The sequence below is a fragment of the Malaya genurostris genome, chromosome 3, assembly GCF_030247185.1.
Source record: "Malaya genurostris strain Urasoe2022 chromosome 3, Malgen_1.1, whole genome shotgun sequence".
In the NCBI taxonomy this organism is placed as follows: Eukaryota; Metazoa; Arthropoda; class Insecta; order Diptera; family Culicidae; genus Malaya; species Malaya genurostris.
This window is the reverse complement of record NC_080572.1, coordinates 52,327,119-52,615,476: the sequence shown is the minus strand read 5'-3', so window position 1 is coordinate 52,615,476 and position 288,358 is coordinate 52,327,119. Positions and strand designations below refer to the sequence as shown.

At 36.5% G+C, this 288,358-nt stretch overlaps 10 protein-coding genes across 25 annotated transcripts; 5 read left to right on the top strand and 5 right to left on the bottom strand.

Annotated features, from left to right (window-relative positions):
- Window positions 1-39,173: 39,173 nt before the first annotated feature.
- On the top strand, window positions 39,174-43,565 carry LOC131435974 (protein DEK). Of its 2 annotated transcripts, none has more exons than XM_058604296.1 (9): window positions 39,174-39,245; window positions 39,909-40,062; window positions 40,432-41,181; window positions 41,331-41,410; window positions 41,486-41,641; window positions 41,702-41,939; window positions 42,013-42,209; window positions 42,284-42,436; window positions 42,505-43,565. In XM_058604296.1, the coding sequence occupies exons 1-9, from the start codon at window positions 39,204-39,206 to the stop codon at window positions 42,517-42,519; spliced, it is 1,785 nt and encodes a 594-aa protein (XP_058460279.1). In that variant the 5' UTR covers window positions 39,174-39,203; the 3' UTR covers window positions 42,520-43,565. The 2 variants fall into 2 exon arrangements, with proteins under 2 accessions (XP_058460279.1, XP_058460278.1); XM_058604295.1 differs by having other exon boundaries at window positions 41,313-41,410.
- Window positions 43,566-49,216: 5,651 nt separating this feature from the next.
- LOC131437959 (proteasome subunit beta type-4) lies at window positions 49,217-50,453 on the top strand. Its single transcript, XM_058607666.1, has 3 exons — window positions 49,217-49,519; window positions 49,679-49,885; window positions 49,935-50,453. Exons 1-3 carry the CDS (start codon window positions 49,371-49,373, stop codon window positions 50,386-50,388), a joined length of 810 nt encoding a protein of 269 aa, XP_058463649.1. The 5' UTR covers window positions 49,217-49,370; the 3' UTR covers window positions 50,389-50,453.
- Window positions 50,454-67,504: 17,051 nt separating this feature from the next.
- Window positions 67,505-82,135, bottom strand: LOC131439426 (far upstream element-binding protein 3). Of its 7 annotated transcripts, none has more exons than XR_009231121.1 (7): window positions 81,602-82,135; window positions 76,676-77,755; window positions 76,214-76,611; window positions 75,732-75,880; window positions 75,325-75,485; window positions 74,805-75,180; window positions 67,505-69,709 (listed from the first exon to the last, which is right to left on the bottom strand). XR_009231121.1 is itself a non-coding variant. In XM_058610417.1 (6 exons), exons 1-6 carry the CDS (start codon window positions 81,680-81,682, stop codon window positions 74,887-74,889), a joined length of 2,163 nt encoding a protein of 720 aa, XP_058466400.1. In that variant the 5' UTR covers window positions 81,683-82,135; the 3' UTR covers window positions 70,465-74,886. The 7 variants fall into 7 exon arrangements, 1 of the variants encoding a protein (XP_058466400.1); XR_009231122.1 differs by having other exon boundaries at window positions 67,505-68,914; XR_009231123.1 differs by having other exon boundaries at window positions 75,325-75,464.
- Window positions 82,136-94,329: 12,194 nt separating this feature from the next.
- Window positions 94,330-95,434, bottom strand: LOC131437620 (small ribosomal subunit protein uS9). The gene is made up of 3 exons (XM_058607093.1): window positions 95,319-95,434; window positions 95,196-95,240; window positions 94,330-94,806 (listed from the first exon to the last, which is right to left on the bottom strand). Exons 1-3 carry the CDS (start codon window positions 95,325-95,327, stop codon window positions 94,414-94,416), a joined length of 447 nt encoding a protein of 148 aa, XP_058463076.1. The 5' UTR covers window positions 95,328-95,434; the 3' UTR covers window positions 94,330-94,413.
- A 14,729-nt stretch (window positions 95,435-110,163) lies between these two features.
- On the bottom strand, window positions 110,164-111,253 carry LOC131437981 (proteasome subunit beta type-7-like). The gene is made up of 2 exons (XM_058607699.1): window positions 111,062-111,253; window positions 110,164-111,005 (listed from the first exon to the last, which is right to left on the bottom strand). Exons 1-2 carry the CDS (start codon window positions 111,208-111,210, stop codon window positions 110,225-110,227), a joined length of 930 nt encoding a protein of 309 aa, XP_058463682.1. The 5' UTR covers window positions 111,211-111,253; the 3' UTR covers window positions 110,164-110,224.
- A 13,849-nt stretch (window positions 111,254-125,102) lies between these two features.
- On the top strand, window positions 125,103-227,350 carry LOC131439316 (phosphatase Herzog). Of its 6 annotated transcripts, none has more exons than XM_058610202.1 (7): window positions 125,103-125,228; window positions 126,530-126,614; window positions 126,687-126,874; window positions 206,135-206,373; window positions 221,227-221,408; window positions 221,496-221,649; window positions 225,771-227,350. In XM_058610202.1, the coding sequence occupies exons 3-7, from the start codon at window positions 126,796-126,798 to the stop codon at window positions 225,984-225,986; spliced, it is 870 nt and encodes a 289-aa protein (XP_058466185.1). In that variant the 5' UTR covers window positions 125,103-125,228; window positions 126,530-126,614; window positions 126,687-126,795; the 3' UTR covers window positions 225,987-227,350. The 6 variants fall into 6 exon arrangements, with proteins under 6 accessions (XP_058466185.1, XP_058466180.1, XP_058466184.1 ...); XM_058610201.1 differs by having other exon boundaries at window positions 125,114-125,302; XM_058610197.1 differs by having other exon boundaries at window positions 126,530-126,874.
- A 5,299-nt stretch (window positions 227,351-232,649) lies between these two features.
- On the bottom strand, window positions 232,650-242,716 carry LOC131435431 (alsin homolog). 2 transcript variants are annotated; one of them, XM_058603306.1, is made up of 8 exons: window positions 242,146-242,286; window positions 241,615-241,997; window positions 239,251-240,792; window positions 235,592-236,162; window positions 234,780-235,526; window positions 234,534-234,713; window positions 234,330-234,475; window positions 232,654-234,270 (listed from the first exon to the last, which is right to left on the bottom strand). In XM_058603306.1, the coding sequence occupies exons 2-8, from the start codon at window positions 241,907-241,909 to the stop codon at window positions 234,020-234,022; spliced, it is 3,732 nt and encodes a 1,243-aa protein (XP_058459289.1). In that variant the 5' UTR covers window positions 241,910-241,997; window positions 242,146-242,286; the 3' UTR covers window positions 232,654-234,019. The 2 variants fall into 2 exon arrangements, with proteins under 2 accessions (XP_058459288.1, XP_058459289.1); XM_058603305.1 differs by having other exon boundaries at window positions 232,650-234,270; window positions 241,615-242,716.
- On the top strand, window positions 240,960-241,609 carry LOC131435432 (ATPase inhibitor mai-1, mitochondrial-like). The gene is made up of 2 exons (XM_058603307.1): window positions 240,960-241,167; window positions 241,242-241,609. Exons 1-2 carry the CDS (start codon window positions 241,118-241,120, stop codon window positions 241,471-241,473), a joined length of 282 nt encoding a protein of 93 aa, XP_058459290.1. The 5' UTR covers window positions 240,960-241,117; the 3' UTR covers window positions 241,474-241,609.
- Window positions 242,717-243,750: 1,034 nt separating the features above from the next.
- Window positions 243,751-244,805, top strand: LOC131435772 (large ribosomal subunit protein uL15m). The gene is made up of 2 exons (XM_058603964.1): window positions 243,751-243,945; window positions 244,006-244,805. Exons 1-2 carry the CDS (start codon window positions 243,841-243,843, stop codon window positions 244,762-244,764), a joined length of 864 nt encoding a protein of 287 aa, XP_058459947.1. The 5' UTR covers window positions 243,751-243,840; the 3' UTR covers window positions 244,765-244,805.
- Window positions 244,806-244,850: 45 nt separating this feature from the next.
- Window positions 244,851-286,695, bottom strand: LOC131435771 (protein artichoke). Of its 3 annotated transcripts, XM_058603963.1 has the most exons (6): window positions 286,485-286,695; window positions 249,854-250,214; window positions 247,550-249,794; window positions 247,111-247,489; window positions 246,737-247,057; window positions 244,851-246,646 (listed from the first exon to the last, which is right to left on the bottom strand). In XM_058603963.1, the coding sequence occupies exons 2-6, from the start codon at window positions 250,039-250,041 to the stop codon at window positions 245,175-245,177; spliced, it is 4,605 nt and encodes a 1,534-aa protein (XP_058459946.1). In that variant the 5' UTR covers window positions 250,042-250,214; window positions 286,485-286,695; the 3' UTR covers window positions 244,851-245,174. The 3 variants fall into 3 exon arrangements, with proteins under 3 accessions (XP_058459946.1, XP_058459944.1, XP_058459945.1); XM_058603961.1 differs by having other exon boundaries at window positions 244,851-247,057; XM_058603962.1 differs by lacking the exon at window positions 286,485-286,695 and having other exon boundaries at window positions 244,851-247,057; window positions 249,854-250,510.
- Window positions 286,696-288,358: the final 1,663 nt, after the last annotated feature.

Genomic DNA, 288,358 nt, shown 5'->3' with positions numbered 1-288,358 from the left:
ATGGATATTTTGATGAACTTGAAACCCGGGAGCATGAATATTGCTGAAAAATGTACAATCCACATGGCAGTGTGTGAAATGCCGAGGGGGACGACACTTAAAAACTTCACTTTAAAACCAAAAGGATGAATCGTCTTTTTTGGTGGTATATTTTCTTGCAGTTCATCTTTACTGTGCATAGCAACGGATTTTTTTGGATTGATCGTCTTTTGCTGAGTTTTTTTTTCGAGTTAGAAATATTACCATGGTGATTTATACGTTGTTGATAACAATATTTGTTTGTATAAACGAAGCTACTACTTAGTAGAAGAATGATGGCTGAGCTGAATATTAATAGTTTACTTACAGTACGGTACAGTTTACTTGATCCAATTTGGTTTATTTCAGACGAGTAGAGAGCAATATCCCAACATGGATTTCAAGGCAATGTTCGGTGACTATAATTACACAACCTATCTGAAGATTTTAGTCCAGATTACTAATGAACTATAAAATCGAACCGGTATCAGCATCAATTCCATCAATCCAGCATCAATTCCTGGATTGTATCATGTCAAAACTTTGTTCACACATTTTATGATGAAGACATCGCAGAAGTGATGCTTAGCAATATATACTTTCAGGATCACCAATATTTCTTTCCAGTCATGCCACTATCAAATCAACTTCATATTCGGCACAGAATTGAAGTGTGGATCTCCGGTACCAATCGTGATTCAGTACAATAAATTTTAAGTTGTTTCCAAATCGAGTATATTTAAATATATTATATTATATTTAAGTAACATTCATGTCATAAACTAATACAGGGCACTTTCCTCAAATGCTGTTAGGAACTTATGATTATGACAGTTCCACTAATGCGAAACCAATATTAATTTACTCTCAGCATTATGTGTGTACATAGTTTGATTTGTTATAGAACTGTAACTACTGTATTTTAAAATTCGTTTCAAGGATCTTAAAAGAGAATAAATGTATCGGATTTCAAAGATTTTCAAACGTAATAAAATATCTCATGATCTCGGGTTCACGTTTTCTAGTAACTATCAAACCAAATTCTCATGAAATTTTAATTACCCAATTACGTGCAAAGCTCTATGTTTTAAGCATCACTTCTTTTTCTTGATTTGTGGCGTAATGTTGACAACTCGTTAAATGTCATGAATGAAAAATTAGAAGAGATCGCATGCGCTTCGACGTTCTTTTCAACGGTTAGATAAACTTTTGAACGATTAGATATATTTTTCAGGATATATGGAATTTGATTAGATTCTAACGACTTTTTGTGTTTTATAAGGAAAGTTCACGTTCTGTCGTCCCCCTCGTAAAATGCTTAAAAATTTCTTCCGATTTAATTCACGCGATAGTCAAGTAAAAAAAATGTTTTCATAATGAAGAAAATGTTAATGTACAAAACAATCCAACATGCTTCAGATGTATCGTAGAATCTAGTAAAGGTCATGGACATCCAAGAACTCTCTGGAAAAAAAGAATTCAGTATATAAACGCGTAATTGGTGACCGTCGCATGACTTTTGAGTACCATACTCGTAGTACTATATACAGCCAATTGGCATACTGTGATAGGATCTGTAAAAGTTCCAAAATCTCCTTTCAGTTGGCTTTAGGGTCTACCAACGTAACCGATTACATTATCGAGTTTCTAGTTTGTGGTCCATACTAGTGGTTTCACAATAAATTATTGGGATCATTGTGATAAACTATGAGGAAGTACTGGTTCATACAAAAACTACCTGTAGTTGAAGCCTTATGATCTACCAGTTTAACCCATGACAAAGAGGGATTCTTTGATATGGATCATACCCTTGATACCACTTGCAATTAACAGGCTTATTGTAAATGTTATAGGTCATCAAAAAATACCTGGAGTACAGGCCTTAAGATCTAGCAACATAAGCGGGATATATTTATACTCGAGGTACAACATGCAATCAATAGGCTTATTGCAGATGCTCTGAGGCACTCAAAAACTACCTGGGGGGCCTTAAGAGCTACCAGCCAGAAAAAGTGCATTAAAGAACTTTTTGTTTATGCTCTGTTTGATAGGCTTGTGAATGTGAATGACCTAATATTTACCAGCCTGGAACAGTTCAAAGTAGACAAGTAAGCAACATAAAGCTCTACAATTATGAACAACATTAAAAAGCGCTGATAGTTCGTATAAATCTTAAGACCTATTTTCACTGAAGTTTTTGGATGACAGAGAATATTACTGAAACAAATTAAAACACACAAGTGAGCAGTAAGTAGCTCCTGGATTATGAACAACATTGAAAAGTGATAAATCAGTTGGTGATTGCATGCGTAGATCGTAAATCCGGTTTTCACATAAATTTTTGGGCGACTGAGAATATCCCTGGAACTAATCAAAATAGACAAGTCAGCAATATGTAGCTCTAAAAGTATGAATAGCGAACAAAACATGGATATGAGCTATCGTAGTTCTTAATATGGTCTAGTGTAGTCCCGCGGATAATATTCCAATTAGTAGGATTTGTAACATCCCTTAAGAATTTCTATAGTCTAAGAAAAAACTCAAAGGGTCTTAAGGGGTGCAGAATTTTCAAAAAAATCGGAAATTTTTTTTTCATTGCTAAAGGTCATGTATGATCTTAAAAATAATATTCCAAAAGATGAAAAGCGGGAAAAACTTCTAGACGTCTTAAGTTCGAGTTTTACCTCGAGACTCCGACTATTATGCTCCGAGCGCCTTTTGTGTTCGCGCGCGCGGCGATTTCTCTACAGGAGCGACACGAGAACACGCAGGCTAGAATCGACTTTTAAATACCTTAAGGAAGGCCCAACAAGAGGAGAATATCGACAACGAAGGCGAATTGTATGGTCCAGGCACTGCCGATTAATGGCATGTAAGTATGAGATACGATCTTACAGCACCGAAAACTTTAAACGCGTTTATCTCAGAACTACGTTTTTTGAGCTGGCCGGAGTCAAGTCAAGCAAATCTTGATCAATCGATTCAAAAATTTTACAGAATATTCTCGATAGTTATCTCCACAGAGGGACGTGGGGGTTTTTGAAAAATGTGAATGTTTTTTTTTTAACAATTTTGTGATGAAAAAATGAGGGCTGCCATTTTACAGAAAATCGATTAATTAAAAAAACCCTACGTACCTCTATGCATACTGTAATATAAAGTTAGAAAGTGTTTTGTTTTTTGTTCTAGATCGAAAATTGCGGGAGCTGAATTTCCGGCCGTCAACATTTTGTTTTTCAATTTTTAAAACTGATCATTTTTTTTGTACTTAGATATACATATTAAAAAGTGCTTTATACAAAATTCGGATTACTCCATTTTTTGAATCCCAAAATAATTCCCCAAAAAAGTCCTTCTCTGTAACTCCTTAAATACTTTTGCGTATTGTGAAATATGAATACGAAATATTTCATACATGATAGCTACGTCAGTGTCAGTACGAAAATCCACCAACATTCGACGCAGCAATACTTGATCACGAACGAAAGCAAGCAGCAATTGACATCGACCTCTTTCAATCACAAGCTGCTGAGAAGGTAAGACGTGACCACAATAGACCTGACGTGCGCAGTGATTCCCTGCAGTTCTATCGGCAATTTCCACACGTATGGACATAGTTCGATTTTTATGTTAACTATCATAATATCAAATGAAATTGAAAACAATCTATTTTAACATGAAAAGTTTGGAATATTTCGATGTTTTATTTAATGCATGCAACCCCGACTCTGTGCGTAAAATGAGGTTCCAGTGTATCACGAACAACTCAATTTATTCGGCTGAAGCGATCATTAAAGGAAATCCACCTGTTAACCCACCTAGTGATGATTCAGATAATTCACAAAAGTGTGCTTTGACGCTCAGGTCGTTTATTTTTTAACATTTCCGGAACCGGAAGTAGCTGCAATCATTCATTTGAGCTTGTTTATTGACACCATTGCTTCCAAATGTGCCCAAGTATGTCAAAAATTTTTGAGTGACCTTCGGGAAATTGGGCAGTTAAAAAAGGGTACGTTTTTTCGGTTGCGTTCCTCAGACAGTTATATCTCCGGAGCCGGAAGGGCCCGCCACGATCTATTTACTTTTGATCCGAGGCCATATTCTAGACCACCTTGTTTGGTTCAGCTCCGATTGAAAAAATTGTGCGTTTTGAAGGAAATTCACTCATATGATTATTTATACGGAACGAGAAGTGGCCGCCGTTTGTCTGTTATGTCACTTTTACTATTATACCTCTGTAACAGGAACTGTCGCGTTAAGTCATTTATACATGATCTGTACAACATTGTAGCATTTGATCGAGTTCAAGTATTCCCAAGTCAGTTCAGAGATCTCTAAAAAATTTCACGAATAGAAAAAAAAGTGCTGTTTGATGGTCTTCACGTTTATTTTTTTTTTCATAAATACGTTTATTTCATAGTCAATATACATAAGTTTTTCTTCGCCGTGGCATCCACAATACAATAGAACTTTAAACCTAATACATCTCGAATATCATATTAGTATTCATTACTTAATTTAAACACTGTTTTTATCAAGCGAGTTGCTATTATAAATTACATTAAATAAAATACATTTATAGATTTTATTGATTTGTTGATTCATTTCACCGAAAAGAATTTTGGATTTGGAACTCCAATGGACTTAATGAAATGATAAAAAAGTTTCATGTAAGAAAGGTCACGGCAAGCAAGAATGTCTCGAACTGGGACATTGGATAGTTTCTAAAAATATATTATATTATTGAATAAAAAAAACTGGATAGTCTACCTTGGGTACGCAAGAAATTTATTAGTTGAGATCTGACATCACGATACTCCACGCATGTCCAAACGACATGATCAATATCACGATAACCTTCGCCACAAGCACAATGATTAGTCTCAGAAAGTCCAATTCGAAGGAGATGTCATCTACCGCGTAGTGATTGGACATGAGTCCGGACATCACACGAATAAAGTTCCTACTCACATCCAGTCCCCTGAATCATGCCTTTGTCGCTATTTTAGGAATAATTGAGTGAATCCATCGATCCAGATCATCTTTATCCCAAGAAGCTTGCCAGCTGGCAAGTGTTCTTTGGCGAGACGCGCTAATACATCTCGAATATCATATTAGTATTCATTACTTAATTTAAACACTGTTTTTATCAAGCGAGTTGCTATTATAAATTACATTAAATAAAATACATTTATAGATTTTATTGATTTGTTGATTCATTTCACCGAAAAGAATTTTGGATTTGGAACTCCAATGGACTTAATGAAATGATAAAAAAGTTTCATGTAAGAAAGGTCACGGCAAGCAAGAATGTCTCGAACTGGGACATTGGATAGTTTCTAAAAATATATTATATTATTGAATAAAAAAAACTGGATAGTCTACCTTGGGTACGCAAGAAATTTATTAGTTGAGATCTGACATCACGATACTCCACGCATGTCCAAACGACATGATCAATATCACGATAACCTTCGCCACAAGCACAATGTTTAGTCTCAGAAAGTCCAATTCGAAGGAGATGTCATCTACCGCGTAGTGATTGGACATGAGTCCGGACATCACACGAATAAAGTTCCTACTCACATCCAGTCCCCTGAATCATGCCTTTGTCGCTATTTTAGGAATAATTGAGTGAATCCATCGATCCAGATCATCTTTATCCCAAGAAGCTTGCCAGCTGGCAAGTGTTCTTTGGCGAGACGCGCTATAGCAATCGGTCTCTCATAAATCTCACCCTCAATAGCACCACGTTTGGCTAAAATATCGGCCCTTTCATTGCCTGGAATGGTGCAATGAGCCTGGACCCAAACTATTGTGATTTGATAACTTTTGTTCAATATGTCGTTCAGACACTGTTTTATTTTGCTCAAGAAAAACGGCTCATTTTTGCCAGCAGCGTTTGAGCGAATGGCTTCGATTGCACTCAGACTATCTGTGAAGAGAAAATAATGGATTGAAGATAATGTGACGATTACACTCAAACTGTAATGAACTGCTGCTAACTCTGCTAAATGAATTAATCAATGGTAGTGAGGAATTTTAATAAACTGAAGTAAAAAAGAGATATGTCCAATCGACTAATTAATCGGAATTGAAACTTGCAGTACGTTTCATTTCGAGTTAATTTTTTGAACATAAGAATCAATGTTTTCATGATTATTGATGGTGATTTCTAGAGTTCTTTTGTCAGCACTAATAAAATGGCTGATATTGAAATTTGAATGCTTAAGATAATCGCACAAAAATATATTTGAATTGGTTGCAAATATTTACAAACCGGAAGACCCTTCGGTCTCCGATCCTCGTTTCCAAGAGAACCAAAAAATGCCTCTAAGATAATTTCAAATTTCTTCTTAAAACACGTTCGGTTTCACCTGTTAGGTATTAGTAAGTAAAAGAACCCACATTATACGAGGTGTGTTCAAAAAGCACCCGCAATTCTCATTTTTTTTAAAAAATATTTATTTATTCGTCCACATCTATATGATCCCCTTCAAAGTAATCCCCCCTAGATATAATACACTTATGCCAGCGTTTTTTCCAGTCTTCGAAACACCCCTTATAGTCACTTTTTGTAATGCTCTGTAGCACTCTCAGCGATTCTGCCTTTATCTCTTCAATCGACGAAAAACGCTGTCCTTTCATGGGTCTCTTCAACTTTGGGAACAGGAAAAAATCACACGGAGCGATATCTGGTGAATAAGGAGGTTGGGGCATGATTAAAGTCTTGTTTTTAGCCAAAAAATCACGAATAAGCAGAAGCAGTTTTGGAACGAAATTTGCTGCCACTCGTTTCATGCCAACTTCATCAGCAACTTCTCTAATAGTGATTCGGCGATCATCCATAATCATTTTTTCCACTTTTCCCACATTTTCATCGATTATTGACGTGCTGGGTCGACCGGAGCGTTCGTCGTCTTCAACGTCTTCGCGGCCATCTTGGAAACGCTTATACCACTCGTAAACACTTGTTTTTTTCATAGCAGACTCACCGTAGACTCTCTGTAACATTTCGCACACTTGGTTACACTTTATTTCATTTTTCACGCAAAATTTAATACAAATTCTTTGACTCTTCAATCCTTCCATTGTTTAAACTAACAAAAATCGCCAAGCTCTAAAAAACACGTCTACACCAGCCGCTACAAGACAGAATGTAAACAATGAATACAGCTGAAAATTTCACCATACATTAGGGACATATGTACCAACACAATAAAAAAAATTTTGACCACCGGACTCTCCAGACGCGCGCAATTAAAAAATTCCGGGAACTTTTTGAACAGACCTCGTACAATATCCAACAGGAGCAGTGATAGCTATTTCCCCAAAGAAAAGTAAGAAATGTTTCAATGGAACTGATGAGGCAGGAAATGATTTAAACGAATTGTTGCAGATGGTTGGTGTCCCAAAAATCTGACAATTTATGAAAACCTGTTACATCTTAACAATCACAGTGGTTCTTCTTTTCAGTCCAACAACTGTACAGTGGATTCGGAACACATTTATATTCATGCTTGTTTGTATTAATTGACCTCACGATCTTCGTGGAGAATTAAACAAAGTCAAAGTGCCATACAACCAAAATGTGACCTAATTATTCATTCCGAACAGCAAGAGTGCTGCTTCACTTAATAAACTGATGGTAATTGCGATGATGAAAAAAGAAAATTATTGTTTAATTTACATGCTTTCCTCTGTGATTTAAATCAATGGTACAGGAATTGTAAATGTAATTTTAGTAAAGATAATTGAAATAAACAGATACAAACTGAATATTTAATTAAGAAATTCCGCAAAAACACATGTTTTTTGGGAAACTTCGTAAAGTAACTCACTCTCCAGAAGAATATTCTGCTTCCGAGTCGAAGCAAACAATCAATTTGAAGCGCAATAACTGCACTTTCCCAAAAATGACCGATAACCTCATTTTCGTTTCTCAGTGAAAAATCCGCTACCCAATACACTGATAAAATTTAGCACGATAGATTCATATGGAATTAGCACATCAATTTAATATGCTTTTTTTATTGTAATACATAACGAAAGCGATTTGGTTTAAGATATCATGCGCAAATTCACCAAGATGCAAGATCAATTTCTGTTTCACCTAGCTTAGATGCGCTTTTGCTTTAGATGTGATGTGTTTTGCTATTGAATCAATCTACATGTGTCAAACACTTCATTTTCTAGTACAAATATATGTGAAAAACACTTGATTCGGTCAACCGTGTTACGAAATCTAGAGGTAACGAAATATCATATCGTTTCGATGTGCATTTCAAATAAATATAGCATGATTTCCACTAAATATCCACTGTTTTTACATTCATTTTGAGAGTTAAGTGGAGTTTTCATGAATTTCACGTGTTTTATATTTTAAATGTTTTACACATGATGCTAACGTACAAGTTTATTTCAGTGTAGGTGAATTCACACAATCCGAAAATAATTGTTCCGGTGCATTCTCCCTCGTCAGCAGCTAACAACTCTGCTCACCAATGGCCTCACCAGAATCGACTCGTAAAAAATGAACCTGATTTCCTTTGTCATTTTCATTTTCTTTCGCTGTCACTCATCAGTCTGCTCTTGATCACCAAGTAAAGCAAGTAAATCAAACTACATATTTGTCGACACAAATCGACAGCGATAAATATTCATTACGCGTGCATTTTTTCGGGCCTCCGAACTTGTCCGAAGCTATTATCGTAACTGTAAAACTTACTGGCAGTATAGTAGTGAGAATGGGAATACCCTCCCGTTTCGACTCCTGCCGGAGCGGAAAGCTCATTGGCCTTTTGTTATTGTCCGCGCGAGTACACCGACAAGGGGGCCGTACAAGCATAAACACGTTATTATTGATTTTACCCACCAGCAGGAATTTGAAGTTGGTTGAAGCATCAGTCGCGAGGAACACTTCATCCCATCGCATGCAAAGGATCAATCTTTTTGTCTACAGCATGCCATCGTTTCGTTTCGGACTGCCGCAACACAGTAGTGAGAATAATGACCGAGATCTGATCGGTTTAATGATACTACAGCCCAACGTTCTGTCGTGCCTTGAATGGTTTTTTTTTCTTCAAACTTGCTGTGTTTGCCTGTCCTGGTGATTGTCGGAATAGCAGAGGATGCAGGTCCGTAACACTCGAACGTGTTGAAGTTTTCTACCTGAAAGCAGACCCTGTCAGCTTGGAGCGAAATCAATCTTCAGTTCAGCAACGCCATCGCACGGTGTAACATTTAACTAATCATGTCAATTGCATGGGTGCGCAGTGCTGCTATTTTGGCGCGCACGAGTTTGACATTTCTCTCCCCTACTTCTGTGTACGAGATTCGATGCGGACTCGCTTGAGGGCGCCATGCTCGCAAAAAATGTTGTTGACAATTATTTGTTCGGGAAATGTGAGAGCTGGATATCTTGTTAATATGATGTCTTTGCTGAAAGCGATTCGAATATTGATAGGCGTCGTTTATTGACAGCTAAAATCGTGACATCCTTCGTCCACATTGGGGTCTTGTAGTCGATCGTGGCGGTGTTGTTAAGGAAGTGTGGATATTCTTAAAAATGACCCATGAAACTGGTAATTTGAAACACGATGAACATTCAAAAATATGTTCTCTTAAACTGTGCCTAATTTTTCGATAATGTTCGTTTATTGACCTATTAAAAAGTAATTGGCATGTTTTGGAACTGAAGCCTTTCCAAAGCTACTGTTTACTAAAAGAAAACATATTTTATAAAATATATGTTTTTACTTATTTTCCATACAACAGTCACTATTGACGATAAGCATTTGTTAGCATATTGCGATATCTAGAACGAAATCTAGAAGTGAAAAAGTCGTTGAATCCTTACTCGAACTCGAGAAATATTTGCCCTTGAAAGTAAAACACAATTTAATCCAGTAAGATCTCACTTGTCACTCGATCTGACAGCAAGATGACCAGCATCTGTTTGCTTGGCATTTGCTGAAGAAGACTGCTTCAAGGAAGTAAAATATACCCATATCGACTATTGTTCAGTTGAAGATCGACTTCGGAAGAATACTACTGCGCTTATCATGCCTTCAAGTTGCACATATCTATAACATTAAACGCATACTCTCGGTAACGAGCCATTGTTTTTTAGCAACGATTGCCTTAGCTTCAGAAAAGTAGTATAATAGCTACCTAGGAATTTCCAACCAACATGGATTTCACGCCATCAATTGGCAATCAGTTCCTAAATGATCATATGTGTAACTTCTTCACTTCAGATAAACATGATTACCAATCAACGATTACTTGTTGAATCGTTATATTTTTTAATACTAGATTCATACAATATTATATTAATTAAAATAGTTTACACACATAATTATTTTAAGGATGCTGGTAAAGTTTTACTGACTGTCAAGCAACTGGAATCCAGTAAAAAATCGATAAATTTTTCCTTTGCTGAATGATCCGTAGCGTTGCGCTAAGTAAATATGTAAAATATAAAAGTAAAATATGCGATCTCTAGTCATTTTATTAGAGCGCTGAAATAAAAAGCTCTGAGAGGCATTAAAAATATACTTATCCAAAGCAAAGCTACTATCAGACATCAGTACTACCTATACAGTACAATAATCAATTCCTTTCAATTAGGTTTCTCGGGTATCGAAATTGTTCACTTCTTCACTTTTGATAATGATTTTATTTGACAAATATAAATCTCTAAGGTATTTACAGCCATCATTCATTATTATTAAGATATGAAAATCATCTTCTAAAATCGAAGGCGAAATTTTGTTGGTTTTATAAATAAACTTAAACTGCATTATTATCATTATTTCGCACACAATTTATTGCATTGGCTGGGCTGGCTACTCCAACACATTTTGAGCTTAGTGGTAGGATGCTAGATCTACCCAAGACAGTATTGATGTTTGATTATTCCATATGAATGGTGAGACTCGCTTCAAGAGACACTCTTCCGTGTAAATTGAACCGTTGATTGTTTCGGAAATTATTAAAGAGGCGCGTGTTTCACCACATACGCAAATTTCCTAATTGCCCCGAAACATCGAACTTGGACATGGTTGTGAGAACTACGGATACAAGAGACTGATTTGGCTTAAGCAGTTTACGAACTTCCTGAATAGTAATCCTATCAGTTCATTTTTAAAGTAATTATCCACACTTGAAAGTTCACGTGACGTCACGGACTTCTAAGCAACTTCTAGAATACTTTGTTCAGTATTTTCAAGTTGCTAGAAATTCCGCATGTATTTTTAAGCGGCAAGAAAGTGTTTCCAATAATCGTGGAACTTTTGGTTGCTTTCGTCATCCACCACGATACAACACGATTTGATGAGCAACTTCGTGTAAAGTTTCCGGGTTAGGATTTCCGCAGTGATGCTTTACTTTTCAGTTTGAAGTTCATCACACAAGATACAGTTGTATTTGCAACTCCAAACTTTTTAGCGATCCATCGGAGGGACGCCTTTAGATTTTGATTGTAAGTTCACAAAATTTGTTCACGAACTATGAATTTCAAGAGTTTCAAGAAGAACATGGTTGAAGGATCTAGATCTAAGTTAGGTTTTTTTTCACGTGCTATCCAAGCTAATGATCAGTCATTATAATCCACTGTATCGGAAGGTGATCTATGTGCCCGATTATCGAGATATCAGGTTTCATCTAGAAGCCCCCTTATGTGCCCGAGGAATACGTTTCAATTCAAGACATTCTAGCTCGTCGTGATCTCCTATATATACCTTATGATCAAAAAAGAACCGGAATTTTCATTTTAAAATTCCCGCGCTTGTCCAATCGGTAAACTTTTATTCTCTCAACGTTGGCAACACTTTTATACACATTCTGTCAATTTTTGACGCATGTCGTACGATTAGTTTTTGTTTGGCGTCTATACAAAGAAGTTGAAAAATTTTCGTGTGGCGATTTTTATAATGGATGAAAATTTAGAATTTAGCGAAGGAGCATCATCCCGTTCTTCATTCGTTTCTCTTTCTACCGATGCTCCTTTTAACCACCGTTAGTTTATCTCTTGGAGTAACAAAATATCTCTTACAATTCAATGAGAGAGCGACCTTCAAGTGAGGTTCATGTAAACGTTCGAATTGGTTCAAGATAGTGGATGAAAGGTAAGCCAGTCAATATAACTGAAATATCAATTACAAAATAAACGTGAATTAATTGTTCCCTCTTTCAGTTTTTATTTTTAATATTTCGAAACACATCTAAATGCATTTCAAACAGTCAAAATTATCGATTTTAACTTGCTGGTGATAATTGAAAACTCAAATGAGAACCGGCACCCTCTATTTATCATTATGATTGGAGAGAATCGAGTTGGTTTGTTTTATCGAGTTGATGTTTAGGCCTATTCATTCGCACTTGTTCACTATTCGCAATGAAGACAAGGAAGACAATGAAACAGGTAGATTACTTGGCACTATAAACTGAGGAAACAAAACTTCAAGTGACTAGGCGCGGTTATTCAATTGACGATGAATTCTGGGAGCTTCGGCAACAAAAGTAAAATGAATGAGAATGGGTATGCTGACAGTCAACGACCAAAAATTTCATTTTCATCTAATAATATTCGATTGAAATGAGTATTACCGCACTGCCAAGAACTCCGTTTCAAACATCGGTAGATGTGAGTTTGAGGGTAAGAAAAAATATTACATGAAAAATTTTTTCTAAATGGCGGATTATAAACAAATTGTCTTTCCGTTCAATGTCGTCTGAAGGTGAAGTCTGATGCTTTCAAATGAAATATCAAATCAATCTGGAGACATATCTCATGTGCGTGAGTCTCAAAAACTATGAAAAATAGTTAAAATTAGTGAATTGTTCTATGCAATGTTGAGGAAGTTGTTTTTAAATACTACAAACTTTAGAACTCAAATCAATATACTGAATCTATAATCCTGACAAGTGATATTGAAAAAAAAAAGATTCATTACTTTCAAGTAAACTACGAGATTACACTTCCCATGTTTCGTATTGGCTAATTTGGGATCAAACGCTTTGTAGTAAAATTTATTGCCATTAGAAATGTAGCAACCCTATTTTCGAAAAACTATAGTAATCGACTACCATAGTTTTCCCAGGATGAACATTTCTTCACTATAGATGAGTGTGGCCTAGCTCTGTCTTAATGAAAAAGGACACCTCATCCGTGGACCAATTCTGAACGTATCTGGTCAAACACAAGCCTTAAACAGTTCAATTGTTGTTAGTAGAGAACCGAATTCTGCTGCAGCTTATAATAAATAATCCTTTTCCAGTCCCGGGTCCTGAGTTGGCGGTTCAATGCATAGGGCGCTGGTCTTACAAACCTGTTGTCGTATGTTCGAGCCTCGACCTGGAAGGATTCGTAGTGTCAGTAGAATCGTAGCACCAGCCATGCACTGGTTCTGTACACTCTGAATCGGCTGCGAAGTTTGTTGAAACAGAAGGTCGAATTCCACTATAGGAATGTAATACCAAGGCTTTGCTTTTTTCCAGTCCCACCAAATTAACACCAGAACCTTCCTACTCGTTATTCTTGGTTTGGTCGCTTCACTGCGGTCGGCCACGATCGATTTCACACAATGTTCTCGTATGACACCCACTTCGCATTCCCAGCCACCATCCGCACTCTATGAAATGGTCTTCGAGAAACGAGAGTGATAAAAAGTGTCCCAGTTGGAATGTAAACAATAAATTAAAGCTAGATTTAAACTAAATTGGTGTTAATAAGTCCATTTATGGTTGCTTTAAAAAACTTCTATTAAAACTGAACCTTGATACAGCATTAGATGGTTACATTTCTCTAGGATAACTGAAATCTCGAACCTTCCTTTACAGTTACAGCCAATTAGCGCCTCCACAGTAAAAACGGGCACGGAACCAGCGTATTCCTTCCAACGTATGCCGCATTTTCTGGATGTCCTTGATTTTCCCTCCGCATCGTCAAAGTCCCTACTTTGAAATTGTTCTGTACTTTACAGGCATTGGCTTGGGGACAAAATCGAACCTTTGAGTAGTGGCAGCTGGACAAATCGAACCAAAATGTGACTGCCCTTATGAGTGCGGCAACGAACGGTAATACACACTTTTTCCGGCATTCTTCAATGTAACTTGGACGACCGGTTCCGTTTTCAGACCACAGCTTGAAATCGCTTGCCATATCATGGCCGTCGTCACAAACTTATAAGCAAATACGAACTTAAATCTTCACGGCACATCTCCACGACCAGTCACGACGTAACGCAAACTTTTGACCAGGAAGCTGCTGCATAAAATCGAATTCGACGTATGCTATGTCAGCGATAAAAGTCCATCCCTTTTGTTTCGTCAAAACAAACGCTTCTGCTTTATGTGCCGGATCGAATATTTACTGATTTTGTTCGGCTAGTTCCTATCCTTGCAAGGATGTTCCGCATCTATGGCGTTGTACCTTCCGGCCACATTTCAGATCGAAAGACCGAAATTAGCTTCATTGCAACTTTGCAATAATTTGGAAGCCACACTTCTGTACTACTTAGAGATCTTATAGCAAAACCGATTCACCATACTTCAGGCCCACAAATTTCAAAGTAGTATAACCTTACTTTGTAATAGGCTTTGTACAGGCGAATTCTGCAAGAGCAATCATTTCAATCTTTTCAACAACCATGTTTATCCTTCAATCGCAATCACCATATTCTGATTATCGTAGATGTAAGCAATACTATTTCTCTCAGTTCCAATTTACACACGCAGAGAAACCTACTTGCTTCGAACATTATATATTTCATACTTCGTATGAAGTATTTCGTTGGATTCTAACTTATATTTTGTGCGGACTATCATTTATACTCAAATTATGATTAACAACATTGGGTTAGTACACGAATAAAAATCCATTGCCGTTACCATAGTCGGGCAATGATTATATACGCTAAGAATCGGCTGCGAAGTCTGTTAAAACAGAATGGTCAAATTCCACAAATGAAATGTGTAATACCAACCCATTGTCGAGCCTCCATCAGTGTAAAAAGTGGAAAAACTTTTGTAGATACGAAAATTTGAAGATCTAATTTCCATTCTTTCATTAAGGACACTGTTGCTCTACTTTTTTTTGTTGACTCAATTATTTTCCCCATCTAAAATCAACTTTTAGCTAGATGTTCACATAACAGTCCGGCTGAAAAATTCGTATCGTTTAATAGAAACACACATTTTTTTGCCAAAATTCGTTTTTATTATTCAACATAATTGCCATCAGAGGCGATACAGCGATTATAGCGATCTTCCAACTTTTCGATACCATTTTTGTAGTACGATTTGTCCTCCGCCTCAAAATAAGCCTCAGTTTCAGCGATTACCTCTTCATTGCTTCTAAATTTTTTACCAGCGAGCATTCTCTTGAGGTCTGAGAACAGGAAAAAGTCACTGAGTGCCAAATCTGGAGAATACGGTGGATGAGGGACCAATTCGAAGCCCAATTCGTTCAATTTCTGCATTGTTTTCATCGACTTGTGACACGGTGCATTGTCTTAATGAAACAAAACTTTTTTCTTCTTCAAATGAGGCCGTTTTTTCGAAATTTCGTCCTTCAAACGCTTTAATAACGCTATATAATAGTCACTGTAGATGGTTTTTCCCTTTTCAAGGTAGTCGATGAAAATTATACCATGCGAATCCCAAAATACAGACGCCATAACCTTACCGGCCGATTGTTAAGTCTTTCCACGCTTTGGGTTCGGTTCATCGCGTGCAGTCCACTCAGCTGACTGTCGATTGGACTCCGGAGTGAAGTGATGGAGCCATGTTTCGTCCATTGTTATATATCGACGCCATGTTTCGTCCATTGTTATATATCAATTCGTTGTTGTTTTTGATCGATTGTGAGCTCACGCGGCACCCATTTTGCACAAACCTTTCTCATATCCAAATATTCGTGAATAATATGTCCAACACGTTCCTTTGATATATTTAGGGTGTCAGCTATCTCGATCAACTTCACTTTACGGTCATTGAAAATCATTTTGTGGATTTTTTTCACGTTTTCATCGGTAACAGCCTCTTTTGGACGTCCACTGCGTTCATCGTCTTCGGTGCTCATATGACCAGTACGAAATTTTGCAAATCACTTACGAATTGTTGCTTCGCCCGGTGCAGAGTCTGGATAACACTCATCAAGCCATTTTTTGGTATCGGCGGCACTTTTTTTCATCAAAAAGTAGTGTTTCATCAACACACGAAATTCCTTTTTTTCCATTTTTTTCACAATAACAAAAGTAGCTTCACTCAAAATGCAATATCTCACAAACTAATAATCAGACAGCTGTCAAATTTATACACGTATCTTTTGAAGGTTGGTACTAACTGAAAATGGTATGGATTTAATTCTAGTGGCGCCCTCTCATAGAAACGATACGAAATTTTCAGCCGATCTGTTAATATTTCTCTGTGTGCAACATAACGTATGTTGTTGCTTGAAAAGCGCCTCCGACATGAAGCGCAATAATAGTCCGATTTAATTGGTAAGTCAATCATAATCTTGCTTAGTGTATATCAAGGAATCACTTCGTCCGTCGGTTTCATGTACCGCTGAGACTGATGACTGTAATCAAAAATCCTAGCAAGTAGAACTCCAACTAAATCATGCAATGCGTTCTATAATAAAATAAAATAAAATAAAATAAAATACTGTGTTATTTTATTCTTTTAAAGTTATTTAATTACATCAGCAATTAACAACAGTTTTATGGGAGCAGTAAGCAGATTCTTAACATTTATTAGTGGTCAATTGTCTCGTTGAACTACCGACAGTAAACTGTCATTAGACGGTACTGGAAACGTCTTTAGTTCATCTTTAAGCTACGGTTTATTTAAACAGAAACTGAAACTAACGACCTCGGATACTCGCGAGAAGGAACCCGTACAGTATAAAGTTATCCTCATCGACGATAGAATAATAGAATGCCAACATAAATGTTACAGTGTACAAATCGTAGCTCGTGTAGTAGTCAAGTACTCGAACCCGACGTGAAAGGATTCTTAGCTTTAAAAGGATCAAAGAACGAATCATGCAATTGTCCATCACATACGGATCGGCTGTTAAGTCTGCAGAAGGTCAAGTTCCGCATCGGAATGTAGTACCCTGACTTTTAATTGAGATAACAGTCGCACATTACTCAACCACGCCAGAGACTGTCAGATTAGCGTCTTGTTTAATTTCAGTCTGTCTGCCTCTGATGAGTGAACAGTAAATACTTTGCGCTTCTTATCTTTTCTCGGCACTCACGTTCGATGCCACAGAAAAGCCAAACTGCTGGACTTATCAATTCAAACTGATGCACGCAATATTTCGATAAAAGATTAGTACTAATAACAACTTCTAAAATTGATATATTTTGACCGTCCGTTCGATGAAATATTTTAATGGGTTCAATTCAATCGGGTTAAGCTTACCTGCACATATTTTCGACTAAAATAGCTTAGTGTTTGATCATAAAAAATGAAAATCCTATCGTTGATTTTTTTCTTTACATAATTTCTGTGTTCCTTATTTCAGAAACAATTATCAGTGCTTGACTATTCCTATGACGTTCGCACAATCAATCTAGCAGAAGGATGCTTACAGCCGAATGGATAAATCATAATAACAATGCTGCAATGCGTCGAGTACGATACGTTCTTGACACGGCTCTCATGCCTAGATCCATCATTTCCGCTGGCTGATCTCTTTTCAATTATTGTATTTAGGCATCCGTGAGCCCATCTACAAATAACTTGAATCGCCTCATTCAACCCTGACATCTGATCGCTAGTAAAATACTCCCTTGGATCAACTTTTCCTGGTCAGGAAAATTGAGGTAATTTAATTATCTTTAGTAAAGCACGTACGTTTGCGTCCCACAGGTTCGTAATATAGAGCAGGAAATAATTTTGTTTTTGATGCTATACTCACGATATACTCAAGGTTGTAACATAAGTGGTACCAAGCCATGCTACAGGTAAAGGAACCACATTGAGCTATTATCTTAAAAAAGGTAACCAAAGCCAACGTATACAACAAGTGGTTCACTATAACACAACCATTTTTGCCTTTCTCATATAGAAAGGCTATACAATCACTGCAAAAATCGACTTTCGAACCGAGGCCCGAAGGGCCGAATGTCATATACCATTCGACTCAACTCGATTAGCTGAGCAAATGTGTATTTGTGTGTGTGTGTGTATGTGTGTGTGTGTGTGTGTGTGTGTGTGTGTGTGTGTGTGTGTGTGACAAATATTATCCCATACAAAGTTCCTGAATTTCATTTGGATCCGACTTCCGGTTCCGGAATGACAGGGTGATATGCACAAAAAATGTGAAAATATTATCACCCACTTATCTCGGAGATGGCTGAATCGATTTTCACAAACTTAGATTCAAATGAAAGGACTCACAGTCCCATAAAAAGTTCCTGAATTTCATTTGGATTCGACATCCGGATCCGGAATTACAGAGTGATATGCACCAAAAATGTGAAAATATTGTTACTCACTTTTCTCGGAGATGGATGAATGGATTTTCACAAACTTAGATTCAAATGAAAGATTCCATAGTTCCTGAGTAACATTTAGATCCGACTTCCGCTTCCGGAATTACAGAGTGATATGCAACAAAAATGTGAAATAATGCATTAACAATGTGAAAATAATGTCACTCACTTTTCTCAGTGATGGCTAAACCGATTTTCACACATTCTGAATTTAATTTGGATTCGATTTCCGGCTCCGGAATTACATGGTAATATGCACCAAAACTGTGAAAATTATGCTATAAAATTGTTAAAATAATGTCACTCACTTCTCTCGGAGATGGATGTACCGATTTTCACAAACATAGTTTCAAATGAAAGGTCTTATGGTCCCATACAAAGTTCCTGTATATAATTTGAATCCGTCTTCCGGTTCCGGAATTACAGGGAGACATGCACCAAAAATGTGAAAATAATGGATTAAAAATGTGAAATAATATCCTTCAGTTTTCTCAGAGATGGCAAAACCGATTTTTACAAACTTAGATTCAAATGAAAGATCTCACGGTCCCATACAAAGTTCCTGAATTTCATTTGGATACGACTTCCGGTTCCGGAATTACAGGGTGATATGCACCAAAAATGTGAAAATAATGCATTAAAATTGTGAAAATAATGTCACTTACTTCTCTCGGAGATGGATGAACCGATTTTCACAAACTTAAATTCACGGTCTTACATTCCCTACAAAGTTACTGAATATCATCTAGATCCGAATTCCGGTTCCGGAATTACAGGATGATATGCACCAACAATGTGAAATTAATATCACTTAATTTCCTCGAAGATGGTAGAACCGAGTTTCACAAACTTAGATTCAAATTAAAGGTCTCATGGTTCCAAACAAAGTTCCGGAGTTTCATATGTATCTAACTTGATAGGCTGATATGCACCAAAAGTATAGAAATAGTGCATTAAAAATGTGAATATAATGTCACTTACTTTTCTCGGAGATGGCAGAACCAATTTTCACAAACTTAGATTCATATAAAAGGTCTTATTGTCTCATACAAAGTTCCGGAGTTTCATTGGGATCCAGCTTCCGGTTCCGTATTTACAGGGTGATATGCATAAAAATGTGAAAATAATGCAGAAAAAAGGCGGGTGAGTAATTTCAGAGACATAACTGGATGTCGTGAATACGAAAAAACTGACACGCTCCCATCACTTTTCCGAATATCAGTTAGTTGATTGATTGTATGAATTGTGCAAGCTTTCCTCTTTTTCACTAAGGGGCTGTCCATAAAAGACGTCACGCTTTTTTGACGATTTTTGACTCCCCATCCCCCCTTTGTCACAAATTGTCACAGAAGCAAAGACCCCCCTTCCCCCCTATGTCACGTGTCACGAATTCAAAATAAATAAAATTCATCTCAATAAATTCTCAATATGTATGACAAACCATAAAAATATGAGGGAAAAATCGATTTATTACATGCTGTCATTAGATTAAAAAATATCCATAAATCTACAAAATCATCGGAATTATTTTATTAATATCAATTATATAAATTAACAAAAGTATTTGGTTGGAATTGATGAAACATTTAAATCATCTGTTTTAGTCCTCCTAGGGGTACACAGATATATTGTTTTAGGTAAAGAATAATATTTCCGTAGTGTAGCTTACAGGGCTGAGAAAATAAAGACCAAAACCTCATCAAAACGAGATCTTTGCCGGAGAATCTTTTCATTATTAGTTGATCAGTGAAAGTTCAATCATTGGATGATTCGATAAGCTTTTATGTTGGTGGAGTAAAATCACATATGATCAAGATAAGACATGACATGTTCTACGTCTGAAATCGTTGATCTCCCGCCCTTTTTCAAATTAAGTATAATTGAATAAACTGCATCAGAATCAGATAAGAGAAATTATTATGATATACTATTATCATTGCTAGAAAATCAAATTACTGAAAAAATTGTCAGTGCACATCTTAAGTTAAACTGCTTGAAGGCATCTTTTTCCTTTTTACTCATATTAGGCAAAATTTATAAATTTCGCTAATTTACTCGCTCCTCCGTGCACTTTTGCTGATCACAACAGAAATGATTTCCTGCATCACTCATTTCCGAATTTACAAGAAAAAGCTTTTATATCTACAAATACACGTTTTCCTATAGAATGTAAACGTTCATTGTGGAGATTTTTTCAGGAAATAGGGCAAAGCAGTAATATAATTAGGTATTTCAAAAATGCGCTCATTGAAAATATTGGACGTCACATTCCGAAAACCTCCCCCCCTCCCCCCTGTCACAAAAGGTCACGTTTTAGGAAACACCTCCCTCCCCCTTGCGGCGTGACGTCTTTTATGGACAGCCCCTAATAGAATTTAAAGCGATACACCTACATTAAAGTACAGATTAGTTACATTAAACAGCTACTATTCTACAACTATATATTCCAAACTTGAAACAATTCCTTTTTAATTTGCTAATATAGGAAGCTAGGTACGACAAATTTGTAGTTTATTTTTATTGAAGCTATGTTCGAAGATATCTGATTCTTCTCGAAATTTCAGTACGAGACAATTGCAATGGCCTGGTCTGAAATGTATCTACGATCTTCGGTATGCAAGAGTGATTCTAATAATAATAATGATAGTAATAATAATAATACAGATTAACCTGTATATATGGCAACCCTGTTTCGCATGGCATATTTTCACACGACCCCATACTAGTATAAAGATGTGTTCAACATCATCACTTTCGCTTTCGCATTGCCGTTCGTAATTGAATGTGTTAGTGACGGTACAAATCTGCTTTTCTACCTGTTTTCGGAGCCATCGTTCTGACGGTGTCTCGTACGTACAGAGTAGCTGCTTTAACTTAAATGACGCTATTTCTCACATCACATTTCCTTTTATACGTGCTAGTGGTAGCACGGTAGGACGTCCCCTTTGTTAGAATTCCTTTCCTATACGCAGAACGGGAAACAGTGAAACGATATAAAAGAGAGAGTTAGCAGAGCGGCAGCCAGTAATACTGAATGGGTCGTCGAGCTGTTAACAGCATATTGTGGAGGAACAATTAAGGGCAAGGTAAAGTCCCGCTCAAACCGTGCTGGTCTGAAGTGCCCAGTTGGCGGCAGAATCCATCGTTTGCCTCGGAAGAGGAACTACGCCGAGCGTGTCAGTGCTGGTGCATCGGTCTATCTGGCGGCAGTGATGGAGTACTTGGTTGCCGAAGTGTTGGAATTGACCGGTAACGCTGCCCATGACAACGAAAACGAAAATCATCCCTCGCCATCTGCAGCTGGCCATCCGTTGAAAACTCCGTCCTTTTCAGGATGACCACATCACTGTGATAAAGAAATATTTAGAATTGCTTTAAGTTTAGCCAGTTCTGATACGCCTGGAAAGTAGAATGCGCAAATCAAGTGGAAACATTTGTTCTAACAATTTTTGTTTTCGGCCGCATACTAAAGTACTCGCGACAAAAATACATATTGATCTGTGGCAACTCTGTTTCGCACGGCATATTTGTAAACTAGTATAATGATGTGTTCAAAATCATCACTTTCGCTTTCGCATTGCCGTTCGTAATTGAATGTGTTAGTGACGATGCAAATTATTTTAACTCCCATCTTGATGAATCTTTTGGTAGGAAATATTGAGATCTGAGATGGTTCTCGTGTGTGTCTTGTTTCGGCAATGGGCCTTGCTGGACTTTTTGGCTGCCTTTTTCGGTGTCATTGTGCCGACGGTGTCTCGTGCATTCATATCGGGAAACAATGAGACGACAGGTCCTCGATGTTGCTGTCGTGTGTCTTGTTTCGGGAAGAGTTGCTCAGCAAATGATAGGAAAAGTGAACCATTCAACTTTTATATGGATGCTCTTGTATAGATACAGACATCTCGCGTTCTGATTGGCTGGTGCTGTCATGGGTTAAATCAAACAGGTTTTTCAATAGTGTACTATTGAAAAACTTCAATATTGTTGTAATACACGTTCAAGTTGAAGATTTTCGATTCTATTGGTAGTTAGATTATATAAATCCTTCTACAGATCACTGAGCTATGAGCTTTCAAAATACGAGAAAGGCAAACGCGCCATATGAATTATCCTCTTTGATACTCGTTTATACCAAACATTTCAGAAAAGTTTAATTGTGAACTATTTAAGAATATGTCACACAACTGAAAGTTTTATCATAAAATTGTGATCATATTTCCGATGGCATGTAGCAAGAATTATGTTGATTCGTTAGATATAACAGGAGATATTCACGATCAAAAACTTATCACTCTCTCAGAGGGTAAATTTTGAAAAGGCGCCCCATAGTAAAGTAAGTCGTATTCACGACAAAAAGTACGGGTGTGTAATGTCAGAGACATAACTGGATGTAGTGTATACGAATAAAACTGACACGATTTCTTTACACTTTCAAATTCGAATTGATAGTTGATCGATTGTATGAATTGCGAAAATTTCCCCCTTTTCACTACTAAAATTTTAAATGATTTTTGACGTCGATTATCTCATTTCGGATTTTCATATTTCATTGAAAGAAACTATCAAGATGCTATACAGGACTCATTTCTGTCTTTTAGAAGGACCAAATTGAGGAATTCTCTACGATATTTAGCACAGTTCGAAACATTTTTCTCGAAAAATTTTCGCACAGCGAAAAGTGCACGAAGCAAATCAAAGTATTTTGGTTTTTCACTAAACTGATGATTTTTTGCTTCGATTTGCAAAGAAATAATCTTAATAGTTCTTTACATAACTTTTAGAGCCATTAGAACGGCTGATTTTATATAATGTTGTCCACTTTTCGTTTCTCGTTTTCTTTCTCTCCAATGCAAACGACCAGCAGCTGATGCTATCGTTCTTGCTTGAATTGAAACTAGCTTTGCGAACAAACCGACACATCCTTTCGCAGTGCCAAATGATGCGAAACTGGCTTAATGCGTCTTCTCGCCTTGACGACCGGAAGGCAAATGAGAACTACGACCTGAGCGTTTGAGGATTTTAACCACGCAGAAGCTGCGCTCTCCGACGCCGCTGTTTGAATGCGTCTTCTCGCCCCGACGTCTACTTCCATCCTACGCACAAGAAGAAATTATCGATTTTCGACTACGGTTCCCCTTTTATAACGTTCAGTTGAAGATATGTGCCTGACTACCTCAAAATCGTCGTCCTTGCGCGAAACCCCCAAGCGAAAGTAAAGAGTTTTCCACGTTATTTTTAAATTTTCAGAAAACCTAATTTTTGAGTTGTTTGTGGTTATCTCACACCGTTCAAAATATTATCCTAAATTCCTGATCATATTTTTGATGAAATAGTAAAAGAATTATGTTGCTGCCATTAATACAAGTCGAGATATTCACGATCACTTTCTGCCCATTCTTCCATATGGCTAATTTTGAAAAGGCGCCCCATAGTAAAGTAAGTCGTATTCACGACAAAATGTGAAAATAATGTCACTCACTTTTCTCGGAGATGGAAGTTCTTAAGATGTCATAAGAATATAGCCAAATTTTCATTCGGATCAAACCCCTAGTTTCGGAGATAGGGTGCTCAGTATGAAAACGTCAATTTCAGGAATACTTTGTTCATAAGCTACCTTTTTATATTGGCTAGTGATTTTCTCTAGTTTGCAAACCATGAGACTCTGTAACCAAATAAACCATTGATTCCATAAATGATTTGCTAAATTTTATCTAAGTCCGACTACCGGTACATTTTTCCCACATTCAAATCGTTATAGAGAACCGTAAATAATTTGTAGTTCATGTTAGTGTATGGTTGAATAAAGCGAATGTCACTATGTTGATATCCAGCTTTCGGTTCCAGAAGTACCGTCATATTATAAAATGGATCTCACTTCACTTTCTCACATATGATTGAATAGATTTTCACTAACTTAAATTCAAATGTAGCGTATCAATGTAGTAGTATTATGTAACAGAAATCTCAAAAACTATTTTCTAAACTTTTCAAATTGCAGTATTTCGGGGAATTTCTGCTGTAATATACAGAACAAAATTAAAATGAGAAAGGCATGATTACACTACTAGGTGGATTAAAACAGGTTTTAGTAATACTGTTGATTGACTCTTGAAAATAATTTTCATAATTGGAAATCTTTAAAATTAGACTTTGACCAGCCTTTGACCTCCTTCGAATGTATCTCGAATTCTCAAAAAATGCTTCTTCTTGTCCCTGCGTTATTAAAAAAAGACGTAGACATTCCCACTCAATACATTTTATCTACATGCAAAATTGATTTAATATATTAAATATTTTTAAAAACAGCTGATCACACAATGACCGCTCTACGCATGTCGCACCTATAGCGGTCAACCTAAAAGCACTGTAACAATTTTACCTATCTTATGCGAAAGCCCATATATGCATCGATCTTTGCTTGCAGAATTATAATGGTGCATCCAGAGATGTCCATCTCCTCTGTGTGACGAAGAGCAAGCAAAATTTCTCCCCACGCACTGACAACTTCAACGAGAGCTCTTCTCTTTCACATATATACACCACTATTGTGCACGCATCATGAGTGCGTTTGTTTATTTCCTTTTACCTCTTCCACTGAATCGCACCAAAGTGCTAGAGCATTAGCTAATAAATTCTCTGAGGTAGATGCAGATACTTTCACAGAGGTGTACATGCCGGTGAGCACTCTGGTGTATGGTTTGCGTAGAAGAAGCGTGGGGCACGCAAAATCAGCTAAATAAAACAATTTATCGTTAAACTTGGTTTTCATTGCAAATTGTTCATAGCAAGACCAGATCTACTCTCTATTAATTAAAGTTCACAGAAGTGTTCGCTCACCATCACGCGCCAGTGATCACTTGGGTGTATTTAGGCGAGAGCACGTGAGAGTGATTCGTGCGAAGAGAATGTTGTTCTCTCGCACCAGCTTCTCTCAACACAAGCACGCACTCAAAGTCTCTCTGTCTGGACACTGAGAAGAAGTGCGCTTTCCTCTTTGTGTAGAGCGGAGCAAATGTATCCGCAGTGTTTAATTGAAACCTACGCCCTGGTGTATCACTCTAGTGAAATGCCATCTCTGGGTGCATCTAAACTAAAGTACAACTCATTCAACCAAGCGGACCAAATAGAAGTAAAAACATTGACCAGCAGCAAAACAGCTCACGGTGTGCTGACTGGACTAAATTCTGTGCAGCCGTACAGAATTCAGTTCACGGCTGAACCGATTCTCACAAACTTAGATTTAAATTAAAGGTACAATCGTTTCATACAAAGATCCGACTTTTGGTTCTGGAATTACAGGGTGATTAGTGAAAAAAGATTTAATTTAAATTACTTCCTCACTTTTCTCAAAGATGGCGTGACCGATTTCAACAAACATAGGTTCAAATTTCATCCGGATCCAACCTCCGGTTCCGGAATTATTGGGTGAAGTTTGTTTAAAATTTGATACCGTCATTTAAAGCGGCAAAACTATTCCAATCTGTAGCCATTGTCATTAGACAACCAATCAAACCGATTCCAGCTATGTTGATTCTCGGTTTCCGATTCCGGAAGCACCGGAAAAGAAGGTAAAATAAACTTGCATCAAAACTGTTCCAATCGGTTGTTATTGTCAGTAGACAGCCAAACATTAATTTGGCTTTCCTTGTGCCTTGTTCTCCCCATAGACTCAAAAATGGATCCCAGGTCACTTTTCTCGAACCAACTTCGATTATACCGGTTCCCGCATTCCGGTTTCGGAAGTACCTGCAACAGTGGAATTCACTTCGTTTCCTTAAAGATGGATTTTGAGGGTTTTTATTAGCCCCCCACCCTTGGAAGATGCTTCAACATTAAGTTCCATTAACAATAGAGTACTTTTTATATAAAGGACAAATAACTTGACTTTTCTTTCAAATTTTTGCACCTTCCCCACCTTTTGAAATCCCCCCTCCCTTGAATCCCCACACTCCTTGAACCACCCCCACCCCTTTTGAACCCTCCCTTGAATGATTCCTGCGGGGGGCAGGATGGAACTGTATCGTTTATTTGTAACTAGGGTAACGATACCCCCACTAATCTTAGTGCCAATAGTCATCTCATACGAAAACCAATAGTTAGAGCGAGATCTGTTATCTCTGTTCGATAGATTTTCTTTAAGGCTAAGATGAAAATAGATATATTCGCTTCGAGTTTTCGCGTCACTATAACTGAAGTAATGCACAATTTTGTTTACCTTTTTTTTTACTGTGGCAAGAGTTCTTAGTGCCGAAACCTCGGCCGAAACAAAGATATTGTATGCGATTTTATCACAGTCGAGTAATCGGCAAATAACATGTCGAATCTACTAATTATAGGGCCATTGTACCAATAGTACGCAGATAAAAATATTTTACATCATCAGATAAAAATTATTTAAATAAATTTTTATACACATACTTGGAACAGGCAATTGAATGGAAAGTTACTTTACAGTTTATTATTCAATATTCTTTGACATCAAAACTAATCGTTTTTTTTTAATATCAAGTCTTGTCCATTGAAAGAGCAATACATTTCAATTTAACTTTACGTCGATCATGATTTTAAATCAGATTTTCGATTCAATTCATGTCTATTTCATAGTACTTTTGATTTACATGTCGTGTAAATTTAACTATTTTTTTCTGTGTACATTGAAATCAAGTTTTAGAGAGATTTCAACTCTGAAGTTCAAATGTTTACGTGCAGCGTGCATGTATAGAAAAAGTCACGGGAGCGTGCTAGGGTCAATGTATTTTTCGCATACATGAACATCACTTTACGTTTTTTGGATTTATATTCAAACAGACATCAACCTGAAACTGAAGCCGAGGCCAGAGAAGCGACACATTATTTCTACACATATCAAAGTACGGAATATTATAGTGGAAAGGGCTGTAATTTAAATTTGGTACTTCTTTATATTTCGTTGAGAAAATTAAACAACAATCCAAGGCTTGAAAAAACCACCGAGAGGAAAACCAGAACGCAGGTCTAAAAATTATCGGCTTTCGTAGTAACAGGGCCGGCGAGAGGTAAATGGAGGAATCCTCCAGGGCCCAAACTTTTTCAAGGGGCCAGAAAATTCAAAATTGTTTTATTCATTATTCATAACGTAATAAAATATCAAAAATCGAGACAAATTTAGCTTACGAATTTGTTGAAATAATGTATTTAAAAATCTCTTGATACGATGACATTCTTATACTCAAAATGTTTTTCAATTTTCATGTTTAGGGGCCCGTAATATTACAGTTCCCCCGGGTCCGAATTTTCTATCGGCGGCCCTGCGTAGGAAGGCAGCTCATAACCCAAGTAACATTTTTAATATCAATAAATACTTCTGGCTGTCTTCAATGCTACATAATAAATCTTGCATTACAACATTTAACTCCGCGAAAACCTACTGAAAACCTTTATAAGAGCATATTCCTGCCAGATGGACCATTCTTTATAAGGTTTATAAAGCAAAGTGAAGAATCAGCATAAACCTGCGATAAATCTTTTCGAAATGATTTCAAATTCAAGAAAATTTTGAAATCAACTTTATGATCAACATTAAACTTTTTCGAATGGAATGAATTCCGCAAACAATAAACTTTCATTTTTGATATATTTTTTTAAAATATTTGTTTTGTCGGTTTTGAATGCAATCAGTAAGAATATCTTAGATTTTAATTACGAGTATGAGACTTTTTCTGAATGCAAAAACTTCGCGTGCATTTATTTTTATCGTGAATGTATAGATAAAAATAAGAATTATAACTAATCGCCGTGAAATGAATGTGGTTTTCGCGATCATCATCATTTTCCATCATTTATAAAAAAAATAATTTTTGTGTTTCATCGTTATTTTTGTATAAATATGTCACATAAACCGGCGAAACAAAACACGTGAAAAATTTTCTAAACTGGTTTTAAAACTACACAAATCGATAGTCATGATCAGTAGGCATCTAAACAAACCGATTCCGGCTATCCTGGTTCCCGGTATCCGGTTCCGGAAGTACTGTAAATAGTGATCATATATACCAAAATGGATCTCACTCACTTTTCTCAGCGATGGTTTGACCGATTTCCACAAACTTAGATTCAAATGAAAGGTCTTCCGGTCCCATACGAAATTCCTGAATTTCATCCGGATCCGACTTCCAGTTCCGGAGTTATAGGGTAAAGTGTGTTCAATATTGTACACCGTCACTTAAACCGACGGAACAAAAACCGTAAAAAATGTTATAAACTGGACTCTAAACCGTTATTCCCAATATTATGATCAATTGAAAGGTCTTATGGTCCTACCAACAATTACCGCATATTTTCGGATGCAACATACATTTAAATCGTAATTTAGAGTGTTTACTAGTAGAGTTTGTATGTCATGTTAGTTGGTGGCCGTACGAACCGACTTTTATTATACCGGTTTTCGGGTTCCGGTGCCGAGAGTGCATATAATAGTGAACCCTCTTCATTTTCTTAAGGATGACCTACGCAATCAAAGCACTGTTTTATTCTGTATGTTATACTAGTTATTGCACAAACAATCTCTTGGTTTCTTTCAAAAATCGAAGAGAAAATTTTTGAATAGAATACCACAATATTATACATGAGAAAGGCATCATTACACCACTAGGTGGATTAAAACAGGTTTTTTTAATCTCATTTGTTCCGTGTTATTCAAGTGTGTGGTAGAAAATATTTTTCGTTTTGAAGTTTATACTGCTTGTAAAATAATGAGAAACAAACATAATACTTTTATGTTAATTATCACTGATAAAATCTGCATAGAAATTCCGTTATAATTAATATTTCAACAATATTGCTGTGCAATATTTCAATCTTTTGTGTTTTGCGTATGTTCATCAAAATTCCAATTTCAATTCAAAGAATATTTAAAACATTTTTTATATGGTGCAATTCAATTGAAATAATCACGACCGGCTTATTACTTAGATCATACAATGATTGTAGTTTTATTATAGTCTCCTCTACCATTTATTCACTAGTCGATTCCAAACGAACGCTACAGAAATCCAAACAACTACCATGCATACCATTAACTACATAAGGACAGAAAAAAATGCTGTTTGGTATCACCTATCCGTCTCGCTTAATGAAAACACAGAGATTTATATTTCATGCTTGTTCGTTGTACTAAACCTCCTTGATATGGTCAATAGAATTGGTTTTGCCAGGATTCATCTGCATCCGTCCGACAAACCCTGTGCAGAGCAACCATCGCAATCTCATCGTTTGACTGATTCACCTTGAACTTGCTGGCATAACTGGATCGACCGTACCATGTAACCATAAGTCCAGTATCTCCTGCAACAGCAGCAGATAATAGACCACTGTCCTCCATATTCACATTAAATCCAACCATTGAGGCAATGCTGGAATCACCCAACAAATTGTATCAGTTTTAAACCGCTCCGGATTAAAGTCGTTTCCTCGAGTACAGCGGACCCCTTACCCGGTTGAAAATACTACAGGTATAAGTTGATGATGCAGATGCATTGTAATGAAATACTTCATGGATGAAACAAAACTGCACCTGGTAGGATTCAAGCATCCTTTGATGCAGTCATTGTAATTACACTTTTTTTATTCTATGGCAGATTAACGACATCTTTTCTAGATGCATGGGAAAATGGTAATTTACTTTGATTTGTAGAAGTTTTCAAGAGCACGATCGATATTCTCATTCGATAAAACGTGTTCTACGAATTACCCAGGTTATAATTTAATAGAACTTATGCACTGCATAGGCTTCAAACAGCTAAACGTGTTTTATATATTTTTTCAAACTGTGATCACTATCAAGTTCTAATATCTTGGAAAAATCCTCTATCTATCTTCCTAAGTTATCTAAATAACTGTCGTAATCTATAATAAAATGCTTGATATACGCAGAATTTGATTGTAGATAATGAATTTTCACAAATTGTTTTCAACACTTAAAAGAACTTCATCATAGGCCATGGAAATTTGATGTAAAACTTCGTAAATTATATTCCATTCGTACAGAAATTTACTGGCTCCGAGTGTAATTTGCACTCGGCGAGCAAGTGAGACTGTATGAATTTATATGCACGATATACCAGCCAAGCAGATATGTGCTTCTGTGGCTCAGTCGACTAACTGGTGTCCTTTGTGATCTAATGGTTTTCGGTTCAAGTCGCGTTGTTGATGTCGATCTTTTGATTTTTATTCCTTTCGTTTTAAAGCCATGTAATTTTAGAATCACACAATTTTTCATATTCTTGAATATAAATTTGTGTGAAACATGACGCTCCGTTTATGTGCATCTGATAAGATATAAAATGGCAAGAATTTTGAGAACTGTGTACAAACTCTACTAGTTTTTATTATAATTTTGAAGATTTTTAACGATTTTGCCATCGTACTCTAAACGACGATTTAAATTTTTGCTGTATCCGAATATATGCAGTAATTTTTGGTAGGACCATAAAACCTTTCATTTGACCCTAAAATGGGGAATAACGGTTTTGAGTCCAGTTTAGAATTTTTTTTACGTGTTTTGTTTCGCCGGTTTAAGTGATGGTGTACAATATTCAACACACTTTTCCTATAATTCCGGAACCGGAAGTCGGCCCGGATGAAATTCAGGAATTCCGTATGGGGCCCCTTTCATTTGAATCTAAGTTTGTGAAAACCGGTCAAACCATCGCACAGTGCTGCCAAGGTGGCAGAAATCCGAAAACAAAAAATATTTTTTTCCTGCGCGGTATTAATTTTTTTGAATTCTCAGATAAGTGAAGGATTACAGTTTAAAGTATTAAAATTTTTGAGTAAGAAATAATCTCTCCATATCCTCTCAAAGATAGGGTATTGTAAACTTTCTTTTCGTCCTTCCATACAAAATATATGGCGTAATGATGATGTTTTGCGATTAGAGTTCTATATAGGTAGGAAAGGGCTGCCACTGTTCAATAGTATTTGATTTTATAGCATTTTTTCTCTACTTTTCGAAAACCACTATGCGATCCTGCATATCTCTGCACCTTGAAGGTTATTTTCAATTGTTTGCGGGGTCGACAATAAAAATCACAGAAACAAGGGCTATACTTTTGTAAATGAAGTCGGTGCGAGTAAAATTTAAATAAACGGCTATGTGATAAATAAAATCAGTAGATTTATAAAATACATAACATAAAACACCTATATAAATGTTGTTATATAAATCTGTTTATAATATATCAGGCGTTGGAATACATTAGTACCGTTTTTTCTGCTAAGTTTTTCAAAGTATAGTCCATCGTTAAGTACTACTTCCTGTCATCTTCCTGGTAATACTCGGATACCACGTTTGAAAAATTCTTTTTTCTCAGATTCGACGAATGAATCGATCCAATTTTTGGTGGTGTCGTAGTTTTTGAAACTGACCTGACAAGTTATGCGCCATGGATTGGAACAAATGGCAACCGTATGGAACAATGTCTAATAAAAAATAGCGACTGGGCAGAAAATTACAAAAAAAAATTAAAATTTTTGAAACATTGCATTGTCATGTAGCAAAAATACTATAGCAAAAATACTACACCATATTGCGTCCGCTTTTCATGCAATGCTCTGTCAAAACAAATTTGAACCGCGAAAACCACTTTTTGCATGTTTGCTCAGCGTCATTTTTTCGTCATTTTTCATTTTACATAGTTTAATAAGATAATTTAACATAATAAAAATCCACTATTATTAGTAAACCAATAGTATTCAACCAAATTCTGTTTTGTACTTATTTTATTGAAAAGTTTGTGTTCTTTCATAAAATCGAGTCGAAAACTTAAAAAAATGCAAAATGCAGAACATTTCCCAAAAATCAATATTTTAGTGAAAAACAAATAAAACACTTTTTCGTTTGTTACTCTCTCATCTTTACTCATAGTGCAATAAACTTCATCAGCTGTAAGTTACAACATATCAGAAAATAAACATAATAAGATATGCCCTTTTGGAGAAAATTGATGTTTTCAAGGTATAAGGAAAAAAAATTTTTCTGTGTATAAATTTTCCACACAGGTTTAATCATTATCTGAAACATTAGTGAAAGCTCCAAATCAATCACGAGATAAAAAATACACAAGTGAATTTATTAAAAAATGTCGTCATTTTCCGGTCCGTAGCGATTGGTGGTTTAGGTGGATCGAATATTTTTTCGTACATTATCAAGATGGAAATATGTTCAGAGACCTCAAATTATTAACAAAAAATCATCCAGCTGACGTTTATCGATGTATTTATGGTTTTTGCCAACTTTTGTATGGAGAGGCATCACTGTGCATCGCTGAGAAAGTGAGTGAGATTCATTTTGGAATACATGACAACTATTTTCGGTGCTTCCAGAACCGGAGACCTTGAACCAGGATAGCCGGAATCGGTTTGTTTAGTTGCCCACTGATAATAGCTATCGATTTGAGTAGTTTTGAGACCAGTTAAGTTACCCTATAACCAAAGACATCATATTAACAAGATATCCAGCTCTCACATTTCCCGAACAAATCTTTGGCAACATCCTTTTTTGCGACCATGGCGCCCTCAGGCGAGTCCGCATCGAGTCACGTACATAGAAGTAGGGGAGAGAAATGTCAAATTCGTACGCGCCAAAATAGCAGCACTGCGCACCCATACAATTGACATGACATGTTGAATGAGACGCCGTGCGATGGCGTTACTGAACTGAAGATTGAGATCGCTCCAAGCTGACAGGGTGCTATAACTCAGGAACCAGAAGTCGGATCCAAAAGAAATTCAGTAATTCCATATGAAACCGTGAGACCTTTTATTTGAATCTAAGTTTGCCAAAATCGGTTCAGCCATCTCCGACAAAGCTCAGTGAGATTATTTGACATACACACCTCAAGTAGCAATACGCAATTGATGCGAGTAAGTCCAAACTATGTTGCAACAAAACTACGAATATATTTTTTATGTTATACTGGTTAAAACAAGGTGACAGCAATGTTTCTTCATATCGTAACTAGTTACGAAATAGTTATTTAGGTTTGAAATAACCACATCTTTTTGTCATATTTAATTAATTATAAATTATAAGCTATCGTTACTCAATCCAAACATATCTTTCATAATAACAATGCCTCTAGCTACACAGATGAAATTTACACGAGATGTAAATCAATAGTAACATGGAATAGACATGGGTTGAATCGAAATTTTGATTGAAAACCTTCATCGATGCAAAACTAAATTGAATTACATTGAATTTTCAATTAATATAACTGTATCTTTCAATTAACGCTTATTTTGCGATTCAATTGTATTGAAACGTACAGAAATGTAAAGTAATTTTATGTTTAATTACCTGCTCCAAATATATGCATGAAAATAGATAAAAAATTCACAAAATATTTTTATCTGTGTACTAGTTGAAAATAAATTTATTTGACTCCAATAGTAGCAATCCGTAACTAGTTCTGATACCACTTATCCCAACTAAGTTGCAACAAGAGCACGAACATGTTTTTTATGTTATGCTGGTTAAAACAAGGTGACGCAGTGTTTCTTTATAACATAAACATTGAACTACCTATCATTTGTAAGTTATCGTTGCTTGATTCTAACATATCTTTAATCACAGCTATGGTTTCAGATACTAGTTGAAAAAAGGTTGCGAAACCATTATAAATACGTAAGCGTATATGCAAATCGTTACGGTGAATTGCTGTAGCAATAACGTAGATATTATAAGATTATAACATAAAATTTCTGCATTGATGCAGATAGCTATCGGTAGGTTTTCCCAACGTAATGATAACGGAAATGCAACCTAAAAAACTTTTGTTGGCTTGAATATGGCGATCACATCATGGAGTCGCAAGAAGTGTATAAAACATAAATAAAACCAGGATATCACTTTTTTCAAAACTACTTTTAGGTGAAAATAATGAAAGGCATTTTTGTTCTATGCACTATTATAAACTCGAAGTTAACAATATAGGGATTAACCATCGATTGTGATATTATAATTATAATGATATATGAATTTAAAGTAATGAGAAATCACTCTACTTGGATTAATTTTGAGCATTCTGAACATAAGGTTTTTTCGTTGTTTATTGTTCATGTCTTCATAAACAGATTTAGATTGAAGGCGCATAAAAAAACAGGTAATTAAAATTTAATTCTGCTCGACAGTTTTAAAATCGTTGTGAAATTTGTACCTTGTATCCACTTTATAATTTCAAATACTATACTGCCTTTTGTCGTGAATACGACTTACTTTACTATGGGGCGCCTTTCCAAAATTAGACATATGGAAGAATGGGCAGAACTTCATCGTGAATATCTCGACTAATGGCAGCAACATAATTCTTTCACTATTTCATCCAAAATATGATCAGAAATTTTGGATAATATTTTGAACAGTGTGAAATAACCACAAACAACTCAAAAATTAAGTTGAACATTATAAAGGGGGAACCGTGGTCGAAAATCGATCATTTCTTCTTGTGCGTTGGATGGAAGCAGACGTCGGGGCGAGAAGACGCATTCAAACAGCGGCATCGGAGAGCTCACCTTCTGCGTGATTAAAGGACTATTCACACATTTCAGTTCCGTGACGGTTCAATGAAAGTGCCTTCAGTGCGCCGTCAGTGTTCTTTTTTTGTCGGAACCCTTCTCTTCTGTTTCCGTTCCGGCACAGCAAATGCAGTGACATACCGACTTCAGTGAAAATAAAAAAATATCGGTGACGACGAATTTGTGTTTGCCGGACGGACGCTACTCTGACGGCGAGCTGCACTGAAACGGCATGGTGCTGGATAGGTGTGAATGCGCGCATAGAAAACGAATGAAATAATATAAGCATCCGTGCACGATGTCGTGCCGGCACTGAACCGGACCGGATATGTGTGAATAGTCCTTAAAAATCTCAAACGCTCAGGTCGTAGTTCTCATTTGCCTTCCGGTCGTCAAGGCGAGAATACGCATTAAACTAGTTTTGCATCATTTGGCTCTGCGAGCGGATGTGTCGGTTTGTAGGCAAAGCTAGTTTCAATTCAAGCAAGAACGATTGCATCAGCTGCTGGTGGTTTGCATTGGAGAGAAAGAGAACAAGGAACGAAAGGTGGACAACATTATATAAAATTAGCCGTTCTAATGGCTCTAAATGTTATCTAAAGCACTATTAAGATTACTTCTTCACAAATCGAAGGTGAAAATCATCAGTTTAGTGAAAATCCAAAATAATTCAATTTGCTTCGTGCACTTTTCGCTGTGCGGAAATCGTTCGAGAAAAATGTTCCGAACTGTGCTAAATATCGTAGAGAATTCCACAATTTGGTCCTTCTAAAAGGCAGAAATGAATCCTGTACAGCATCTTGATAGTTTCTTTCAATGAAATATGCAAATCCGAAATGAGATAATAGACGTCAAAAATCGTTTAAAACTTTAGTAGTGGAAGTTTCGAAATTAACACAGTCGATCAACTATTAATTCGAATTCGAAAGTGTAAAGAAATCGTGTCAGTTTTATTCGTATTCACGACATCCAGTTATGTCTGTGAAATTACACACCCGTACTTTATAATGTTGATAGAAAAACATTATGGATTCATTCAATGTTTATATTGTCGATGGCGACAAAGTTTCAACTAGTTTACTTGAAAACGAAATAATTTATAGAAAAATAAGTTATTTCAGTATGGGATTACAACACGACAACTTATTTTTAGCTGACATAGAAACTAGTAGAAACTGCGCTTTTTGAGTCACGCAAGTGATTGGATGTTAGTAAAAATAACTCAAATTTCGAGTTGCAAACCAGTCACAAATAAACTAGCATAACAAAGAATGTTACTTGGGACATAGACATTGATGAGCTCGATGAACTGTATATGCTCTTGTTCGAATGGTATATGCCCTTGGCCAATTTTTACTAGTCGGTTTTTCAAGTGATTGCATAACCTTTCTACAAGGTCCGGCACTCGAAGTGTTACAACTTCAGACCGCTCGCGCAGCTGACGCACGGGCATCAGCTCTCTAGAAATTTGCTAAATGACAGTTCGGAGTTGTATTGTTTACAAGCGCAAGAAAGCATTTTGCTAAAAGTGAACGCGAAAAAAAAAATCAGTGATGGAGAGAGCGAAGGAGTTGCTTCGTTTGGCCGAAAGCGGTCAATTTCCGAACATTGTATTTTCTGACGAGAAAATTTTTCCAATTGAGCAATTCGTAAACTCTCAAAACGATAGGGTTTACTTGACCGACCGTTCATACGAGAATTTGAGTCATCGATTGGCCACCAGGAGGCAGCACCCGCAACAGATAATGGTTTGGGCCGCTGTAACCGAGTGAACCAAGAATGGCTGAAAAACAACGTTCCGAACTTCATCACGTCCACACAATGGCTCTCGAATTCACCAGATGCGAATCCAATGGATTATTCTCTTTGGGCCATTTTGGAGAGCAAAGTCCGAACTAAAAGATACACCAGTCTCTAGGCGCTGAAAAAAGTTATTGTCCGCGAGTGGGCCAAAATACCTGCAAGTCACATTCGGCAGCTTGCGATTCGTTTTTTGACCGTCTCAAGGCCATAGTCAAGGCAAAAGGTGGTCATATCGAGCAAAAGTGAATTGATTCTGAATTTTGTATTATTTTTACACATTTTGTACTTTGAATTAAGTAAAAGTAATTTTCCAAACTGAATTTATGGCCTTTTTAAATGGTTACACTTCGAGTGCCGGACCCTGTACATGAGAAAGGTAAAACGGGAACGTTCCCGTTGAGACATTGTGGAGGCGCTACAAAAAGTTGTGCACTTGCATGCCCCATTACAGAAAGGTGACAAAAAAAGCCCTGAATTTACTTGAAATATATCACTGTTTATTTGATAAGTGGAAATAATTGTCAAAATTGGTGACATGACGGTGTATCAAAACTTTGCAGTGTTTGGTGCTCAAAACGCGACTCCGACTGAAAACCAGTATAAGAGCATATTCCTGCCAAGTGGACCATTATTCAAAAGGTTTATAAAGCAAAGTGATCAGCATAAACCTGCATAAAATTCTAACAATAAATTTATTCGGATTGAGTGAATTCCGCAATGAAAACACTGTCCCGCATACGCATGGCTGCCAGATGGCTGACTAAACGCTACCAGCTGGTGAAATATGGCTGGCAGACATTCTGGTGACCGACTGCCTCACCTCTGCCATATATACAACTCAAACGATACAACCGTATCCACCAGGATTTTTCCACATTGAAATCTTTGACATTTTCAGCAAAGGTGAGAAGATGAAAACGCTCGGCTAACGTAGATACAGGCGACTTTGTTTTGTCAAATTGGATTTGACAACCGTCACTGAATCAATTTTGGTAGCCGCCTGGTGTCCATGGCTGCACAGGTAGCCAAAACGCTATGCGGGGTCATTTCGATATTTTTCTCGAATGTGTGTGTCATGCAGCATTGCCAGGTTGCCAGATTTGTCTGGAAATTGCCAGATTTTTCTCGTTTCGCCAGACACTCAAACTAATCAGATCTTTTGCCAGATTCTCTAAATTTTCAGAGATTCTCCAAATTTTCCTAGATTTTGTCAGATCTCGCTAGATCTTCACGGTTTTGGCTTTCATGCGATAGGTGGGGAGACCTTTTGTTTTTGTTGCTCACTGAAAATGAAGCCCGGCAAAAATTTCCTTGCATATAGTAGACCCAGACAAATCCAGATAAATTTTTGAGTTTCGACAGATTTTTGTAAAAAATAACCTGGCCACGCTGGTGTCATGTCGCTTTTGAATACAAACAGTACCAATATATTAGATGTAAAAATCAGCCCGGTGGCAACAATAAGGCTCTCTAGCCAGTGCTATCGTAACCAACATCTCGGTCCATCGGGGCCTTCAAAGCTAGCAAGTCAGTGAGAGCAAAGTAAACAAATACAACACTTCATCGATTGTGAAAGTCAGTATTGCAATTTGGCACGTTTCATAACGATATCACATTCATAATCAAACATATAAAAATCAACTTTGTTTCAATAAATCACAGATATTTAGCATCAACAAATTTTTATTTATGTTTACATACTTCTTCGCTGTTTTCGTCTTTGCGAAAAAGATGATGGTCACAAAAACATGGCGGCCCAGTAGGGACTTGGTAAAAATCTATACATTCAGTAAGCAAGTAAGAATTATAACTTGTCGTCTTGAAATAAATGCGGTTTTTGAGAAAGTCTTCATGATTCATAAAACTAAAGTTTTGTGATTCATAGTCATTTTTTGTATGAATCGCTTCTATTTCGTCAAAACTTTTGCATATGTTATTTTTAGTTCAGTTGTTAGTCCGAGTAAAAGGTTTTATAGAAGCATTGTAAAACTATTCTATTACTTGTCAAATGAGGCAACTATTATAGTTAAAATTAAAATTTTTAGTGATTGAAGAATCAATTATAAAACTCTCATAAATTATAATCAGAACCATAAGGCATTCGAATTGTTACTTGGAATGTCAGATGGCTATGGACCAACGAAAGACTCCCGTCAGTCTTTTTTCGTACAAGGTTGGATTGCTCACTGGGGATAATTATATGCCCGCCTTTACGATTATCTCGCTTCTGTGTGTATCCCGCCTTGTGTCTTTCAATGTTTGTGCTATCTGGCAAGCCTAATTCGAATTCTTCAAGTTTGATATTTTGCTAACATGTCGGCAAACGCCGATAAAGAGAAAAATTCAACAAAAATGGTACGTTTTTGCGGTACTTAAAAACTTGTTTAAAATTCTGTGAATAATGTAAGCTCCAGTGAACAGTTTCAAGTAATTCTTGCCGAAGTACACAGTACCAAAGTGATGTTTTCGTGATTTTGAAAAAAATATCCGATGCGCATCTTTTCCTGATGGCGTTGTGTTTGTTTTTAGTGATTGCTTTTCACATATTCCCGTGTGTAAAGCAACTGACTTATATTTTGCGGTTTGAATGAGAGTTAATAATAATATTTAAATTATGAAAAATTATTTTCATTAGAAGCGTGATACGTTCATCTGCTCTTTTTGAACTAGTAAAAACGGGAAAAACGCGTGATTACACTTTCATCTCCTGGTGTGAATGTGTGAGAGTTTGTGTCGTGGATTATTTTCGTGTTTCTACTCTGTTTATAAGGTACAGAGAATCTACAACCAATGCATTGCAGCGGCACGCGGCACGATGTATGTGTTGTTTTCCGTTCAGTGAGTCAAGCCTGCTTACGGTTGGGGCTCACCATGAATACCGTCTTCTCAAAATACTGTATTTCCATCAGTAAAACTAAACACCCAACAAGAAGATTACTATATTTCGTTAATGCTAGCGTTTTCATCAGACGACAGTTCTTCCAGTCTCACGCATATTTACCTTTTTTTTGTTGATAGGCTGAAGATCGTGAGGAAAAGAAAGCGACTAGCCCCATTGACAAGGAAGATTCCAAGGTAGAAGCTGGTGCCATCGATAAAAAGAAAACCGACGATATTGAAGACGGCAACGGCGAAGCCAGTGGAAAGGAAACTGCATCTGCTGACGATAAGAGTGAGTAGCAATGAACTATATTTTGGAAATTGAATTCTGAAATTTAGCATCTATATTCGGAATTAGTACAGATTTCAAGTGAAATAATGTGACTAGTTGTTTAGAGATAAAGTAACTTTCATTACAGTGAATTCACGTTATAACGAATAATATCAAAGCTGAACATATGAGGGAAACGCAGTGAGAACATTATTCAGAATTTAGAACAATTCCAATATAAATAAATTTCTATTTCATAAATGATCTTGTATGCTGCGGTTATTTGCATCAACAGTACAAGTCACAAACTATCGTCTATATTGTTCTTACTTACGCAGTTTCATAAAAATGTCTAATATATAAGTGATTGATTTACTGATAATATTTCAGCCGAAGACAAACTCAAGTCCAAAAACGCAACAGATGATAGAAATGTTGCCGAAGAAGAGGATGGTGAGGCAGAAGAAGCCGAAGATGAAGAAGAGGAGTTAGAAGACGAGGAAGATGAGGCGGATGATCAGGCCAAATCGAAGTCGGCGAAGGTGGCTAACAAAGAAGCGACTGTTGTTAAAGAGAAGTCAAAGCCAGAACAAAAACCTGCCGCAAAAAATGGCGAAAAAAAAACTATTCCAACCGGTAAACCGCTTGGAGCCATCGCTCTGATCGACGCAAACATCGCCAAGAGCAAGATGGAGACATTACAAACTTTGCATGTGTTCATCTTTGAAAAAGAGGGCAAAGCTCCGTTCATGAAGAAAAATATTAAAAAATTTGACGGTTTCGAGTTTGATGCCGACTCAGATGAGTACAAGAAGCGATTGCAAGCAGCCGAGAAGTTGGATATGAAAAAACTTGCTCAAACAGCCGAAATCCTGGAGTTGGACATTAAGGGATCCAAAGAGGAGCTTGCTGATCGTATCTTTAAATTCTTGCTTCAACCAGACGGAGATGAAGAGCTACCAGAAGAAGATATTGACGAAGAGGAAGCAGATGACGGTGCTGAAGAGGAGGAGGAAGCCAGCGAAGACGAAAAGAAGAAACCGACCAAACGTCCGACAGCTTCCTCTGGTAGAGGTCGTGAGACTTCCAAAGGGTCTGGTGGTAGACCAAAACGAGCTACTGCTGGGCGAGGTTATCAAGGTATGAGATCTGCAACTTACCAGCTTTACCATTGAAACCGTTTAATCGATTTTCCGATTTTTTACTAACATAAAATTCCTATTCTTAACTTTATCAGAATACCTAAATATGCTTCTGTTCGATAATTGTAGATAATTCCTTATATGTAGATTACACCAGTTCCGAAGATGAAGAGCGGGTAGTGAAACCAAGGGGGCGTCGTCGCAACGATTCCGACAGTGGATCTGACGTGAGTAGTGGTTGATCATTGAAAGCAAAAACGCGACTTTATTTGAATAATAAATAATCTTTTACGTTGAAACAGTACAATCCATCAGCTGGCTCTGATTCTGATGCCGGGAAACGGAGGTCTACTCGTGCTCCAGCTCGTGGAAGTCGTGTTTCAGCAAGAAATCGCCGTAAACAGTCTAGTGAAGAAGAAGATTCCGACCCGAGTCCAAGCGATGATGATTTCAGCGATGTAAGTTGTTCGAATATATGTTCGTTTCCGATACTTATCCAATGCAATATTCTGTGACAGGATGAACCTAAGAAGAAGAAAGCAAAACCGGTCGCACGGGGCCGGGGACGCCCAGCTGGGCGAGTGGCTGTTGCGACCAAAGGTCGTGGTCGCAAGCGAAAGGCTGATACCGAGAGCGAAGAAGAAGAAGATTCGCTGGCAGAAAGTGAGGACAGCGAGAGAGTTCCGAAAAAATCCCCCGTCAAAAGCAGTAAACCCGCGGATAATAACAAGGCGAAGAATGCGTCCCCCACAAAAGGCAAGGGTTGATATTTAGTAACTATGCCAATCCAGTTTAGTAAACTAACAAATTTTTACTTTACATGACACAGGTAGAGGTAGGCCAAAACGAGAAATGCCAACCAAGAAATCAAAACGCGAACAAAGTTCCGCCGAAGAAGAGGACGACGAGGAGCAGGAGCTTGGAGAAAACGAATCCGAAGAGGATGAGAAGCCTCTGAAAAAGACCGACAAAGAGGAAACAAAGAGCAAGGAAGTGAATGAAAAGGATTCTGCAGCACCTCCCAGTGTAAGTATTTTTATAGCATTTAGTGGATCTAATTTATGAAAACGCATGTTTTTCTTCAAATTTAAATTTATCAGGAGGATGATATCAAAGAATTTCTCAAAGAGATCCTTGAGGAAGCCAATCTAGAAGAAATCACCATGAAAACGGTGTGTAAAAAGGTGTACGCCAAGTATCCGGACCATGATCTGTCGCATAAAAAAGATTTCATTAAGGCAACAGTCAAATCTGTATGTACATGCTTATTTTCCTGCATAATTTTACAGTGAATGTTGAAAATAATTGCTTTTCCTTTCAGCTAATATCGACGTAAGAAATCCAATGTGTGAGGATTTATGTTTTTCACAAGTTTATGCACGTTTTATCACCTTCAAGAAATAACTAATATTTTACCATGGATATGATAAGAGCATACAGTAACGTGATTCTAACACGTATTAGGAGTGTCGTTTGACGACGATCAGTGATGAGACAAGCAGACAACCTAGACGGAATGGGAGCTGCGATGGATTTAGTAGTCAAATCAAGTCACAATCTAAGCAGAGCAAATTTCAATTAAGTTCAAATCCGTTTGAACAGAAGCAAACCATTAAACAAGAAGCAACCTTCAATAGAAAGTAGAAGAGCAGTTTATCAGAAATGTAAAGTTAAGCGTCATTTATGCAAACTGATCTTATTAGAACGTATATAAATTTCAAAACTAAATCGTGGGACGATTTTCGATTCAGATGTACAAAATTCCAGATTACATCAAAGAATTTTATACCTGTGAAACATGTTGCGAATTTGTTTTCAGTGTTTTTTTTTTCTTCTTTTTTTTTAGTTGTAGATTATTGTTATGTGCATAACAAAATTTAAACCTTTTTCCGCTATCGAACGAAAGTTTATTGATATTTTTAGTCTTTTGAAGCTATTGAATGTTGGTCTAACCCTCTCCAAGATATTCGTTTTCTGCACTATGTAATTAAAAAGAAAACAAATAAAATCAAAGAGCATTAATTCGGATCATGGCGAATGCTAAAGGCAACAACGTATAGGACAATTTTTCGGACCCAAGTTACACCCAATTTCGGCCTCAAATCAGAATCAGATTGAAATCGAAAACGTAAACCTCTAGAGTTTTTAATAATAATCAGAGTCGAAATAACAAAACAAAATTGTGAAATAAATATACAAAGAAGAACACTAACAAATTAAGTCGTGTTGAGATGACGGATAATAGTTCTTTTTATATCGAGAGTAATGTAATATTAATAAATGCTATAAAATGAAGTGTTTAATATAATGAAGCAAACGGACAAGAAAGAAGAAACATTCAAAAATATTCAGATAAAAATAAACTATTATATCTAGGTGGAACATCGCTGCTCATTTTGTGAGGAAAGAACGCAGTCCTCGGTCATTACTTTTTTTTTGGTAAAGTGAAGCAGTGGCCCTTATTTTGTTACCAGCATTGGTGAAAATCGAGTGAAGTGAAAGTTGCCTGCGCATTTAACACAGCCACACTAGCATAAATCAAATAAACATAGATTTCCCAGTGTACGGTGACACTAACAGCACCTCTAGCGAGAAACGGGTGTACTTTTTTCCATTAGCTACTGCGGTTGTGTTAAACGCGCCGGCAACTTCATGCATGCATTTTAGGAGCATTTACGCACCCATTCTCCACCAGACAGCGTTTTTTGTGTCACAGGTTGCTCACCTACATTACTATTACACTGGGAAATCTATGTTTATTTGATTTATGACAGTAGCTAATGGAAAAATACACCCGTTTCTCACTAGAGGTGCTGTTAGTGTCACCGTACAGTGGGAAATCTATGTTTATTTAATATATGGTAGTATGCAGCTGTTTATACGATAAGAGTCGTATGTGACATTGTGAAAAACAAATTGTTAATGTATCGCTTTTCACTTTGTCCTGTTGTCGGTTAACGGTCGAAGAATCAAACAAGTTCTTATACTAAGACCAAATTCAGCAGCTGCAAGGTTCATATGTATGGTCTATAATATAAAGCAGCCCTTACACGAGACAATATTATTGTCAATACAAGGAGTATTGACAATACTTTTGATCGTGTAATGGAAACTTCATTGGATTGACGAAAATATTGTCAAAAAATCAAAACTGCTCATCAATCCGACAATACTTTCTCTCCAGAGAAGAAACTGTCAAATATGTGCAATGAACTCTTCTCTCAATGTTTCAATGTTCAGTTGCAATATTTGAAGCTTCAAACGCTTGATTTGTTCGAAAAATGCGGACTCAAGTTACCAAGTCGATTGGATTGACGGTATTGACAATACTTTGGATTGACAATAATATTGTCACGTGTAAGGGCTGCTTAAGAGCAAATTCAGCAGCTGCAAGATTCATATGGGTGGTCTATAATGAAAAAGAAACTGAAACAAACGTATCTCCAGCAATCCGTTTTAGTTTTATTAATTCGACCAGTTCTACTGTCAAATTTAAAACTGGTATACGCTGCCGTTCTATTTTTTCTATATTTGAAACACAGATAAAACGCTGCTGGGGCTGCCAGATTATTTTGTTAAAATTTCTATATTTAAATTTTAAAACTGACATAAATTATGCATCTAGAACTAGAACACTCCTGAATATGCCCTAACTGAAACTGAAACAAACGTATCCCCAGCAAACCGTTTCAGTTTTCTTTATTCGAACAGTTCTACCGACGACACGACCTGCCACTCGTCTATCAAAACTGTATCGTAAATTTAACTACCCCTCAGTAACTGGAAATGTCAAATCGAAAACGCTAGTGAATTTTTTTAAACTGGCAGCACAAGTTGATATATTTATTGATTTTGAATAACAGTCACCATAACCTTGGTTACTGCATATCGAAGGCAAGATGAATGTAAACAAAATAAATTTCAGATCGGTTATTATATTACGGAACATTTTAATGGATTTAACTGACTCGAGCGGAATGTAAAAATTGAGGAGTATGAGTTATGTCCTTTATAAAGCCAAGTTCAAAATTCAGGTCTTGACTTGAAACCGTTGTGTGAGAAGGAAGACATGGAAATGACCGACAACGAGCTGAGCGAGGCTAGTGCTCTGCGGTACCTGCATAACGTACGGTAAAATGATTTCTTCGTGGAATTCCACTAGTAATCCTCGAATAGTGGCCAACAAAGTGAAATACTGTTTCCACTGCTGCGCAATCAACCGACACAAAACAATTTTGACACCGGCATATTACACCGAATCCTACTGCCCAGAAAAGCTAGCAGTTGAAGTGTACGGATGAATCGCTGGAAGCAGATCATTGTCCTCGTTCGTTGGTTTCATCCATAGTTTCGATTAAATTCCGAAAATCGAGTTCATTTAAATGCATTTCTGCTTAATTTGGACAAAGTTTAACACTAATAGAACTATTCCACCGCTTTCAAAACATGTTTATTTGTTTTGGGGTTCCTTGGTAACTAGTCCATAGCAACTTAAACAGTGTTGCTCGAGAAGATTATTTTTATCATTTACAAGGGGTCGCTAGATTTGTGGTAACTGGCGGTGAATCGTTAGCGAACAGTTTTAATGCTGATTTTTCTTCGGAGTGCCTGGTCGTGTCGTCGGTTCTACTGTCAAATTTAAAACTGGTATACGCTGCCGTTCCATTTTTTCTGTATTTGAAACACAGATAAAACGCTGCTGGGGCTGCCAGTTTATTTTGTTATAATTTCTAGATTTAAATTTTAAAACTGACATAAATTATGCATCTAGTACTAAAACACTCCTAAACATGCCCTTATGTTGCAAATTTTTGAACTGCAGCCACGGTACCTTTGAGAAAACCCGTTATATGTGCATGAGATTAACTTCTTTGGATAACACGTGAAATGTATATCAGAAATGTATTATTGTGCACAGTGCCTTTCGGTCCACTGGTACGATCATTCTGTCAAATACAATAGGTATTACTTTTTATTGATGAAAGGAAAATTCATGGCTTTGCTACACTTTTTTAAAGTTAGAGTTATTTAATCATAATTTCAAGCGGCCGATGAACAGTGGAGACAACGATCGAAAGTAGACGACAAAATTAGGGATGTCGTAATATCGAATAATCAAATAATTATCCAGATAATCAAGTAACAAATTTTTTAACTGTAGCCACGGTACCTTTGAGAAAACCCGTTATATGTGCACGGGAAATGTATATCAGAAATGTATTATTGTGTACAATGCCTTTCGGTCCACTGGTACGATCATTCTGTCAAATACAATAGGTATAGGTAGGAAAATTCATGGCTTTGCTCCACACTTCCACAAGAGGGCGGATGTGTGGATACAAATGAGTTTATAAAAATCCACGCATAACATGTCATGACAACTGCAGTGGGGACGATTACACCAGGTCAATCGAATAATCGACCATTCATTCGTTGCATCACGGACAGCTGCACAGGTAAGAAGTGATTCACTCTGGGTGATTCCATTTACAAAGGAAAGTCCATTATTCATAGTAATGACATTCCAAATTTGTATGGAAATTTCATCATTACACTGAAAATCGACACATTTTCAAAATGTGTATCTCTAAATACATTTCAAGTTTCTAGACTCACTAGTATATCAAGTACGCTTCATTTGTTCTTCAAAAGTTTGGGGCATAAATGTAAAGTTTGTCGTCAAATGGCTCAATCATATGTCATCAAATTTTAATCTTAAGCATGGACATGTTGATATCGAATGTTATGAACATAAGACAAAGATCATTGAAGTAGATATCTACTTGCTTCTGGTCTGCCGCCACTTAATTTCGGTTAAAAATTACTAAAACAATCAAACATAGCCTAGATCAGTACAAGTTCATTCTACATTGGGCCCTATAATGAACTTTTTTAACCTTCTGTGCGAAAAACTAACTAAAAAGAATAAATATGAAAAAAATTGAGGAAAATAAATTTATGCCATCAAACATCGCTATAAAAGTTTAATATGTTATCACCGTAATCCCATAAATTATTGAGACGATTCATTTTCAAATATTTTACAAAACAAAACGGTTTTCGTTTGGCAAGAATCCGGCAGAAACACTATTATTAATAACCGCTAGGCAAAATTCTTTGTCGGAAACGACATTGTTGTCAGCCATTGCCGGAATTCTGGCAGAATGTCGTCAAAAAATTGTGGCAGATATAACCCGTCGTCTGGAAGAAAAATCTGCCAGCCGCGTATAAGTGGGCTTCAAACGATTTTTTCGAACCGGGAAGTGGTTTTCAATTAAACCACTTCTCGGTTAATTTTTCAAAAGGGCGTATAAGCAAGTGACAGTTTCTCTTTGTTTACTTTCTCTTCTATTAATTACCAAGCGGTTTCCACGTTTATTACTCAACTCTTTGCATGAAATGATACCCGAAACTTTCGACTTTCAAACAGAATAGTGATATCAAAGAAAATCATTTTAATCACATCACAATAGTCCAATCCACGTGCGAATGTGTTGGTGTGGCTATTCTCAGCAGTTGAAAGGTTAATGCTAGTGTGAGTATGTCGAAATAACCCAGTGAATTTTGCCGAGCCGCATTGTGCCAATTATTGAAGACATATATGCAATAAAAACACTGCAATGCCAAGAGAACAGTTGAGAAAGACATAAAATCGTTCATGAAACTCTATATCACGTAATGGCACTGTCTTCTACTTGGTTCATTAGTTCATAGCTTACGAAATTCTATATGCATTTTTCGCAGTGTATGATTATGAGTCAAAAATGTTTTACCTCAGTGTAAAATTGAACCCACACCAAACTTTGACTTCGGCTCGCACACATTCTAATTTCGTATATGAATAGATCTGCGCACTCTGCATTGATGTGAGTAACTGAGACGTCAAATTGCTCAATAATCGAAAGAGAGAGTGATTAAAGAGAAACCGTCACTTACTTATACGCCCTAATGAAAAGTCAACCGAGACTTGGCATCTCTGTTTTTCAGTGTACACTCTTACCAACCGCAACCTAATTTTGGGTCAAACCCTACCCAAAAATCAACTAAAGTGCATCTTCCGGCCTCCTGTCACGACGCCATCTTGATGAGATCAAAATCGAAACTTCAAAATCAGCTGATTTCAACGTAAACAAACAAACAGTAATACATTTGTTTTACGCGTTTACCTTGTTTAGTGCACAGAAATAAGTGATTTTTGGCTCGACTCTTTCACAATAACTTGTCGGTTTACCTAAAATACAGCAGTCAATGTTTGGGACATCAAGTGGAGATAATTTTCACAATTTGAGAGTCGCGATGAGTATCAAAACATCGCAGTGTTTGGGGCTCGAAACGCGAGGGGCTCAACGTAATCGGTATACTTTCAAATGGCTGGTGCTCACATACCGGTGTCAGATGGGTGGCATCTTCTCAATTTTGGGCAACGACTGATAACCTCAAAATTTAGGAAACTGTAAGTTTAGTACAAATGTTATGCCATAACAAAGCATGCTACCTATTTTTTACGATCAAGTCAAAGTTTGAGTAGATATCGACCTAATTTTGGGTAGCTTATAGAAGAGCTCGAGAATAAGTGATTTCTCCTCAAAAAATAGGTAGAAATGATTTTCAACTAACTTCCTTTTCTTGGTTCCATTTTTCATTGGCAGGTGTCGCTACCAGTAATTCTGCTTTGTGACAATGTGCTAGTTTAGATTGATGATGAAAACTTACAAACATTTAATTTCGTCGTTTTAGCGTTAGATATGGAGATATGAATATTTAACACTCATTGAATTTTTCATTCTAAACCCATTAGATATTGCAATAACATTCTTTCCGCATTATTTCATTGTAAAACTTCGATCTAGTTATGAATACAGATAAATACAAATTTAACATTCATAATACAGATTTTTTATGCAAATATCTGGCATCTCTGCTCGTTATCCAAAATTGGAGAGATGCACTTCAGTTTATTTTGTGTAAATTTTCACCCAAAATTGGGTAACGGTTGGTAAGAGTGTAGTCATTTTGTACTAAATTTGTGATCATCGTTGTTCGCTGTGTTTCACGACTGACAGTCCAAAACATCAAAGAATTGTAAACTCATTTTGCTAGACATTATTTCTAGTATTTTTGTGAATTACAAACTTTGAACGAATTTGTTTCACTATCGTTAAAAAAACGTCGTGAGTTTTTGTAAGCATGTATGCTTCCGCGATAAATTCCGAACCGTTCTGGGGAAATGGTCCGAGTCCCGGAGCATTCTACAATTTTCCAGGTGCCGGTATCAAAAGCGGAGATATATCGAATGGAATAGTAACTCCTGGCGAGTTCGGAACTCAACGGTCATAGTATGTGCTACTGTAGAAAGATTAAGCTAAAAATTTCTAATTGGCGAAATGGACCGCAATCGGTCTCAGCCATCGATAAAACAGCAGACAAAAAAAATTATAACCTTTAATATTCATACTTGAGACGTGCAAGTCATGTTGACATAATTTTTTTTATAGCACGCCAGTCAACACTGGAACATCTGTGGTCGGCTTAAAATTTGCGAACGGAGTGATTATTGCTGCCGACAAATTGGTTTCATATGGCTCTCTGGCGCGCTACCACGACGTTGATCGCGTATACAAAATCAACGACAAAACGATTATCGGAATCGGAGGAGATTTCGCCGATTTTCAGTTCATTAAACGTTACATCGACCAAAAAGTGTACGTATTTCTGCATCGACAGAAAACATTACTAATTTTTTCATTATAGTGTCGATGACATGTGTTTGGCTGATAAAAACGAATTGAAACCAAAATCCCTCTATAACTGGCTGACTCGGGTGATGTACAACCGCCGATGTGACTTCAAGCCGCTTTATCTTGATATGGTAGTAGGAGGCATTCAGGATGAGGAACCATTTCTAGGACATGTCAATCTTCGTGGACGTGCATACACTAGCAACGTAGTAGCTACGGGGTACGGAACCCATTTAGCATTACCTCTTCTACGGGAATATTCGGAGAATCCAACAGCTTATTCAGGATTAAATCTTCAGAAAACCAACGAACTCGTGAAAAGCGTTATGGAGGTTCTTTGGTACCGTGATTGTCGCAGTGATCCAAAGTATTCACAAGTACTTTGTACCTCAGACGGCGTTCAGTTGGATCAACATTGCTTTGTCAAGCAAAATTGGAATCTGGCTACAATGATCAAAGGATATTGAAGAAGACAATAAGTTTTATTAATATTCCTGATTAAATTACAATAAATACAATTTTCAGCATCCTTCGTAGTGAACGTTTTATTTAAAAAAAAATAGATTGCTCCCTCTTCTCCGTTTGTTAACGGATACAGTTTTTTCCATGAGTATATTTGTGACATATTTCGTTCGAAATACAGAATAAGAGTGGTAAGGTAAAACTCCTTGGCGATTCTCGTTTTTATATGCTATCATACTACCATTCCAAGCATAATTGTCCCAAATATATATATATATATATATATATATATATATATATATATATATATATATATATATATATATATATATATATATATATATATATATATATATATATATATATATATATATATATATATATATATATATATATATATATATATATATATATATATATATATATATATATATATATATATATATATATAGATATATATAGGAAATCCTTTTCCAACTTAGCAATTATGCTTAGAACGGCACCATAGTCGTTGCAATATTAATTCAGAAACTGAATTTTGCGGAATTACGCAAGGTTACTAAACTGTTTGATCTGTCGAGTCCGTTAAAGCCGATGTACTGACGAAAGGTAAATGATCTCGATACATCACGCAAGTCCACACCAGTACTGCTACACTCAAAACAGTAATAAGTCCAGATGGTATAAAATTGCGACCGCGAGCCCACCGGAAGCCCATCATTACTATTAGCAGCACTAGAATGATGATCTGGATCAAGGGAATTGGATTTTCAGTAGAGTTGAAATACGCCCCCACGCCAAGCAGCAAACCGAATGAAACCCCCGCTATTAACGAGGGAACTGAACCTGTTTCCAAATTTTCCAGGATACATGAACGTATATTAAAATAGTATGATAAACAAACCTGCTTTTACATAGCCAAATATTCCACCCCCAGCAACAATAACCGCAAAAACTATTCCTACGTAGTCAATCATGGTTCCAACAATTCAACAGCAATCGTCTGACAACATAAAATCATCTGAGCAGCTTAATAATACCTTTTTTGTTTTTTACCCGATAAGATTATCTTATTCTGATATATGGTAAAGTAAGATGCACGCACTAGATATGACCAGTGTTTCCAGATTTTTTAAAGATAATTTCAATTTTAAAGTGTGTTATTATTAGGTTTTACACGATGACGACACGGTTGAACCACCGATGAATCAAATTCATCTTTTGACAGCTATCAGCATCAGCTGACAGCACATAAACAAACCATTGCATACCACGCATTTTTTTTTAATAACGGCTTATAAGCCACCTGTCACCTTCGAAAGAAATTTCAGGCGAGCTATGAAAAATAGAGTATTAAATTTTACACCAGACGAAAGAGAAAACTATTATGACTCACTCTCAGCGAATGCCGAGTCATTCGAAATTACTCTTCAAAGTGAATGTTGATGGATGGCTTATTGGCCGTTATAAAAAAACGCGTGCTATGCCCGTAAACATATACACGCAGAGAAAAAAATCGTAAGAGCAAATTGAGTAGCTGGAAGTTTTATATGGGCGATCTATAATAGAATTAAAATTGAAACGTATCCCCAACCAGCCGTTCTAGTTTTATTTATTCGAACAGTTCTACTTTCAAATTAAAAACTAGCCCAACTAACCAAAAGTTGAGATAAAAGGGACTGATTTGGCTTAAGCAGCTTTCAAAGTTAATCAATAGCATTCTAAGCAGCCCATTTTTTAAGTAATTATCCACACTTGAAAGTTCGCGCGACGCAGCGGAACGAACTTCTAAGCTGCTTCTAGAATACATGGTTCAGCTTCTATGCAGCGAAAAAGTTCACGCGGAACTTGTTCTGTACTTCGAACTGTCAAAAATTGCCACGTGTTTCCTTAAGCAGCTAGAAAGTTCACGCGGAACTTGATCTGTACTTTCAAGTTCTCAAAAGTTCCGCGTGTACTTTTAAGCAGCAAGAAAGTTGACTTTTTAAGTAATTGTGGAACTTCTGGTTGCTTGGGAGTATACGTAGCAGTTCTATTTTTTGTATTTTTGAAACACTAGTAAAACGCTGCTAGGGCTGCTAGTTTTTCTTGTTATAAATTCCAGATTTAAATTTTAAAACTGACATAAATTATGCATCTATAACTGGAACACTCCTGAACATGCCCTAAGAGTAAGAAGCCAGCTGTCTCGTCTTGTCTTAGGGGCAGAGATGCCAAGTGCTAGAAAAAGAACACCTCAATTATCTATAGTTTCGATCGAATTCGATATTTGGCATTCTGTAGCTCGATCGATTCGAGTTTTCCTTACAAAAGCATCAATCGATCGAATTAGAGAATGCAAATTTTTAAATTCGAAATGCAGAATAGGGATGAAAATCAAGCCCTTTTCTGAAGAAAAAGTCTGGCAAAATCTGGCATCAGCTATGTTAACAAAAATAAGGTCCATTTGCTTGTTAACATCTCGTCTTCGACTCATTAGTAAATTAAAATCTCGTACATAGCAACGTGAGCAAACCTCACACCGACGTAAAGTTCAATTCTACTTGAGCGAAACTTTGTAATTATGCTGTAGCGTAATTATTTTCGTTGTTTTCTGCTTATTAGACGATTTTGAACCATTTGTTCCGAGTTTATTAAAAAATAAATGAAAAATCTGGCATTTCAAGTGCTGAAAATTTGAAAGTCTTGTGAAATCAACAAAAGCTGGCAAAAAAATGGTTTATTAGTGTCTGTCGAAATGAGAAAAATCTGGCAAATGCCTGATAAATGTGGAACATTGGCAACTCTGCTTAAAAGGAGAGAAATGTCAATCGCGCACACCAAAATAGGAGCACTACGCACCCATACAATTGACATGATATGATGCCGTGCGATGGCGTAGCTGAACTGAAGACTGGTTTCTCTCTAAACTGACAGGGTCTGGTCGAATGTAGATGGTTCTTCCAAAGATAAACTCAAGATGGAGTAGTCTGCGATTTCTTATGTATCATTTGAATAGGACCCCTCGATGAGCTCGGTTCACTGTCAGTTTCAGTCTTTTGAAGCAAAACAACAAGCGTCTGATCGCTGGAAGCGTCGTAACTATGACAATAATTGTTTATGTTTGAGAAAATATCAAGTTACAGTATGAACGATATTAAACAATTTTGCATCATATCCTGTGATTCTTACAATAAGATAGTAAAAACTACTTATAACCATTGCCTAGAATTTATTTAGTTTGTTATTTCCTCATCCCATAAAGCATTAAACTCAATTGAGGCAAAAAATCATTATGTGCTGAATGTAAACATATGTTTGCTTCTTTCCTAACTTGTATTGTTTCCATGGCATTATGTCGGAACTAGTCGACGCTTATTAACGGAGGGTCAATAAAATTACATTATTACTTAACCAACTGGTTCACGATTACTGACCCAACATTTTTCAATTAATCGTATGGGACATTGTAACACAGACTAACAGACATGACAGTATGAGTAAATTCTTATAAAAAATAATTTTTCGTTATGCACTAGCTCCACCTATATTGTACTGCGCGAACTATTTACTATCTGTACACCCCTTGTGTTATGTAAAAGTTTTTTTACTAGTTGGTTTCCCCTCGTTTGTCAACACCGATCAGCTGCTTGCAGGGATGCCTGATTTCATCAAAATATTTGAAAAAGGAATCGTCACAATAAATATTGATAAAATATTTAACTTTTTCGCGATGTTGGAAGATAACCATTTATTTGACTCAACGTTGTTCATCTAGACTATTTTTTATTGTGTTGGTAGTTTTCACCAGAAATTAAGTGGCGGCAGACCAGAAGCAAGTAAATATTGTAACAAAACGGGTTCGATTTTGTCTTGCGTTGGAGGATGAGAAATAGGCACAATTATGTATATAGTTTTGGCAATATGTATTAAATCTGTATCACAGACTAACAGACATGACAGTATGTGTAAATTCTTATAAAAATAATTTTTCGTGATGCACTAGTTCCACCTATATTGTACTGCGCGAACTATTTACTATCTGTACACCCCTTGTGATATGTACAAGTTTTTTTACTAGTTGGTTTCCCCTCGTTTGTCAACACCGATCAGCTGCTTGCAGGGATGCCTGATTTCATCAAAATATTTGAAAATGAATCGTCACAATAAATTTTTGGATTACGTTGATAATATATTTAACTTTTTCGCTATGTTGGAAGGTAACCATTTATTTGACTCAACGTTGTTCATCTAGACTATTTTTTATTGTGTTGGAAGTTTCACCCGAAATTAAGTGGCGGCAGACCAGAAGCAAGTAAATATTGGTTCGATTTTGTATTGCGTTGGAGGATGAGAAGTAGGCACAATTATGTATATAGTTTTGGCAATATGTATTAAATCTGTACCCTGCATGAAATCCGCATGGAGGTATACAACTCAATACATTACAGGTAATTCTGTATGAATGGCAACTCTGTTGGTAAATGAAAAAAAAAACACAGTCTAGATGACAGACAGGATGTTTTTGATAGGGTAACGTGGCGCCATCATGACATATGTGAGTACTGTCCCAAATAAAGGAATATTCAAAATGACCGTTAAAATGATTGAAGAATCTAATTTGAGTGTCCTGTCTGTTAGTCTGTGTCTGTATCCTGCATGAAATTCGCATGGACGTATACAAATCAATACATTACAGGTAATTCTGTATGAATGGCAACTCTGTTGGTAAATGAAAAAAATAAACACAGTCTAGATGACAGACAGGATGTTTTTGATAGGGTAACGTGGCGCCATCATGACACATGTGAGTACTGTCCCAAATAAAGGAATATTCGAAATGACCGTTAAAATGATTGAAGAATCTAATTTGAGTGTCCTGTCTGTTAGTCTGTGATTGTAATCTTGATATTATCTTTGGTTCTTCAACTACTTGAACTGACGGGTTTCGCACATACTCACTATCCGATACACATTCTATAAACGTATTCCATCTATTTTTCTTTTGGTTCTCGCGAATTAGCGCTGCTTTCCTTTTCTTAGATGGACGAAGCATTTTGAAAAGATTGCAATGCTTGAACTGCTTGATTTTTTTTTTGCATTCCTTTGTCACGGTAAATAAGAGGACAGAATTTCGAATAACTTGGAGGGAAACAATGTTTGAAATCACAATAATGGAAATGTTATCGTTATTTAAAAAAAATAGTGATGTACGAAAGTAGTTTAGACCCGTAAATTTAACTATATCAATGTACGATGACTAAAAAATAAATCCATTTTTAGTGCATTCAAAGGGTTTTTTTCTAACTACCTATGGCATCACTGTCAATATAATAGGGTGGTATTATCAATCCTTAGAGCAAATTCAGCAGTTGCAAGATTCATATGGGTGGTCTAAAATATAACTGAAACTGAAACAAACGTATCCCCAGCAAGCCGTTTTAGTTTTATTTATTCGAACAGTTCTACTGTCAAATTTAGAACTGGTCTACTATTCCGTTCTATTTTTTGCATATTTGAAACACGAGTAAAACACTGCTGGGGCTGCCAGTTTTTCTTGTTATAAAATTCAGATTTAAATTTTGTAACTGACATAAATTATGCATCTAGAACTAGAACACTACTGAATATGCCCTTAGAGCAAATTCAGCAGCTAGAAGTTCTATATGGAAGATATATAATAGAACAGAAACTGGAACAAACGTATCCCCAGCAAGCCGTTCTAGTTTTATTTATTCGACCAGTTCTTCTGTCAAATTTAAAACTGGTCTACGATGCCGTTCTATTTTTTGTATATTTGAAACACGGGTAAAACACTGCTGGGGCTGCCAGTTTTTTTTGTTATAAAATCCAGATTTAAATTTTGTAACTGGCATAAATTATGCATCTATAACTAAAACACTACTGAATATGCCCTTAAGAGCAAATTCAGCAGCTAGAAGTTCTATATGGAAGATTTGTAATAGAACAGAAACTGGAACAAACGTATCCCCAGCAAGCCGTTCTAGTTTTAATCATTCGACCAGTTCTACTGTCAAATTTATAACTGGTCTACGATGCCGTTCTATTTTTTGTATATTTGAAACACGAGTAAAACACTGCTGGGGCTGCCAGTTTTTCTTATTATAAAATCCAGATTTAAATTTTGTAACTGACATAAATTACGCATCTAGAACTAGAACACTACTGAATATGCCCTAAGGGTATGTTCAGAAGTGTTCCAGTTCTAGATGCACATGTCAGTTTTAAAATTTAAATCTAGAAATTATAACAAAATAAACTGGCAGCTCCAGCAGCGTTTTATGTGTTTCAAATATAGAAAAAATAGAACTGCAGCGTATACCAGTTTTAAATTTGACAGTAGTAGGGATTTCGGATTTTTCGAATTAGTCGATTATTCAATAATCGAGCATAATTTTTAAACTATTTGATTGAATTTTAATCCATTATCTGGGTTAGAAATCGATTACTCGATTAGTTATTCAATTATAGTTGTAGAATTTTTCGAAGTATTCGATTGGCTTGATAATCGAATGTTAGTTTCAAACTATTCGATTGAATATTACTCGATCAATCGATCGATATTACACTGATAAAAATATGAACGATCGATTCATATGTAAATTGCACTTCATTTAATGTGCTTTTTCATGTCAATACATAACCAACGCGATTTGTTTTAAGATTTCATATGCAAATTCACTAAGATGCAAGATTAGATTATTTTTCACTTAGCATTGATGTGTTTTTCCTTTGGATGTGATGTGTTTTGCTATTGAATCGAACTACATGTGTTAAACACCTCATTTTCTATTGTGGAAATGAGTACAGCACAAATGAATGTGCGAAACACTTGATTCGGTCAACTGTGTTTCAATTGAAATCTATGTGGAAAACAAAGCAACATTCATATGAAATTCATTGGGAATCTAAGGGTAACGATATATCTTATCGTTTTGATGTGTATTTCAGATAAATGTAGTATAATTTCCACTTAATATCAACAGGTTTTACACTCATTTTATGAGTTAAGTGTATGTTTTTACGAATTTCATGTGTTATACAAGTAGTGATAGTTCAAATGTTGTGCACATGATGCTAGCGTGCAAATTATTTTCAGTGTACGTTTGTTTCAGTTCCAGTTATATTATTAGGTTTTGCACGAACATGCGATAACCTCACAAAATGAACAGAATGAACTTATTTTGACAGTCGACGTGTACTTGTTTACAGTTTAAAAGTTCATCAGAAGTTCATCGTTCGAATGTAAAAATTGCAAGTCGCCTCACACTCAACAAATTCATACATATATCGCTTCTTGCTGCTGGAAACACATACAGGGCAATCTTTTTAGTTATTTTCACTGTGGAATACGTTTTTAACAGGAACTTTTTCGTCATTTTTCAATTTTTAACTTGCAGTCGCAAAACAAAACAAGTACACGGCAACTGTCAAAGATGAACTTGATTCATCGGCAGTTCATTTGTGTCGTCATCGTGCAAAACCTAATAGACCACCCACATGAATCTTAGGGCATATTCAGGAGTGTTCTAGTTCTAGATGCATAATTTATGTCAGTGTTTCAAATATAAAAAAATAGAACGGCAATGTAAACCAATTTTAAATTTGACAGTAGAACTGGTCGAATAAATAAAACTAAAACGGATTGCTGGGGATACGTTTGTTTCAGTTTCATTTACACGTTCACTTCACTTAATTTCCACTTCACACTGGTAATAAGGACCGGTAGTATGAAAATGAAACATAAAACAGAGCTCAGTTAAGCCACAAACGAATTTCCAGACATGACAGTCACGATCTTTTTTTGGCACACATCTACGGTCCTCCGTGAAACTGGCACCAATGGTGATAAATTGGTTGCACTACTGAGTTCCCATCATCGCACTCATAATGCAAATGTCAAATCGTGAGAACCCTTTCGATACGTCAGCTCATTTGTACACGCAGAGAAATGGAGCATGTTTGAAAAAACAAAACAGTTAGCAGAATTTTTAATATGATTTATGTTCATGTCAAGCTAGAATATGATTGTTTTGACCCAATTTCTCCCTTAAATATAAAAAATGTTCACTGCTTGATTTGAATCTAAACTTTGGTTTAACCAAACGAAAAATTTATTTGCTCCCAATGAATTTTGTTGTTGAAATAAATTAACTATTTATTACATGTCAACCAAATTTGAATTGACGTTATCGAAATATCCTCATTGACTCAATCCTGCTGTATCTTTATTTCAAGAAAAAATAGGTTTAATTCATCTATGATCTTATTTGTGTACTGATATAACTAAGTTTATTGTTCAAATGAACCGTGATAGTTTTATTTCCAATAGACAAGAGCATTTTTCCCGCGAAAATATTCCAGGGCATTTTTTATCTCCCGCGGATAAAGTTTTTTACAAGTTTTATAAAAAACGTTTATCTGCTTCTTTAATTAACTAAGGGATTTTCAATAATTCAAGCGTATGTATCGATAATTGGAAAGATTTTGAAAATTGCATAGCATTACATAACACATTTTCTTTGCAAAAAATATTTCATGCAGGATCTCTATTTTGACTGATGAATCGTTGGATGCTATAAATATTGAAAAATCAGGGCTTGATAGTGGGGTATGTAAATAATTCGATAGTCTAGCGACAAAACGGCTCACAGTCTTGAAAAAATGCTAAATTTAAAAAAATTGTATATTAGGAAATTGAAAACAAATAAAGGTAGTATCAAAAATTACTTCGTTAAATTAGTATGAAAGAAATTATTTTATTCCTGAAATCAAACAAAAATGTATGGTTTCAACAATCAAAAGCGTTAGTTGAAATAACTAAATTCAAGGAAAATTATTTCAACCAAAAGGTTTTGTGAATTTAAAGCGTTACAATTATTGACTTTAACTAGAGTTCGTTTCATTTAAAACTATATTTTAAGTTGAATTTACTGTGAAACTGTTTGTCAAAAGGTTGACAGGAACGCGCAAGTAAAATATTTGTTTTTTTTTATCAAACTGTTTATTGAAACAAACTAATCCACCGAGAAATATAAACGATCATGTTTTGTAGTTTCAATTAGCAATATTTACAATATCAAACCAGATTTTCTTTTATCACTATTTCAATAAAAATATTCGTTGGGGGGAACCCAAATTTGGTTATTTTTACAATTTTTTTCTCTGCGTGTATATATTGAGATTTCATGGCACACTTTGGTCGAAATGATAACAATGCAATTAATCTCGCGCTCCATCAAGCGGTGAGTGCGGTCATTAAAGAAGGTACCGGGAACGGACCAGATTTTTTTTAAATATTTGTAAGCACATACATGTCTTTATTATTTATCTTTGGTTAAGCTCTACCGGCCTCTGCAACCCCGGATGTTGAAGCGTAATGCACTCACAGACTAACAGACATGACAGTCACCCCGATTCTGCAATCCGACGGATTTGTGATACGAACGATTCTACACTTTCGTTCGAGTTCGAATTCTGCATTCTTTATTCCGTTCGACTTGTATAATTCGTTCGGGACACTTGAAATTTCGAACCCTAACTATCAAAGCTTACACACGTTCTTTTTCTTTTTATATTATTCATTTCTTAGTAAACGTAACCGTCACACTTGTATAAACAAATTAGAACGATTCTAAACCGAACAGAAGTAATACGTACGCAAGTCGATCGAGTAATGTTCTAAAATTTAACAACTCGAACGAATGATATTCGAGTTCATACCAACTCGAACGGAGTGCAGAATGGAAATTGCACATTCGATCGGAATATTTCGAATCGATCGACGTACAGAATAGGGGTGAGTATTTGAAAATGAATCGTCACAATAAATTATTGGATTACGTTGATAATATATTTAACTTTTTCGCGATGTTGGAAGGTAACCATTTATTTTTCTTAACGTTCATCTAGACAATTTTTTATTGTGTTGGTAATTTTCACCCGGCTGCGGACCAGAAACAAGTAAATATTGTAACAAAATGGGTTCGATTTTGTATTGCATTGGAGGATGAAAAGTAGGCACAATTATGTATATAGGCACAATTATGTATACCTGCATGAAATTCGCATGGACGTATACAAATCAATATATTAAAGGTAATTCTGTCTGAATGGCAACTCTGTTGGTAAATGAAAAAAATGAACAGTCTAGATGACAGACAGGATGTTTTTTGATAGGATAACGTGGCGCCATCATGACATATGCGAGTACTGTCCCAACTAAAGGAATATTCGGAATGACTATTTAAATGATTGAAGAATCTAATTTGAGTGTCCTGTCTAACTTTCTGTGTAGAAAGTTAATACAATTACTTGGAAAAGTTCTAAGTGTTCTACATTAGAGGCGTGCAAAACAGCTCATTTCGTGTCATCACAAATGAACAAGCATTCGTCCTTGACAGTTCAGCGGTATTGTTTACAAACAAACTTTAACGAGCAAATAAGAAAGCCGATGGACCCTGGTGAGCGAGCCAGCCATCACGAACCCACCAAAAATACCAAGAAAGAAAACCTGCGGGCCATCCGCAAGGGGGCTGGACCCCCTTGGGATGACTCCCGCGGCCCCAACGGAATAGGAAAACAAAACAAACATAAAAACACAAAACTCTGTAAGCCAAAACGGTTAAATTTTATAAATTCTACCCGGTGAACGACCAAAATGGTTAAAGCCGGGGTAAAATAAATGATATTAAAAAAAAACAAACTTAAACAAAAATCGAAGAACACGTCTTAGGCCGAAGGCAGAGTGGGCGCGAGAAGCTGTGCCGAGCTGGTGACTGACATTAGCAAACCTAGAGAGGGAATGATATTAGCAGTAAATCAAAGAGACCCTGTCACAGTGAAAACTGAGCAGATTTCTCGCTTGTACTCTGACAGGGTCTCTTTGATTTGCTGCTAATATCATTCCCTCTCTAGGTTTGCTAATGTCAGTCACCAGTTCGGCACAGCTTCTCGCGCCCACTCTGCCTTCGGCCTTAAACAATCATCTTTACACTTTGCAACTAGTCTCTTTTATCTAATAAATCTCAAAAACAAACCGTATCCAATCGTGAACAAATGTGTTAAAACTCTATTTAGGCGATATGGACAGTAAATGATCTCATCCAAATTGTTAACAGGCAAACAAACAAATCTCTGTTTACAAACAGTATTGCTGGACTGTCAAAATGTATTCATTCGATTGAGGTTAACAGTAGAGAAACCAGATCTGCAGATTTATCTGTAAATTTACAGATTTCGTACATAGTGCTGCAGACATTTTTTGTTGTGCACATTTTTACAGACTTTTGAAAATCGAGTTTTTCGCAGACTTTCGTCAAAATTCACAGACTTTTGAAATTGTCGCGACCTTTTTTGTCGTGAATACGACTTACTTTACTATGGGGCGCCTTTTCAAAATTAGTCATATGGAAGAATGATCAGAATTTAATCGTCAATATCTCGACTTGTATTAATGGCAGCAACATAATTCTTTCACTATTTCATCAAAAATATGATCAGGAATTTGGGATAATATTTTGAACAGTGTGAGATAACACAAACAACTCAAAAATTAAGTTTTCACAAAATTTGAAAACAACGCGGAAAACTCTTCACTTTCGCTTAGGTTTTTCGCGCAAGGACGGGGATTTTGAGGTAGTCAGGCACATATTTTCAACTGAATGTTATAAAAAGGGGAACCGTGGTCGAAAATCGATCATTTCTTCTTGTGCGTTGGATGGAAGCAGACGTCGGAGCGAGAAGACACATTCAAACAGCAGCATCAGAGAGCGCACCTTTTGCGTGGTTAACTCAAACGCTCAGGTAGTAGTTCTCATTTGCCTGTACTTTTTTGCTCGCCAAATCAGTTTAGCGTATCATACTTTATTAAGAAACGGCTGCCAGTAAGACATTCTTGCTGACTGCAGATTTTTTTTCGGATATATAGACTTTTTCAACCCTATTTGAAGACATTTGAAAATTTTACCTGTGATCTCTGGATAGCAGTGACGGTAAAAACCTAATAAAATAAGGGTCGTAGCATGAAAAAAAAATTTAAAAACGCTCAGTAAGCCCTACCGGCCTCTCCAACCTCGGATGTTGGAGTGTAATGCAATCAACATCTTATTCATCTCGTTCCATATCTTATTCATTTAATTCAATTATGAAGCTCAAAGCTGTAGCGCATATCTTTATAAAACTGTAACGCTAATTGATTGTATGAGATGATGTTTGCAATACCGTTAAGCCCACCAACCAATGGGAGGGTTCTTCAGAGTTGATTGTTAATTGAAAACATATTCATACGACAAATGATTGTCACAAAATTGCACAGTTGCAATGCATATAAATATAAATCATATAAATGGCAGATTTTCAAAATGTTTTTGCCTTTCTCATATAGAAAGGTTATGCAATCACTGTGAAAACCGACTTTTGAACCGAGGCCCGGAGGGCCGAGTGTCATATACCATTCGACTCAGTTCGTCGAGTACGCAAAATTCCTGTGTCTGTGTGTATGTATGTGTGTATGTGCGTATGTAACGTTTGTTTGCACTAACTTTTCTCGAAGATGGCAAAACCGATTTTCACAAACTTAGATTCAAATGAAAGGTCTTGTGGTCCCATACAAAATTCCAGAATATTATTTGGATCCGACTTCCGGTTCCGGAATTATGCAAAAATTTGTGATGTGCATGGGGGCTGTCCATAAAAGACGTCACGCTTTTTTTACGATTTTTGACTCCCCCTCCCCCCTTTGTCACAAATTGTCACAGAAGCAAAGACCCCCCACCCCCTCTATGTCACATGTCACGAATTCAAAATAAATAAAATTCATCTCAATACATTCTCAATATGTATGACAAACCATACAAATATGAGGGAAAAATCGATTTATTACATGCTGTCAGTAGATTAAAAAATATCCCTAAAACTACAAAATCATCGGAATTATTTTATTAATATCAATTATATAAATTAACAAAAGTATTTGGTTGGAATTGATGAAACATTTAAATCATCTGTTCTATTCTTCCTAGGGGCACACAGATATATTATTGTTTTAGGTAAAGAATAACATTTCCTTAGTGTAGCATACAGGGCTGAGAAAAAAAGACCAAAATCTCATCAAAACAAAATCACTGCCGGAGAATCTTTTCATGATCAGTTGATCAGTGAATTTTAAATCACATCGATCAATATCGGTACTGATCTTCCGTCACACAATGGGTAGTGATTTTGAGCTAAAATGATTCTTGATTTATGTAAGTTCAATCATTGGATGATTCGATAAGCTTTGATGTTATTGGAGGAAAATCACATATGATCAAGATAAGACATGACATGATCTACATCTGAAATCGTTGATCTCCCGCCCTTTTTCAAATGGAGTAAAATTGAATAAACTGCATCAGAATCAGATAAGAGAAATTCTTATGATATACTATTATCAATGCTAGAAAATCAAATTACTGAAAAAATTGTCAGTGTATAACCAAAGACATCAAAGACACCCTTATTCTGAATAACGTCGTATCGTTTTTTCCCTCGTATTTCATTTGTATTCCCAATAACGCTAGCAAAATCAAAGGTCGCTATGATTCGATCGAATCACATTCGATCGAAAAATCAATACGTCGTTATTCAGAATAAGGGCGATTAACAAGATATCCAGCTCTCACATTTTCCGAACAAATCATTGGCAACATCCTTTTTTGCGAGCATGTCGCCACCAGGCGAGTCCGCATCGAATCTCATACATAGAAGCAGGGGAGAGAAATGTGAAATTCGTGCGCGCCAAAATAGCAGGGCTGCGCACTCATACAATTGACATGATATGTTGAATGTGATGCCGTGCGATGGCGTTGCTGAACTGAAGATTGATTTCGTTCCAAGCTGACAGGGTCTGGTATAACTTAAGTTAAACCGTTTGAAGGCATTTTTTTCTTTTTTACTCATATTAGGCAAAATTTATTAATTTCGCTAATTTACTCGCTCCTCCGTGCACTTTTGCTGATCACAACAGAAATGATTTCCTGCATCATTCATTTCCGAATTTACAAGAAGAAGCTTTTACAACAACAAATACACACTTCCCTGTAGAATGTAAACGTTTATTGTGGAGATTTTTTCAGGAGATAGGGCAAAGCAGTAATATAATTAGGTATTTCAAAAATGCGCTGCGAAAATATTGGACGTCACATTCCAAAAATCTCCCCCCTTCCCCCTGTCACAAAAGGTCACGTTTCATGAAACACCCCCCTCCCCCTTGTGGCGTGACGTCTTTTATGGACAGCCCCATGTGCAAAATTTTGTGAAAATAAGCGCACTAACTTTTCTCAGGGATGGCTGAACCGATTTTCACAAACTTAGATTCAAATGAAAGGTCTTGAGGTCCCAAAAAATTCCTGAATATTATTAGGATCCGACTTCCGGTTCAGGAGTTATGGGGTAAAATGTGAAAAAAAGAAAATATGTGTTCTAACTTTTCTCAAAGATGGTGCGACCGATTTTCACAAACTTAGGTTCAAATGAAAGATCCTGTGGTCCCATGCGTAATTCCTGAATTTCATGCGGATCCGACTTCCGGATCCGGAAATATAGGGTAAAGTGGGTTAAAAATTGTATACCATCGCTGAAAGTTGGGAAAACCATAAAAAATTTTCTAAATCGACCTCAAAGCTTTTCCAATCGATAGGTTTTATCAGTAGGCGGTCAAACAAACCGATTTCGGTTATTATTATTTTAAGAATCGGAAAAAAATATTTTGAAGAATACCACTGTGTTATATATGATAGTATGATTGATAAAGTATGATACTATATGATAGTATGATTGATGATTGAAAGGCATCATTACACCACTAGATGGATTAAAACAGGTTTTACAGTTTATGATCGAAAATATGCAACACAGATGGTACACAGTTGAAACACAGTTTTAAAATGGCAACTCTGTTTCTTGCTGGCCATGTGTGGCACGCTTCCATGGTCACCTTAAAATTGTCGACGTAATGTTTGTATTATCATTCTCATCAAAGTGAATTGTTTTGTCGTGAATACGACTTACTTTACTATGGGGTGCCTTTTCAAAATTTACCCTCTAAGAGAGTGATAAGTTTTTGATCGTGAATATCTATTGTTGTATCTAATGAATCAACATAATTCTTGCGACATGCCATCGGAAATATGATCACAATTTTTTGATAAAATTTTCAGTTTTGTGACATAGTCTCAAATAATTCAAAATTAAACTTTTCTGAAATGTTTGGTATAAACGAGTATCGAAGAGGATAATTCATATGGCGCGTTTGCCTTTCTCGTATTTTTAAAGCTCATAGCTCAGTGATCTGTGAAAGGATTTATATAATCTAACTACCAATAGAATCGAAATTTTTCAATTTAAACGTGTATAGCAAAAGCATTGAAGTATTTCAATAGTACACTATTGAAAAACTTGTCTCATTTGATCCATGTCAACACCAGCCAATCAGAACGCGTTCTAAGGAAGAGAACGAAATATCTGCTGCTGTACAACAAATCGTCCGGGAAAAATATTCCGAGAAGTGGTGAATATCGCAGTGAGTTCCTCAATTTGGTCCTTGTGAATGCTAGAAACGAATCCCTACAACATATTGATAGTTTCTTTCAATAGCGGCCCTTACACGATCATTAAAAGTGTCATTACTAAAAAGTAATGGCACTTTTAATGATCGTGTAAGGTCTACGAGTTCAGTAATGACACGAGTAATGATGGAATTCCGGATTTTCCATCATTACCAACAGTATTTCTTCTTATTTTTTTGTGGAAATGCTGAATATCTTTAGAGCTATACGCGAAAAAATGACAAAGTGTAGATTTAAATTGTTAATTCTTCATTAACCTTAACGTTTCAATGGCAAATCAAATTTATTTTCAGCTAAACGAAAATAAAAATATTGCTATTGCTATTGCTGGAGTAGTTACAAATACTCATCATTAATAATGAACGTGTAATGCTAAAAAGTAATGATGTACAGTAATGCAGTAATGACGAGCGTTTGAGCAGAAGTGTCATTACTTAGTAATGACACTTTTAATGATCGTGTAAGGGCCGCTAATAAATTATGCAAATCCGAAATGAAATAATCGACATTAAAATTCTATATGCGGCTATTTTTATAGCCGTTAGGACCGCCCATTAGTGAAAAAGCTACAAACGAAATCACATAAAAGGAAATCTCTTAACAAAAATTCAATCAGTTTGGATTCTATCGCCACTGCGAGCAGATGTGTTTTGTGTCGTCTGCACAATTAGTTTCGCTTTCGACAAGAGCGATTACGTCACAGCTGCCAGTCATTAGCATTGGTGAAAAAGCATTGGGAGAGCATTGCACCGTTTCTAAAGAACTATTAGGATTTGTTGTTCGCAAATCGTAGGGAAATATCCTCAGTTTACTGCAAATCTAGAACAGTTTGGTTAGATTTGTGCACATTTCGCTGTGTGAAACTCACAGTAAACGAGATCAAGTGAAGCCTTCTTTGTTTTTGCGAAAAATGTTCCAGAGTTTAATGTCGTAGAGAATTACGCAATTTGACCTTTCTGAATGCTAGAAACGAGTCCCTTCAGCATATTGATAGTTTCTTTCAATAAATTATGCAAATCCGAAATGAAATAATCAACATTAAAATTCTGAATGCGGATATTTTTATAGCCGTTAGGACCGCCCATTAGTGAAAAAGCTACAAACGAAATCAGGTAGAAACAAGCCGCTCAATAAAAAGTGAAGCCTTCTTTGTTTTTGCGGAAAATGTGCAAAGGGGAATGCTTGCATAATTCATACAATTGATCAACTAATTGATATTCGGAAGTGTTAAGGAACATGTCAGTTGTTTTCGTATTCACGACATCCAGTTATGTCTCTGACATTACCCACCCGCCTTTTTTCTCCGATGTGACTTTCGTAAGAAGGACCTACACTCACTTCACTTGCTTTTCACCGTGTAGTGATACCGTTAATAAGACCCATTGTCTGCCAAAATTCAATAGTGAAGACTCTTCAACTCAACGCTCTAGAATAGTTACTATTACACCAGTTTCAGTGTATTTAAAAATAGCATGGATTGTGATATCTCATAATAGAAATAAATTTAATTAGCTTATATGTTGAGCTGTAGATGTAATGAACAACTTTATTGTTGATACGCAACTTGTTTAGCATCGGATGGAAGAATTGGTCGAAGTCGAGCAAGAGATCACACATATAATAGCTTTCGATCCTTGATGACCTTGCAAAGATGGCATAGTATCCTGGGGAGTTGATTCCTTCCCTTTGGCGTGGGAAAAAACTATCATACTGTGTTCACAGTTTTTTTTATTCCTAGCTAGAATAAGTGAATCTCATCAGTGATCGGAATTTATGCATGGTGATCATTTGGAATAAACAGTAGTGACAGCATGTACAATTCATTCATGTATAAGAGCGGTGAGAACCATTCAGTTTACTTCGGGTGATGTGCACATCAGTTGATAGATGTAGTTGCTTAGTACTAAACCATGTTAGAAGATAGGCTAATTTGAGAAAAAGGAATTAACGCTCTCAGGTCTAATTTTACGGAATTAACGTATCTTATCTACCACATATTTTATTTTATTTGATTATATATATACTATGTATGATTGCATATACAACTGTGTGACAATCAGGATACTGCAGGAAACCCGAAAAACGCACATTTAATTCATTTCCGAAAGTATCTCACCTCGTGGTCATCCATCACTTTTCTTATCCTGTTTGAATCTTATTTACGGAACGATTGCATCGTCCTTCAAGAAACTGCATACATATCACTTTTCTACCTTTTCGATTATTCACTTTACTGATTTCTAAGTGTCTTCAACTGTATCTGGTTTCTCTGTTCAGCTTATGTCACTCCGGCAAAGTGTTCATATCTGTCTTACTATTGTTCATTTTGGCTTTCAGGTATTTATGCTTGGGATTCAAATCACTCAAGTTCGATTACAATACTAACAACGCAGTCGTATATGTGGTGTTTGATTCTTTTCACTGTTCCACGTGTTTTGGTTTCCGTGTTTACAAAACACCACCGTAGTTAGACAATACACTTCCGCTGGAGTACATTCTCAATTTACACAATTTAAAGAATCGGTGATTATACCAAAAAGAATAGTTCTGATATGAGAATCACTGTCAGTGTTTCATATGCATATAAAAATTGACAATTCGTTTGGCTAGCCAGAATAACACTTCGATATAGTAAAATCAATGCATACAATGAAGCAAACCGTGTCATTCATTTGCAATTGTTTCTCTATGAAAATACATCAGTACGGATTATAATTTAGTGAATATAATAAAATAATAGAATCACTGCTGATGTGAATATTTTACCAGAAAAGTTTTTTATCTAGTATCGCAAAAATTACCTTCCCGGTTCTAAAAATCTGCAGTACGTTGGCTGAACCATTTTCGTACGTCCCTTCGCCAATATCCTTCAGCTTCACTTGCTATAACGTTCCCTGTTAGTGTAACAGTTTTGAAAGATTATCTTTTGAAAAATAGAAAAAGCATATAAAAAAGTAAAAATAAACTAAACATTTGATATGAATATTGCAAGTATCTAGAAAGGAAAAAGAAAAATGGCCATTTTTCTTACATAATTATCGGATAAACATGTGAAAACAAATGAAATGATAGGTACATCAGTAAAATTGCGATTGGATTTATAGTTCATTTAGTGATTTTTATCAGCAGCATTTAGTTCATATGATTGTTCTTAAAAGAAATTTCGACAAATTCTAAATCATATTACTCGAGAAACATATATTAATGCATAGCGTAAACGGTCACCATAATTAATAAGAGTAAGCTTTTTTTACTCATACTCATTTCTAAGCAGAAGGTATCGAGAAGAAGAACTTAGAAATTGCCGGTAGTGTTTGCCGGAAACCCCTTTGCGAATTGTGCTATTGTTCATTTCTTACACATCGTCTTACAGAACAGTCAGTTATATCAATTCTTCTGTTCAAATACTTGGAATCAAACCCATTCAAAATATGTCGTTTAGAACGGTCACATACACGCACTTGTCAAATTTAATGCAATCGGTGAATGTTCGGTTTTTTTGGTTTTCTTGGATAAACTTATGGCCACCACGGTAGATTGTGTGTTCTCATGTATTGAGTTTTTTTCTTGTCTATAATAAGATTGAGTTGCTTTTCTCTCTTTTGCTAACAAGCCGTGTTCGATCCTAGATTTTTTATTTGTCCTACATAGCTTCAACGCTAATGTGTTTAAATGTGCTCAATAGTTGGTACATATGGTTTTATATAGCAAACATTATCTGTAATAAAAGGTTATTGGAGAAAGAAAAAGAAATTGTTTTTCATGAGGTGTACAATATAGTGGAAAAATAAAACAACAGATGAAGAAAAGACACTTATAAACTAGAGTAACCGAAAATTATATAGCAATTATGGATTTCAAATAGCATACTGTAACAATATTAGATGAATAGCGTCGCATTCGGCAAATTTAATGAAATATAGACCTACGAAAAGGGAATAATTCCAACCACCTAAATAAATGTTTCATTTAATTATCAACTGCATGGATAAATATATATATATTTTCTTTGAAATAGTAATGAACACTATAATTAGTGAAAACTCCAGGAAAAGATATAAATATAATTTGCAATATATGATATACAATATAGACACGTCAACATTATCGTATATGATAGTGGAAAATATTTATGGTTATAATCTGCAATTTTGATATTAGTAGAAATTTACAGGGTAATAGTATATTAATGTACGATGAGATACATTAACTTGAAAATTTGACGGTATTAATTATACAGCAAATATAGATTTACGATCCATTTGGAACACACAATTAGAGAAAGCGTTTACACATTTATTATTATTATTTGGTAATATTTAATCCCCATAACTTTTTCTATTTATCAACTCCATCCATGAAACTTATTGATTTTGATAGAAATTAGGAACTTATTTTTTAAATTTTGCATTTTGCAAGAGCTGTAGTCAATAAATGTTGAATATATTGATAAATCAAACAAAAACGTGTAGGCTTATTGATACATTAAATTAAAATAAGCAATACTATTCATATTCATCAAATGAAGTTAGTTGATTCTAAGTTAGCATGAAAAAAAACCTTTCAAACGTTGCATCAGTCATCCAATATTGTGTGCCCTTTTTATACGATACTATAACCCTGATATGCACTTATAAACGGAAAACAAAGGATCACGTTAGATTTTTGTTGTTGTTAAAAGGACACTTAAAGCACGTTGTAATGATGTTACTTTGCTGTAAACAAACAGATCAAAATGAAAAGCATATTACCCAAGATGACAGGGTGTAGGATTTTGCATCAAAGAACTCGGGCACACGCTAAAACAATTTAAAATACTCGCGTTCATAGTTGTTCGAATAGTTATACCACGACGATACGACGTTATTCAGAATAAGGGCGATTTACCGGGACTTATGACATTTTATAAAATTTGTATCTGTAAATTATATTTTAAAAAAATTGGCTACCCTGGCAGCTTTTTGTTCGCGTTTAAAAGATAGAAAATGGAACGGCAAAAACTGTAAACCATTTGGCAAATTTTAACTTTTTGTTAAAATCTGACAATCGAATAGTTCTTCATTGTCAATAATAATTAAGAGCATGGTTGTTTTGACAGTTCGATAGTTATTTCCAGGCACTAGAAAAATGTTGCAAAAAGTGCAAGTTTCAGATCTTTGGTAACAATCATTTATGTGTAATTTGTTTTCATACTATTCGTCAAAGAAAACATCACAGTAATAAGTGTAAATATATTTCCAGTCCATTTTTTGTCTTGAATACGACTTACTTTACTATGTACAAGAATGGGCAGAACTTTATCGCGAATATCTCTTGATGTACTTAGAGCAAGTTCAGCAGCTAGAAGTTCTATATGGAAGATCTATAATAGAGCAGAAACTGGAACAAACGTATCCCCAGCAAGCCGTTCTAGTTTTATTTATTCGACCAGTTCTTCTGTCAAATTTAAAACTGGTCTACGATGCCGTTCTATTTTTTGTATATTTGAAACACGAGTAAAACACTGCTGGGGCTGCCAGTTTTTCTTGTTATAAAATTCAGATTGAAATTTTGTAACTGGCATGATTTATGCATCTAGAACTAGAACACTGCTGAATATGCCCTCAACCCAACAAACTGTTTTTGTCTACAAGCTATCGGAAATATAATCAGGAATTTTTGATTAAATTTTGAACAGCGTCAGATAACCATAAATAACTGAAATACAAAGATTTCTAAAACTTTTGGAAATATTGAGGAAAATTCATCACGCTTGCTTGCCCTTTTCGCACCCAGACGACGGTTTTGAGGTAGTAAAGCGCATATCAGTTCCGATTATCTCCTGAACGAGTATAAAAGGTAAACTTTGATAGAAAATTGTTCATTTTTTCTTCTGCTTCAGACGGAACTTAATGTCGAAGTGAGGTTCTCATACCAACATAAGTAAGCTCAGATCGTGCTTTCATTTGGACTTCGATTGTCAGAAGCAACAGCCTTCAGTAACGAGAGCAAATCTTTTGCGTGGTACAAAACCTCAGGCGCTTAAGTCGTGCTCTCATTTGGACTTCGGTCGCCAGGAGCAGCAGTCGGCAATGAAAGCGCAGGCGTTTTGTATGGTACAAAACCTCAAACGCACAGGACGCAGATCCAGTTTCCCTTCAAAGAAGATCGATTGCATCATTCTGCTACTGGTTGTTTGCATTGGAGAAATATACAGCGACAACAATGGTGAACATTATGCAAAACCCTTCTAATGGCTTTAAATGTTATCTAAAATCTAAGCAATCGACATTAAAATTCTGTATGTTGCTATTTAGAACCATAATTGTATACCTACTAAAGAATTATGCGAAATTTTCCTTCACTATACTGTTTACGGCTCATTTTTCAACCAGTTGTAGTTTTTAGTACAACTTTCTGCTGATTTGCTATATAAAATGCATAGCATCGACTCAGAATAGATTCGAACTCAACTCGTCACTCTCCATCACGAACGCCTCCATAAAAGGTTTTTTGCAGAACCTACATTATTTTATCATAAATAACTATACTGGTTATCCTGTAATATTTATATTTAATTGTATGTCAGAAAGTTTAATGTAACTAATCTGTACTTTCGTTTAGGTATATCGTTTCTAGCAATGAAAAAGGGGAAAGCTTGCACAATTCACACAATCGATCAACTAATTGATAATCGGAAGTATAAAGAAATAGTGGCAGTTTTATTCGTATTCACGACATCCAGTTATGTCTCTGACATTACACACCCGTACCTTTATCGAAGTTTTTCATTGTATTGCAATTATTATACTATCAATTACACAAGTAAAATCGTTATCACCGCTGTCGATAATTGCAATTTAATTTAGTTATTTAAAATCACAATTTATTTGTGGTGACGTAATCTGCCGCAAAAATGACGTTATTACATCGGAAAATGTGGAGGTACTTACATATTAACGCCACCGCAACAGAAGTTGCGCTAATAAAGAGCCATGAATAGTTATTGGTTAGCCGAACACAGCGAAATAAGTACAGAAAATCTTTCTTCTCATGCCTATCAATACCAATGAGGTAGAAACAAGTGAAGCAAATACAACGTATGTACCAATATGGAAATAAATCGTGTGTTGTGGATTAACGTGTCGCGAATGTAATTTCACGCATCATTTCAAACTCAGTTAATATGCATACTTTTTAGTGTACTTTATTTTTAATTAACTACCGACATGTCAAATTTTAACCTTAAGTTGAAATTATTTGCAAAATTGTTCACAGCCTAAATTTAGCATGAAAACTGTTCGAATAGAATAAAAAAAATAGCTCAAATCTGTTCAACAACGATTGTGGTTTATTATCCATCAAGAATTTTTTACTAATGAATGATCCAAATAACTATTTGATATATTCAATTCAAATGAACAAATCTACAACAAAAAATCACTTTGTGTCAGTTTTATTCAAACAAATGTCTTCCAGTTACGAAATCTGGTTAGTGGGACCAGTGCCATACGCATCAATTCATTTTTGATTTCGTTTTTATTTTAACCGAGGAACATATGTTACATTTGGGATATTCGATCAAAAAATTTAAGAAGCGAAAATCGATTATCTTTCGTTAAACACTTATACGTTATAAATAATAAATGAAGTTGCATAGCAGAACAGCTTGATAGCTATTACTGAAAGATAACATGAAATTGCATTCCATACAATCAAGAAAAGCAAACAAAAGTTCAGTTAGATGGGGAAATTGTACCCAAAAGGGGCTACTGACAAACAATCACACATCGGATTGATTGGATTCTAGTTTGATACAACAACAAAAAAAACACCACGTTAAGTGCAATTGAGTATGAGAAATATTTGTGAATTCTAAGTATCATCTATTCATCATTCACTCTGTTTTTATGCTTCTATTGAAACATCGAATTTGTGTTATAGAGATAATCCTGATATGCCTGAAAATTGTGAAACATAATTTGTGCAATCTGCTGTATTAGCAGAAATTCGTCGCGTTCATGCAGGCCGTCAATTCCAAATGATGGATAATTTCAAATGTAAGGTAATAAATAAGCACATCAATAAATAGAATATCGTTTTTCTCGAGATAAGTTTGATCCTCCTTCCTTCATAATATAATTTAGTAAGATGGGGAATTATCCAATCCAATATTCAAAATATCTGCACAGAGCATAGCTAGTATATACGCGAAAATAATAAAATTTCGATTGAAGTCTGTATTCAATAACTACGGAACATTGCACGATAAACATATTTGTTTTAAATTCGAAATGTAATGAAGATTATTATAATATGTTACAACGAGAAACTATCAATGGAAACCATAAAATATTTATTTTCCGATTAATTAACACCATTTTCCTGCACTCTACACTTGCACTTTTCCTGGAGTTTTATTATAATGAGTAGCATTATAAACAATGTAATAAACATCAATATTTTGCATCCAAGGGACACGAGAATGAAAATAAAATTTGATTGCTGTGCATGTGAAATTTATTATATGAATAATAATTTCAATATACCCAGAAAAAATATGCTTAAATTTAGTACATTTTGAATATTAATATACCGTTTATCACAGAATATGTTATCACGGAAACAAATTGAATAATTATTATTACGGTGGTGAAAATTGAATACTAGTGATGTGACATACAAAACCAAGAATATCAATATATGTAAAACAAACAACTAAATATACTATTAAACTAAAAAGAAATTATATAAAGTATTCCAAAGAAAAAACACAAACAAGTAAAACAAAAAGATGAGAATGAGCTTAGCATAGCAACAAAATAGTCGCTTACCTTAGTGGGTTACGGGGAGGGGGCTGCTGAAGGAACAAGCGTACTATGGAATGCCATCCTAGCTTGTTCTGGCGTCCATAGATTAGTTCTTATCTTGACCAGGCCCAGCTTGCTGCTGGCCGGGTTGCCCACCTTGTCCAGGATATCCGCCTCCGTACGGGTAACCTTGGTATCCACCTGGCTGTCCACCGGCTGCGGCTGCCCCTGCGTAGTACTGTTGGTACTGTTGTGCCCCGTACCCGCCAGCAGTTGCTTGTTGTGCTGCTAGCTGCTGGGGATTACCTCCAGCACCGCCTGGTGCGGCTCCGGCAGCATTGAACTGCTGCCCAGCTGCACCACCTGGTTGACCTCCTGCACTGGCCGTTGCCTGTAGAGCCTAAGTAAATGCATTGTGGGAATAGAAGAAGAAAAAACAAAACCTTCCGTCGTATCGCCTTCGAGCATACAAAATAATCTCAAATTTGAAGTCTGTTGGCAGCTTGGAGAGTACTAATCTCCGACTTCCAACGGATGTATATACCTTATTGTTAGCGATTTGTTTCTCGATCGCTTCGGCCTCGTCAATTCTACCGAGCCTTCGGTAGTACTCGGCCCACTCGGCGCTGTAGTCTGCTTGGCCACCACCCGACTGTTGCGCTCCAGCGTTACTCGTTGCCACAACTGATGGAGCAGTTTGATTAGCTATTAGGGTTCAAAATCATAATAAAAAAACACAACGGAAGATCGCCCGCGAATCGTTCGCATAACCACAACGAATAATTTTCAATATTTTTGAAATATATAAAAAAAAAGCGCGCAGCAATGCATAAAGTAAGATTGGTAGAAAACAAAGAAGAAAGTGTTTTACATTGTGTATCGTACAAGTGAACATGCGCATATAATGTTTTGCAGCGACGAGATTCTGCGACTGGCGACGGGTTGAATTACCTTGGGTTGTCTGGACTGCCGGTGTCGGGGTTGCTCCCTGCTGCGCGGCTGCCTGTCGAGCCTTAACTTGCTGTTCAATCATCTCTGCCTCGCGATGCATACCCATTTGTCTGGAAGAGGATTGGTGAGACCGATTAGTTGGCCCTCCACTAGAAGCAGAAGAGAGTAAAAGCGGACACGAGAACGTTTCCGAAGAAGGAATTGCATCAGAATCATTTGAACATTTTAGAGCAATCGTCTTCATTACGTCTTCATCTGGCCTTCTTCCTACAAGCTGTCAACGTTATCAAATGATACGAAGAATTTTCTGCAATGAACATTCGAGTCTGTCATGATAAAATGTTCAAACAATCGGTAAAGCCATTAGCATCTGTGTCTGTTGAAACTCAAGCAAATAATATGCAAATCCTGTGTCCGAATCGAAGCGTAATCGTGTCTAGCTTAGAGTGTCTAAATTACTAGTGTACGACAGACTAACTCACCTATAGTATTCAATCCATTGCTGGGAATAGTCGGCCTGTCCTTGTCCAGCTTGTTGCTGTTGGGCGGCTGCTGCCGAGGTAGCAGTTGGCTGTACCTGCTGTTGCTGGTCCCAGGATTGCTGCTGATATCCACCCCAGCTCTGGCCGTATGCATTCTGGCCGTTATTCTGGAATTGCTGCGCCGGAGCTGTAGACGAACCGACATATACCAGATTCACTTCCATGTTGATTTTATCCTGAATCAGTCGTTTGGCCTCCTCGACTTGATGAGGTTCACCTTTGCAGGTAAAAGTTTTCTCCGTGGTTTGGTTTGCCGATGCTTTGCGATCCATTTCTGTATGGGCCCCCGACTGTTGGTTGATTTGTTTGATTGTGTCTCCTCCGCGGCCAATAATGATCTGTAAAATCGAACATTCAAATTAAAAAAAATGATTCCCTCAGGTAGCACAAAGCGCTACATACACCGCACTTGTTGACTGGAACGGTGAAAGTATACTCTTCTCGGGTCACTTGTGGACCACTGTAGTCTCCTCCTCCGAACTGTCCACCGTTACCATTGTCGTGACCTTCACGACCTCGGTGCGGTCTATCTCCTCGGTCACCGCGTTCATCTCGTTCGCCACGAGGTCCACGTCCGCCACCGCCTTGCTCGCGTCGCTGAACACTTTCGATCAGTTCTTCAATCATACGTTTGCCTTCCTCAACTTGAGCTCTGGAACCCTGGACGATGCAACGCCGATCGCCGGGTCCATCTCCACGTCCTTGGATAAACTGCAACTTGCAGCCAGATTCACCTTGAATCTTTTTAATCATGTCACCTCCTTTTCCGATGACCACACCAACAGCTGACTTGGGAACGAATACTTCAGCTTGTTCTGTTCCATTCATACTCTGTCTTTGACTGTTATAGTTGTCTTTCTCTTGTATTAGATCAAATACAAGCTGTTTGGCGTGCTCCACTTTCTGTTGATCACCGGAAATACGTAAAGGTTTCTCCATTTCTTGTCCAGGACCGTCCTGGATAATGACCATTTTGGCGCCCGATTTTTCCTGCAACTGTTTTATAGTTTCGCCTCCCTTGCCTATAATGAGGCCCACCTTGGAGCCGGGAATCATAATTTCCTGGTAGGGCTGATTGCCGAAGTTGGACGAACCAAATCCACCGCGGCCACCACCGCCTCCACCACCTCCTCCACTACCACTACCACCACCGTTTCCACCGTGATTACCGTTGTCCATTGGGCCGTTGGGGCCTCCTTGTTGGTTTACCATTTTGCTAATAAGATCACGTGCTCTCTGGACAGGATCCTGTGTTCCCGCGGCTGCTGAGTTTGAGTTTGAATTATTATTAATTTGTGATAAACGTGCGGCTACGGCTGCAGCTTGAGCAGCGGCTTGCATAGCAGCTGGGCTCATGCCAGTCGGCGAGTTTGCATTGTTGAAGTCAGGTTGTCCTCCAAACTTTTTCGATTCTGGTCCCGAGTCGTCCTCAAGCGATCTCTTCACCGGTTGGCCACCACCCGGGTGTATTTTAGCGGCAATCTAAAGTTCGAAGCAAAAGATAAGATGCAAACCGTTGATGAATAACGGACTATGAAACATTACACTGTTAAGAACATCTATGACTTTCCACGAAAATTGTTCTGACACTTGACTGGAGTTTGAATAAATTCTTATGTTCTTATGGCTTGAAGGCAACCCAGTCCCATCCCTAGCTGCTGGGTCAAATCCATCCATTTGACAGCAGTTGGGATCGAAAAAAACTGGTTGGAATTGAACTTAAAGCGAATCCGCCATTAGCGAGAATTGTCAGAACGAATCTTCAGGCATACATTCTCAAACACAAATTAGTGTGTTTTCGATTGTACATCGCAGATGTAGGCATATTTGCTATGTAAACCGCACCGATCGCTACCGGATGACCTGAAATAGGGAAAATCCTACTTTTTCGATTTTGAACCGATATTGTAACGTGACTAATACCTTGACCATGTCACATGTTCCAAAATATTCAAATGAGGAAAGAAAGTGCGATGAAAAGTTACAAACTAAGATTATTATTATTATTATTATTATTACAGTATTCACACATATCCGATCTGGTTCAGTACCGGCACAACACCATGCACGGATACTGATATTATTTCAATCGTTTTTTATGCGCGCATTCACACTTATCTGGCAGGGTTTCGGTTTCTACCTTAACTAAGGTATTACACTTCCGTGCAAAACAAGTGTTTTGTAAGAAGCATTAACTTTACATCTGCTTGGCGGTTCATTACCGGTAAGTTTGGCTCGATACCGAAAACCGGCCAATTTTACGAAAAATGCATGAGGGTGTAACTTCTTTATTTACACAAGAAGCATAGAGGTTAAAGCCGGGGTAAAATAAATGATGTATAAAAAAAGCATAGAAGTAAACAGATCGAGGTCTTATTTTAATGATATAGGAGTAAAGTGAAAAAATTGTCCATATATTTTAAAGATTAACCGATAATTCAATAATTGGAACGAAATTCGAAATATTCATCGATTCTTTTCTCCATTTTCTGTCAATGTAAGTAACCTCCTTTGAGAAACTGATGTGATAAATGATAAGGATTTTCACGCATTTTTGCCTGCAGTTTTTACGAAAATTTTCGAAGTCATGAAGTTTTTTTTACGCGGATTTCTGAATCTACGCGATTTTTATGCGCACATTTCCAAAGTTACGCGTTTTTCCCAAAAATACTACTTTTTTCAGCGGATTTCCAAAGCTGAGCGGTCGTTTTAACGTGGATTTATGAAAAAAGCATTTTTTCCAAAGCTACGCGGATTTCCGAAATTATGCAATTTTGTTTATGCGGATTTCCGAAATTATGCAATTTTTTCCACGCGGATTTCCAAAGTTATGCAGTTTTGTTACACGGATTTTCGAAGTTACTACTTATTTCTGCAAATTTCCAAAATTGAGTAATTGTTCTTACGCGGATTTCTGAAGTAAAGCATTTTTTCCAAATCTGCACTGATTTACGAAGTTATGCAGTTTTTTTTCACGCAGATGTCCGAAATTTAGATTGTATTACTCGGATTTTGGCAGATACACGTTTTTTACACGAATTTCCAAAGTTAAACGGTTTCTAACGTAAACTTCCGAAATTACACAGTTTATTACGCAAATTTTCAAATCTACGTGTTTTTTCTTGCCAATTTCCGAAATTACGTGTTTTTAACCCCCGAAATTCCGAAGTTACGCGTTACGCGTTCGATATGGATTATTTCGATCGAATATGAAACTTTGAATTCTGTTTCTCGATCGAGTTTTCCATAAACAAGCATCACTCGATCAAATTACAGAATGCAATTTTTTACATTCCATCGGAATATTCCGCTTCGATCGAAATTCACAATCTGAATGATAATAAAGACGGATGTCTGATATGGTCAAACCAAGGTTTGCGAAACAAGGTCAACAGTAGGTACGATACTCTGTAAATAATTTGAACGCTAACATCATATGCAAAGCATTTGAACTACCACTACTTGTATAATACATGAAATTTGTGAAAATATGCACTTAAATTATAAAATGAGTGTAAAAACTGTTGATATCTAGTGGAAATCATGCTACATTTATCTTAAATACACATCAAAACGATAGGATATATCGTTACCTCCAGATTCTATATGAATTTCATGCGAATGTCACATTGTTTTCCACATAGATTTCAATTGAAACACAGTTGACACAGTGTTTTGCACATACATTTGTGCTGTACTCATTTCCACTATTGAAAATTAAGTGTTTAACACATGTAGTTTGATTCAAAAGCAAAACACATCACATCCAAAGGAAAAACACATCGAAGCAAAGTGAAAAATAATCTAATCTTGCATCTTAGTAAAATTGCACATGAAATCCTAAACCAAATCGCTTTTGTTATGGGTAAAAATGGAAAAACATATTAAATTGAAGAGCTGTTTAAATATGAATCGATCGTGAAAATTTGTAACAGTGTACACGATGAACGTCACGCATGCACCAGAGTACTAAACTATGTCTGAACTCAAACAAGATTCTAGAAAAGTTTGAGATTGTGTGAGATTAGCAGGCGTAAGCAAGTTTAGTAGATTGTGCGGTTTGGGAAGAATTGCGCGAAATTAGCAAATTTAGAAAAGCTTAACAAGGATTAAAAAATGTAGGAGGGATCAGGTGAAATTTAATCGAATAAACAATAAAACTACAAAGGGTATTAAATTGAACTGGATGCTAATAAGTGTCACATTTCGAGAGTAATGCTCGAAAGTTAAGATCAGAATTGATGATTTGTTTCGAATATTTGTTTAACAGTTTTGAGCATTCTCCAAACAAACTTTTTTATTGTTTCTTAGCATTGAAGCAAATATAATTTCAACTACCTCGCAATCTGTACCTTATAAATAGTGTAACGGAGGTATTTTTACCACCCTAATATATTTTGGTCCGGCGTCCATCGTAACTCAGAATTTTTAAAAATTATTCCATTCCCTAACATGTTTGGTATGAATGTACACTGAGCTCTTTTTTATGCGGTTTTTTACGCGACTTTTTTTTTCCGAATTTTCAGAGTTATGCGTTTTTTTATGCGAAGTTTCAGAGTTATGTGGTTTTTTTTTGCGAATTTTCAGAGTTATGCGGTTTCCCTTCTGCGGTCTTTTTTATGCGAAGTTTCAGAGTTGTGCGATTTTTTTATGCGGTACTTAAATTCGCATAAAAAAAGACTTCAGTGTATATCTCATTTTGAGTACAACCAAAAGTATGAGCGCCGGGCCAAAATATCTTCGTTACCCTTAAGCAAGGAAAATACGATGGTTTGACCAATCACATGACAATCGACACCATTACCCTACTACTTTTCTAAATAATAGCAAATTATTTATATTTGACGTCCATAGGTTCCATCGCAAATTGATTAATATAAACGATAATACCAAAGTTAACTGAAACCTACATTTTTTTTGTACGGAAACCTTACACATACAAAAACAGCCATTAAACAGTAACTTTCATAACGACATGGTCGTCTCCGTCATACATCGCGACAAGTAATATCCGACTGATAAACTCTTCGCAATATCGGTGACTTGCTAAAATTATTTCTATTTCGAATGATTCGCATCATTGTCTATTCATGACCAGCATTCGAAATTATAATCTACCACCATTTGCATCGAAAAATATATAACTCAAAAAACCAAGTCAGCCATGTCGGGCTCCATGTTGGAAACCAGCAGTATCGATTTTTCGCCCTCGTTTGCACTGCTTCCACTCACAGCGGCGGCCATTTTCCGGTTGCGATCAAGACGCTCCCCGTTAAAAATGCGGTTCAGTAATTTAAAGTGCTCAACTTTCAGCTTCTTACTACTCACTTGTTTAGCTCTCTGTAAAGCGGCTGCAAATGCTGACGATTGACTAAAATTTTGCGAGTTCTGGTTTGAATAATCACTCATTATTAAAATAAATAAACCAATAAAGTAAAAATTTTCCTCGCACGGAAATTGCACACCCAGAATAATTTTTTCGGTCCTCACACACACAACGCGCTCGTCACTCGCTCAATCGCAGCAAGAAATTGTCCGCTTTTTCGGCTGAAGCCTTTTACTGATCGGCCTAAATCTCCAATCTAACTTCAGGGAAGGGTTTTCTGTTACTTTTGCACTGGTTTTTCATCGGAACTAACCGTCTGGAACAGCCCGAAAACCAAAAAAGTTGATAATTACTCAGCCGAACTCAACAAAAAACTAAAGAAAAAAGGTAGCACTTCTGGATGTTGAATCTGCTGCTACTGCTGCTGGGCACGGATATAGATACAATTTTTCCGCACATCACACAAGAAGCACGATCCATTCAAGGCAAAAGAAAACTGATGAATGACATGGCGAGCGGCTCGTCGCCTACTGGTAACCCGTTGGTGCGCTGGCTTTAAGCGAAAAGTGTTCGCCTACTCGTTTGTCGAAATTACCTCAATTCGCTCGTTCGACAATGTCATATTTTAGTACAACCAGAGATGCCGGGTAAAAATTTCAAATATCTGCGGACAGGATTTCAAAAGTCTGTAAATGTCTGCAGTCAGCAAGCATGCCTTGCTGGCAGCAATTTCTATATTGGTATATTGTCGCAAAACTGAAATGCAGAGGCGCTGCTTGTTTAGAGATGATACTTTCAGCAAAAGCTGTCAAATCGGTAGAAAAGTTTCTAATTACTCCATCTTTTCAACGATTTCTTATGAAAACGGGCAAATTCATTTGAAAAATCATAGTAGGAGTTGAAGAAAATGTTTTTACTCTGAGGTGGTAATGTTGATCTTAGTTCATTATGGGAATTCTACCGTTTATTTAGAACACGCTCTCGGTGTGTGGGCTAGCTATAAACCAGAATATAACAAAACTGATTTTACAGGACGATAGTTCACAACTCTCCGAACTGTCTGCATTTGGCATCTTCATGTGACATTTGCAACTTTCAGGTTTCATGGCCTATTACGATACATCATATCTCCATGATTATGTTTTTAACCAGCAAAAATCCAAGAAAAGACGATCGATCCATATTCAACCGTTACTATGTGTAGCAAAGAGAAGGAAAGTGTGCATAATCGTATGCAGCGTGAAAAAGCCTAATCGAAGCGAAGTGCAGTTTTTTAGTGTCGTCCCCCTCGAAAGAATCCTCCTTTTCTTGGTTCCATTTTTCATTGGCAGGTGTCGCTACCGGTACAAAGTGCCAATTAAGTATGACAGGCAAAACTGACTTGGCGAGCAAAAAACAGGTCGTGACAATTTCAAAAGTCTGTAAATTCGGATGAAAGTCTGCAAAAAAATCGATTTACAAGTCTGCAAAAGTCTGCACAACAAAAAAAAGTCTGCAGCGCTATACCCGAAATTTGCAGATTAACAGACAAATCTGCAGATCTGGCATCTCTGAGTACTACAATATTAGAAAAAAACATTTTGAGTTCCGAGGGGTATATTAACGATGTACTAAGACCAAAGATAAACTCAAGATGAAATAGTCAATGATTTTGCATGTATCATTCATATATGACCCCTCAATGAACTCGATTCACCGTCAGTCGTAGTTCAATGATTAGTTGAACCGAAACAATAAACTTGCAGTCGCTCTATGCGCCGTAACTATGATGATGTTTGTTTTCATATTAGTAACAAATCGTATTCAAATATGCATGATATCGAACAATCTCGCAGCAGTTTCTTTGTATTCGAATGTAAAAGTAATTTATTATATTCAACTAGCCTAATATTTAATTAGTGTAAGATAGTTTAATTCACTTCAGAAGCAAGCAGATCAAAAAATCTTCTACGCAAAACTTGTAAACTTTTTATTTTCTTTCGGTATTGTAGCGTAACCATGGTATTTTTGCGACGCTTTGCTATGTTTATCGACGCTTTTTAACAAGTGGTTAATAAAAGTATACTATTACAGAGTTTTCGGGTTCACGATTACTGAACAAGTTTTTTTCTTTGATTTATATGGGACTTCGTAATCTTGAGTTTATCTTTGTTAAGAACATGTCCACCAGTGAGTAGCTAAATGCGTGTCTATTGTGATTACGCATTGCGTTACTATTTTACTTAAACACTCATTTCTCCACCGGTTGTGCATATCACGGTTGCTGAAGCTCAACCAAATACAAATTATTTGTATTTGGCACAACCGCGTTTCCACACCGGTGGTTGTTATTTTAGCAATGCATGAAAATAGAAGCGATTAATATGGTGTGAGAGCGTTGCTAAATTTAATAACCGAATGAGTGGATATCTATTTCTCAACCAGTTCAACGTGAACATTTCATAAGGGCACATAAACCAATGAGAGATTCTCTTTGTTTACCTTCTCTTCTGTTAATAACACCTAAATTTTCACATTCATTTTCTAAAGTTGCATATAGAATGAAAGAAAATATCTCCAGCATTGTAATAGTATCATACATGTAACGAACAATTGCGTAATAACGCAGATATAATCGAAAGAGAAAGTAAACACAGAGAATCTGTCAATTGTTTTAAGGCCCTTTTGAAATGTTCACGTCGAGTTTAGCAACTGCCGGTGTGGAACAGTGCTGTCAACTGGTTTTTTCCAAAAATCTGTATTTGGCGGAAAAATCTATCTGTACAATATCTTTCTTGAAAACTCAAACATAGAACGGAAACTGCGACCAAAATGAAAGGTCGCTCGACCTGGTTAACCCCTATGGAATCCAACACAAAAACTGAAAATCGGTATTTATCTGTATAAAAATTGGAATATCGGTATTTTGAGAAAGCATATCTGTATTCCTGTACCGAGTCCAAAAATCGGTTTAAATACCGAGAAATCGGTATAGTTGGCAGCGCTGGTGTGGAATCTTGTTATGATCATGGTTGTCAAATTACTTTTACCCACGCTCCGGTGGAGATAGTCTAATAAAAATGAACTCCTAACCCTTTTAGATAAAAACCATACAGCTTGCGCTCAGAGTGAACAGAATCGCAAGAAAATCGGTTACGATTCTTCTTTTTTGTTTGCTTTATTTCTATTTCGAATTATTTAGTATAAGTATCAAATTAGGGGTAAAATGAATTGAAATGTGAACGAATTTACAACAATTGAGAGCATCGATGACCAGAGATGCCATTTATACAGATTTATCTGTATTATACAGATTTTTACATGCACATACAGATTTGATACAGAATACAGATTTATTACAGATTTTATATGCAAAATACAGATTTATACAGATTTTAAAAAAATTCAGCAAAAAGTAAATTTTGCAATTCGTTCCTCTCTCACAATTATAAAACTGCGTCGACGATGGAAGCGTTGAAATTTTGCGTTTCTTTTTTGCGGTGTAGTTTGTGACGGATATGCGTAACGTTGTTGTGCACTGCTTACAGTCGTTCTAAATGTCAAACTGATCACCTTTTCCTTTTCTTTTTTTATCCGCGTTTTGTTACGATCTATGAATCATATTTGTTCATTACTTATTCGTTTAATTTATTAAAAAAGTATCTCGGAAAGTGCACCCGAATAAAAAATATTGTAGAAAAACAATACGATTTGTTGTTACAAAAGCTGCCACAATTTTGCTTTGACCATTGAAAAATATTTTAATGTATTGTTATACACTATTCAATCAATTGTGAAAATGCTTTTTACAATAGAATGTATAGGTTGTTAAGTATCGTAACAATTCAAATCATAAAGATTTCTCATACATGTTTTCTTGGAAAACAATAAAATGTACAGTTTGCATATTGTTTGAAACGCCACGTGTACAATAAATTCAATTGTAGAATCGTAGGAACAATATATTGAATCGTTGGAGATGAAAAAAAATCTTGTCAAGATACAATAAAATGCATTGTAACCCATATATCTAACTGTGAATCAATTGTGTATGCTGTAAAATCAATGGTTTATTTTTTTACGGGCATTGTGATGCCCAGGAAAAAAACTGCTCAAGCCTCCAGCGATTTGAAAAAGATTTCTTACTTTTTCACACGGAAGACAGCGATAAACCAAGGTTAGTCTAATTTGACGTTGTTGATTTGCAAGTAATGAAAATTATTTCATATTTACAAATAATGAATTTTGATTTGAATATTTGTTCTCAGAAAATTTTGATAGCAATAATAATCTGGTTGTGCGCGGAGCTGATAGAAACATAAAAATTAACAATGAAACTGTATCCAGCATTAAGATGATTTCTCGGGACCATGGTTGGTATACTTCAAATTTAATATATCCTCTTGCTACCTCTTGTCTTTTGATATTCGAATGCGTGTTATTTGATTTGTTCTAGAATATTGTACCGAATCGGTGACTGGTAATTGCTTGTCATCAGAAACCTATAGTGATACAGATTGTGATGTTGTTCGTAAGAAAGGTATAGTTGGGTGATTATTTAAAATACCTCAATATTATATTCAGAATGATGATACCACATACTATAAAATATCTTTTTTTTATTCTACGCGCAGCTACTGATAATATAAGTTCATCGAAACGTTTTAAACCAGTGAAAAGGGCAACACAGAAATACTGCGTATCTTGGGAGGCGAAAATAAAATGGCTTGCTTCTAGTACAAGAGGTAGAAATTTTGCCTACTGCAAGATTTGCAGTAAAGATATAAAATGTAACGGTGGACTGCGTGATCTTGTGAAGCATGGAGGCACAGAAGCCCATGTTAAACTAGAAAAGCAAATCTCATCAAACAATATGGGACAGTACCAGAGATGGCATTTCACCAGAGAGATACACGCTAGAGTCAGATTTTTGCCACACCGAGGATGCAAAAAACGAAGCACCGCACAAAGAGGAAAGCGCACTTCTTCTCAGTGTCGAATAGACAGCATTTGAGTGTGTGCTTGTGGTTAAAGCAGCTGGCGCGAGTGAAACACATTCTCTTCGCATGAATCGCTCATACGCGCTCTCGTCTAAATACACCCAAGTGACCACTGGCGCGTGATGGTGAGCGAACACTTCTGTGAACTTCAATTAATAGAGAGTAGATCTGGCCTTACTATGAAAAATTTGCAAGGAAAACCGAAAATTTTACGATAAATTGTTTTATTTTGCTGATTTTGCGTGTCCACGCTTCATCTACGAAAACCATATAGCAGAGTGCTCACCGGCGTGTACACCTCTGTGAAAGTATCTGCATCCACCTCAGAGAATTTATTAGCTAATGCTCTAGCACTTTGGTGCGATTCAGTGGAAGAGGTAAAAGGAAATAAACAAACGCACTCATGATGCGTGTACACTTTACACAACAGTGGTGTATAAATGTGAAAGAGAAGAGCTCTCGTTGAAGTTGTCAGTGTGAGGGGAGAAATTTTGCTTGCTCTTCGTCACACAGAGGAGATAGACATCTCTGGACAGTACTTGAGTCCTTGTACTAATTTTAAAGATGTTGAAATCCAAATTTGTGCCTGGGCCGCGGAACGAAACAAATCTGCCACCGAAGTGGAAGAATTCGTAAAGCTAGCTGAAGCTGTGTTTAATGATAGCAAAATTGCCAGCAATATATCACTCAAACGAACTAAAGCAACGGCAATAACAAAATACATTCTTGGCAGGTCACATGATGAGGAATTGAGGGCGAGTATGATAAACTACCCATTCAGTCTACTAATAGATGAGTCCACAGACATATCGGCAAAGAAAGCACTAGTTTTAGTTGTAAGAATTCAGGCGTGGGATAAAAGCGATTTTACAATTCGTGATCAGTTTTATCATGTATTTGAACTCGTAGAAGCCGATGCATGTACAATCTATAATTTGATTGTAGGAAAATTCGAAGAAGATGGAATTCCCTACAAGCGAAATCTCATCGGATTTGGAGCAGATGGGGCGAACGTGATGATAAGTGGTAATAAATCCGTTTCTGTATTATTGAAAAATTATTGTACACAATTGTTTGTTCTGAAGTGCGTATGTCACTCGTTTGCACTTTGCGCTTCCCATTCCTGCAAAAATATACCGGAAGATGTTGAATGGGTATGCAAAGAATTTTTCTTGCGAACAGCCCGCTCAGAACTGCAAAGTTTAATGATATTCAAAGTGTGATGAATATCAAACCTTTGAAGATGCTGCACCCATCTATCACTCGTTGGCTAGCTCTGGAGCAAGTCGTCAAGCGTGTGTTGGATAGATTAGATGCTCTAAAGGTTTACTTCAGCTTTGCAGATGTTGGTTTAGATGCGCGACAATCTAAAAAAATTAATCAGATTTATACGATTCTGGCGAATCCGTCAACACATATTTACTTGGAATTTATGGCATTCATTTTGCCAAAAATCAATTGAGGTTTCTATGCCCGGTGAAAAATGAACGGCGGCTCTACTGAAAAATGGGTGGCCTACACGTTTCCTGATGAAAACAAAACAATATGTAAAAGCGATTCACACGCAGCATCAAGCGACTATCACCTGCATGGAACGATTACGGAACAACAACATTAATTGTAAGCAATTCATATGAAAGGACACTACGTCAAGTTCACGGAACATTTTAACGTCGGATACGTGAGCAATATTCGGCTAAAAAAATTAATAAAAATAATCTGGACGTCGACGGAAGTTCATTGATCGTCTGAATCGTGTTTAATGCATGCGTTTCCTGATGAAAACAAACCAATCTCATTTGCATTTGTGGTTGTAAGTGAGCTGTCAGAGAGCCTAATAGTCCAATCCACGTGCGAATGTGTTGGTGTAGCTATTCTCAGCAGTTGAAAGGTTAATGCTAGTGTGAGTATGTCGAAATAACCCAGTGAATTTTGTCGAGCCGCATCGTGCCAATTATTGAAGACATATATGCAATAAAAAACACTGCAATGCCAAGAGAACAGTTGAGAAAGACATAAAATCGTTCATGAAACTCTATATCACGCAATGGAACTGTCTTCTACTTGGTTCATTAGTTCATAGCTTACGAAATTCTATATGCATTTTTCGCAGTGTATGAATATGAGTCAAAAATGTTTTACCTCAGTGTAAAATTGAACCCACAACCAGAGATGCCATTTATACAGATTTATCTGTATTATACAGATTTTTACATGCGCATACAGATTTAATACAGAGTACAAATTTCTTACAGATTTCTTAAATTTAATACAGATTTATACAGATTTCACCAAAAGTATTAAGGAAATAATTAAACTATCTATTAGTATTTGAGCTATCTATTAGTATTTGATTGCAATGACGAGATAAACGTTTAGGAATCAACGTACAAATCACTTTTTAAAATATATATTTTTTGTGCAGAGATTTAATGAAGAACATTGAAATCCATTTAAATTAAAATTTGTAACTAAATTGAACTTAAAAGTTAGGCAAGTCTTGGCATCATGAAACATTATTGCCAGACTAACAGTTGTATTACCTGACTCGACGCTGCATATTGGGTTTTGGAAATCCATCTCAACTTATGAAGTGAACATTTTCAAATTAGACATTTTCAACAAGACAAGGCACCATAATTCAATTGTTGTTGATAGGAAAAAACTATGAAATTTCGTCGATGAATATAATATAAGATATGAAATTTAATCTACCACTCTATAACCATAATCTATTGGAATAACACCTTTTAACATAATTGTATTGTAGAAATTTCATTTTATTAGCGAATACAGATAAATACAGATATTTTATACGAATCAATACAGATTTTCTATGAAAATATCTGGCATCTCTGCCCACAACAAACTTTGACTTCGGCTCGCACACATTCTAATTTCGTATATGAATAGATCTGCGCACTCTGCATCGGTGTGAGTAACTGAGACGTCAAATTGCTCAATAATGAGTTTTCCCTTTAAGTACGGTTCAGACGGTCCGGCTTCTTCCGTTACCGTCACCGGAACGTCACCGTCATTCTGATTCACAAGCGGCCCTTACACGAGCATTATTTTTGTCATTTTTGATGATGATTTTAAGTAATGATGTATTTCAAATTTGATAGAAATCTCGCCATTACTGCACTATACACGTTCATTAAAATGATATTATTTTTTAGTAATGACATTGTTAATGACTCGTGTAATACCATGTTCACATTAGCGCTTATATCACTTGATATACCGAGATGATACGCATATCACGTGGAAGTGTTCACATATGATCGAAATGATATCGTTTGACAATCAAGTTGTCATATTGAATGTTCCCATTAGGAGTAAGATCAATAATATTGCTTTTCTCTCCTACAATTCCATCAATAATTTAAGTCTTGCATTTAATGGTCTCCGAACGCAAGTATTCGTTGAAAAATTCGAAATTATAATGATTGTTTATTGTCACTCTCAAAGTGACGTTCATAAATAAGTGCGTTCAATGCCATTATCCGTGTTGCTAGTTGCGATTTTTGACAACTCGAGATGATATCGTACATGATATCCAGTATATCATGCCAAAATGGTGATACGCGTTGACATCAAATTGCATAGGATATCAAGTGATATCGCACATGATATCATCGGATATCAAGTATATCTGTATATCACTTGATATCACCGCTAATGTGAACATACTATTATAGTATGTTCACATTAGCGCTGATATCAAGTGATATACGGATATACTTGATATCCGATGATATCATGTGCGATATCACATCATATCCCATACAATTTTATGTCAACGCGTATCACCATTTTGGCATGATATCCGGGATATCATGTACGATATCATGTCGAGTTGTCAAAAATCGCTACTAGCAACACGGATGATGGCATTGAACGTACTCATTTATAAACGTCACTTTGAGAGTGACAATAAACAATCATTATAATTTTAAATTTTTCATCGAATACTGGGGTTCGGAAACCATTAATTGCAAAGACTTCAATTATTGATTGAATTGTAGGAGAGAAAAGCAATATTATTGATCTTACTGCTAATGGGAACATTCAATATGACAACTTGATTGTCAAACGATATCATTTCGATCATATGTGAACACTTCGACATGATATGCATATCATCTCGGTATATCAAGTGATATCAGCGCTAATGTGAACATGGTATAAGGGTCGCTACACGATCCGGTTCCCTATCCGTGTCCGTCATGTCATTTTCTTACACGCAGAATTTGAAGAACTTAGTTTCGCACAATTTTATTCCACTAATATAAAATCTGGGAGCTTTTGAAGCCAATCGATCTGTTGTTTTCCTACCTTTTAATTGAATAAATAACTTTAAAAATTAACTAGAAAGAGGAAAAAACAAAACAATCAGTTCCACTCAACAACGTAACTTACTTTGCAAATCTACTGATAAGTTTAATTACTTATATGTGGTATATTTCATTTAAGAGTGGGATCTTGACACCGAATACATACATAACAAACGTCAGGTCAATACCGTTATCATATAAATCGTGCATGTGTGCGATAATCACAGTCCGTCAAATATTCTTTCGGAGAAATGTTGACGGAGCTTGCCGTTGACGGACGTTGACGTTCCGGATCTCTGCTGGATCGTGTGAATGCGCAAAGGGAAAACTCATTTGACTAATTTTAACGGAGGCTGACGTTCCGGTGACGGTGATGAAAGATGCCGGATCGTCTGAATCGTACATTAATCGCCAGCCTCATGCTATGACGTCATGAAACTGTGGCCAGCATCATTCTGCAAAACCAATGAAGAAGAATGGCTAACAAAAAATGTCATCACTACGAAACATTTTTATCGTTTATTCAAGAGTACAAATAGATATCATCAATAAAAATACACTCGGAGTAGAAGAAAATCGATTTCAAAATGATTACTATTACTTTTTTTTAGTGTAAACTACGATTAAACATGGAAAATCTTCAGAAATGTGTGAAATTGGGTAAGGTTAGGTTTTTTCTGATCAACATTTTTTTAAACAGAAACCATTGTAATGTTGATTTCTCGAGTACTAGAATGTATAGCGATCGAATGCTATTTATTTTGGATACTTTATTTGTTATTTCCAGGCATTTGAATGCTCTATTCTGAATAACCGGTACATTTCGCACAATAAACTAAGATCAACACTACCACTACCACTCAGAGTAAAAACTTTTTCTTCAACTTCTACTATGATTTTTCAAATGAATTTGCCCGTTTTCATAAGAAATCGTTGAAAAGATAGAGTAATTAGAAGTTCTCCTACCGATTTGACAGCTCTTGCTGAAAGTATCATCTCTAAACAAGCAGCGCTTCTACTTTTCAGTATTGCGACAATATGCCAATAGACATTCTACCTAGGACAGGACCTGACAATTGTTAATCCACTTCTAGGACCAGTTTCGGACCAGCTCGTGATTGGTTGAAATTGACATAAGCAAGTACAAGTTGTTGAAATTAATATTATTGCAGGGTGGTAGAAAAAGCGTTGTCAGCATCGTCGGTAACAATGTAGCTTGATATTGGATATTTTATTTCTCGGATTTTCAAAATTATTAATTTCAATAGGATTTAAGTTCAATTTGTTTTTAAGTCCTGTCAATGTGGAAAGCATACGATTACATTTAACAATCACTGGATGATACAGAGAGAAAGCCTGAAATCACGAAGTGTGATATGGACGAGAATATTGATTATGTTGGTTGAGAATAGCACCGAATCTTTGGATACTTCTTTATGTTATTATTTTTCTCAAATAGAATATGTTGAATACTTTAGTTAATAAAGCTGCAACAATTAATTACCCAAAATTGAGTGTTTTAGAAAAATTTTATTAAGCTGTTTCAACTAAACGTTTTCTTCAAAACAAACATCTGATCAAAATGAATCCAGAGCTATATTTTTGACCGATATAACGATAATATATGTTTTCAAATGATAAATAATCGCATGTTATAAGGGGAGAAAGTTTTCAGAATGAATCATTATCTCTACTGGCAACAGTGATCGCGAGGCATTTATTATTTACAGCAGGGAGCAACCGGAATAAGAAGAGAAATATTTTTCTAGAAAAAGAAGCCAGTTCCCGTAAAAAAATAAACCATTGATTTTACAGCATACACAATTGATTCACAGTTAGATATATGGGTTACAATGCATTTTATTGTATCTTGACAAGATTTTTTTTCATCTCCAACGATTCAATATATTGTTCCTACGATTCTACAATTGAATTTATTGTACACGTGGCGTTTCAAACAATATGCAAACTGTACATTTTATTGTTTTCCAAGAAAACATGTATGAGAAATCTTTATGATTTGAATTGTTACGATACTTAACAACCTATACATTCTATTGTAAAAAGCATTTTCACAATTGATTGAATAGTGTATAACAATACATTAAAATATTTTTCAATGGTCAAAGCAAAATTGTGGCAGCTTTTGTAACAACAAATCGTATTGTTTTTCTACAATATTTTTTATTCGGGTTGTCTGGTCCTGTCCTAGACATTCTACTGATAAATTTTTTTCACTAAATACAAAATTTTGAAAAAAAAAAACAGTTGGCAGCTCTGATTACCACATTGTAATTTGTAGAGTGCCTATGCTTAGCCGGTCGTTTGTTGACTAGATTTGAGATGTCCCAAACGGCATTCGATTACATTGGAGCAGTTCAGATTGGAGAAAAACCGACAGATATCGTTTACCATCGATTCGCAAACAGATCTTTTCTGTTAATCACTCAATGGCAGAAAGTAACTAACATATACACAGTACGTAACCAAACCAGCAATGAACTGAACGGAAGATCAGAGGCAGTGAGATCCGGTGCGATGAACCGCATCTATTCGATCAAACATTTATTCGGAATAATTTCAGATGAAAATGAAGCAGCAATTAGATATCTTATGAATTATATTGAAAACGATACTGAACTGATTATTACATTGGGATTGAGCGAAATCAGCAAAGCGTCGCTGACTCAAATCGGAAGGCATTTACAAAATAACGTACATGCATAGTCGTATTAAATCTAAATCAAAATTTCTAAGTCTTGTAATTTTTTTGGTCTATAGAGAAATTCCTAATATATTCCCTACTCAGAAATTGATTCTTTTTCAGATTCCATCTCCATGACGAAGGGATTCTAATATTCAAACGAACTGTTTTGTTCCACTTTCTAATGTTTAAATGTGTAGTTTTGAAACTATAAAATGAAATAGATTTCCAAGTTTCTGTAAACAGATCTTAACATATATTTATATATGTATTATTACCGTACTATTAGCAATCCTAACTATTTGCATAGAATAATAACTAAAATTATCGTCTTTTATAGATTTATATTTTATTGATTGAAGAAATTATCGAAAATACAGAACTATTTCGTATCAATTGCAGCAGAAAGTATGCAAAGTGAATGTCATTTAAACTTAGTTCATAAAGTAACCCAGTTGTATGTTCGAGCCCGACCTGGAAGGATTCTTAGTGTCAACAGTAGGGTCGTAGTACTAGTTTGCGAACTCTGTTGAAACAGATCAAATTCATCCACAAAAGAAATGTTATACCAAGACTTTGCTTTGTTATGAAGATCCTAAACAGAAATGAATAAATTCCGATTCGTTATAATCTTTCAAGATGGAAAATGCTGAAAAATTCGCACAAAGACAATCATTTCGACTATTTCGAGATAAAAATAAACAAAACAATACAATCTGCACTCTTCGTTTATTTGGAGAACAAAAGTTAAGTAATCACATTCAAAACTGAAGAGGTACAATGCGGAGCAAAAACTAACGGTAAGATTTCTGGTACCGTGCACGGGCACCTGGACCGCCGAACTTCTTCGGTTCACAACGACGCGGATCGGCAACCAATAGCGTTCTGTCGTACTGTGTTAGGATGTCCTTCAGCTCCTTACGGGATGCCTCATCTACATATTTCTGATAGAAGGAAACCAGGGCCTTCGAAATGGCCTGTCGGATTGCATAGATTTGTGCAACATGACCACCACCAGATACTCGGATGCGGATGTCAACACCGGCAAATTTTTCCTTCCCAAGAAGCAGCAGAGGTTCCTGCAATTTGTACTGCAAAATCTTGGGTTCAATCTGATCCAGAGGACGGCCGTTCACGCGTAGCAATCCGCGACCGCGTTTGCAGTATGCAACAGCGGTGGCAGTTTTCTGAAATGATATGTTTTGTTTAATACGACCTAATCGCGAAACAAAAATAGGCTGCAATAGTATATTGGAACGAGCTAACCTATACACGTTTAGCTAGGAATCACTTCAAACAAAATCATTATATTTCATTAACCTTCAATCTCAAACTACAAATCAAATCGTTTTAAACTTATATTCAACACAATTGAACTGCAATCCGGGTCAGTTTCAAACCAAATTCTTGATTCGGGTTCACTCAAACCACCGCTAGCGCTAACTCCATCGTTTTTTTTTTGTTTAAAGTGTCTAACTCGGGCTCGTTTCAGCTTTACGTGAAAACGACATAAGTAATGTATTCCAGATAAAATTAACACCGGATAAAAATCTTCTATATAAATCAGACCACTCACCTTGCGTCCAAAGACTTGAACAGCGTTGACAGGTTCTTTGCGGGCCTGCGAAAAATATATATAATGAATGATGTATACTGAGGATAAAACTAGATTTATTAATTAAACTTCACATGAACTCACTTTTGGCATGTTTAACTCTGTACACAACAAACTAGAAAGAAAGGAAGTAGTACTCCAATCCAATTGTTGAACTAAAATTGACAATCTAGCTGTCACAATTTTATATGGAACGCACTTCCTGTTGAATCACTATCGAGGGCAGAGTTGCCAGGTTATTTTTTCAAAAATCTGTCGATAACTCTAAAATTTATCTGGATTTGTCTGGGTCTGCTATATGCAAGTAAATTTTGACCGGGCTCCATTTTCAGTGAGCAAAAATAAACAAAAAAAGGTCTCACCACCTATCGTATAGAGGTCAAAACCGTAAAGATCTGGCGAGATCTGACAAAATCAAGGAAAATTTGGAAAATCTGGCAAAAGATCTGGTTAGTTTTAGTATCTGGTGAATCGAGAAAAATCTGGCATTTTCTAGATAAATCTGGCAACCTGGCAACGCTGATCGAGGGGTAATCAAGCTAATGTCGTTTTCGTTATTAAATTGCACTACACCGGTGTAGTGAAAGCTGCACCTAAACCGTTCGTTTTTACCAATTGCACTACACCAGTGCTACACTTTTTCTGCACCGACACCACTGGTGTAGCACTCATCAAAAGTTTGGTGTAGCTCTGTGCAATGGAATCGTTAATTGTAGTCAATGGTTACTGTTTATGTTTTCGTCTTTTTTGTTCGTTTATTCATGCCTCAGTGTAGCACTGCACCGGTGTAGTGCAAATTAAAAACGAAAACGCCATAAATTTCATGGCCTATCCCACTTGTACGCGGCGGGCAGATTTTCCCCCAGACGGCTGGCTATGTCTGCCAGCCATTTTTGCCGGAATTCTGCCAGAATTCCGACAAAAGTCTGGCAACAATGCAACAACCGTATCCGGCAGCGGTTATTAAAGGACTATTCACACATATCCGGTCCGGTTCAGTGCCGGCACGACACCGTGCACGGATACTGATATTATTTCATTTGTTTTCTATGCGCGCATTCACACCTATCCGGCACAGTGCCGTTTCAGTGCAGCTCCCCGTCAGTGTCGCGCCGTCCGGCAAACTCAAATTCGTCGTCACCGATATTTTTCATTTTCATTGAAGTCGGTATGTCATTGCATTGGCTGTGCCGGAACGGAAACAGCACGGAAACGGAACGGAAGGGTACCGATAAAAAAGAACACTGATGGCGCACTGAAGGCACTTTCACTGAACCGTCACGGAACTGAAATGTGTGAATAGTCCTTAATGGTTCTGTTTCTGTCGGATTCTTGCCATACAAGATTGGCAGAACCGTTTTAAATCGGTTCTACATTTTAAGTGTCTTGGTTTTATTTTTTCAATAAAAGATACATATGAAAGGCAATAAGTTATTGCCCTTCATATATACTAATCATGGAAAATGTTATTGTCAATAACATTGCTTTCTCACTACCAAACATATCTACACGCTGCCAAAAAATTACCTAATTTTAAGTACTTTTCACTCAATAGAGGGGTTGCGTGCAGGAAGCCAATTTTGGGTAAAATGCGTTTTACTTATTTTTGAGTAAAAGCATCAATAGTACTGATCAGGTAGAAACTACGCAAGGGATATAAAAATCAACTTGGGTAATTTGATTTCAGTTTTCGTTCGATGGTTCTATTCAGCTGCTGGAACTGCACCGTTGAGCGATTGAACGCATCTCAATATCTTCCATCGCCTGAAATGATATAGCGGTGTAATTATTATTTAAAAAAGAAATTATACAAAGCTACTCACACTGCGATTGATGACAATCATTGAATTATTCTTTCAAAACTGGCAATTTTACAAAATAATTTCACTCACTTTAAATCTGACCGATAGTTTCTGCAATGCAACACACAAAATTTTTTCACCCAACAGCAACTTATTGAAGTAAACTACACTGTTGAGTGAAAACTACTCAATCGATACAGTACTTTTCACCCAACTATTAAAAACATGCTTGATTACTTCACGTTAGGTGAATTTAAGTCAACCGTTGGGTTTTTTTTTGGCAGCGTGTATATTTCAATCTCATTTAGCTCGTCTCAAGATTCGTTTTTTACGCACATGCGGGATTGACGAATATCAAATAAAGTCGAATAAAAATTTCATCTTTAATTTTCATCTTCTCACCTTCGCTGAAAATGTCAAAGATTTCAATGTGACAAGATCCTGGTCGATACGGTTGTATAGTGGTTTTCAGCTGGACATAGAATGCGACGGAACCGTCGCAGGATAGCGAAATAATGAGCGTCAGAACCGCTGATGCCAGGTTTGCAGATTGGTATGTAAATTTGCAATTTCGTTTGTTAGCGGACTTTGCAATTAAGCCGACTTTTTTTGCAGATTTTCGAAATTTTTATAAACAATCGTCCATTTTAATGACTTTAGCTATTACTGTAGGGTTTTCGCTTGGATTTTTCGTCATACTTCTAAATATTGAGGTCGCATAGGACCATTTCTAATACGCAGGCGCCTAAAATTTCACCTGGCATCGCTGCCAGAAAATTGGACAGTTGTTTTAACCCCTTCGCTGTCTGTTGTTTTAAAATAACTAACATTAGAGCCAAAAGAAAAATTAATCGGCTGTTTGATTGAGGCCAATTGTATTTTCAACCGGTAAAATTCCTTAGCGACAATTGTTATTTCATTGTTCATCGAAACCATCAACAAATGTATATCTGTCAAAGACGACCAACTTTTTAGAGTAGACAAATAGCACAATCGAATAAAGCAAGGCGTCGATTAATACAAAATATAAATGAAAAGGGAACATACTAAGCACAAAATAACCATTATGTGCGATTCAGACGATCCGTCTTCTTTTGTCACAGTCAATCTCCGTCACCGGCACCGTCAACATTAACTACATGCATTCTTATGGAGCCATTCACACGTAACGTCACCGTCACGGAACGTCTTGGCGGACGGAACGTGTGAACGTTCCGGTAAAGAAAGTATTAAACTAATTTTGACGGAAGCTGACGTTTCGGTGACGGTGACGGAAGGAGGCGGATCGTCTGAATCGTACATTATGTCAAATTAATAGCACACGCTTAAAAAAAGCTGTAGCCGTAATCTGCCACATACGCATTATCAATATGAATTCATTATGACTGAAGTTTTCTTAATAATTATTAATAAATTAGTCATTGTAACGGTCAATTAAAAAAATATTTTTTTCTGGCGAAGGGGTTGAATCGATGCGAATGACAGTTTCGCTATCTTTGCGGCATTTTGTCGCTATCTTATCGCATCGCAATCTTTTCTAGCCGACAGTGAAAATCACTATATCGTTTGAGTTGTATATCTGGCAGCGGTGAGGCAGTCGGTCACCAGAATGTCTGTTGGCCATGTTTTCCAGCTGGCAGCGTTTAGTCAGCCATTTGCCAGCCATGCGCATGCGGGATGTGTAGAGCATTTTGATGTCCCATATATAATCTATTCGAAAAAAATTTGTGAAACTATATTAACTCATACTCTTCAGCATATTACTCGACTCTGACCATTTTTCCAAAGCAACCATTATACCTGAAGATAGCTGAATATATCAGCAACCCTTTCAGCAGTATGCCAGTTTGGCTATTTTTGATGTCCCATATATCATCTATTCGAAACAATTTAGTGAATCCATACTTACTCATACGCTTCACTATATTACTCGACTCTGACCCTTTTCCCAGAGCAACCATTATACGATTTAATAGCACAGACTAACAGACATGACAGTATGAGTAAATTCTTATAAAAATAATTTTTCGTTATGCACTAGTTCCACCTATATTGTACTGCGCGAACTATCTACTATCTATACACCCCTTGTGTTACATAAAGGTTTTTTTACTAGTTGGTTTCCCCTCGTTTGTCAACACCGATCAGCTGCTTGCAGGGTTGCCTGATTTCATCGAAATATTTGAAAATGAATCGTCACAATAAATTTTTGGATTACGTTGATAATATATTTAACTTTTTTAGCGATGTTGGAAGGTAAACATTTATTTTACTCAACGTTGTTCATCTAGACTATTTTTGATTGTGTTGGTAATTTTCACCCGAAATTAAGTGACGGCAGACCAGAAGCAAGTAAATATTGTAACAAAACGGGTTCGATTTTGTATTGCGTTGTAGGATGAGAAGTAGGCACAATTCTGTATATAGTTTTAGCAATATGTAATTAATCTGTATCCTGCATGAAATTCGCATGGGGGTATACAAATCGATACATTACAGGTAATTCTGTATGAATGGCAACTCGGTTGGTAAATGAAAAAAATAAACACAGTCTAGATGACAGACAGAATGTTTTTGATAGGGTAACGTGGTGCCATCATGACACATGTGAGTACTGTCCCAAATAAATGAATATTCGAAATGACCGTTTATATGGTTAAAGAATCTAATTTGAGTGTCCTGTCTGTTAGTCTGTGTTAATAGTTTACTTTATTCAAAGAATTATTGGTTTCAGTAGCAGCATTTTCATTTTAGTCATTGAGTTCCAGTTTTTACGATTCCCACCACTAGAGTGCGAGGCGTTGCTTTGTGTATCCCGTAAAAAAACCATTGATTTTACAGCATAAACAATTGATTCACAATTAGATCTATTGGTTACAATACATTTTATTGTACCTTGTTTTTAAATTCCTGGATAAGCAATATTAATTTTGATTTTTTTTTAAATGTTTAGCAGTTTTGTCGCTGAACGATCGAATTATTCACATGCTATAATCAAACACTTGAATTGTTGAAAACCCTCTAGGGAATGGAAGAAGCAGTTAAAATGATACTTGTGGAACGCGTACAAACTCCGCGGGAGAAAAAAAGCCCTGGTTTATACGCGCGCGAAAAAATTGCTCTACTTTTTTAAAATAACTAATTTGGTTCAGGTAAACGGTTAATTTAGTCGTATCAATACACAAATAAGATCATAGATAAATTGAATCAATTTGTTCTTGATATAAAAATATAGCAGGATTGAATCAACAAGGACATTGTAGTTAGTGAATTTCAACAATAAACACAGCCGGAACAAATATATTTTTCGTTTGGTTAGACCAAAATTTTGATAAAAGCCAAACAGAGCTTATTGTTGATGTTGAAGGGAGAAATTGATTTATAACAATCACGATCAAGCTTGAATTGAACATAAATCAAATTTAAAAATTTGTTATTTTAAACATGCTCAATTTCTCTCACGCAGAGAATTAAAAAAAAAATTCATTTATTTTACAGCACGTGGACAACAACAAAATATACATGATGTAACTGTTAAGCGTGCATTGTTACACTGCTTCTATCAGTGCGCCCCTCGTTTGGGCTGTCAAATACAGTGAGACTGATGAACGTGCATTCTTCATACGCTGTTTTTCACTGCCGTTGCAAACCTGAAAAGCCATCAGTAACATGGTTCTATAGCAGCCCTTACACGTGACAATATTATTGTCAATCCAAAGTATTGTCAATACCGTCAATCCAATTGACTTGGTAACTGGAGTCCGCATTTTTCGAGAAAATCAAGCGTTTGGAGCTTCAAATATTGCAAATGAATATTAAAATATAGAGATAAGAGATTATTGCACATATTTAACAGTTTCTCTCTGGAGAGAAAGTATTGTTGGATTGATGAGCAGTTTTGATTTTTTTGACAATATTTTCGTCAATCCAATGAAGTTTCCATTACACGATAAAAAGTATTGTCAATACTCCTTGTATTGACAATAATATTGTCTCGTGTAAGGGCAGCTTATCAGTTGATGAATAGCAAATAGCTGCCCTTACACGAGACAATATTATTGTCAATACAAGGAGTATTGACAATACTTTTGATCGTGTAATGGAAACTTCATTGTATTGACGAAAATATTGTCAAAAAATCAAAACTGCTCATCAATCCGACAATACTTTCTCTACAGAGAGGAAACTGCCAAATATGTGCAATGAACTCATCTCTCAATATTTCAATGTTCATTTGCAACATTTGAAGCTCCAAACGCTTGATTTTCTCGAAAAATGCGAACTCAAGTTACCAAGTCAATTGGATTGACGGTATTGACAATACTTTGTATTGACAATAATATTGTCACGTGTAAGGGCTGCTAATGACAGTTCAACTGACGTCGCTCGGAATCGTCGCCGCGCTGGACTGTCCAGCGAATTGCAGGATACACGCTCGTTCAATGTTACTCTAAAGTGAGTACAATTTCACTCACTTTCGTTGAAAGTGGAACTACTCTATTGAAGAATCCAACCAACTCTTTTGCGATCGCAGCGCTGCCCGAGTGGCGAGCTTTGAACTAAGCGATAGTGATAATTTTCAGATTTTGCTTGAAGATTCGAACCAAATGCAGGGTTTTTATTATTTTTTCTTATGAATCGAATACTAACATACAAAAACGTGTGAAAATTAGGTAAAAAAAAATCGATCATTAATGATTCAGTAACTTTTCGTGGTATGTTCAATTGATATTTATGGAGAAATCGTAACATGAAATACCAAATTCGAAGAAGTGAGGTTGGGTACTGTTTTCATATCTGGGATACTCTTTGTTTTTTGGGTTGGATTTTGAGATTATTTGATAAATTATGATCAAAAGTTTTATGACTAGTCTATTTACTCATGTTTTATCATCTAAATCAAATCTGTATGTGAACTGAAAATTTCGAATTTCATCCTAGATTGTCAAGAGTATAGGACAATTTGAAATCATATGTTTGATGACAACACGTGAATAATCGTTTTTCTTACCCATATTTGTAAGGTTTTGCCATCTGCATTCTTTCAAACTCAAGTAAATTGAAAAAATCGTCAAAAATTTTTCAAAATACATGGGATATGTCAAAACAATCACCATAACGCTATCTCGTGGTGACCACGCTGATTGGATTGTTCAATAGTGAGTAGAGTCTGTTCATCGGCCATTGGAAAGGATCCGTCTGCCTTCCTACGTTGCCCACGTACTGGCATTTTGTACAGCATTCGTAGAAATGCTCTGATGTATTCTTATATAGAAAAATTAAATAAAATACTTGCTAAATGACTGAACACCTACCTATCGTCTTCAACCTGTGCGAATTGCAGCATTTTGTGTGCCCTTATAATCTGGTACCGCTTCCGACAAAGGGAAAAGTTCCGCCTTCGACAAAGGGAATTCAGTGAACGTAAATTTTTACACAACGTTTTCAAACCTCTGTGAGTAAAACTTGTTGTCGATTTAGAAACTAAGTCAAAGTTACTCCGACGACACGACCAGACACTCCGAAGAAAACTCGGAATAAAAAGTGTTCGTGAGTGATTTACCGCCAGTTACCATAAATATAGCGACCCCTTGAAAAAGACAAAAACTAACTATTCGAGCAACACTGTTTAAGTTGCTATGAACTAGTTACCAAGGAGCACTAGAATAAATAAACAAACAGTTTGAAATAGTTGTGGAATAATTCCGTCGATTTGAAATTGTCCCAGTACAACAAAAAGGGGAGGTAATAAGAGCATAACTAAAGTAATATTGTATATTTTTAAAATTTTTTGTACTTAACGGAATTTATTGATATAGTTCTTGTGTGGGTACAAACGAATTCATAATAATCTATGCATAGCATGCCATGACCAATTGGGTTGGGTATGACTGCAACAGGTCAATCGTATTATTAAAGAACAGCTTCTCACATTTCATCACGAACAACCATACAGGTAAGAAGTGCACCGTTCTGGGTGATTCCGTTTTCGATTAATAGTTATAAAATTCACAATGGCGATCATGCTAGGAGGCGCAATTGAAATAGCAAAGTTGTTCAGAACCATCTCGCATTCAGATATTGATGCTATTTGGCACTCAGTTTTTTTTATTTTACATTGATTACGTAATGTTGAAAATGACTGAAATAAGCGGATCACTATGGTCGCGCATCATAAGCGGACCAGGAAGGTCGCGCAATAAAATACATAGATAAAATGATTACGATTTTCATTGAAAAAGGCGGATTCATGAAATCGCGCATCACAGAGCGGATCAGGAAGGTCGCGCAAATGTAAATGAGCGGACCGGGAACGTCGCGCACAAGGAGAGCAGGCAACGTGGCCGTGCAAATGAAAAAAAATGAGCGGATTTCAAAAATCGCGCATCATAAAGCGGATCGTTACATCGCGCACATTTGCGTTATAAGTAATTTTTAACGATAGAACAACACTCGAATTTATTGTTTTCAGTGGTTTTATTAATTACTTCCGATAGTTCTTTTAAAGTGTGAGCACGTTGGTTCGCGGACAGTGTGTTAGAAGTTCGAGTAATTCGCAAAAACGAATGAAATTTTTTCGTGTCATAACGCCGTGAGATTCCATCGGTAGTCAAAAACAATAAAGTCCATGTGACTATAAACGAAATCGATGGATGTATGGTCATTGTAACCTTTCCAACCAAACAAAGAAAGAAGGAGAGAAGATTTTAGTAATACAAGAATCATGTCAAGGTATGTAGTGCCCGTATTTCTTGGAAGATTCGATTTGCGCTCAAAATCTTGTTAAAAATGTCTATGGAAGTACTAGACGATTTAACGAAACAAGGCGAACATTCAACACTAAAATATACTATCTCTCTTGGAAAAAAACGTGTTTCGATTCAAGTAGAAAAGACCAAAAGCATATAGTTGCAGCATTTTTCTGCATCGACGATCGACAACGGAGTATTTTGGATTAAAGATACTGGAGACGGTAGTAACAGTTAAGGTTTTCCCAGCGACTATAAATGGTATTGATTTCGCATCGAATACTGGATGCTTTTCTGTGGTACTTGAAAACGCAATGCTGATTGTTTACTGCATATCTGAAGATCCAGATAATTTATTGATACAGGAACACAAAAATATACCTTGGAAAATTTGTCTTAATTTATTCGAATGGGTTTAAGATACGTTACTTTCATTCCGAAATCATAAAAAAAAATCTATTCAATGTGAATCTAAAGTGTTTTATTTGATTGAAGTGATTGGAATTGCATATTTGCACTTTGCAAAAGTCGCAATTTGTATTGTGCATGCAGCTAAAAATCGGAAGCGACGTCTCTCTCGCCTGATTATGTTGCTCCAGCGAAGTTCACTGTGCCCCAATGGTATGTAGACTGCCATGCGATATATTAATCATTCATAATTGTACGAAAATTCACTCCCTTGTAACGTTCAGTGTCAAACCCATTGATTCCCAAACATACATTATCAACTTTAAGCGCATACAGAAAGTAATATTCCATCGTTATGTGCTTCGATAGTGGAGGCAAGATAATGTTTTCATTTATGTTGAAGCACGTGGTTCATAAACAAGACAACAAAATATGTATAAAGTAACATGATTCTATCAGTTGATGTATAGGAAATGGCAGTTCAACTGACTTCGCTCGGCAACGTCGCTGCGCTGGACTGTCCAGCGAATTGCAGATTAGTGCTGCAGCGACAATATTACCGATAATTGTCTGATATACGCAGTATCGATTCAGTGTTTGGACAAGTTAAATCAAGAATTGACGAATAGCACAGATAAAAATATTTTGTGAATTTACATCTATTTTCATGCACATATTTGGAGCAGGTAAATAAACATAAAATTACTTTACAATTCTGTACGTTTCAATACAATTTAATTGTAAAATAAACGGTAATTGAAAGATACAGTTATATTCATTGAAAATTCAATGCAATTCAATTTAATTTTGCATCGATGAAGGTTTTCAATAAAAATTTCGATTCAACCCATGTCTATTCCATGTTACTATTGATTTACATCTCGTGTAAATTTCATTATTTCTTTCTGTGAGGGCTTTGAGCCATGCCAAACAGATGACTTACCATTTAACAAATGAGGTGAACGCAAGAACGAATCAGTATGTAATAATACAGCAAAACAAAAATCTTTATTACATTATCTATTAATCACCACAAATCAAACATCCGATTTATATCGTTTATGATATCTGATCTCATTCAGATGCATCTCAAAATATATCTTCTCTTTTGAACGATAGAAAAATGAAACCTACATTTTTGCACTTTTCTCTGAAATTATGAATAACAATAGTAATGGTTCAATATATCTGTTATAAAAGATTAGTTACCTATCATTATAATGTAAATTTCAATCAGTTTCACTCCTCTAATATAAAAAAATCATTTCATAAATCATCAAAAGAACAAAGAACTAGTTTTGAACATTTTTCCTTGCATTTTCCGATACACAATTTCAGAATCCAAGCCAGAGCTGCCATCTTTATTTGAAAAATCTGTATTTGGCGAAAAAACCAATCTGTACAATATCTATCTCGAAAAATCTGATTAGTGAGGCCTGGTTTCGCTCCACCTGGTTTAACCTTATGGAACGAAAAACACAAAAACAGAAAATCTATATTTATCTGTCTGAAAACTTAATTAACTGTATTTGAGGGCCCCCTGTCACGACGCCATCTTGATAAGATCTGAATCAGAACTTTAAAATCAGCTTATTGCAAAGTTTTATGGTTTACCTTGTTTATTGCACGAAAGTTAGAGATTTTTGGATCGATTCTCTCACAATAACTTGTCAGTTTACCTAAAATATAGCAGATCATCAAAAGGAGGTAATTTTCACAATTTGAGAGTCACGATGAGTATCAAAACATCGCAGTGTTTGGGGCCCGAAACACGAGGGGCTCAACGTAATCAGTGTACTTTCAAATGGCTGGTGCTTACATACCGGTGTCAGATGGCTCGTATTTTAAGACAACATGTAAGTTTTTCTGTATCGAGTACAAAAATCGGTATAGTTCGCAGCGCTGATCCAAATTCAATATTATTATTCTAGGCACCCCGATATTTTTTTTAGAAGAGAAGGTGGATGTGTGGGTACAAACGAATTCATAATAATCTATGCATAGCATGCCATGACCAATTGGGTTGGGTATGACTGCAACAGGTCAATCGTATTATTAAAGAACAGCTTCTCACATTTCATTACGAACAACCATACAGGTAAGAAGTGCACCGTTCTGGGTGATTCCGTTTTCGATTAATAGTTATAAAATTCACAGTTCTGATATTCAAATGGGTCATCCGTATTTTCATGAGCAATTATAGTTTAAATCGTAAGAATGCACTCAATTTAATAAAGCAACAAGAACGACAGGTGATCGAAAATGGAGAAATTGAAATTCCAGATTTTAGTGGAAATCTAGCTTAATTCGCTAAGTCTTCCATGGTAAGATATACACTTTTTCTCATAGTAATTATTGTCATTACCATTATCTGTTTCAGAGTCTGCTGTAAATATTATACAGTCGTTAATTCAAGAGATGCAATCATATCCGCAAATCGATTCAATATTTAATACAGATACAGAAGCAAATGAAAAACGATCCTAAGACATGTCCACGGAATACCAAACGAAATTTGGAATAAATTGAAGTGAAAAACACTTTCGACTTTACGAAGACGCTAGTGTTAATACAAAATTTGGAGATATTCTTGAATTATTTACAAAATATATAAATTTTTATTTTATGCTTTAATAACTTTTACTTTTTATTAATTATTTTCATTCTGGTATTGTCAGAAAAAGACATATAATTTTTTCAAGATCATGTCATATATTTTTGTTTGTATGTTCTTTTCTTACGAGTAAACTTTTTTCAAGAAAACATTATTTACGATAGTCGCAGAAAACAATTATTCTATGTTTCAAATTCGCATTATTTTGATTTTCAAATTCGTTGGAATATTCCCTCGTTTTAAGTGAGAATCTCTTGTTTTTGTTTACATATGTAGTTACCAAGGCTACTGGTAACTGTTTTTCAAAATCAATAATTTTCCAACTTGTGTTGCCAGTTCCAACATTTTTTCAAGCGATTTCGTTTTGACATTACCAGTTACTGAGGGTTAGTTAAGTTAGTCGTGTCGTCGGTTACTCATTCTTCTAAATCAATATTACTCACTTTTTGACATTTGAACTAAATAAGCAAAAGTGAGTACAAAATCTCAATCTTCAGTTCACCAACGCCATCGCACGGCATCACCACAGACTAACAGACATGACAGTATGAGTAAATTCTAATAAAAATTATTTTTCGTGATGCACTAGTTCCACCTATATTGTACTGCGCGAACTATTTACTATCTGTACACCCCTTGTGTTATGTAAAAGTTTTTTTACTAGTTGGTTTCCCCTCGTTTGTCAACACCGATCAGCTGCTTGCAGGGATGCCTGATTTCATCAAAATATTTGAAAATGAATCGTCACAATGATTTATTGGATTACGTTGATAATATATTTAACTTTTTCTTGATGTTGGAGGGTAACCATTTATTCGACTCAAATTTGTTCATCTAGACTATTTTTTATTGTGTTGGTAGTTTTCACCCGAAATTAAGTGGCGGCAGACCAGAAGCAAGTAAATATTGTAACAAAACGGGTTCGATTTTTTATTGAGTTGGAGGATGAGAAGTAGGCGCAATTATGTATATAGTTTAGGCAATATCAAAGATAAACTCAAGATAGAGTAGTCTGCGATTTCTTAGGTATCATTTGAATAGGACCCCTCGATGAGCTCGGTTCACTGTCAATTTGAGTATTTTGAAGCAAAACAACAAGTGTCTGATCACTAGATGCGTCGTAACTATGACAATGATTGTTTATGTTTGGAAAAATATCAAGTTACAGTATGAACGATATTGAGAAATTTCGCTTTATATCAGTGATTCTTAGAATAAGAAAGTGAAAACTACTTAGAACCATTGTCTAGAATTTATTTAGTTTGTTATAGCCTCATCCCATGAAGCATCAGTTGTGGCAAGAAATCATTATATGCTGAATGTAAACATATGTGTGCTTCCTTTCTAACTTGTATTGTTTCCATGGCATTTTGTCGGAACTAGTCGACGCTTGTTAACGGAGGGTCAATAAAATTACATTATTACTGAACCAACTGGTTCACGATTACTGACCCAACATTTTTCAATGAAACGTATGGAACATTGTAATCTTCAGTTTATCTTTGGCAATATGTATTAAATCTGTATCCTGCATGAAATTCGCATGGACGCATACAAATCAATACATTACAGGTAATTCTGTATGAATGGCAACTCTGTTGGTAAATGAAAAAAATAAAGACAGTCTAGATGACAGACATGATGTTTTTGATAGGGTAACGTGGCGCCATCATGACACATGTGTGTACTGTCCCAAATAATGGAATATTCGAAATGACCGTTAAAATGATTGAAGAATCAAATTTGAGTGTCCTGTCTGTTAGTCTGTGGCATCACATTCAACATATCATGTCAATGTATGAGTGCGCAGTGCTGCTGTTTTGGCGCGCACGAATTTGACATTTCTCTCCCCTACTTCTATGTTCGAGATTCGATGCGGACTCGCCTGAGGGCACCATGCACGCAAAAAAGAATGTTGCCAATGATTTGTTCTTGAAATGTGAGAGCTGGATATCTTGTTAATATGGTGTCTTTGATTGTATATAATCTATTTATACCCGGCTTTAACCTATCGTGGTCGTTCACCGGGTGTTGTATCTAAATAGGGATGAGGATTAGGAATGTGGGGAGGGGATAGGGGTTCGTTTACAAATGTATTAATTATAACACTTCATTTAAATTTAATGTGTGATCTGTGTTGGTTTGACTGCGCGGATCGTTCCGGGTTGTGGAGAACATTCCCTGGGGCGCCGCTGCGGCGGATGACTGCTCGCTTAGTCGATGTACCGAATTCCTGCTTGTTTTCGGTTGAATTTCTGGGTGGTAGGGGTCATTTCCCGGCCCGTGGGAAATATCCCTGGGATCGTCGCCCCCGGCTGATGGCCGCTTGCTTGGTTGATGGGTGGTATTTCTCCTTGTCGTTAGTGTCCTAGGGCCGTGGTGAACATACCAGGGGGTGTCTGGCACTCTGCAGAAGGTTCACCGGTTCAATTATCGTTCCGATGTTCTTTGTGCTGCGTTGTTCATCGCGGATGCCTCGGAGAAAGGGGATTGTGCAGTGGCGTACCGAGGAAATTTGGCACCCGGAGAAAAATAAAAGATTTGGCGCCCCCATCGTTGGTTTAGTGAGCAAAAAAAAAGCAAAACTGAACTCGCCCGAGCTAACTTGGGCGACAAAAAAAAGGTTCCCAAGGATTAGTTTGCCGCCTCCCCTAAAATTGTTTCTTCTATTGATGAAATCGACAATCCCACGACAAAAGAGCCTAACTGCAAATTTTTCTTTCTCTTTAAGTATTTCTTTCACGATTTACCGCACTTATTTTATATTTGACGCCTTACTCTTCACAAAACTTTCAAGGTAAATCCAAAAGTGTTCTATCTATATTGGAAACTTTCGAGAAATTGCAGTAATTCTTCGTAATAATCAAAAGAGAAAGTAAACAAAAAGAAGCTCTCATTTACAGTTAAGCCATTTTGTTGTGAGGCTTTCAAAATGTATAATGCGGATAATTATATTATTATGAAAATCTACCATTTAATGTTTTTTTATAACGGTCAATAAGCCACCTGTCAACTTCCACTTTCAAAAGAAATTGCAGGCGAGCTATATAAAATAGAGTATTAAATTTAACACCAGGCGAAAGAGAAAACTTTTCTCTGCCGTTTACTATTATGACTTACTACCAGCGAGTGCCGAGTCATTCGAAATTACTCTTCAAAGTGAATGTTGATGGATGGATCCACCGTTATAAAATCAACGCGTGATTTCTAATTGTTTCCTTGTCTTATTAGCCCTCAACAAACAACTCTTCATTCTTGAAGACGGGGCATCATTTTGGAGGAAATTTTTTCTAGCTTGCATATCTGTTCTGTGCTAAAAAGCCATGTGTCGAGTTATTTAAGATCCCGAAAATATGTATGTCTGCAAATGTGTATTTATTGACATTTCAATATGTTAAATACAAAAACGATTAAATTCTAAGCGATATCCATGCTTTCCACACCGCCAACAGGGATCAGAGTTCGCACGCATTCCTCGGTAATATCAATTTTGAAACACTTGCTCTGTAGAACGGCCGTTGTTCCTGGTTTGTAGTCATATGCGAGTGAACGGGTACCTTTTTTATTAGCTTCCTCGAACGTCCTCAAATATTGTGCACCATCCTTTCGAATCACACATAGATCAATGTTAGAACCGGATCCTAAGTCGTTGAAAACTCCAGCAGCAATTGCATCACGAACCAACTGTTTGCCCTCCTCTTCATCCATATCCGGTTTCCAGCGAGACTCGAACACGGACATAGCTGCAAGACTACCTGATCCCATTGTAGCATAAGGCAGCTTATCTGTCGATCCGTGAGGATAAATACAATAAATGTACGATCCCGTATGGTCCACACCGCCCAAAACCAAAGCAGCGCTAATATAACCTTGATAGCGGAACAAAAACTGTTTCAACATTGTATTAGCAACAACTACCGGGACTGTTCGTCCAGTATTTAACCGGTGCAATTCTAAATTTGATGATATCATCTGAGTGGTCATCTCCGTGTCAGCAGCTGTTCCGGCACCACAGCAGTACATGTTTTTAGCCAAGTAGTGAATTTTTTCGCAATTTTTATCCGCTACGATTGGGCCCTCAGTAGCACGAGTATCGGCTCCCAAAATGACACCATCTTTGTAAATAATCCCAACAATTGTTGTACCAGTTTTAATAGCTTTCGGCGGAACAAATCCTTGCTTCAATAGTTGAGCATTTCTAAAGAACATCAAGGTTAGAAATTCTAGTCTTGCGATTTATCTGATGACACTAACCTGCGACAGTTTTCAAAACTGAATCCGGGTGCTTCCAGATCGCGAGCGATGTCAGTAGTCATATTGATTCTGATAATAATAATCACAAAAAAGCTTAAATTACAATCAAATTCTTGCGGAATGGTGAACGCTAATTTCTGCTGTTTCATGAACAGAGATGCCAAGTAAAATGTTCAAATATCTTTAGACAGGGTTGCAAAAGTCAGCAAATCGGAAAAAAAATTTGCAGTTAAAAAGTATGTGTTGTTGGCAGCAATTTCTCTATAAAAACTGGCAAGCAAGAAAAAAGGTCGCGGCAATTTGAAAGTCTGCAAAACTGCGAAAGTCTGCACAACAATAAATGTCTGCAGCACTATATACGAAATCTGTAGATTTACAGACAAATCTGTAGATCTGGCATCTCTGTTCATGAAAGCCGACAGAAAATTATGACAGTTGTATCGATGAAACCCAGATATATATACACGCAGAGAAATTGAGCATGTTTAAAAAAACAAAACAATTAGAAGATTTTTAATTTGATTTATGTTCAATTCAAACTTGATCGTGATTGTTACAAACCAATTTCTCCCTTCATAATCAACAATAACATCTGTTTGGCTTTAATCAAAATTCCGGTCTAACCAAACGAAAAATATATTTGTTCCGGCTGTGTTTATTGTTGAAATTAACTAACTATTTATTACATGTCAATCAAAGTTGAAATAATGTTATCAGGAATATCCCTGTTGATTCAATCCTGCTATATTTTTATGTCAAGAAAAAAATTGATTCAATTTATCTATGATCTTATTTGTGTAATGATACGACTAAATTTACCGTTTAAATGAACCGGATTAGTTTTATTTAAAAAACAGAGCATTTTTTTCGAGTGCGAACAAACCAGGGTTTTTTTTCTCCCGCGGAGTTTGTACGCTTTCCACAAGTAACATTTTATCTGCTTCTTCCATTCTTTAGAGGGTTTTCAACAATTCAATTGTTTGATTATATTATATATGTGAATACTTCGAGTTACAAAATTTAAATCTGAATTTTATAACAAGAAAAACTGGCAGCCCCAGCAGTGTTTTACTCGTGTTTCAAATGTACAAAAAAAAAGAACGGCTTCGTAGACCAGTTTTAAATTTGACAGAAGAACTGGTCGAATAAATAAAACTAAAACGGCTTGCTGGGGATACGTTTGTTCCAGTTTCTGTTCTATTATAGATCTTCCATATAGAACTTCTAGCTGCTGAATTTACTCTAAATATTCAAAAAAAAAGGCGGGTGGGTAATGTCAGAGACATAACTGGATGTCGTGAATACGAAAACAACTGACACGGGGACGGGTATAGCGTGATGGGTAAGTCGATGCCTTTCACGCCGCCCGCCTGGGTTCGATTCCCAACCCCGCACATAGGGTCAGGAAGTTTTTCTGGCCCGAAGAGGCGAATGACATTAATGTTAAAGCCTCTATAATTGAAACAAAAAAAAAAAAACAACTGACATGTTCCTTAACACTTCCGAATATCAATTGTATGAATTATGCACGCATTCCCCTTTTTCACATTTTTCGCAAAAACAAAGAAAGCTTCACTTGATCTCGATTACTGTGAGTTTCACACAGCGAAAAGTGCACAAATCTAAGCAAACTGTTCTTGATTTGCCGTAAACTGAGGATATTTCCCTACGATTTGCGAACAACAAATCCTAATAGTTCTTTAGAAAACTTTTAGAGCCATTAGAACGGCTGATATTGTGCAATGCTCTCCATCGTTGTTTTTTTCCCAATGCTAATGACTGGCAGCTGTGACGTAATCGCTCTTGTCGAAAGCGTGCAGACGACACAAAACACATCTGCTCGCAGTGGCGATACAATCCAAACTGATTCAAGTTTTGTTGAGAGGCTTGTTTCTACCTGATTTCGTTTGTAGCTTTTTCACTAATGGGCGGTCCTAATGCCTCGTTTACACTTCTGCTGGCTGCCAGCATGCTGGTGTCAGAGTACTGCCCTCTTAGGAAAAAAACGTTCAACGGTGGTCCTTCGTTGGTCTAATACTTTGGATCGTTGGACCACAGTTGAACGTTTTTTCCTAAGAGGGCAGCACACTGACACCAGCATGCTGGCAGCCAGCAGAAGTGTAAACGGGGCATAACGGCTATAAAAATAGCCGCATACAGAATTTTAATGTCGATTATTTCATTTCGGATTTGCATATTTTATTGAAAGAAACTATCAATATGCTGAAGGGACTCGTTTCTAGCATTCACAAGGACCAAATTGAGGAACTCACTGCGATATTCACCACTTTTCGGAACATTTTTCCCGGACGATTTGTTGTACAGCAGCAGATATTTTGTTCTCTTCCTTAGAACGCGTTCTGATTCTTATCACTCTCTCAGAGGGTAAATTTTGAAAAGGCACCCCATAGTAAAGTAAGTCGTATTCACGACAAAAATGGGTTGTATAGAGGTACAGTAAAGTAAATTCCGCATAATTCTTTAGGAGTATTATTATGGTTTTAAGAACAACCGAATAGAAGTCTGGAATAGAGAACTGGACCCTGAGTTCAAGACCTAAATTTAGATCCAATAACACTCAGAATCCAGTTTCAGTCGCTGCTGGTTCTCGCCTTGGTGGCCAGCAAACGAATGAGAGATGCGACCTGAGCGTTTGAGGTTGTAACCACGCAGAAGGTGCATTCTCTCTCGCTGCTGGTGGAAAGTTTAACTCCCGCTGCTGCTGCTGGCTGGTCCTCGCGCCTCGATGGCCAGCAAGCAAATGAGAGATGCGACCTGAGCGTTTGAGGTTTTTATTAACCACGCAGAAGGTGCATTCTCTCTCGCTGCTGGTGGAAAGTTTAACTCCCGCTGCTGCTGCTGGCTGGTCCTCGCGCCTCGATGGCCAGCAAGCGAATGAGAGATGCGACCTGAGCGTTTGAGGTTTTTATTAACCACGCAGAAGGTGCATTCTCTCTCGCTGCTGGTTGATGATTCCACTCCCACGACGTCTGCTTCCATCGAACGCACAAGAAGAAATGATCGATTTTCGACCACGGTTCCCCTTTTATACGCATTCAGTTGAAGATATGTGCCTGACTATCTCAAAATCGTCGTCCTTGCGCGAAAAACCCAAGCGAAAGTAAAAAGTTTTCCGCGTTGTTTTCAAATTTTAAGAAAACTTAATTTTTGAGTTGTTTGTGGTTATCGCACACTGTTCAAAATATTACCCTGAATTCCTGATCATATTTTTGATGAAATGGTGAAAGAATTATGTTGCTACCATTAATACAAGTCGAGATATTCGCGATTAAGTTCTGCCCATTCTTCCATATGGCTAATTTTGAAAAGGCGCCCCATAGTAAAGTAAGTCGTATTCACGACAAAAAATTAAAAGCCTTCGGCTCGTCAGTGCTTAAAGCAGTTCTCCATCTCCGCCTAGCAATCCAACTTAAACCGCTAAGCAGTGCCAAGTGCAAAAAATACCTTGTAAAATAATTTAAAAGATATCATTTTATTCTTGAAAACAAACGAAAATGTATGATTTCAACAAAGAAAAGAGTTAGCTCAAATACCTAAATTTAAGGTAATTAATTTCAACTCAAAAGTTTGTGAATTCAAAGCACTACAATTATTAACTTTATCTAAAATTCGTTCATTTATAACAAATTTTTCAAACTGAAATTAATGTGAAATTGTTCGTCAAGAAATTGACAGGAACGCATTACAAAATATTTGTTATTTCTATTAAAATATTGATTGAAACCAACTAATTCACTGAGAAAAATAATTATCATATTTTGAAGTTTCAGCAGCAATATTTGTTATATCAAATCAGCTTTTCTTTTGTCACTATTTCAATAAAAATATTCGTTGCATGAAACATAAATTTAGTTGTTTTTACAACTTTTTTCTCTGCGTGTATAAGAGAAATCTGTAGATTTACAGACAAATCTGTAGATCTGGCATCTCTGTTCATGAAAGCCGACAGAAAATTATGACAGTTGTATCGATGAAACCCAGATATATATACACGCAGAGAAATTGAGCATGTTTAAAAAAACAAAACAATTAGAAGATTTTTAATTTGATTTATGTTCAATTCAAACTTCATCGTGATTGTTACAAACCAATTTCTCCCTTCATAATCAACAATAACATCTGTTTGGCTTTAATCAAAATTCCGGTCTAACCAAACGAAAAATATATTTGTTCCGGCTGTGTTTATTGTTGAAATTAACTAACTATTTATTATATGTCAATCAAAGTTGAAATAATGTTATCAGGAATATCCTTGTTGATTCAATCCTGCTATATTTTTATGTCAAGAAAAAAATTGATTCAATTTATCTATGATCTTATTTGTGTAATGATACGACTAAATTTACCGTTTAAATGAACCGGATTAGTTTTATTTAAAAAACAGAACATTTTTTTCGAGTGCGAACAAACCAGGGTTTTTTTTCTCCCGCGGAGTTTGTACGCTTTCCACAAGTAACATTTTATCTGCTTCTTCCATTCTTTAGAGGGTTTTCAACAATTCAATTGTTTGATTATATTATATATGTGAATACTTCGAGTTACAAAATTTAAATCTGAATTTTATAACAAGAAAAACTGGCAGCCCCAGCAGTGTTTTACTCGTGTTTCAAATGTACAAAAAAAAACGGCTTCGTAGACCAGTTTTAAATTTGACAGAAGAACTGGTCGAATAAATAAAACTAAAACGGCTTGCTGGGGATACGTTTGTTCCAGTTTCTGTTCTATTATAGATCTTCCATATGGAACTTCTAGCTGCTGAATTTACTCTAAATATTCAAAAAAAAAATTAAAAGCCTTCGGCTCGTCAGTGCTTAAAGCAGTTCTCCATCTCCGCCTAGCAATCCAACTTAAACCGCTAAGCAGTGCCAAGTGCAAAAAATACCTTGTAAAATAATTTAAAAGATATCATTTTATTCTTGAAAACAAACGAAAATGTATGATTTCAACAAAGAAAAGAGTTAGCTCAAATACCTAAATTTAAGGTAATTAATTTCAACTCAAAAGTTTGTGAATTCAAAGCACTACAATTATTAACTTTATCTAAAATTCGTTCATTTATAACAAATTTTTCAAACTGAAATTAATGTGAAATTGTTCGTCAAGAAATTGACAGGAACGCATTACAAAATATTTGTTATTTCTATTAAAATATTGATTGAAACCAACTAATTCACTGAGAAAAATAATTATCATATTTTGAAGTTTCAGCAGCAATATTTGTTATATCAAATCAGCTTTTCTTTTGTCACTATTTCAATAAAAATATTCGTTGCATGAAACATAAATTTAGTTGTTTTTACAACTTTTTTCTCTGCGTGTATAAGAGAGACCGGTTGAAAACACAATAGATGTGAATCGATATGTTTGAAGTAAAGATGCCAGATCTCGGGTGATTTTTCAATAGGGCGTATAAGCATGTGACAGTTTCTCTTTGTTTACTTTCTCTTCTATTAATTACCAAGCGGTTCCCACGTTTATCACTCAACTCTTTGCATGAAATGATACCCGAAACTTTCAACTTTCAAACAGAATAGTGATATCAAAGAAAATGTTTTCAATCACATCACAATAATCGAAAGAGAGAGTGATTAAAGAGAAACTGTCACTTGTTTATACGCCCTATTGAAAAATCAACCGAGAGATGGCATTTTCATCTCACTCCACTTAAAAAGCGGTAGGATTGTATTGAACAGAATTGTATTGATTGTCTGGAACCAAGCGGAAACACTCTGAACTATCTCAGACAGTTAAACTCATTTAATTCCATATTCTCTTATCAAATTCCGCACAATTCTTCCTCAACTTTCTTAAGCCCGCTGCAATATTTTTGTTAAATCCATCAATTTCACACTATTCATTATAGTTTTTTTAACCCGTCAAATCACTCGTATATCAAAACTGTATCGTAAATTTAACTACCTCTCAGTAACTGGTAATGTCAAAACGTAATCGCTTGAAAAAAATGTAGAAACTGGCAACACAAGTTGATAAAATATTGTCTATGAATAACAGTTACCATAACCTTGGTTACTGCAAATTGAAGTCATGAGAAATGTAAACAAAACCAACTGCGGATCGGATATTTCAAAGCAAAAAATCAAAATGAATGTCTCGAGTAAGAAATCCTCTTTTTGTTGTAAATAACAACTGTTTTAGAACCAGACCAGTGAATCGACTAGTCATTCTGAATTGCTGAAAGATGTCTTTTGTCGTGAAAACTGAGAATGATCCTTTTGCTAACAAAAACAGTTGTCTAGGGATTTTTTATATTACAGTCTGAGTTATGGAAGTTTTTTATTATTATTTGTATTTATATACTTACAAGCCCTGATACACTTACTTAGCACATAGAACTCTCGTGTGTATTCCCAGATAAAACTTTCACCGCATATCTCACACTTGAACGGCCGTTCGGCGGTGTGAAATCTCCGGAAACCTACATTTGTTTTGCATTATGGTCTCCAAAATCAAGTTTAGTCTGAATGCCTTCATCTTCATCTAACATTATTTTCAGAAGCAATTCCGCAACCAACTTTATCGATGTTGTTTGTCCGTGAACCAATCAGTTCTTCTTCCACCTTAATTTCAGTCACCCTAGATCAAACCATTCATTCAATATCTCTTTCTTTGAAATGATAAGCATGATGAAAAAATACCTTTTGACAGTGTTGTCTCCAAGATCTCGCGTGGCGATCAACAATAACGGCGGACATAGTTCGTCCTTTTCCTGACCAGCTGTCTGGACGGAAGTTACAGCAGCTGCGTATTGAATGTTTCTCTCCAAATCATAGACACCAAATTCTTGTTTCGATTCTGATAGCACCAATTCTTCCTCGATTTCACTAGGAAAAATCTTTTTAGTTTCATTCGACATTATAGTTTGATTATTTATTAAGGAGCTCCTTTCTAACTAGTTCATACTATGTTAAACAGTGTTGCGCAAGAAGATTGTTCTTATAATATTCAAGGGGTTGCGTAAGAAGATTATTCTTTTATTATTGCTACAATAAGTTTCTTTACAAGCGGTATGTCAATCGCACTCAACAGAATCTGTGCCGCAACCCGAAGGGATTCTGGTCGTTCGTCAATACAAAGAGGAAAGGCTGCGTCTCGACAATGACATTGATCTGTCCCCTGCTGATAAGTGCAGTCTTTTTGCGAAACACTTCTCGAGTGTTTTCACGAACGACTTACCAACGCAAGCTGAGATAGGCAGAGCAGTCCGTGATGTACCTGCTAACGTCATCGACATGGACGTGTTTGCAGTGGATGTCCAAATGGTTATTACAGCTATAAGCAAAATCAAGTCGTCATATTCACCTGGCCCGAGTATAACTCCCTCAGTTGTTTTGGAAAAATGCTCCGACATTTTAGCACAGACTAACAGACAGGACACTCAAATTAGATTTGTCAATCATTTTAACGGTCATTTCGAATATTCCTTTAGTTGGGACAGTACGCGCATATGTCATGATGTCGCCATGTTACCCTATCAAAAACAACCTGTCTGTCACCTAGACTGTGTTTATTTTTTTCATTTACCAACAGAGTTGCCACCTGTAATGTATTGATTCGTATACGTCCATGCGAATTTCATGCAGGATATAGAATTAATACATATTGCCAAAACTATATACATAATTGTGCTACTTCTCATCCTCCAACGCAATACAATATCGAACCCGTTTTTTTACAATATTTACTTGCTTCTGGTCTACCGCCACTTAATTTCGGATAAAAATTACCAACACAATAAAAAATAAACTAGATGAGCAACGTTGAGAAAAATAAATGGTTACCTTCCAACATCGCTAAAAAAGTTAAATATATCAACCTAATCCAATAATTTATTGTGATGATTCATTTTCAAATATTGTGATGAAATCAGGCATCCCTGCAAGCAGCTGATCAGTGTTGACAAACGAGGAGAAACCAACTAGTAAAAAATCGTTCACGTAACACAAGGGGTGTATCGATAGTAAATAGTTTGCGCAGTACAATATAGGTGGAACTAGTGCATCACGAAAAATTATGTTTATAAGAATTTACTCATACTGTCATGTCTGTTATTCTGTGATTTTAGCTACTCCGCTTTCTACATTATTAAACTAGTCGCTTCGTCTGCACAAATTTCCATCGGAATGGAAACGCTCTACGATGTTCCCCGTGTTTAAGAAAGGGGATAAATGCAATATAGTGAACTACCGTGGCATCACCTCGCTGGGAGTGGAATCCAAGGTGTTTGAGTCGCTGATTTACGAAAAACTCTTTGCATATTGCAAGCAATACATTAGTACCTACCAGCATGCTTTCTTTCCGGGTTGCTCTGTTGAGACTAATCTTATTAGCTTCACATCGTTCTGCATGGATCAAATATACAAAAAACTGCAAGTGGATGTGATCTACACGGATCTAAAAGCTGCATTCGACAAAGTCAACTATGACATTCTGCTCGCTAAACTTGAAAAAATGGGATGCTCGTCTGGATTCTGTGACTGGCTAAGATCGTACCTGGTGCAACGAGAATTATCTGTCTGCATTGGAAATAGTTCTTCTGACTGCTTTTCCAACCGTTTAGGAGTTCCGCAGGGCAGCACACTGGGTCCATTGCTCTTCTCACTATTCGTCAATGATGCAGCTTTTGTCCTACAGCGTGGAGGAAAATTGTTTTTCGCTGATGATGTCAAAATTTATCACGCCGTTCGTAACCAAGCTGATTGCCGAGAACTGCAGAACCTCCTGTGCATCTTCAACGACTAGTGCTTACGTAATATGATGGTCTTGTGTGTCGCCAAATGTTCTGTAATTAGCTTTCGAAGGACCAGGACTGCAGTTCCGTTTGATTATAACATCGCCAGGACCCCGCTTCAACGTGTCGACCACGTCAAGGACCTTGGTGTCGTCTTGGATGAAAGGCTTACATACGTTCGGCACTTCTCAACTACGATCGACAAAGCGAATCGTCAACTTGGATTCATGTTCAAGATATCGAGTGAGTTCCGGGATCCGATATGTTTCAAGGCCTTGTATTTTTTTTTTTTTTTTTTCAAATAAAATTTTTATTAGGCTCATTTGCTTTAGCTTAACGTGGCCGATTGTCTTGTTGTTAGGGGGAGAGAAAGGGATGCCGTATTACGGGGCGGCATACTCCCCAGTTAATAAGGGGACATAGGGAGGGTGGGACCTACACAGTATTGAATTGAAATTTGAATACATCATTGGTTTGTGGCATACATCTTTTAGACACATTTTGCGTTCGATGAATCTTCATGTTTTGCAGCTTGTAGCAATGAAGAGATTATTCTGGATTGGGATGCTTCGTTGGTGTGTTCTGACGTTGATGTGACGTTTTTGGGTAGCTTCCAGCAATTCAGTCAGTTCAAGGCAGGTGCATGCTCCGAAGCATCGTTTACACAGGCCATACTTCCAGCAACGTAAAGAAGAGTGCGGTAGAGCTGTAGACGAGAAAGAGATAGGGAGAGCACTAAATTTGAGCATTGATAGTTTTCAAGAAGTTATAGATGAGAGTCATATAAGGAAGATTTCGAGTTGCCAAGACGTCGCGGACTGGTACGAAGGGTGGTATACCTCGGGCCCGAAGGGAACCTATGAGTTGGGACCTGGCATCACAATACTCGACACATGTCCAAACAACATGTTCGATGTCATGATAACCCTCACCGCAAACGCAGACACCACTCTCGGCGAGCCCCACACGACGGAGATGCGCGCTGAACATATAATGATTAGACATGAGCCTTGACATTACACGAATAAAGTCTCGGCTCACGTCTAACCCCCGGAACCAAGCTTTCGTCGATACCTGTGGGACTATTGAGTGTAACCATCGTCCCAGAGTTCCACTATTCCATGTATTCTGCCAGCTGGCTAGAGTTTTCTGACGACAGCAACTGAAAAATTCATTGAAGCAGATTGGTCTTTCATAGATATCACCTTCTAGTGCGCCCACCTTGGCTAACGAGTCCGCCCTCTCATTGCCCCGTATGGAACAATGTGAGGGGACCCAAACCAAGGTAATCTGGTATGATTTTGCAGATAAAGCACTCAATTGTTCCCGTATTTTCCCCAGGAAATACGGTGAGTGCTTTCCAGGCTTCACTGAACGGAGAGCCTCAATGGAACTGAGACTGTCCGATACAATGAAGTAGTGATCTGTGGGCAAGGCCTTGTATTGTTCCTTGGTTCGCTCGCTGCTTGAACTTGCTTCTGTTGTCTGGAGTCCCTATCAGGAAGTGTGGAGTGCACGTTTCGAAGCTGTGCAGCGCAGATTCGTCAGGTATGCACTGCGATACCTGCCATGGCACCCACGTAACCTGCCACCGTACGCCGACCGCTATCGTTTACTGGGTCTCGACACCTTAACTGAAAGAAGGAATGCATCAAATGCTACCTTTGTTGCCAAATCTTGCTTGCTGAGTACGATGTGCCAGACTTGCTGGCTCGAATCAACCTACACGCTCTTTGAACATAACTCATGGTATGAGTTGCGATTACTCAAATTCATAAACTGGAACAATATGTCAAAATTTGAGTATGGATTTGAGTAAAGTAAACTCGTTGCCATGAGTTCTCTCGCATTTATTCATACATTAGAGTAAGCGTGGAGTTTTTAAACATTTGAGTGAAAAAAATACTTCTTGCAGTTCAGTGCGTTTTCATTCTCGGAATATTCTTATCGAAATAAAGAATGCAATAATACGTCGTTTTCCATGGCCGTTTCTAGATCCGGCTTTGAAAACATGAATTAACGTCAATCATCTATGTTTTGTGGTTTCAATTATGCTTAGTGAAAAGCCCAACATAAGGATATCAAAATAATTCAATTTTGATTCCAAACCGTTCAAAAGGAAACGGGTTTGAATCACTATTTTGCGCATTCAAAAGAAAGAAGAAAAACTTTGTATATGAAAATAACGAAGAAAGGTTTCTTCATTTTGAGAACAAGGAACTCAAATTTTGAGTTGAACTTACTAAAATTTTGAACAAAATATTTTTTTCTTATTTTGAGTAAAAATTATTCAAGTTTTGACAATTTCGTCCCTTAACTCAAAAATGAGTAGATAGATAGATAGATGTTTGAGACTCCGCAGTTCACGAACTACGCTGCAAATAGCTCTCTAGCTGCTTCAATTCGTCACTTCAACGAGGTCTCCGAGCACTTCGACTTCAATCGCACTTCTAACAGCTTCAGTCGGCGTTTACTATCAGTCCGTCCGTAATTTTAATTTTATTACTTGACCACTATGTGTTTATTCTTATTGTTTGTTCATTTTTAGAATTAGACAGTTCCATTAAGACAAAGACATCATATTAACAAGATATCCAGCTCTCACATATCCCGAACAAATCATTGGCAACATCCTTTTTTGTGAACATGGTGCCCTCAGGCGAGTCCGCATCGAATCTCGTACATAGAAGCAGGGGAGAGGAATGTCAAATTCGTGCGCGCCAAAATAGCAGCACTGCGCACCCATACAATTGACATGATATATTGAATGTGATGCCGTGCGATGGCGTTGTTGAACTGAAGATTGATTTCGCTCGAAGCTGACAGGGTCTGATTAAGACCATGTTGGCAAAGACATCATATTAACAAGATATCCAGCTCTCACATTTCCGGAACAAATCATTGGCAACATCCTTTTTTGAGAGTATGTCGCCCCCAGGCGAGCCCGCATCGAATCTTATATATAGAAGTAGGAAAGAAAAATGTCAAATTCGTGCGCGCCAAAATAGCAGGGTTGCGCACCCATACAATTGACATGATATGTTGAATGTGATGGCGTGCGATGGCGTTGCTGAACTGAAGATTGACTTCGCTTTAAGCTGACAGGGTCTGATGTTGGTCAGATGGACGAAATTTAACAAAATAATATATTTGTGGTAACTGGCGGTAAATCGTTCACGAACTTTATTCCGATTTTTCTTCGGAGTGCCTGGTCGTGTCGTCGGTCAACTCGTCTGGAATTTGGTTCGGAATTCAGAATAATTTCCAAATGGGTTCCAAATCAGTAGCAACAACCGATTCCGATCGGTTGTTGCATCTGATCCGGAATCCTTTTAGAAATCATATTGAATTCCGAATCAAATTACAGATGAGTTAATTTGGAAAGATTGAAGTGATTTGCTCCCAGGCAAAGACATAATATTATCAAGATATCCAGCTCAAAGCTCAAATCAAAAGCGACATACTTTTTTGCGAGCATGGCGCTCTCAGGCAAGTCCTCCTCGAATTTCGTAATTAAAAATAGGTGGACATTATAAGTTCAATGTAATGCCGTGCGATGGCGTAATAAATACATTTTGAAATAAATTCATTTTCTTGCTGGATTTCCTGGTTCCGCGTTATGAAACTATTCTTTCACATGTCTAAAACTAAACTCAAAACCATCGTTAGTGCGGAGCTATTTCATACTGCGTTACGTCAGACCCTGTCAGCTTGGGGCGAAATCAATATTCAGTTCAGCAACGCCATCGCACGGTGTTACATTCAACATATCATGTCAATTGTATGGGTGCGCAGTGCTGCTATTTTGGCGCGCACGAATTTGACATTTCTCTCCCTCACTTCTGTGTACGAGATTCGATATGGACTCGCCTGAGGGCGCCATGTTCGCAAAAAATGTTGTTGCCAAAGATTTGTTCGGGAAATGTGAGAGCTGGATATCTTGTTAATATGATGTCTTTGGTTACGTTCAAACTCTATACTAACTACTCTTATTCCTGACTTGTTCTACCAGAGTTTTCGTGTTTTTACGGGTTTCTACATTAACCAGTTTCATTTCCATAATTTAGAATTTAAAGGACTATCCACACATATCCGGTCCGGTTCAGTGCCGGCACGACACCGTGCACGGATACTGATATTATTTCATTTATTTTCTATGCGCGCATTCACACCTATCCGGTACCGTGCCGATTCAGTGCAGCTCGCCGTCAGTGTAGTGTCCGTCCGGCAAACTTAAATTTGTCGTCACCGATATTTTTTATTTTCACTGAAGTCGGTATGTCATTGCATTGGCTGTGCCGGAACGGAAACGGAAACGGAAGGGTTCCGATAAAAAAGAATACTGATGGCGCACTGAAGGCACTTTCACTGAACCGTCACGGAACTGAAATGTATGAATAGTCCTTAAATTGCCAATTTATCATACACGCGTAGCAATGGAGCATTTTAAAATAACAAAACTGTTAGTAGAATTTTAAATTTGATTTAAGCTGATTTCTAGCTTGAATATTATTGTTTTGAACTAATTTTTCCCTTCAAAGTTTTTGTTTAGTTGAATGAAAAATAAAAATGTTTCGGTTGATTTTATTGTGGGAATAAACTAACTATTTATTACATGTCAAACAAAGTTGAGTTGATGTTACCGGCAATGTCTACATTTATTAAATCCTACTATATCTTTAAATTAAAAAAATTGGTTCAATTTTTCTATGATCGTATTAAGTTTACTGTCTGAATTTCCATGTTTGAACGTAAAATCGTTCTGATTTTCCATGTTTGATCGTAGTGTACATCAATAAAAAGTAGTAGTAATGACTTTGAAATCGAATTTCTTCTACTCCGAGTTTACTTTTATTTCTGATATCTATTTGTACAATCGAAAAAACGAAAAAAATATTGCAAATCACTACCGGACAACCCTGATAGCAGGGAAGTAGACCACAAAAACGTCTCGCATCACCATTATTGTCAAAAACTAATCGAGTATACAGAGTTGCCATGTTATTTTTTCAAAAATCTGTCTCTGACACAAAATATTATCTGGATTTGTCTGGGTCTAGCTATATACAAGGAAATTATGACCGGGCTTCATTTTTAGTGAGCAAATAAAAAAAGGTCTCACCACCTATCGTACAAAAACCGTAAAATCTGGCGAAAGTTCTGGTTAGTTAGAGTGTCTGGCGAAGCAAGAAAAATCTGGCAAGCTGGCAACGCTGCGATTCAGTTGGGTGAGAATCTCTCCAAACAACAAACTCTCTGAAAACGATTCATTTTCTGGATGCAAACGTTTTGCCATTCAGTTCACAGCAAGATTTCGTAGTTGCTTGTAGTTTTTTCGGGTTATAGTCCGTGATGTGTGAACAATTTTAATTTGTTTAAGGAAACAAATCCCTAACTGTAATACTTGAAACGGAGTGTCTGCGTGTTTTTACTTTGTAGTGCATTGTTTCTCTACTATTATTTGAACACATGTAGGTTTCATTAAATAGTGTTTGAAATTTAGACAAATAGCTTATCGTGGTTAATATTGAAAATTTATCTTCAAAGCTCGTCTACGTGTTTTGCCGTTCTTGTTCCGGCTACACACTGCGAAAAATAGATTTCACATTGCCTCCTGTCCCCAATATTATCCTGCGTCGGGTACTTGAATGGGTATGTGTGTACACACCATGCGAAGTTTGCATCACCTTCAGATTTATGTTTTCGTCGCAACAAGGCATCTAGCGACAGTGGAAAGTGTGTTGAATTTTCTGTTCGACTTTTACTTCTCCAAATCGAGCCGGCCCATGATTAACAGTGTTTCCGGTTTACTGGAAATCAAAGTTAGAAAACAACATAATTCACCAATGCTAATGTACTAATGTGTCATAGTCTGAAAGTGAAAATAGTTATGCGCACTGATTACCACTGACGTAGTAAAACCCCTAAATAACGAAAATACTAGTTTAAGCAGAACTCACCGTCAAGAAAATAAAAATTTGAATAATGTAGATTACGTTGAGGATCAAGGAACTTGAGATTAGCACGAATTGTATAACAAATGTAATGTCCTACACTTCGGCTGCCTGTTAGGAAATGTCACAGAAAAATTTTGTCATAAAGATCAATTAACTGATGGCAACACTGTGTCATAAACTGATGTGTTGGAAATTTCAAATGTGTACATATACAGCTACATCACAAGTTTTCGACGGCGGAGCGATATTTACAAATTCGATGATAATGTTTACTACTACAGCGAACAGTGGCTGGACCTCAACCAGACGCACGTAGACGTACTGGATGTGTTGTGTTGACTGACAGAGGCCATCTTTCGACAAAGTGAGACGTTTTTGTGCAGCTTGAATATTTTTGCGTTATTTCTACCAATTATTTTCGATTTCTCGCGAACTATTCCATCAAATCGAAAACATGATGAGTTACTAATTGGAATGCTACAGAAAAAAATAACCAGTTTCAAAATCGGAAGAATTAGTGCTGTTCTACAATTTTGTGCCTGGATTCAATGTGTGCAAACGCATTGTAGTATATGTACACCAAAGCAACAACGAATAGTAGAAAAATGTACTACGAAGTGTGACAGAGAAATTAAGTGGATCTCTTGTTATTTGCGTTTTTCACGTTTGAAATGTTATTTATCTTGAAGCTCACTCATGCCCATTAATTTTCATAATTTTTCGTGTGGTTTTTTTTTCTAGTGTTGTATTAAGTGCTCTAAAAGCTGGATTGTGTAGTTTGTGTTGCCCAGATAGTCTACAAAGAAGAAACAGAAGGACAAGATAAGTGTGTGGAAAATCTAAACTTCTGAAAAAAATAGTGTAACAAATAAAACCAGGAGGCTCTCATTTTCCGTAGTTCGTAGGTCTGGTACGGTGGCCAAGCGGCATTAAAGGGCACCATAGTAACCCGCGGCTGCGGAATACAACCAATTTCCGGAGGGGAGTGTCCTAAAGCCAATGATTAAATGGATGCAACATCCATCATTACGCAGGTTTCGCGCGATGACGAGCAACAACTCAACAGCAGCTACCCAGGCGAAAAAGGTGAACATATAGATGATCTAGCTTAACCGTTACCGAAAAGGGGTGGCTTGGAGATGAAAGTTCGAATATGTGAATATGAAATTTAGTTATGTGGAAAGTTTGATTCACTCAGTCTTGGAATTCTGTAGATCCGCGGAGTATACAGGAAACGAAAGTATATTTGAAAACATAGAAATATGTATTGAAATAATTAATGATAGAAAATTTAATGAAAACTAGCCGAATTTCATATGAATTCAAGAAATATTGTATATACAAATATGGAACAAATACAATTTGATGCATATTATAAATTATTCCCCCATTTGATTACCGATATTGACAATACATTCCATTACTACTATGTGAAATATTTGAAACGAGGAATATAAGAGTAGTACCCCGCTTGGCTTCTTGGTTACCTGTATGAATTAATATTTCATCTGGAGGCGCGCTTGGAATGAAATTGCACTGATCAGTATCAACATCAGTACCATAAACAGGGCGCACATTCCGGCCAGCTATGAAGCAACGTGCAAGACGAAAGTTGTTTCCGATTTCCACCTTGATTTCAATCGGAACAGAGTAAATATTTCTGCAGTGAAGTAATAAGAGAGCAGCAACACATCAAATTACTATTCGTTACGAATGACTCACAAATACAATGAATGGACTGCGCCCATCTCACGGCGAGACAACCAACACCATTACGTAGTTTTGTACGTTTGACAGTTGCACAATCTCACTATTGATAGCGGTTTGCATACATTATCGTATTTGTTGATGTTTGCGTTATTCGTATGGTATGCCCATATGGTATTACAGGTTCGCAAACATAATCGCAGTGAAACCTATTCGAATAAGCTTGGTATGAGTGAGTGGATAAGCAGACAGTATTTAGCATATTTTAACTCTGTACTACGGAGAGCGGATTATTTATATTTTTGCCGCCTGCTCCTACACCATCTCAACAAATGTGGCCTTCACGATAGCCTCCGTGCCGTAAGTATTGTGCACTTTTCGGACTAGACTTTATTATTTCTTAGTATACCAGAATATAGGGACCGAAATCAAATCTGCTTTATTTCTACAATAGTCAATACATATTTCTTTAGACTAATTCAATCACCTCGGTCGATAACCGATGAACAAATAATCAAAACAATAATTCAAATTGGTCTAATCGTCTTGAATTTGCCGTACTGCAGAATATGAGTATTTTAAAAGGCTTCACGTAATGAATATCTGCCAACACTGAATAGGCGTGGTGTTGAAATGCTTCGAGAACAGCTTAGGTAGTTGACAACTTCTCACCACACCTTAATCCACTTCAGACAGCTTGTGTGGAGATGAGTAACGAATCAATTCTACACACTATTCCATTGAGGTGAACCCTAATGTCAGTACAAGGCTTGGCAAATTTCGAACCATGTGATTTTGTTATTCAAACACGGTGACATGAATTTGTTGATGAAAATAATCAACGCGGATTGGAGTTTTATTACCTGGGTAAGGATAAATATAGCTCTGATCGTAACAGAGCAATAAAAGGAAGAGTATACCAAACATTCACTATCACTTGCACTATAATGCCCAATAATTGTAAATTTTGTGATAATTCTTGTGTGGTGTTATTTCACCTCAGGAAGTAAAAAAAGTTTTATCGTTCTTCTTCCACACTTTTCGAGGATTCTAATTTTAGCTTTTTGCACAAACGTTAAGCTGTGAACTGGTGTGGATTGCTAGAAAAGTCATGCAGTTAACATTATTCTCCCTTTGAATCCGTGTATGTGTGTATGTTCGAAGATAGCGAGTAGTGTATGGGGTGCTAATTTTCCGATAGTGTGTGGACTATCGATTGCATCCGGTTTGTTTATCAAAATACAATGTGATAATTGTTTGGTCGAAATTAAACAATTCTAAATCTATCATTAGTTGGATGAACTTTATTCAAAGACTTAGCACATAGAACATCCAATGATGCGGTTATTATATCATAATATGATGAAACTAATTACTAAGAGAGTGCGCGATAAATCGTTTTGCTAGGTGACGTATTCATTACGAAGACATTTACGATTCTTGACAATAGATGACCAACATCCAATTGGCCAGAAGCACCGGGTATATTGGTAAAAAATTTCAAATTGGAATTCACATCGATATTTATAAGCATAGATTCAAATGAAAGAAGATCTTATAGTCTTATAAGTTATAACTGTTTTTTTTTCACATATATAACTTCCAGATTAGGAGTTACACGGTGAAGTATTTAACACATTTTAACCCATCACATAAGTACGAATAAAAAAAAACAACTATTCCTAATCCACTTAGTGGTCTCTTGTCATTGACACAGTCTCATTAAAACTATGTTAGCATTATTTTTATTAAGATAGTTTCTGATACTAATTTGGGCTCATTTATTATATAAATTCATTCAGATTGATTCGGGTAATTCACAAAAACATACTTTCAAACCTTACGTCACATATTCGAAAACATTTCTCAAACCAAGTGTATCAGCAATAATATATTTGAACGTGATCATAGGTTACTCTCTGAAATAATTATGCAGATAAAAAAACGATATATCGTTTAAGTCAATTGTACGCTTATATCTACGAAACTTGATGTGTCAGTCGTATGATTCTCGAACTCGATCAACAACCCAACTGTAGTTCCTAAAATTATTGAAATCGGTTAATCCATATCCAAGAAATCATCGGAACCGTAGGTGACTGCCGTTTGAACTTTAAATATTTTTAACCAATAGTAGTTTCCAAACGAGCCTAACGTTGTTGAAGTCGGTCAAAGAAAAAGCGCGTTTTTTCGGCTACGTCACTTATGCCAATGTATCTTCGGAATAAGAAGTGACAGCCATTTGTTCTTCGAGCTTGATCAATGGCTCAATATTAGCGAGTTGGAGTCTGTTAAAATCGGTTCAGCCATATCTGAGAAAATTATGCGTTATAAAAACAACGCGTTTTTCTATTACATCACTTATTCCATTATATCTCTGGAACTAAATATCACAATCTCATCGAATTCGATCAATAGTAGCTTTCAAACGGGTCTGATTTTGGTAAAATCGGTTCAGCCATCTTTTAAAAAAATTGAGCGATAATAAATAATGTTTGGTGGCTACGCCATTTATTCCATTATATCTCCGGAACCAGAAGTCACAGTCATTTGATCTTCGAACTTGATCGGTTCAGCCATTTCTGAGAAAATTGAGCAGTAAACCCACCGACATTTTCCGATTTCGTCGATCTGACTCGAATATTTTAGCAATTTTATTACATTTTTATATAGAATGGCAAAATGTATGATTATCCAATTTAGAAGTCGATTATGAAGTAACTATACAAATCCACCTTGGCTTTACCGGCTTTACCAGAAGCTGCGGTCGAATTTCGAATAATAAATGTTGAAGACAAAAGCCTCAATTCACTAAAAGGTTAATTAAAACAGATTATTTGTATATATTCTAGAATTATTTCTATATTAGGTATTATATGTGATAATATTACATTGTATCGATCTTCGATTAGTGAAAATTTTTCGAATCTACTGATGATGCCTTTCTCATAAAATTATGTATTATCGAAGGATTCTTCTAACCTACCTGTGAGATTTGTATGAGAACACAAACATGAAAGTGTGAAAACACAAACATTAAAGAATCGATTTCAGTTCCGTTTCGGACTTTTTTTGAAGCTTAAGAATATGGCTATAAAAGATTCATATGACCAGCGTGTGAATTTCAGCTTTGTCCTCTCTTTCCCGTAGCGACCCGTTCAAGCCAACTACACTCATTAGTTGGTAGGTCCGAATCCGACAATCGGCTCTGGATGAAATTATATAGCAGTGTATGACGCAAGGCAACCCACATTACCAATTCGGAGTGAAATCCTAATCAAATGCAAGTGAGCGAAAATCTTTCGTTCGGAATTTCATGTGAAAGTCAATATGAATTCCGGAACCAATGTGGACTGCAGTGTAACAACCGATTCCGAATGAAATAGTTCATATCTAAATGATGACATTTATCATTTAGATATGAACTTTTAAATAATTTGTAATATAATAGCCAACTGAAACAAGACCTTAGAAGACGATTTTATTTGGTAATCTCCAATTCCGTTACCTGAAAACACGAACATTGTATGAGTCATACAAATAAAAATAAATCAATATTGAATGGTGAATTTATCAACGGTGTATCCACAAATGATATTTTGGTTATTTGCGATTATTCTCAAATACTCAAATAAAATGATTTCTTATTTGTTTTCATGGATGAAGTTCAGAAGTGAAAATGAACAAAGAGAAACTATCACTTGCTGATACGATGTTTTGAAAAGTCATCGACAATATAATGTATATACTTACTGTGTAATATTTCTAGAATATGTGAGATATGTGGTCAAAACCTTTTTATTATATGCTTAACACTTAGTATTGCCGCAATTGTCAGGGAATATAAGGATTATTAAAAACATCATATGACGACACACTTTACATTTATGCGCTCGAATTTTGAAGCACAAATGAAGCATCCTTGATATGTTAGTAAGTCTCAAATTTGAAATGTATTTAGCGAAACACATTTTAAAATGGTGTCGATTTTTAGCAGTGTAAGTTTCGAGGACGTACAGTTCTAAAACGAAAAATTCGGACTGAGCGCCGATTGTCGAGTATGTTGGTTAAGTTCTTCGACATATTCTATAACGACTTCCCGACAGTAAAAGCAGGATCTGGAAGGAGCTTTCTATAAATAATCAGCAATAATTTGTACTTACTATACTTACTGGATAGGTCGTAGCAGGGTGGCAAGTGACCGGGAAAATCGTGAAAACCGGGAAAAGGTCGGGAATTTGGTTTTACCGGGAAAAACCGGGAAAAAAACGGAAATTTTAGTGCAAATCCAGGAAAAAATTCACTAGTCCTAATCTTAGTAACGATTTTCAGCATCATTTTCCTGATACAACAAATGAAAAATTGAAGGCAATTTTGTGTTTGAACTATGTTCAGAAGTGCAGTACAAGTCTTGAAACATCTTATTGTCCCACACAGGTTCAATGGTGCTCAATCCATTGAAAATGGGGACAACGCCTCATGTCTCAACGGTTTTTGTATGGGTTTGACAGCAATTTTAAATCAATCTCTTAGTTGTCATCAATAACAGCACAATGAAACTGGTCGAATAGGTTCTGTGAGAACTTGTATGCACACATTCAGGAGAGGCTTCAGTGGTTACGCTTATGGCCGTTGAAAACAAATTGCTGTCTCAGTTGCAACGTCGAAACGGTTCTGATATCATACCATATAAGCAGTGCACAACCCGTAAATTTTGTCACGAGACGCCACTGGTTGTTAGAAGGAATCGGGTTTGCGGGAGGAGTGTTGTTCTTTAGTTCATTCATTTTTAATTTTTAACTTTATACTTTTTCCAGACTATACCAGGCAAAAACTATTGGAATACACTAGAGATGGTCAGTCCGCGAACGGTCCAAAAGAACTAGTTCTCCTCGAAGATTGAGTAAACTGGAGTTCTTTTTTGAAGAATGATAGCTCTCTATTCTTCTCAATGGATCACTTTCATCACCCCTTGGCTAGATACGTTTTTTGTTTTAATCCTATTGTTACATCGAAGTTACTGGCGAAATAAAAGACAAAATAAAGATGGAATACATTGGACTGGATGGTACTGTTAGTTCAGAAGATGAACGTTTGGACAAACTGTGGATGACATTTTTAATTGTAGCTCCAAGGAGATACCCGAAAAAAACTTATTTCTCAACTCTCGATGTTTTTTTGGACATGGGATTTCAACTTAAAGCTTGAACGAGAAAAATATTTTAAAAACCCTGAACATAGGCTATTTGCGCCTGGTTAAAAAACCGGGAATTTTTAGTCTCGCGCACCGGGAAAACCGGGACAAACCGGGAAATTGAAATCGCTAATTCACTTGCCACCCTGTCGTAGATTCTCACGACTTCCTTTTTCACTAATTCCATTTTCTTTCAGGACCACCGGAAATTTCCTTCGAAATATTTCGTCAGAAAAGAACCAAGTAGCCACGCCAAGCGAAGATGTAAAACGTAAATGACAGTTGTCTATCCGAATTTTGGCTAGCACATAATAAGAAATTTCTGCACCGATTATGCCAAATCCTGATGCATTTTGCCGAAAAATTAGTGAATCTATTAAACGAATCTCGGAAAACATAATATTGATTATTGAGCAATGAGCAAAATTGTCGATCTGTCTAGGAATTTTACTTTACCGACCTCGAGAATTGGTTTTAAGTATGTGTTTTTTCTCGGGATGTGATGTGTTTTGCAATTGAATCGAACTACATGTGTTAAAACACTTTTTTTTACAAGTGGAAAAAAGTACAGCACGAATGTATGGGAAAAACACTTGATTCGGTCTATCGTGATTCGATTTTAATCTATATGAAAAGCAATGTGGCATTCATATAAAATTCATTACGAATCTGTTTGAATAAAAATAAATCAATATTGAATGGTGAATTTCGTTTAAATGCTTTGCACATGAACGTGCACATTTTTATCAGTGTACGGAGACACTTCATCAGCGCTATAGTGGGAAATTTATTTCTTTATTATTAAATTTATTCATCTGATGATAAAATATCTTCTTAACGAATCAGTCAAGTCATAAAATTGGAGATCGCATTACTTTCTGCTCAAATTTGTAGAATGGTTCAGCAAAATAGAAGAAATGTTCAATAGTTCCAAAATCTCCTCAAACATTATGGTATCGGTTTGTAATATCCGAACGTTATTCGAAGAAATCTCAGCTAAAGTAAACGGATCAAGTAAAGACGAACTATTCGGTTAGTCGATATCGTCGTTGAGCTCAAGCGGGTTCCATCAGGGGAGGTTTCTTAGAACAAGACGAACAAACATTTTCTATGCGCGTTCGATCCGTAAGTTCCATGCAAGCTTATACTAGGGTTCCAATTTAGGCTAGCATTTTCAAGTATAGCACAAACCAAAGCGCAATGCGAACATTTGAATTCCCGGGCGATCTCCGTAAAAACCTAGTAGCCGTGTCGCCTTAGAAATTGTAGATGAAGATGTAGATTGAATCAGATCCTGTCAGGTTGAAGCGAAATCAATCTTCAGTTCAGCAACGTCATCGCACGGCATCACATTCAACATATCATGCCAATTGTATGGGTGCGCAGTGCTGCTATTTTGGCGCACACGAACTTGACATTTCTCACCCCTACTTCCATATACGAGATTCGGAGCGGACTTGTCTGAGGGCGTCATGCTCGCAACAAAACATGATTTGTTCGGGAAATGTATGTCTTGTCAATGTGATGTTTTTGATTGAATGTAAGTTTGGCATCTAATAAAACACCAAGATCATTAACATGATCAGCTCTCTGGAGTGTTTGTCCACCATAAATTTCGTAGTCGAATCAAATTGGATTCAGTATTTGATGGAAAATTTTATTTCCAAACCACCGGAGATAAATCTATAAACAATATTTTCCGTCGATAGAACAATGTTCGGAAAATTACTTGTTCAGTTAGACACGTAAAACAGAGGCAGGACAAACTGTTATCAACCAGTATTCACCGAACCTATAACAACAAATCAATGAATCCCTCAATAACAATCACTGTCAGCTATGCGAATCGTTTACTGTGTATGTCCGTTATAATTGTTATTGTCCATTATTTATTAGTCATCGTCTGACAATAGATTGACAGTGGTAGATGATTACACAAATTATTTTTCCCGAACATTCTACAAATGTGTGCTGAAGGTGTGTATCGTAAATTTTGATTGGTGAGGGTTTTTTCTTTCATTGATTGCGTAGTTTAGACCAGGAGTTTCAGAAGTGTAATCGACTCTTCGTGATCGAAGTCGGTTTCCTAGGGGTGGCTGTAAATGAAACTGGTCAATCAGTTCTAAAGGTAGACTCTTATTGATAAACTCTCGTTTGTATTTGAAACTTTTGAGAAACAGTAAAATTCGTATTATATGTACAGTTGTTTTGAGTGCAGGTGTGGCAAGTGTGTGTTTAGTAGTGAGAGTGCTATTTATTGAATAATGTTGATTCGCCAAACTAAAAATGCTCAAGCGGCGGAAACTGAGAATTTACCGCTCCAAAATTCAACTATATTAATCGATCGAAGCGCCATCTGTATATCATTGTCGGTGTTATCAAATTTCTATGGAATGTATGAAAATTTATAAATCAATCGTGTTATTCAAGCTGAAAATAAAATATTGGTCTGTGTAAACCCATTTGCGAGTGTTTATTTTATTTTATCGTAGTATCGAAGATCAGCCTTTGTTGAGGTCACATTGTTTACCAAAACACATCCGGATCTCTTTCCCGCCCTACTAACACATCTCCTATCTCCGCGGTCTCTAGAAACAACGAGTATCGGACTAACATTTCTTCCTTTTCTTCAGTAACACAGCCTTTGGTCGTTATTGATAATTTAATGAAAAGTTAAGAGTGAGTCGGTAAGTACAGTGAAAATGATTGCTTTTCCCAAGCTTAATTTCGTTGGTTCATTGAACATTTCCACTCATTCGGTCAATCACGAAGTGCAACTACGGGCGATCTACTTCAGTCCAGCTCAAGTTTTATATAGTGTCTATGTTTAAAACAATACATATTACGTATTTTTTCGATTATATTGAGACAAAATATAATGGACAACTGGGACGGGGAGTTTTATTGTCCTTGTAGTTGAAAACTGAAACATATGAAACGCAACTAACGCACACTTTTCGCGAAGTGATATGGTATATAATCATTGTGAATAAAATTTTCTAGCTTTTTCACAAAAGATGAGTAGTCATATTCGTATTCACTGACAGCGCTCAACCTCGTTATAATACTATGAAACCGTTCTTCTTTACTGTCATATTTCGGATCGCACATGGGATGGTTTCGCGTTTTCTTGCGCCCGTTTGCTAGCGTGCGTGCGTAGGTATAAATTTAGCTGCTCGAACACACCTCAACCGCATGCATGATCCGCCGATTTACTTTAACGAGGGGGTGGAGTGCGCCTAAAAAAGGCACATATGGAAAGTCGGTATGAGGGATGAACAAAATGCTTAATATTTTGCACAGCCTGTATACGCACGCAATAGAATCAATATCCTCATTTCATCTACTTGAGGCTGGCTTTTACTGTTTGCTATCTAGAGCTAGGCAGATGATAGCAAGCTGACACGTGAAAGCTATTCAAATCTTTGGGAATTAGCGCGATTCCGGTGGGATGGGAGAATTGTTTTGGGAACTAGAGTTTGCGTTTTTCTCTCGTCAAATTTGCCCTGCTCTAACACTCAAGTTATGTATTTTAAAATGTTTATTCCGGATTTTAGCAGCTTCATTCGCACAAAGAAAAGCATAAAACATGATCATTCTTTGCTTTCGCATGATCTTGCAATATAACCGCACAAACATCGATCTTTGCTTACGATTTATGATGTATTGTGCTTATTGACGTATAGTCGATGAGCAAAGTATTTAAGTTTTTATTGATAAATATATGCTGATTTTTATTTGCCGGCACAACAGATTATAAAAAATAGAGGGCATCACATTGCCAAAAGAAACGGAAATATTTCTTTGAACGCAACATGTTGATAGTAGTAGAAAAGATTACTAATATTCAAAATAATCGTACCCTATTTTTCCCAGCTTCTCCATTTGTCGTACCTCTTAAATCCATTAGTTAGAATGAGATATGTTGGCTCTGTTCAACGTATTCGTTCAAGGAAGAAAATGAGAACATGCTTCTTTATTTCAAATAGCTCTTGACATTCAAATTGTCTCATTTCATAACTATTGTCATTGAGCTAATTTTAGATTCGAATTTAGATACATCCAATAATATCCAGAACAATTCGGGTAATTCACGAAACTGTGCTTTAACGACAATGTTGCTTATTCGGTAACATCTCCGTAACCGGAAGTATCAGCAACAATACATTTGATTTCTGTGCTGCTCTCAAATGAGTCTAGTTATATCGAAATCGGTTGAGCCATCTTCGAGAAAATTGTGCAGAGTGCGGTTTGTCGGTTGCGTCTCTTATTCTGTTATATATCCGGAGCCGGAGTTGTCCGCGATAAATCTGTTTACGCTTGACCCGTCGCCATATTGTAGCTCCCTGACGTGCCCTAACATTGTCTAAATCGGTATTTTGTCGGAACGGGAAGTGGCCATCATGAGCCATTTTAACGTAACCTGTTGCTATATCAAAGCTTTCAAACGAGCTCTAGTTTATCCAAGCATCACGTCACTTATACGATTATATCTCCAAAATCGGAAGTGTCCATCATATGTCATTCGAACCTTATGAATGACATAATAGTAACACATGGATCAATAAGTCCCGAGACTAAAGCAGAGATGGCGCTCGTAGTAAACCAGTAACCACGTCTTTCTAGAGTACTAACCTTTGCTTGAAACGGGTCAAAATTTTAAGTCGATCCGACCAGAAACAGCTGAGTTATCGAGGTTGGAGTAAAGTCGTTTTGTAGTTTGTTTTAAAAATGGAAAAAACCGAGTTTCGTGTTTTGATAAAACATTGTTTTTTTATTGAGTAAAAACACCGTGCAAGCGAAACAATGGATTGAAAAATGTTATCCGGACTCTTGTCCATCAAAAGCAACGATTTGTCGGTGGTTCGCCGAGTTTAAACGTGGTCGTACTGACACAAATGACGCGGAACGCTCGGGTAGACCTGTGGAAGCCGTTACACCGGAAAATGTGAGCGAAGTGACAAAAATTATAATGAAAGATCGTAAAGTGAAGCTCCGTGAGATTGCTGAGATGACACAGATATCATATGGAAGTGTATTTACTATCCTTCATGAAAAATTGAGCATGAAAAAGGTTTTTTTCCAAGTGGGTGCTGCGATTGCTTTCGATGGAACAAAATGCACCCTGCCACAAGTCGATGAAAACAATGGCGAAATTGAACGAATTGGGCTTTGATCTGCTTCCCCATCTCCCATACTCGCCAGATTTAGCCCCCAGTGACTACTGGCTCTTTGCTGATCTTAAAAACATGCTCTAGGGAAAAAGATTTGGCTCAAATGAGGAGGTCATCGCTGAAACTGAAGCTTATTTTGAAGCGAAAGATAAATTTTTTTTATAAACATGGTATTGAAAAATTGGAAAAACGTTGGAACCATTGTATCACCCTAAAAGATGATTATGTTGATGAATAAAAAAAAATAAAATAAAATGAAGGGAACGGAAAGTCTGACCCACATGTGGATCGCTAGTTTGAAGAAGTTTCCGAAGAAGAAGGTCGACAAAATATACTCTAGCAGGCTATCCGTGAGTGCGGTAAATGCAGCAAGCCGTACATAACGACCGACACCGTAAGAGAACTAATATATAAAGATGAGTGCTTCCAGAAACGTTGTTTCCATATTTCCGATCCGACGAAGGTTACACTTTTGCCAAAGGAGACAAATCTTCCAAGCTCGTTGGAGTTTCACTCAATGGAAAAATTCTGGGTATAAGGGAAACAGGAAAGGTCTTCAAAAACGACAAGGAATTGAACAAAGAGTGGATGAAAGTGTGTAAAGAAGATTACCCAAGTGTTGCGCATGATTTGATGGGTAACGTTAAGTCCAAGTGGGGACAATTTATGTCAGCAAATTATGATAAAATTTTCAGTAGTATGAGATAACCACAAATAACTCAAAATTTAAGTTTTCTAAAATGTTCGGTATGAACGAGCAATATGGTGCAATTTAGCGCCAAAATAATTCAACCGCATGAATTGAATGAATCATCGCACAAAGCGTATCGTACCAAACCGACACATAGAAATATGGAATATTTTCAGTGGTTGAGTGCAGTGGGCATACAAGACATGTTTTGTAAAACGCACACTAACTACGGATTGTTATAAACCATGAGTATTTTTAATTGACTAATATGAGGGAGACACATTTAAGCATGTTGTTTTTGACGGCCAATTTAGTTTTTCAGTTTACAACCAAAATAAAATTCTCTTACAATTGGTTTTCTCGCCAATTGCGAAATTTTTCATGCTTTGTTACCTGAGACATGATGACAGTACTTGATCCAGTTCATTCCAACTGGCTTGTATAATGTTCATAAAAATATTTAGCTTGTGAAGTGCATATCATATGAGTATATAAGCGAATAATATTTTACCATTCTTTCAGTTTTATTCGCATTCACATCATCCAGTTATGACTCTGACATTACCCAGAAACTATAATTTTGCAATCTATGCTAATCTTAGACTCGATGCTGTTAAGGGACAATTTACAATCTTAGGAAAACACTCATTGTTGCAAAATGCAAAAGTAGTTTTCTTCGTGATCGTTGAGCGGAAACCCAATAGACATATCGGTTTATTTCATTCAGTAAAAACCATTCAAGCGAAGAGGTTGTGTTTCGATTGTACTGGCTCGTGAGCTAACGGCTGCTACCGAGACAATTCTAAGCTTCAGGTAGTTAAACTGCCCATAGCAAACGCAATATTCGGGGCGTTTCCCGACTGGAAAGCTAGCAACGAAGGCCATCCCGTTCATACGCACAGAGGTGTAGAAACACAGAGGTGCGAGAGCATAGAAGTGACGAGTCACAGAGGTGCCATCGCATAAAGGTGCGAAGACGAAGGGGTGCAAAGGCACAAAGGTGCTAAAGCAACCCAGTGCTGATCTACCAGGTACCAGAATTTGTACGCTGCGTAGGATCAAAAGAGACGGCATATATCGCGAGGTGCTACACTGCAAGCATCGCATTTGATCGCCACCAAGAGCAAAAGCACTGTACCTGGGGTCAGGTACAGGCAGCACAGCAAGTGCAGTGGTGTTCACAACGACGGCAGAGCAACTGAGATAGCAGTAAACGACAGAAGACTGCCAATTGGAAACAGCAGAAGACTGCCAATTGGAAATCGTTGGAAGAGCTTCACGTCGTTCTTCACGATAAAGGAACAGAGACATCAGCTACAAGGTAGATTTAATTTAATTTATTTTTTGTTTCTTATATCTGAAATTTTACTAAACATAAGTTTTTATTTTGGTATTATTAATTTACAAAAAAATTTAATGTAATGGATGATCTCATGGAAGATCATCCGAATCCGATTCCGGATACTAGTAAGAGTTTAAATACTCCGAGGGCTAAACATTATCCACAGGGTACCACTGGGCCATGGATAGTCTATCTTCGAAAAAAAGAAAAGATTTTAAATTTGATGCAAATTACCAAGGATTTGACATCACATTTCTCTGAAGTTAAAGAAATATGTAAAGTTAATAGAGATAAAATTCGAGTTGTTGTCAATGACTTGAAACAGGCGAACGAAATTGTAACCTGTAAATTATTTTCTGTTGAATATCGAGTTTACATTCCATCGAAGGAGGTGGAAATTGACGGTGTTGTGACTGAAGCAAGTCTGACGGCCGATGATTTACTTAAAAATGGAGTTGGTCGTTTTAAAAACTCCATGCTTGAGGGAGTTAAGATACTCGAGTGCAAGCAATTGTACTCAGCATCTATTGTCGATGGAAAAAAGTCGTATCGTCCCTCAGATTCGTTTCGTGTAACATTTACAGGATCTGCGTTGCCTAGCCATGTCTATATCGATAAAATTCGTCTTCCTGTTCGGCTTTTCGTACCGCATGTTATGAATTGCACGAACTGTAAAAAATTCGGGCATACAGCTACTTACTGTAGTAATAAGTCCAAATGTATCAAATGTCAAGGGCCTCATAAGGATAATCTTTGCGATAAAAATGTTGAAAAATGTGTTTATTGTGGGGAGAGACCTCATGATGATCTTTCAGTATGCGCTGCATTTAAGTTGCGTAAAGACAAAATGAAGCTTTCTTTAAAAGCACGGTCTAAGCGCACATATGCAGAAATGCTTAAAACGGTCATACATGTCTCCCCCTTGGAAACCGAAAACGGTTTTTCAAATCTTATGGAGCCAGAGGAATCTGACTCCGACGGAAATAGTGAAGATACCTCGTTTGTCACTCCTCAAGGGTCTGTTAAGAGGAGATTAACAAACCACAAAATACCTAAAAAGACACCTAAAATTACATCTTCAAAAAAAGATCCCCGTGTTAAAGCTAAAAAGTCAAATTTAAAACCAAAAACTGTGCCTCCTGGTTTGTCAAATTCACAAACCAATCCAGAAACTAGCTCAAGAAAAGACAATAATCCAGTGGGCTCCGTTTCACATTCACCAACAGGATTACTTAAGTTTTCGGAAATTGTAGAATGGATTTTCGCAGCATTCAATATTTCTGAACCTTCAAAGACTATCATAACGGCATTCCTTCCAATAGCTAGAACTTTTTTGAAACAGTTATCAGCTCAATGGCCAGTTCTTTCAGGTTTTGTATCATTTGATGGATAATTTATCATCCGCCGCAAATGATTCAATCACTGTCCTGCAGTGGAATTGTCGAAGCATCATGCCAAAACTTGATTCATTTAAAGTTTTGTTGCATAGTCAAAAATGTGATGTATTTACTTTGTGCGAAACATGGCTTACATCAAACATAGCCTTAAATTTTAATGACTTTAACATTATACGTCTCGATAGAGACTCTCCGTATGGTGGAGTGCTTTTAGGAATTAAGAAATGTTATTCCTTTTATAGATTAAATATTCCTTCGACTTCTAGTATAGAAGTTGTTGCTTGTCAAATAAACATTAAAGGAAAGGACATTTGCATTGCTTCAGTATATATTCCTCCAAGAGCTCAAGTTGGACAACGACAGCTTAATGAAATTGTCGAAGCCCTTCCTGCTCCACGTTTGATTTTAGGAGATTTCAATTCGCACGGAATGATGTGGGGTTCCGTTTACAATGATAGCAGATCATCCTTAATATATAATATTTGCGACAATTTTAGCATGACGGTACTAAATATGGGTAGCATGACACGGATCCCAAGACCTCCTGAACATCCAAGTGCATTAGATTTATCTCTTTGCTCGACTTCAATTCGACTAGATTGCACCTGGAAAGTATTTCCTGATTTACATGGTAGCGATCATTTACCAATCATCATCTCAATTAGCAGTAACAAAGTCATTGCTAATTCAGTTAATATTCCATATGATTTGACAAAAAATATTGACTGGATTAAATACCAAAGTAATATTTCAAGTGTCTTAACTTCAATGGAAGAGCTCCCCCCACTTGAAGAATATGACTTCCTCGTTTGTTCGATTCTTGAGGCCGCAGAACAAGCCCAAACCAAACGATTTTTTGGTCCATCGTCTAACAAAAGGCCTCCAAACCCTTGGTGGGACAAAGAATGCTCAGATGCTAAGCACGCGAAACAAAATGCTTTCAAGACGTTTTTAAAACGAGGAGGAGGAACTCCTCAGAATTTTGAAAAATTCTTGACTTTAGAAACCAAGTACAAGAGCATACTTCGGGCCAAGAAATGTAGCTATTGGAGACATTTTGTCGAAGGTTTGTCAAGAGAAACCTCAATGAGCACTCTTTGGAATACGGCCAGACGAATGAGGAATCGTAACGTAGGAAATGAGAGTGAGGAATACTCGAACCGATGGATATTTGATTTTGCGAGGAAAGTTTGTCCAGATTCTGTTCCTACGCATAGCATTATTAGGGAATCTTTTTCAAATAATGGTTCCATTGATAGCCCCTTTTCAATGATGGAATTTTCCATAGCACTCATGTCTTGTAACAATAACGCTCCTGGGTTGGACAGAATTAAATTCAACTTGGTGAAGAATCTGCCCGACCTCGCAAAAAGACGTTTGTTGGAATTGTTCAACAAGCTTCTTGAGCAAAATATTGTTCCACCTGACTGGAGGCAAGTGAAAGTTATCGCCATTCAAAAGCCGGGGAAACCAGCTTCCAATCACAACTCATATAGACCCATCGCGATGTTGTCCTGCATCAGAAAATTGTTCGAAAAAATTATTCTACGACGTCTCGACACTTGGGTCGAGACGAACGGTTTGTTGTCAGATACTCAGTTTGGCTTCCGTAGAAATAAAGGGACGAATGATTGCCTTGCATTACTTTCGTCTGACATCCAAATTGCCTTCGCTCAAAAGCAACAAATGGCATCTGTATTTTTAGACATTAAAGGAGCATTTGATTCAGTTTCCATTGATGTTCTTTCAGACAAGCTTCACCAACATGGACTCCCAGCGGTTATAAATAATTATTTGCACAACCTTTTGTCAGAGAAACGCATGCATTTATCACATGGCGATTTGGTAACATTCAGAATTAGCTACATGGGTCTACCGCAAGGCTCTTGCCTCAGTCCGCTCCTCTATAATTTTTACGTGAATGACATTGACAGCTGTCTAGTATCCCCATGTACACTAAGACAATTGGCAGATGATGGCGTAGTTTCAGTTACTGGACCCAAAGCTATTGATCTGAAAAAACCATTGCAAGATACCTTAGATAACTTGTCCGTTTGGGCTGTCCATCTGGGTATCGAATTCTCTGCGGAGAAAACAGAGCTGGTCGTCTTTTCAAGAAAGCATGATCCCGCGCAGCTTCAGCTTCATATGATGGGAAGAATGATCCAACAGGTTTTGACTTTCAAATACCTCGGGGTGTGGTTTGATTCCAAATGCACGTGGGGAGGACACATTAGGCTTCTGATAACAAAATGCCAACAAAGAGTAAATTTTCTTCGAACAATAACCGGATCTTGGTGGGGTGCTCATCCGGAAGATCTAATAAAATTGTATCAGACAACGATACTTTCAGTGATGGAATATGGATGCGTTTGCTTTCGTTCCGCTGCAAACTCTCATATTATCAAATTAGAGCGAATTCAATATCGTTGTTTGCGAATTGCTTTAGGCTGCATGCATTCGACACATACAATGAGTCTTGAAGTTCTGGCGGGAGTTCTTCCATTGAAGGATCGTTTTTGGGAGCTTTCGTCGCGACTGCTAATAAGATGCGAGGTACTGAATCCCCTAGTTATTAATAACTTCGAAAGGCTAGTTGAGCTTCAATCTCAAACAAGATTCATGACTGTATATTTTAACCATATGTCACAGGAAATCAACCCTTCAAGATATATTCCTATCCGTGTCAGCCTCCTAAATGTCCCTGACTCAACTTTATTTTTCGACACATCCATGCAGCGCGAAGTGCGTGGAATTCCGGAACACCTACGCTCGTTGGAAATCCCAAAAATATTTACAAGTAAGTTCAGGCATATCGACTCTGAGAAAATGTTTTACACGGACGGATCGCGAATTGAAGAAGCGACAGGGTTTGGTATGTTCAACAATAATGTTTCGGTCTCCTTTAGGCTTCAAGAACCTGCATCTGTTTATATAGCAGAGTTAGCAGCAGTTCATTATAGTTTGAGTATAATCGTCACATTATCTCCAAACCATTATTTTCTTTTCACAGATAGTCTGAGTGCAATTGAAGCCATTCGCTCAAAGGCTGCTGGCAAAAATGAACCTTTTTTCTTGGGCAAAATAAAACAGTGCCTGAACGTCATATTGAATAATAATTATCAAATCACAATAGTTTGGGTCCCGGCTCATTGCTCCATTCCAGGCAATGAAAGAGCCGATATTTTAGCCAAACGTGGTGCTATTGAGGGTGAAATTTATGAGAGACCAATTGCTTTCAATGAATTCTATAGCGCGTCTCGCCAAAGAACACTTGCCAGCTGGCAAGCTTCTTGGGATAAAGATGATCTGGGTCGGTGGATGCACTCAATTATTCCTAAAATATCGACAAAGGCATGGTTCAGGGGATTGGATGTGAGTAGAGATTTCATTCGTGTGATGTCCAGACTCATGTCCAATCACTACACGTTAGATGCCCATCTCCTTCGAATTGGAGTTTCCGAGACTAATCATTGTGCTTGTGGCGAAGGTTACCGCGATATTGACCATGTTGTTTGGACATGCGTGGAGTATCGTGATGTCAGATCTCAACTAATAAATTCCTTGCGTACCCAAGGTAGACTATCCAATGTCCCAGTTCGCGACATTCTTGCTTGTCGTGACGTTCCTTACATGAAACTTCTTTATTATTTCATTAAGTCCATTGGAGTTCCAATTTAAATTTTATTTTATGTTAGATTGTTTTCTCTTCCATGAGTTCAACCAATAGCCAGCTATCTTATATTAAATAAAAGTGATGAACTGATACAAACAAACCTGAAATAGTTATAAGATCATGTACAAAATAAATGTATTTCATTTAATGTAATTTATAATAGCAACTCGCTTGATAAAAACAGTGTTTAGATTAACTAATGAATACCAACATACTAATAGGATATTCGAAATGTATTAGGTTTAAAGTACTATGTATTGTAGATGCCACGGCGAAGAAAAACTTATGTATATTGCCTATGAAATAAACGCATTTATGAAAAAAAAATATCGGTTTATTTAGTACATTTTTCTAAATAAACACACGTTTTTTCTGGAAGATTCATCTATCAGTAGCGCAGAAAACTGCTTTTGCATTATTCAACAATTGCTGTTCTCCTAAGATTGTAATTAGAACCTTAACTTCACTTTACTTACAATCTGTTAATTGTAGGTTGAGTAATCTACAGAATAATGCGGTGACTCGATTAATAAGATAACTATTCGTAAAATTACCATATTAAGCACGTAAACCCCGTGAACGGCATAACTGTTCGTTTCATTCAAAGCAAAACAGGTGAACTTTTGTTTGTATACTTGTTTGTGAAAGAACGAATCCGAGAAAGCGGTAAAAAGATCGATTAAAATACATGACTATCCAAAACATCCTATTAGAAGCATGGTCAAGGTCACACAGGAATAGCTTAACGTTGTTTACATTGGAGATAACAGTTTACTCTCGATAGAATAGAGTATGAAGAGAAGATTGGAAAAAGTGAAAACATTTTTTATGCTTGAAGTGAGGCTTCAAGAAAGGAGTTTGACCTGTAGACGCAAGGATTTTAGATTGATGTTTCGAAGTATTTTGAGCTATGTTTGGTAAAGATTTTGCCAGTATAAATATTGAGAAATTAATTTTAAAATAAACCGTACAATATTTTAAAAAGTTTATATTTTTTCAATCCTAATATAAATAGATGATCAGTCACGAGTTCAATCCTGTTACGTGCCTGATTTTGTTATTACCATAAGGGTATCATTTGCTTCCGCAATTATGTGATTTTTGTTTTTCACAAATCGTAAAAGAAGATGGGAGTTTGTCGTAATTCGCATATAAGGGTTTTGTATTATTACGTGCAACTCATACGTACCATATTGAGAAGGAAGCTTCAGTTACTCCAAAAACAATTATGAATTAAATTAAAAGATGGTGTTTCTGGTCATTTATTGCTTTTAAAATATTTATTCTACGTTAACGGCCAACGTTTCGAATGTTTATTCCTTCATATCCCGGGCGAAACGACCACGAACGTACCGCAAGTAGGTTGCAACGAATCGATATTTGACGAAAAATATTTGTAAACGTTTTGCCATAAGATAGATATATTAGACGTTCAACTTCGAATCACAATCAATGCATGTTGAAAATTTTTTATACCATGGAGACAAAGTTTGAATCTGCAAAAAAATCTGTTATTTGTGAAATGCTCTACTTTGGAGAAGGAGATCGTTATGCATGTTGATTTTTAACATTCGATTGGTTTTATCTTCAGGCTTAATATGTTGCATTTAATCGTAAACAAGCTTCTACAGACCTAACTGAAAGTGATTTTTTTGTTCGGTCAGACGTATCTCAAGATCTCAGTTTAGCTTTTTACCCAACGAATGACACAACTTAAAACGATTGATGGATTAAAATAACGAAAATCAAAACTTGCAAAATAATGTACCCAGTCGGAACCCGCAATCTTTTTGAAATTTATAAAATCGTTCTTTCAACTAAATTATTCAAGAGGTAAGGAAATCCGATAAATAGATCTCCTATATCATCCCATGTGAAAATCCCGTAAATTCGAATGCCGTTCTAAAAACCAATTTAAAGTAAACGATTTGAATTAAATTGGTTGTTCTACCCTTCGTGGTTTTCAATGAACGAAACGGAAATCCTGCCGGAAGTTGCCGCCTTAGAAAAATGTGTTCTTCAGACCGTACCAGGCATTATATTAAAAGATTCATTTTTTTATAAATTTTAGGATTTGAGACTTTATTTAAATTCTTAAAATTTGCTCATATTTACACTGATCTTCGAAAAGCATGTTTATTCAATAACAAAAACATGTTCATATTGTCAGAATCAAAAAGCTCACACACAAATCGCCTCATGAACCATTTGAGAATGTAATATGCGTAGAATACAATGTTAGTGCTAAACGTTGTAATATATTTTCATTTATCTTATCACGTGTCACGAGTTACTCATGCAGAGATCACATATACTCACGAATTCTTGCGGTTTTTGGTCGTGTAGCTAGTATTGTTCATTGTTGTTCTGTATTTGGTAATAACACACTTCAACCAGCACAAATTAACGATGTGGCTACTATTCCAGAAAATACAAAGATGCTTGTACAACACCGATAAAAACTGGAAATCGGAGAAGTGCGGTTTTGAAATGCCAGTAGTTTTCGTTAATTTTAACTGTAATCATAACAATCGTAGCAGAAAAAGCTCAACTTCAATATGGATAAAATGAGCATCACGTACAAGGCAAAATATTATGGAGTGATTTAGATAAATATACCTTAGACAATATAAAAACTAAAACTAAGGATGAGACAATACGTGATTCAAGTTGGAGTCATGCCTCTGTAATCGGTGTGACGTCTTGATGCGCGTTTCTATTTTTTTACCACAGGGTTATCCTTATCTTGTTTTGCAATGATGGCATCATTAATGTTAAAAGGTAACAGGTAAAATCTTTTTCAAAATAACATTAAGAAATGTAAATAACGTATATGAATATGTAAAAGAAATTACCGTTTCTGCCATCGTCACTGGCATCATGCAGTCAATTGTAGCCAACAACTCAGAAGGAAATAGCAAGAAAAATGGAAATATGAAACCAGTTTTCTCATCTTATCTTAGGTGTACACCACAAAGCGAAAAATATGAAATTTTCGGGTGACTCACATATGACACAATTCATAGGAAAGTAATTCGTATGAATGACTGAATTTCACAGGAATGATTTAAATCTGTATCAAACATACTCAGTCACCCTCGCATGTGCGTAAACATGCAAGTTTCGGCACTTGGAAATATAGCAGAATACACTAAAAACGTGTTAACCCAACTATAAAAAAAACTCATTCTTGATGCTAGAATATGATAATTTACATGATTTTTCATATTGTGCAATTTAGTTTTTAAATCAATATACCTTTTACCAAAATACTACATGTTAAGTGTACAGTTGAACACTTGAAAATAACTTCAGAAAACCTGATATGTATTGAGTTTTTTATCGTCATGTTTTTTCCCAACACGTTTATTTCTTAAGGCAATTTACATAAGTTTCTCTTCGCCGTAACATCACTTTTACATAGAATTCTTATCCTAATATAATACTAATATAGTCACCACGATTTGAGTTTAACAAAACATATTCCTCTTATTTTTAAATATCATATTATTTAAACCAAACGATGAACTGCTATAAATTATAAAACAAGCTGAAATTTTTATACATTTTGTTGTTGATTTCATAACCTATTTCGAGTTTGTTTCAGCACATCATTTTTATTAAAACTTTGCTATTGGATGAACTAATGGACGCAGTAGGAGTCAGAACTAAGTCTCAAAATTTTATCGTCATAGTTAACCTAAAATTGTTGACAGTTGGATTTTTAAAGTGTTGGGAAAGTCAGTTCAAGAGATTTTCTAGAAAAATTCTCAATGAAGACGAAATTCCGAGATTTTTATTCATGAAACAAGTATCCACAAAACTCTGAACCTAGAAATACACAAATATTTTCGATACTGAATTTCCACTACGCTTTAGTTCGACATCGAAGTGACTCGTGCAAGATTTAAGTGTTATATCTGTCAATAACAGTTTGGCGGTTCAATGCATAGGGCGCTGGTCTTACAAGCCAGTTGTCGTATGTTCGAGTCCCGGCCTGGAAGGATTCTTAGTGTCAATAGGATCGTAGTTACTAGCCAGGCAATGATTCTGTACGTTATGAATCAACTACGAAGTCTGCTGAAACAGAAAGGCCAAATTCCACAAAAGGAAAAAAGATTTTGCTTTGAAATTTGATAATTTTAGAAATTTTTGAGGTGAGCGTGGGGTGGCTCAGTTTGAAAAACTGTATTTTGTATCTCTAGGGAATCTAATGATGGGTGATAAGGTATAATAAAGGAACATGTAAATCAAAGTAGTTTGTCAATTTAAATGCTTGAGGGTGCTCGATGAGAACTCACGTCAGAGCACAAATCCGCGACAAAACACGAAGAACGTGCTGTTTGAGCCAATTTAATCTGATGAGTATAAATTTAACCAGCTGGAATTGAAACAAAGTCTTTAGATTCTATAATCAATATTTAAAGGGGGTCAATCTTAAAATATTGATTATAGAATCTAAAGACTTTGTTTCAATTCCAGCTGGTTAAATTTATACTCATCAGATTAAATTGGCTCAAACAGCACGTTCTTCGTGTTTTGTCGCGGATTTGTGCTCTGACGTGAGTTCTCATCGTTTTCCTGACGGGAAGTGAAAATGGGGGGTGTGGTATTATGGGAGGAGTAGGATTACAAGAAGACACAACATACAGCAAACAGTTTGAAACTAACAAGAAGTGTAAGACCACCTGCGAGAGAGCTTAGAGCTCTTTGCACATTGAATTAAAAATCTAAGCATGTCTCCCAAGACTTATTCTCTTTAACAATGGTTCATTTATGTAATAGCAACCGAAAGGACGATGCCCTAATTGTGGAACTGCAGGACAATGACATGTCAGATGATATGAAGTTCCATAATTAGATTCACAAAGGACACGAGAATGCAATTTTGCTTGCTGTATAGTAGCCATATGATAATTTAATCTTCAGTGGCTAGTTAGACTCCTTACAAGTAAACCACAGGGAACCACACTTCGATTGATGTAAAAGGTGTGTGTATGTGTCAAACAAATACGGAATTCCTGAATTTCATCCGGATCCGACTTTCAGTTCCGGAGTTATAGGGTAAAGAGTGTTCAATATTGTACACCGTCACTTAAACCGGCGAAACAAAAAACGTAAAAATTTTTCTAAACTGATCTCAAAACTACACAAATTGATAGTCATTATCAGTAGGCAACTAAACAAACCGATTCCGGCTATTCTGATTCGCGGTATCCGGTTCCGGAAGTACCGGAAATAGTTGTAATATATACCAAAATGGATCTCACTCACTTTTCTCAGCGATGGTTTGACCGATTTCTAGAAACTTAGATTCAAATGAGAGGTCTTATGGTTATACCAAAAATTACTGCATATTTTCGGATACAACAAGCATTTAAATCGTCATTTAGAGTGCGATGGCAAAATTGTATAAAATATTCAAAATTTAAATATAAACTAGTAGAGTTTGTAGGTCATGTTAGTTGGTGGCCGTAAGAACCGACTTCGATTATACCGGTTCTCGGGTTCCGATGCCGGAAGTGAACTAGTGATAGTGAACCCACTTCGTTTTCTTAAGGATGCCCTACGCGAGCAAAGCACTGTTTCATTATGTATTTTATACTAGTTAATGCACAAGCAATCCCTTGGTTTGTTTTAAAAATCGTAGAGCAAAATTTTGAATAGAATATCACAATATTATACATGAGAAATGATGAAGAAATGAAGGCTTCTGATAGCACTAAGACTCTCATAAAGAATTATCCTGATGGGCTTTCACTCCCGGCCGGACCGTATGCGGTTTACATCCGGACCAAAGCCAATGGAAAAAAATTAAACCTCCTTAGACTTTCTAAAGACCTGACCTCGCGATACAATACAAAATATATCATACAAAAAATCGAAAAGGTACTCCATGACAAGCTTAGGGTCTTGTTAGCCAGTGCAAAACAGGCTAGCGAGATCGTTCAATGTGCGTTCTTCACGCGGCAGTATCGCGTATTCATTCCAGTTCGCGAAGTCGAGATAGACAGCGTGATCACCGATCCGAGTCTGACTTGCAGGGACGTTCTTCTGTATGAGGATGTTAAGATACTGAATTGCAAGCAATTGCGTTCAGTATCGATCGCGGGGGATGGGACTAAGTCATATACCCCATCAGACTAGCTCGGCTTTGCCTAACTATGTCCTCCTGGACCAAGTTTGTTTATCTGTTCGCCTTTTTGTACCGCGGGTCATGAACTGCACTAATTGCAAACAATCCATTGTAGCAATAAATCCCGTTGTATAAAGTGTGGAGGGAGTCATGCGGATAACTCCCTGCGGTGAAGACATTGAAAAGTGTCTCTACTGTAAGGAGGGGCTGCAAGACCTCTCTGATTGTCCCGCGTACAAATTGCGTAAGGATTAAATGAATTGTTCACTCAAGCAACATTCCAAGCGTTCATTTGCGGAAATGTTGAAATGTGCTATACCACCTACCGAAAATCCTTGCGCTTACTTGCCAACTGACGAGAGCGAATATGATGACCCCCTCGAAGGTACATCTTCGGCTGTCCCTCAGAGCTCATCAATCAGAAAGAGGAGAAAAATATCCTCTCATAAGCTCCCTAGTAAGGGTTTCGAAGATGTCTTTAGAGGGGGCTCCTAAAACTACAGCAACAGGAAGTGGTGCCAAAAAACCGGAGAAAAAAGCTTCAGGTCTTGGAAAATTGAAATCCGTGCAAGAATTTCCACCACTTCCTGGGATCTCAAAACCTCCGAAAGTCCTTAAAAATCAATCAGAAAATTTACCAGATACTGGGTTTGTTAAATTCTCTGATATCGTGGACTGGATCATGACTTCCTTCAATATTTCAGAACCTCTTAAAAGCCTTTTAATGGTTTTCATTCCTACAGTTGCAACATTTTTGAAACAGTTGACTGCAAAATGGCCCCTTCATTCAGCGATCGTATCCTTCGATGGCTAAGTCACCCACTGAGGTCACGGATACAATCACTGTTATTTAGTGGAATTGCAGAAGTATCATCCCAAAAACAGACTTTTAGTAAACAATCTAAAATGTGACGCATTCGCATTGTGCGAAACTTGGCTAACTTCTGAAATACCCTTAAACTTCCACGATTTTAACATTATTCGCCTGGATCAAGAAGATCCCTACGGAGGAATACTTTTGGGGATTAAAAACTGCTAGTCACTTTCAACGCACATCTCTGGCGTGTTGGGCTCGCGGAGAGCGGTTTCTGCACCTACGGCGACGGTTATCAGGACATCGAGCATGTCGTGTGGTCGTGCGTAGAGTATCGCGACGCCAGGTCGAAGCTACTGGAATGCCTTAGGGCCCGAGGTAGACTTCCTGAGGTTCCGGTTCGGGATGTAAATTCGAATGTTTTGCATAATAAAAAGCATCATTCGAACAACATTTTGTAATTTTTTCGAGGAAAATATGTCGGTGAAGAGGTATTTTTGAGGACGCTTCTTGAAAATCATGATTTGCGGTGTCCACTGTATCTCAGTGCAGACTAATCAGAAGTGAACAAATCAAATCAGCATAGTTAGAGTGGAAGTTTTTATAGACCTCAACGTGTCTGTTTGACTTTTTATAATAATATTTACAATTTTTGGTGGTTGTTCAGAGTGAAAACTACGATTTTTCACGAAAAAATCCGCCATTTCGTAGCTGTAAAACCTTTTCAAAGTAACAAACAACGAAAAGGAAAACGTTGGGGTCTGGATTTTTATATGTAGAAAGTGTGTGCAAAATTTGAAAAAAAATATCGTGCAGTTGTTTTTGAATGACGATGGACACGGACTTTCAAAACCTGCTTTCGAGAAAAACGCGTTTAAAGTTTTTCTTTTATAATTTATTACAATGAAACATTTCAAAAATGTTTTGGCAAAGTTTTTAAGTCAATCGAAGCAAAAATATTGGGCCTCTGTGCCGAACTCTTACTTCTTCACAGTATGAGATAAGCAGAGATAAAGGCCCATAACTTGCAGCGTTTTGTTCCGATAGGCACGGAAATTTTACAGAATATTCTTGAAATGTCTTACTATAAATGATTTTTCAAATGTGTTAGACCCCACCCGCCCCTTAAAGCAAACTAGTCTCGTTGCGACTGAGAAACAATGCTTGCAGTCATCGAACGAGCTCTCGCTTAAACTATCAACTCTAATGCAGTTGAAAAAAAAACAAGAAAAACTGGCTTATGTGGCTTGATCAGTCTGCTACACACGAGCGATGATCGATTGTTATCATTTGAAAGTGAATGAAAATGACCAACACAAATATGAGGGAAAGAACAATCCCCGATTGGATGTTGACACTTAGGTTGCAGCTATGCTCGTGTGGTAGAAACGAGAACAGTATAGTGTAATGCGCACAGAAAAATGAAACTTGCGTTAAGTGACTCAATCATTGGTAAGCCATCAAGTAGATTTTTACAACATCTTTTAATGCTCTTTTTCAATCTTGGGTTTGTATTTATTCAGTTGATCAATTGACTCAATTGATACGATACATTGGTTCACATGCTACTCGTTCACCGTTATAATGATATAGTGAAATTGAAAAAATTGGTTAAGTTTGCTTGAAGTTTATATAACGAAGCAATTTGGCGGAATTTTGATGTAATCGATTTTTCTAAAAATTGTAAGAAAGCAAACCTGCCTATTTTGGAGCACTGTGCAACGACACTTTCAATCTCATGTCACCTCTGACACTTTGTTTGTTCGGCACGTCTGCTAAGCGGATTATGTTGATCCGCGAGGTGGCATTAGCAGTTCAACATAATCTGGTAATGCACCGATGAGCTGAATGCGAAACGTAAAAGAATTTTAACATTTAGTAAATTTTCGATTTTCTTCAGAAAAATATTTTTCGAGATTACACCAGATCTCGACGTTTCATGCAGAAATTTGGTTGAGTTTGCTTGAAGTTCATATAATGAAGCAATTTGGTGGGAAGAATCCTGCGTATGCAACGATACTTTCAATCTCTAAAAAAAACACTATGCACTATGCAACGATACTTTAAATCTCTAAATCGATACACCAGGACAGTAGATTTCTCAGGCCAGACTACACAGAAAAACAATCGTGTGTCGATCATTAGATTGAATTAGGCTTTACTGATGCGAAAAGTAAACGGTAGAAACATCAGTCCCTCCACGATCATTTAAACATTATAACAATTAGTTGTCGTTTAGCTAAAGGATTCAATAGTCCTTTGGCTCGAAAGATAGAACGATAGTCACTATAAAAGAAGTATTGAAATTTTTAACTTTAGTTCATTGAGATATTGCTTCTGGGAAATTAAGAAAAATCGTTGATTATTCGATAAGAAGACAGCAAAATTATGTGATGGTTTGATAACTGAAATGAGATCATGTTTCATGTTCAATTTTCAAGACTAAGATTAATATCGACGAAACCTTGGATTAAGGGGATGAACTTGAGTCGCGATTTCACTGATCTAAACAAAACACTCGCAGGTAAAAAATTCAACTCAAATAAAGAAGCAATTACTGAGTGAGAAGCTTATTTTGTGGCAAAAGAGACAAATCCTTCTATGAGTAGGGCATCGGAAAGATTGTATTGCTTTTTTTAAGATATTTTTATTCAGGCCTATTTGCGTACAAGCTTTACGTGGCCGAATTAGCCGATTTTTTCAATAAAGAATTTTTTGAAATGGATCTCGTTGTCACACTTTTCTAGGAGGAGAAGAGCTTCCATTTCCCTCCTGCGAGGGTTGAGGTGCACTTTGTTCGTGGCTCGCCTCGTCATCCATTGCCTCATCGGTTGTATTGTTGTTGGTGTCCGTCTTCGTTTCGTTTTCCTTTTTGTTCGTAGTCTTGAGCTCGTTGCTAGTTGCTTTAAATGCGCCTTGTTGTACATTGGTTGCAGTTGCTGGTTGGTTTGATGGTGAAACATGAGTACTGCGCTCACTAGTTTTCGTTGTTGAACGGTTGACCTTGTCTTTGGTTGAAGATGTCTTTTTCGCAGTTTCAGTGCAAGGTTTACCGTAGTGTGCAGGTTGTTCACAAAACTGACATGTAACCAGCTGATTTTCATAGATAATCAACGTTTTACACGGATGTGTTCCACCTTGACCACAAATGATGTAAGATGGAATTGCCTTACGTAGTTGCATACGCACAACTCGCACGCCATTCCGGATGCCGGGGAATAAATTCCGCCATACTTCCCTTTCGATGGAAAGGATTTCACCGTACTGCGACATATTCTACCGAACGAACTTATCGGTGGCCTGCGGGGGAAGGTCATGCACGCGTACTTCTATGGCGTTGTCCACCATGTGCACAAGGATTTTGTATTTAATGTTGTCACACTCAACGCTGTGCACCTCGTTGTTAACTGAAGCGAATGCAAGTGCATCGCTTTCACGTTTAAACATAATGTACACACAGTTAGACGCCTTGTTGAATTGAATCTCACTTACATCATTAGCGTCTAGATGCATTCGTTCTTTAAGTAAGATTTCAATTTCATTTGCTGCTGGTCCTAACTTTGCAACGCTTGAAATTTATACAAATTGAATTCGTTCTTGCAGGCCAAGTTTCATGCTTTGTTAAATCGTATTTGACCATTCCGTACATTCTATTGTTCTCTGGCGTATTGTCTTTGTTTCTGTTGTTTCGACCGTAAACGATTTACGACTGTGTCGGGTGAGATGCGAGCACGAACCTTGTATTGCTCTTGAAAGAGAGTATATTGAATAAAAAAAACGATTTTTGACAAAAAAAGTGGTTTTCGTAGTTAGTGACACGAGTTTTTGAGTGATGTGTTGAATGTCGCAATTGAAGAGCAAATCTCAAAATTAAACGATAGGCATGATACTTAACACAGAGCTTTTAAATGAAGCGTGTGCAGGTTTCTTTAGTGTATGATGAAAACATGCGTCAAGATGAAGTTGACAAATTTGCGATTGTAACACCCCTTTCATGTCACAAACAGCGGCATTGAGAATGGACCGGTGTCGTGAAAACACCAGCGAGGCTTACTAGCATTTCCATCACATTACGAAATTGAGCATCGAATGACAACATAATCCCAGACGATAAATAAGGTTTCACCACTTGTAGCTCAAAAGTTTTGCTATCAAAGAGAAATGTTCTGGTTGCCGATTCGGGTGACAATGAGATTCAACAGCAATCATAAAAACAATAAAGAAAACAAACAGTCTCTATAAATGCAATGCGATGGGTCAATGGAAATGAATGAAGCCTGTTTCGAGCTTATGCCACAAATCCGGTAGACAACAGCTTAAATTGTCTGTAAATAATGGATGTTTGTCATAAAAGAGTTGATTTGTTGTTGACATCATGACACTTTGTTGTTGGACATGAAGTGTAGTTGATGACATAGTAGTGCCGTTTTCCATCACTGTTGGTACCTACCCTGAAGGATATATAAGATAGATAAGAACACGTTTGTAAAAATCTTTGTCAGTAATGTATTCGATACTTGTCATGAAACTGCGTAATAAGCGAAGTTAACACTACATTCTGGATCCTCATGATTAATCTCACTTTCACATTTGTGAACTTGAAAGCATGCTGCTTTACTAATAGATATTGTAAAAGGACATAAAAATACATATTTCGTGGCATTGAAGAACCTGTCTAACAATCGTATTAATAGATTTATTATTCATTCAACAATTAATCAATTCATTTGGTTGTGATGATAAAAAAAACGTTCTGTTCTGGGTGGTAGACTATATTTTGCATTAAGGCCACGCACCGTAGCATCGCTGGGCGGCGTCACTTCGTCGTCGTTAAGATTATTTAAACTAACTCCGCCGAAGGGTGCACAGAATTCGTAGAGGTTTTACTTGCAAGATCGAAAGACGAGAAGAGTGCAAGCTTTTCTTGTACGTTGTGCAATAAATTATGAAATTTATTTAATGATAACCCTCGCTCTATTTTGCTTTTGGACCTATGTCATCGTAAATGTAGATGAACTCTGCATGTTATCAGAACGATGCTGGATTACGCAAAACAGAAATATATGCGATGTGTGAGCTGCATTGCTAAACTTAGCGCCTTACTGCTTCTGTAAATCGGGGACATTAGAATTTGTTATTAGTTGGAATTTGAAAAAATAGGTGTCTTGAATTTTTCCTGCTCCATTTCTACACCTTACTGGTATCCTGGTAAGATTCAGATTAGAGTATAAAATAAACCATGCAATTAACTCCAAAAATCTGGATTTTCGAGGAGCTAGCTAGTCATTTTGAATTGTGCAAATTAAAAAGAAAGTCCTGAATCAATTTCAATGTCGCGAATAAAAACCCGCGAAATCTTTAGGATATCAAATCTGGCTCTTTCTGTTTTCTGGGAATGAAATATGAAATATGAATCACAGGGCGATGAGTTCTAAATATTTTCAACAACCGGTTTGGGGGAGATTGGCTATCATCGTTTCATTTTTATCTGTTAACTAAAAAAGGAAACTTCATACTAATAAGTTTCCTTTTTTAGTTTCACGGTTGAACTACGGTTTTGTTTTATTACATAAATTATTTCTATTATGGAAAAGGCTTACAGCACTAGATAGATTGTGCATTGATTAAAAAAAAGCACATGAAATGCAGTTTAACAATTTGGATAGTAAATAACTAAATCCACTATGTTGAATACAATCATGTCAAATATACCATACCCATAAATTTTGCACAAAATACGACCGCTTTATTCAAAAATACATGGAAGGAAGTCAATTCCTTCTTACTTGGTTGTCGGAAGCGTTGAATTCCAATTCAAATCGCTGATCACATACGAGAAGGTCACTTCTGTGGGTTGTGCGAGAAATCGGACACCGAAAACTTTTTCATACTCGTTGGGTGGTAAAGGTATTGCTTCTTGCAGCAAAAAAAATACTGTTGATTTCGTTCGTAGGGAAAACGGGGACAAAGCGGGAATAGGGGCAATCAGGGTTATGCTTGATATCTGTTCTGGTTTATGGTGCCATTTACCGAAAAAAATGGGAATTTTGTTTTGAAACACTCTCAAATTTTACCACACGTTTCATCAATTTTCTTGTATAAATTTTATATTTATGACACGTGAAATATCTCAATCCATATTGACAAATGAAGTTTCATTGTATTTTACAGTGCTCCTTTTCACGCTTTTATAACGTATAATGTTTTGCGTTTCCGAGCATTATTGTGTTTCCTACGAGTCGACAAGGATGGATTTTATCGTATCAAAGAACGCTCATTAGAAACTCTTCACACGATTCAATCAGTGCCATCAAGGAGAGACGGATATCATCGCAGCAACAAAAAACCGGCATGGTTCATTTAACATAGAATAGACGCCAGTGCGAGAGCGAATTTCTCTCGATGACCTGTCTGAGAATCAAAGGTTAGCTCGCTGCTGTAATGATTCTCTCTGAAGCAACAAACGGTCGCTTATTCTCGTTTCGCGATCCGATTCTGTATGGGCAGTGGATAATTGCGATAGAATCATTTTACTATTGCCGCTTATTCTAACTATGTGCATATAACCTTTGTATAAGTTGTGTCTATGAAAATGGATGTGAATGCTCCACACAAGGGCTTTGAAATATTTCAACCTAGTATCATCGATTCGATTTTCTGCAATAATTGTCAACTTGGGATTCTCTCTTGGTAAATTCCACACAGCACCAATGATTATCAGACTGTATTTTTTGTTAAGGGCCGTGAAATACTCAGACTATGAAGTGGAGCGAAGAAATGTAGAAAAATTCTCTCGCGGTTCATGCATTGAGAGACTCGAGTTCTTGTAGCATCTTCTACCGGATTGAAAATGTTGTATACAATATTGATAAATATCGAGCAGCTTCTGTCAAATTTTCGGCAATCACCAACAGTGCGAATCGGAAACAATGTTTTATCGTGGCAAAGCGGGGAATTGCACAGTGCTCAGCAATGTGTAACCTTTTTTTTCCGAGTGAGTGCAAACTATGGTACGTCTTACTGATACAAGTTCGACGCGTATAAGAAAAAATAATTTTCATTGTATTCGATGTAATTGTTTTGCCTTTCTCTTTAGAAAGGTAATAGAATTTCTGAAGAAACCGTTTTTTGATCGGTGCTTCGGAGACTCCTAATGTTATATACCAATCGACTCAGCTCGACAATATCGGAAAACGGACATTTACAAAGATTTTTCTCTCCACACAATATTATTGCAGATGACTGAACCAATTTGAACAAACTTAGGCTCGTTTGAAAGCTACTATTGAGTTGTGAATCAAGTTTGAAATTCAAGTGGCTGTCACTTCCGGTTCGGGAGATATACTGGTATAAGTGACACAACAGACAGAACATACGACAAACGTTCTCAGAGATGGTTTAACCGATTGTTACAAACTTAGGCTCGTTTGAAAGCTACTAATGGGTTATGTATAAATTTCGAAGATCAATTTGTTGTTACTTTCGGTTTCGACTAAGGCGCATCAGTTGCGTTCGGTAGCGATCTCCTGTGATGGTTTCACCCGGTTTTAAGAGCTCGTAGTAAATTTTTATTCATCTTTGAGGGTTTTTTCTCTTCCACCATCATGTTTGCCTTCGACATCGAAATCACCATTTTTAAAACGTTGAAACCACTCCCGACGCGTTCTTTTACTCAGAGCAGCATCACCGTAAGTTTCTGAAAGCATTCGATGCGCTTCAGTTGCATTTTTTTTTCGAATTGTAACAGAAAAGTAAAACTTTCCTGCCAATGGCGAGAATTGGGCACATAAACAGACATTTTCGAGCGTGAATAATACGAAAACAAGAACAACTGTCACTGAAACGGCGATGACAATTCGTTAGGCACTGTAAACACTCACTTTAAAGGCATTATCATCTATGTATTTTAACCAGCCTCAGCCGGTACAGGCACCTATCGGAAAATGGCGGAAGCAAAGTTGTACACCTAGTAGATTATGAGAGTTGTCAGATTTTTGGATAATTCTCTTTGTTGGAATTTTTTTTAAATGTAATATATGTTGGATAGTTCAATAACCTATAACATGGTTTTTAAAATTTTGTATCATTCTTTTTTTGCTGACAAACATCAAAATGTAATCGGAGCTTTTTTGTTGGCTAAATTAACATTTGTCTTTGATGCTTTTCAGAACGAATAACCAATTCTACTGGAAACAGTGCTCGCGAGGGATGTATTATTATTTTTATAACAGAGAGCAACCGGAATAAGAAGATAAATTTTTTTCTGGAAAAAAACCAGTTTTTAGTTGGATAAATTTTTGTACGCATAAATATCTCATTTAAATAGTGAACACAATCACTAAACTAAAAACCAACTAAATATTTACAGGAATGTTGTTCCCTTATTTTTCAGTCATAATTGATAGTTGAAAAACAGAGAAGTATAAATAAACTATTTAGCGACCCTTCACTGGAAAAGGCAGAAGCATAAATCGGAGCATCATCATATACATACAATGACATCAAATGAAAATCTTTTGTTAAAATTCCACGACGGTTTCAAAGCAGTGGTAAAGAACACAATCGTAACAAACAACTTATTGCATCGCTTTGTAACGATATCATCTTAGAATGGTTTTGTTTCTCAAGAAACGTGACCTTCAGCTATTCTGTGACAGTCGTTCGTCACATCTAGAGAATTATTTCAAATCTTGCACATTGTCACGTTTCAAGTACAAACGATACTAGGATGCTAGGATACGATGATTCGAAGATGTAGTAAATATTTGGTAAAATGATGATTCGTTCGACTGAAAAAAAATTGTCTGGGAGAAACCGTCAAACGCAGCTGTTGCCATTCAAGGATGTGTTTTTACTATCGTGTTCGGTCCAGATTTCTTCAACAGAAAAGAATTTGTTCATTAATGTATGTTTTAAAAACCCTTCTCCTAATTATTACTGGTGAAACCTTTCTATTTTAGAACATGATGGAAACGACTGATACTGTTTCACAATCTTCATAAGCAAGTAATTTTCACGGAGGGCACTCCCGTTAAAAAAAGGTAACATTTTCTAATCAAATTACTATTTGTGGTTGTGATGTGGGCAATCGAGCTTACATCACATTGCTTGTAAAGTATAAACTCATTTCCGTTTAGAGCCCTATGGTGCTTCGGTTGGACACGTTGACTAATACTATTAGTCGGCACAATGATGAACAAAACGAAATAAGTGTGTCTGCTCGTTGCCTAAGGTTGTCAACATTTTTCATACACAAGCTGGTTTGTGTTCGGTATGGCGTGTGGTATGTAACTGAATCGTAGAATCGATGAATTTTGTAACAATCCTAAATAAGTTGAATATCTAAACTAGATAAAAAATAAACTGTGAATCACCATATGAACATTTTTCTAGAGACCTTAATGCGACAGTTTTCACGTTATCAGAGCTAGCTCGCGTTGAGTTTTCTCATCCGATGGAACAATTAACGCGTTTATTTATTAAAAGTGCAATTACACTGAAACTTCATTACCGGAACTGTCTCGCTAGTGCTTTGGCACCCGAGAGCTAGCTGACACTGTTTATGCGTCCGCATTATTGTTCACCTAACATCGCGTCTTTTACATCTAACAAACGACGATGAATACCTGGAATAATGTGAGAAGATGAAATTTCAGGAGTAAAAACGAAATGAAATTCCTCTGCTATCGTTGATCAGGTAGAAGAGCCATAAAAGAATCCCCACCCAATAGCAGAAAAATGATGGTGATGCTAGGAATGTTAGTAGATAATGTGAAAAAGAGAATGGTCCATCGTAATTCATTGGAAACCCCTGCAATCAAAATATCCGCGGGTGATTAAATTTAAGCTACAATATTTTCTAAATATGTTTAACATAGGTTCATGAATATCAAGTACAAAAACTGATATTATATTATGCAGCATCTTAGGAACGGAGCTAATGTATAAACATTCATTTAAATTTTAATCTTCTGAGAAATACTTTATCAGAACGCTATTCAGAATCATGTAATGCTAAGAAATGCTACGGCAAATCAAGTGCTCTCAAACACAGGTTTGATTAAAAATGCTCAGTTGAAACGACGATGAGCTCAGCATACTTGATGAATCATAACTCCTACGAGACTCTATGTAATGCCATTCGATGAATTTGCTACCGAAAGACCGATCGGTTAGAACTGTTAAACTCCGCTGTTCATCAACAATGCTATGAGTCATATAAAAGACGCTGCTTGATGGTATGAGACTGCGAAGTCGTGATCTTAATTCATTAGTGAGCAAAGTGGTACATTTTGTCGCGTCCGACTGTTGCATATGGTATTTTCCTTCTTTTCGTTGTTGAGTACGTGATTATGCCATTGTAAGCATTATTTAGGTTCAAACTTATGCACTTTTGTCGTATTTATATTAACAATAATAGTATTTTAATTTTTACAATTCACCTAGTTTTCTCCTAGTTTTGTTTTGCAAACTAGTTCTATTGGCAAAGTTATTTTTATGGATAAATATCAATAAGAATCATTTACATTAAATGCTTTTTTGTTGTAATGAGAATTTTCAAAATTGTGCCGATTTTAATGGAAATTTTCAAGGTTAGGCGATTTTTCATGCGAATTTTCAAACTTATGTGGTTTTCTTGTTTCGTATTACTCTCTGGGACTTTTTTTTCGAGATAACATCAGACGCTTCCTGCGTTTCTAAAACATTTGGCATAAAAAAAAATCAATTTCGGAAAAAAATCGATATTAAAAATTTTTTGTTTCAAGTTAACACCAGAGGTTTCGTAAATTTTTAAGACGTCTGACAGTACGAATATTAAAAGTAAGGTGTTTTTTTTTGCGCATTGTCAAAGTTATGCGGTTTTTTTTATACGAATCAGGCGGTTTTTTCATGCGAATTTTCAATGTTAGTTGTTGGTTTTGCCTTTCTCATATAGGCTATCCAATCACTATGAGAACAAACCTTTGAACTGAGGCCCGGACGACCAAATGTTATATACCATTCGATTCAGTTCGTCGAGTACGCAAAATGTCTGTGTTTTTATGAGAGAGAAAAATATGCACTCTCTTTTCTCCAAGATGGCTGAACCGATTTTCACAAACTTCGATTGAAATGGAATGTACTATTGTCCCATATAATTTGTTTTAAATTTGGTATGGATTGCCCAAAATATGCACTCACTTTTCTCCGTAGTGGCTGTACCGATTTTAACAAACTTAGGCTCAAATGGAAGGTACTATTGTCCTATATAATTGTATGGATCTAACTTCCGGTACCGAAATTACAGGATGATGAATGACAAAAACTGCGAATTCAGGGAGAAGTGTGTTTAATATTTCAATCCGTCACTTAGACCGATACTGCAAAAAACGAAAAAAAAATCTTCTAATTTTGCCTCAAAATTATTTCGATTTTTAGGCTTTGCTAGTTTGCGCCCGACCTGTTTTTGTTCAACGAGCAGTTTTTTCAAGAATACCACAATAACAGTTCGGCTGAAAAGTTCGTATCGTTTAATAGAAACACACATTTTTTTGCCAAAATTCGTTTTTATTATTCAACATAATTGCCATCAGAGGCGATACAGCGATTACAGCGATCTTCCAACTTTTCGATACCATTTTTGTAGAACGATTTGTCCTTTGCCTCAAAATAGGCCTCAGTTTCAGCGATTACCTCTTCATTGCTTCTAAATTTTTTACCAGCGAGCATTCTCTTGAGGTCTGAGAACAGGAAAAAGTCACTGGGGGCCAAATCTGGAGAATACGGTGGATGAGGGAGCAATTCGAAGCCCAATTCGTTCAATTTCAGCATGGTTTTCATCGACTTGTGACACGGTGCATTTTTTTGATGAAACAAAACTTTTTTCTTCTTCAAATGAGGCCGTTTTTTTGAAATTTCGTCCTTCAAACGCTCTAATAACGCTATATAATAGTCACTGTTGATGGTTTTTCCCTTTTCAAGGTAGTCGATGAAAATTATACCATGCGAATCCCAAAATACAGACGCCATAACCTTACCGGCCGATTGTTGAGTCTTTCCACGCTTTGGGTTCGATTCATCGCGTGCAGTCCACTCAGCTGACTGTCGATTGGACTCCGGAGTGAAGTGATGGAGCCATGCTTCGTCCATTGTTATATATCGACGAAAAAAATCGGTTTTATTTCGATATAACAGCTCCAAACACTGCTCAGAATCATCAATTCGTTGTTGTTTTTGATCGATTGTGAACTCACGCGGCACCCATTTTGCACAAAGCTTTCTCATATCCAAATATTCGTGAATAATATGTCCAACACGTTCCTTTGATATCTTTAGGGTGTCAGCTATCTCGATCAACTTTACTTTACGGTCATTGAAAATCATTTTGTGGATTTTTTTCACGTTTTCATCGGTAACAGCCTCTTTTGGACGTCCAATGCGTTCATCGTCTTCGGTGCTCATATGACCAGTACGAAATTTTGCAAACCAATTACGAATTGTTGCTTCGCCCGGTGCAGATTCTGGATAACACTCATCAAGCCATTTTTTGGTATCGGCGGCACTTTTTTTCATCAAAAAGTAGTGTTTCATCATCACACGAAATTCCTTTTTTCCATTTTTTCACAATAACAAAGCTTCACTCAAAATGCAATATCTCACAAACTAATAATCAGACAGCTGTCAAATTTATACACGTATCTTTTGAAGGTTGGTACTAACTGAAAATGGTATGGATTTAATTCTAGTGGCGCCCTCTTATAGAAACGATACGAACTTTTCAGCCGATCTGTTAATATTGTTGAGAATACAAGTCACACGAGAAAGGTATCATCATACCACTAGGTGGATTAAAACAGATTTTTTATGCGAATTGGCGAAGTTCTGCGATTCTTTATTGTAGTAAGTATCCTGCACATAAATTAAGTCCTGAGAGTATTTGATGAGAAAGAGATTTGTGATTATTCACTGTCTGAACATTCATTCTCATTTATGTAGTTTTCGCTTGAGAAAACCGAAACTGAAACTGACCCTGGGTAGTTTCATCAAACAAACAATTTCCACGAAACTGTGTTGATTTCGCACTTAGCAACGGTGGTTTGGGCAAACCTGATATAAAAACCAGGTTCGAAACTGACTCGATTTTCCTTTCAACCACGTTGAAACTAGGTTCGAAACTGGCTTCAAACAAACGGTTTGACAGCGATTAGAATGGAAACTGGGTTAGGTTGGGCATTAAGCGAAAACGACAATAATTGACTTTTGTTGTCATAGAGACTCACTGTATTCATCGTTATTGCCAAGTGTAAAAGAATAATTTTTGGTATTTTGGAATGCATGAACAAATTCAAGTATCTACCCCGGAGTTCATTTGTGAGACGCTATCTCATTCAATTGAAAGAGTCAGTAAGGTTGAATCGGATCGATCGTGACGATAAGCAAAACCAATGATGAAATTTGATTGTGTGGTACAGAATGATGAAATCTACGACAGATTTTTAACAGCTTCAGTAATTCGAAGAGAAAAAGGTGACAGAGAACACCTTAAAAAATATCCCGTGTGGCAGGTCATCTGTTCATGTGGTTTGAAAATCAACGTTTATATGGCGTTCGGACCATTGACTAGGAATCAGGGGAAATATAAATGATCAGTTTTTTTGGAAAAGCATCAGTTGTCTTCCCTCGCAAGGGTTCCATACTGTTCTGACCGGATTGGACGACTTTCTATTTAGGAAAAAAGCCATGCCGTGAGCAATACCCAGGTGATGCCCAAGGACTCGATCCCTACACATACGATATTATTATGAAACTCTCTAATTTTTGTTCCTTGAGCGTAGATGTCGTAAAACTTTACGAGACGATTGAATTAGATCCACGTTGTTGTGTCAAAACAATGGGCGATGAACAAATGGCATAACTCATTAAGGGTTCATTGTACGAGAAAAGCGCTGTTATAGTTATTCATTTGTATATGTATGCAATACCCATTGTGTGTGGATTCAAGGTTAGCTGTCATTTTCAGGCTATGGTGATGAGATCGTCGTTCGTCGAATACTCATGTAGTACCAGTAGCTGTCATCTATTGGATAACATCTCTCAACAGCGAATCCCTAAGGGTTTGCTTCTGAAAGCCCTTCCCTGGAATTGTTTACCTTTATCTGCTATTTCCAGCACTACAAGGATCAATCGGTATACAACTATCACTTTATTACCTCTCGAACTTGAGCCGACGAGAGAAAACAAGGCGTTCTGCACCCCACAGAGCACCCTTTGGATGTGATGAATGAAACGATAACCAATTCATCCATGCAATAGTGGGTGGCTAATGCTATCCAATCGATGAATCAGAATGGGAAAGTGATGAAATGCTACGAGAACAACCAGCTATATGGCGTCTGGTCCTGAATGGGGGTGTGGAAAATATCAGATAGGATGATGATCAACCAACGATGTCATTCTGCTCTTTCATGACTATTTTTAAATCCAGCTGTATTCATGCTCCGGGGATTGTCTTGCACCAGTTCAACCTTGTGAGTTTGCTGCTGTTGTTTCTATCAAAGGACAAATAAATGAACAATCTGGCTCCGTGTCTGTCCACCACAGTTTGTGGCTTTGCGATTTGTGAGTACAATAATGATAAATAAAGCCTTTCCCACTTATGGCTCAAGTGTTGCAGTTCAATTTGAATGAAATGAACAATCCTCGACACCAATGTTTCAATGAAAATCAATTATGTCTGGTGGTGGAATGGACATGTATTGTGGTAGCATTTCTCCTGCTGACCCACTTTTATCACTAACCAATATTATATTAGTCAGTTTGAATAACCTGATAGAAATACGACCTGGTCAAAACATCATAATATCAATTTCTGAGTCAATTTGTACATCTATCAGCCGTTATCAAAATTCAAACGAGATGCTGTTCACTGTTGAAGGTTTGGTAATTGCGAAAATTGTCAAATTACTGCACGGAGAACCCCCAGATAATAAAGTTTCAATATTGCTGTTTTCGAATGCTGTTGAGTTGGCTGAGAGCGAAGACAGCAAAACGCAAAACAAAAATCCTTTTCATTTCACCAGAAACGGTTTATGTTCGCGGTAAGTTGATTGCGTTGTATAGCTTTAGGATTCTGGAACAAACGATATAAATGATCAGTTTTTGAATAATAAAATAAATTATGATAGTTCAAAAAGTATTGAACATTGGAACACAGTGTCGTGAGAGTTTGCGAAAAACCTACTACAGCGACGGGGTTTGAACCCGTAACTTTTCCTATGCGGGGAAATCGTTTTGCCAAGCCTATTTGAACAGAAAAAAATATCTTTTTGCAAATATTAGTTTCTGTCGTTTCATTTGTCAGCTCAAAATGGTTCTACGTTTTGAAAAGACTAAAAACAAAGTCAGGTCAATTCAAAGTCAATTTTTGACAACTTTTTTGATCAAAACAATTTTTGTTCTCTCAAAATACATTATTTTCTGAGATGCAAAACGGCGCAGATAACATAAGGAAAATTGGACAAATATTCTCGTTGCAGTTGAAAACTGGAAAATACTTCTATCGACTGTCTTTATTATCACGTTCGACTTGTAATATATTTTTCAAGTTGAGCTACGCTATTAGGTGCAATAGCCAATTAACGTGATGAATACGATTGTCGCTGGTTGCGCTTTTCAGATCTGCAGCGATAATATTATAGTTCTAGTTCTAGTGATAATAGTATGAGACTAGTTCTCCTTCCGATTTCTACGTAAAATATTGGTTTTCAGAGTTTCTTGTAGCGGAAACTCCACTGCTGAGTGAAGTCCACAGTGGTTAGAATCAACGTTTTAGAGCTCCAATTGTTTCCCAATCGACCCTATTCGCCTGATGTTGCTCCCTTGGACTATTATTTGTCAATAAACTTTGAAAAATGGCTTTTCAATGAATATTTCAGCATTTACGAGGTGATTATCGATGCCGCGGAGAAGTATCTTTAAAAACAGAAAAATTACTTTTCGAACGGGATTAAAAAGTTGGAAAAACGCTGGAATAAGTGTATCGACCTACAAGGGGACAACATTAAGTAAAATGAATGAAACATTTCAGAATACCCTTTTTTCATTCTCTGAGATTACTTTTCGCTTTCCACTGTGCCTTGTGAATTAGTGTGCGTATTTTTTTAATTGTATAACATGTTAAATTTATTAAATCGGTACCGAACATTTGATGAGTTATTAGGTTTGTAAACGTTATTTCTAGAACATTTTTTCATACAATTGTTTAACGAAATACTAATGAATTCTTCTTGATCAGAACACTACCTTACTATTGGTAGCTCTATTTTTCAGTATTTTTATTTGGATCAGTTTTGCAGTTTACTACTTTTTGGTAAACTATAGTTGATTACTTGAGTTGTTTGAAAATAAAGAACAAGAGCAAGAAATAGACCATGATTGCTGTCCTAATTTCCATACTGGTAGAATAACCATCCTCTTGGCATACTAAATATGAAACCATTAATAACAAGGTAATTGGAAAAGCGATAGGTAGGGCTAATTAATCACCGATTACATGCCCGATTTCACGCCAGAATCATCATTAATGGCAACTAATTGATCACCACACCCGTCATTTTCAGGTCATTGCATGTTTCTATGAACACCTATCACACTGCACAGATATACATTTTGATCCAAAATTTATACCCACGCGTGTCACCTAGTGCTCCTGTGCCCTTAATTTTCACAACCCATTTCGCTGTTTATGTAAGTAAATACCTGCTGCAGTCGCGAAAACAAACTAATTCGGTAACTAAAATAACATCCATGGTTGGAGAAGCAATATTGTTGCTTTCCGTTTCTATCATTTAGCAATTGGTAATTTATCACTCAAGGGGAAAGTCAAATGCCTTGCTCAGTTTGTTCAGCATAGTATGACTGTGACTGAGATGACGGGCATGGCAGATAATTGAAAGTAACATTGACTAATGGCACTTACTACACTTTTGCTATGATTCGAAATCGATGGTTTGATCGTGAAGCTTACAGCCCAAGTGATTTTTTTCAACTAAGTTAAAACAAAATTTAAGCTCTAAATGTCCCATTGTTATGCAGTAAGACTTTGGTAAATATAGAGCTTATCATTGATTGTGCTTATTTATGGCTAGTGTGCATTCTGAATATTGATCGATTTACAGCGGATTAGCTTTCAGATGGCTGATTTAGAGCTGGAATAATTTTTCGTGCCCATAAAAAACTATTTTACTGCCAATATTAGTACTTATTAGTTATCTGTGTTGTTTGGATCAATATCATTCCCAGTTACGTACTTACTATGTACTATATATGCTTTTATTTATTGAGAGTAGTTAATTATTAGTAGTGTAATTTACAGTACTGCTTACAATCATAATTTTATTAAATAATTAAAATAATAAAGTGGAAATAATAAAGGATCAGGACGCGCGTGAGGTCTGTTGACCTTTGTTTGGTGATTCGAAATGATTTTATAACAACTGCTTAGATTATATCAATCAATCAATTCTTTTATAAAAAATAGTGAAGTTTTATTCTTCACGCGATAGTATAGCAAATTTTTCTTCAGTTTCCTCGAGTTAAAGCTGTGAATACAAATATCCTTCTCCCGTGACACTTGTGGAGTGCGAAGTAGTATATACGGCCACTAGTAACAACAAGTGTTGGACTAACATCCCTTTCCATCCCTTAGACGATCTACGTTCGGACCTGGCCGGCGCCGGTACTGATCAATGAATTCTGGGATTACCAGAAGATGTACATTGAAGGATTATTTACCAGTCCCAGATCGGATCATCTAAAAACTCCCTGTACAATTTCAGCTAATCCCGATCAGTAACGGAGTACACGAACACACGAACAGAGAATATAGGCTCTGTTAGTCTTGTTTTGTATTAGACTTGGATCCGGCGGAATTCTATCAACAGCCCGAATGTATACAATTATATTTATAGTGCTTACTAGTGTTACGAATTTCGATATTCAATCACTCTTCGCCAAGTTTGAGTTCATGTTTTGCTTGCATGCAATTTTTGTTATAGCGTTAAGATTATCTTGCAAATGTCTAACGTAGCAGCTCGAGATAGTATTATAGTTTTACGAGTCTACTATTTCAAGCGATGAAATTTTAGCTTATTATAAATCGAGTTCATCTAATTTTAATTAGTACACAATATTGTGCACTCAAACTTTTATCTCACTCAAGATTTTATTAATCATTCAAGATTTACCATTCAAGATATTTGGTTCCAGATTTCTCAGGCAAAAGCGACATAACATTGCATTTATTCCAAACTTGCATGACTGTTAAGTCACGCGCTAAGGTTGATGTCAGAGTGAGCGCGGAACGCGATGCGAAGCGAAGCGATTCAATGCATTGTACTCTGACAGGTTTGCTTTGATCAAATGCAACTAGCTCGCACGCGTACCTCGACGCTTCGCGTTACGCTTTCACTCTGACAGCAACCTAAGACTGACATCAACAAACGCGTGCGAGCTAATTACAATTAAACGATTTGAAGTTCTGACAGGTTTCCTTTAATCAAATGTTGATCAAAGCAAATCTGTCAGAAATGCAAATTGTTTTATAACACTTACCGTCTGATAGCTGTCTTCCGCTGACACTTTCGTGTGAGACTTTTACAGTTTTGATTTTACTTTGAATGACCAATCAGAGCGATGCTTTCAAAGTCAAAGTCGTTTCCGTTAGGGAAAGTCAGTGAGCCAGCAAAACGTCTCAGCTAGTAAAATAAGATACTGCTCGCTGTTAATTAAAATTGCAATCATATGTAATTGAAAAAAAGGGGCTTTATCCATTTGAATTTATAGCCATTCTATTTCCAATTGGTAGGTGAAATAATATTAGTGATTAATACGAAGTATACTGAGCTGTAAGTGTACAAAACCTGACCACATTTCTACGTGTATTTTTCCTTGAATTTCTAATTTGCACCGCTGTGTAGAAAACAAAAATGTGTTCCTCAGCAAAACAATACTTTTCGTTAGTGTTTTAATTGTTACATGATACGTAACGCTCACTCAATATAACAATATCTTGTGGAAAAAGTTCTCCTAGTGTCAATCCCCTTGCATATTCATTCCGTTATAATTTTATAATAGCTTTCGTGTATAGAGAAATTAAACCTTTCAAGGTATTTCTTTTTTACCTGCCTGCCAATTTCTTTCCCTTGGCCTGTTCATAAGATATATTTATACCGCATTATGTAGATTGGCGTTAGAATGCCACCGGAACAACGGCTTCACAATAAACGGCTTCATCTCATTTTTCAAGCGAAGTGCAAGAAACGATTATGTCGGTTGGACAACAAACCACTGTCGGTATGTGTATTCCTTCTAGCATTCCCGACTACGTCCATCGTTCTCGGTTATGCAAATTAATTCACAGCTGTAGTATTTAAGTTATTTTTTTTTGTTTCCATCGTTGTGCATCCAGTTATAACCAACTCGACTACAGTCACGTTTTCATACACGAAACCACAAGGAGGTGACAGTTTGTTTTGTATCCAACAACCACCATCAAGCGTCTAAACAGCGAGCGAATATCATGATCGACAGAAGCAACCAGCTGTCGCCTGTCTGAAGGACTAGTATAAAACTTATTGCCCATTCGTGATTTAACCATATGAACGATTAGGTCATTTGAATTCACGAACGCGATTAACGACCGGTTAGGATACCGGTTTGTATGGTGGTGTCCCTGAGCAATCATGGTTAGTCGACCGATTTTCAAACGTAATCAAGTGAAAAAATTTATGGTTTGCGTGATTGAACAGAAAAATGTTACGTCTGATTGTTTGTGACAAATATAGAGGATATGTTTACGCAGTAGAAGATGATCTATTTTTGTCCACTGGCAGCATCGATTCCGCGTGGGTTTGTCATAAAATGAGAAGCAGGATGATGTAGATAGCACTCCTAGGGAACGATACTATCAATTAAGTGAACATTGCATAAAATTGTTTTTTTTTGCGCGTTGGCTGCTCCGTCATCGTAATCTATTAAAGAGATGCCTGGGTCTTATCGTTGTCAGTGTTTGATTTTCAATCTAGGAAAAAGAAGGTAAATTAATTTATTTTTATCACATCAGTGATCGTCCTCGAGGAATTTGTTCATTTTCTTACAAGACTTATCGTAACGAACAAGTTGCTGGCAATATTGACATGTGGCCAGATGATTTACGTACGTAGTCCAGCGATTTACAAATATATTTTCCGGCCTCGAAGCAATTGGTTTTCTCGAACGCATGTACAACAAACGGATACGGTATAGAATAAATTGTTCAAACTTCGCTTTCAATGGAGATAATCTCATCGTGAATAAAAGCAAGACAGTAACACATTTCACCCTGACGATCCGGAATCAGAAGTTTTAATTGAATAAAACTCAATAGCTGGTTATGGGACCATAAGACTTTCATTTAAACCTAAATTTGAGGTAATTGGTCCAACCATCTGTGAAAAATTGAAGTGAGTTCGTTTTTGAGAGATTTTTACCCACAGACAATGGAACTTCTCTCACACAAGTCACATATCGTAATACCAACTTCAGAGACAGAAACTTGAAACAGCAAAGCACTCTCATCAAATAAATCATCAACAAATGTACGAAACAAGACAGAAGAATTCTACAAAGATTCTTCCAACAAGAACATCAACATGGACGATGGGGTGAATAGTGAACCAGTAGCACCCCAAGCCTCGTTGGAAGGTTATGAGGTTGCATCTCCCTCGAAAAAAGGTATTCACATTAGACGTAAACGATAACACGAATTGGACATATCTTCGAACTTATCGCATACGGCTGTAAACATGAATGAGTGTGATTTACGAGATCCAGTAGTGCAAAATAGTGAAATAGTATCACAAAAATAAGATACCACTTCCTTATATCTGGAAGATTCTGAGCCGTAATAAACGAACGAACAAAAAAAACAGCTCTAAAAATAATGCGATTGTCAATTTTATGATTTTTAAAATTACATTGTGAAATTATTCATTTCACATCAACGTAAAAACAATAGCGCAATTCCATTGTTGACATTCGTGAAAGTTAAAAACAATAATCGTTGTAAAATAAAAGTTTTGAACCTTTGACCTTAATAAAACTTGAATTGTAACCATAACATACCATAATTTTGTTACGAATGTGAAGGTTTATGGGTTTTACTATTGAAATACAGAGTAACATGTTTTGTTTACATTTTCCTTCTTCTAACTTTTTCTCCTGTTGATTTAAAAATTTCTTTCATATTAACATTTTCTCAGCGATAGTTGAGCTTAAAATGGAACTTAAATTAGTAGTTTTACAAATCGATGGCTTCTCAAAATAATCAGCTGTTTTACAGAGAAATAACTGCTCTGGTTTATTATTAATAGCTCTATAGTAACTGGATAGATTTTTACATGGTTATTTTGCTCATTTTTATGATATCTGGTATACGTTAGAGAAAAAACTCCGCGATGATAAATGTTGACTACACTTTTTTCCCACTAATAATCTGAATATTAAATCTAACCTATACTAACAATAGATTTGTCAGTATATACTGAATATACTTATCAATTCAAAACATCGGAATCAAAATTCAGATCTGAAATGGTTGTTTGAAACTAAACAGTAGTTTATAAATTTCGTTCTATACTGCATACTTTCATACTTGAATAATCAATACTTTGCATACTTGAATAATCAATATGAATGAACAACTGAAAATCTTTGCACTTTTCTTAAAAATCACAAAAAAAGTTTTACATTTTTCATATTTCCGGCACTGTCACTATCCACGAGATTCACTTCTAATATTATGTTATGAATGCTACAAATACAAAGTTTCTCATTCTGCAGTTAAAAAAAAGTTCTTTTATTTACATTTACAGTTAAATTCATATAGACTCCCCCAGGGTCATGAACGACTTCATATATGACTTGCTCTGATAATAAACAGAGAAAATCTAACAGGAAAGCAGACTGAATCAAAAATAGGGTAGCATCTGGTTTGCTCTGTTGTAAAAAAAATCTCCAATCGTCAAAACCGTGACGCTAAATTTTGGTTGGTAGATTGACTAAAATTGATCAGGGGATCTCATTGCCGCTCAAGGCCATGACAGTCACATGTAGTTCCGAATGATACAACACACGTTACTTGTCCTACGAGTAGGTACAGGGAAAATGTATTCCTCGGTAAATTATTACCGCATCGAGAGGCACAATTCTTTGAATAATGAGAAAGATGTACTTCTGAAATCCATCGATTGAAAGAAATATCGAATGACATCAACACATCAACACATATTAGTGACAAAGGCATCCATATGTTTATGCACGCCATTCGGTGTAGAGTGAGGTGCAAAATGATCTTTGTATCTGATTGATAGTTATGATCATATCTAATGTATTTTGACGCACGGTATGATCATTGTCTCTGTTACAAACATTCTTATCGGTTGTTTGTTTCTAAAAAATGTTATGCTAACATTTAAGGCTTCGAATTCTACTGCTTTCGAGAGATTTTATACTAACTTAATGTTCGGTCTTTCGTTTTTGGCAATGATTTAATTGCGTCGCACCGATTCATTTAACCAGCTTGCATGAACTTTCTCTACACTGAAAATAATTAGCATCATGTGCAAAGCATTTGAACTATCACTACTTGTAGAACACATGAAATACATGAAAATATACACTTAACTCATAAAATGAGTGTGAAAACTGTTGATATTTAGTGGAAACCATGCTACATTTATCTGAAATGCACATCAAAACGATAAGATATATCGTTACATCTAGATTCTATATGAATTTCATACGATTGTCGCATTGTTTTCCACAAAGATTTCAATTGAAACACAGTTGACCGAATCAAGTGTTTTGCATATTTATTTGTGCTGTACTCATTTCCACTAGAAAATGAAGTGTTTAACATATGTAGTTCGATTCATTAGCAAAGCACATCACATCCAAAGGAAAAACACGTCGAAGCTAAGTGAAAATAATCTAATCTTGCATCTTAGTGAATTTGCACATGAAATCTTAAAACAAATCGCGTTGGTTATGTATTGAAATGAAAAAGCGTATTTAATTGAAGTGCTGTTTACATATGAATCAATCGTGTAAATTTTTATCAGTGTAGCAGAAGGATGTAAATCAGCTGTTTTTCAACAATGGGCGAATCTTACAAAAGTAAACAAATCGAGTGTTCCATGACAACAAACGGGGCGATACTTCAATTGCTAGTAAGGAAGGGCGAAACTTTTTTTTCTTTATTTCAGATAGTTTGAGAGCCTTTTACCACTGGAAATAGTAGATGAAACGATAAAATTACTCGCAGATTTGTCTTAGTCGCGCAAACCAGCCAATTTCATGAAAAATGCGCAAGAGCGTATCTTTATAATTCACACAGGAAACATAAAAGTAAAAAAAATCGAAAAAGGGCGAAACTCTTTTTATGTTGATTTATTCAGTGGATACAGATAGAAAGTTGTAAAATTTGCATCCCTTTTGAAGATAAACTAACAATTCATCGACTAATCATAAATTGATCTGAGAATATACGATAATTTCTAAATACGATTTGAAACCAACATCGAAACATTCATCGATGTTTTTCTCCATGTGCTGTCAATGTTAGATTCGCCGTTCTTTGAAAAACAGCTGAAATATGATATTCTTCTTTTAAACAAAAGTTGCTAGTGTTCGTCGCTAAATTGTCTACCATTTTTAAGGATCAAGAGTAAACCAAGTTAACTTGTGTTAATAATTTGTGTATTATGTACATGTACAGTGCAACCAGTTTATCAAAGTGGTTTGCACGATTGAGTTTCAAACAATCTTTATAGCTATAATTTATTCTCAAACGAACGTTAAGCCAGACTTTTTGGATGAAGAAATATCAGTTTTAATAAATTTTGCACCAGCGTTTGATGGAAAATTGCTTACATTTTATGAATGTAGATTTCAATTCCCTAATAAAAAAGTTAGCAACACTGCTTCAATGGATTTGTATTAGATTGCGCTACACAAAAGCAGATTTTCCGGAAAAATAAATAGTTTTACGACAACATCTCATATCCATTGCCTTTCGCGTGTTGAATTAAAGGTTCCTATTTTGCGGGTTTACTTATAGGAGGTACGTAAATCTTTGTATCGCAATAATTTCTGCAAGAGGAAATCCATATAGGAATGTGTTTGTTGCCAATCGAATGTGTTAGTGGATGTAAGCTGAAACTGAAATATTTGTTCTCGAGCAGTCCCTACCTGTTCTATCATATGATGTGCTATTTTCTATCTTTTTCGATATGAATCCGATGATTGTTACAAACACAGTCACTTGAGACCAGCAACAGGAAAGTCATAATAATACTTTTATGATTTAAATCAGTCAACTCCAGCATGAAATCGCACTATAACTGTCACTATTACTGGTTTATTAACACTATCAGTAGTTCGTTCAGATAACAATCTATTCCCAGTTTGGTTGTACAGTCGAATAAAAAATAAGCTGTTCTGCGCCGCATGATATGATAAATTTATTACTACCGGAGGAAATAAATGAAAACATGTGACAATTGAGGCTTTTTTGTTGAAAGGTGTCACGTTCAACCATTTGCGTGTTTAGTATCTTTCGACGTTACAACAAAAGCTAGAAGTGAATTCTAGACCGAAACAATAACGATTCTAGAATGTCACGGTATATTTGTAAATCTCAACCTAACCTCTGCACAATATATTTGTTTCAATTTGGTAACAGCAGGTCTGAATAAGTCGATCTCATCATAAGCTAAAAAATTATTATGGTAAGCAATTTCGCATTGTAATGAGTAAATCTGTACAGAGTCTGCAATGAGGCACATTCAACTGAAAGAAAAATTAGGATGGTAAATATATATATATATATATATATATATATATATATATATATATATATATATATATATATATATATACATATATATATATATATATATATATATATATATATATATATATATATATATATATATATATATATATATATATATATATATATATATATATATATATATATATATATATATATATATATATATATATATATATATATTCCACTAAAAAGTCTGTTTTTCTGTTATAATATATGTTTGTCTTATTAAATGTGTACTTCGTTAACTAACCATATCGTTTTGTTTTTCTTCTCGTTTTAGGTTGGAACAAAAGGATATGATTTTATAACAATAATAACAATACTCTCCAAGTAAATATATCTACAATGGTGACGTAATTTGGAAACCCATTAGTGTGCATAAATATCATATTATACATTTATGCGCTCAAACGTTTTATCATAACTTCTACCAAAAACTTTTTACAGAATCGATTTTCCCTTTAAAAAATTGATCACATTTTAGTGGAAAAGCATTGATTTTAGCTCGATTCACGAATTTACCAGTGTAGATCTTGTAGTTATATTTATTTTCTAAGAAGCTAGATATCGGTGAAAATTTGTGTGATTCGGGTATCCCAAAATTTTAGATAATTGGAATTTGTTTTTGCTGAATTCATTAAAATGAAGTTTTTTTTTTCAAAAATAATATTCCAAGATTTTTTGTTAAACAAAACCTTGTTTGCAATAATCGTAACCATCCATTTTAAATCGATTCATCAAACCTAGATCCAATCATTAACGTGTGTGTACGTCACAAAAATGTGCACCTGATTTTCTCGGAGAAGGCTGGACCGAGGTTCCAAAAACTTAGATTCAAATGAAAGGTGGTAGTTCTGGTCCCATAGCTTGGTATTGAAATTTATTCGGATTGAACTTCCGGTTCGGGAGTAACGGAGTAAAATATGCAAAAAAAATGAAACAGAAGTGAACACGATTTTCTCAGAGCCCGCGTAACCGATTTTCCTCAACTTGAATTCAAATGAAAGGCCCTATAGTCCCTTAGTCTGCTATTGAATTTCATCTGGATCCGATTTTGAGTAACGGTGAAAAATGTGCAAAATAAATTAAAAAAGTGAATTCGATATTCTCAAAGTCCGCTCCGTCAGCTTAGATTCAAGTCACGGGTCTCACAATCCCATATAACCCGAACGAATTTCATCTGGATATGTTTTCCGGCTCCGGAATCACAGGCTGTTAAGATAAAAATTTCATTTTCAGGAGTGTGTTTTTTCATACATGACACTAAAAAATCGAGTAAATTATTTTCAGCTAGCCGTATAATTCCTCAACTCTGTAGGCTTGGTTAGTTGATGATAAATTCACCGATTTTCGATATACCGGTTCTTCGTTCCCGATTCTGGAAGTACCGGAAAAAGTTATCCTCCTGGGTTGGCGGTTTAATGCATAGGGCGTTGGTCTTACAAGCCCGTTGTCGTATGTTCGATCCCCAACCTGGAAGAATTCTTAGCGTCAGTGGGATCATAATACTAGCCATGCCATGATTCTGTACGCTATGCATCGGCTGCGAAGTCTGTTCGAACAGAAAGAGCAAATTCCACATAAGGATTGTAATGCCAAAACTTTGCTTGTACTCCAAATCCGGGTTTGCAGTTCAATGCATAGGGCTATTGTATTACAAGCCAATTGTCGTATGTTCGAGCTCCGACCTGGAAGGATTCTTAATAAGATCGTAAAGCTTGCTTCATTTAGAATTGGAACAAACTTTTGCTCATATTGTGGTGTTCTTGGTGGACGGATTTGGAAGTTCTTGGCACCCACGTGTCGGGAATTTTGTCAGCTTCACGTATGATTTTTGAGATTCGGCAAACCGACTGTAATTTGTAAACAATCAACATGGAAGCCGAAAGAAGGGAAAAAATTGTGCACAGTTATTTGGAAAATCCATTGTGGTCTGCATCTAGGCTAGCTAAACAGCTAAAATTGCCGAGAAATACCGTATGGCGCGTTATCAAACGGTATAAGGAAACATTGACGACGATTCGGAAGCCTCAAGCCAATCGTCGGCGTGGAACTGTCGACCGGAAACTGCGTGGTAAGATTTTGAAGACGAGTAAGAGGAATCCTAATCTGTCGGACCGTGATTTGGCCAGAAAAATCGGTGCTGCCCATAGTACCGTGAGGAGAACTAGACTCCGGGAAGGAATCAAGTCGTACCGAGCCAGCAAACAGCCAAATCGGACCATAAAACAGAATAGTGTGGTCAAAATTCGTGCTCGGAAGCTATATGACCAGGTGCTGACCAAGTTCAGCGGGTGTCTTCTGATGGACGATGAAAGCTATGTCAAGGCTGACTTCGAGCAAATCCCAGGTCAAAAATTTTACTTGGCAACGGCTCGGGAGGATGTTCCAGCCAAATTTAAACTTGTTTTTGCCGACAAATTTGCAAAAAAATTTATGATTTGGCAGGGCATTTGTAGCTGTGGCAAAAAAACGAAAGTTTTCGTTACAAATAAAACAATGACATCGGAACTATACCAAAAAGAGTGTTTCCAAAAACGAATTTTTCCGTTCATTCGATCCCACGACCATCCCGTAATGTTTTGGCCAGATTTGGCAAGCTGTCATTACAGCAAAGTCGTTCAAGAATGGTATGAAGAGAAAGGGGTCCAGTTTATTCCGAAAAACCACAACCCACCCAACTGCCCCCAGTTCCGCCCTATTGAGAAATACTGGGCAGTCATAAAGAGGAGACTCAAGGCAAAGGGAAAGGTTGTCAAAGACATCAATCACATGACGACCTGGTGGAATAAGATAGCTAAAACGATGGACGAAGAAGGTGTGCGCCGCCTAATGAGCCATGTTACAGGAAAAATTCGAGAATTCCTTCGAAACCGTGACGATTAATTTTATCCGTATATTTTTCTTAAAAGTATGAAGAAAACACTACATTCGTATAAAAAAGATCTTGAATTTAATAATAAATAGCTGAAATACAGGCAATTGCCTTTGTTCTAATTCTATCTGAAGCAAGCTTTAGTACTAGTTATCCGCTAAAAGCTGCTGCGAAGTCTGTTAAAACAGAAAGCCAAATTCCACAAAAGGAATATCAGCTATGCCGGTTCCCAGTTCCCGGTTTCAGAGGTACCTAAAATAATGGCCAAAAACTCAAAAACGAATGGAACTCTCTTTATTTTCTCAGAGACGACTGAGTATATTTTCACAAACTTAGACTTAGATGGGTGGTTTTATACTCTCATAGACCTCTAATGACAGTAGGAGCAAAGCAAAGTCTTGGTATTACATTCCTTTAGTGCAATTTGGCCTTTCTGTTTCAACGGACTTCGCAGCCGATTCTTAGCGTACAGAATTATTGCATGGCTAGTACTATGATCTACTGACACTATGAATCCTTCCAGGTAGAATAAAGTATGTTTGTAATTTATAACGTCATGTAGATCGAAAATACAAAATAAAATGAAGAGTTCCTCAAACAAAGTTTTTTGTTCTTATTGAAGATTCAAATAAAAGTTTTCAGAAGATCTCACTAGGATTTCTCGGAGATGGCTGATCCGATTTTGACAAACTTTGAAAGGCCTTACGGTCCCATACGGAATTCACCGTCACTTAAACCGGCGAAACAAAAACCGTAAAAAAATTTCTAAACTGGAATCAAAACCGTTATTCCCAATCTTAGGGTCAAATGAAAGGTCTTGTGGTCTTACCAAAAATTACTGCATATTTTCGGATTCAACAAAAATTTTAACCGTCGTTTAGAGTACGATGGGAAAATTGTATGAAAACTTCAAAATTTGAATAAAAACTAGTTGAGTTTGTACGTCATGTTAGTTGGTGGCCGTACGAACCGACTTCGATTATACCGGTTCTGGAAGTACATATAATAGTGAACCCACTTCGTTTTCTAATGGATGGCCTAACCGATCAGTGAACTGTTTCTTTTTTTTTATTCAATAATGTAATATAATTTTAGGCACACTGCTTAAGCTCTAAGATGCCAAGGGTATATTCTAATCTTACTTAACGACTAACTTAAAACTATAATAGTATCATTTGACTATGTCGTCTCGGGTTCTCGTAAATCGTAATGGCGATCGGCAGTGGTCGATGAATTGAGTGTTGCATGAGTCTTCAAGATGGCGTTGGTCCATGTGGGTCCGCGGGAAACACCCCCAGGCTACGAAGGCCCGGCGGGTGGCCCGCATGCTGGTTTTCGACTGGAGCGGTCTTCCGTGGGCGGTGATGATGATATTGCCGAAGAAAATGAAAGAGAAGTAAATATTGTGGAAAACGTGGTAAAAAAGGGGATGTGGGAACAAAATGTTTGAAAACGACAGAGATCTAATTAGTTGCCATCGAGATGGAGAAGAGACAGGGAAGGGGGAACGAAAAAGTTAGTAACAAAAAAAAAAAAGATCTTGTTAGTTCCAATGAAGATGGTGGACAGGGACGGGGATCGAGAGAATCGGGCGGATGTTAGTGTCGAACCTGTAGGTGGATATTATACTTTCTGAGCGAGGAATAACACATTACACTTGTATATCAATGTGTTTGAGGTACTGGTATATGAGAAGCATATATAAACTATCCCGACTCGCCAACACATCCCGAACCGGAACCTCAGGCGGTCAGTGAACTGTTTCGTTCTTTATGTTATACTAGTTAATACACAAACAATCTCTTGGTTTCTTTCAAAAATCGAAAAGAAACATTTTGAATAGAATACCACAGTATTATATATTAGAAAGGCATCATTACACCACTAGGTGGATTAAAAAAGGTTTTTGTATTATAAAACGTATGTCAAAACTTTAAACAGGCCATGAGTATTATTCAACATGGAGCTGTTTCAGCTTGAAAGATAATTTCGCGAGTGACAGGTCATCTGTACCTGTGGTTTAGAGAGCGATTAACCTCGCGACGGGATCAGCAACTAGGCAATTCATGAACATAAGTGCCTGCCGGTACAACTCAATAGTTCCGTTTTGCTTTGAAGGGTGTACCCAAGTACATAAGCTCCGCCAAATAGAAAACTATTGTCAAACGTCAAGAGAAACCCTCAAGAAGACCCGAAGGATAGGAAAATGGTGTTCAAGGCAAATTGGCTTTTTTTGGCGATGAAAGTGACCTTGGAGTATGTGTAAAACTTAATGGAAAGAATCAATTGAAACGGACGGTAATTCTCATTCTCTAGACAAAAAGTTTAAGTGAATATTTTGTATAAATTTGTGTCGAAAAGAGAACACACTTGATTTTTTCATAAAAAGTTCATAAAAAAAGTACATATTTTTCAATCGCAACATCCGTATGAACCCGCTGTATCCATATGAAGTGTTAAACGTTAACCGTGTTAACCTAGGAGAACATCTTTCCTGTTTCACTGCAATGATTATACTTTAAATGGTAACATACAATACAGTATTGTTGGGGACGGGTATAGCGTGATGGGTTAGTAGTTGCCTTTCACGCAGCTCACCTGGGGTCGATTCCCAACCCCACACATAGGATCAGAAAGTTTTTTCTGGTCTGAAAAGGCAAATGACCTGCAAGAATAAAACCTCTTTAATCGAAAACAAAACAAAAACCTTTTCCAAAAATTTCACCGGAAGAAAATTTTTTTTCTATCTTGAATAAAATAAGAAACTTTCTTTGGGTATAAACTAACATGACCTTTTCAATTTGTAAACAGTTTTGTCAAGTTAATTAGAATTTTACTTTATTTGGCATCGTCGCATTAAATGATTGAACACACTCCGCCCTATAGATCTAGAATCTGGAAGTCGGACCCAGATGAAATTAAACAGTAACCTATGAAACTATAGGAACTTTTATTCGAGCCTAAGTTTGTGGGAATCGATCAAATCATCTCTGAGAAAATTGAGTGAATCTCGTTCTAGAGTTTTTGACCACTATTTCCATTACTTGGAACCAGTATAGCCGAAGTCGGTTCGTTTAGTAATTAACTAATATAGCCTACAAACAAAGTTTTGAGAATCTAGTAGAATTTTACCATTTTTATGCATCGTCGCTCTAAATGACGGTGTGCAATTTTAAACACACTTTACTCTATTAAAGCCTGATGAAATTCAATAGCAACCTTTGGGACTATGAGATTTTATATTTTTTTCACTAATACCGGAACCGGAAGTCGGATCTGAATAATTTTTCCGGTGACTTTTTAAATAATTTCAAGACCTTTTATTCGCTTCTTAGTTCGTAAAAATCGGTTAAGAAATTTCCGAGAAAATTGAGTGCGCATTTTTAATGAATATTTATATTTCCTTTTAATTCCGGATCCAAATGAAATTCAGGAAAATTGTATGAGGCTATAGGACCTTTCATTTGAATCTAAGTTTGTGAAAATCGGTCGGTTTTTGTCACACACACATACATACATACATACACACAGACATTTTGTGATCTCGACGAACTGAGTCGAATGGTATATGACACTTGGCTCTCTAGGTCTCGGTTCAAAAGTCGGTTTTCACAGGATTGTATAGCTTTTCGATATAAGAAAGGCAAAAACGTAATTATGCCTTACTAGCGGCTTATAGTTTTAAAATAAAACTAACTGATGATATAAAAATGCAATGATAGATTGTATTTGCCGGAATGGAATTAATCAGCAAATTGTGCATTAGGCATTAAGTAGTTTCTACTCCACCTACAAAAATGATGAACCCAATGCTAGGGGTGCATTTTCTAGTAAATACAAAAACAATCGATTCATTTCGGCAGCAAATTTTTAACAACCAGAACGTGAAACAACGATTGCGATTTGCAATATTGCATTTTGTGAGCTGAGGGTTCTCCGTGGGGCTTAAGAGAAAAAATTCTTTGAAATTTTCATGTTATCCGAAGTAAATAGTCCTGTACTAAATGTATCTGCAAATCTCATATGATTGCTTGTTTTCACCTTTTTTTATGTATAAAAATAGGTATAGAATTCGCTCGAACTTTAGAAAAATTTTCCGAGGCCCGGAGGGCTCTCAGTTCGTCGAGACCAGCAAATGCGTATGTGACAAATAATTTCACTCAATTTTCTTGGAGATGACTACAAACTCAGATTTATATGAAAAGTAGTATACTCCCAAACAAGGTTCCTGAATTACGTTTGGATCCGACTTCTGATTGCGGAACCACAGGATGATATGTGAAACGAAATTAAAATAATGTAACTCATTTTTCTCGTAGATGACTGAACCGATCTAAGATTGAAATGAAATCTAAGAATAATCTATAATTCAAATGAGAGGTCTTCAAATCCTATAAAATTTCTTACTTTTTAGTCAGATCCAACTTTCGGTTTAGGAGATACAGGGTGATTAGTATAAAAATGTCCATTTCACGTAAATTAATCAGGTTTATCGGGTTTGCAGATTTGGATAGTCGAATACCAAATAAATTTATTTCAGTTTAAGCGGTGTTCAGTTTTCGATTCGGAAGGTACCCAAAAATTTAATTTGCACTACAATTTCTCAAAGATGTCTACACACTCTTCAGGTAAATTTAACTGATTTCGGCTACACCGATTTTAGAATTCCGGTTCCAGTATCGAATCGTTTCTCAAAGCTCAATCATTTTCTCAAAAAGGCCAAATCGAACTTCAAAACAAAAATTCAAATTTAAGGACTTGCGGTCCCATACGAAATTGGTAAATTTTATCCAATTCTGGAATTACAGGATGATGAGTTTTTAAAAAACCAAACCGATATACAAGATGTAAGTTGTGTATGGCCATATTAATACGCCAAGTATTAATATGGCCATACGAATCATTTTGGGTTATGCTAGTTCCTGAATACCGGCTGTGGAAGTACCTTAAATAATGACGAAAAACTCTTAAGTGGAACTTACTTCGACATCTCATGGAATGTTCAATAGATTGTCACACGTTAAGATTGAAATTCGACACGATTTGTAGTTTCGACATTACAGAGTAATGAGTGATTAAAATCTCAATTTGCCGTTTAAAACGACGACAATTAAAATAATGTCAAGAGAACTAAAACACCGAAGAATATTCATGCAAAAAACACATGCGGATTGATAAAAAAGGTATCATCTCACTGCTAGGTGGATTAATCACGTTTTTTATTATAAATAAAAAACATTGGAGGGTAGAGTACAAAAATATCGTGAAAATTTGTTTACAGCTTCCAGTGCTGTTTATGATTGCGGATATAGGATTCCATGGAATGACAAATAATGATCCAATTTTTTTGCATATTCGGATAAAAATTTTGGAGAAAAAGACAAAACTGAGCATGAAGTTATCATTTCATATAAGAAGAATTGATTATTTTCGACTATGTTACCCTGTACTCTACTTGCGAAATATCTGATAGCTCTTTATCGTATTTATCGGCAAAACTGGTCTTATGTACCGTCTTATGTATTTGAGATTCCTTTGTATGGACTGGTGTAAGACGGAAACTATCCTATCATGAGATGAAAAGTATGGCATTTTCATTTTTCACTATTTTGTTTTATCATGTACCAATGACGAGTTCATAATCCTCACTTACCTTACCTATCAACCTGGTTCTGTGGGATTCATTCAATCGTAGTCGTTTTTTTTATTTACTTCCTTTTCATGCCCGCCAAAATTATAGCACCTGCATGATAAATGCACTGCCCACAACAATTTTTTTGGTGTGGTATCTATATCGATGGCTTTCATCCAAACGTCATCGGACAGTCTAGACACTCGATATCTAGAGCAGATCTACAACGCTTGCCAGTTGTCAATTATCACACATTATCGAGTTGGCACCACGCTCCATTCTTGCACAATGACTGCACAGCTAAATCATCGCATTCGGCTTCAAACATTTGAAATGTGCTCCCAAATCGAGTAGCACGAAAACCTGGAAACAAATTTGATATAGCCCTTCCAATAGAGCATTGGACATAAATTGCGCGGCATAGAATCAATGACAGTAATTGATAAATTGAGCTGTTTCCAAATTTTCAACTATTGTATATCATACCATAACACAGGTTCTTGGCCGAGCATTACCACTACAGCTAGTGGACTATTGATCCTCTGTTGTCTTTAAGGCTTAAATCCTCTGATTAATCTTTCCACAACACTTACAATAATATATTAAACACACAAAAACTTCTTTGTATATAGAAATGATGGATTTTTAAAATACCCGCAAGTTGCAATATTTTCGTTAATCATCCTTGTAAGAAACATGGAAACATGTTTACATTGGAATATCCGTAGCTTCCCGAATCTGTTGATTAATAATCAGCACGAATACTATCCAAAAGATTTTCACATGCGAAAAATAAATGCAGTCAGTGGAGGGTTAAATCAATGCTTTCAGACATGGAGACGCTTCTTGTAGAAAAGAAACATAGAAAAGTCGAGAGAGTACATCAGGAACAATTTGTCAAACGTGTAGAGCTTGTCGGGACACTCGTTTCATGGATTTTCTTATACACATTTCTCTTAGCCCGAAACTAGGGCACTGTTGTTTCTGTTTAGTGAACCATGCGGTACAAAAGAGCACTGAACTACTCCAATTCTAGGAAAGGCAGCAGGATACTAAGAAGAAAAGTATTATTATTGGAGCGTACCAAGAAATTTACAATCGGATATTATGTTGCGCCTATCCTTTCTCATGTTTCAGCAGACGTTCCATTAACGTGATGTTATGAGCTAGAGATGAACATGAACTTAGCGAAGCACTTATCGCCGATGATAACGCAAATAGGTGAATAATTTTCTGAAAACTAGTTACGGTAATTCAGAATTTGATAAGTACTCATTTTTTTAGTACTTCGCTAAGTTTATATGAAGTTTACGATGCACCAATCTGCTAATTAGTTACGGCGGTTTTGAATGTGTCGTCAATTTTTCCATATTTTTTCGTGTACTTCGCAAAGTTCAAGTTAAGATAACGAAACACATCTTCTAAATAAGCTTGAGAACAAGTCGAAAACCAGTGGATCGTTTGTTCCTAATTAGTTACGGTGGTTTTGAATTTGTTGCTCTTTATTTTTGTTTTTTCGAGTACTTCGCTAAGTTCATAGGACGTTAACGAAGCAACCCTCCTAAATAAGCTTGAAAACAAATCAAAACTTATCCAGCTAAGTTGTGGCTAATCAGTTGCAAGTAAGTTACGGTGGTTTTGAATCTTTTAGTAAGAATATTGACAATTGTTCATGTGTTTGAAAAATATATGTTTGGTGTTGGTTGATAAACTAAGGTTTGTTTGTGACAAAATCTGGACACTAGTCAATACTTGTATATCTGGAAATTCTTCATCAACACCTGAAATATTACGCACGCTAATGAACGTATGAACACACAAGCTTGTGTGCGATCGCAATGAAAAACCAGATCTGTCAATGAGAAAACATTAGAAAAAGCTTGGTTTTCCTGCAAACACTACCCATATCGCTCTTAAATCATTCGATACACGTTTGAAACCAGAAGGGCACAAAGGTGAAGCAAATATTGCAGTAGGGACCAGATCTTTCGGTGCGTACTGTGGCTAGTAAAACAAAAATGTCTTCAACTTTCGTGAATTGAACTTGAACTCGCAAGTTTTATCGCGAATATTTGATGAAACTTATGTGGTGGAAGTCTAAGCAGTTTCCCAGAAAGTTTTGTATACTACTATGCAGTGGAACGGCGTAGAGGATCGCTATTCTGACCTGATTTAGCATTTCGTCACTATGCCAAAATTGTTTTGGAATGCAATAGAGCAAATTGAGTCCATGTTGTACCGAGAGAGGCGAATCCGCCTAACTACCCGGAGTTACGACCTATTGAGCGGTATCGGGCTCTTGCGAAAAGAGGACTCTCTTAATATAAACAACAAGCTACAACTATAGACAAATTTCAAAAATCTTGGAGAAAAGCTAAACTAAACTCAAAAACTCGTAGTTTTTTCATGAAGCTTAATTGAGTAGTTGTAATTAGTTTTACAATGACTATTAATGTACAATTAAATGAATAAAAAATGCATCTTGGATTGGATTGCAAATTTGTTTTCATTAGTTCACGTTTTGTCTTTGACTCATCAGTGCGTAGCAGCTTATGTTGAACTGCAAGCGCGACCTGACGGCTCAACATAACCCGTTAGGCATACGTAAAGTTAATGCTATTTGCAAACGTCTTTTTGTTATTACACCATAATGTAATGTCTAAACTGACGCCTCGGACGAACATTAGACATTACACTACGGTGTAATAGGAAAAAGTTTATTGCGAATAGCATTAACTTTACATCTGCCTAGCGGTCAGGTCGCTCTAGCAGTTCAACAGTAACTGCTAGGCACTGATGAGTTGAAGACAAAACAAATATTTTTTTCTCCTTTCAAATTACCACAAAATTTGAGTTACTCCAAATTTAATCTGTCCAGATTTTCCCTTCTATGTTTGGTGGGCTTGACGGTATTGCAAACATCATCAGATACAATCAGTTAGCGTTACAATTTGATAAAGATATGTGTTACAGCTTTTAGCTTCATTATTGAATTAAATGAATAAGATATGGAGCGACTTGAATAAGATGTTGATTGCATTACGCCCCAACATACGGGGTTGGAGTGGTCGGTAGGGCTTAACTGAGCTCTTTTTTATGTTTCATTTTCATACTACCGGCCCTTATTACCAGTGTGAAGTGGAAATTAAGTGGAGTGAACGTTTCCCAATTGGGTTTCACACGATGACAACAAATGAACGGTAAATCGAGTCCATCTTTGACGTTTATTGGTAGTTTGTGTACCATGGAATACTATGGAATGGAAAATTGTAGAATAGAATAAAATAATAATGACTGAACAATTGAGCAAACCACTGATAGCTGTCATTTGATGTTCATCCAGTTTATATTGTGAGGATGTGTCGTTTGGGACCTGATGGGTGAGATGATGTGTGAGTGAAATGTAAGAGTAAGTGCATGCAAGAACGGTAATATAGGCCACCGTTTCAGCTCAGGACTAACGATCGACCAATACAAGGGTAACGGTACCCCCATTCATCTCAAACCCATTAGTCATTTTGCGTCGCTAAAACAGCAGATTTTGTATTCGATTTTATCCCAATTCATTTATTGAAAGTTCAGTAATCGGTAAAATAACATGGTGACTCTACTAAAGAGACGACTATTGGCACACTATTTTAGTTAGAAACTATTTGAAAATAAATAGCAACTCAATGTTATGATGCTTGCTTGTGAAATACATGTAGGTATGTGTGTATGTGTGTGCCGGTGTGTATGTATGTATCTGTTGTTGTGTGTATGTACTATATACATTATACCGTGCCCTTGGGAGCGTTATATCAAATTGGTCGTGATACATTTCGATTGTGAGTCAGTGTACACCAGATGTTCAAAAGTGCCTGAGCGGATAGTAACACTGTCAAGGATCAACCGAAGATAACGAAATGTGAACATGCTGTAGTAATACTAATAAAACCCTAGTGTTAATATCGTTTAAATAAAAACGCATGTCCTCAGTTCTTATTTATCAAACCATGATGAGCGGCCTTACAGCGGCCTTGCATGCAATTAAAAAAACTAATATTTTTTTGTCTCCTTTTCTCTTTTTGTGGAAATGGATGACTGAGAACATGAAACATGATGAACAAACAATATACAAAAAGTATTACAAACAACGAGAAATAAGAAATGAAGGCTAGCAAAAACAATACGAAAATATTAAGGATGTGGAACTGAAAAATTAGAAAATAATTTAATTTACACTATCTAAGACACGAAATCGAATATTGGTAAGAACAAAAACATCACTTGGTTCGAGTAAAGTAACTGGGATCTATTTTTGAGCCTTCAATTTAGAATCCCTGACTTATTCGTATATACTATATGCTGGAGCTATATCAGCATGTTGGGTCACCCCCGAGTGATATTCAGCCGGCCTCCTGGTTCGAATGAACACTTGTCATTAATGTTAATGAGCTCGCTGTGTAATAAAACATTGAAGGAATTCCTGGTTATTCCCAGAAAGGATAGCTTGGAAGGGTCATGCATCCGCAATAAATCAGGCTTACGATAACGAACATGTGTTATAATTAACGCAAATTTTCCGTAACCCGTAATGATTGTTCATTATTCATAGTTCGTACGAGTTTGGTACATTCTTCTGAACGGCGAAAGTCCGTCACATCAATTGAAATTTAAAATGAATTTATTGTAATTTTACACACTGCAACGTGCAGAAAAGCGCTACAGGGAATAATACATAGGCTATTGTTCTAATAGTCATGTAACGAACAGAGTTCTTATTTGGATGTATTACAATTATTTGTAGATTGCTGGTGTTGGCATGGCTACTTGTTTTCTACTATGACAGTACACAGAAAGAAATAATGAAATTTACACGAGATGTAAATCAATAGTAACATGGAATCGACATGGATTGAATCGAAATTTTGATTGAAAACTTTCATAGATGCAAAACTAAATCGGATTGCATTGAATTTTCAATGAATATAACCGTATCTTTCAATTAACGCTTAGTTTACGATTAAATTATATTGAAATCTACAGAATTGTAAAGTAACTTTATATTTAACTAGCTGACCCGTCGAACTTCGTCTCGCCCGTTTTTTTTATTTATGTTTTCGGACAGTAGAATTGTGAAACGTTATGCTGTTAATGTATCTTTCCATTATTTTACTGATTACTTGGTTGCGATGAATTCATAAAAATATTGTGAATATGTTAAAAGCTTTTGTTACGCAAAAATAAAGCGAATGCACCGCGAATCATCTTTTGAGTCGGTGCATCGAATAGCGATTGTTGATCTCTCTCAGACTATGGTTTCGACATATGGAATAAAAAGTGAAGCAAAAATAACTGAGATGACTACTTTAAATTGATTAGAACAAATTTACAAAAGCTGCCCTCGCGACTTGTAGTTCGTCACTTTTCGCTAGTCTGGTGATATTATTTAATCGTGTTTGATGAATGTTCGTAGCGTGACAATCACAGGAAGAAACAATTTAGCGATAAAACTTTATTTTTACTTTTAATGTATGACTTCTGGTCAGTCAGTAACTATTTAGTAATTTTTTTGGTGTGGGGGAGTGGTGGGCAAAAAAAAAATTTTAACATATCAGAGACTCGGATGTTTCGCATCGCTAAGTTCGACTCCTCTGGTAGACGGTGAAAGTTTAGATGCGAGAAATCTTCTTCTTACTTAAATGAACGTTTTTTTTTCCATAAATACGTTTATTTCTTAAGGCAGTTTACATAAGTTTTTCTTCGCCGTAGCATCACTTTTACATAATATTCTTATCCTAATTTAATTCTAACATAGTCACAACGTTTTGAATTTATTAAAACATATTCTCTTATAGCTTAAATATCATCTTAAGTAACTCGTCATTAATTATGAAATCTACTCGGAAATATTATTTGAACCAAACGATTACCTTCTATAAATTATAAAATAAGCTGTTTTTTTTGACATTTTGTTGATAATTTCATAAACTGTTTCGAGTTTGTTTGTATCATTACATAATTTTTATTCTAATTTAGCTATTGGTTGAACTCATGGACGCAGCTGGGATCAGAGCTAGGTCTTAAAAGGGGCCTTTATTAAATTGAAACTCCAATTTTCTTTATGAAATGATAAATAAGTTTCATGTATGAAAGGTCACGACAAGCAAGAATGTCTCGAACTGGGATATTGGATAGTCTACCTTGGGTACGCAAAGAATTTATTAGTTGAGATCTGACATCACGATACTCCACGCATGTCCAAACGACATGATCAATATCCCGATAACCTTCTCCGCAAGCACAATGATTAGTCTCGGAGAGCCCAATTCGAAGGAGATGTGCATCTAACGTGTAGTGATTGGACATGAGTCTGGACATCACACGAATGAAATCCCTACTCACATCCAGTCCCCTGAACCATGACTTTGTCGATATATTCGGAATAATTGAGTGCATCCACCGACCCAGATCATCTCTATCCCAAGAAGCTTGCCAGCTGGCAAGTGTTCTTTGGCGAGACGAGCTATAGAATTCGTTGAAAGCAATCGGTCGCTCATAAATTTCACCCTCAATAGCACCGCGTTTGGCTAAAATATCGGCTCTTTCATTGCCAGGAATGGAGCAATGAGCCGGGACCCAGACTATAGTGATTAGATAATTATTGTTCAATATGTCGTTCAGGCACTGTTTTATTTTGCCCAGGAAAAACGGTTCAGTCTTGCCAGTCATGTTTGAGCGAATGGCTTCAATTGCACTCAGACTATCTGTGAAGAGGAAATAATGGTTTGGAGATAATGTGACGATTACACTCAAACTATAATGAACTGCTGCTAGCTCTGCTATATAAACAGATGCAGGTTCTTGAAGCCTAAATGAGGCCGAAACATTATTGTTGAACATACCAAACCCTGTCGCTTCTTCAATTCGCGATCCGTCCGTGTAAAACATTTTCTCAGAGTCAATATGCCTGAACTTACTTGAAAATATTTTTGGGATTTCCGTCGAGCGTAGATGATCCGGGATTCCACGCACTTCGCGCTGCATGGATGTGTCGAAAAATAAAGTTGAGTCAGGGACATTTAGGAGGCTGACATGGATAGGAATATATCTTGAAGGGTTGATTTCCTGTGACATATGGTTAAAATATACTGTCATGAATTTTGTTTGAGATCGAAGCTCGACTAGTCGTTCGAAATTATTAATTACCATGGAATTCAGCACCTCACATCTTATTGGCAGGCGTGATGAAAGCTCCCAAAATCGATCTTTTAATGGAAGAACTCCCGCCAGAACTTCAAGACTCATTGTATGTGTTGAATGCATGCAGCCTAAGGCAATTCGCAAACAACGGTACTGAATTCGCTCAAGTTTGATAATATGAGAGTTTGCAGCAGAACGAAAACAAACGCATCCATATTCCATCACTGAAAGTATCGTTGTTTGATACAATTTTATTAGATCTTGCGGATGAGCACCCCACCAAGATCCTGTTATTGTTCGAAGAAAATTTACTCTTTGTTGGCATTTCGTTATCAGATACCTAATGTGTCCTCCCCACTTGCATTTGGAATCGAACCACACCCCGAGGTATTTAAAAGTTAAAACCTGTTGGATCATTCTTCCCATCATATGGAGCTGAAGCTGCGCGGGATCATGCTTTCTTGAAAAGACGACTAACTCTGTTTTCTCCGCAGAGAATTCGATACCAAGATGAACAGCCCAAACGGACAAGTTATCTAAGGTATCTTGCAATGGTTTATGCAGATCAATAGCTTTGGGTCCAGTAACTGAAACCACGCCATCATCTGCCAATTGTCTTAGTGTACATGGGGTTACAAGACAGCTGTCAATGTCATTCACGTAAAAATTATAAAGGAGCGGACTGAGGCATGAGCCTTGCGGTAGACCCATGTAGCTAATTCTGAATGTTGTCAAATCGCCATATGAAAAATGCATGCGTTTCTCTGACAAAAGGTTGTGCAAATAATTATTTATAACCGCTGGGAGTCCATGTTGGTGGAGCTTGTCTGAAAGAACATCAATGGAAACTGAATCAAATGCTCCTTTAATGTCTAAAAATACAGATGCCATTTGTTGCTTTTGAGCGAAGGCAATTTGGATGTCAGACGAAAGTAATGCAAGGCAATCATTCGTCCCTTTATTTCTACGGAAGCCAAACTGAGTATCTGACAACAAACCGTTCGTCTCGACCCAAGTGTCGAGACGTCGTAGAATAATTTTTTCGAACAATTTTCTGATGCAGGACAACATCGCAATGGGTCTATATGAGTTGTGATTGGAAGCTGGTTTCCCCGGCTTTTGAATGGCGATAACTTTCACTTGTCTCCAGTCAGGTGGAACAATATTTTGCTCAAGAAACTTGTTGAACAATTCCAACAAACGTCTTTTTGCGAGGTCGGGCAGGTTCTTCACCAAGTTGAATTTAATTCTGTCCAACCCAGGAGCGTTATTGTTACAAGACAAGAGTGCTATAGAAAATTCCATCATTGAAAATGGGTTATTAATAAACCCATTATTTGGAGGAGATTCCCTTATAATGCTCTGCGTAGGAACAGAATCTGGGCAAACTTTCCTAGCAAAGTCAAATATCCATCGGTTCGAGTATTCATCACTCTCATTGCCCACGTTACGATTCCTCATTCGTCTGGCCGTGTTCCAAAGAGTGCTCATTGAGGTTTCTCTTGACAAACCTTCGACAAAATGTCTCCAATAGCTACATTTTTTGGCTCGAAGTATGCTCTTGTACTTGGTTTCTAAAGCCATAAGTTTTTCAAAATTCTGAGGAGTTCCTCCTCCCCGTTTTAGAAACGTCTTGCAAGCATTTTGTTTTGCGAGTTTAGCCTCTGAGCACTCTTTGTCCCACCAGGGGTTGGGAGGCCTTCTGTTAGTCGTTGGCCCAGGAAAGCGTTTAGTTTGGGATTGTTCTGCTGCCTCCAGAATCGAACAAATGAGGAAGTCATATTCTTCAAGTGGAGGGAGCTCATCCATTGAATTCAAAATACTAGAGATACTACTTTGGTATTTAATCCAGTCGATATTTTTTGTCAAATCATATGGAATACTAGCTGAAGTAGCAATGCAATTGCTATTGCTAATTGAGATGATGATTGGTAAATGATCGCTACCGTGTAAATCAGGCAATATTTTCCAGGTGCAATCTAGTCGAATTGATGTTGAGCAAAGAGATAGATCTAATGCACTTGGGCGTGCAGGAGGTCTTGGGATCCGTGTCATGCTACCCATATTTAATACCGTCATGCTAAAATTGTCACAAATGTTTTGTATTAAAGAGTATCTGCTATCATTGTAAACGGAACCCCACATCATTCCGTGCGAATTCAAATCCCCCAGAATCAATCGTGGAGCAGGAAGGGCTTCAACCATTTCATTAAGCTGTCGCTGTCCAACTTGTGCTTTTGGAGGAATATAAACCGAAGCTATGCAAATATCTTTGCCTTTAATGTTTATTTGGCAAGCAACAACTTCTATACTAGAAGTTGAAGGGATGTTTAATCTATAAAAGGAATAGCATTTCTTAATTCCCAAAAGCACTCCACCATACGGAGAGTCTCTATCGAGACGTATAATGTTAAAATCATTAAAATTTAAAGCTATGTTTGAAGTAAGCCATGTTTCGCATAAAGCAAATACATAACATTTTTGGCTATGCAATAAAATTTTAAATGAATCAAGTTTTGGCATGATACTTCGACAATTCCACTGCAGGACAGTGATTGTATCATTTGCGGCGGGTGATAAATTATCCATCAAAAGATACAAAACCTGAGACAATTGGCCATTGAGCTGATAACTGCTTCAAAAAATTTCTAGCTATTGGAAGGAATGCCATTATGAGGGTCTTTAAGGGTTCAGATATATTGAATGCTGAGAAAATCCATTCAACAATTTCCGAAAACTTCAGTAATCCTGTTGGTGGCTGTGAAATAGAGCCCACAGGATTATTACCTTTTTCTGTGCTAGATCCTGGATTGGTTTGTGAATTTGACAAACCAGGAGGCACAGTCTTTGGTTTTGACTTTTTTTGTTTAACACGGGGATCTTTTTTTGAAGATGAAATTTTAGGTGCCTTTTTTGGTAATTTGGAAGAAGACTTCTTTCTCTTAACTGACCCTTGGGTAGTGATAAACGAATTACCTTCACTATTTTCGTCAGAGTCAGAGTCCTCTGGTTCCTCTAGATTTGAAAACCCGTTTTCGGTTTCCAAAGGGGGGACATCAATGACCGTTTTAAGCATTTCTGCATATGTGCGCTTAGACCGTGCTTTTAAAGAAAGCTTAATTTTGTCTTTGTGTACTTTAAATGCAGTGCATACTGAAATATCCTCATGAGGACTTTCCCCACAATAAATACATTTTTCAATTTCCTTGTTGCAATCATTATCTTTATGAGGCCCTTCACACTTAATACATTTTGGTTTATTACTACAGTAAGTAGCTGTGTGGCCGAATTTTTTGCAGTTCGTACAATTCATTACATTTGGAACAAAAAGCCGAACAGGGAGGCGAATTTTATCGACATAGACATGGGACGGCAACGCAGACCCGGCAAATGTCACTCGAAACGAGTCTGATGGGCGATAAACTTTCTTTCCTTCTTCATGAACTACTGAGTACAGTTGTTTGCACTCCAGTATTTTCACACCCTCAAGCATAGAGTTCTTGAAACGACCAACACCATGCTTGAGTAAATCATCTACCGAAAGACTCGCTTCGGTAACAACACCGTCAATTTCGACATCTTTGGAGGGTATGTAAACTTTATACTCTTTATTGAAATGTTCCGAAGAAACAATATCATTCGCTTGTTTCAAATTATTTACTACAACACGAATTTTATCATTATTTACTTTTATGATCTCTTTGATTGAAGAGTATCGTGATGTCAAACCTTTATTAATTTGTAAAATGTTTAATGGCTTTGATATACGTCTAAAAAAGACTATCCAAGGCCCAGAAGAGCTCTCCTGATATTTTTTCGTTCGTGGGGGTATAGGATTCATGCTAGGATTTACGTCCATGGATTCATCCATCACATTAAAATTTTTAATCAAACTTTAAAATAAAAAATGAAACCAACACTACACAGTACTCAATCAAAAGGAAAAGAAAAAACTTCTACCTTGAAATTGTTGTCTATCTCCGTTGCACTGCCGTGTAGATCCTCGTTGCTCTAGATGTTCTTGTTGGTTGCTGATTGTTGGATGTGATGCTACTGCTACCTGACATCAAGCACCACTCGATTTCCGATTTACTTTTGTCTTCGCCAGCTGCAACCAGCGCAGGTCACCGGTGTATACCTGCGTGTTGTATGGCAGTGGAAAGACCGAGTTGTCTTGTCTCCTTCTTCTTTGTGCTCCGCACCGATATGCTTCTGCACCGAAGTGCCTTCGCACCGGTGTGCCTTTGCACTCTCCTGCTTCTATGTGCCTTTGCACTCTCCTTCTTCGATGTGCCTTTGAACTCTCTTGCTCAGCACTTGTGGCTGTGTATTGTGGCCTGGGTAGAGCTTGGGAAACGCCCTTTGTTGTTTCCTTCACCAGCTTGGCCCAGCACTAGGGCTCTCTTATGCAGCACGACTATACCTTTCAACGGCTGCCGCCAACAGGTCTCTACCTGTAGTTCAACCGTTGTCGTATTGAACGCGTGTAAACCAACCAGCGTTGTTAAACTGTACGCTTCTACACACAACCTTCTCGGTTGAACGGCTATTACTGAATGATGCTTAAATGAACGTTGTTACGTCGAATTTTCCGCACTTTATCTTCAAATCCTTACTCCTCCTTGAGTACTATGGTTAGTTTGATATTGTTAAAAAATCGAATGATAAAATGAGTAATTCTTGGACATTCGAAAGTTCAAGTTACCATTCTTTTAAATATTGTATCCATTAACTTTTAAATGAACACTGCATTCGTTTAATAGCTTTATCAATAGTCATTTCATTAGTCAACTCCACATAATTTTGTTTAGTACCCCACCTACAATTAATGAATGGTGGAGTTCGGCACTGAGAATCTATATCAGAAAGTTTTATATGAAAATAATGTGCAGTTCTTCTGTTATAGAGGAGTGAAGATGAGGAGTGATTGTACCAGTATGCAGCTTATCGTTCGAGTCAATGCATAAAATCTCACAACTAATGGTTTTCAATCCACCAGAATTTACCCGACGCGAACGAACTTCAGCATGCTAAATTCAAAGCAAACCTCTATGATTGATCTCATTATTTAAACAGCAGCATCTTATCATTGATTCGTACACAAATCGTTCTATTTATAAGGTGATTTGTTCAACTCACGCCCACGATGGCCAACAATAAACAACTAACTGATTACATTGCACACAATGCATCTTCTGGTAAACAGTATCAGAACTTTTGATCATGTTTACGGTATAGCTAGAACACCCATATGCGTTCCATCATTGAATCATTTGGCAATCAATAATGTTGATACCCAATTAAGCACGTGGCTCGAAATGACGAATCACATGAATTCACACAAAACAACTCGTTGCGCGCCAAATGATTCTTTCAACGATCTAGTATTCCTTTCTTCGACGGCCAAACACTTATGCAACTCGTTATGCGCCAAACACCTATCGATGATCTAGCAATCATTGGCAACTTTTTCAGTGGAAAATTCCATAAATACGATAATAAATTCCATAAAATTTTTTCATAAATACGTTTATTTCTTAAGGCAGTTTACATAAGTTTTTCTTCGCCGTAGCATCACTTTTACATAATATTCTTATCCTAATTTAATTCTAACATAGTCACAACGTTTTGCATTTATTAAAACATATTCTCTTATTACTTAAATATCATCTTAGGTAACTCGTCATTAATTATGAAATCTACTCGGAAATATTATTTGAACCAAACGATTAACTTCTATAAATTATAAAATAAGCTGTTATTTTCAGACATTTTGTTAATAATTTCATAAACTGTTTCGAGTTTGTTTGTATCATTACATTATTTTTATTCTAATTTAGCTATTGGTTGAACTCATGGACGCAGCTGGGATCAGAATATTGTCTTGAAAGGGGCCTTTATTAAATTGAAACTCCAGTTTTCTTTATGAAATGATAAATAAGTTTCATGTATGAAAGGTCACGACAAGCAAGAATGTCTCGAACTGGGATATTGGATAGTCTACCTTGGGTACGCAAAGAATTTATTAGTTGAGATCTGACATCACGATACTCCACGCATGTCCAAACGACATGATCAATATCTCGATAACCTTCGCCACAAGCACAATGATTAGTCTCGGAAAGTCCAATTCGAAGGAGATGTGCATCTAACGTGTAGTGATTGGACATGAGTCTAGACATCACACGAATGAAATCTCTACTCACATCCAGTCCCCTGAACCATGCCTTTGTCGATATTTTCGGAATAATTGAGTGCATCCACCGACCCAGATCATCTTTATCCCAAGAAGCTTGCCAGCTGGCAAGTGTTCTTTGGCGAGACGAGCTATAGAATTCGTTGAAAGCAATTGGTCTCTCATAAATTTCACCCTCAATAGCACCACGTTTGGCTAAAATATCGGCTCTTTCATTGCCAGGAATGGAGCAATGAGCCGGGACCCAGACTATAGTGATTAGATAATTATTGTTCAATATGTCGTTCAGGCACTGTTTTATTTTGCCCAGGAAAAACGGTTCAGTCTTGCCAGTCATGTTTGAGCGAATGGCTTCAATTGCACTCAGACTATCTGTGAAGAGGAAATAATGGTTTGGAATTAATGTGACGATTACACTCAAACTATATTGAACTGCTGCTAGCTCTGCTATATAAACAGATGCAGGTTCTTGAAGCCTAAATGAGGCCGAAACATTATTGTTGAACATACCAAACCCTGTCGCTTCTTCAATTCGCGATCCGTCCGTGTAAAACATTTTCTCAGAGTCAATATGCCTGAACTTACTTGAAAATATTTTTGGGATTTCCGTCGAACGTAGATGATCCGGGATTCCACGCACTTCGCGCTGCATGGATGTATCGAAAAATAAAGTTGAGTCAGGGACATTTAGGAGGCTGACACGGATAGGAATATATCTTGAAGGGTTGATTTCCTGTGACATATGGTTAAAATATACTGTCATGAATTTTGTTTGAGATCGAAGCTCGACTAGTCGTTCGAAATTATTAATTACCATGGGATTCAGCACCTCACATCTTATTAGCAGGCGTGATGAAAGCTCCCAAAATCGATCTTTTAATGGAAGAACTCCCGCCAGAACTTCAAGACTCATTATATGTGTCGAATGCATGCACCCTAAAGCAATTCGCAAACAACGATACTGAATTCGCTCCAGTTTGATAATATGAGAGTTTGCAGCGGAACGAAAGCAAACGCATCCATATTCCATCACTGAAAGTATCGTTGTCTGATACAATTTTATTAGATCTTCCGGATGAGCACCCCACCAAGATCCTGTTATTGTTCGAAGAAAATTTACTCTTTGTTGGCATTTTGTTATCAGAAACCTAATGTGTCCTCCCCACGTGCATTTGGAATCGAACCACACCCCGAGGTATTTAAAAGTTAAAACCTGTTGGATCATTCTTCCCATCATATGGAGCTGAAGCTGCGCGGGATCATGTTTTCTTGAAAAGACGACTAACTCTGTTTTCTCCGCAGAGAATTCGATACCAAGATGAACAGCCCAATCGGACAAGTTATCTAAGGTATCTTGCAATGGTTTATGCAGATCAATAGCTTTGGGTCCAGTAACTGAAACCACGCCATCATCTGCCAATTGTCTTAGTGTACATGGGGTTACTAGACAGCTGTCAATGTCATTTACGTAAAAATTATAGAGGAGCGGACTGAGGCATGAGCCTTGCGGGAGACCCATGTAACTATTTCTGAGTGTTGCCAAATCGCCATGTGAAAAATGCATGTGTTTCTCTGACAAAAGGTTGTGCAAATAATTATTTATAACCGCTGGGAGTCCATTTTGGTGAAGCTTGTCTGAAAGAACATCAATGGAAACTGAATCAAATGCTCCTTTAATGTCTAAAAATACAGATGCCATTTGTTGCTTTTGAGCGAAGGCAATTTGGATGTCAGACGAAAGTAATGCAAGGCAATCATTCGTCCCTTTATTTCTACGGAAGCCAAACTGAGTATCTGACAACAAACCGTTCGTCTCGACCCAAGTGTCGAGACGTCGTAGAATAATTTTTTCGAACAATTTTCTGATGCAGGACAACATCGCAATGGGTCTATATAAAAAATTCCATTGTCCATACAAAATAACTTTATTGGTTTTTCCCACTTTTCCGGTAAGTTTTTCTAATTTTTTTGATGTACGAACCCGGTGGGGGTAAAAACTGATCGAACAAAAAAAAAAAGCATCTCAATCCGTCCAGCCGTTCTCACGTGATGCGATTACAAAGAATGATCTCTGCATTTTTATATATATAGATTACCTGCTCCAAATATGTGCATGAAAATAGATGTAAATTCACAAAATATTTTTATCTGTGTACAATCAAAGAGCATTTTAACAAGATTTGAATAGGTCGTTTTCTCAATTCATCGTTTTGTTTTTGTACATACATATGAACGACTGAATGCAAAAATCGGATGAGTGAAACTTACTTCGGAAAACCCCGTATAAGTATTTTTGATTGCAAAAACTAAAACATTGAGTGCAAGAACCTCTTTGTATGCGAAGGCATGATAAAGACTTAGCGGGTTCTTCCAAAACAAATGCCCTTATCCGTTTCTTGCATTACAAGTTTTTTTGCCGACTGTCACTAAATTAGTTGTAAAATCATTGTTGAGCTATTAGGTTCGGATTTGAATCATCTTGAAACATTGTATTTATGCATTAATTTCAATCTATCTCCCATATGATGCAACACTTCATAATACAACGATATGTAGAATATTTGAGTGTACTTCATCTGTATGTATCATATTTGCACCACAGAGCCAAATATTGACAACCTGAGGGAATAAACCGGCGTCGAGTGATACAAACGATCTTTATCTAATATTTATTCTGTCGGCTCGTTTGCCAGCGTTCAGAACTATGAAACCGCAAAAATGTACCCATGTTTCACGAGGAAGGAAAGGCATATTTGTAGCTATAGTGTCATAAGATACAGATGAGGATATACTCGCTCTGTTTTTGCGGTTTTCCTTTGGGAAGTTGCGGGTTGTTCATAGCATTATATAACGGTAATTTTTTATGTGTTTCACCTAAATCAATGTCACCAGTGCATTATTACTTCATATAAGGATCAACGTATTTATCACTATGGGGTTGAATGTTCGTTTGACTGATGATTTACTGAACGGAATAACAAGACGCAACCGTTTCATCCGTTTAATTTGCTTTTATCTATCCAAATATTGGGCTAAGATAACTTAAATTAGAATAGCGTTGTTCATGTTTGTTTCAAAAAATTCCAAATGTTCAAATGTTTTTAAATTTTGATTTTCAGAATTCCATAGCATAAGCTGAAATGGAAAATTAAATATTTGTTGAACATAATTGTCAATTTGTTGCGCAATTGTCGTTTTATTATTGGTTTTACAATGTTGCCAATGGCAATATCTAAACATTTAGGAACAACATAATGAAATCTGTTTATAATACAGTATGCTAAACATTTGCTAGTGGGGTTCATTACAGCCACAGATTATATTGGTTTAAAAGGTGTAAAATACGCAGATTTAGAATCCTAATTTACATACATTTTCCGAAAGGCCGGAACAGACATTCGGGTCCAGGTAAAACTTTTCTGGCTTTTTCTGAAAAAAAAAACAATGTAGTTCCTTTAAGAAGATATTTGATCACTATTTCTGAGGCCTATAAATTTCGGAACAACGCAGAATAAAATAAAAGAAGTACTTTACATACAAATCAGTGGTGATTGGTATATGAACATTACTTCGAGCAATAAGAAAAAAATAAATAGTACCGTGACTCTGATGTCAAATTAGAATCTATTCGACACTGAGGTCTCTTTTTACGCGGGGGATACGTACCGCGTAAAAAACCGCATAACTTCGAAAATCCGCGTAAAACAAACCGTGTAATTTCGGAAATTCGCGTAAAAAAACCGCGTAACTTCGGAAATCCGTGTAAAAAAATCTTCAAACTAAAGAAAAAAATTTTTGATGCCAAATATCTTAAAAATGCATGAAACGTCCAGATCTGGCGTAATCTCAAACAAAAATTTTCTGTGAAAAACACGTAACTTCTGAAATCCGCGTAAAAAAAACCGCGTAACTTTGGAAATCCGTGTAAAAAGAAAGCGCATAAAAAAGACCCCAGTTTATAAATGTAAGATGAAAGCTTGTTGCTAGTGAATGAACTTTAACTGTTTAAAATTCATATCATTTATTATTGATAATAGTTGCGTTGCTAAAAGCTGCGCGAGAATAATTTAAATTGTTATTAAAATGAAATATTTAGGACACTCTTGGACTGAAATGCTAAAAAAGCATTAGCATCGCATGCATCCCGTTTTAAATTAAATAAATAAATTATAACAATTCAAACGAAATGTTAATTTTTGAACTTATAGTATTTTTGAGCAAATACATTAATAGCAATTCCAATCATCTTCAGCGTTAATACTGGCTTGACACCTTCGAGGCATACTTTCAGCGAGATTTTGCGAATATTCTTCTGAAAACGACCTCCAAATTTGTGAATTCGGTGAACAAGCTATTTCAAATTGTGTGGTCGGTTTTTCCCAAGCTTCATCTTCATTTGAGCCCAAACGTTCTCGATTGGATTGGCATCGGACGACTGCGAGGGCCAATCCAAGGTCAAGACACCATTTTTTTCTATTGCAAAGTAGTTCGAAATTTCAAATTATTTGCAATCAAATGTCTGCGAACAGTTCCGTACGATATATTTAAACCTTTTTTGGTCCGGGTTGGTGGTTCAATGCATAGGGCGCTGGTCTTACAAGCCAGTTGTCGTATGTTCGAGCCCCAACCTGGAAGGATTCTTAGTGTCAGTAGGATCCATAGTACTAGCCATGCAATGATTCTGTACACTAAGAATCGGCTGCGAAGTATGTTGAAACAGAAAGGCCAAATTCCATAAAAGGAATGTAATGCTAGGACTTTGCTTTGTTTTTTTTTTTGGTAAATTTTGAAACCTCTTCGCGTAAAGTTAATGTCGAATTCTTACAAAACAGGTCACAAATCACTTTTTCGCCTTTTTTCGACAATACACCGACAGAGCCGCGATTTGGACAGTCGTCGACATTTTGCGCCTTTTTAAAACGATTAACCCACTTACTCACAAACTGTTTCGACATTTTCATGTATTTCGCCGTGGAAACCTGGGTCATTTCGGGTGCGAGCACAAAAAATGCTTCGAAGCGCGTAGCGTACGCGGTACTCATTTTGGAAAAGTGCTGAAGTCGAATTGTAAACAATAGTCAGCTGATTTATTCTCGCATTGCATCAAGAGCACTACTGCCCTCTGTGTTAAAAAATATTACATCATTCCACTTTACGCAAGTAATCGTGATCACGCTCTTATGTAGCAGACTGTAGAAACGAACAAATACAATAATGATTACGAACTTAAATTGGAAAAATTCCTCAGCATGCGCAGGTACTTAACAAACAGATATTTGTTGAATACAAACGGAAAAGATTCGCTTGGAATTTTTATTATGCGCTCTTTATCACTTGATTTTTTGTTTACCGATAGAGATAACCTATTTTATCCCCAATTGATCTTGCGACTCTCAAAATATTGGTACAGGTAATCATACAGTAGCTTAATTGCACTACAGAAACAATAATGCGAACTGTGAATTGAATGCGAATCTTTAACTGTTTAGAGTAAATCTTTTATTTCGGGGTGCGGAGTTCTTTCAACTGCTAGTCACGATCAAATTCATATTACTGATAGAAGAAGCGTTACGTAGCGTATCTATTTATTTTTTGAATGCACGTTTTTCATGTATCAATAGCAGATGGGTTAAAATAACTAGCTAATATTTTGTCAAATGATCAAATATGCCAATCTAATGTAGCTATACAACGCATTCTTGAGGGTTTCCAAAAAAACTAACTAAAAGAATCTAATAGTAGTTTTTTTTTAATTCTCTCTCAACGATCATCCATCCAACTGAATTTTACTAATATTGTCACTCAATTTTCTAGGAGATTGTTCAATCGAATTTCACAGATTTAGATTCAAATGAATGCTCCAAAAAAACGAAAAAAGGCGATTCTTAGATCCCATAAAAGTTCCTGAATTCCATTTGGATCCGACAACCGGTTCCGGAATTACAGGATGATATGCACCAAAAAAATGAAAATAATGTCACTCAATTTTTCGAAGATTTCCGCAAACTAAGATTCAAATGAAAAGTTTTCTGACCGCATACTTTTTTTCTCAATTTCTTTACTCACTTAATTTTCTCATATAAGATTAAATCGAATTTCACTAACTCAAATTCAAATGTAGCATATAAATTTTGTATAAATCCTGCAATAATAGGAGATAATGAATAATATGAGACAGACATCATTACATCAAAGGACATTTTTTAAATGTATTATTTATTGCAATATGAATTAAATTGAAATTGTTATGATTCAGGTGGAGTGTTCGGTCACAAATGGTAAATTTTCAACCCTATTATGTACATGATTTGGCTATTACCATTAGGACTTCCACAAATCTGCAAATTTTTTAAGGGAAACTTGTAAACTTTCATGTAATTTAGGGTAACAGAGGTATTTTGACCACTTCATATATTTTGGCCCACTTAACAAACTTTATCGATTTCATCGGATTTTATCGATGTTAAGTAACTCATTTTGCATCAATTTGAAGCTAATCACATTAAATTACCTATTGCGGAAGGGGTTTTTAAAGATATCACAATATTTGGTGGATATTTTTATAAAGTGGGCCAAAATAAAATCAATCCTAAGGTGGGCCAAAATACCTCTGTTACCCTACTACGGAGGGAATGTAATTATATACTAACTTACTTACCAATACAAATCATGTGATTTTGTGTGAATCCGATAACGAATTTCCACAGCATATGATAAGTGATTACCCAACATTGATCAGGGATATTGGTTCTACATACAATATTTCGTATCTCAACAAATGTGGTAAGAAAGAACAGTCAGATTGGTTACCAAATTGAATTCTACTACAATATCATTTCACGTAAAAATTTTCATAGTATCGATTATTTTCTCATAAAATTTAATGAGAAGACATGTTTCACGATTTCATGAGTTTTAATCATGGCACCGGCAATTAATTTTTATCTGTGTATTGTAGAATTGTTAATTTTAATTCTGGGGTTGTTCAAAAATCTCAACTTTGTGAATTGTGTAAATATTTTCGGATATCCGAGCATTTACATTTAGATTCCTACGAATAGTTGAGAATCGGAATCTATTTTTATATTCTTTTTGTGATTAACTTTCCAGCACGTGCACACTGAAAATGTGGACCTTTTCATCCTCTTCCTATCAGGAAAATCAATGGAAAAGCCTAAACCTCCAATCAGTCAGAAAAACGTACCACTTGAGCCAGTTGATTTTTTATACTGTTTCTTGATGCTATTTTCTACACTATATTCTGCTGTGATGTTACTTTTTAAGGGCGAAACGTTGATAATAGTTTTTATTACATGCCAATTTAATAGAAATAGTTAAAATGATACATTCTTTGCTTGTCCTCAATTGCCCTTATTGTAATGTTACTTATTCTTTTCTCTTTTTTCCATTTCAGTAAACAATGTAGATAGGCTAAAACCTCCCAAACGAGGCTTCTTTGAAACGATCTTCTGTTGTTGGCGGAATGCGAGGACGAAAAGTAATCAGAATGGCACCCCAATCGACGGTTCGATCACGCCCCCTCCGATACAAGGCCAGCCGCGATTTTTGCTGCCCCAAATACGACATGCCGATATGCATAAAAAGTGCATGGTGATAGACTTAGATGAAACGTTAGTGCATAGCAGTTTTAAGGTGAGCACATAAACGATGTAGTTTTCGCAAAAAGTATATTATTTTTTCAAGCTACAGGCAGGGTTGGAGGACAAGTTTTCCAACTTATACAGTTACGAATGAGATACAAGTATTATATAAATTCTATTTTCAACCCCACCGTGTCTATAGACAGAAATTTTAAGCTCTTCAGAATTTCAATCGGCACCTTCATAGTCTAGACGCATAGTCAGCACCAGCTCATTCGTGAGCGTTTTTCCTAGTTGTACACTATGGGGAAATAATGTGAAGAATCCTTGAAAGTTCAAGTTCAGTGCAGCTTATAAAACATGGAAAATATCAGATAGGGAAGGGGAAAGAAATGAAAGCACTAAAACAAGTTGAAACTGTTGTTACTTACGATGAATAGGTGGTAATGCGGATTGAAAACAAAATCCTTCAATGCTAATGCTGTGCAGGGGCTCTGAAGACTTCATGATTGTTTTTTTTTTGTGATTGTGAAGCTTGCAATACTATGAAGTTGCTTTGGGACGGTTTTCATCTGCTACTTATTCGTCACCATTATCACATCTTCGTTCCGTAACGATTCGAACGATTTGTATTCTGTGAAAAGCTTTTTCAATGCGTTGGAATAATTTATCTTTTATTCGTGGTGCATAAATTATGGATTCAGTTCATTTCAATTTTTTTACGGAGGAATATAAATTTATTGAGTAGAAATTAACTATGCTCAATGATTCACCTCATGATAGAGAATTGACATCTTAAAAGGTCACGAATGGATTGAGCATGGTTACATCTTTCAATTGGCCAACGTCAAAGTAATGTTTTGTAATAACACATCTGAATATATTCTTATATATTTAATTTCTTGTCTTTCTCATATAAAAAGGCTATGCAACCACTGTGAAAACCGACTTTTAAACCGACACATACCATTCCACTCAGCTCGGCGATATCGCAAACTGCTTGTGTGTGTATGAGCAAAAAATATGCATTTGATTTTCTCCGAGATAGCTAGACCGATTTTTCACACACTTAGATTCATATGAATGGTCTTATGGACCAATGGAACGCTATTCAGTTTTATCTCAAAACGTGCACTTAATTTTCTCGGAGCCCATAATTTCCCATAGAACGCTTTTAAATTTCATTCGGGTCCGACTTCCGGTTTCAGAGTTACAGGGTAACATGTGCAAAAATAAGTATTCCATGTTTTTGTAAATGACTAAACCGATTTTTACAAAATTATACTCAAATGAAAGGTCTAACATACTCGTGAAATAATGCTGACTTTTATTTGGATACTACTTCCGGTATCGATATTACATGTTCATGAGTAGAAAAATATTCATTTCAAGAGCGCATCTGTACATGACATGGTGAAAACGAAAAAAATCCTCTGAACTAGCCATATAAAACTTATGTTGTGTACGTCTTGTTAGTTATTGGCAAAAAAAATTGATTTAGAAGGTATCGGTGATTAGTTCCATGTTCCGGAAGTACCGGAAATAGTAGTTAAAAATCTCCGTCATTCAGAGTGACGAAGTAAAAAGGCTGAAAAAAGAAGACAGATTTCTTCTAAACTTGTCTCAAAACTGTTCCTATTTGAAAGTTATATCAGTTGCTTGCCAAACAACTCCAGTTCCCGGTTCCAAAAGCAAAAACTTCAAAACGGAGCTCATTTAATTTTTACAGTGATGACCGAATGGAATTTCAAATTTTCGACTTCATATACTGCTGTTGAATTTCATTAAGATCCTACTTCCGGTTTCGGAACTACAGGGTGAAGTGTTTTCAAAGTTTTTAACCATAATTTTGTTCGACATTGAAGAAATCGGGAGAAATTCTTCTAAAATTGGTTACAATTTGTTTTGGGTCCAAACAAACACTCTTGTTTTTATTCTAGATTCAATGGAAAGTTTTTCGAAAAATGCTATAGTAATATTTATGAGAGTATGAGTAACATGAGAAAGGAACCATCAAACCACTAGATGGAATAAAACAGGTTTTACCTTTTTTATAAATATAAAAAATAGATATAGAATTCACTCAAACTTTAGAAAAATTGATTGGTGTCGAGAAATGAAGTATTGTTTATCAGAGGCTCCAAAGTATAGTTTTACATTTTCCACCTTTTTACCTTTTCTTTTAATATAAAAATTAGGTTTCGAGTTCGCTTAAATTGTGGAAAACGAACTGAGCAAATGTCTGTATGTGTATGTGTGTGTGAAAAATGAAGATGCACGATTTTGACCAAACTAGTTGCAAATGCAAGGTCCAAAAAGAATAAACGCTTTATATTTTGTTTTTGGATCTGAGGATTACTTTCCGAGTTATACAAACTTTCATTCCAAAATTTGCCGTTTGTTGACAATATCTGTCACAATTGGGCTCGAAAACTTAAAATTTGTTCCAAATTTAGATACCTTATAGTAATACCCACGTAATTTGAATCGAAGATTGACGGAATCCGTCACCTATTCAAGGAGATATTGATATTTTTTTGTAGTCGATTTTTTCGCCGAATGACAATGAAATGACGCTTGGAATCATCAATACGATCATTTCTAAATGATTGCAACCCGATCAGATGGTAATAACAGAATTATAACAACTGGAGTAATTTATTTCAGAAATATTTTGTAACAAATTTTGAAATATTTTTGGCTGGTAAGCTGTTAAAATAACAAAAATCATAACAAAAAAGACTCGAGAACAAAATCGTAACAGATTTTGAAAAGTTTGTATCACAATTTTTATTGAATTTGATATAACTACAGAAGTCCGAAAGCAGAAATTTATAACAATAGTAGTAATAAATTAGATAGCAAATTTAACACAGAAAAACTATATTACAGCCATTTTTTATCATGTTTCAATCCAAAATTGTTGAATGTTTTCTTTTATTAAATGGATAATTTATTTAGTGATCTTTTAGTTCTTTGAAATTCTGATCATTATATTTCGATATGAAGCAACGGAAGAACTCATTTTTTTTTCCAATTAATGAACTTTATCATGAGTCTTGGAAATGAAAATAAAACATCATAACTGATTTTGTTATTATATTGTTATCATACGTTTTATTTTTCAACTGTTTTCATTTGTGAAATATCTCAAAATAACACAAATTGTTTTGCATATCAACTGTTGATATACTTGTGCTATGATTTTGTTATGTGCATCTGATCGGGAAGTGAACATAATTGTCCGACTGTGACGTGTTAAACCTTATAATGGCAATTTGGTATTGTCATTGAATTCAAGGTGATAACCCTTACATATGTGTATCGATAAAAAAAGGTATCATCTCACTGCTAGGCAGAGATGTCTATCTCCTCTGTGTGACGAAGAGCAAACAAAATTTCTCCCCTCGCACTGACAACTTCAACGAGAACTCTTCTCTTTCACATTTATACACCACTGTGGTGTAAAGTGTACACGCATCATGAGTGCGTTTGTTTATTTCCTTTTACCTCTTCCACTGAATCGCACCAAAGTGCTAGAGCATTAGCTAATAAATTCTCTGAGGTGGATGCAGATACTTTCACAGAGGTGTACACGTCGGTGAGCACTCTGCTGTATGGTTTGCGTAGATGAAGCGTGGACACGCAAAATCAGCAAAATAAAACAATTTATCGTAAAATTTTCGGTTTTCCTTACAAATTTTTCATAGCAAGGCCAGATCTACTCTCTATTAATTGAAGTTCACAGAAGTGTTCGCTCAACATCACGCGCCAGTGGTCACTTGGGTGTATTTAGACGAGAGCGCGTGTGAGCGATTCATGCGAAGAGAATGTGTTTCACTCGCGCCAGCTGCTTTAACCACAAGCACACACTCAAATGCTGTTTATTCGACACTGAGAAGAAGTGCGCTTTCCGCTTTGTGCGGTGCTTCGTTTTTTTCATCCTCGGTGTGGCAAAAATCTGACTCTAGCGTGTATCTCTCTGGTGAAATGCCATCTCTGCTGCTAGGTACATTAAGCACGTTTCTTCGTGGTTAGAGTTACATTATGAGAACTTACTCAACCACTTTGTTTAAGATAACTTTACAACGCCGGTTGTATTGATCCGTCTTTGTTTGCAGATATCTAATATAAAAATCGTACCACGGTTTCTAATAAAAGTATTTACAAGTTTTTTTTCACGAAGTTTTTTTGAGTGGTTTTTTGAATACAAAATCGAACCCGGAGCAATGAACGCAAAACTATTTAGAGAACACGTTGTTTTGAAAGTTGTTCTTCAAAAACGCAATATTTTAATTACTAAAGGGATTTGGATTTTTTTATTATTTTTGTGTTCGCACCACACTTCCCCACACCATTTGAAAGCACGCACCATTTTGATATTTAACAGAATAGTATTGAAAATATTGATTGAAGTAAAATAATCCCAAAATGCAGGAATGAAACGTATTTATTACGTTCATCATACGATTTCGTTTCGTTCTTAGTTGAATTTTTTTCATAATTTAAGACACAACGCCTGAATTTAAGTTGAAAAGAATACCATAGTTATAAATCCGAGAAAGTTTAATCATGATTCATTATCATAACATACCCTTTTTCCCCAAATCATGACTTCTTCTACCCGGGTATGCTTTGATTGGAGTGTTTACCATATTAAAGGTATTAGATGATTTTTTCTATTGACTAGACCATTCAAAAATACACAAGTCACATTCCGTTGCAATAATAGCATCATAATTGTCAACCTCAGTGAAAAGGTCGAGTTTCGTTCCGTGTAAATATGCGGGATCAGTGCGCTGTGTAGTGTATTACAAGTTATTAATACCAGGTAAAAAGATTAATAAGGATTGCTACCGACAACAAATTATCGATATAAATTATGCGTTGATCGAAAATCGATTGGAATGGGTCGGAAAACATGGTAAAGCTATCTTGCAATATGACAACGTAGTCCCATATCGCTAACCTAATGGAAGACACATAAAAATTTGGAAATATCTGCGCATTCACTGTACTTTACAGATCTCACTCCGTAAAAACGCCTTGGTATTACACTTCTTTTGTGGAATTTTACTGACACTAAGAGTCCTTTCAAGTCGGGACTCGAGAACATACGACAACTGGCTTGTCAGACCACCATCCTATGCATTGAACCGCCAACCCGGGTAGGTTTCACTCCTTTCACTTGCAATGTAGAGTTCCACTAATTTTGAAAAAGTCGAAAAATGGCTCGTCGAATCTTTTGCTTTTTTTAAGATTCTCCTGATAAGTGTTTTTTATTTGAAAAATAAAACGATAAATTTCAACTAATCCCTTGGTACATTACTTCATGAACCGGGACGCATAAAAAAACGAACATCCTCTCTTAATATCTATTTTTCCGGTGCTACTGTACTAACCGTTGAACTGAAAAAAAAATCGCCTTACATCAAGCTGTTGTGCCATTCACATTTATTTATATAAAAAAGGTCATCACTAACCGCTGTTCCTCATTCTGTCCCTATGCTAGGCGCGGGCTGAATCCATGCTGAGAACAATTTTCGCATAACATTCCGACCTTTATCATGCACAGGAAAGCTCTAGAGTAATTATGAGATTAACGTTACACCTGTTCTATGACAGCTACTCCTCCCGCAATTTTACATATGTAATCTTTCAGTCGGTGCTTAGAACAAATTGTAGCAGTAACGAATTTGCTTCTATAAGCTTGTATGTCCGGATTTCGTTTTAGAATTTCACCTATCACCTATCTAATCGTTCCGAAGTTTCGTGCTCAAATGCATAACGTGGCCGAATATCAACCGACCGGCAAGTTGAATTATGTTACACCACTGAAAATGGTGCAGTTCCGATTTCAAATGCCGCCATCGACATACCGGTTTTGGAAAGTGCAATTGGATTCCACAGCCGACAGGCGGCCCGAAGCCACATTCACAAATGTAGGCGTGTTGATTCCTGCATACTGACGACGGCGTAGCCGCAAGCAAGTACACGGTGAACAGAATGAAAGTGCATTTGCTTGAATGAAGTTTACACAAATATCACCAAGGTACAAAAATTGAAAAAAAAACTGCATTAGCCATAATTTTCCAGTGGGAGAGAAATAGCTGCACAAAGATTGCTGTTTGATTGTTATGCGGTTGCACGCGAGAAGTAATTACAACCACCTAAAGACCGCCGGCTTCTGTGGCGCACAACGGGCACAGCGATACAAAGGTATCATGAATAGTACAAAAATACCATACATATTGCGATGCTGGTAGCATAATGTTCAGGTAGTAATTTGTGTAATGGATAATACGTATAAGAAAAGTAACTTTCCAAGGTAATAAAATTCACTATACAGATCTTTTTTTTTTATATATTTTCCTAAAATCAAGGCTACTTAGAATGGTGACTGACGTTGAGAAATGAGATCGAGATCAACAAAATCAGCATTACTACTTCTTTCAGTATCTTTTTAAGATACTGAATTCAAACATGCCCTTTATAACGAAATCTGCTCTTATTCACCTAGTGGTGTATTAATGCCATGTTGGTGCCAACATACATGATTCTCGAAAGACAACAAAAAAGTTTTTTTTGACATTAAATAGCATAACCAACTAATTGAAACAAAATTCGAAACACAATCCATCCTGTGATTCCCTATCCGAAAGTCGTATGCGCATAAAATTCAATAGTAGTCTATGAAACCATAAGACTTTTCATGCCAATATCAGAGTTTTTGAGCTTTTGATCAGTATTTCCGATACTTTCAGAGCCGGAATCCGGGGATCAGCAACGGTTTGAAATTTCGCACATTCATCACCCCACAATTCCAGAACCGGAAGTCTTATCCGGACAAATTTAAGGAATTCCGAATTAGACTTTCGTTTGAATTTAAATTTCACTTTCCGTTATTTTCGGGGACCGGTATAGCCGATGTTGTTTTGTGTTATTAGCAACTAACATGACCTACAAATTAAAAAAGTCTTTTCAATTAAATTTTGGAAATGCATTAAATTTGGAAAAGCATTGTTCGGGAGCTTTTTGGCTGGCGTGTTATACCTAATTTTCTTATGCAGGTTTTAGATTTGGTTTTCCATGACAGGATCTCGAATAACTGATACCGATGAACATTCATGAACGTGATAGCAATATTTAGAATTTTGAGGTTTTAGAACTGATAGATGCCCAGATTCAGTTAAGAATTTATGTGAATGTATTAGAGTAACAGAGGTATTTTGGCCACTACATATATTTTGGCCCACCTAACAAACTTTATCGATTTCATCGGATTTTATCGATGTTAAGTAACTCATGTTGCATCAATTTGAAGCTAATCACATTAAAGTTTGTTAGGTGGGTCAAAATATATGAAGTGGCCAAAATACCTCTGTTACCCTATTCATACCTAATATGTTAAATCATGAAATAATCTTTTAAACTCTGAGACACGATGTACTTCATTTTTAATACATCCAGAAACATGTGGACCACAATATATGATTAGTGACCAAAACACCTTCGGTACCCTACTATGTTAGACATTGAACAGCTTAATTGATCGAAAAGTATGTAGTTTTTGTTGGAAAACTACAACAGTTGAGTACAAGGGTTAGATTGCAATAATAATTTACATTTGATGCCTTCGATGGTTAATGGATCCTAAGTCTATTCTACTATTAGTTGCACTTGAGAAAACTTCCGAGTTGACATGAAATTACTCACCCTCATTCATGCTATAAGGTACGTCCCGAATGATCGAATAAATTAATAAGAAAAACACACAAGGAATTACAGACTGAAACCAAACAGGAGCCTACGATTACAATCAATTTTTCTATAGGGTGTGGTTACAACGCTTCGCACTTTCCATACCGGACGAACTAGGCTATGGTGCCCAAATGAACACTAGTAATGAAGGAGGAAACCGGCCTATCATTGATAGGTTCCCTCCAGCATGTAACCCAAGCGGAAGATTCCTTCACGGTTATCAATTTGCAACGAAAGATATGAATATCTTCTATTGCAAGTTCGCCAGAGAGTTTGTCACTTGGGCAGGAAGTGTGTGCTTCACCCGGTAACCAGTCAATCATTGAGTCGTGCGTCTGTATCATATTGGTATTTTGTCATCGTACAAACTGCTTCTGTGTCTTAAATGTCCTCGTCGATAAACTTTGGAAAATTTCACAGTGTATCCGCTTCGGTCTTGGCCCTGCTTTCCTATATAGTGTTTTATGTCTGATGCAGTACTTACGATTATTACTTTAAAGTTCCTAAATCAATGTAGATATGTTTGGTCTTCTAACACTATCCATTCTAATCTACTCTGATTGTTTCTATCTTTGTCGATGTTACGTTACGTTTCCTTTTACTCCATTGCATTGCTTTTTTTTGACTATGCCGGAGAAACCTGTTAATATCTCAAGCTGATTGATTATCAAAAATAAAGGAATAATAATAATAATAATAATAATAATAATAATAATAATAATAATAATTAAATAATGTAAGGATGCACATTCAACACTAGATTGTATAGGAAAGTCACAATATGTACACAATGGAAGGATTGCTTAAAATTCTTTATTTAACGATATATGCACTAAGGCACACTGCACTAGCTTTTAGTTATTCTGGTACAGTTTTTTCAAAGAGAATCCAATCATTTTGACTGCTTTTGATCAATTTAGGTCTCTATTAAGTTTTGGGCTCTCTAGTGTTGAGCACGCATCCAGGGAACAACAACTACATGTATTTCGTAAAGAAATACTAGGTGTGATTGTATGAAATGGTCCACGTGAACCGTTCTCTTCCAGAAACACACATTACTCACTGGTGCCCAATTCCAGGCATAAGAATACTCGAAACCATCTAATAACCTATTGTCAATTTCAAGCATTATTAGTCCTGTCCACTCCGTGATTGATCCAGATAACATAATAATTTTCATTTTTTACATTTATAAGTGAACGATCGATCTCGGTATGAACCGACCTTGTCAATAGAAATATAAATTAGCTCCCATCCCCATCCACTAACCGCCCTGTAGCTCATCATCCAAAGCCTAGGGAATAAATTTTTCTATAGTTGTTGAAACGAAAATGCTCTGCATAAGTCAGCTTTATACCAACAATTACACATTAAATGATGCACAGCAGAAAACACCGATAGGTGACGTAATTTCATTTGATTCGTTAAAATCCGTTGTCTAGCAATCCGGATAATCGATTTTACACGCATTCATCACGTACTATAGCCACAGGTAGGATAGTCGACAAATGATGCAAAGAGTATCAAAACCAAACAGTGACTTCATAATTGTTTAATGCAATTAGCTACCCTTCAGTAAAATAGTCTGAAAAGAAGACAGGAATTGTTGTCACCCCTTGCACATTCCTGGCGTTTGTGCTTAGGCTGTTTTTATTCTACACATGCGACCAGCTGACCGAGGATTACATCTGTCATAGAAACTGTGATGGCTTGGAATAGAGCCACACAAGAAAATGCACACTTAAAATACTTTCAAAATAGTAGCACTTATTCCTAGTACGCATATAGAAATTTTACTTGTTTTCGAAACATGTTTTTTTTATTATGAGGTGAATGAAATGAAGCTTCGCTTTAAATTCAAACATATTAATTACAATGCCAACTTAAGAGACATTTCAATTCTAATACCAACTTTAAAGACATTGTTTAACCGCGAAAAACATTTCCTGATTTAAGTACATTTACAATGGATATGATCATTACCACAATCTAGAAATAGTCTTTTATGTTTCCAGTATTTGAAGATCGCCTGAATTTACAAAGCTACAGTGGAAAAATGAAACCAGTATTTTATTCGATCGGAAATGTTTTTTTTTTGTTTTTCAAGATATTCCCCCTAGATGATCAATACACTTTTGCATACGCTTGAACCAATTTTCATAACATTTTTTCCATTCTTCTTGAGTCATCCCATGGTTTTTGAACGCTTCAACAGCTTCTTCAGTTCATTCTTCACGGAAGGGAACAAATAGAAGTCGTTAGGTGCCAAGTCAGGACTATACGGCGGGTTGCCTATCAATTCGACGTTTTGTGTGAGAGCTTGCATTATCGTGATGAAGAATGATTTTGGGTCTTGCGTTTATTTTCCCTATTTCACGAAAAAACTTCTGGCAAATAAATGGTTGTATACCAATTAGAATTAACGGTCTTACGATCCATAATAGCAACGGTAGCGATATGTTCGTTTATGCTGAAAAAAAAAAACAAGCCACCATTTTCTTCGAAATGCTTCGAGGGCAAACAACTTTTGTTGGATTTGTTTCTTCTTGGAACACCCGTACAGTCGACTGCAGTTTAGTTATGGGCTCATATGAGTAAATCCATGTTTCGTCACATGTGTAGATGTTATACACCACGCTTGAATTTTCTCAGCATTTATTTGTATGACATCGACACGAGTCTTTTTGGAGCGATTGTCATATTATGTGGAATTCAACGTGAACAAATTTCTTTTTACGAATAAATGTTCATGCAAAATAACATATAAGCGTTTCACACTAATGCCCAAGGCTGCCTCCATTTCACGGTATGTATGGCGATCTTCCATTATCAGTTTTTTACAGCATCGATGTTTTTGGCAAAACAACTAGCGCTCAAATGACAGAATGTTCTGAAGATGGTAATGATTAAAAATGTCAAACTTCATGATGGAAACGTCCTGTCTTAACAATCGATGAACACGGTAAACCTAGAGTGCCTATAACCAGAGTGACGACATCTCATCCGTAATTTTGGCAACAATTCAAAACATTCCATTAGCTTTACATTGAACTGACAGGTCGTTTGCTCGTTTGGAACTGGGAGCTGTCATTCCAAACGAACAGCTGTCGCCACTCTGATTATAGTCACTCTAGGTAAACCTATTGAGTTATATTGAGTATTCTATACTGAAAGCTGCGTTTGATCGGATAGAGTACAGCAGAAAAACAATCGCGGTAAGCGTGTGCGTCGAACGCGAAAGATTTGCTCTTTCTTATAGAAAATGTAATAGATGAAGTCCTTATGATTTTAATTATGTGGCGATTCTTTGCTAAGGAGAAGTAATTTTTATTTATTTTTCGAATTTAAATGAGTGATTCAAAGAAAAATTACAGAACCTAGGTTGTATTTAGTTAGACTGACTCATGAAATCTCTTTATTATTATCGATCTTCTATGTGTTTATTTGATGATTACCGAAATATAATGATCATGGAGATTGAAATCTCAATTTGATAGGAATAGTGAAATTGTACTGATTTTTATTTCATTTTCTTGTACTTTAGGGTGAAAACAAACTTTTCGTCGCTTTCAAATGACTACTAATAGAGTGGAATAGAATAGATTCTTTTAAAGCGATTCAATTAATTTCACTGACCGCAACCTTCCATTCTTAGTTTCATCTTATTCCACGGTCGCTTAGAGTGAATCCTAGACCTCATATGTTATCTACCCAAATCTTTAACTCGGGTGTCGCGCACCTACGAAAGAGAATAATGAGTCGTCGTCCTTCTGGAAAGTAGGTAAACAACAACATTTCCTTTCCTCCTTCTGTTTGAGTTGGAATGGTATCAATTCTCTATACTATCTCCTAAGTAACGCCGAGTACTATGTGAGCTGTATGGCTTATACACTCTTCTCCATTCACGAATAAATCTGGACAGTAACTAAGGTCCACTACTGTTATTCTTCAGAGCGGTATACCTATATGATTCGACTAGCAAATCGATGGCCAAACGCTTGAAAGTTGAACTTGTCAATGGTTTCTATGTTCTGTTGGATTCAATCGACAAGCTGCAATCTTTTAACTTCCAAAGCCACACGACAACTCGCTATTATAGCGACAATTAGTCTAGACTTTAATTATCCTTATTGTCTGAAACTGTTGTACTGCTTATTGGTGCGTCAGCTACTTGATAATATATGTTTTACCTCGAGTCCTTACCAATTCGTTAGAAATTTGCGATAAAGTAGAACCAGATAACTGTCTTGTAGCCGGTATTTATAGTCGCATTGCACGAGAGGGCTTGATGACAAATCGGCGATTTTCTTTGAAAAGATTTATCAGCCAATTTTAAAACTACATATTTATGGATTGCCGAAAATATTTCAGAACTTTACCTATTGATACCAAATTATTGGATGCAGTAGAGTTCCTAAATTCCAGGTAGACCTTTCGTTTCCACAAAAACCTTGGAGAAATTTTCCTGTGACATGCAGTAATACTAGCGGAAATTCAATAATACGCCAGTTCGATCGGTTGTATTGACTGTTCGCGAATATTGTCGAAACTATCATCGTTTAGTCTCAATGTATCGGGCAACGGTCAACAGGAATCCTATCCACGACGCTCAAACGAAACGTGTCGGCTAGTGTTCTGACGATCGATATAATTGGATTTAAGGATACTTTGTTTTCTCGGAAGTACTTAAAAAAAATGATTGGTAATTCTTTGTTTCCCGACCAAATGAGTGTATGCGCCATACAGCGAACAGAACCAATTGGGTTGGTAATTTTGGTAAACGGAAATTCTAACAGAAGATTTTCTATTCTATTAAGAGTGTAGAAAAGGTGATTCAATCCATTGAATCAATTCAGATAGTGCCACCATTATTATTCCGCTATCAAGTCTTATGGTAAATAAACAAATTTGTTATCGCTAAGAAATTTCAAAACCGTGCAACTTTTTTTTACATGCTATGAAAATCTCTTTATCATGCGATGTAGCCATAAACTCTCAATAAGTCAAGACACACAAATCGAAATATGATACCAAATCTCCCAAACGTCTTCACCGGATGAACGGTAGGAAACAAAATATGTTTTTTAAGATCAGTTCAAAAGGGGAGCGGGTCATTTCGGCGAAAATCGTTTCGCCGAAAGCCATTTTCTGAAAGTCGTTTCACCGAATGCCATTTCGTCGAATAGATCATTTCGCCGAAAGTCGTTTCGCCGAAAGCCATTTTCCGAAAGTCGTTTCGCCGAATGCCATTTCGCCGAATAGGTCATTTCGCCGAAAGTCGTTTCGCCGGAAGGGTCATTTCGTTGAATGGGTCATGGCATTCGGCGGAATGGAATTCGGCGAAATGGCCCATTCGGCGAAATGTCATTCGGTGAAATGTCATTCGGCGAAATGGCTCTCGGCGAAACGGCTTTCGGCGAAATGATCCTGATCCGTTCAAAAGATCAAGAAAAGAGTTTGTACGTTCGAGTTCAGCCTCAATGATATATTTTTCGCAAATTTTTTCTTTCGATATTTTAATCATTTACTATTCCCGAGGCCTTTTTTCGTTGAGTAAAGTTATACTGACGATGGTTTCACGTCATAAGAAATAATTTTAAAAACTCTCACTGGGTTAGCGGAATTTCGAAGCAAATTAAATGAATGTAAACAACTCTTCCCCCCTTCGGTGAAGAACAATCGATTAAAATGTTACAAAGATTACTCACACCGAAGAGTGATAGAAATGTGTTGAAATTTTGAGGTGGATAAAAAAATAAGATTATTCCAAGAAGAAATTTCAAATAAATGTAGGCAATGATTTTACGCAAATCTCTCATTAGGATTGAAATATAATCGAAAACTCTATTCCATATGATAAATGATTATGTTATTCAATTACAGTAGCACTTTCACGTAATATCTTCAGAATTATCAGAAGAAGGTTTAAGGTTTTGATGAATGTTTTTGCTTTATTTACATAAAGTGCAAATCAAAAGGACGAAAGAAGTGAGAAGGTAAGAGGAATCTCCATTGTGCCTTACTTTCACCGTCAACAGATGAATTATTGAAACTCTTTGATCGACAGCTATACGTTGACTTCAGTAAAGGAATTGCGCGTCGGTGCAATAAGTGTTTTGCAAGAAGCAATAACTGTACGTGTGCTTAGAGGTTTCTGTTGAAGCGCTAGGTGGCGTCATCAGCTCGACATAAATTTCAAATTGATGAGTCGAAGACGAAATTGAAAAATAAGAAAACAGTCATGTGCACTTAGCACTAACCGGTACTAATGCGGTACCAAAACTCCTAAATAACTCTTTCTATTGACGGCCAGAAAGTCGTCCCTAAGTTTCTTTCTTACATTACTTTAGTACACTTTTAGAATCTTTATAAATGCACATACAAGGAGCGTCACGATTCACTTATATTTACAGTTCAAAGCATGTAAAAATAAGTCATATCAGTAACTTCACAGTTATTTTGGCTGAAGATTACATCGATGCAGACGCAAAATTTAGTTTTACATGTTAGTATATGTAATATTGTGTCATCACCGAAGAAATTACGGCATGCTTGAATTCACGCCAAGCGCAAATTTCATTTTTTTTAAGTGTGGGGACATGGCACGTCGGCTTAAAAAGCATTTTACAAGAAGCTTTAAATGTTCGTCTTCTTAGCGGTTTATTTAAACGACTAATGGACTAATGAGTCGAAGACGAAACGTGAAAATAAGAAAACAGTAATATGCACAAACCGGTACCCATGCGGCACCAAAAGCCTTAAATGATTGTCTGAATAGTTGGCCTTAAATTATTGTCTAAATAGTTGGCCTTGAATGATTGTCTGAATAGTTGGAGTCAGAGTGATACCGGACACTTTACTACAGTAACACAATTATCCTTTTTTTCCAGCTGGAACTTATAAATAAGCAGCAATACCTGTCATTGCATTATGAATAAGAAAACATCCTTTTATCCATCCCATAACTGGGGTAAACTTTCAACCCGGTTATCATATGAAAATGTATTTTAGTCACGATAGGTCACGTAGCAAGGTTAAAACTTTTCTATGCAAGACAAATCTACATCCACATCGAACTAAACTAACAGAATTCTTGCATGTAGGCAATTGCACCATTTTATTTTCCAATTTTTCTTCCTTGCAGCCAATTCCAAACGCGGATTTCATAGTGCCAGTAGAGATCGACGGAACCGTGCATCAGGTGTATGTCCTGAAACGACCGCACGTCGATGAGTTCCTGAAAAAGATGGGCGAACTGTACGAGTGTGTGCTGTTTACAGCGTCACTGGCCAAGTACGCCGACCCGGTGGCGGACCTGTTGGATCAGTAAGTCATTATGCTTGATTTTCGCTCTATCTCACCATACGATACTTCCGGTGAAACCTGAATAATTTTTTCAACAACTATTTGCAGGTGGAACGTGTTTCGGGCGCGATTATTCCGCGAATCGTGCGTTTATCACATGGGGAACTATGTGAAGGATCTGAACAAATTAGGGAGAGATTTACAAAAGATAGTTATTGTTGACAATTCACCTGCTAGTTATATTTTCCATCCGGACAATGCTGTAAGTATGACCTTTCGAGAATAGTAGCACGACGTATTATTAGTCACCCTTGTTGGATGACTCATTTCGAAGATGTACGAAAGCAGAAGGGTGCTATTCCAGCTGCAACCCTCTATCAATTTCTATAACTATTGGAAGAGAGTAGAGATGGGCAATTCGTTCGCGAACGGTTCAAAAGAACTAGCTCTTTTGAAAGAATGAATGAGCAGTAGTTCTTTTTTCGAGAACGGTAGTTCCTCAGTTCAAAGTCGTGGGACCTTTTTTTTTTGCTCGCTTAACCTTTTTTCGAGAACGGTAGTTCTGTAATAAGAAAGCTGAATCACGAAAGCTCAGTTCTAATTCGTGGGACCTTTTTTTAGGTTAGGCGATCTAACAACACTAAGTTCTCATTTAGTCTGTGAACAAACAAACCAACTATGAAACGAACGAACGAACGGCTCTGAAGAATTAGTTCTTTCAATAGAACTTTGCATCACTGAACGGTTCTTTGAAATGAACTGTTTTGCCCATCTCTAGAAGAGAGCTTTTCCTCACATCATTTAATTTCCATTTGGCCATACATTCCGGAAAACAAACGGAAGTATCTACCATTTGTTCGCATAGATTCCATAATACTGCACGGAAAGACCGAAATCAGCATTTTGGCAAAAAAATTAGTTGATTTTCTGATTTTAGTTAGTTATTTTTTGAGACAACTAAAAAAATCTTACTTTTGCTAGTTTAGATTTTCTAATTCTAGTTCCCTTAATAATAATAAAAAATTTGTTGAAATGGCTATTTTTTTAGTTGAATTCACCAATTAAACGTCCTGTCATTTCTTAGCTAAGGCACACTTCATATCCATTCAACTAATTTTTTAGTTGAATTAGAGAAATAAAACGTTGTTTTCAACCAACATAAATGGTTGAGTTGGTTTCTGCAATTGGCAGCTATATGGCGCTCTGTCACCGAAAAAACGTTAACACCATAATGACTACTAGCCACTAGATGGCACACTACTATCGAAAAAAATTTCAGTCGCGGTTATCTTTTCTATATTGGCAGGTATAAATACGATGTTTTATTGGAGAAAAAGACATAAGCGAAACATAAACTTCTTTTTGAAAATTTTACTTCTAAATCGCTGTTTTCTTCATTCGACGTCGCGAAATCGACTCTCTCACTGAAAACTTTGAGCACTCGGAAAACAAAAACCGAATACAAGTAGTACACCGGACGGCGTAGCCCGGAATGTTAGAAGATACAAAAAACATCATTTGACTTGTACAATTAGAGTGCAACATTCGAAACTCACTTCACTGTTCCGCGTAAAAATATTATTACCCACAATCGCCTCAAATGCGTACAAATTCTGAATAAATATACTTTCCACTAACAGTTTACGTCTTTTTTACATATCGGTTTAGAAATTTATATATGGATATATCGTAACACATGCGAAAAACATCTAAACAATTTGCAAGCAGTTTCAACAAGACTGTCCAGTTTGGCTTTTTGAAGGATTGTTTTGCTTTGACACTTCTCATGAGTTTTTGGCTAATAAACTTGTTAATAAAAACAAATTCATTTTTGTTTTATTTGTGCTGTCCTTCAATAATGACGGTGATAGATAAATAGAAACAAATTTTCTGATTTTAATAACGAAATTAGTTGTCAATGAGAATTTCGTGTTGGATTGAAATATTGCTGGTTTGTGTCCAGAATATTCGCCAACTAAACACATTCTCTAAAAATAAGAGTTTTTTTCAGCAAAGTAAATCCTCAATTTTAACTAATTTTATAGTTATTTTGGAAATTTTTTGGTTAAAATCAACTAATTCAAAAACAGTAATACGAATTAGGAGCAGAGCTGATTTCGGTCGTTCCGTGTGCATAAGAAAAATAACACCATGCAACACTAACATTCAATTGCTAGTGGCAGATATATACTGTAACTAAATCTTTCATTCTTATGAATCCTTTCTCATTGTGCAGCGAGAAATCGAATGTTTGTATTGTCAAAGGCCGCAGTTATCTATACGAATCTTTCAATTGATGGTAGGAACGTGATAACACACGGCATGTAGTCTGAGTAGGGTGGTTCATCGCTCGATAGATGACTATCGACATGAGACAGTACGATTGCTAATGTTTTTTAGGCAGTCGTTTTAAGTATGAAAACTTATGCTTAGTCTGAAATAAAGTCACGAAGTAGTTTTTGGTACTGATTGAAACTACTGATACTGCTGAGGTGGTCTAATGCTCATAGCAAAAAAAAAACGGCTGTTAAAATCCAGACACGACAGGTCGTAAAACGTCCTTCGCATAAAGTGTTTGTGCGGTGGGGTGATTTCTGATTGTTTTTTGCCTTTCTCTATAGTTTTTTCTTTACTGTAACTTTTTCCTTCCGGGTTTGGACGACGCCAGTAGTGACAGAAATGACTGAAGGCAAATTGTTAGGGCATTGGACGGTACTTATTTCTAATGCTCCATTAAATGCAGTTTCATGATGATTTCAATTTTATAACTAATATGTGTTTGCCACTAGTTCATAAACACAAACTTTTTTTTTTGCCAAAAATCGATTTCATGCATCTATGTAATCTCCTCCAAGAGCAATACAATCATTCCATCGCTTCTCTAACTACTCGATGCCGGTTTTGTACTAAGATTTGTCATTTATCTCAAAATAGGCTTCACTTGCAGCAATTGCTTTTTTAATTTGAGTATCGTTTTGAAATCGGTGAATAGCCAGTAGTCACTGGGGGCCAGATCACGACTATACGGTGAACGAGGAAGCAATTCGAAGTGTAATTCGTCCAATTTAACCATCGTTGTGAATCAATTAATCGACTTGGCGAAACAGTGGTTTTCTTCGACATGCGAGGTCGCTTCCCTTGAATTTTGAATTCAAATGATGCTATGCTCTATTTGCTATTGATTGTTCGTTCTCGAGATAGTTGATGAACATTACACCCAAAATGCATCTCAAAATACAGAAACCATAACCTGCTCAGCTGACTGTAGTGCCTCCGGACGTTCGGACCTGGTTCACCAACTTCAGTCCACGCAGATGATGATCGTTTTGAATCCGGAATGAAGTGATGGATCCATGTATCATCCATTGTTACATATCACTGTAAAAAATATGACCGACGCGACCAAACATTGCTCTGAATTCATTAACATGATGTTGTTTTGATTGATGCGGCACCCACTTTTTAAAGAGTTTTCTCATGGTAAAATATTTTTTTTGTTTCGATTCTAGAGGTTTTAACCTTAAGGTCATTCACCTCTTCGGGCCAGAAACACTCTCTGACCATATGTGCGGGATTGTGAACCGAACACCTGGCTGCACGAAAGGCGTCGACTAACCCATCACGCTATACCCGTCCCCAGGAATCAGAACAAATCGGCTCAGATGGCACGTTCGAGTAACTAGTTTAACGAGAGTAACTAGTGGGAATTTATCTAAAAGGACTGAAACAATTCCTAGGTTGATCGAAACTTTTCTTTTTGTTCCTGAACTAAAATTTTGAAAGTTTTGTTCGGGTGGTTTAAGCCCTAAAAACATGATTAGGTAGGAAGTAAAAACTTGTGAGTTTCGTGCCGAAAACTAAAGATAAAGAATATTGTTCCTGATAAAGTCGGTACTAAATAATGCTGAATTAATGCTGGAAGATCGAAATATTCTTAATTTCTTCCATTGTTCACTGCAATGCAATTATATACAAGTATCAGTTTTTGGTTTCAACAATTTATCGAACAGGCCCGTGGCACTTTTCATCGTGCAAACCATGCTATATGAAGCTATTAAAACTTAACGAAACTTTAGGTACAGGGTGCTCCTTATTTTATGTCGGTATGTAAACGCTGAATAATTTTCTCATTTACCAACCGAACGATTGCATCAAATATGTTTTGGAAACGTCAATTTAGTACAATTTTTGCTATGGATCGCTTCACCCCGAATCAACGCGCTGAAATAGTGACATTTACATCGAAAATAGTTGTTCCATAGTCCATTTCTCAAAGTTATTCAATGTATACATACCGACATAGAAGATGGAGCACCCTGTAGTTATAGAAACTGAAAGACTACATAAATTTTAACGAATTCATTTTTCTTTCTTTTCGAATAGGTGCCAGTGAAATCGTGGTTCGACGATGTAAGCGATTCGGAGCTGTTAGATCTAATACCGCTGTTCGAGAAGCTAAGCAAAGTGGACTCTGTATATACTGTATTATGCAATTCCAGCTCACAGTCCCAGCTGCAGTCGCTGTCTCAACAGCACTTGCTCAGCCAGCAGCAATCGCCACAGAATCAGCTGAGCTCGACCGATGCTAACAACACGTAACATTGGCAACAAATGTTTATCAATATTGTATGATTAATGCAAACAGTTTTTATCAGTTGTTTATTTTTTCCTTTTTAAATCGTTTTAAATTAACTAGAAGTTCTAGTTTATTAAACTTATGAAATCCTTAGGCATGCATGGATTGTAATGAGAAACTTAGATTATACAATACACACACCACAATCATAACAAATACACAGAGCGATAATTCGAATCGGGAAACTAATTTATACACACGAAAATAATTGTATATTGCTTTTGAGATATAAAAAATATTTGTTATTTATACTAAAACCAACAAAAAACACGACTTTAGTAAATATGCATGTAAATCGAATTACGCTTTCAACTAGGTACAGTTTTACGGCGTCTTACTCCTTACTGTCTTTCGTGGGATTATCTAATTCATTAACAGGAACGGTTACTATAATTCTTACAATTTGATGCCCATATAATCGACCAACCGCGAACCATCTCGCATTGTAGACAAATGAAGAATCATGTGTGTTCAACGTTCCTAGGGATCGGATAAATTAGGGACTCAATGTATATCATCGTACATATCACCACAACTTATCCAAGCATAATCAAAGTGGCGAAACGATCAAATCGACTGTAGGAAAATTGAATACAATGGGAGATGGTTTCATCAGTATGTTATGGACCAAGTCTGGTTGTTGGCATTGAACGGTGGTCACAAGTTATTTGAAAAAGAAAACGTGACCAAGTAAAATTCTCTTTTGATAGGCTGAAGTTAACCTCCTTCGGTAGTCTTTCAATTAGGATAAACTGGCGTACACTTAAATTGTATTGAAATTATTCGATTGACGTATTACTTCTTGAAAATCATGTCTCGCAGTCTCGCAACCAATATTTAAATGCATCGGGAACAACAGAAACGACCTTAGTGAAAATTCTCCACCGCGGCGTTAGTGACTTTCTGACGTGAGCCGAATTTAATTTTGATTGGGCATCTTTTGAAGTTTGAGAATAGATAACAGGGAGCCAAATCGGACGAATGAGGTGGATGGGAAAGCAGTCGTCTTGTAAACATAGTTATATTTTCTCGTCATGTGAAGCCGCTCCGCAGCGATTTCAGTCTTCAATCATTACAATAATATGCAGTATTACTCGCTATTGATGATTTTCGGGGCACTCCACGGAAAGTATCATCGACAATCTCAGAAAACCGACACAATGACCTTTCCGTCCCATTGAGCTACTCTAGGTCGAGTCAGAGCACGGCTTTCTCATTTACCAATCGATATCCAATTCCGCAACAGCACGGCAGAACCCGATTCCGAAGTGCGCTCGCGTTCATGTTTTTTTTTGCGCGGCACCTAGCGACAGGATATACTTTTTATCTATAAAATCACAAAATAAGTCGTGTGCGCTCAGTACTAATCCTACTGGCATCTGCAAGCTCGAATACCTTCATTTTCCGATCGACCAAAACCATTGCATGTATTTTTTGACATTGTCCTGTGGTAATCTCATCGAAGGGCTTGCCACTGTGGATTTGATCGGCAGTGGAGTTTCGGCCATCACGAAGCTCTAAAAACCAATATTTCATGGTGTAATTTGAACTTTTATTTTGTTTCTTTTGCCGTTTGCCTATAGAAAATTAATGTTTCATGAGAGAACGAAAATCAATTTTATTTTATTTTATCAATTGTGCGAATTATGATAGGGTGTTCTGCAAGCAGCTGTTACGATTCGTGGTTCATACTCCGTTCCCACGTTCCGTTTCTCATCTGCTCTTTGGTGCAGGTTAACAACCGGCTGGATAACATTAGTTACGAAATACGACTCGGAATATTCGGCAACAACCTACATTCAGATGTCAATTAGGTCTTACACGAAAGTGACATAAATTCACAATACAGTGGCGTACCATCGTTTGTTTAGTGAGCAAAATAAATCGGTTGAACTTCATCTCCGGAAAGATGACTGGATTGACCAAAACAAAAAAAAAGGTCCCAAGGATTAGTTTGCCGCCCCCCTAAAAACGTTGTGCCCGGGGCGAGTGCCCCCTTCGTCCCCCTAGATACGCCACTGTGTCAACATGAACTGAACTGAACGTCACTTGACTGCTATTATTGCGTGTCATTGAAAATGTTAATAAACCACTGGTAGCTGTCAAATATGAACTATTGTTCATCTTGTACAACCTAATATTTGCCTAAATTTGTACACGATATTCGAAGGAAAATACTGCATTTTCTTTTCGATTACCATCTTCATACCAACAGTTTCGAATAATATCTATATCGACCCCGAATGCAAGAAGTTTCAGTTATACGTTCTTATTTTCGTACAGTGTTTTCAACATCTTTCTTCTTTATTTCACATTTATCTTGCAAAAGTATGAATTTATGATGTTTCGAGACTCTAACTAAATGATACCTGGTTTGTATGTAAAAATATATTTTTGAACTCGTTTGTGATGTGTTTCCGCAGCATAGATTAAAGCGTTAAATCGATTGAAATTATACAAAGTTGTACGCCAGTAGAACCTCACGAACATTAAAGGAATTGAGTAAAGCGAATAGACCGATCTAGGATATCTGTAGGTAGCTTTATCAAAAACTCTGGTGTCCCACGCTGAACCGAATTGAATAACAAAACAACCAATCGAAAAAGTATCCCTTATCAAACTAAACTATGCGAACTGCTCTTTCACTAAACTACTATTACTACCTCTACTGTAGCAAAATAAACAAATAAAATGCAAGGAGACTTATTCTGTGCGTTTTTCTTCGACGTTCTCGCGAATTCGTTCAATTTTGAAAAGGTTATCGAACAATCTCATTGATATCATTTCACCAAACCACAGTAAGAAAAAGATTCCCGGTTCGTCTACGAAAACGATATTTCAACACTAGGGAAGGACATGCAGTTGCATTTAGCTGAAGGATTCTAAACGTTTGAAAGTCTACAAACCATCCGTAATAAAAGCAGGTTTTGATATAACACATATGTCAACTACAAAAAAAAACACTCAGTGAAAGATAGACATTTGCGAAAGCAAACCGAGAAAACAATAACTGTACTGTGAGAAAGACTAGAAAAATTATATAACCTACAGCATGAGAATTGCATAAAAGCAAACAGAAAGGGTAGCGTTGAAGGGGGACACGACGTAAAATGCTGACATAATTTTTGTATTTGTGAGTAAATGTGTACCCGCCAGGAATTGCGCTCGCAAAAATATCGGTTGCATCAGCGATATAAGCACGCAGCTGGTGCTTGCGCCAAATTATGAACAAACCAATGCTATGGAATAAAAAGTATATATTTTTATATACCGTCATATAAAAATTCAAAACTAGCGAAAAGAAGTGAAAATATTAAATCATAAAAATTAATAGAATACTTGATAAGCTAATTTATACAAAGCACACATCTTGTGTATTTTACTACATACAACAAAAAGGAAAACAAATTGTAATATTTGTATCATAATAGAGAAAGAAAAACAAAACAAACAACACTGCAAAAAGTATGAAACTGTAACACAAGCGTGAATCGTTAGGGTGTCACTTACCTGAACAATGCGTTTGAGCACTGCCGTGATACAATTCTGTAAACAATGTAGTTAGCTACACATCAGAAACCTGAATAACTAAGCTTATAGGCTGAGTAAAATTTCATTTGAATCCTTTCGAGGACCCCAGTCGACAAAGGATGTTGCCATTTTCTTTGCAAAGCATTGTATTTGCATTCTTAGTCATTCTTCTTCAGTAAATGTCATGTTCAGAAAGATTGGAATCGTAATGATATTATCAATGATTTTTTGGAAGATTTTTGGGGCCATGTTAAAATGTTTCCAACGTAGAGGAAAAAGTGAAAAAAAAAATTAGAAAACATTTCTATGATGGATTATAATTTATACATTTTCGACATTATTGTAGGTTTCCATTCATAAAAAGCACGAATGCGACGGCAAATGACACCGCAACTAACACAAATGCAAGTCAGAGTGAAAAAGTGAACAATCGGCTTTGTATGTATCTTTGCATTTCTAAATCAATGCAATGCAAGTATGTTGTGTACTGTGAAAAATAAAACAAAAAATCATTAGTAATAAAGTAATGGAACAAATTTTCATAAAAAAAAAAACGGAAATACTTGTCCCAAGTGTACTTTATTTTTGAAGTGGTTTTGTAAGTTTAATGAATGTGAATGAGCGTGAATTTGAGCGTGTGGAAATAAAAATGAAACAATAGAAAGCAATCACAGTAATAGTGGACGGAAATCGTTATTTTTATCCGTTTATTAGTTTTTATTTCCCTTACTGTCAAATTATTCTTAGTCATACCTTTTAGTTTAATGGAAAAGTAAAAGTATTTAAAAGAGATATAAAACTAGGCGAGAATTCGATGTGCACAAAGTGTATTTTCAAAATATTGCGTCTAGGTAATGAAAAAAACATCAGAATTTATAACCAAAAACAGAATTATACTAGCTACATAAAGAAGTAAAAACGAACGTAACGAAATGCGGAAAAATTTCAGTACTTCTCAATTCTAGTTTTATTTGTAATTCTTCATTTAAAGCTGAAGATAAATTAGAACTCTAGAAATGTTTATTTTAACACGAATAATATGTTAAGTAGTCAAAACATGGTCGAAACGATTACAGTTTCTATGTACTAAATTAACGAGAATACCGAATGTATCCCAAAAACGAAACACCAGCGCAGTGCTGTTTCTTGGGACACGTTTTAAAGTCTAATAATTTCGTCATGTGTGCATTACTTAACATTTTCAGTTTACCGGCAGTTTATGTGTGTTTCCGACTTGTTGTCGGTCTTTTTGTGCAAATTTTGTAGAGATGGAATAAGCCAGAGTATAAGGAGGCTTAGAAAACTTTTTTTAAAATTTCTTCTGTTGATTGTTTGGAAAGTATAGAATCGATTATAAGCAATTGTGCGAGTAGAATTTAGTACAGAATTGCAGAGAATCAAAACATTATTTTTATTTAAGCATTTATGTATTTAAGCACAACTGAAATGAAGAAAATGAGTTATAATATATTTCATTTAAATAATAATTTACAACTTTTATTTTTAAGTTCGTTCGTGAATATTGGTTGAATAATTCGAATTATAGAAACCTGTAGAGATTAGTGATATCTCACAAAATCCTCAATCAAAAATCACATTGAACCGCCAACCCGGGTCAATCTAATCCATTGAATGCATAGGGCGCTGGTCTAACAAACCAGTTGTCGTATGTTCGAGCCCCGACCTGGAAGAATTCGTAGTGTCAGTAGAATCGTAGTACTAGCCGTGCAACGATGGACGCTAGAAATCGGCTGTGAATTCTGTTGAAAAAGAATTGCACAATTCCACAAAAAGGATGTAATGCCAAAACTTTGCTTGCTAGATTAGATTGTTCTTTTGGGATCTCAAACTAGAAGTCATCATACAGTGACTCTTATAAAAGATGTTTTATTGAAAGTAGGGTCATTGCTCGACTCGACTTGCAATGGTAAGATGGTAAAGCCTGCTATCGACTTAGAATCACAAAAACCTTATGTTCATGATCTGCCATTTTCCTTCTAATTACATTAAGAATTGACTTTTTCTTCAAGAATTGCGACAAACCATTGGCAGTGTGTTGGAATTCCAGTTTAGGTATGTTGGAATCCAAAATTTAGGAAAATCTTTAAAGCGATTCATCCACTTACTCACAAACTGTTTCGACGCGGCAGCTTGTGTCATTTTAGGACCTGGGTGCGAGCACAAAAAAAAATTGCTTCGAAGCGCGAAGCGTATGAGTTACTCATTTTGGAAAAATGCTGAGATCGAGTGGTAAACAATAGTCAATGCTTTATTTTGGAGTTTAAAAAATCACACCATTCCGCTTTACCGATCGCGAGTAATCGTGACCACGCTCTTGTACGTTAGAATCAATCGAATTTTCGAACATCGTACATGTATAAGAACAACGCTAACCTAACTTTAAAACATCAGTTCTGGTACAGACTTAAGTTGTAATGAAAAATATTTGTTATTTATCTTATTTTTTCACGTCCGTATCGACCATTCGACGAACACATACTTTTGAACGAATACGAACAAGCCATTCTTGTTTTCACTCGAATGTGTACGGACGCGATTCCTGTGCAAAAGAAGTATCGGTATCGCAGCTACATAATAAACAAATATCGTACTCGAAATCAATTTTATTCAAGTCGATATATAAAATTTTGGAATTAAGCTTCGTGCAAAGTAAAAAATAGTATTGAAGATAGCAGTTCTTTCCAGTTTCTATTTGTTTTATTCAGCAAACAAATTTATCATTTGATTGCAAATCGCTTTCACATTCAGAAGGAAAGTTGTCGGAAATCGGTTAAACTGTTTTCAATGTTTCTCGAATGGTTGATTCGCAACTTTGAACTGACGAATCCAAACTACTGCGTTTCGTCTATGGGATTTTACATTCATACGAATGATGTTCAAATAGACGTATCGTTCGAAACTATACTGACATACATTCTAGCGTTTCGCATATCAAGGGAATTTGAGTGATAGAGGCGAATGGCCTTAAGGTTAAAATCTCTATATTAAAAAAATGTGAATGATTTCTTCATGGCTTAGCATTTATTTAAAGAAGTTTACTGATATTTCAATATTGGCAAACATGTCGCGTTCGAATACACTCGTGTGAAAACAAGATTGGCTTGTTCGTATTCTTTCGGAAGTATGTGTTCGTCGATACGGCCGTAAAGAAGAAACAGTTGTGGGAAAATTTTCTTCTAGAAGATAGCCCTTTATTTCAACCCTCAAGTAGGAAACGTAGCCTAGGGTAACAGAGGTATTTTGGCCACTTCATATATTTTGGCCCACCTAACAAACTTTATGGATTTAATCGATGTTAGGTAACCTATGTTGCATCAATCACATGCTAATCACATTAAATTACCTATTGCGGGAGGATTTTTCGAAGATATTACAACATTTGATGAATATTTTTACTAAGTGGGCCAAAATAAAATCAATCCTAAAGTGGGCCAAAATACCTCTGTTATCCTAGTTCCTCTAGTATGGAATACATGTTATCCGGATGCTTCCACCAATTGTAGGGGTTTCTTTTTGAATGTATTTATTAATTTTCAAGCAGTTACGTGATTCTTTAGAGCAGTCATTTTCGAAGGGGTTTCGCAGCCGCAGTAGTAGGGTGAGTTTGGGAATCACTTCTTTAGAGTAACCTCTGACGTAATACGAACAAACCTCTGACGCAGCACGAAAAAATAGGGTATTGAAATATTTATACTTATTCTTTGATTTTTTATTCATTAATTTATTCATTCACCATGTTGAAAATTGAACACTGTGTAATAACCTAATTGAAAACAAAGCTACTTCTTTATTGCTGCTTACATCGACGAGTAAATGTGAATTATGTAACCGTTTTGGAAATTGCTTTAAAAGTTTTAACTGTGATATATTTTCTATTGGTTATACAGTTACAGCTTTATTCACAAAAGAATCATTGAAACGTAAATCTATGAGCTATTAGTTTTAATACATAAAGTAGAATCAATAACAATTTATTTAACGATGGCTCTTTCAACTATTAGCTATTTCTAAAATAAAAGGCAGTTTTCGGAAATATTCTAAAATCCTTTTGAAACGAAGAAAAAACAAAAAACGACAAAAAAGAAATTGAAACATTTCGACATGAATATCACTAAAGGCTATACAACAAATGACAGCTTTATATTCTTTCTATTTCAATGATTTCAGTTTGAAATTAAACGTGAACATAAATAATTTATTATAAAACATAAAATAAACTAAGAGAATTTACCATTGACTTATGTGAACCACATGAAATATTCATGTCGATTTCATTTCAAGATAATGCTAAACGGCTTTCCGAAAACGACCTGTTTGGCTGTGTTAAATATTTGAAAAAATCCTGCGAGGAGGAATGATACAAATCACAGTACTAGATTAGGAGGGTTTGGAACTTTAAACCTATACTATAACTATTGGTAAGTTCTATACACGTCCTTGCCACTTACGTATTTCCACCGTCGAAAATCTTATTGACAAAAAAATTATCTCCGATAATATGCTGATATGACGCTTTCAGTGTCGTTAGACAATAATCATTCTGTGTATTGCTGTGATAGTCGAAACCGTATCCCTCGTTTTGCAGTAGATCCTCAAGCAAACATATTTCCGCTCCTAATTGCGGTATATTTGCTTTGATGATGAGCAAAATCACAAGCTCTAATAAGCTGTCAGCCGCAATATCTAGATTATTTCCTGGAACAATTCGGAGACATAGGAATTATTCAAAATACAAAATAATATTTATAATTTACCTTGTTCTCTACTGGCAACATCGAGAAACGCAAAAGCCTCTTGGATGTGCTTCATCATCTCGTTAGGACAGCATTTTTCTTTAAAGCGATTCAGACTCTCAATTGCTTCCCGATAGCGAGAACTTTGAATAATGGGAATAAGTTGTCTGAAAATACGAAGTTTGATTGATTGAATTTGTATTTAAATAAACCTAATCATTCAACCTATTTATATCTAACAGTTGAATCAGATTTTCGTCTGTTTTCTTCTCGCAGATCAAAATACGCTGGCGATAAATTTCATCGTTTCTGCTGCACTTACTTGCATATAATACAAAAAGAGCAGAGTAGATACCTTGAGTCATCAAGATTGGGTACAAAAGTGACTGATATGAGACCAACTCTCTGAAAAAAAGACAAACGATAATTGGACATCGGTTGCTTGAAAAGCGTCTGTCTGTTCTGTCTCACTCATCAATGACAGCGGAATCTTTCGGCAAAGCAGGAAACATAACTCTCAAGACAAGTGTGTAGATTCGACTGACGATTGAGATCCATTCATTCATTGCCGGTTCGCAGAGAATGGAATTGGGTGTAAATTTCCAGCAACTGTATGTTGAGTAGAAACAATTCGACAGCTTTTCAAACAACTGATGAAGCGGGTGGTTGGAATTACGGAACGCTTCACTCAAATATTCCCGTAGCATTTGCAGGCCTTGTTTGTCAATGGACGTGATGCAAAAGTCGGGAATAATTTCTAAATCGTGAAATGGGGAAATTTTACTATGATCACTAGTTGGGTTCAGCATGAATTCGTTATCATATTCCTTAGATGTAATCGAGGAAAAGCTCCTTACTGAAATGTTATCGAGAGCCGGTATTGAGTCACCAGTTGTGGTAGCATTACTATTCAATGATAATTTTGAATCAGAGAAACTTGACCGTAGCGAATTGTTAGAGAGATTCATAAGACGGAACCCACTCTGGCAGATTTGAGCCGCCGTTTGTTCAGTGAACTCGCTAAGCCTAGCTTCAAAATTGTTCGCCTTGAGTTGCTCTTTTCGCTTTGCTCGTGTCATGTAAATGGCGATTCTATTCCAAATTTTTTTCGTATCCATCAAACGAATCTTGCCAAGGTCACTGGTGCCGAATACGGATTGGTGGAAGCAGATGAAAATGGAAGCCCACTTGCGTTCGGCGTTGATTTTAAGATCCAAGCTAAAACGTTGGTAAAAGCATGGTGAGGCATATTAGAAACAAGTCTTAAATAACTTCATACTCACATCGGTACCTTATTGAACTGTTGATCCATTGCCATATTTCCGTTGGATATCTTTACGTTTTCCCATGAACCGGCAAAAGATCCGGTCAGTGTATGGCCGCTCATCTGAGTATTGGTGTCATCCAATTCAAACGATTCGGCAACGACTTCTTTTTCTGGATAGTAGAATACACCTTTCCCGCATGGTCCCTCAATTGTCAGTTCGCCCTTGTAATAAACTCCATTCGGAAAGATAGCCAGTCCGCATGCGGAATTCGATAGTACATCGTTTACAAACAACCCCGCGTAGTACGTCCCGTTCGTAGTGATCAGAATCCCGTTTCCGTACTTTTTATCGTTGGAAAACATTCCGATGTATTTCACTCCATTCAAACTATCCTCCAGCACTCCGAAACCATCTTTCACGTCATTAGCAAAATCTCCGTTATACTGATAAGCACTAGTGAGCAGCGTTCCGAAACCATTGTATTTATCGGCCTTGAAGTAACCCTGGTACTTGAAGTACTGCTGGGCGCTAGTATTAGCAGATTTGAGCTTTCCGTTTCCTTCGTATTTGCCGTCTAGGAAGTCACCTGAGATTAAAAGAAGGATGTTGAAATCATGACAATCTCAGTGTTTCGAAATGGAACGGAAAATTTAAAAATACCCTTTCTGAGAGATAACACCGATTGATGACATAGCAGCTTGGTTTTGGACTTTCTTTTCACTGAACTACCAGCGGAAACCTTGGGTGCTTACATGTCAACACCATCGCAGCTGAAGTTGCGCTAATAAAGAGCAATGGATAGTAACCCAAATAGCGAATGTAATGAAAATTTAATAGTATTTTAAAATGTTGTTAAAATTTAATGAGATTTTAAAATGTTGTAGAGTTTATATTGTTGTCGTTATTTATGTTAGACATGTTAAGAAAAAGTTGTCAAACATATTAATTTCGATAGTGCAATTTATCACTGTTGTGTCAAAGATAAACTCAAGATTGCATTGTCCCATACAATCCTTTGAAAAATGTTGGGCCAGTAATAGTGAACCAGTAGGCTCAGTAATAGTGTAATTTTATTGACCCTTCGTTAATGAGCGACGACAAGCTATATAAAGTTTTCCCTAGTATGATAAAATTTTAAGGCAAGCACAGCATCGTTTTATTTAAGACACGATTAGGTTTTGCAGTTTATGTCGTTGATTGACCTGACTGAACCCTGTGTTTACGAAAATCTCAAAAGAAATACATTCCTCATGTTCAGTATGGTGGACAAGGTTGTAGGGGAAAAAGATGAAAAGGTTTATTTTCTCGCTCCACCAAACTTTTCGTTTTCCTTTTGGGTCCCATAAGCACCATGCAAAATCTTAGCTCGATCGAAAAAAACTATATTTTCGCGCCTGAGGTTTAAAGGTTGTATGGGATTTAGTATGGAGAAATTCACTTTTAACAAAAAAATCGACTGGAGATCAACCTATGAACACTAAACATCATTGCGTGTGATATTTTCGTATGAAATTTAACGAGGAAGAAAACTTTGAGACATCAAACAACTCAATAATAAAGCATAATAAAAGAAAGCACCACTGCTTCTAGTGGCGGTAAAATAATTATATATTAAGGAATGAGCCATTGCTCGGACCTTGAGTCGGTTTTCCTTTGATAACTTTTTCTACAAATGTCGGATTGTTTTGCTGTCTTTCACGTCGAAATCTACACTACACGGAGAAGTCTCGAATCAACGCAGGTTGTGTAGCTGGGGCGCTTGAGAGAAGGTTTGAAACAGTTCGTACGGTAAAAGGATAAAACCTTAATCAGGTTTTCCTTGCTTCTAGCTGTCGCCTCTATCCCGTGGAATATCCAGATCAGTTATTGAACCAATTGGATCCCTTGAAGTCGATTCCATCGGGGGTGCTCGTTGTTGATGGCTGTATTGTGAGAGGGTGGTGTGGGTTGATGGTGGGAACTGGATTTGTGTTTTGTGTAGTGGATGGGTGCGCGGCGTCTCTTCTATATTTTCGTGTGATGTGCCACAGGAAAGGCATGTGGTTGGGTTGGGGCAGAAGCGACTGTGGTTTGGACTTACGTAGGAATTCTTAGTGTTTTTGCAACTCCTCATCTGCAGACTCAGCAGATGTCAGGTGGGTCCGACCGTTGGGCGAGACTGGTGATCCAACGATACTATCACGACCTTATCCGTGCGGTTGTGTGGGTGGCGATACCACACAAATATCACGATCCATGTGATCGGGTTGATGACAATATCATTGCCACTGTATGTATAATGCCGTCTATACAGCCTCACTAGCACTGCACAAATCACTGCTCCACCATCAGGTTTTGGTTTACAATGGCCACTCCGGGTGGCTAAGCCCGTGCCCTGGAGCAAAAGCACTATGGCTGCCCGGAGCACATCTTCAAATTTCTTGTCGTTCTTTCCATCAAATGGTCAAGAAAGATTTGTCGTTTCACCCATATGAGAACTGCGTGACTGTCAGCTGTGACTCTATTTATGAGGCTATTTAAAAAGTAAAGTTTGCATCAAGCTCAGGACGTTGGCCGAAATTGATCACGACACGTTGAAAAAAGAGGCCAATAATTTCTAGAAGCTGCTCGTAAATTGCATATCATGTAATGGGCATCAGTTGCCAAATATTGTTTTTAAAAAATAAACGGTTGAAAATTTTCCTTCTACTTTTGATTGCTGGTTAGTTTTTTCGTCTAGCACTCCGGAGCTTTTGTCAATTTACATCAAGTGTCAAGTTTTTTTACGCAACGCTGTAATAAAATGACTCAGGGGCCAAATTATTGGGGAGAGTGCAAAAAAAAACGTAAGAAGAAGATATGCGAATCTAATGTGGATAAACCTTTGCAACGATGTTCTCAGATGCTGAATCAATCGTTTAAAAATCAAACAAAAAATTTCAACAAGTTACATTTGCCATTTGAGAAGGAGTTTCAAAGCCGCCGATTCGCGTCGGAAGCGGCTACCTCTTGCAAACAAACGAGAACATATTCACATTAAAATTGGTTTTCATTACGACAAAAACGCAACCTTGGTCGCGCAAAGCCACCGAGATGAAGCAGTCCGAGTAGATCGGAAGCGATCTACTGGAAGCTAGTGGTTATGCTTTAGGGGGGTAAACCATCATATAGCGTATTCCTTTCTCGCGAAATAATCGAATTTCTACCGCACTAACACAAGCTGACGTGCGCAAACGTTGAAAATTTTACAACGGGACTTTTTAATATGTTACAAATGTGGGGGAACGAAGCCCCCTATTCTGGCTGTTTGTATGTTCGACATTTTGCATCGCAGTTGGTCATGATTTTTGACGCACTGCTCGAACAATAGGTTTCCAAATTTGTCATAAAATAACAAAATTTTCGTGAAAAATGTATCCTGGTGGAGCTCTTCCAAAAATTGACTATTGTAGATCATGCGGTCCTAGCAAGAATGGGCCCTGCTGGTATCCCTGCTGTTACCCTGCCCCGTTCGTTCCCTGTAGCTTTGTGTACAAGCATATGCAGTTTGATCACGTCATGAGACTTAGAAATTCCGGATTCTACGATTGAAAATATTTTAACAAAGTCATGGAGCCATTCCAGGAATCTTTTAGTATGCAATAAAAAAAACTATACTCATGAACATATATCTTTTACTACTAGGTGTCACTCACCTTCGTAAATCAACGCAATTCCATATTGTGTCTTACTCATGCGACCGTGGCCGGTAATTTCACCTTGAAATAATTCTCCCTTGTACATTCGATCCTTGCCTTTTAATTCTCCGATGCCATCGATTTGTCCAACTTTCCAAATCCCAAAATACTCCATCCCCCCGTATTTGGCATGTTTCTCGCTAAATCGGTAGCTACTGTACCGATAGACCGGTTGCTTCGCCGTTACTTCTTTCTTCAGATTTCGCATCACTTGTGATTTTAAACAGTTCAACCACAACAACTTATCAGTTGAATTAAGGGTGTGACATCGCAACACTTCCTCTGGTGTAATGATACTGACCATAAAGCGTAACTTTTCTTTATGACGCATCTTCAGTGTTTCTTTCATTTCCATAGAAATCCATATTAAATCCAGTGGGTATTCCATAACTTGTATTCCTGATAAATAACAGAACACATCGGAAAACAGAATTATTCGTGGGGAGGAAGAAAATATGTTGATTTCCAGCATTTTAAGTGGTACTTCAGTAGAATCCAGTATAACTCTACGGTGTGCTTCCCGTAAAGATAACCAACGCGAATTTTCTTCCTTCAGCCAAAATTCTTTCGTAATTTTTAACCGTTTCCCCATCTCCTCGCTGGCTTCTTCGTTCAGGAATTTGAGCCATTCACTTTTAGCATTCAATAGAAAGTTTTCGATGGATTCAGCAAGCGATCTATTTGAATTGACTAGAACTTCGATTAGGTCGACAAAGTTTGTTATATTATCCAGAAATATTTGAAGCAATTTGCGTTCTTGTTCACTCATCAAACCTAAACATTCGCTATCGCAGTAGCATTTCAGAATGTTTCGAAACAAGAATTGCAATTCGTTATGAAAAAGTAATGAAACTATCTTGGTATAATCGTTGTTTAGCAAAAACCAGTGCAATGATTTTAAGTTGAGCAGCAACAGATAAAATAATCTCGTGCACGATCGGTAGAAAAAATGCGGCGATAGAGTATTTACGGATTTTTTCAGTATTTTTGAAATGTTATGCTCTTTAAAGTGCTTCAACAGAACCTGAACCGTTACTTGTTCGGCAGTGTATATCCGTAAGATTTCCTTATTGACTGGAAGATGATTCATCAATATTAGACTATCACTGGCTAATATAAAAGGAATGTCATCCAGTTCGAGACTATATCCCTCGGTGGTTTTCATTCTTCGGTCTGTAAATTCATAGCTCAGACTACCGTCGTCGGACCGGATATCATGTATGCGTAGATCGTTTGTTAAAACGTATGTCTGAAAGTTTCCACTGCTAACATCTATTATGTGCTTGAATCGATTGAAAAGCTTTGGAGTACTTGAGCTACTAAGTGTCAAATTAGTATCCAGAGTTGCTTGATTTTTATTCGTATCACCCCACAGATATAGACTACCATCCACAGTTAGGGCAGACGAATAATCGCAACAGCTGGCTATTTTGCATACGTTGAACAACTGCAGATGAGATATTTTATCCCGTCGAAGGTGATCGCCTGTTCCAAGTTGGCCTACAACAGAAAATAAATACTTTTAAAGAAACGTAAGTGATTTTTTGAAATAATTCATAGTCTTGTCTTATTATCTATAAGCCGATCACAACAAAACAAGATGTTTTTCAAATTGTGCTTTCGTTTCTAGTATAGACTATATATAGATTATGTCAGTGAACATTCTCACAAGTGCATTGAGAATTGAGATGAGTGAATGTGAAACCTTTGCGTTTTCTTCACTCTGTTGGCTCGAGTGTGTGACGTCGCGTCGAGAGGCCAAATATTTATAATTTTGCGGTCGTGACTAAACTGATTGGTTTTACGAGGTTTATTCAAAAGTTCAATGTTGCCTGTTCGAAAAATCGCATATCGATTGTATCCTGTCGGATTAAGGTGAGATTTGCCAACGCTATACATTTTTTACGCAAACTGCATTAATTATGTAACTTTCCACCGGTTTTCGGTAGAATCGTAAAAATGAGCCAGGTTGGTGATTTAGGTGCGGGAGTTGGAAAAGGAGGTGGTGGTGGTGGATCCATTCGAGAAGCGGGTGGTTCCTTTGGTAAAATGGAAGCAGCACACGAGGAGGAATATTTTTATAAACAACAACGAGAGCAGCTACAAAAACTGAAAACCAAGACTGATACCGATGTTCCCGACAGTCAGTCGAAGGTACGAGCCATTGGTAAACAACAATAGGTTATGATCAAATAAATCATAAGAATTGTGGCGAGATGGACCGTGAACGGTCTTAGCCGTCTGTAAACAGACAAAGCAAAAAAAACCAAAGAAATAAGATTACAATTGAAATAAACCTTGAGTAACCATTATTAAACTTACCTTTATTAATTTTTCCAAAACTTGCAACTCCGGTTTCATGAATCATCTGACCGTATACCGTAATCAAATCAACATTAGTATTACTAACTGTATCACTCCATGACATCCAATTTTCTAAGTTGAATGTGAAATTTTTATAAATATTCTTCCAATCCGAGTAATAGTGGGTATTCTCATCACGCAAACAATATTGATCAAAAAACGGATCTTTTCTCACATCCGCCACTACTTTGCTGGCTTTTTGACTAGATAATATCACAAAATCGATTCCAGCGGATATTTGAACGACGTTCATCGATGCCACTTCATTCACGATGGTCAATTTGTCAAAATTGAGTAAATTACCAAAATCACCTCGTGCATGCAGCTCTTTTCCTTCGGAACTGGTCAACAGAAGACCATTATTATTACAACAAATCTTTTCGAAACTAATCTTAATATCCTCAAAAAGTTGTATCCAGTGTTTAAGGGATCCATTTTTTCCCTGGTACACTTTTCCTTCGGATTTGGTAATCAAGTATATGAAGTTACCTTCGGTATCAAAATCCGACACATCCTCGCGTAGTCTGGTAAAGGTGATAGTTTTTTCGCGTAGCCTATAATCGCCTTGTAACAGCTCTCCACTGACAGTAAGTAATAAATAGTACTCTCCCAGAACACGTAGCTTACTACCATAGTCAAGTATGTGTTCCGAATCTTCTACCACAATAGAAATTCGACTATCATCATTCAAACCACTAAATGCGGACACTAATCCGGACATTCTGAGTTTTTTCACGAATCCGCTTCAATTGTTTGTCGATGCGTGCAAGCGGTAAGCAATTGGTCAGCCTCATGACCAATGAAATCACTTGCATTCATTCATAACAAAAGCTAATCTTTGTAGCCAAAAGGAACACTACAACTTCTTCTTCCATTAAAAGATGTTTTTTAAAAGTGAGAACTAATAATTCGATCAAAGATTCCATAGAATTGTCACGAAAGAGCATTACTCACGTTTGCAAACATGATAGAGTGCAATCTATGAAAGAAAATATCAAATTGTAGCTGATATCACGTACAAGCAACAATACAAAATGAAAAATTTAATAATTGCAAAATATTTTTGAACAATTCCACTTTGAACGTCTTTCGTTACTCGGTTAGGGTTGAAAACACAAAACAATCTAAATACATGGAAAACGAAAACTACATAATATTGGGTCCTTTCTATTCATAGTCCCCCGCTCGGCCTCTAGGCTACCTGGGCAGCCATGGCCGACAGACGGCTACCAAAATTGATTCCAATTTGGCAAAACATAGTCGCCTGTATCTTAGTTAGCCGAACGTTCTCATCTTTTCACCTTCGCTGAATATGTCAAAGATTTCGATGTGGAAAATTCCTGGTGGATACGGTTGTGTCGTTTGAGGTGTATGTCTGGCAGTCGGTGAGGCAGTCGGTCACCAGAATGACTGCCGGTCATATTTTGCCCGCTGACAGTGTTTAGTCATCCATCTGACAGCCATGCCCATGCGGGCCAAGACAACTGACTTCTTATTCTTCCTTCCGAGTCGTCCTTCTCGCCATCTTCGTCCTGTGGAATAAATACCACCCACTTGTGAGAAATTTTGACAGCTGGCAGAAGCCTGGCAAAATTTCGGCAACTGTCAAAATTTTGCAGGCGAAATTGCCTCATTCTCTAGCCACGTGACGTCTTGCACGATAGCTCTTCCTTCTTTTTTCAGTTCGACTTCATTTGATATTCGTCAATCCTGCATGTACATCCAAGAATGAAAACGAGTCTTTAGACCAGGTAAATGAAATGAAAATACTGGTATATTGAGAGATGAATATCATGTTTGGAAGTGCAAAAGCTATGTTATTGTCCTACATTTAAACTTCTGTTGAAAAAAAATCCAAGGCACTCAAAATGAACCGATTCAAAATGGTTGTGCCAGTCTGGTATGGCAAATATCCGAAAGAAACAGAACCATTTATAATCGCAAGACAAACTTCTCTGTCGGAAACGATTGTTGCATTGTTGCCAGACTCTTGCCGGAATTCTGACAACATTCCGGCAAAACCTTCTGGCAGACGCTGCCAGGCGAATGCAAACTGGGTAGGTACAACCCTGCTGTTGCAAACCATAATGATACTGTCAAACGCATTAACATATTTTTTATTCGATGTTGAAGTGATAATTATATTGTGTTTAATTTTCACTAAATCAACTCCTATAGCCCAAAATGTCCAAAATAAAACACACAACCGAAAAAGCACTTCTGATGCTTCGCTCACTGCCTAGGGTTTCACTGAACAATATACGAGATAATCCTAATTCTAAGAAACCGGCAAGTATTCTATGTTTACATGAACAGGCTTACATAATACATAATATAATTTTTGTTTAGCAAAAACGAGGCCGTGGACAGCACAGTGGAGATAAACACGGAGCTGGTAATAAGGGTTCAAATCAGCGTCAGAATTATATGCGCCTGGGTTATGAAACAGGAAACACTCCTTTCTATCTTCGCTTCGGTTATGAACCGTACTATAAAGGTCATCACTTGAAACGAGAGTATCCGCCAATCAGTTTATCGCAGCTACAGAAACTCATCGATACCAGCCGAATAGACACTAGTCATCCAATCGATCTGACTACTATCTGCAACACAGGTTTGTTTCAGATTAAGCCAGGCCAAATGCACTACGGTGTTCAGGTGACCGAAGAAGGTGCCGATGATTTTCGGGCCAAAATTAATCTTGAAGTTCAGCATGCATCAGAACTAGTAATTGCTTCGATTGAACGAAACGGTGGCGTTATTCGAACAGCCTATTACGATCCGCACAGTTTGCACGCTGTTGTGAATCCGAAAAAGTGGTTTGAGAAAGGTGTTCCTATTCCAAGGAGGATGCTGCCACCTCAGGATGCGGTCGCATACTATACAGATGCGAGAAACCGTGGATATCTGGCCGACCCGGAGGAAATCAGCAAAGATAGGTTGGTGTTAGCGCAAAAGTATGGCTACATTTTGCCCAGGATTGAGGATGATCCCGATTATGATATGTTAACGCAATGCAAAGATCCTCGACAGATATTTCTCGGATTGAATCCTGGTTGGGTGATTAGCTTGAAGGACAAAGCTATAATTAAAAAAGTGGCGCAGTGAAGTAGGTGTCTAAGTAATAGAAAAACTTATAATAATGAAAATATTAGATTTTTAATTATTTCGAATTCCGATGGCTCAATTGAACACTAATATCTCCTGTATATTGATTGAAATAGAAGCTGCATATCACGGGAATATATATATTTAAGGATTTATTTGGTTGATTGATACTGAGAATTCGGGGTATGTTTTGAATAGTAGAGTTGCAAAGACGCATTAATAGATTTTCTTGATATCTTTAATACTATGTATCGTACAGATTTATTACACTTTAATCATGTTGAAATCTTTATACAAATGGACGGGTTGATACCTTCTGACATAATTCTTGTGCTTCTCTTCATCCTATATATTTATACTTACTTTCTACGTGGACTATCGCTAAACCGTGCTTCATGCTAAGATACGATTTACATTAATGTTCTTGTCACAATCGAGTAAACTGTAAAAAATATCAGCATTACTGCGGAAACAGTCCGAATATTTCCGCTGTTGAATTCAACAATTTCAGGTTCATAGAAATCGTAAATTGGCGTATGATTATATGTTGCATAATACCATTCCATATCCTCTCGTTTTCGTATTTCGTTTCCTCCGAATGACTGGTGTGGTGCCAAATCAGCTATATTCTGAGTAACGAAATCGCTACCACCGTCGTATTTTGGTGGGTTACGGTGTGTTCCGTGCGAATACTCATCTCCGCGTAATGAACTTCCAACAAAAGGCATCACGGTTGAGGACAAAGGAGAGGCAACTTTTTCAATTGTTGATTTTCCGATCGGCCGTTTCGGAGGTGGTGATCCACCAGAGATTCCGTTTTGCTGGATTGTTCCCGAAGCAACCAGGGCCGAGAGGGAACTAGGTGATTGATTCACTCCGTCGTAGAATTCACTTGCCGGAGCTCGCGTGAGTTCTCGCGTCATGGTGCCATGATTTTCATGCAAAGTGTAAGGTTTATTAAAACCCAAAGGACCAACTGTGGTTGCCGTACCAAGTTCGATCGATAATCGAGTAGTTATATCGTTTTCATCGTATTTTGAAGAACTCCGAAAGGGTGGAGCTGGCTCTCTTTCAATATCATCCTCGGTATCTTCTGTTTCATCACTTTCTTCCAGTTCGGAGTTTTCGCCAGCATTTCCGTTTATTTGTGTGCTAGATTTTTCAGTTATTTCGGAACGATTTGAACTTTCTTTAGTATTTTCTGATTCTTTGTCCTTATGAGGTGAAGGTGCAGAATTTGGAACATGACTTATTCCATCCACAAAGTACGGTGCGTTAGGATTCGATTTAATTGTTGGATCGAATTGATTTTTGTGATGATAGTGTGTTGGTTCGGTCACTAAAGGAACACGCTCACTGAATTCCTCAGGCCATCGACCGGGCCCGGAGATGTTTTGTTTGATAATTTTGACTGTTGGTTCGGACATTGGTTTAAATCCTCCCTCACTACCTGGTATGAAAGGACTAAATCCACCCTTCTGTGGGTTTGGATTGCGGAACGGAGTTTGAAAATAAGGACGATAGAACAGACTATTGTCGTTGGATGCTCCTGGATTATTTTCTTGGTTATCGTCTGGTGTTTTAATAGAAATTTCTGGCCCTTGGTGATGAGTATTTTTGGAAATCGTCGCAGAGGAAGTATCCTCTGGATGATAGATTTGCACTCGGCCTTTACCACGTGTGCCAATTGCTGCTCGATTGTTAGAACTTCGACCAGATCCACTGAACATCTTCCCAATGTTCAAGCTTGGAATCGGTACACCGAAGAAGGTGAATGGTGAATTGTTTTGCATCTGTGGAGGTGCATTGTACAAATTATTGAATTTGTTGTTGTTGAAGTCAACGAAGCTGTGGTTTATGTTATGATGTCCAACTGGGTCTCCTGAAAATGTAGATCCATTAATCCGTTCCAAAAGATTGCTGTCGTTCAAAGCATTGGGGTAGTCAATGTACTGATCGAGGAAGTACTCACTGTCTGCAGGCGAAGCGGGGTGGGATATATCACCGGACCCTATCCCAGGAGCTGGTCCAGGTTGCATGACCTCATAACTATCCATTTCGCAGTCATTGAAATCTACGGATCGCATAAATACGTCGCCGTGTTCGTTGGTCAATTGAACACTTTCATCGAGACCGATTCCAGCTCTAGCATCCGTTTGACAGTCATTTCTTGATAAACGAGTGTCCATCAACATTTTTCCATCCCGGCATCGAGGACCAGGATAAAGATGTTTTGTTTCTTGCAGCCAGGCCAGGTACCACAGCATGTCACAACTACAATCCAGTGGGTTTCCTATAAAATTTGAAATGTTAGCATACAAATAACCATTTTACTTCAAAACTTACCATCGATATCCAGAATGGCAATGTTGGTACGCAGGCTGCGGAAAATTGCCTCCGGTACTCGCGACATCCTGTTGTTTTTCAAGCTGAGTACTCGTAATCGTGGCATAGATGAGAACGGCTCCCCTTGAATACCACAGATCATGTTATTATCCAACTTTAATTCTACGAGCCAATCCAGCCCTCTAAGAGGATTCGGAATGATTTTTTTAATGGAGTTTCCAGATAAGTCCAGAACTTCTAAATTTCGGATACTTCGCAATCCCACACTGTCTAGCGAACGGAACTGATTTGTCGATAAATTCAGATATACTATTGATGGTGATCGATAGAATGTGTACGGTGAAATGTATTGCAGATTGTTTTGTTGAAGATGCACTGCCTGAAAGAGTAATTGTAGTATTTACTACACTAATGATTTGAAGTATAAATGAATACCAACCTGTAGATTAGGTAAATCCTCAAATATCCGATCCTTCAGATCGACTAACTTGTTATCGGCTAGCACCAATTCTTGCAACTCTGGTAGATTTCTCAAGGATCCGTGCTCTAAAATCGTTAACTCATTGCTAGATAAATCCAAATATTTCAACAGAGGAAGATTCCTCAATGATCCTTGGCGGAGTTGGTTCACCTTATTGTTCGATGCTTTTAAATCTTCCAAATTTCTCCATGATGCTAGCACAGTCGGTGTTAGTTCTGTTAACTGATTAAAGCTTACATCAATCTCCTGAAGATCATTTAGTCCAGAAAGAGATTCGGGAAGTTCTCGAAGTTTGTTACCGGATAGGTCCAAGGTCTGCAGGGATCTACTGTTACGGAATGCCTTGGATGAAATTTCAACGATGCTATTTCGGGAAGCGTCAAATCGTTCGAGATTACCATTGTTGTCTAAAAGGTGATCAACAAGCACTTCGATTCGGTTGCCTTGCAAGTTCAACTCACGTAAATTCTCTAAGGGAGATAGTGAACGTTCGTGTAGTGCTAGAAGTTTGTTATCCTGTAAACTTAAAACTTCCAATCGATTTAAACCACTGAAACTTCCATCGTCGACACTTTGCAATTGGTTTCGTGCTAATCCAAGAATTCGCAGTTGCGGCGTGGTTTGGAATGTTCCCTTTGCTACTCGAATTAATTTATTACCGCTGACGTCTAGCATTCTAAGGGCTGGAAGGTCCAGCGAGTTGGATGGCGGCTGTGGGAAGGCTGTGATAAGGTTTCGGGCCAAATTGATCCGTTCGACAGCTATCGGTAGACCTGGGATGAACTCCTGAAGTTTGTTGTTTCCAGCGTCCACTTCGAACATGTGATTAAGCTCGTGAAATGTTGCCGGGTGTATCAGGTTCAGCTCATTGAACGAAATGTTAACTGTTTCCAACATTGGAGTATGTACGAATGCTGCTGGATCGAGGACACTCAATGAATTTCCGCTGATGTCGAAACGTCTTAGCGACGGAACCCCGATTAAGAGATTTGAATCAACTCGACGAAAATTGTTATACGAAATGTCGATTCCTTTCAATCCTGGTAGATTCCAAAAAGGCATTGGAAGTAGATCCGATAAGGAGTTATTACTAAGCCGAAGCTCTCGGAGACCTGGCATGGCCATGAAAGCGTCTCGTTCAATCATTCGAATATTATTATTGTTCAGATAGAGCTGCTCCAAAGTTCCGTGACCCCGAAGGGCTCCGAATGGTATCGCATCTAGCTTATTGTAACTTAAATCTAGAAATCGCAGCATAGGGAGTGCATCTAATAAAGATCTAAGCTCTTCAACTCTTCCAATTTCGTTTTGCTGCAAGTGCATAATTTCTACACCACTTCCAGAAGCTTGTAGGAAGGATTCTGGGTGCACTCTTCTTAGGTAGTTATTTTCCAAGTGTACCAATTTTAAACTAGGCGTTCGATGGAACGCCCCATGATATATCTCGGTAATCATATTGTCATTCAAATATAATTCCTTCAGCGAAGGAAGATCCACAAAGCTGCCCTCGTTTAGTTTAGAAATCACATTTCTATCTAGTTTAAGAATGGTTAAATTGGGAATATCTTTCACTGCTCGTCCTACCATTCCTGATTCCACGATTTTATTACCACTCAATTGTAGCGTCTTCAGACTCGGTAGCCCAACAAATGATCTCAAATGAATCCAATCGATTCCATTTTCGGATAGGTTGATTAACGATAATTTTGGCAAATCGTTCAACAAACCGCCTTCCAAACGGGTCAATGTTCGACTTCCGGCAATATGAACAGTCTCCAAATTCTTCAAATCACGAAAACTCTGTGGAGATATCTCAATAAGTGAGGAACTTTGGACGCTGATATATTTTAGTTTGGGTAATCCAGAGAAGTCTGGAAGTCTTTTCAAATTGTCACTATGAATTGTTACGGCTTCAAGTTTTCGTAGCCCAGACAAACTATCCACTGGAACACTTCTGAGGTTTCTCTCGACTATAAATACTTCGACCAGGTTGTTATCTAATTCATTCAGCCACCCGTTAGAAACCCTCTCCAAACCATTGTGCCGAAGCATCAACCTAAGTATGTTTAAAGGAGCGAAGGTTCGGCCAGGCAATGATGGAAGGAAATTATTCTCCAGAATAAGTTCATCAACCGGACGATTGATTGATTTGGAAACTGCTTTCAAGCCGGTTAGCACTCGGGGTAGGTCACTGTGGGAACACCTATAGAGAAAATATTATTTAAATCTGTTTTTTGAAAATGTGCCCAATGCTGAACTTACCATATCTGAATCTCGCTGCCACGCTGGGAGCATCGACAGGGTAGAATGATATCTTGTGGTGGACAAATCGTATCTCTTTGAGCTAATGTTGGTCGATGGCCGGTGCTCGCTAGCAATGCCACTAATAAAAACGATTTTACTATCGGTTTTACGTTCAACCGCCTACCACAGCTTATCGTTTGCTTCATTTTTTGTAGTTTGAATTTCTATCCGAATTTGTCACTTAATGAATCGTATTGCATTGTTTGTAGTCTGCTGATTTTTACTATCAATATTTTCATGTTTCATCACTAGATTGTTTGTCTAATCGCAAAAATATCATTGGAATAGTCTTTGTTTCACTACACGTTGGTTGGGTACACTAATTTATAATTTGGCCAACGATCAGACAATTTATATGATTAGGACGTTTTGCATACTTCATTTATTCTACAAATATTGTAGAGTTTTTCATGTCATTTCGCTGCTCGCACATGTTAAATCACTTTAGTTTTTTTTTGTGGCTAGGTTAAACATTAATCGCCACGCCATCTGTGATCGTCTATATACCATGGGCAAAATTCGAAAGGTAGGCAAATGAGTTTCTCATGAGCTGAATGACAGACAGCAGGAATAGCGTAAAATGGCGTGCAAAATTGCCGTCTTGCTAACGTCAGAGTAGACATGGATTTATTTTGAGAAACCCATGCGCATACCGTGGTCAACCTTCGACATCAGTTGCAAAACCTATCCGCTTTGGAAAGAAAACGATGCATCAGCTACGAGCTGAAATTGCTTCAAGCAATGCTCGAAAAATAACCACAAAACATGAGAAAGCAACACAACAACACTCCCGCACACACAACAAAAGAGCTCAAAACATCTTTTCGGAGCTCAGATATGAACTTTTGTCCCATTCGGCAAACTCTCCAGAACCCCTTTCGACTATCATTTATTTTCATTGATGTATCGGGCACTTGTTAGTGACTAGTTATGAAGATGAGAAAAAAGGCTTCGCTTTACTAGAAGAATGAACAGTGCTTTCGACGTGGTATTCGTGAGTTGGTAGAAAGATGAGAAAAATGTTTAGATGTTACGAAGGTAACTATCTCGTATTACTTACAATAGACAGGTATTTTAATTGAAAAAAAAATCCTATTTTGACCTGACACACCTGGTATACGAATTACATATCAAATCAAGAATTATGACTATGTTCGTGATATTATTCTTTAAAACATGATCTAAAACACAAAACTTGCTTCCGTCTAAAAAGATTTCATGAGTATTTTTTCAAAACTGATGGCGAAACGAGGTGAAAATTTTTATAAATCTTAATTCTAAATTCATCTAGAGTAGATCTTGTTAGTTGGTGGATATATAAATCTACTTTGGGACTACTAGTCCCCGGTTTCCGCCTCCGAACGCACCTGTAATAATGAAGAAAACTTCCAAAAACGGAGCTCACTTTGATTCCTTAGCAACGGTTAAACCAATTTTCATGATTCGAATTAAAGCTTTCATTGTCTTAAAAGATACTGTGCAATTTCATTCAGATCCGACTTCTGGTTCCGAAATTATAGGGTGATGAGGGCAAAACTTTCTAACTGTCATACAAAATCATGCAAAACCGGTACGCACCAGTACGTTCTAGTACGAAAGAAGAAAACACCACCGCCTAGCACACAGCGTGCTTTGTTCAATTTTGTATAGCGTACAGGGTTGCCACATTTGAATCTATATTAACTTGACATAACTGTTTACAAATTGAAAAGGTTCTGGTAGTTTACGTACCAAAATAAAGTTTTTGATTTTATTGAAATAAAAAAAAACAATCTTGATTGAATCTTCTAGTGATGTTTTTGAAAATATAAGTAACATAAGAAAGGCATCATTACACCACTAGGTGGATAACAAAAGTATTTCAAATCGTGGTAACACGGAATGATAACTAAATGATCACTATCTTTACGTTTCGTCTTAAACTCGTCAGTGCAGAGCAGTTAAAATTGAACTGCTTACTGCGAACTTAAACAGTTCAATTGGAACCGCTAAGCAGACGTAAAGTTATTGCTATTTGCAACACCCTATATTATTAGCAATAACATATAAATTCTCCGGTAACATGCTTTAATATGGCATCTCTCTTAAGTTTAGTAGCATGAGTACAGCTTTTGGCAAAAAAAACCTGGTTTAATCCACCTAGTAGTGTAATGATGCCTTTCTCATATTACTCATAACATCATAAATATTACTGAGGAATTCATAAAAACAACTGTTCATTGAAGTTCAGACTTAATCTAACAAACTCTACAAATCCTGTTTACTCTGTAGTTCCGGAACCGGAAGTAGTATCCACAACAAATTTAGGAATTCAGTATGAAACTATAAGACAACATTCGATTTGGCCATCTTAAAGAAAAGTGAGTGAGATCCTTTTTGCAGTTTTTAATCACCGTTTTAAATTCTTCCGAAACCGGATTCAGATGAAATGAATAGCCGAACTTGGTTCGTTTGCCAGCAACAAATATGAGCTCCAAATTGGAACAGTTTTGAACCAAGTTAGACCCATTCTTATTATCTCATGCTCTATTTCGATTAAACCATTTAAACGAAATCTAACAAACGAAGCGAACCTGCATTTCTGTTACTTCTGCATATACATATAAGTCAAGCTGAACAACATGAATCAGTACCATAAAACATGTATTACGATTATTATTAATAATATTATTATTATTAATACTATTGTCAACTAAGAGGTCGAGAATCATCTATGATTCAAATGAGAGGTCTTAAAATCCTTTAAAACATCTTACTTTTTAGTCAGATCCGACTTCCGATTTAGGAGATACAGGGTGATTAGTATAAAAATGTCCATTTCACATAAATTAATCAGGTTTATCGGATTTGCAGATTTGGATAGTCGATTACCAAATAAATTTATTTCAGTTTAAGCGGTATTCGTTCTTGGATTCGGAATGTACCCCCAAATGTTAATTCGCACTACAATTCTTCAAAGATGTCAACCCACTCCTCAGGTGAATTTAATTGATTTCGGCTACACCGATTTTAGAATTCCGGTTCTAGTATCGAATCGTTTCTCAAAGTTCAATCATTTTCTCAAAAAGGCCAAATCGAACTACAAAACAAAAATTCAAATTAAAGGACTTAAGGTCACATAAAAAATTGGTGAATTTTATCCGATACGATCCGATGATGAATTTTAAAAATTCATACCGATATATAAGATGTAAATTGTTTGGCGTATTAATTTATGGCCATTCGAATCATTTTGGGTTATGCTAGTTCCTGAATACCAGCTCTGGAAGTACCATAAATAAAGACGAAAAACTCTAAAAAAACTTACTTCGACATCTCATAGAATGTTCAATCGATTTTCACACGTTAAGATTGAATATCGATACGATTTGCAGTTTCGACATTACAGGGTAATGAGTGTTTAAAATCTCAATTTACCGTTTAAAACGACGATAATTAAAATAATGAGAACTAAAACACCTAAGAATATCCATGCAAAAAACATAGTCGGATTGATAAAAAAAGGTATCATCTCACTGCTAGGTGGATTAATCACTTTTTTTAAATAAACTTCATTGACATTCTTTTATTTTTTGTGTATCAATTATTGTACCCCGGCTTTACATTAATTTATTCTCTTGGTCGCACTCATCATAAAATAGCTAAAAGTTTTATCAACCGCAGCACCGTCGTTTACCAATATCACACACTAGCAGCAGACATCCGCAACCGTTTCGTTTTTTTTTATAGCGTGTACGAAATAGAACAAGGCACTCATCATTCGTTTTGTGTCTTCTTCTTCCATCGTACCACTACGTACCGATGTTGTATATATTGTCATTGTACATTGCGATTTGAAAACGTTGACACTTATCGCCCTGTAACTGCGGAACCGGAAGTCGGATTCGGATGAAATTTCACAGTAGCTTTAAAGATAATATGAGCTTTCATTGAAATCAAGATTTGTGCAAACCGGCTTAAGCATTGCAGAGAAACCGAAGAAAATTCTAGTTTTGGAGTTTTTCTTCACTACTTTCCGTGCTTCCGGAACAGGAAAAGTGGGGACCAGCGAATTAAGTTTTTATGCCCACAAAGCTCTGCAAACTAGAAGAATTTATCAGATAGTTTTATGGGATTAGTACCTGTTTTTGATTATCGTTCGTGAAAAATATTAATGAAATCGGTAATTTTCCACTTATCACGCTTTAGTTCCGGAGCCGGAAGTCGGATCCAGATAAAATGTTAGTTTGCGAAATTTGTTTGAGCTGTTTCAGAGATAATTGAATGCAAACTTTTTCACCTTTTATTTGAATCTTAGTTTGTGAAAATCGGTTCAGCCATCTCTAAAAAAGTGAGTGCATATTTTTTCCATTTTTTGTGCATATCATCCTATATCCCCAGAACCGGAAGTCGGATCGGGATGAAATTCAATAGCAGGCTATGGGACCTTGAGACCTTTCGTTTGAATCTTAGTTTGTGGTTCATCAGTTCAGCCATCTCTGAGAAAAGTGAGTGAATATTTCTGTTACATCCATACACACATACACACACTGACGGACGGACACACATTTGGTCAGTTCGTCGAGTTTTTTTTTATTCAATAATATAATATAATTTTTTTAGGCACATTGCTAACCTAAGACGGTCTACCTTGAGCCCTAAGGGATTCCAGTAGCTTCGACCTGGCGTCGCGATACTTTTTGTTTTGCAGTTGCTAGATCGCGTTATAACTTATTTAAGTTAATTTTACCTCTAACAGCTTTGAATAAATATTTGTCATAACAACATTACTCATTACCGAATGAAATGGAAATTACCCATCGTTTAAATGAATGTGTAAAATTGTAATTTCAAATGAATGCACAACTGTGAAGTATACAGTATACATACATAAGTTCATCTCCTCTATTATGACTTCGAATGAAACTTCGTCTGCATATAGATTTTGGGTGAGAAAATAAGAGTGCATGGAACAGTAGATAGAAATTTAACCTTGGATCTGGAAGTTGCTACTGGATCAGGACAATATGCCATACAATTTGAAGGCTTTCCTAAGCAAACCATAGATTGGTGCAATAGTCAAAGGTGCGCGGCACCTTTCGGAGGTTACGCAAGAACAATGCTTCATTGACCATTTTTCAAGCGTGCAGTGGACCAAAGCAAACAGAATCCGTTGGACCCGTCCGTCTAAAGCTAGTGGTAGTTACCTGAACGATTGATGGCGCAGAGGGAAAAGTGAATCAATTAAAACGATTTGAATAGAATCATCGCGTAGGAAATAGGAATATCGTCGGGATCGCTCAACCGTGCATCCCCTTGTCTTTGCTATTCGGTAGCGTCGATTTAGGTGCCTTGACTAGTGTTCGAGATATACTTTGCTAGTTGCGATATAATCGCCTAAGATATGTTTGAAAAAAATTCAAACTTGTTTAAGTAATATCTCGAAACCGGAACACCGAGAATAGTGTACCTAAATATTCGTATAAATGATTAGTATCCATATTTCGTACAATTGTCTATTTCTTGAATGAAAGTCTTTCTAACAATAATAGGTGACCTGCTCAAGCATTCGAAGTAGCGTAGTGACAATCAATTTGTGAGTGGAAAATGTAAAAGTGAAGAGCAGCCGGGCGTGCTACCGAAGATTTGAAGAAAATATACTAAAACAAAAAGCAACATGGTAAGACTGATAGAATCAGGTTATGGGTGTAATGTCCGTTTTTTTCATCAACCTGTTGGAAGTGAAATGAACTACAATGAAAGTATAAGTTGAATAGAAGCCAGTCACGTGCCCAGAAGGGGGGGCGACTGGCTCGAGCCCCTCTCGAAATTAAAAACAGATATATAATTATTTAGAAGGTCTAAGACATGTGTTGCAAAAATAACAAGACAGTAAGCAGTACATTTTTTCTACATACAACAACAGTTCCAGTGGAAAAGTTTAAAGTGTCTGTTAAAAACACCCGTAAAAGGCACACCGAGAATTAGGTACATAAGCAATCTTCAGTAACATTATTCTTTTATCTTTGGGCCCCTCCCGAAACGAAATCCTGGGTACGGGGCTGATAGAAGCTCAGATGTATCTTGGAAATTTCAAAATAGATATTTTCAGTGTCCATTTCTTTTATCAGCATACTCATATGTTTAGTACACCTTACATTGTAACTTGATTTGTTGAGTGAACTAAGCTTAATCGTTTATGCAAAACCTACATTGGTAAATTGAATACAGTCACAAAACATTAAAGATCACATGCGAGCTTCGTACGTTTACTGTTAGCACTATTAGATGCGCTTTGTGACAGTCTCGATTTTTTCCTATGCTACTGGTATCATAAACTCCAGAAAAATTGTTTCAGCTTTCTTCCTAGATTGATATTACTGTTAACCGTGCATGTTGGTTAAGCTCTATAAAACATGACTACATACCGGCTAATAGAGATCTTTGAGTGAGTTACTCCTTGTTGCCAAGAAGTTGTATCACTTATGCTAGGTGAGGTAAAATTTGCACACTGAAAAGGAAAGCGTCTGTATGGTTTGATTACTGTTTAGTCGTTTTACGAAATGTTTCAGATTTAGTTGTAGAATTATTATTATTTGTAATAATAACTTCGTTTTTATACACTTCGTAGGTGGTCCGAGCCCAGGGGGGAGGGAATAAAGGTACATGAACAATAGAGTACTTGTGCAAACAATTTGACAATTCATACAGTGTTAATATTGGGAATGACGCACTTTGCTTTAAAATTTTTGCGCCTGCTCCACTCCTTCTGTCAATTGTTATTGAAAAACCAATTTACTGTGTGTCTGTGTGTGAGTGTGTGTGTCTGTGTACAGAACTAGGAGACGGAGATCTCTGATTTTGATCGGACTAGTTGCAAATGAAAGGTCTTTTCATCTGCCAGAAGGCTATTGTTTTCGTTCTTTTATTCGTTGTGTACTTTTCGAGTTAGACAAAATTGTATGTCAAAATTTGCAGTTTTCTGACAATATTTGCCACAATTGACCTAAAAAACAAAGGAGATTCCATAATTTAGAAATCATGTTGTAATACCTTTTAAACAAGCCAAAGTTTGTTGAAATCCGTCCATTTTTTTAAGGAGATATTGACATTTTTGGGAAAATGACATTTCTTCTCTATCCAAGTAAAAGGAGTTTTGAGCGTTTCATGATAAATCGATGTTTGGAAGTAAAGTGAAACACGATTTTCTATACTGTTTTATGCTATTGTTTCTTAGCACCTAAAAGACTATGCACAGCACTTTTTTCTCATGACGTTTCGATTTCAGTACGGTTCGTTTTTGGCAACATAATTGCTCGAACATGACATATGTATTAGAAAGATGGCAGTATTTTTAAATTCAAAACATTTTCATATTTATATTGATTTATACTGCTTGCAACAATAATTACTGGAAGAACACAATTTCTAACGCCCTTATACCATTGGAAGAAGTTCGTCGAGATAAGTAAATTTGTATGTGAAAAATAATTTCATTCACTTTCCTCGAAGATGGGTTAACTGATTTCTACAAATTTAGATTCATTGGAACAGCCCTATGCTCCCATATAAGATTTCTAAATTTCAATTGAATCCGATTTAGTCCATCTAACATTCAAATAAAAGGTCTTAAGGTCCCATAAAAACTGCTTGTTTATTAATCACCCAACAATTTTATGTGGAACGCACTACGATTTCTCTGAAAATGGCTACACTGATTTTCGAAAATTTCGAATCAAATGAAATGGTTACCAATTTATTAGGCGAATTTAACTGAATTCGGCTATACCGATATCCGAATTTCGTTTCCGAAAGTATCGGGAAAAAGAAGGCTAAAACGAATTAAATTAACAAAAGTTTAAATAAAAATGAACTTATGGTCCCTAAGCATGATCCCGCGCAGCTTCAGCTTCATTTAAAGGGAAGAATTATCGCGCAGGTTTTGACTTTCGAATACCTCGGGTTATGGTTTGATTCCAAATGCACGTGGGGAGGACACATTAGGTATTTCATAACAAAGTGCCAACAAAAAGTAAATTTCCTTCGAACAATAATAGGATCTTGGTTTTCAGTGATGGAATATAGATGCGTTTGATTTCGTTCAGCTGCAAACTCCCATATTATCAAATTAGAGCAAATTCAGTACCATTGTTTGCGAATTGCCTTAGGCTGCGTGCATTCGACACATACAATGAGTCTTGAAGTTCTGGCAGGAGTTCTTCCATTGAAAGATCGCTTTTGGGAGCTTTCATCACGACCTGGTTATTAATAACTTCGAAAGGCTAGTCGAGCTTCAATTTCAAACAAGATTCATGACAGTATATTTTAACCATATGTCATAGGAAATCAACCCTGCAAGATATATTACTATCCGTGTGGAATCCCGGATCACCAGGGTTTGGTATGTTCGACAATAATGTTTCAGCCTCATCTGTTTATGTAGCAGAGTTAGCAGCAGTTCATTATAGCTTGAGTGTAATCGTCACATTATCTCCAAACCATTTTTTCCTCTTCACAGATAGTGTGAGCTGGCAAGCTTCTTGTGAAAAAATTATCTGGGTCGGTGGATGCACTCAATTATTACTAAAATATCGACAGGGAATGGTTCAGGGAGCTGGATGTTAGTAGGGATTTCATTCGTGTGATGTTCAGACTCATGTCTAATCACTACATACGTAACTATTTTTATTAAGTCAGCTTATTTATGACTAGTTTGCAACCAGAAATTTGAGTGATTGTTACTAACATCTAACCACTTGCGTGACTCAAAAAGCGCAGTTTCTGCTAGTTGCTAAGTCGGCTAAAAATAAGTTGTTGTTACATTGTAATGTCATACTGAAATGAATAATCTTTCCATAACTTGAAAATAACTTATTTTCAAGTAAACTAGTTGAAACTTAGTCACCATCGACATTATAAAATTTTTTTTTATCAGCAATAAAAAGGCAGCAGAGTACTTTAAATCACAAACTTGATACAAGATACAAATTTCACAACGTTTTTAAAACTGTGGAGCGGAATTCAATTTTAATTAACTGTTTTTATGTGGCTTCAATCAAAATCTGTTTATGAAGAAATGAAAAACAAACAACGAAATAACCCTATGTTCAGAATGCTCAAAATTAATACAAGTAGGGCGATTTTTAATTATTTTAAATTTATGAGAATTATAATATTATCACAATAGATGGTTAATGTTTTGTTCGTGTTTATGATAGTGCATAGAATAAAAATGACTATTTTGCCAAAAAGCAGTTTTGGAAAAAATAATATTCTGGTTTTATTTATGTTTCATACACTTCTTCCATAGTGTGCTCGCCATTTTCAAGCCAACAAAAGTTTTCTAGGCTGCATTTTCGTTATCATTAGGTTGCGTAAACCAACCGATAGTAGTGTAGTAGTGTTTTACATATATGCTTACGTATTTATAACGGTTTCCCATCGGAAAATAAACTTTTTTCAACTAGTAGCTTAAAGCATAGCTGTAATTAAAGGTATGTAAGAATTAAGTAATGGTAACACACAAATGATAGTTGGTTCAATGTTTATATTATAAAGAAACACTGCTGTAATTTTGTTTTAACCAGTGTAATATAAAAAAACATGTTCGTGCTCTTGTTGCAAAATAGTTGGGCTAAATGGTATCAAAACTAATTACAGGTTGCTACTATTGAAGTTGAATAAACTTTTTTTTAACTAGTAGCTACAAGCATAGTTGTGATTGGAGTGGGACTCAACACATAATTTTCGACTTGAAATTCTTAACGGATGCCAAAATATTATATTTATATTTCTATTCTATTTCTCATCACTAATTAGAACCAGTGTTGGCATTATCATTCTCAAAATATCAAAAATCAGTTATTATCGCCGATAATAATTGTTGGTGATTATCACTTACAAAATCATCGCCGAACATCATGAAGAAAATCATTTGATATTCTGAGAATGATATTAGAAAACGATTATCACTTAATATCGGTGTGCGAAATTTTCAAAACATCAAATATCACCGCTGAGTATGGGGGAAATCATCACCCGTTCAATCTCACTTTAGCGATGTTTCGTAAACTCACACATGATTATCATTCAAAAGCATTATCACGATTATCACCCATGCGCGATTTTCACTACCACATGGTGATATTCCGTGAGGTGAGTGTGGTATTGAAAATCAATTTCAACCAAATCTTAACATGCAGTATGATTATTTTTGGAACGGGTGGTGTCGAAAATCATTGTCTGAAGTTATTTGAAATTGATGATAGTGAATTTCGGTTCGTAAAATTTTATCAAAACCCATGCAATATTGGTATTTTTGGAATGGGTATGATGAGTAGATGTTGATTATCGATGTCTGGAGTTATTTTGAAATCCAACATGGCGGCTCTCGGTTCATGAAAATTCAACTAAACCCATGCAATATGGGTATTTTTGGAACGGGTATGATGAGTAGGTGTTGAATATTGGTGTCTGGAGTCATTTTGAAATCCAAGATGGCGGCTCTCGGTTCATGAAAATTCAACGAAACCCATGCAATATGGGTGTTTTTAGAACGGGTATGATGAGTAGGTGTTGAATATTGATGTCTGGAGTCATTTTGAAATCCAACATGGCGGCTCTCGGTTCATGAAAATTCAACTAAACCCATGCAATATGGGTATTTTTGGAACGGATATGATGAGTAGATGTTGAATATTGGTATCTGAAGTCATTTTGAAATAGAAGATGGCGGCTCTTGGTTCATGAAAATTCATCTGAAACCATGCAATATGGGTATTTTTGGAACGGATATGATGAGTAGATGTTGAATATTGGTGTCTGAAGTCATTTTGAAATAGAAGATGGCGGCTCTTGGTTCATGAAAATTCATCTGAAACCATGCAATATGGGTATTTTTGGAACGGGTATGATGAGTAGATGTTGAATATTGATGTCTGGAGTCATTTTGAAATCCAACATGGCGGCTCTCGGTTCATGAAAATTCAACGAAACCCATGCAATATGGGTGTTTTTAGAACGGGTATGATGAGTAGGTGTTGAATATTGATGTCTGGAGTCATTTTGAAATCCAACATGGCGGCTCTCGGTCCATGAAAATTCAACTAAACCCATGCAATATGGGTATTTTTGGAACGGATATGATGAGTAGATGTTGAATATTGGTATCTGAAGTCATTTTGAAATAGAAGATGGCGGCTCTTGGTTCATGAAAATTCATCTGAAACCATGCAATATGGGTATTTTTGGAACGGATATGATGAGTAGATGTTGAATATTGGTGTCTGAAGTCATTTTGAAATAGAAGATGGCGGCTCTTGGTTCATGAAAATTCATCTGAAACCATGCAATATGGGTATTTTTGGAACGGGTATGATGAGTAGATGTTGAATATTGATGTCTGGAGTCATTTTGAAATCCAACATGGCGGCTCTCGGTTCATGAAAATTCAACTAAACCCATGCAATATGGGTATTTTTGGAACGGGTATGATGAGTAGGTGTTGAATATTGATGTCTGGAGTCATTTTGAAATCCAACATGGTGGCTCTCGGTCCATGAAAATTCAACTAAACCCATGCAATATGGGTATTTTTGGAACGGATATGATGAGTAGATGTTGAATATTGGTATCTGAAGTCATTTTGAAATAGAAGATGGCGGCTCTTGGTTCATGAAAATTCATCTGAAACCATGCAATATGGGTATTTTTGGAACGGATATGATGAGTAGATGTTGAATATTGGTGTCTGAAGTCATTTTGAAATAGAAGATGGCGGCTCTTGGTTCATGAAAATTCATCTGAAACCATGCAATATGGGTATTTTTGGAACGGGTATGATGAGTAGATGTTGAATATTGATGTCTGGAGTCATTTTGAAATCCAACATGGCGGCTCTCGGTTCATGAAAATTCAACTAAACCCATGCAATATGGGTATTTTTGGAACGGGTATGATGAGTAGGTGTTGAATATTGATGTCTGGAGTCATTTTGAAATCCAACATGGTGGCTCTCGGTCCATGAAAATTCAACTAAATCCATGCAATATGGGTATTTTTGGAACGGATATGATGAGTAGATGTTGAATATTGGTATCTGAAGTCATTTTGAAATAGAAGATGGCGGCTCTTGGTTCATGAAAATTCATCTGAAACCATGCAATATGGGTATTTTTGGAACGGATATGATGAGTAGATGTTGAATATTGGTGTCTGAAGTCATTTTGAAATAGAAGATGGCGGCTCTTGGTTCATGAAAATTCATCTGAAACCATGCAATATGGGTATTTTTGGAACGGGTATGATGAGTAGATGTTGAATATTGGTGTCTGAAGTGATTTTGAAATCCAACATGGTGGTTCTCGGTTCATGAAAATTCAACTAAACCCATGCAATATGGGTATTTTTGGAACGGGTATGATGAGTAGGTGTCGATTATCGATGTCTGGAGTCATTTTGATATCCAAAATGTGAACTTCTAGTTTATTAAAATTTTTCGAAAAATTTGAACTTAGTTTGTGTAGAACGCTCGTCGCGTGCGATTGTATTTCTTTGTTGCTCTGCGTTGTTTCGCTGTGTTTCGGTCGGATTTTTCTGCAGGTTCCAGTGTTGCATTCAATATTTTTGTTGTTAAAAACGGAGAAATGATGAATTTGAAAGAGGAAAGAAACTACAACTGATGCCAGAAGGGTGGACAGTGCATGGAAGTTCTTTTTTGGTGTTGGTATTTTATTCTCGTGAATGCAATCTATCACCGTGTTTTACCCACCAAAACTGAAGTGAAAACCACGGAGTTTTAACTTTTTCGGGAGTTGAGTGTCATCTAGCGGCAAGTAACACTCATCAATTAACCATTTACTATATATTAAATGGCATTAAGTGTGAATTGAAAATATTAAACGTCACCGTGATTGGTAGTATCTGCTACACAACCTTGTAATTTTGTCGCTATAATCTGCATCTCTAAATTCTAATTTCATAAGCTTGTAGGTCTACTAGAAGACAACTGTGCAGGCTATTGCGCATTAACGTCGATTTTGCAGTAATGTTTCCGACATTACTTACCGTTTGTTTATAGAGGTAATTTTTTTCAAATTTCGAATAAAAACGGACAATTTTCTTTGAAAAATTAGTGCAACACTTCGAGACGGTATTGTAGATTTGAATTCATTGTGTGAAAGCAGACATTTATTTAAGAATCACTATCAAAAATTTATCATCGACAGTTCTGCAAATATTGCACTTGAACCAATACTACTGTTCTAAAGCTTGGGAAAAGTAAGGAACTCGTTTGTTGAGCATTCTGGTAGTCGAATTGTTGACATCAAATTGGTTGCTGTCAACCAAATGATTGGCGATTGAAAACTAACACAATCCAATTATACATATTTTCGAAAATTTGCTATGTTTAATCTATCACTTCAAACAATTTTCTTACTTTCGTAGTATATTTTTATTGCTGATCTTGGATTTCAAAATGACTCCAGACATCAATATTCAACATCTACTCATCATACCCGTTCCAAAAATACCCATATTGCATGGGTTTAGTTGAATTTTCATGAACCGAGAGCCACCATGTTGGATTTCAAAATGACTCCAGACACCCATATTCAACATCTACTCATCATACCCGTTCCAAAAATACCCATATTGCATGGGTTTAGATGAATTTTCATGAACCGAAAGCCGCCATCTTGGATTTCAAAATGACTCCAGACATCAATATTCAACATCTACTCATCATACCCGTTCCAAAAATACCCATATTGCATGGGTTTAGATGAATTTTCATGAACCGAAAGCCGCCATCTTGGATTTCAAAATGACTCCAGACATCAATATTCAACATCTACTCATCATACCCGTTCCAAAAATACCCATATTGCATGGGTTTAGTTGAATTTTCATGAACCGAGAGCCACCATGTTGGATTTCAAAATGACTCCAGACACCCATATTCAACATCTACTCATCATACCCGTTCCAAAAATACCCATATTGCATGGGTTTAGTTGAATTTTCATGAACCGAGAGCCACCATGTTGGATTTCAAAAGACTCCAGACACCCATATTCAACATCTACTCATCGTACCCGTTCCAAAAATACCCATATTGCATGGTTTCAGATGAATTTTCATGAACCGAAAGCCGCCATCTTGGATTTCAAAATCACTTCAGACACCAATATTCAACATCTACTCATCGTACCCGTTCCAAAAATACCCATATTGCATGGTTTCAGATGAATTTTCATGAACCGAAAGCCGCCATCTTGGATTTCAAAATCACTTCAGACACCAATATTCAACATCTACTCATCGTACCCGTTCCAAAAATACCCATATTGCATGGTTTCAGATGAATTTTCATGATCCGAGAGCCGCCATCTTGGATTTCAAAATGACTCCAGACATCGATATTTAACATCTACTCATCATACCCGTTTCAAAAATATCCATATTGCCATGGGTTTAGATGAATTTTTACGAACCGAATTTCACTATCAACAATTTCAAATTACTTCAGACATCGAAATTCGACACCACCCATTCCAAAAATAATCATACTGCATGATAAGATTTGGTTGAAATTGATTTTCAAAACTTCACTCACCTCATTGAATATCACCATGTGATAGTGAAAATCTTTGCATGGCTGATAATTGTGAGAATGATTTTCAATGATGATAATTTATAATCATGTGTGAGTTTACGAAACATCACTATGGTGATATTGGACGGGGTGTGATATTTTCCATACTCACTTCGAGTGATCACAATTATCATTGATATTGTAGATAGTGATAATCGCTGTCGAAAATCGCGCATGATTTTCTGCAGCGGTGAGATTTGATTATTTGATATTTTCGCAACACTGATTAGAACTAGATTTACTACAAATTCAGTCAAAATGTTCATTATATGCAGCCGAACAATCGAATAGTCGTTAGTTAAGACTCCAAAGACAGTATTAACATAAATTTTTTGGTACTGCAGGGCGTCAAGTTTCGAGAAATACCTATATTTCCGGCGATCAGGACTTTGTCTTACGAATGGTTGAAATTAACAGACAATCCACCCTCGCAGTACCTGAAATATTAGATTTAGGGTTGGACATTTAATAGCGATTGGGAATTGCAGCTAAAGGTTGAAGCTTAACGGTATAGATAAATTGAGTAAAAATCTAGTTGCAATTAATGCTTTTCTCAATGACCACAAAGTATCCAGCTTAGCCCCGATCTCCGCTACTATCAATCTCCTGTTGGACCCCAGCCCCTGATAAAATAACAATTTATTCAGTTGTCAAATTCAAAACAGTAAGAATCATGAAATTGTCTAGGAAACTTTTGTTTACATCGGTACAGAAATAGATTGTTTGGATCATTACATAATTGAATCTATCTGTTCCAAAAGCTCAGACTCAATAAATGTCTCCTATGGATAACAATCTTATATTGCTTTTCGTCGACGACAATGTTAACGTTATCGTGATCTTCAAATGAAATTCTCAGAATTCAGTTAGTTCAGAATCTACAATATACCCAGGTGAACGACTCAAGATGCTAAAACTGGGATGAAATAATAATAATAATAATAATAATAATAATAATAATAATAATAATAATAATAATAATAATAATAATAATAATAATAATAATAATAATAATAATAATAATAATAATAATAATAATAATAATAATAATAATAATAATATAATAATATGCTAATGCTGGATAAAAACCCAGCAGAAGCATCGACCAATTAGTTTAATTCCTTCAACTAGTGAACTTTTTGATATAAAAATCTTTCTAAGAATGATATCTCATAAAAATAGGTAATGATTTCTACTAGAGCAGTTGGAGATTTCGTTTTGAATATTCAATGACTCAATAACTTGTTAGAGTTACTGACCTCATTAAAGTTGATAAATCTTTCGGTTTTACCTTTTTTTATATATATAAAAAATAGGTATAGAATTCGCTCAAACTTTCGAAAATTTTTCCGAGGCCCAGAGGGCCGAATGACATATACCAATCGATTCAGCTCGACGAACTGAGTAAATGTCTGTGTGTGTGTGTGTATGTGTGTGTGTCTGTATGTGTGTTGTCAACTAAGAGGTCGAGATCTCAGAGATGGCTGGACCGATTTTGATCAAACTAGTCGCAAATGAAAGGTCTCCCCGTCACCCAAAACGCTATTGAATGGTTTTGAGATCGGATGTTTACTTTTTGAGTTATACGAAGTTTTATGTCAAAATTTTCAGTTTTTTGACAGTATCTGTCACAATTGACCTTGAAAACAGAATATGTTTTTAGACTTAGATTCCGCACGATAATACCTATTCAACAAGCCATAGATTGTTAAAATCCGTCCATTTTTAACGGAGATATCGAAATTTTTGTGTAAACGACTTTTCCCCCTATTCCAGCAGTAGGAGTTTTAAGCGCTGTATGACAAAGCAATGCTTGGGAGCAACGGAAAACACGATTTTTTATTCTGTTACATACAATTGTTTCTAAGTACCAAAAAGACTGCACAGAACGAAAAGATGAAACTTACACGATATGTAAACCAATAGTACTATTAAACAGACATCAGTTGAAACGAAAATCTGATTTAAAACCATGATTGATGTAAAATTACATTGAAATGCATTTACTTTTTCATAGAACAAGCCTGTATATTTACAAATCGCTTAGTTTTGTAATGTAACTTTCCATTCAATTACCTGCTCCAAATATGTGCATGAAAATAAATGTAAATTCACAAAATATTTTTATCTGTGTGTGTACAGCATCCTTTTTCATGACAATTTGCCTCGGACCGATTTTAGTACGGCTCGTTTTTGGCAACATAATCGTTCGAATATGACATATATAAACCAGATGATGGCAGATTTTTTTTTAATTATATTGTTTTAAACTACTTACAGCAATACATGCTGGAAGAACATAACATCCATATACCATTCGAATCAGTTCGTCGAGATTAGCAAATGCGTGTGTGACAAATAATTTCACTCAATTTTCTCTGAAAATTTCTTTTCTACAAATTCAGATTTATACGAAAATTCGTATGCTCCCAAACAAAGTTCCTGAATTATGTTTGGTTCCGACCTCTGGTTCCGGAACTACAGGATGATATATGAAACGAAATCAAAATTGTGTAACTCATTCTTCTCGTAGATGGCTGAACCGATCTAAGATTCAAATGAAATCTAAGAATCATCTAAGATGCAAATGAAAAGTTTCAAGATTCTTTAAAACATCTTGCTCTTCAGTCAGATCCAACTTCCGGTTTCGGGGATACAGGGTGATTGGTATAAAAATGTCTATTCCACATAAATTAATCAGGTTTATCGGGTTAGCAGATTTGGATAGTCGATAAAAAAATTAACTTTTTTCAGTTTTAGTGGTATTCAGTTGTCGATTCAGAAGGCACCTAAAAATTTAATTCATGCTATGATTTCTCAAAGATTTCTTCACTGATTTTCAAATATTTTGAAACAAATGTAAACTATACAGCTATTCAGGTGAATTTATCTGACTTCGGCCATACCGATTCTAGAATTCCGGTTTCAGTATAAAATCGTTTCTCAAAGCTCAATCGTTTTCTCAAAAAAGCCTAATCAAATTTCAGAAACAAAAATTCAAATTAAAATAAACTTATATACAAAATTAATTAGTTTTATACATACATTCAAAAATTAATTAATTTTATCCAATTATGACTTCCGATTCCCGAATAGGGGAAAAAGTCGCTTACACAAAAATTTCGATATCATCATATTTTCGAGATAATGAATTTTTAAATTTCAAACCGATATAGAAGATGACAATCCCGAAAAGCTTCAAAGATGGACTCAAAACTGTTGTAATTTATTCGTCATATGGCCATACGAATCGGTTTGGGTTATACTGGTTCCTGAATACCGGCTCTGGAAGTACCTTAAATTACCGTAAACTCAAAAGTGGAACTTACATATCATGGCATGTTTAATCGATTATCACACTTCTAGATTTAAATTCGATTGTATTTGCAGTTTCGACATTACCGAGTAATGAGTGATTACAATCTCAAATTGTCGCTTAAAACGACGGTCATTAAAATAATGTAATGAAAACTTAAACACCGAAGAATATTCATGCAAAAAACACATGCGAATTGATAAAAAAAGGTATCATCTCACTGCTAGGTGGATTAATCACGTTTTTCCACTAGACTTTCATCTCTTAGACATAGAAAAAACACGCAACAGTGGTTGCCCCAAGGGTTTAATTTCCAGTTTCCAAATTTCAATTCAAGTTAAAAACTATTGACTGATCGTGAAATGTTTCCTATCTTAAACAGATATTGGAGGAATAATTTTTTTCACTTAGTAAAGTTTTGCAAAATTCCTGGCCATTTATAAGCCAAGATGATTAAAAAATCATCACTAAAACGAAGTTCACATATGTTTTTATTCAAGGCCCATCGTTTGCTAACTTCAATCACGAAACTATGATTGGAAAATAGAACAACAACATGTGTAAAACACCGTCAGCCATTTTACACAATGGTGATGAAACACAGAATTTCTAATTAAACCAAATAAATTCGACTTCATCGTGCCAAGCTTATATGGTTTCAGAGGCGTTTACTTTAGTGCAGGATTTCATCATTTCCTTACGATCCTCACCGTTTAAACAAATTCGAGTATACAATGCCTCCGTGATTCGAAGGCACAACCGAAACTCAATCAAATAATAACTGTGCATGTAGTTTCGCGGCAATTCATATACCAGCATGTAAATGGAACATATGTTATTACAATCGGTTATTGCACTGCAGAGAATCCTAGATGAAACGTTCGTCTTTCTAGGCCCTTCTTGTTGTCTGATCCGCAGAATTATGTAAACCTATAACCTACCGTTCAACTTTGGCGAAAACATCTCTGTGGCCTCCGATGTTGACTCATTTTTCCTTTACTTCTATACAGTTGTAACTTGGTAGACATGCACCACACGAGCGACTGTTTTATTTTCGCCGGTTCCATTAACGAACCTATGCAGTACAGTTTGCTGGCAGACTCATTTTGAGTGGAGCTTGTGGTGCTTTTCACGCTTCACATCCTTCCAAGAAATACCCCCATCGACACGAATGGTAGTGTAGCAGAAATTGCAGGCTGAAATTACGTTTAAATCTACGCACTAAAGTTTGTCTCCATCCGAGCATCCGGTAAGATTGGTAAATTTGTCTTTAGTATACCATGAGCACATTTTAACCTACTGCCTAGTTTTCATTATTTAGGACAGAGCATTTGTTCGTTAGGACCGAAACTCCCTATCAGCAGGCCGTTCAATTTTGTCGATTTTTGAGCGCTTGTTGAACGATATATTGCACGAAATATTCGTGCAATTTGCTGGAACGGTTTGTTGTAGTTTTTTCTCTTGCAAAAATAGTGTGAAAATTAAGTGTTACCGTTCCATAGAAAGAAAATTTGTTGTTATTCTACGTGAAGTAGAAGAATTGTGCAGGTATGTATTGTTAGTTTAAACAAATAAGTGGAAAAAACTTCAGAAATTCTGAAGTAAAACTAGTCCAACGGGGCTCCAACTCCTCATGTTAAAAATGGCTCAACAATGGACCTCTGTCTGCCGGGTTTGTTGAACCAAAAAAATGGCATTCGGTTCAACGGTCTGTTTCAAAATCGGCAAACGAAGGTCCCGTGTTGGCCTCCCGTTGAACGATTGATTGGACTTTCATTGGACCAATGATCCAACGTATTGGACCAATGAAGGACCACCGTTGAACGTTTTTTTCTAAGTGGGCTGTGTCGATTCATTTCTACCACTGATTGAAGCACTCATCAGCGGAAAGTTGGCATCGTAGATATGAACTTTAAAGTTTGTTCCTAATTGTCGATTATGAAATACCTATGATCATTCATACAAATGACTTAATTATTGAAAGAAATAATAAAAGAAGACTAGGATAGGATAGGATTTGAAGACTTCCGAATTATAGTCTAGTTCTATCCCATAATAAAAAAAAATTCCCATGAAAAATTTGAGGTCGATACAGCATGATCCTCTTTTCCCTTCATTTAATTGTTGTGTACATACTACAAAAAATCATGCAAATTCGTTGAAATTTTCTATCCAGAGCATGTGAAAATGAATCGTTTCTTCAACTTTACAACTAATTTAACAGAATTTTACATCGAAACACATAGTTAAAATTTACATAAATATAAGATGTAATATTCTGTAATTATGCAAGTAAATATGCCAAACTACACACTTAAAACCGATTCTCGAGCTCGGCATAATGAAATGCCGAATTACAGGGTCCGGCACTCGAAGTGTAACCAATTAAAAAGGCCATAAATTCAGTTTGGAAAATTACTTTTACTTAATTCAAAGTACAAAATGTGTAAAAATAATACAAAATTCAGAATCAATTCACTTTTGCTCGATATGACCACCTTTTGCCTTGACTATGGCCTTGAGACGGTCAAAAAACGAATCGCAAGCTGCCCGAATGTGACTTGCAGGTGTATTTTGGCCCACTCGCTTTTTTCAGCGCCTCGAGACTGGTGTATCTTTTAGTTCGGACTTTGCTCTCCAAAATGGCCCAAAGAGAATAATCCATTGGATTCGCATCTGGTGAATTCGAGAGCCATTGTGTGGACGTGATGAAGTTCGGAACGTTTTTTTTTTTTTTTTTTATTTTTTTATTTTTTTTTTTTTAAATAACTATTTATTGGAATATGAGTTAAAATTAAATTATTAAGATTTAAATTGGGTGTTCAGCCACAAGTGGTGACTTTTCAGCCCTGTTATATATATATGATTTGGTTATTACCATGAAGACATCATTTGCTTCCGCAATTCTGAGATTTTTGTGTAGGGAAAATTCTAAACCTACTTGTATTGTGTAATGGGGAAAAAGAACTTATATACTAACTTACTAACTAATACAGAGAGCGAATCGATTCAATTGAAGATTGCATCGATTTTTGTCGGAATTTGCTTATAATATTATGTGACATTACATCTAATGGTTCTATATTTGTGAGTCTGTGTAACTCATTTGTACTAAACCAGGGAGGACGCTTCAGAATCATTTTCAGAATTTTATTCTGAATCCTTTGAAGCGTTTTCTTCCTGGTGGAACAACAGCTTGACCAAATTGGTACCGCATAAAGCATGGCTGGTCTGAAAATTTGTTTATAAATTAACAATTTGTTTTTTAGACAGAGCTTAGAATTTCTGTTTATAAGAGGATATAAACATTTAATATATTTATTACACTTTGCCTGGATTCCTTCAATGTGATCCTTGAAAGTGAGTTTTTTGTCATACGTTAAACCTAAGTATTTAGCTTGATCAGACCATGTCAATTCCAAGCCATTCAATTTGAGAATGTGATTATTGTTTGGTTTAAGAAAAGAAGCTCTTGGCTTGTGAGGAAAGATAATTAATTGCGTTTTTGCTGCATTTGGTTTAATTTTCCATTTTGACAGATAATCACTGAAAATATTTAAACTTCTTTGTAGGCGACTGCAGATCACTCTTAGATTTCTACCTGTGGCTAACAGACTTGTGTCGTCACAGAATAACGATTTCTGACAACCAACGGGTAGATTTGGAAGATCAGAAGTGAAAATATTATACAAGATTGGAGCTACGCTCGAACCCTGCGGAACACCTGCTCGTACGGGTAGCAATTCAGATTTACAATTCTGATAGCTAACCTGAAGAGTACGATCAGTTAAATAATTTTGAATCATTTTGATCAAATAAATAGGAAACTGGAAATCAGACATTTTTGCTATTAAACCTTTGTGCCAAACACTGTCGAATGCTTTTTCTATGTCTAGAAGAGCAACTCCAGTGGATAACCCAGAAGATTTATTTGATTTTATCATGTTCGTTACTCTGACAAGTTGATGAGTAGTTGAATGTTCATGACGAAATCCAAACTGCTCTGGTAAAAAAATTGAATTCTCATTTATATGAGTCATCATTCTTAACAAGATAATTTTTTCAAAAAGTTTACTGATAGAAGAAAGTAAGCTAATTGGGCGATAACTTGATGTTTCTGCTGGGTTTTTATCAGGTTTTAGGACAGGAATTACTTTAGCGTTTTTCCATCTTTTTGGGAAGTAAGCTAATGAAAAACACTTGTTGAAAATTTTAACCAGGAGTCTCAAGGCAACATCGGGAAGATTTTTAATAAGAATATTAAAAATTCCATCATTACCAGGAGCCTTCATGTTTTTGAGTTTCCTAATAATTGATTTAATTTCATCAAAATTCGTCTCAATAATGTCATCGTGTGATAACACTTGGGTTGAAATATGATCATACTTCAGTGAGACTTCATTTTCAATAGGACTCACAACGTTTAAATTAAAATTGTGGACACTCTCGAACTGCTGAGCTAGCTTTTGAGCTTTTTCACCATTTGTAAGAAGTATTTGATTTCCTTCCTTGAGAGCAGGAATTGGTTTCTGAGGTTTCTTAAGAACCTTAGAAAGTTTCCAGAAAGGTTTAGAATATGGTTTAATTTGTTCAACTTCTTTAGCGAAATTTTCATTTCGCAAAAGAGTAAATCTATGTTTAATTTCTTTTTGTAAATCCTTAACTATGTTTTTCATAGCAGGATCACGAGAACGTTGATATTGTCGTCGACGAACATTCTTCAACCGAATGAGCAGTTGAAGATTGTCATCGATGATAGGAGAATTTAATTTAGTTTGAGCTTTGGGAACTGAAAGATTTCTAGCTTCGATAATATAATGATTCAAATTATCAATTGCTGTGTCGATGTCCGCAGAATTTTCTAAAATAGTTTCATGATCCACATGATTTTCAATGTGAGATCTGTAATCCAACCAATTAGCTCTATGATAGTTGAAAATAGAACTAATTGGATTAATTATAGCTTCGTTGGAAAGTCTGAATGTTACAGGAAGATGATCTGAGTCAAAATCAGCATGAGTAATCGGTTCACTACAAATGTGACTTTGATCTGTTAGAACCAGATCAATTGTAGACGGGTTTTTCACGGAAGAGAAACAAGTAGGATTACTGGAATGAAGAACTGTAAAGTAACCAGCTGAGAGTTGATTATGAAGTATTTTACCATTACTGTTATTTTGCCTACAATTCCACAGGACATGCTTAGCATTTAAGTCCCCTATTACGAAAAATTTCGATCTTTATCTTGTAAGTTTTTGCAAATCGCCTTTAAAGAAATTTAATTGTTCGCCGGTGCATTGGAATGGCAAATATGCTCCAGCGATGAAATAAATTCCATGAATGGTTTCAACTTCGATTCCCAAGCTTTCAATAACTTTAGTATTGAAAGAAGGTAAAATTCGATGTTTAATTTGCCGTTGGACAAAAATGGCAACTCCACCACCAATTCCAGTAAACCTGTCAAATCGATGAACCACATAATGTGGATTACTTTTCAATTTTACATTTGGTTTAAGAAAAGTTTCTGTCACAATGGCAATATGAATTTTGTGAACTTTGAGAAAATTATAAAATTCATCTTCACTCGATTTCAAAGATCGAGCATTCCAATTTAAAATATTCAAATAATTATTTAACATCACTGTTAAATTTTAAATTCATTATAATATTATTTGCAAATTTCCATCCGATTTGAAATGCTTCAAAAAGTGATGAAGTCGAATTCATTTGGATGATCATTTGAAAAAGTTGATCTTGTAGGTAGATCATTTTATTTTCAGTTATATCGCCTAATCAACTTCATTTAAAGAAGCGAATGGCATTGAAGAAATATTTGTAGGTAGACTGCCATTAGAAGAAGATGATTTGGCCGGTCTACCTATTAATAAATTGTTTTCGTTAGAAGAAGAACTGCAAGGCGGTCCTGTGTTTTGATTATTTACATTAGAAGAAATATGAGATAGATTTCTACCTAATATACCAGCATAACTGACATTAGAAGAAGATGATGACGAGGTCGATCTACCTGTCAATAAATTGTTTTCGTTAGAAGACGAATTGGCAGGTGCCTTAGAAGAATTTTCAGGTATGTTCTGTAAATTTAAGGTCGTTGATTTGACTTGTTGTCTAAGCGAACGAGCGTTTAAAATTTTTTCCCTGACAGGACATTTCAAATAATTGGATTTATGATTTCCATTGCAATTTGAACATGAAAATTTATCAGTGGTTTCATTCATTGGACAAACGTCTTTCGAATGCGATTTACCACAATTCAAACACCGTATATCCATATGACAATTTTTGGTTCCATGGCCGAAGCCTTGGCAACGACGACATTGCGTTAAGTTTGCAATACGATTATGCCGTTTATAATGTTCCCAATGAATTTTAATGTGGGAAATGAAACGTACTTTTTCTAAAGTTTTCAAATTGTTTACATCACTTCGATTGAAGTGTATTAGGTAAAGTTCATGGGAAATTCCAGAGCGTGGTTTAGAAGTACCATTCGCTCTTTTTTTCATAAGTATTACTTGGGAAGGGGCAAAACCAAGCAATTCTTTTATTTCATTTTTAATTTCATCAATACTTTGATCATTTGATAATCCTTTCAAGACAGCCTTGAAGGGTCTGTCTGATTTTATATCATATGAATAAAATTTATGAAGTTTTTCGGACAAATATCGAATAAGACGTTCGTAATCTTCCAATCCATCCACCAAGACTCGACATTCTCCTCTTCGTCCGATTTGAAATGAGACTTTTACTTCCGGGAGAAAAGTAGAAAGCTCAGTACGGAATGCTTTGAAGTCGGAAATCATCACCGTCACTGGTGGCATAGATTGATGTTTCTTCCCAGAACGACAAGCGTCCATTTTGGGAATTTTTGAAGAATTTTCTTCTATGTCGCTACAATCGGATTCAGGAAGAATCTCGTAAATATTGTTAGACGGCATAGGATCAACGGAAGGGAAATCCGTCCGTTGTCTTTTATTTTTACATTCAGATTCTATAAGATCATGAATGTTATTAGAAAAATGTTGAATAACGGATTGTGATTTATTCCGTATTGAATTATTTTTAGCCTTAGGCTTGTTGCCTTTCCGGTTGGACGCAGGCATTTTTGAAATTAATGAAATTTTAAATTAAATTAACTAGGCTAAATTAGTCTTCGATTAGACTCCTAGCTAGCCTTAAAAAAGGCTGATTAATTTCTTAGTCACTCTAATATCACTCTTTGTATCACTCAGTCACTCTAATATCACTCTTTGTATCACTTAGTCACTTAGTTAGTGATTCAGGTAGCCTTGAAAAAGACTGAAGCCTTGAATCAATGAAACTCTAGGTAGCCAGAAAAAAATTCCAGGAGCCAAGAGCTATACGCGTGCGGTGCGAACGACTGTTCAACACCGACTAAGTTCGGAACGTTGTTTTCAGCCATTCTTGGTTCACTCTAGCTTTGTGAGACGGTGCCGAGTCCTGCTGAAACGTCCATGGTCTGCCACCGAAATGTTTGTCTGCCCACGGCTTCAAAGCAACCTCCAGAATACTTTCCCGATAATATGTCGCATTTACCTTGACGCCAGGCTCGAAGGTCTGAAGTTGGTTACACTTCGAGTGCCGGACCCTGTAGATCGGCAACACGAAATTTTACTGATTGTTCAGTAATTCACATGCTCATTGCCGAAATTCGTTATTGTGAAGTTCTGATATCTCAGTAAAGCGCATTTTATTGCCGAAGTTTGGCATGATATGTTTCTGAACTTGTCCGTAAACAACAAATGTATCGACATCAGCAAATCTGTTTGCCGAGATTTTGAACAGTGTGATAGCTTTTACATAAATTCGACACGACACTTGTCATCTAATGTCACCTATCGATTTTGTACAGTACCGGACGTCGCCATTTCTCATGCAGCTGAAAAATATATACCAATTTGGCGAATGAAAGAGATTTCTGTATTAAAGCTAAGTGAAATCAAAATGTTCTTTTTATATATACATTTAAATATTTGTTTATTTCCAGGTAGGGTGAGCAATAGAAACAAATGCTTTTATCTGTGATATTTCTTTTCGGGATTTGATATTTTTTTAAATTAAAGTGAGCATTAATAAAATACACTCATTTCCCAAACTTGGCTTTCGTGCAATAATAAAGCAAAATTCTTTCTACATTCGATTACTGATGACTCTTTAATCCATGATTCGATCCCGATCGCTTTAACCGAACTAACAGCAAAAGCTCGGCAATAATTGACAGTTCAGGATTACCGAGATTCTCAGTAATTCTACATTTTGCCGAGACGGGGCTGTGCAAATCTCGGCAATTATTTCACCGAAATTCAGCAATAAAATTTAAGTGTGTAACATTGGAGTTTATTATGATTCAGTTATCAGTAGTTTGTCTGCGTACTACTAGGATAGAACACTAGATAAAAACTAACACTGGTTAAATTGATTTTCACAAATCCGAGGTTAAAAGAACGCGTAGAGTTAGTTTAACCTCATTGTAATACAAGTTAGTAGCTCATTGTAATACAACCAACGATTTTGGAGTTACGAGTTGAACATTTCAACAACTCTTGAAACAATTATCGGTAACCTGTCTATAGGACCTATGAAAGATTAAGTTGGTATTACATTTCTTTTGTGGAACTCGACCATGCTGTTTCAATGTTTCAGTAGAACCATTGCATGGCTGGTGCTATGGTGATCCTGACACTAATAATCTTTTTTGGTTGGGCATGAACATACGGCAACTCGTTTGTAAGGACAGCGCCCTGTGCATTGAGCCGCCAGCCTGAGTTGAAAGGATGCAGGTGGGATTATGATAATAATTTTTCAACATCTTCGTTTCTAGAGCGGAAATAGTCAATCTTGGTATCTCGTGTGAGTCGACTTTTAAATCTGTATAATTCGATTTTCCGATGACCAAAGGGCCTAATTGCAAATGACAGTTTCTCTTTGTGTACTTTTTCTTAAGCGAATTACCAAGTTGATTTTATGTTTGACACTTAGCTCTTCGCATAAAAGTAAAAAAACAGCTTTAGATTGATATTGGAAACTTTGAAGAAATTACAATAACAGCTCCGCTCTTATTTTCATTTAGGCCCTTTTATCCCCCTTCATAAACGAACGTTCATATTCGTCAAACCGTTGCTTCGGAATTGGAACTAGGATTAAATTCGATTGCAACTGATGGATTGTGATTGTGGCTTAAAGGTTGTTTTTTAATGTATTATTTATTACAATATGAGTTAAATTTGAATTGTTAAGATTAAAGTTTGTTGTTCAGTCACATGTGGTTATTTTTCCAGCCCTATTATATATATGATTTGTTTATTACCATCAAGACATCATTTGCTTCCGCAATTCTGTGATTTCTTGTAGGGAAAATTGTAAACCTATTTGTAATGTGTAATTGGAAAAAGGAACTTAGATACTAACTTGATAACTAATACATAGAGCGAATCGATTTAATTGAAGATTGCATCGATTTTTTTTCGTAATTTGCCTATAATAATTTGCCTCTTGAAATATCATCAAGAGTTATAGGATTTGATTTTCAAAAAAAAATAAAATTTGGGATAATTGATGAAATCTTTATCGGAGTTTATAGAAGGATCAATATAGTTTAATGTTTGAAGATGATTTCCTGCAAATGTTGGCCGCGGCTCCGCCCAAGTGCAAGGTCCAATATTGGCACACCCTCTCCAACTTATCGGCCGGTATTTCTCGAATAATGCCACCGGCCATAATTCGCACCAAACAATGATGCATTGGTAGCAATGCTTCTGGCTGGTCTTCACCCTAGATGCGGTAATTGTGCTTATTGACGTATCCATTCAACCAGAAATGAGCTTCGTAGTTGAACATAATTTTTCGATAAATAAGTGGATCTTCCTCCAACTTTGCCAGCGCCCATCAATGTTGCACATATTCTTCGTGTTACTTATTCATTCATCCATCTTCAGTGCGCACTTCCTTATATTACTCACACCCGTCTCGAATAACCAATAACATTGCACAAAAGAGAGCAGGGTGAAAATTAATAAACAATAATCGTGGAGAATCTGAATCTACTAATACATTCTTCGTTACTGGTATACACCGTGCATGTTCGTTTCATACATTCGTTCATTTACTTTACTCCTTGAATTGGTTCTAATAGCGTCACTGCGATGATCGTTGGATTCCATTATTTGTGAAGCATTCTTCATCTAATAAATTCATTGTATCTCGTTGGGTAGCAGCAATTAAGTTTAACACGAACATAACATTAGGTTTTTTTCAGTTCGCATTCACATCTCATCCAAGTCAGTCGATAAACCAAAACCGCTTACGTTCGGGACAGAAGAAACCAAGTACAGTATTGTGTAGTGAGCAATAGAACGATCTCGAAATGAGTGAACCAAACGAACAAAAGCTACCGCCGACACGAAAGAATACAATTGTTGTTGACTTCAGGCAGTGCAAAATTCGACCTTCGATACGATAATTTGAAGGTTTGCTTAAGGAGCAAATGCATCTTGACATTAAACGTGTGCATTTTCTTCAATGCGATAAGACGAATAGTGTTGTTTACATCCAGTTTTATAAAGAGTTGGATGCAATTCAATTCGCGAAAGACAATAACAATGTGCACTATGTGGAGCACGAGAACATTAAGTACGACATTCCAGTATATATGGATGCTATAGAAGTGGGTGTGCATGATCTTCCCTCAAGCGTCACCGATTCTTATATTCGCAAAACTATGTCCCAATTTGAGATTACAAAACTATGTCCCAATACGAGATACGAGATTCTCTCTATCGAAAATGAAAAGTGGAAGAACTTTTTCCCCGGTATTCTAAATGACGTACGTTTGTTACGCATACACTTGAAGAGGCCTATACCTTCCTATGTGATTTTCGGTTAAGATACAAGAATTCCGTGCAAATCACTTGTTACCTATGACAATCAGATGGCCACATGTCAATATTGCCAAAAAGCTGTTCACTACGGTAAGCCATGTGATAAACTGGACAAGGAGTCAACCACACCAAAGGACAACGGTGCTTCCTTCAAACCAACCCTTACCCTCCAACCAAACAGCAACTGCAATCAATGTACAACAAGGCGCATCTCCAGCAAATCTCAACGAGCCCAAGACTACGATCAATAAGGACAACGAAAAGAAAACGGAAATCACACACAACACAGACGATGAAGCAATGGATGATAAGATAAGCCGCGGACGAAGTGACCCTCGAATCTCGTTGGATGGAAATGCAAACTCATCTCCCCCTAGAAAAAGGGTGACAATGAGATCCAACAGAAAAAAAAAATTCAAGTAACAAAAATGTAAGCCAATCGGCCACGTAAAGCTTTTACGCAAAAAGGCCAGAAAAAAAATTTTTATTACAAAAAAAAATTAGGTTTTTTACCCTTACTGCTAACCTCAATCGGATGAACACATTTTGACAGTTCAGCAGTACTGTTTGTAAACAGACTTTTGTTTGTTTGTCTGTTGACAAACGGATGAGACCGTTCACGGTCAATATCGCCTAAATAGAGTTTCAAAACATTTGTTAACGGTTCGATACGATTCGTTTCAGAGATTTATTAAATAAAAGTAGCTAGTTGTGATGTGTAAAGATGACTGTTTGAGATGTGTTCCTCGATTTTGTTTAAGCTTGTTTTCAAACAGTACCTCTGAACTTGCAAGGATGAATTCTTGTTCATTTGTGACGTCACTAAACAGATTTATAGAATTACAAATGGCTTTAACCTTGCTGCTGGAAACGCATACAGTTTAATCTTTTTGGAACACGTTTTTAACAGGCACTTTTTCGTCATTTTTAAATTTTTATTTTCAGTCGCAAAACAAAACAAACCACCGGCAACTGTCAAAGATGAACTAGATTCATCGGCAGTTCATTGGTTTCATCATATTGTAAAATCTAATTAGGTTTTTTATCGTGACGACACAAATGAACAAGTATTCATCCTTGACAGTTCAGCGGTACTGTTTACAAACAAGCTTAAACAAAAATCGAAGAGCACATCTAAAACAATCATCTTTACACTTTGCAACTAGTCACTTTTATTTCATAAATATCAAAAAACGAACCGTATTCAATCGTGAACTAATGTTTTAAAACTTTATTTAGGCGATACGGACCGTAAATGGTCTGATCCAAATTGTCTATAAACAAACAAAAGAAATTTCTGTTTACAAACAGTACTGCTGAACTGTCAAAATGTGTTCATCCGATTGAGGTTAGCAGTGACGGTAAAAAACCTAATTAGGTTTTGCACGATGACGACACAAATGAACTGCCGATGAATCAAGTTCATCTTTGACAGTTGCCGTGTACTTGTTTTGTTTTGCGACTGCAAGTTAAAAATTGAAAAAATGACGAAAAAGTGCCTGTTAAAAGCGTATTCCACAATGAAAATAACTAAAAAGATTACGCTGTATGTGTTTCCAGCATCAAGGAGCGATTTATGTATGAATCTGTTGAGTGTGAGGCGACTTGCAATTTTTACATTCGAACGAGGAACTTCTGATGAACTTTTAAACTGTAAACAAGTACACGTCGACTGTCAAAAAAAGTTCATTCTGTTCATTTTTGTGAGGTTATGTCATGTTCGTGCAAAACCTAATTAGGTTTTGCACGATGACCACTTGAATGAACTACCGATGAATCAAGTTCATCTTGTGACAGCTATCAGTGGTTTGTTTACATATCTATTAACAAAATTATAATGATTATAATTATAATGACGCAATTGATTATGATTATTATAATGACGCAATGAACACATAAACAAACCACTGATGAAAAATTGATTCATTTTGTTTTTTTCTGTGAGGTTATGTCATGTTCGTGCAAAACCTGTTAGACTATGGTACTAATCAGAGAAAAACGTCTTAATTTGCTTGTTTCAAAGACAGCACGAACGATCATTGCGAATTGAGCTTCGACGATTATCGCTGCATGAATATTTGTTCCTCATTCACATCAAGTTGCTCGGAGGTTTGTTTATGCGAATAACAACTGTAAGGCATTCATGCCAACGGCGAAGCAGCATCGGCTTCGTTCGTTCCCGAATATACGAAGAAGTCCGAGTACCAGAGCGATCATCGAACAAAGGCGAAGGAAAGCGGACGATGATCGTTGACGTTTGTTGTATTTTCGATATTTGAGCAACATTAGCGCCCATTCATGAATGAATACAGGCCAAATGACGATTCATGATTTAATTATTAGATTTTTTATCGTGACGTCACAAATGAACAAGCATTCATCCTTGACAGTTCAGCGGTACTGTTTACAAACAAGCTTGAACAAAATCGAAGAACACGTCTTAAACAATCATCTTTACACTTTGCAACTAGTCACTTTTATTCCATAAATCTCATAAACAAACCGTATCCAATCGTGAACAAATGTTTTAAAACTCTATTTAGGCGATATGGACCGTAAATGGTCTCATGCAAATTGTTAACAGACAAACAAAAAAAATCTCTGTTTATAAACAGTACTGCTGGACTGTCAAAATGTGTTCATTCGATTGAGGTTAGCAGTGACGGTAAAAAACCTAATTAGGTTTTGCACGAACATGACATAACCTCACAAAAATGAACAGAATGAACTTTTTTTGACAGTCGACATGTACTTGTTTGCAGTTTAAAAGTTCATCAGAAGTTCCTCGTTCGAATGTAAAAATTGCAAGTCGCCTCACACTCAACAGATTCATACATATATCGCTCCTTGATGCAGGAAACACATACAGGGTAATCTTTTTAGTTATTTCCACTGTGGAATACGTTTTTAACAGGCACTTTTTCGTCATTTTTTCAATTTTTCACTTGCAGTCGCAAAACAAAACAAGTACACGGCAACTGTCAAAGATGAACTTGATTCATCTGCAGTTTATTATTTGTGCCGTCATCGTGCAAAACCTTATAGACCAAACTGAACAAGTGTGATAATGACACAATACACGATTCACGCGTGATCTGTCAAAAACAGATACCAGCAGAAAAATCACCCTTTATTATGTGACATTATTGATTCTATTTTTTGAGTAACTGAGTGTAACTCATTTATACAAAACCAGGGAGGACGCTTCTAAATCATTTTCAGAATTTGATTCAGAATCCTTTCTTTCTGGTGGAACAACAACTTGACCAAATGACCATGTATAAAGTATAACTGATCTGAAAATTCGTTTATTAATTAATAATTTGTTCTTCAGACAGCGCTTAGACTTTCTGTTTATAAGAGGATATAAATATATATTCCTTCAATGTGATCCTTAAAAAAGAGTTTTTGTCATACGTAAAATCTAAGTCTTTTACTTGATCAGATCACGTCAATTGTATTCCATTCAATTAATGACGTGATTATTGTTTGGTTGGAGAAAAGAATAATAAATAAAATAAATAATAAATTATAAAATACTAGCAATTCAGATTTGTAATTCTGATAGCTGAGCTGGAGAGTACGACAAGTTAAATAATTTTGAATCAATTTGAAATATATAGGAAACTGGAAGTTGGACATTTTTACTATTTACTATTGCTTTCTCTGTGTCTAGATGAGCAATTCCAGTGGATAACCCAGAAGATTTATTTACTTTTATCAAGTTCGTTACTCTAACAAGTTGATGAGTGGTTGAAAGTTCCTGGCGAAATCCAAATTGTTCTGGTAAAAGATAGAATTCTCATTTTGTATGAGTCATCAATCTCAACAAGATGATTTTTTCAAAAAGTATACTTATAGAAGAACCTTCTAACTTTTATCAGAGCTGCGGTACAACCAGCGCTGTAGAAACTGGACTCGTGTGCGATGCGAACGTCTGTTCAACACCGACTGGCTTAAATAGCTATAACCACCAGGAAACCACCAAACAGGATAATTATGTGCAGGAGTGCCCAAAAAAGCGAATGTTGCCTATCCTCACGACAATACAATTGTTTCGTTCTGTTTTGGCTGGACTAAGGAGTTTGTGAAAAACTTTATGGAAGGAGTCAAATTATGCGTCCTGTATACTTCTTTACTCAATAAAAAATATATTACTAACATGACAATGATTTAATTTATGATTATTAGTTTATTTTTAGTGACTTTTATAATAAGGCAATTTATAGGGCATTCTTGTTGGAACTGCGTATCTGATCTAGGTTTCGTCAATACATGTTTCGGTGATTATTAAATGCAACTAGAAAGTATGTTTGAACATCAACTTACAAGATCTACAAATAAAAATAGGTTGGGAACCAGTATTGAGGATTTCTGACATTTCTGCATAAGTTTGTGAAAATCGGCTTAGCCATCTCTGAGAAAATAAAATGAATTCCATTTTAAAGACTTCGACCACTATTCCCGGAACTTCCGAATCCGGAATCCCGACTGGTATAACCGAAGTATGTTTGTGTGACCAGCAACTAACATGACTTGCGACTTGGAATAGTTTTGAGACTAATTTTGAAGAATGAGAGAAAAAATCGCCTCTCTAAATGACGGTTCGAAACTCCTAAACACTCATCGCCCTGAGTTCCGGAATTGAAAATTTGATCCAAATAAATTTTACCAGTTGAATATGAGATTTGAAGCCCTTTCATTCGAATAATTGTTTTCGAAAACCGGTTAAACCATCTTTGAGTAATCCAAATGCGTTTTATTTTAGAGTATTCAACCACTATTCCCGGTACTTCCAAAACCAAAAATCGACTACCGGTAGAATTTTGCTTCTCTTCACAGTGCCATTAATGAAAGAACAGTTCTGAAAATCAAATTGTAATATTAAAAACCTTGTGTTTTCGGAGCCGGAATTCGATTCTATATGAAGATCAGGAATTTTAGGCGAACCTTTTATTTGAATCTAAGTTTATAAAAAATGGTTTAACCGTCTTTGAGAAAAATGAGTTACATTATTTTCACTTTTTAATACTTGTCACAAAGAAATTTGAGAAAATCGTTTCCGTAATCTTTGAATGAAGTGAATGAGTTTTATTATTTAAGACATATCACGCTGTAATTCAGGAATCAGAAGTAGGATCGGTTAGAAAATCAGGAACTTTCATAGCATCTCTTTATGAGAAAGCCAAAAGAGTTATCTCGTTTAATAGCTTATTATGGATTTATTTGAAACCACTTTAATTTTCATTACATTTCTTATTTTCAGTTTCCCTTTAGAATGAATTACAGTTATCAATTTGGGAAAAATTCTTTTATTTTGATTCCAGTCCGCTAGAAGTCTTACATATTTTATTCACATTTTGCATATAAAATACTATCTTCCATCGAGTTGTATGATAGATCTGTAGAATTTAATAAACTTTTATGTATAGAGTTCAATAATTGATATTGTCTTCACATTTAGTTTTATGATGATCTAACTAGAAACAGACCAATAATATATATATGGCTATGGACTTTTTTTTCCTATATAACAACAGTTTTTTCTTTTATTTAATTGTATTATTCGAATTTAACATCGGGAGTTCTGTTACCCTGCAGAAATTTATAAAAGGTATATTCTATCTTTAATTCATCCAGAACATCCGGTTAAATCGCCGGACAGTCAGGGAATAAAAATCCACAAGGTACAATGGATATTGATGTAATTTGTAAATACCCAGTCTTTCACACAGACGCGTAAAATTAAATGTTTCTGCACTTTAAAAAATATAAAAATTCATGAAATTTGACGTAGATTCACATGATTTTTTTTTTCACAGTGTGTACATTCTTTTTATGCGATTTTTGGTGGGTTTTTTATGCGAATTTTGTTATGCGGTTCATCATGCGAATGTGATTTTTTATGCTAATTCTCAAAGTCAAGCGGATTTAGCCAACTCTTTGGTTCTTTTTTCGAGATAACACCAGATCTCGACGTTTCCTGCATTTTTAAAATAACTGGAACGAAACAGTTCGATTTCGGGAATCTCAAAACTCCCAATTTTTTAATCTTTTCAAAAAAAAAATCTCATGGTAACACTAGATTTCGACGTCGGAGCATAGCATGACGGGAAAGACATTCGCCTTTCACGCCACCTACCTGTGCTCGATTCCCAACCTCGCACATAGGACTAGAATATTTTGCTGGCCCGAGAGGAATAACAACAAACAATCATAATAGAAATAAAATCTAAAAAAATAAATTTCTACATTTCATGAATTTTATAGACATCTGACGACATTTTTCCCCTTAATTTTGCGGTTTTTATGCAAATTTTCAAAGTTGTGCGATGCTTCACATAAAAAAGACTTCAGTGAATTTTATTTGGTAGACGATCTGTGACTGTGGAGAGTAAGTCATTATATCAGTGCTGTCTTTTATCTGACGAATTCAATAATTTACATAACTCGAACTTTTTGTTTCTATAATATCTAGATATTATAAATATCAGATCAATAGTGTAAATGCAAATGGCGAAAACGTATACCTCAGGGGCAGCACTAGAACAGCGATCAACCTGCACATTTATACACAGTTCCCATCCCTTTTCTAGTTATTGCAACAGTCGAATGATTTGAATTTGATATTTGAATTTCTGCTACTCTATTTAAATATATTAGAAGAAAACATATTCTTCTGAGGATAAACTGGTCATTCAGGTATCATAACAATGTTTTTATACCTAACGAGGTTAACTGTTCGAAATCACTGAAATTTCACTCGATAGAGAAATATCGGGTCATAATGAAAATTTTGCATAACTGCCGAATAATTTAATTATTGTCTATTATTTTTGTGATTGAATGTTGAAAGTTGAACAAAAATTTGGGAGCAGCTGCATTTTTATAACTGTTGAATGTGACAATTAAATTTTCGTCAGATAGTGTTAAAAAAATTTCATGGTATGTAACGTGTAAGTATGTGTTATGAAGTTTTCATAATAAGTAAAGGAATAAACATACTTTAAATATTAATTTTATTAATATTTAGTGTATATTCACCGAATTGGAAGTTACTTGTTTATGCAATATATCCTGGGAATACTGAAGTCCAATCTGTTGTGTTATAATATGCGTAAGAAATCGAATCTCTGTTATTAAAGTGAGTATATGTAATACAAAATCCACATTGACTTGAATCTATTTGATATCGGAATATTTCATACACTGGACAGTTATGGACAAACCCAAGCTTGTTTCAAAATGGTTATTTGTTAATTCACTTGTTGCCCACTTAGAGCACATATCAAAACAATCATTTTCACTTCAAATTTTACTTCGTCGATTTTTTTTTCGATTTTAACATAATTCGATTGATTCAACTTTTTCATCTTTTCCGATTACTACCCAAACTCAAAATTTTGCGACACCACATTCACCTCCAGCTCGATTTCGTAAGGCTATGTCCAAGAAAACCACAAACCATCGGTCCGCAGATGCCGTTTACTAAGCCGGAATCAGTTTTTATTTGGGTTCGTTTTTGTTACTACCACGCGATGATCAAATCTCCACATTCGGATACGGTTTGTAGTTTTCTATCATTTCACTTTCTGTTTTCCGCTATACCACACGACTTTGTTAGGTTATTTTTCTTCGCTTTCGACTTCATTTGATTTGGGTGTATCCTTCGCCGTCCAAGTTTGTGTATTGATCTACGGATTTTTGAACAATTTTCATCCTGACCTGTTTCGTTCGAGCACTAGGATTTCGTCAACATATTGTGAAAAAAACCTCATCACTGATGGTCATGAATAAATTCATGCGTTATGGCTATTTTTTCGCAAGCTTCTTCACTGCATGGCTGCATATATGTGCAATACTGTTTTTTATTGCTTCCAGATGTAACTAGCGTACCGTTTTCTTTCCACGGTTTTTAAAACACGTCCGATCAACAGAAAATCTACGACTCGACTGACGGTCTGAGGGCTCGATGAGAAACATTTTGGTGGGTGCTACTGTTTTTCCAAGTCGCTTCTTTTCCTTTGTGAATTTGTTTACTTCAGTCACCGCACGGGAGGAGTTTTGGTGTAGCTTTTCAATCGTCGTATGCTCGATAAAGAAGGTGCGCACAAAGCTTTTTTGTAACGCAACAAGGAACAGCTAAGCCATGTGTCGTTTCCATTAATGGGGTTTATTGTATTGGATGGTTGATTGTTCGAGGATGTCGAACCTGGTACAGGGTTACCAGATTGTTTAATCGTGGATAGATAAACTACTTTGTAGTTTGGCTTACGTTATTCTTTTTAACTGTAAGATTTTTGATTGACAGGGATGCTTGATATTTTAAATCCCTATGTTTAATGAACGAATGTTCGTCGGAAAATCATATCATAATTAAATCACATTAAATATTATTAAACGCTATAATAATACATAAACACTATATAACACAGTTAACAATCAAATCATTACCAAACAAATATCCAAAGTCTTCTACTATTTTTCTCTTGTAATTTAGACGATTGGTATAAAGTTTTTCAAATTTTTACATTTTCATATTAGGTAGTTTTTCATCTCAAAATTGGCTGAAAATTTAGCGTAAGATCGCGTTTTTTTTCTAAAATATGCCACGAACTGTTAAAAAATCAAAATAATAACTTGAGAACGACGGAGGGGGGAAAATAACTGGTAAATTTAAGAGCATTTTTGATTTCAGATAATTCTACGCCGAGTTATCGTGTTCACCGCGCAACGTGATTCTCTGTCCATCTAGCAATGTATGAATTGTTGGTAGGAAACATTTTTACCTATATTGGGACAAAATTTCATCAAAATCAAAAAAATAATGTTACTGGAGATTACTTATGTACCTAATTCTCGGTGTACCTTTTACCGGTGCTTTTAGCAGACACTTTAAACTTTTCCACTGGAACTGTCATTATGAAGTACTCAAATAAAATTTGAGACTGTGTTCCCACACATTATTTTTACCAATCTATGTATGTATAAAGATATACACATATATGCACATGTGCATGCATATATGAATACATATATACGTATATAAGGCGCGTAAATTGAGGTTTTGGTGTATGTTACAATTGGGATGCCTAAACTCTTGTAACGCTTTTTAACACCTATAACTTACAAAAAAGTAACGCATTCAATGCTTCGTAAAGCCTAAAACTTATTTGATGTAACGAATTTAACGCTTCGTAACGCCTCTAACTTACATAAAACTAACGCATGCAACACTTCGTAATGCCAAAAAATTATACAGAGTAACACATGTCATATTTTGTAAAGCTTGTAACTAACAAGCAGTAAAGCTTCGTAACGCCAGTAATTTACAAGAGGTAACGCTTCATAACGCCTAAAACGTACTAAAAAGTAACGCATGTAACGCTTCGTAACGCCTATGACTCAGAAAAAAGTAACACGTGAAACGCTTCGTAGTATCTATAACTTACTAAAAAGAAACGTAACAGTTCGTAATGCCTACAAATTACAAAAAAAAGACGCATGTAACGCTTCGTAACGCCTATAACATACAAAAAATGCATGTAACGCTTCGTAACGTTTATAAATTACTTAAAATTAACGCCCTTACAAAAGAG

Coding starts and splice junctions, on each gene's coding strand:
- LOC131435772 (XM_058603964.1), top strand. CDS start 243,841: ATGTCCAAAATAAAACACACAACCGAAAAAGCACTTCTGATGCTTCGC. Junction 243,946..244,005: donor ATCCTAATTCTAAGAAACCG/GCAAGTATTCTA, acceptor ATTTTTGTTTAG/CAAAAACGAGGCCGTGGACA.
- LOC131437620 (XM_058607093.1), bottom strand. Junction 94,807..95,195: donor TTCAAGTCTTTGGACGCAAG/GTGAGTGGTCTG, acceptor ATATCATTTCAG/AAAACTGCCACCGCTGTTGC.
- LOC131439316 (XM_058610202.1), top strand. CDS start 126,796: ATGGATGCAACATCCATCATTACGCAGGTTTCGCGCGATGACGAGCAA. Junction 126,875..206,134: donor CAGCTACCCAGGCGAAAAAG/GTGAACATATAG, acceptor TTTCCATTTCAG/TAAACAATGTAGATAGGCTA. Junction 206,374..221,226: donor TAGTGCATAGCAGTTTTAAG/GTGAGCACATAA, acceptor TCTTCCTTGCAG/CCAATTCCAAACGCGGATTT.
- LOC131435431 (XM_058603305.1), bottom strand. CDS start 242,377: ATGTCCGGATTAGTGTCCGCATTTAGTGGTTTGAATGATGATAGTCGA. Junction 236,163..239,250: donor AATTGCGTTGATTTACGAAG/GTGAGTGACACC, acceptor TTTTAATCTCAG/GTGACTTCCTAGACGGCAAA. Junction 234,476..234,533: donor CAACTGTTAGATATAAATAG/GTTGAATGATTA, acceptor TCGTATTTTCAG/ACAACTTATTCCCATTATTC.
- LOC131437981 (XM_058607699.1), bottom strand. CDS start 111,210: ATGAAACAGCAGAAATTAGCGTTCACCATTCCGCAAGAATTTGATTGT. Junction 111,006..111,061: donor AGTTTTGAAAACTGTCGCAG/GTTAGTGTCATC, acceptor GATGTTCTTTAG/AAATGCTCAACTATTGAAGC.
- LOC131437959 (XM_058607666.1), top strand. CDS start 49,371: ATGTATGCTTCCGCGATAAATTCCGAACCGTTCTGGGGAAATGGTCCG. Junction 49,520..49,678: donor TTCGGAACTCAACGGTCATA/GTATGTGCTACT, acceptor TTTTTTTTATAG/CACGCCAGTCAACACTGGAA. Junction 49,886..49,934: donor CGTTACATCGACCAAAAAGT/GTACGTATTTCT, acceptor TTTTCATTATAG/TGTCGATGACATGTGTTTGG.
- LOC131435432 (XM_058603307.1), top strand. CDS start 241,118: ATGTTGCCTGTTCGAAAAATCGCATATCGATTGTATCCTGTCGGATTA. Junction 241,168..241,241: donor TTGTATCCTGTCGGATTAAG/GTGAGATTTGCC, acceptor GGTTTTCGGTAG/AATCGTAAAAATGAGCCAGG.
- LOC131435771 (XM_058603961.1), bottom strand. CDS start 250,041: ATGAAGCAAACGATAAGCTGTGGTAGGCGGTTGAACGTAAAACCGATA. Junction 249,795..249,853: donor GGCAGCGAGATTCAGATATG/GTAAGTTCAGCA, acceptor TTTTCTCTATAG/GTGTTCCCACAGTGACCTAC. Junction 247,058..247,110: donor TGCCATTCTGGATATCGATG/GTAAGTTTTGAA, acceptor CAAATTTTATAG/GAAACCCACTGGATTGTAGT.
- LOC131435974 (XM_058604295.1), top strand. CDS start 39,204: ATGTCGGCAAACGCCGATAAAGAGAAAAATTCAACAAAAATG. Junction 40,063..40,431: donor TGCATCTGCTGACGATAAGA/GTGAGTAGCAAT, acceptor ATAATATTTCAG/CCGAAGACAAACTCAAGTCC. Junction 41,940..42,012: donor GAATGCGTCCCCCACAAAAG/GCAAGGGTTGAT, acceptor TACATGACACAG/GTAGAGGTAGGCCAAAACGA.
- LOC131439426 (XM_058610417.1), bottom strand. CDS start 81,682: ATGAGTGATTATTCAAACCAGAACTCGCAAAATTTTAGTCAATCGTCA. Junction 76,612..76,675: donor TTCCAGTCAACAAGTGCGGT/GTATGTAGCGCT, acceptor TCGATTTTACAG/ATCATTATTGGCCGCGGAGG. Junction 75,181..75,324: donor AACAAATCGCTAACAATAAG/GTATATACATCC, acceptor GCATTTACTTAG/GCTCTACAGGCAACGGCCAG.